This window comes from Primulina tabacum, chromosome 5, assembly GCF_025594145.1.
Source record: "Primulina tabacum isolate GXHZ01 chromosome 5, ASM2559414v2, whole genome shotgun sequence".
Lineage (NCBI taxonomy): Eukaryota > Viridiplantae > Streptophyta > Magnoliopsida > Lamiales > Gesneriaceae > Primulina > Primulina tabacum.
This window is the reverse complement of record NC_134554.1, coordinates 36,982,141-37,270,498: the sequence shown is the minus strand read 5'-3', so window position 1 is coordinate 37,270,498 and position 288,358 is coordinate 36,982,141. Positions and strand designations below refer to the sequence as shown.

General features: G+C 34.2%; 27 protein-coding genes, 1 long non-coding RNA gene, 1 other non-coding gene and 4 pseudogenes across 36 annotated transcripts in view; 13 read left to right on the top strand and 20 right to left on the bottom strand.

Moving 5' to 3' along the window:
• The window catches only part of LOC142547560 (aspartic proteinase 36), a 15,710-nt gene extending 13,003 nt beyond the window's left edge, over positions 1–2,707 (bottom strand). For both annotated transcript variants that reach the window (XM_075655918.1, XM_075655917.1), the window contains exon 1: positions 2,412–2,707. In XM_075655918.1, the coding sequence (XP_075512033.1) occupies positions 2,412–2,647 (236 nt within the window). In that variant the 5' untranslated portion in view covers positions 2,648–2,707. The remainder of the gene's footprint in view (positions 1–2,411) is intronic.
• Positions 2,708–3,020: 313 nt separating this feature from the next.
• LOC142547559 (putative disease resistance protein At1g50180) lies at positions 3,021–6,648 on the bottom strand. The gene is given in 3 exon segments (XM_075655916.1): positions 3,021–4,077; positions 4,079–4,929; positions 5,555–6,648. Coding segments are annotated over 3 exon segments (2,793 nt in total). The 5' UTR covers positions 6,609–6,648; the 3' UTR covers positions 3,021–3,189.
• A 21,414-nt stretch (positions 6,649–28,062) lies between these two features.
• LOC142544410 (uncharacterized) lies at positions 28,063–30,012 on the bottom strand. The gene is made up of 3 exons (XM_075651461.1): positions 29,122–30,012; positions 28,699–28,959; positions 28,063–28,476 (listed from the first exon to the last, which is right to left on the bottom strand). The coding sequence occupies exons 1-3, from the start codon at positions 30,010–30,012 to the stop codon at positions 28,063–28,065; spliced, it is 1,566 nt and encodes a 521-aa protein (XP_075507576.1).
• Positions 30,013–30,058: 46 nt separating this feature from the next.
• LOC142547884 (small nucleolar RNA R71) lies at positions 30,059–30,164 on the top strand. The gene has a single exon (XR_012820778.1). It is a non-coding gene; the product is annotated as a small nucleolar RNA R71 (small nucleolar RNA).
• A 59,556-nt stretch (positions 30,165–89,720) lies between these two features.
• On the top strand, positions 89,721–99,234 carry LOC142547557 (clathrin interactor EPSIN 3-like). Of its 3 annotated transcripts, none has more exons than XM_075655914.1 (14): positions 89,721–89,885; positions 90,722–90,807; positions 91,043–91,094; positions 91,194–91,273; positions 91,768–91,846; positions 92,147–92,230; positions 92,320–92,465; positions 94,033–94,359; positions 95,206–95,247; positions 95,339–95,446; positions 95,540–95,730; positions 96,276–96,490; positions 97,292–98,333; positions 98,413–99,234. In XM_075655914.1, the coding sequence occupies exons 2-14, from the start codon at positions 90,773–90,775 to the stop codon at positions 98,847–98,849; spliced, it is 2,838 nt and encodes a 945-aa protein (XP_075512029.1). In that variant the 5' UTR covers positions 89,721–89,885; positions 90,722–90,772; the 3' UTR covers positions 98,850–99,234. The 3 variants fall into 3 exon arrangements, with proteins under 3 accessions (XP_075512029.1, XP_075512026.1, XP_075512025.1); XM_075655911.1 differs by having other exon boundaries at positions 90,717–90,807; XM_075655910.1 differs by having other exon boundaries at positions 89,729–89,885; positions 90,713–90,807.
• A 9,179-nt stretch (positions 99,235–108,413) lies between these two features.
• LOC142547556 (clathrin interactor EPSIN 3-like) lies at positions 108,414–123,655 on the top strand. Of its 3 annotated transcripts, none has more exons than XM_075655908.1 (14): positions 108,414–108,640; positions 109,576–109,666; positions 109,981–110,032; positions 110,690–110,769; positions 110,852–110,930; positions 111,207–111,290; positions 111,379–111,524; positions 112,440–112,814; positions 113,791–113,832; positions 113,928–114,035; positions 114,125–114,321; positions 121,742–121,929; positions 122,213–123,032; positions 123,116–123,655. In XM_075655908.1, exons 2-14 carry the CDS (start codon positions 109,632–109,634, stop codon positions 123,541–123,543), a joined length of 2,634 nt encoding a protein of 877 aa, XP_075512023.1. In that variant the 5' UTR covers positions 108,414–108,640; positions 109,576–109,631; the 3' UTR covers positions 123,544–123,655. The 3 variants fall into 3 exon arrangements, with proteins under 3 accessions (XP_075512023.1, XP_075512022.1, XP_075512024.1); XM_075655907.1 differs by having other exon boundaries at positions 114,119–114,321; XM_075655909.1 differs by lacking the exon at positions 113,928–114,035.
• Positions 123,656–129,974: 6,319 nt separating this feature from the next.
• LOC142547555 (15-cis-zeta-carotene isomerase, chloroplastic) lies at positions 129,975–133,329 on the top strand. The gene is made up of 4 exons (XM_075655906.1): positions 129,975–130,489; positions 131,000–131,146; positions 131,253–131,462; positions 132,659–133,329. The coding sequence occupies exons 1-4, from the start codon at positions 130,091–130,093 to the stop codon at positions 132,992–132,994; spliced, it is 1,092 nt and encodes a 363-aa protein (XP_075512021.1). The 5' UTR covers positions 129,975–130,090; the 3' UTR covers positions 132,995–133,329.
• A 2,826-nt stretch (positions 133,330–136,155) lies between these two features.
• LOC142544985 (uncharacterized) lies at positions 136,156–138,321 on the top strand. Its single transcript, XM_075651983.1, has 4 exons — positions 136,156–136,377; positions 136,470–136,593; positions 136,686–136,747; positions 137,928–138,321. The coding sequence occupies exons 1-4, from the start codon at positions 136,258–136,260 to the stop codon at positions 138,033–138,035; spliced, it is 414 nt and encodes a 137-aa protein (XP_075508098.1). The 5' UTR covers positions 136,156–136,257; the 3' UTR covers positions 138,036–138,321.
• A 1,133-nt stretch (positions 138,322–139,454) lies between these two features.
• LOC142544409 (uncharacterized) lies at positions 139,455–140,813 on the bottom strand (annotated as a pseudogene).
• Positions 140,814–142,093: 1,280 nt separating this feature from the next.
• On the top strand, positions 142,094–142,934 carry LOC142544408 (uncharacterized). The gene is made up of 2 exons (XM_075651460.1): positions 142,094–142,387; positions 142,467–142,934. Exons 1-2 carry the CDS (start codon positions 142,094–142,096, stop codon positions 142,932–142,934), a joined length of 762 nt encoding a protein of 253 aa, XP_075507575.1.
• Positions 142,935–144,118: 1,184 nt separating this feature from the next.
• Positions 144,119–146,462, bottom strand: LOC142547553 (UDP-glycosyltransferase 92A1-like). The gene has a single exon (XM_075655904.1). The coding sequence runs from the start codon at positions 145,678–145,680 to the stop codon at positions 144,151–144,153; it is 1,530 nt and encodes a 509-aa protein (XP_075512019.1). The 5' UTR covers positions 145,681–146,462; the 3' UTR covers positions 144,119–144,150.
• A 4,344-nt stretch (positions 146,463–150,806) lies between these two features.
• LOC142547554 (uncharacterized) lies at positions 150,807–152,967 on the top strand. The gene is made up of 4 exons (XM_075655905.1): positions 150,807–151,023; positions 151,116–151,239; positions 151,332–151,393; positions 152,574–152,967. Exons 1-4 carry the CDS (start codon positions 150,904–150,906, stop codon positions 152,679–152,681), a joined length of 414 nt encoding a protein of 137 aa, XP_075512020.1. The 5' UTR covers positions 150,807–150,903; the 3' UTR covers positions 152,682–152,967.
• Positions 152,968–154,098: 1,131 nt separating this feature from the next.
• On the bottom strand, positions 154,099–155,133 carry LOC142544407 (uncharacterized). The gene is made up of 2 exons (XM_075651459.1): positions 154,527–155,133; positions 154,099–154,298 (listed from the first exon to the last, which is right to left on the bottom strand). Exons 1-2 carry the CDS (start codon positions 155,131–155,133, stop codon positions 154,099–154,101), a joined length of 807 nt encoding a protein of 268 aa, XP_075507574.1.
• Positions 155,134–156,746: 1,613 nt separating this feature from the next.
• On the top strand, positions 156,747–157,587 carry LOC142544406 (glutathione S-transferase T3-like). Its single transcript, XM_075651458.1, has 2 exons — positions 156,747–157,040; positions 157,120–157,587. The coding sequence occupies exons 1-2, from the start codon at positions 156,747–156,749 to the stop codon at positions 157,585–157,587; spliced, it is 762 nt and encodes a 253-aa protein (XP_075507573.1).
• A 1,178-nt stretch (positions 157,588–158,765) lies between these two features.
• On the bottom strand, positions 158,766–161,268 carry LOC142547552 (UDP-glycosyltransferase 92A1-like; annotated as a pseudogene).
• A 1,060-nt stretch (positions 161,269–162,328) lies between these two features.
• On the top strand, positions 162,329–164,177 carry LOC142547551 (uncharacterized). Its single transcript, XR_012820693.1, has 3 exons — positions 162,329–162,440; positions 162,533–162,594; positions 163,774–164,177. It is a non-coding gene; the product is annotated as an uncharacterized LOC142547551 (long non-coding RNA).
• Positions 164,178–165,298: 1,121 nt separating this feature from the next.
• Positions 165,299–167,290, bottom strand: LOC142544405 (uncharacterized; annotated as a pseudogene).
• A 2,640-nt stretch (positions 167,291–169,930) lies between these two features.
• Positions 169,931–172,313, bottom strand: LOC142547550 (UDP-glycosyltransferase 92A1-like). The gene has a single exon (XM_075655902.1). The coding sequence runs from the start codon at positions 171,491–171,493 to the stop codon at positions 169,964–169,966; it is 1,530 nt and encodes a 509-aa protein (XP_075512017.1). The 5' UTR covers positions 171,494–172,313; the 3' UTR covers positions 169,931–169,963.
• A 7,599-nt stretch (positions 172,314–179,912) lies between these two features.
• LOC142547548 (UDP-glycosyltransferase 92A1-like) lies at positions 179,913–182,249 on the bottom strand. The gene has a single exon (XM_075655901.1). It carries the CDS (start codon positions 181,559–181,561, stop codon positions 180,032–180,034), a length of 1,530 nt encoding a protein of 509 aa, XP_075512016.1. The 5' UTR covers positions 181,562–182,249; the 3' UTR covers positions 179,913–180,031.
• Positions 182,250–184,833: 2,584 nt separating this feature from the next.
• On the bottom strand, positions 184,834–186,192 carry LOC142544404 (uncharacterized; annotated as a pseudogene).
• Positions 186,193–187,464: 1,272 nt separating this feature from the next.
• Positions 187,465–188,305, top strand: LOC142544403 (glutathione S-transferase T3-like). The gene is made up of 2 exons (XM_075651456.1): positions 187,465–187,758; positions 187,838–188,305. The coding sequence occupies exons 1-2, from the start codon at positions 187,465–187,467 to the stop codon at positions 188,303–188,305; spliced, it is 762 nt and encodes a 253-aa protein (XP_075507571.1).
• Positions 188,306–189,503: 1,198 nt separating this feature from the next.
• Positions 189,504–191,755, bottom strand: LOC142547547 (UDP-glycosyltransferase 92A1-like). Its single transcript, XM_075655900.1, has one exon. It carries the CDS (start codon positions 191,047–191,049, stop codon positions 189,520–189,522), a length of 1,530 nt encoding a protein of 509 aa, XP_075512015.1. The 5' UTR covers positions 191,050–191,755; the 3' UTR covers positions 189,504–189,519.
• A 7,706-nt stretch (positions 191,756–199,461) lies between these two features.
• Positions 199,462–201,930, bottom strand: LOC142547544 (UDP-glycosyltransferase 92A1-like). Its single transcript, XM_075655897.1, has one exon. It carries the CDS (start codon positions 201,109–201,111, stop codon positions 199,555–199,557), a length of 1,557 nt encoding a protein of 518 aa, XP_075512012.1. The 5' UTR covers positions 201,112–201,930; the 3' UTR covers positions 199,462–199,554.
• Positions 201,931–204,436: 2,506 nt separating this feature from the next.
• LOC142544402 (uncharacterized) lies at positions 204,437–206,493 on the bottom strand. Its single transcript, XM_075651455.1, has 5 exons — positions 206,427–206,493; positions 205,140–205,614; positions 204,906–205,079; positions 204,707–204,861; positions 204,437–204,606 (listed from the first exon to the last, which is right to left on the bottom strand). Exons 1-5 carry the CDS (start codon positions 206,491–206,493, stop codon positions 204,437–204,439), a joined length of 1,041 nt encoding a protein of 346 aa, XP_075507570.1.
• A 1,260-nt stretch (positions 206,494–207,753) lies between these two features.
• On the top strand, positions 207,754–209,804 carry LOC142547546 (uncharacterized). Its single transcript, XM_075655899.1, has 4 exons — positions 207,754–207,950; positions 208,062–208,166; positions 208,259–208,320; positions 209,506–209,804. The coding sequence occupies exons 1-4, from the start codon at positions 207,776–207,778 to the stop codon at positions 209,611–209,613; spliced, it is 450 nt and encodes a 149-aa protein (XP_075512014.1). The 5' UTR covers positions 207,754–207,775; the 3' UTR covers positions 209,614–209,804.
• Positions 209,805–216,216: 6,412 nt separating this feature from the next.
• Positions 216,217–218,691, bottom strand: LOC142547545 (UDP-glycosyltransferase 92A1-like). Its single transcript, XM_075655898.1, has one exon. It carries the CDS (start codon positions 217,864–217,866, stop codon positions 216,310–216,312), a length of 1,557 nt encoding a protein of 518 aa, XP_075512013.1. The 5' UTR covers positions 217,867–218,691; the 3' UTR covers positions 216,217–216,309.
• Positions 218,692–223,827: 5,136 nt separating this feature from the next.
• LOC142544400 (uncharacterized) lies at positions 223,828–224,893 on the top strand. The gene is made up of 2 exons (XM_075651454.1): positions 223,828–224,121; positions 224,201–224,893. Exons 1-2 carry the CDS (start codon positions 223,828–223,830, stop codon positions 224,891–224,893), a joined length of 987 nt encoding a protein of 328 aa, XP_075507569.1.
• A 952-nt stretch (positions 224,894–225,845) lies between these two features.
• On the bottom strand, positions 225,846–228,280 carry LOC142547543 (UDP-glycosyltransferase 92A1-like). Its single transcript, XM_075655896.1, has one exon. The coding sequence runs from the start codon at positions 227,429–227,431 to the stop codon at positions 225,890–225,892; it is 1,542 nt and encodes a 513-aa protein (XP_075512011.1). The 5' UTR covers positions 227,432–228,280; the 3' UTR covers positions 225,846–225,889.
• Positions 228,281–231,224: 2,944 nt separating this feature from the next.
• On the bottom strand, positions 231,225–231,815 carry LOC142544399 (uncharacterized). The gene has a single exon (XM_075651453.1). The coding sequence runs from the start codon at positions 231,813–231,815 to the stop codon at positions 231,225–231,227; it is 591 nt and encodes a 196-aa protein (XP_075507568.1).
• Positions 231,816–234,079: 2,264 nt separating this feature from the next.
• Positions 234,080–246,237, top strand: LOC142544984 (uncharacterized). 3 transcript variants are annotated; one of them, XM_075651981.1, is made up of 4 exons: positions 234,080–234,276; positions 234,388–234,492; positions 234,585–234,646; positions 245,939–246,237. In XM_075651981.1, exons 1-4 carry the CDS (start codon positions 234,102–234,104, stop codon positions 246,044–246,046), a joined length of 450 nt encoding a protein of 149 aa, XP_075508096.1. In that variant the 5' UTR covers positions 234,080–234,101; the 3' UTR covers positions 246,047–246,237. The 3 variants fall into 3 exon arrangements, with proteins under 3 accessions (XP_075508096.1, XP_075508095.1, XP_075508097.1); XM_075651980.1 differs by lacking the exon at positions 245,939–246,237 and adding an exon at positions 235,832–236,130; XM_075651982.1 differs by lacking the exon at positions 245,939–246,237 and adding an exon at positions 235,832–236,130 and having other exon boundaries at positions 234,080–234,277; positions 234,370–234,492.
• On the bottom strand, positions 242,470–244,898 carry LOC142547542 (UDP-glycosyltransferase 92A1-like). Its single transcript, XM_075655895.1, has one exon. The coding sequence runs from the start codon at positions 244,190–244,192 to the stop codon at positions 242,636–242,638; it is 1,557 nt and encodes a 518-aa protein (XP_075512010.1). The 5' UTR covers positions 244,193–244,898; the 3' UTR covers positions 242,470–242,635.
• Positions 246,238–252,646: 6,409 nt separating the features above from the next.
• LOC142547541 (UDP-glycosyltransferase 92A1-like) lies at positions 252,647–255,139 on the bottom strand. Its single transcript, XM_075655893.1, has one exon. It carries the CDS (start codon positions 254,294–254,296, stop codon positions 252,740–252,742), a length of 1,557 nt encoding a protein of 518 aa, XP_075512008.1. The 5' UTR covers positions 254,297–255,139; the 3' UTR covers positions 252,647–252,739.
• Positions 255,140–262,722: 7,583 nt separating this feature from the next.
• Positions 262,723–264,463, bottom strand: LOC142547540 (UDP-glycosyltransferase 92A1-like). Its single transcript, XM_075655892.1, is given in 2 exon segments — positions 262,723–263,536; positions 263,538–264,463. Coding segments are annotated over 2 exon segments (1,539 nt in total). The 5' UTR covers positions 264,356–264,463; the 3' UTR covers positions 262,723–262,815.
• Between the last annotated feature and the right edge of the window lie 23,895 nt (positions 264,464–288,358).

Genomic DNA, 288,358 nt, shown 5'->3' with positions numbered 1-288,358 from the left:
TTCTAAATCATATCTAGAGCTCTATTGTATGGTCAAGTTAGCAATAAAAAGATGAAAAAAATGGATAACCATGCACGACTATGCAAGGTTGCGCCTTTTCAATGTGTCTACCATAGCAGTAAGTCCATTGTGTAAACTGGATGAAAGATAAACTGAACATAAGCCAATAAGACACTTTGTTTTTCTTTTTTTAACAAAACTCACTTGTGCCTAGGTGGTGCTTTGGCACAGTTCCTTGCCAGTGAATAGTTTAAAAATTTAAAAATGACAAACTATACAACAGACAAATAGGCCAAAGCCACCAAAAGAAATAAAGAAGACCTTACAATAGCGTGTAACTATTATGTAATTAGTCTAGTTGGTACATGCACAGATGTCAACTTTTTACTAAATGATCCCTAACAGAATTCACATAAAGATCAATGGAGCACTAGATTTTTCACAAGATAAATAAATTATTTTCCGTAACCATCCTGTAATTTTGATGAGGCAAAATATAGAGAGAAAAAAAAATGTGACTTGGCATTCGCTAATTAGTGCATTTATTTTTTAGACTTTCAATCCACTGTTTAATGCAACACTGTACCCCAGCTCGCACAACATAATTCATCCATACCTTATTTGTTTCCAATTGTTTTCGCTAGTTATTAATGCAACGCAACTCATATGTTATTTCCGCCCAAGATTTGGCATCTCTTGAAGGTTCTAGAATTATGAAAATGAAAACTGGTCGTTGAATTTCTAGTGAAAAAATTATTCAACCACTACATTTCAGTCCTTGATTTGATAATTATGTGTTTATTCCAACGTTAATCCATGCAAATACTGCTATTTAATTTAAAAAAAAAATCATCACTGATTCGATAGAAGAGAAACACTAACTCCTTATACAGCATGCCTTCACAATTCACAATCATAAAGTTTTCAGACAACAATACGAAAATCAAGCATAGTCAGAACTCAGACGACAAACGAAATAAAGAAAAATTGGCAAGTTTTTTAAACAACTCCGTTGTGGACCTAACATTGAAATAACCATACCATAAAAGATTCTTTATCTAAAAACTGATTCATTAAATTAATTAAACAAGAATCAATTTAGTTGTCTATGCATTCACAATGAATTAGATAATTTAGTTGTCTATGCATTCACAATGATTCGCTAATCATTAGCGCTAACTGAAACTATGAGCACTTTAAGCGAGATTAATTTGGTCTCCTAATATTTGAAAGTAACTATAAACCCTGTCAGAAAAATAATTGGTGCAGAACGCACTCTAATTTTGAGCATGTTGCTAAAAACCTCAAATCTCAAATTTTGGGTGTGCATGCATATTTTTTGCGACTCTTTCCTTCATTAATTTTGACTCTTTTTACTCGCTTCTAACGACAAACAAACCTCAATAGCTCATTCAATTTGAAGGTTTCTTTTTTCATAATTATACATATAAACAAAGATGATCTATTACTTGTTACATTTTTTTTTCCATATACTATACTAAACAAAGAATAATAAAGGAACATTCAATTTTAATATGATAAATAGGTGCATTTGAGTCATTATGAGAGCAAGTAAAGAATGCAGAAAAACATAGAAGGGCTCCAAAAATGCAAATGCATGAACATCATTTGAGTATAGGGGGTTTAAGTAAAATATTATTTGTATGGGCCTTGTACCTATTTATTCCTCAAAGTTTTAACTTCTCAGTTACTTTCAATATTATCGGGAAATGCATCTACCTAGAATAACAAATTCCTAAAACCAAAAATCAGAAAATAAATAAATAAATAAACCACAAAAATCTGCATACTTTTGAATGCTAGCATTCTCTAAGAACATTTTATCCTATATATCTACCATATCTTAAGCACAATCAATCTAGCATAAAAATTACGACTTTTGTACAAGCACCATGATATATCAATCACTACCTGCAGGATAAACATTCGCCCATAGATTTAAGTATATGATCCCTCGGTTGAACTTACTTGTTCAAACAAATAATTGTGTGTTTTAGAAACTAAGATTAATAAGAAAGGTGTACACCATTGTTGATTCATCACACAACCAATATGTTTAAGCACGTAGAATCAACGAACTATTCATTCAAGCTGATATTTGGCACAGCATTAAAAGCGTCATTTCGTGATAGCATTTTATATGATCACAGAAGAGATATATTCACCACTACATGTAACCAAACAAAATATCACAATTACTGGTTTATCCAAACATAATGCATATCCCCGGCATCTGTACAAGTTCGGAAACGAAAACTCTACAAAACCACCAGTCCGATCATCCAAAGGAACACCCAAAACTACGCCGGATTTCCTAATCATCAATTCGTTCTACCACAATCCGTACCGAAAACACCAAAAACAGCAAAGAAAAGCCAAAAATAGCATACCCAATGGAGTCGGGACGGCCGGTTCCTCCAAGCGGAATATCAACGCCGGCTAGAATCGCGAGGTGGCGAACGACGTCGTGTGCTCTTAGGGCACTGAGGCTCCGATCAGAGCCGGGAAATTTGTAAGTCACTTCAATCACCCCCACTCCACCGCCACCAACGCCGCCTCCGTATGCAGACGCGAGGAAATCGACGACTGCCAGAAAGAGAAGTATCGAGTGGAGGCGCGAATCCATTTCCCGGCGCTGATGAATGCTGATTGGCGCTATTTAATCAAATTCCTAATGAAAATTGTAATTATTTATTATTTGATCGGTGATTAAAATAATAATATCCATTTTCCACTTCTAACAAAGAAAAGTCATCTTATACTTATATAATTGGTCTAATCAGGTATCATTGTTATATATAAAATATTGATGATAATATGTCACGAATCTGTGTTCGTAAAATAAATCTAACTATATTTATATTTATAACAAAAATAATATTTTTTAAAAACAATTTAATACTTTTCTCAGAACTGACTCAAATAGAATATATATATCATAAAAATAAAACGTAATATCATCTCATATGAATTTTTGTGTACGTAAAGTAGTCTCTACATACTTCACAAAAACTATTTATTAGACAACTCTTACAACAAGACTTAAACATAAGTAAATAATAAACACCACTTGGGCACCTCACTTCATAGCATCAAGCTATAAATCAGGAGCTAAATATCAAATACATTGCACAAACTATATTTCTTCAACATCAAGAGATAAATGATTCAATCAAGTTTGACATGGGGAACATGACGAACTTTATAGGAATCTCCTTCATCACCATCCACAGCTCGGAGCCGATCCTTGAACTCCTCGGGCATCATACGAAGGTTCACCTTTTGGAGTGTTGTGACGAATCTCAGTCCATCAGGAAGCATTTGCAGGTTTTCACAATGAGCAACAACCAATCGATTGAGCTTTGGCATTGCTCCTTTATCAATCCTCCATTTTTGCAAATTCGGTAAACCCCACAGTTTTAGATACAAAAGCTGAGGAAAGCCTTTGGCTGAACACACCATTTCCTCTCCCACGTAGGAGGAATCATACAATGTCAGACTACTTAACTTCGGTAGCTTTTCGAGTGTTGCCATGGGATCTTCCTCGAGTGCTGAAGCCTTGAATGAGATTTTAGAAATGCTTGAAGAGAAATGGTAGTGTTCTGGAAGCTTAGCTATACGGCCCCGTAGAGATAACTTGTACAGCCGGTGGCAATCCAGCAGCGTTCTCAACAGACTTAACTCTGAATCTGAACAAAACTGTGAACAGGAAATAGAAAGTGAAGTCCGTTTAAGATTATTCTGAGTGAAGCTTATGTATTTGATAATGTTAGGAAGGTCATCAAGTTCATCCTTGATTGAAGCTCTTAGTTTCCGAAGATTAGTCAATTTGTCAAGATCTTTTACATCACACAAGCTGGTGGTGAAGTTCACTAGCATCTCAAGTTCATTCAATCCTTCCAATCTCAACTTTGCACCATCTCGAGGACGAAAGGTACCCGGGAGATATAAATGTTGTAGTCTTTCCAATTTCCAGAGGATGTTCGGGATTTCCAGCGTAGTAGCAACTTCCAAATTAAGTGTCTGCAAGAAAATTAAATTTTCCAACGACGATGGCAACTTCTTGAACATAGAATAGGCTCAAATTCAAGTACCTCAGGTGTATCAAATCTCCAATACTTTTAGGCAACTCGTCAACATTGTGATATCCCTGAAGTTCCAGAACTCTAAGAAATTTGAAGCTCCCGAGGTGGGATTTCATTTCATCTCGTAAGAACTCTTTGCTACAATCATGGGCGTAAAAGAATGCCGACCTTAATTGACGATTTTCGCACCAAGAAACCGGATTATGCTTACCGTTTGGATTGAAATACACAGAAACTCTTCGTGTTTCGCAACCAGATGAATATGATTCCAGTGGTTTCTTATCGCGTCTAAAATCGACGATCTTTGCGAAGTTTTCATCTTTTGCTTTAGATATACAAAGATCCCGCATAAGATCATGAAGACGACAATTCTTGAACCCGCCAGCTGTTTCCTTCACGCTCACTTGCACCATACACCTTTGAGCCAGTTCAGCTAAGTACCGTTCAGCAACATCCATCATTGTTTCTTCTTCGGCCCTCTCCTCCGGTGATATAATACCTTCGGCCAGCCATAATTGGTATAACTTCTCAGCTTCTATCTCGAAATCCTCAGGGAAATTTGCCAAGTAAAGAAAGCATTGCTTGAATGGGTAAGGCAAGTCATGGTAACTGAAGCCTAAAACCTCCGATACGGCTTTTTGTTGTCCGTGACTTTTGCCCCTAGCTAAATACCAGTTGATATTATCATATACCATTTGCCAGTCTCTTGACGTATTCTTCATAATGAGAAGTCCACCGAGTACAAGAATAGCTAAAGGCAAACCACAACACTTCCCCACCATCTCCTTCCCTAGTGTCTCCATGTCTGGATCCGTTCTAAATCCTGAAAAATGAGAAGAAACAAAACATGGTCTCATCCATAGTATTTTCTCATGGAATAATAGGTAATCGGGTTTTGCAGCAACCAAACAGTAGCTAATTGGTTTTATTGCAGTAACAGAAACAAATTCTAAGACACTATCTAAAAAAGGTGTCAGCAAAAGCATAATAACTTTTCCACTAAGCTTGAATATCTTTCAATTATGTCTCTTTGTCAAACACTCTGTTAAAGAATAAGTGATATGTATAGCTTCTAAGGAGAGAATCAAGTTATTATGTTGATAATGCCTGACCAAGACTGAAGTATTCTTCTGCCGTAGATACAGGTGTTAAACCAGGAAAAAAAAGGAACATTATGCATTACAAGAGCACCTCCAAGTAGAAACACTGAATGGAAACTATAACAGTCAGTATTCTGCAACTATGGCCGAACATGTAAGAGGAAACTAAGCTAACTTAAGCCTACGAAATATTCCAGCAAATCAATGAAAGCAACCAAGACTGACTTAAACCACAAGGTTGTTACAACAAGCATCAAAGTTAAATCTTTAAAACAAAGACCTGCAACCTGAGCAGCATATTCAAAAGTATGAAACACACCAAATAGTGCACCCAAATTATAAACTCACCATCAGCATCATCTTGCCTTCTAGGAAACACTTTCCTGGAAAGCAGCTCCCAACTTTCATCCAAGGTTAAAAATCTAGGTTCATACAAATAACCACTGGGACAGACATAAGTAGCAACATCTCTAATGCGAGATGTGAGAAGTATTTTGCTACCGGCACCCACTCTCGAGTTCGGAAAGGCGGGTTTTAAGCTTTCCCAAGCTTGGCTGGACCAAATGTCATCAAGTACCACTAAACATCTCTTCTTCATCTGCACATCATGTAGCTGCCTCACTAGCTCCTCATCCCTCATACCAAGAATCTCATTTCTCTTCTCAGGCACAAGTTTTATCAATAATCCCTGCAAAATATCCTTCTTATCCCACTGCTGAGATACACAAACCCAAGAAAATCCATCGAAATGCCGCCTCACAATCCTATGATTATACAACTTCCTAGCTATTGTTGTTTTCCCCAAACCCCCCATCCCATAAATAGATACCGCTCCATCTTCTTCCTCATCAATCAAATGAGCAACCAACATATTTATATCTTCCTCTAACCCCACAAAATCTTCTTCCACTACATGTGAGTATGCCCTCCTAAATTCACCATTTCTTGCATTTCTAACACCAAACCCGTCTCCTCGATCACCAATGGACTGTATCCCAAAAGTATGCAAACTCTCTCTTAGCCCGATAATCTTGCTCTTAATATCAGCTATCTTGTATCCAACCATGTGAGTGGTAACAAATTCCTTGAAGAAAAAACTCATTTTCTTGAAAACATTGAATCTCGACTTTCTTGAGTAATTTCGTGACGCAATCTTAGAGGCAAAGAAAATAAGAATGTTGTCTTCAATATCGTAAGCAGCTTCCCGAACTTCAGCGACCCAGTTGCGGACTCGCTCGTCGGTTTCTTGCTTCGTATCCGCATCTTTCAAGAAAGATCGCATGCGCTGCAGCTCTAACTGGATCTCCTCGACCTGAGACCTCACTCCGTAGTAGAACTTCACTTCTTGTACGAGGAGACTGCGGATTGTTTCGAGGGCAATGGAAACTACGGGCTCCGCCATTTGGAGCTCGGCTCAGCCGCGACGGGGAAAAGTATGACTTCGTTCGTTGAATACAAATCCTTATATGAAAATGTTATTGTACGGGATTAGACAATTGCAGTCCAGCCCCTTGAGTTATTGAGTTTTATAAAAACCACTGTTTAGTCTTGAAAATATAAAAAACGCCCATAGATGTTAAAATATAAAAATAAAATCCCAAATTTTTAAAAATAATTGTATTTTAAACAAATCATATTTGGTGATTTGCTTAAAAAAATGACACTCACTCTTTACTAACAATACATATGAATTGACAATTGTGTGCAAATGACTTGTGGGTAACTGAATACATGTTATGGTACGAGGCAACCACATGTTTGGTAAATTAGATAAGAATAGGGGGTGTTATGCAATTTAAATCCAACAATTCCAAGGACTTTAATTTCACGTGAAACCGAGAGAGACTTGATTTATCTTTTATTTTGGTTCTACTTCTACTCCCCTTCTTTCTTGCATTAGGATATTAAAAAAAAAGGTATAATGCGATACACATTCATGAATCTTTATCTGTGAGACAGGTCAATCCTATCGATATTCACAATAAAAAATAATACTCTGAGCATAAAAATTAATAATTTTTTATGAATGACCAAATAAGATATATATCTCACAAAATACGATACGTGAGACCGTCTCAAACAGGTTTTTTTTCTACAAAAAATCACTTGAAGATACATGAAAATAGTTGCGAAATTACAAATCTCCCCTTCATCTGCCAAAATTATTCTTAATAAATAGAAGTACCTTATATTGGAATTCGCGTAATAACAAAAAAACGTGTTGGAATTGGTTAAGAAGTCTTCCATTCACACCTGATTTTTTGAATTCCTTCAATAATTAATTGGTTTCGAGGGGGAGGACCAAGACTTGCGGTGTGAACTTGTGGAAAATATAATTATGGTTTCTTAAATTATTGGCTTCTTTTTTACTGTTTTTTTTCTGTACATGATATTGTTAAAACGTTTTCAATCATTCCAAAAAAATGCTTCAAATAGTATCATCTATCCATTTTATAAAATTTTCTCTCTACTCAATTGTGATTTTTTTCACACATTGATAGACCTATTTATAGGATTTCTTTAAAAATAATCCAAAAATAAATATATCATTACATACATCATCACACACTAATTTTAAATATTTACAACTCTTATTTTCAACATTCAACTTTCTTATTTTCAACATTCAAATATTACAACTCATATTTTTCAACACTCCCCATTGTTATGATGATCATGATATAATAATTTTCTTCATTATGTGTTTTATACTGCCTCGTTAAAAACCTTACGAGTAAAAACCCGTTGGGATAAAAACCATATTAAGGGAAAAAGAGTGCAGTCACGTAAACTCTCACTCATGTTAACACGAACGATTCTTCACAAATTTCGTAGATTGCGCATCCCAATGTTATATAGATGCTTTCTGAATATTGTCGTAGGAAGTGCCTTTGTGAAGAGATCTGATGAGTTTTTACTTGATTGAATGTAACGAATATCAATATCTTTATTATTCTCAAGCTCTTGTGTGAATGCGAAGAACTTAGGGGGAATATGTTTAGTTCTGTCGCTTTTTATGTATCTTTTTTTTTGTTTGAGCAACATATGCAGCATTATCTTCATATAGTGTCACGGGCTTCTTGTCGAATGATAATCCGCATGAGGTTTGGATATGTTCGGTCATTGATTTTTTAGCCACACACATTCACGGCTTGCTTCATGTAGTGCAATAATCTCGGCATGATTTGATTAAGTTGTTACAAGTGTTTGTTTCTGTGAACGCCAAGAAATTGCAGTGCCTCCACGAGTAAATACATATCATGTTTGGGAATGTGCCTTGTGTGGATCAGATAAATACCCAGCATCAGCATAACCAATTATGCTTTGATTGGTATTTTTTGAATACAAAAGTCCTAAGTCTGTCGATCCTCGTAGATAACTGAATATATTTTTAATTCCGTTCCAGTGTCTTTTTGTTGGATATGAGCTAAATCTTGCCAATAAATTATATCAGGTCTTGTGCAATTTGCAAGATACATAAGGGTACCAATAGCACTTAGATATGATACTTCTGGACCAAGAATAACTTCATCATCTTCACATGGACGGAATGGATCTTTTTCTATGTTTAATGATCTAACAATTATTGGAGTACTTAAATGATTTGATTTATCCATATTAAAACGTTTAAGGACCTTTTCTGTATAATTTGACCGGTGAACAAATATTCCACATTCTTTATGTTCAATTTGCAAACCCAAACAATACTTTATTTTTCCAAGGTCTTTCATTTCAAATTCTTCCTTCAAGTACGACACAACTTCTTGAATTTCCTTATTTGTTCCAATGATATTTAAATCATCAACATATACAGCAATAATTACGCATCCGGATGTTGTTTTCTTAATGAAAACACAAGGGCATATTGAATTGTTTAAATATCCTTTTTTCATTAAGTGTTCACTTAGCCGATTATACCACATTCGGTCGGATTGCTTTAACCCATATAATGATCTTTGCAATTTCACAGAATAACATTCTCTGGATTTTGAACTTTGTGCTTCAGGCATCTTAAACCCTTCAGGGATTTTCATATATATATTACTATCAAGTGATCCATATAAGTAAGCTGTGACAACATCCATAAGACACATTTCTAAATTTTCGGATATCGCCAAACTATCAAATACCGAAACGTGATTATATCCATAACAGGAGAATATGTTTCTTCATAATCAATTCCAGGTCTTTAAGAAAAACCTTGTGCAACAAGTCGAGCTTTATATCTTACTATTTCATTTTTCTCATTTCGCTTTCGAATAAAGATCCATTTGTACCCAACAGGTTTTATACCTTCAGGTGTAAGGACTATAGGCCCAAAAACGTTACGTTTATTTAGCGAATCCAATTCAACCTGGATGAAGTCTTTCTATTTTATCCAGTCTTGTCTGTGAGAACCCGAATTTCCAGCAGTCGTTAGTATTCTGCAGCAACTAGAAATATAATAGCAGCCATGCAAAAAATTTCCAGCAAAAGCTAATATTTCAGCATATTGTATTTTTCAGCAGACAGAATCCAGCAGCAGAAGAGTTCAGTAGCGATATTCCAGCAGACAACTCCTGATTCAGCTTAGACTTGTAACATAAGCATTTAACAAGAAATAAAAGCTGTAATGGCACATAATGTCAGATTATGGCCATTAAGGGGGAGGCTAACAGTCAGAAATTTGCCTATAAATAACACCCTCAAATCTCTGATTAGTGTCACACAAATCTTGAGTTATCACTTGAATTTTCGAGCTAAGAGAATGCTTATTTTCGAGCAGTAGAAACCAGTAGCAAGAACAAACAAATTCCAGACTTCAACCGAAACACTTTCTAGCAAATTACAGTAAGTGGCTTATGTATAAATATCTTGAAATCAGTTTGATAATTCCTGTTTTAAGTATTTTTGATCTCTAATTTTCGAAGCGCTGAAACTTAGTGAACTAATGATAGAAATATATATTCTGAACATTACTGATTACTGGCCTCATCACTTAGAGGAGAGAACATATAGGGGACTGATATCAGTTTAGACATGAAATTCACGAACGTGCTCAGTGCTTACTTGCTAAATTTTTTATTTTTGTTCCGAATACTGATTACTGAATACTGATTTCTGTTCTGAAACTAAGAATTTCTGTATATTATTTGTATTACTGTTTCTGTTGAAAATGATTTTGAAAACTGAGAGTTATTCCCTCCCCCGCTTACTGAGTGACAACCATATCACTCACCCACCAAAACATCTCAGATAAGAATGAGGAAGAATTGCTAGAAGAGGAAGAGCAGACTCAATTCTGGGGCTGGTGAAGAAGAATGTTATTTTCAGTTTTAGTTTATGTTTTCCGCTGCATCTGTTAAGACGTTATTCTGATAGGTTTTACATTTCCGCTCTAAAACATTATTATTTGACTTTGTATCAGACAATGAATATTCAGTATTATGATAAAAGGCTGGTTTTTGAATTTTGTACTTCTGAGGCTGGTTGTTTTCGAATGTAAATTTGAGAGCAACGCCGGTGTCGACCAACCCCCGTCCCGGGGCGTGACATTGAAGTGGTATCAGAGCAAACCAGGTTTCATACTCTGGGGAGGAGGAACTAGAAATAATAAGTTCTGATAGACTACTGAAAATAAGCTACTGTAATAGACTACTGAAATGAGTAGAAAAAAAAATTTCAGTAGGCCAAAGTCAGTAGACCGGAACCAGCAGATGACCGAAAAACAGTAGCATCAAAACCAGTAGTCTGGAACCAGAACCAGCAGATGGAAATCAGTAGATCAAAATGCAGCAGACTGGTTTTAACAGTGCTGGAAAATAGCAGACTTGATTGCAGTTGCTTCAGAATTGCAGTAGATAGTGTATTTGATAAGTGCAAGATTTGTACTTAATTTATATATGAATCCATATTGAATTATGTTAGTTTCGAACGGAATTATGCGTTTTGGCTTGTTTTGATTGTCATTGCAGGAATAGAGGAAAAGTGCACACGGAGCCAAGAAATGCAAGAAAACAGAGCCATGCACTATCGAACAGAATGGCGCGCGCGGCCGCGCCAGTTCACGCGCAACCGCGCGCGCAGTCATGAAAGATGATCAACAGAGGCGCGCGCGCAGCCGCGCCAATTCTCGCGCAACCGCGCGCGCACAGACACGAGCCATCAAGCAGAAGCTCGCGCGCAGGCCACGCAACCGCGCGCGCGGCGTTCAGAAAACTTATAAAAAGCCGCGAGCTAGGTCAGATTGGAGGAGGCAGCCGTCATTGGAGAAAGACACGAGAAATCGGAGCGCATACACGAGAATAAGATTCAGAGTGCGAAGAGAGATCACGAAGACAAAGAACAACGAATCTGGGGACGGAGACGACACTTCGGATTTGTTATCTTTTCCTTCGCTTTCTATATTTTACTGTATTGCGATGTCTAAATCGTTGAACATGTGTTGTTTTTGCTTGGATTTCGTGATGAACTAATTCTGCAGTCTAGAGAATGATGTAGCTTTGTGGATACGATAATTTGACGTGGTTATTTTATATGATTTAATTTCATTTTATATTTAATTGTGTTTCTTTGTGTTTATTTCACTGCAATTTACTGGCTATAAATTGTTTGTTGTTTGATTAATTCTCTAACTCGGGAGAGGGACTAGGATTATAGATCATTAGAAACACATCGTTGAATGTTTATATCATTCGGAAGGCGTATAACTTTAACGAAACTTAGGTAAAAACATCGTTTGTACTTTTCAATTAAACTTAGATTTTATTAGGAATAATTGAATCGAAGTTTGATTAATACAATTTATTCGTCACTTGGGAAAGAGAGAATAAAATAATTAAGTGTTCTTGGCCATTAAATAATTGGAATTCAGGAATATAAATTTAACTGAGAATAATTGTCGTGGAAACTTGGTGAAATCATTTCTCTATATATTTTCTCTAATTGTTATTCTTCAATTCGGTGATTGGATTACTCCTTTGTTTTCAATTAATTCGATTAAGCAAACCAATCTGGTTATTGATTTTTCGAGATAAAGTCTTGACTATTTTAATTTCAAGCATTGATATATATTTATACTCACTTCTCGTGGGATCGGCACTTGCACTCATAAATACATTTTACTATAACTTGACGTCGTGCGCTTGCGAGCAATCAAGAAAAAACGCAACAGTATTCCAGCAAGCGCATGCAGTAGACCTTGCAAATGGTATGGAAGTTGAGGTGTTTTTCGCCCAAACTTCAAACGCCAATAACTTTTGATCCAGGAAGAATTTTGACTATTAAAAGATATAGTTTGAAAGCTCTTGACGAGGAGAAACTAACCTAAAATCAACCTTTCATTCTAGCACCGCCGACGAACCCCAAAATCCTTCGTTTAGATAGTGATATCATCATTTTTGTAAAAAAAATTCCAATTTTTCGAAACTTTGAGGAATTTTCATTTCCAAACGGCTCAGTATTTTTGCACCAAATTTGGTAAGCTTCATGTTCATGATGTGAAGGATTTTTAGTAAATTTTTCACGGAATTCTGAGAACGAAAAATTTTGAGCTATTTCTTCTATTAAATGTAAAGGCAGTACTGATTTTGTTCATTCCAGTATTCGTCTGTAACTTGACCTGTATTTTTGAGATTATTTCTGAATATTCACTTCCATGTTTTGGATGTAGGATACGACTAACCAGAGTAATTACATTAAGAGATTAGAGAGGAAGCTAGAGAAACTCAAGGAACATAACTACTACTTGGAGTTAGACAAAGATGAGTTACAGCGTAGAGCAGAACACTTAAGAAGTGATGTTCAACGTTATGCTCACTATCTGCATGAAGTAGAAGAGAGGAATAGGAAGGCCCAAGAAGAGTTTGAAACCTCCCAAGAGACTGTTGCAGAGTTCATCGAGTTACGTCATACATTAGTTGAGAAGATCCAAATACTTAAGGATCAAAATCACCAACTCGTGCACCAGCATAATCAGTATAGTGAACAGACTGATGCTCAGATTCAAGAGCTGCAGGACACTGTTGAAGTACTTAACGACCAGAATGCAGTTCTGCATGGTCATATTGAATATCTTGAAACAGTGAGAGCCAACCATCAAGACGAACCTGAGGAGGATTCCGAAGAAGATGAAGAAGTCGAAGAGGATCCTATGGATCTGGGATTAGGAGAAGTGATAGATTAGACATTCAGTAGTAGCTTTTTGTAATAGCACTTGTTCTATTTGCATTTTGTTAACATTTTCAAAGGTTATTTGTAATTGCACTTTCTTGGGTAATCAATAAAAAAATATTTCTATCCATTGGTTTCATATTTAATTTTTGGAGCAATTACTCGATCATTGTGATTCCTTTGTTTAGTTCCTTTTTCTGCAATCAACCTTAGAACTTACATAATTGTAGGAAATAGACGGACGACCTGTGAGAAACAACTGCAACCTTCGTTATGGAAACCGCAACAACAACCGCAATGATGAGGCTGCACAACAACCACCACCAGCAGTGGGCCTCAGTCAGGTGGATCAGATGGCAATAGCCACGATTGTGGCAACAACGCTACAAGGGTTTGTCAACCCTAATGCTAATCAGCCACCGCCACCACCTCCAGCTCAAAATGGGACTAAGCAGCATTATGAGTCCCTCCGAAGAGCAAGAGTCCCTAACTTCGATGGAAGCTCCGATCCCGAGGTTGGACAGAATTGGATGAAGGAGGTGGAGAATTATCTTCGACTACTTGAGGTTCCACAAGGGATCAAGGTAGATGTGATTACACCTTTTCTTGTGGATAAGTAGCCAAATGGTGGGAATGAGTCTCACCAGCTATGTTAGGGACGGGACCTATCACGTGGCAAAGGTTCCGAGAAGCATTTCTGAAGCAGTATTTCCCGACAGCAATTCGAGTGCAGAAGCTGTCAGAATTTGAAAGCTTGGTTCAAGAACCAAACATGACAGTAGTGGAGTATTCATCTAAGTTCCACTCATCGGGAACTTACTCCCCAACCATCATGGGATACGAGGCCTTGAAGACGCATCGCTTCAAGAAGGGATTGAACAGCCGTATTCAATCTGCCCTTGTCGTTATCGAGCCCAATAGTTTTGATGAATTGATGGGAGCCGCCATCAGGGCTGAGAATGACATCAAGAGGTGTGAAGGTGAGAACAAACTCAAACGTCCTCAGTCAAGCCAGTACCAACAGGGCCAACAATTCAAGAAGCCTAGGTTCTCAAGCAATCAATTTACCAGTACTCCAGCCAAAGAAACCACTTCTAAAACGTCTGCTTATTCGTTTTCTTAAAAAGTACTAGAAATTTTTTTTTAAAACCTCACTTAACATCGGCCGAATTCCATACACAATCATAAAATATTTTTGACATCATTTTAAAATAAATCAACCAACTAACATTTGATAAGTATAGCCCATACTATAACCTCTCAAAAATCACTCATAAATAAAACGCCGTAAAAATATCTTTAACATAACTTAAAATCATAAATCATAACTAGTGCGGAAAACTAGCGTCGGTCCTCGGGTTATGTGCACCTTCAGTCCAACAAAGTAAGCCATCAAGACCTTCCATAACCTTATTATCGTAATCACCTGTATCATACACACCTAGTGAGTCTAAAGACTCAACACGTCCTATCCTTGATAACAAGTAATACGTAATACAGTTAACATATAACAGTGAAAAATACTTGTACTTAAAATATCGTTTTCATGAAGATGCATAAACTTAAAACATAACATTTTCGTAAACATTTTCATGATGCATAAAACTTTAAATAAAAATATTTTCATAATGATGCGTGAACTTTAAACATAAACATTTTTATAAACTTTTGCATAAACATTTTCATATAAACATAACATATTCATATTCATATTCGTATTCATATCCATATCCATATTCATATCCATATACATATTCGTATCCATATTCATATTCGTGTTTGTTGAAGTCAGATCGTGATTGTGACTCGTATTCTTGATCGTATTGGGCGATGGATCCATCTAAAGAAAACCACAGTACTGGGCGACGGGGACACCAGCGACACTCTCACCGGTCAATTGGGCCTTGGCCAACGTATTAGCATATTCGTATCCGTATCCAAGGAAACACGATCGTTGGGCTCCTACTGGAACTATAACCCTCACGATATTTCCATCATGTAGTAGTCACAATCCCTTCACGTCCTTCAACATGTTATCACCACTCAAATAAAACATGCATATAATATCATTTTATTTTGAAACCAAGCATGCAACATATCTTTTAAATGTCCAATTTAATCCTTAATAATTCATGAACATTTAAAAATCATATTTCCACGTATAAAAATTCATAAACATGTTACATAATCATATTAGCATATAAAACAGCAAATAGGACACTGCCATGACGTTTACTAATTTTCTGGTGTAAAAAGACTGTTTTACCCCTGGACGTGACATCTTACGTTTTTGACTTTTTCTTAATTTCTTTGACTCTAACATGTCCCAAATAATTATTTAAACTTAAATTAAAATTCTCATAATTTTATTTAGCTTAAAAACTATGCTTTTTAATTAATTCGTAATTAGACGTTTTGAAAGCATTTTAATTCCGAAAAATCCCAAACTTTAATATAAAATTCCTAAATTCTAAATTTAGTCTTTTTATATTGTTTTAGTCCCCATGAACCATGACTCGACCCCCATGAGCTGTTTTTCAAATATTTAAGTTTAGGAAACCCTAATATGACACATAAACTTCAACCTCGAGCCATCTCTTGATTTTATCGAGTCACCCCCGAACCATAATGAACCAGACCATGACCAACACCCTTAGGTACCCTACTGGAACTTAGGAACTCACGGAAACCGCCCCTATCCCCCAAAACCGAACCCTATATACTGGTACATGCACTGGCCGAGAAGTTCCTATGGCCAAGGACTCTTGTTCTAGCTTCTAGGACCCTACCAACGAACCCAACCACTGAACCAACCCGTTGTGCCCTGACTTAAGACCCTAAGGACTCGGCTTGACCCAGCCAGGCCCCCTGGACCGAGCCCACAAGCCTGCACAAAACACAGAACTTGAGTGCCCCTCCTTAGCTTCTCTCGGGTAGGAGTCCTTGCTGTCAAGGACTCCTCCCAGCCCCTTAGCTCGAGTCCTAGCATGGCTAGGACTCTTCCCTTGACTTCCTTGTGACCTTGGCTAACCCCTGGAACCAACCGAACCAAGCCCAGGCCTTGTACTCCTAAAACCGTGAATCAACAAGACACAACAGGCCAAGTATGGTTCCAGCGTGTTTCATGATTTCCCACGTTTTTGTGTGTTTCTAGGACTCTATATTCATGTAAAACAATGTCTAATCATGTCCTGATCATGGCAGCCCCTTAATCAATACAAATACATGTTTTTGGTAAACAAAACCCGAGTTTTAAAACCCATGTGCATGCAACTTCGAAAATAATCATCATGGTTCTTAATTTTTCATTCAAAATATGCAATAAATCATAATATGGTATGATGATGAGTAAAAGGAGAATATGGCATGCCTTTGCGTATTTAACGCACGAAAAACCGTTGACGATTTGCGAAGAACGGACAAGAACCTTGGCTTGAATTTCCCTTGAGCTTTTACCAAAAATTTCCTCTAATTTGTTGTGTGTGTGTGTGTTCGTGTCTTGAAGGATTTTTGGTGTGTGTAAGAGGCCACAAGTGGCGTGTGATTTGTGGTGTAGGGTTAGGTGTTTAACATATTATATAGCTAATTATATACTAACAAGGCTTTATGCCTATTAAGCCAACAATTAGGCCCATTAGTCATAATTAGGATTTAATTAAATATTAAAATAGTTTTGGTTAAAATAAGTTTGTGAATTTAATAGCCGGGTTGCCAAAAAGTTCGCATTTTTGTTGAAAAATCAACACCGATAAAATTTACGTCACGGCGTATAAAATCACCTCAAAACTCCTTCTTTTCAAAAATATGAAAATGCAACACTCATATTTTAAATAATTAAAATAATTATTTAATAAAAACATTTTTCGTTCTTCAGCCCTCGGTCTCCGTTCTTCAATCACAACTTGAATAATCTTTAAAAAATACAATTTAATACAACCATGTAGAAAAATATGTTTTAAACACATCAATATGCATAACATAATTAATCCATGCAATTAAAATATTTAATTAAAATACAAGATAATTTAATAATTGCATGCATGTGGTTCGCGTGAACCTTTAAATTTTCGGGGCGTTACAACTTCTTCTCAATCAAGCAGAGAAGGAGAAGGAGTCAAGTGTCAAAATTGTGGATTCACTCACACTGGTGAATGCCGTAAGAATTCTGGAGCTTGTTTCCGTTGTGGAAAGATGGGCCATCACATTGCTCAATGCCCTTTTCCAGATCCAAGGAATGGTCCAGCAGGAGGAACAACTCCAAACAAGCTTAAGGAGAACAAGCCAAATGCTCGGGTCTATGCTATCACTCAAGAAGAGGCTGATAACTCAAACGATGCGTAGCTGGTACCACTCTAATCAATAATATACCTGCTTATGTGTTATTTGATTGTGATGCTACGCATTCATTCATGTTTAAAATATTTTCCAAGAAGTTAGGAGCTAAGTCTGATAACTTAGAAGAACCATATAGAGTAGCAACTCCTGCAAATCGAATTTTAGAAACTCGCACTCTATATCGGGATATTAGTGTCCTCATAGAAGATCAGAATTTCAAGGCAAACTTAATCCAACTAAACATGGTGGAATTTGATGTAATTCTTGGGATGGATTGGTTAGCCAAGAATCATGCTTTAGTAGACTATCACGGAAAGACGGTAACCATCCAAGCTCCACATCGAGAGAAACTTTTATTTCATGGTAAAACAAAGGAAGGAAAGACTTTTCTTTCTGCTTCTTAAACTTGGAAAGCCATGAAAAGTGGAGAAGAAGTTTACCTAGCTATGTTAAGAGAGGTAAAGAAAGAAACAACACTTATGCTAGAAGAGATTCCGGATGTATTTCCTGAAGAACTCTCTGGCGAACTTCCCGACTACGAAGTGAAATTTGAGATTAATTTAGTGCCCAATGCTACACCAATCTCAAAAGCACCGTACCGAATGGCTCCAGCAGAGTTGAAAGAACTCAAAGAGCAAATTCAAGAATTGTTGGACAAGAAGCAAATCCGACCAAGCGCATCTCTGCGGGGAGATCATGTCCTATTTGTAAAGAAGAAGGACGAAAGCATGAGATTGTGTATTGATTACAGGAAACTGAATAAGATCACAATCAAGAATAAGTATCCGCTTCCAAGGATAGATGACCAGTTTGACCAACTCAATGGAGCTACAGTATTTTCCAAGCTCGACTTAAGGTCAGGCTACCACCAACTGAAGGTCAAGACAGACGATATTCCAAAGACAGCCTTCAGAACAAGGTATGGACATTATGAGTTCATGGCAATGCCGTTTTGGTTAACAAACGCTCTGGCAGTATTCATGGATCTCATGAACAGGGTGTTCAAGCCGTTTCTTGACAAGTTTTTCATGGTATTCATCGATGATATTCTAGTATATTCGTCAAGTGAGGAAGACCACAAAGACCACCTTCGTCTCACCATCCAGACGCTGAGAGAAAAAGAACTGTACGCCAAGTTCAAGAAATGCGAATTCTGGCTAGAGAGCGTCACATTTTTGGGATACATAATATCAGCAGCATGAATATCTATGGACCCTAAGAAAGTATAGAAAATCTCAGATTGGCCAAGACCAAAGAATGTGACAGAAATTCGAAGCTTCTTGGTATTAGCGGGCTATTACCGAAAATTTGTTGAAGGATTTTCTTCAATAGTCATACCTCTCACCAAGCTCACACAGAAGAACTCTAAATTTCAATGTAGTGAAGAATGTGAGCAAAGATTCGAGACTTTGAAGAAGAAGCTTACCTCCACGCCAGTGTCGGTATTAGCTATGGAAGGCAAAGACTTCACCATCTACAGTGATGCATCTAAAGGAGGTTTAGGATGTGTACTCATGCAAGAGGGAAGGGTGATTGCATACACGTCGAGATAGTTGAAACCGTATGAACATAATTACCCAACACATGACCTCGAGCTAGCAGCAGTGGTATTTGCACTAAAGATTTGGAGACACTATTTATATGCTGCTAGATGTCAAATATTCACTGATCATCAAAGTCTCAAGTACTTGTTCACTCAGAAAGAGTTAAATATGAGGCAGAGACGGTGGATTGAACTCTTGAACGATTACGACTTAACGATAAGCTACCACCCAGGCAAAGCCAACAAGGTAGCAGATGCTTTAAGTCGAAACAATATGAGTAAGGTGATCCTGACATCACTTTCAGCACAACCATGTCTTCAAGAGACAATCAAGATAAGTCAAGATAGAGATTCTTCTTTAGTGAAACTGAAATAGCAAGCTAAAGAAGGGAAATCACCATATTTTGAGACAGATATCAAAGGAATCTTGTGGATGAAAGGACGATTGTGCGTACCAGACATCGATTACCTTCGACAAGAAGTAATGTCTGAAGCACATAAATCAAAATTTTCAGTTCATCCTGGCAGTACAAAGATGTACAAAGATTTGAAGAAAAATTTCTGGTGGAGTGGAATGAAGAAAGACGTGGCGACCAGCAAGTCAAAGCAGAGCACCAGAGACTTGGTGGACTTCTTCAACCATTAGAAATCCCGGAATGGAAATGGGAACATATTTCCATGGATTTTGTAGTTGGTTTACCCAAGTCGAGACAAGGTCATGATGGCATCTTGGTAATCGTAGATAGACTCACGAAATCTGCGCATTTCTTACCTGTCCGCATGAACTATAATTTGGACAAGCTAGCAACATTGTATATGAATGACATTGTACAATTACATGGAGTTCTAGCTAGCATATTGTCAAACAGAGATCCGATGTTTACATCTCGTTTTTGGAAGAGTTTTCAACAAGCTATGGAAACTAAGGTCACTCTCAGTACAGCCTATCATCCTCAGATCGATGGCCAAACAGAGAGGACAATTCAAACTCTAGAAGATATGATGAGAGTATGTGCTCTAGACTTCAGTGGTAATTGGAGTGAGCACCTACCTTTAATCGAGTTCTCATACAATAATAGTTAACACAACATTATTGGAATGGCACCATACGAAGCTCTGTATGGAAGAAAGTGTCGATCACCACTATATTGGGATGAAGTAGGGGAAAAAGCCATCAGTTGGACCCGAACTGATCCAAGAAACAGTGGATAAAGCTGCTATGATCAAAGAGCGACTAAAAGCTGCACAAGATCGACAGAAAAGCTGGGCTGACCTGAAAAGGAGACCCGTGGAATTTGAAGTCGGAGAAAAATCATATGTGAAAGTGTCACCTATGAAAGGTGTAATCCGATTCAATAAAGCTGGAAAATTGAATCCCAGATATGTTGGACCTTTTGACATTCTAGAGAAAGTGGGAACACTTGCTTAAAGATTAGCACTTCCCCCGGATATGTCAAGAATCCATAATATTTTCCACGTTTCACAGCTGAGAAGATATATCTCCGATCCAAGTCATATTCTCGAGGCCGGACCACTTCTGGTCGAATGCAATTTAAATGAAGAATTGAAGTACGAAGAAATTCCGATCCGAATTGTGGATAACAAAGATCAAGTACTGAGACGACGGACTATTACATATGTCAATGTACAATTGTCCAATCACACCGAGAAAGAAGCTACTTGGGAATTGGAAGAAAAGATGCGAGATCAATACCCCTATCTCTTTGAGGAGCATATATAGCCAAGTTTCGAGGACAAAACTTCTCATAAGGAGGGAGGGATGTGAGAAACCGAATTTCCAGCAGTCGTTAGTATTCTACAGCAGCTAGAAATATAATAGCAGCCATGCAAAAAATTTCCAGCAAAAGCTAATATTTCAGCAGATGGTATTTTTCAGCAGACAGAATCCAACAGCAGAAGAGTTCAGTAGCGAGATTCCAGCAGACAACTCCTGATTCAGCTTAGACTTGTAACTGAAGCATTTAACGAGGAATAAAGGCTGTAATGGCACATAATGTCAGATAATGGCCATTAAGGGGGAGGCTAACAGTCAGAAATTTGCGTATAAATAACACCCTCAAATATCTGATTAGTGTTACACAAATCTTGAGTTATCACTTGAATTTTGGATCTAAGAGAGTGCTTATTTTCGAGCAGTAGAAACCAATAGCAAGAACAAGCAGATTCCAAACTTCAACCGAAACACTTTCTAGCAAATTACAGTAAGTGGGCTTATGTATAAATATCTTGAAATCAGTTTGATAATTCATGTTTTAAGTATTTCTGATCTCTGATTTTTGAAGCATTGAAACTTAGTGAACTAATGGTAGGAATATATATTCTGAACATTACTGATTACTGATTACTGGTCTCACCCATTAGAGGAGAGAACATATAAGGGACTGATATCAGTTTAGCCATGAAATTCACGAACGTGCTCAGTGCTTACTTGCTAAATTTCTAATTTTTGTTCTGAATACTGATTACTGAATATTGATTTATGTTCTGAAACTAAGAATTTCTGTATATTATTTGTATTACTGTTTCTGTTGAAAATGATTTTGAAAACTGGGAGTTATTCCCGCCCCCGCTTACTGAGTGACAACCATATCACTCACCCACCAAAACATCTCAGATAAGAATGAGGAAGAATTGCTAGAAGAGGAAGAGCAGACTCAATTCTGGGGCTGGTGAAGAAGAATGTTATTTTCAGTTTTAGTTTATGTTTTCCGCTGCATCTGTTAAGACGTTATTCTGATAGGTTTTACATTTTCGCTCTAAAACATTATTATTTGACTTTGTATCAGACAATGAATATTCAGTATTATGAATAAAAGACTGGTTTCTGAATTTTGTACTTCTGAGGCTTGTTGTTTTCGAATGTAAATTTGAGAGCAACGCCGGTGTCGACCAACCCCCGTCCCGGGGAGTGACACTGTCGATTTTTACATTCACCAAATGATTTTTGTTCATGATCTTCATTGTCATTTATGATGTCAAATGACACATTGTAAGAAAATATATCATCAATTTATTTTATATCTTTTCGGTTCCATATTTTTTCAGTATTAATATAATTGATAGAGATTTCACGATTCTCGTCAGTTTGTGGTTCTGACGGAACATTTTTATCATCACTGTATTTCTGTTGGAATATCATTCTCTATTTTGTGATCATCGTGTTTCCCTATGCTTTTTCGAGGATTTTTATCTTTGGAACCGATTGGCCTTCCACGCTTCAAGCGTTTAATGACATCATGAGTGTGTTCAATTTGTTTCTTCGGAATTTCAATTCGAGCAGGGGCATTTCCAGCATGTATATATGATTTAGTTACCCTTTTGTGTCTGCAAATGCATCTGGTATCTGATTTGTTATTCTTTGCAAGTGCACAATTTGCTGTAAATCTTTTTCACATTGTTTAGTTCTTGGATCCAGATATAACAATGATGATGTATACCATATAATTTCTTTTTCGATATTTTTCTTTCCTCCTCCTAACATTGGGAAGATTTTCCTTATTAAAATGACAATCAGCAAAACGTGCTGTAAACACGTCGCCTATCTGAGGTTCAAGATATCGAATTATTGATGAGCTATCATAACCAACATAAATTCCGATCTTTCTTTGAGGTCCCTTTTTTGTTCGTTGAGGTGGTGAAATATGCACATATACCATACATCCAAAATTCTCAGATGAGAAATATCTGGTTCTTCACCAAATGCAAGCTGCAATGGGAGTATTTATGATATGCACTTGGTCTGATGCGAATTAATCCAGCATCATGTAAAATTGCATGACCCCATATAGAAACAAGGAGTTTTGTTTTCATAATCATTGGTCTAGCAATCAATTGTAGACGTTTAATTAATGATTCATCTAACCCATTTTGTGTATGTACACGAGTCCATTGGATGCTCAACAGTGATTCTCATTGACATATAATAATCATTGAAAGTCTGGGAAGTAAATTCACCAGCATTATCAAGTCTAATTTTCTTGATTGTATGATCGGGAAATTGATTCCGCAATTTTATTATTTGAGCAAGTAATCTTGCAAATGCTACATTGCGGGTTGATAACAAACATACATGTTACCATCTGCTGGAGGCATCGATACCATAAAATATCTAAATGGTCCACATAGTGGATGAATTGGCCCACAAATATCACCCTGAATACGTTCGAGAAACATAGGCGATTCATTTTGGATTTTAGCTGGTGATGGTCTTATAATAAGTTTTCCAATAGAACATGCTTTGCATTGAAACTTATTATTTTGAAAGATCTTCTGGTCTTTCAACGGATGACCATGTGTATTTTCTATAATTTTTCGCATCATTGTTGAACCAGGATGTCCTAATCGGTCATGCCAATTGATCAATATTGAAGAATTATCAACTACCACGTTTGACTCAATTGAACTTATATATGTATAATGCAATCTAGTAGGGAGCATTGATAGTTTTTCAACTACATATTTCTTTCTTGATTTATATGTGGTAAGACACACATATTTCACATTTCCTTCATTTATTGTCTGAGTATCATATCCATGTGAATATATGTAATTAAAACTCAAAAAAAATTTTTTTGATTGTGGTGACCACAAAGCATCATTTATCAAAAAATTTGTACCATTAGGTAACAAAAAATGTGCTTTACCACAACCTTTTATCAAGTCTACATGACCTGATATTATATTCACCATTGTTTTTGTTGATTTTAGTTCCAAGAAATATCTTTTATCTCGGAGAATAGTGTGTTTTGTACCACTATCATGTATGCAAACCTCCATGAGATTAGTTCCTTGTTTAGCTTTTTTCATAGGATTTTCCATATTCGAACTTCAAAAAAATATGCAATGAAAAAATTATTGACAATACATATGCAATTTATTGAAAAATATAACACATATCATAATTGTATAATAAAACATTTGTTAGAGTAGGTGCCCGTCGAGCCAAGTGTTGGCCGAGGGTTCACGTTGAAACTTTATGTATAAACAATCTTTATTTTAATAATATTTGAAGTTATTGTTTTGGCACATCTTTATCTATATACTCATGCTAGTTGCATATATAAAGTCCTTGAATATACAAATAGTAGAAAGAATATGAGATGCTCATATGATGAGTATCATGAAACTCATATTTGGAATACTGTATATTCTAAACAGTTCCTAGTCGATTCAGCCGCCGCTAAGAAGGATATAAGACGCTCGAGTTTGAGACTAGTGTCTGCGATGTGAGTACCATGTTTCATTGGTAGGGGACATTGTGATGTCTGAGCATGCAGATAAGTGCTCCTGGTAGAGTGCACTGAACAACCCTCCATAAAGGACTTTCCAAGTGGTTCTCACTTATCGAGTGGAAACGTCCTAGTTTATGGTTGTACACCATTAGTCCTTATGATCCGAGACAACATTGAGATTCTATATGCTAGCATTGCACTTTGACTTGTTTACCGACTCATATAAGGTCATCAAGTGGCAATGTTGGGTGTTTTGTCGAAACATATAGGAGTTGATGCATTGTAATCGGGGATTCACCGCTTACCTTCGGGTATGGATATCATATGTGTATGTAGTATGAAATCTCTGATCAGAGTATGGTGGTAATTAAGAAAGTTGTTTCATAGATTACATCATCGATGCAACTACGACATGACACATAGTATCGATTCTTTGACAGCTCTCGATATACCAATAGTTGTCGAATCGGTCGGGATATATGAGATGAAGGGACCGTACTGTACGCTAACCATAATTGAATGGTTCTTGCAGGCACTATCATTTGATACCTAGGGAATCATGTAAGCGATGCTGATATGCGTTTAATATGATTGGTTGGGTACAATCAAACTTGAGTTCTGACCTTCTTATTATCAAAGAGTTGATAAGTAAGAATGGAGCAATTGGGGTATGCTCCTATAAGAACATGTTTAGTCCCAAATCAAATAGAGATGTGAACCCACTGCTAGTTGTATCAATGAACCATTGAGGGTCACACAAGTGCTAACTTTTTAAATCCCGTTGAGAAGTAAAATAGTTCAATGTGTTGAACGACTTATAAAGGAGTTTATAAGTGATCGAGCAAAACTTGCACTGTGGAATCCTCAATAAAAATATGGTTTTATATGCTCAAAAATTAATCGCAAGTGCACGATGTCAAGTTATAGTATAATGTACCGGAGTACGAGTATCGTTCCACTGAACACTGTGTTTGACAATTATTATTTTCAGTTATTAAATCTTTAGCAACGAAAATTGATTGGTTGTTTTATTACTACTCAAATCAAATAAACATGCAAATAAAATTATTCAAAATCAAGTAATGAAATATAATTTCTAAAATGGTTGAGTAAAATTCAATGAGAAATGAATTTGTTGGGAATTTCGGTTCACCTACCCCTCGTTAATAAATTAATTCGTTCGATATTGATTATATGCTTCCGACAGGATTTCCTATTCAATTGAACACACTCTCTCGAGCTATGCCAAACTAATTCTACTCAATGAAGTAATTAAATGTCTTTAACTATTTATCAAGATTGAATTGCATGTCGATTTCTGAAATCCCCTAGTTTTCGACCCTCAGGACTATGACTATCGGCGCGTATCCAATTTCATATGTCTATGTAAATTGTAGATCCACGGATTATACTACTCGTTCCTATCACAAGTTATTCTCTCGAACTCACTCGCAATATAAAATCGTTATTAAAGTTAGCTACGCTCTAACAACACGATAAAACAGTAGTAAAATCAAGAATAACGCAACAATCGAAATATAAATTAATTCAAATCAAAGTTTGGGGTAGGATCCCCTTAAATCCCAACAAATATTTAAGTTAGCTACTCGAATTCATATTAGAAATAAACAAAACTAAGTTCAAATGATAAAAACTAAATAAGAAATACTAGAGTTGACGAAAAACACGAAGAACGGTGCTCGAAAATCTTCGAATCTTCAATCCACGCGTTTTCTCCAAGCTCTTCTCCCTTCCTTGGCTCCTTGGCTGCTGAATAATGATCCCCCCCAAAAATAATTTCGTGCCTCCCAATCACTACCATATCATCCACCTTTACAAAATAAGGAATGGAATCGTCCAGAATTTTTTCCAAAATAGGTTTCCGCCCGGGTGGAAGGTCTTCGCAGATTCGGCTTTTTAATTTTCTTTTGACGCGCCCGGGCGGATGACTCTCGCAAAAATTCTTTTCCCACATCTTGGAGGCGCCCGGGCGGATGGCAATGTGCGCCCGGGTGGATGGCTTTCGCAACTAATTCCTTTTTTCTTTATTTTTGCATGAATTTCCTGCATTTTCACACCGAGACATATGATTAATAATAAAACATAATATAAACTAAAATGTGACAAAACACATGCAATCTAAACTATAAATGCAACACAATGGGACAAAACATGATGTGAAAAACAAGTAAAATCCACCTATATCAACCCCCCGAATACTAACCTTTTGCTCGCCCTCGAGCAAAACAGGTGACAAAAAAAACAGACTAGAATATGACACAAAGTAGCTCGACAGTGAATTCATAGTCATCAACTGGCCTCAGCGAAACTCAACATAATCCCTTGTCGATCAATGTAAACGCACAATTCTTCGCACTTCCCTTGGTCTAGATATTGTTTCAAATAAAACATGAACGTGTGTGTGTGTCGTTAGTCCTAGCATCACAAATGACAGAGGGATCCATTTTCCACCATTGTCAGAGATTTAAATCAGCCTGTTAGTGTAAATCTTACTCTCCTCTATTCCTCTGCACTCAGTATCTATCAGCAACTATTTTTCTCTCTCTTTTTTTTTTCTGAATAGGAATACAGTGATAAAAGGACTAATTTAGAACCTCTCATCTCAGATCCAAATCTAAGTGTTTTTATATTTTTAGCCAGGAATAGGATTTCATTCCTTTATTCGGCTCCACAACACCTTACATCTCCAACTTTAGCCAGGAATAGGATTTTATTCCTTTATTCGGCTCCCCCACACCTTACATCTCCAACTTTCTCTTTTTTTTAACGCTGCTGATAGATACCTCGATTCAAGAGAAAAAAGTCAAGCTCAATTCACACCTTCAAACATCTTTGTTCCCCACTTCAGTTTTAAATTTTCACCATCTTATCATGCATACTTCTAGTTCTAACATTCATGCAAAGAAAGTTCAATGTTTTAAATAAAACTTTATGTCTTTACCACAGTATGTGCTAAAGGAGTGCGAGTACACTACAGACAGGGCATGTCTCATCACTTCTTAATCATCCTTGGCTAGTGTGTACTATTTCGAACACTGTCGGCTGACATAAAGACCAATGCAAAATAACTAAAACGGCATGCCCCGTCCACCCCCCAATACTAAAGTCAAGCAGTGTCCCCAATGCAACAAACGATAGACAAAGAGATAGATAGGGCACGACAAAATGGACACAATATACCCTAAGCATGTAATAGAAAAAGAAATAAATAAAGTGAACGAAACGAAATGCAATAAATAAAAAAAAGGATAGAAGTGACTCCCCTCTCACTGATCCTCCTCCTCGTGCTCCTCCGGGGAGGATGATGCCTAAAACTAACATTAAAATAAGAAGATTGACTAACTCTAAAGAAAAACGAAAATAATAAAATCGAATTAAATGCAGGATGAGGGAGAGAGGGGTAGTTCTCAATTTATAGTCGAGAGCTTGACTGTCGGTTCCTCTCAGCTCTGACTATTTTGGAATCGAGTGACTCCAATTTGTGTCTCCATTGCACCACCCAAATAATGCTTCAGTCGTTGAGCATGGACTGTGAACGGCACATTTTTCCCATCTCACAAAGTTAATACTCCCGAGGGGGATACTTTGGTGATCTTGTAAGGGCCCGTCCATCTTGACTTGCGCTTGCCAGGAAATAAGCGCAACTTGGAGTTGTGCATGAGCACCGCTTCGCCTTCTTTAAATTCTCTTGGTGTAATGCGCTTGTTGGGTGCTAGCTTTTTACGCTCTACGTACCCATACTTCAGGTGTGGAGGCAGTGGTTTGAACTCACATGTCGGCGGTTCCTCAACGCTTGACTTCCGAGGGGTCAGGTCCCTTCGAGCTCCCAAATCATCCAATTTCATTCTCACTGGCTTCGTCCATGGATGGTTGGCATTAAAGTATGCCCCTCTTTCAGATATTTCGTCATCAAGTTCATCCTTCACTTCAGTGGTGGGGGTGACTTTCAATGAATCATTCATAGCATCCTGCACAAATTGACACACAAGTGAATCCGATGAATCAACTATAAAACAATCATTAGTGTGCAGTGTATGCTTAAGAACGTTAAAAACATTAAAAGTCATTTCTTCCTTTCCCACTCTCAATCTCAACTTCCCTTCTTGCACTTCAATCACGGCCTTGCCAGTTGCAAGGAACGGTCTCCCTAAAATCAAAGGCATCTCCCTATCCTCTTCCATGTCAAGCACCACAAAATCCGTAGGAAATGTAAACTTTCCCACTTTCACCAACACATCTTCTTTGACTCCTCGTGGATGTTTGACGGATCCGTCAGCTAGTTGCAAGGACATCTGTGTTGGTTTAGGCTCGCCCAATCCAAGCTTCCTAAATACAGATAAAGGCATAAGATTAATGCTCGCACCAAGATCACATAAAGCTTTAGGAAAAACAACATCACCGATCATGCAAGGGATAGAAAAACTCCCTGGATCCTTTAGCTTTGGTGGGATCTGATTTTGTACCAATGCAGAGCAATTCTCATTCAATTTTACCGTCATGTGATCCTCCAACTTCCTCTTATTAGCTAAGATGTCTTTCAGAAATTTAGCATAGCTCGGCATTTGCATCAAAGCATCAGAAAAAGGAATATTGATGTGCAGTTTTTTAAATACCTCAAGAAACTTACTGAATTGCGCATCAAGTTTTGCTTTTTTCAATGCTGCAGGAAAAGGAGGGGGTATAACAATTTTGGACGGTGCAGTGGGTGCTGGTGTAGAGTTAGAAGACTTACCTTTGGATGTTTCAGAATGCTCATCCAATTTTTGAGTTTTCTCTTTTTCTCTTGACTCTAAAACTTTCCCACTCTTCAACTCGATGGCCTTCACTTGCTCTTTTGGATTTGTCTCTGTGTTGCTTGGCAAGGTGCCCGGCTCTCTACTTGCTATCATCTTGGCCAACTGTCCAATTTGATTCTCGAGCCCTTTTATCGATGCATCTTGGTTTTGAAGTCTAGTTTCAGTTGATGAAATAAACTTAGACATCATTTGCTCCAGGTTGGACTTATCTTCTCTAGGAGGATCAGATCTATACATCGGTTGTTTTCCATATGGTTCTCCTCCTTGCGGTCGATTCTGACTGTTTTGACCGTCCCATGAGAAGTTGGGATGTTGCCTCCATCCAGGGTTATATGTGTTTGAATATGGATCATTCTTTGGACGGTTGTGGACTCCCACTTGATTCACCGATGGCTCATTTTGCACATAAAATGGATTGTCATCTTGACAGTCCTTCACAAAATGTTCACATCCACACTTTTCACATAATATCTCTTGAAGACGCATAGCTGTGCCACCCATGTTCAAGCCATCTAGTTTCCTGTTCAAAACATCAAGTTGTGCAGTAATAGCAGAAAGATAAGTTACCTGGTGAACTCCTGCACTTCTCCGCTGATTGTTTCTTTCAGATTGAGGATGATAGCTGCTAGTAGCCATCTCCTCCAACAGCTCATATCCCTCTTCAGCAGTCTTCCTCAATAGATTTCCACATGCGGCAGCATCTATCATAGTAAGTAAACCATAATAAAAGGTTTGAACAATTAACCCAAGTGGCAACTCGTGATGTGGGCATCTACGCAAGAGATCTTTGAAGCGCTACCATGCCTCATACAACGACTCCTGCTCGAATTGAGCAAAGATGGTGATGTCTGCTCGAAGCTTCATGGTCTTAGATGGAGGAAAATATTTGATGAGAAACGCTTTCGCCATGTCCTCCCATGTGGTGATCGAACCTACAGGCAAACAATTCAACCATGCTTTAGATTTATCACGTAGGGAAAAAAGAAATAAACCCAACCTAACAGCATCATCAGAAACTCCATTAAATTTAAAAGTATCGCAAATTTCAAGAAAATCTGCGATGTGCGTGTTTGGGTTATCTACTGCAGATCCTCCAAACTGGACTGTGTTCTGAATCATCTGAATTATAGCTGGTTTGATTTCGAACTTGTTTGCCTTCACCATAGGCCTCACAATGCTGGGGCGTGCTCCACCCAAAGAAGGTTGGGCATACTCCAGCATGGTATGCGGCGTGGTATCTCAACACGTCTAGCATCATGGTGTTCCTCTTCATGATCGTTCTCGTGCCTCTCCATCAGTTCTTTCAGTCTCTGTTGTTGTCTTCTCCTGCGGAAAGTTCTTTCAATTTCAGGGTCAAACTGCTCAAGCTCCACGTCAAGTGACTTTGGCATGCACTGGATGAGATATCTGTGAAGAAATCGAAGGTGTCAAACAAAGTAAAATAGAGAATACTAAAGAAAATAACTAAAAATAAAATTGTGAATTAACAGTCCCCGGCAACGGCGCCAAAATCTTGATCGAGCAAAAATTGCACTGTGGAATCCTCAATAAAAATATGGTTTTATATGCTCAAAAATTAATCGCAAGTGCACGATGTCAAGTTATAGTATAATGTACCGGAGTACGAGTATCGTTCCAATGAAAACTGTGTTTGACAACTATTATTTTCAGTTATTAAATCTTTAGCAACGAAAATTGATTGGTTGTTTTATTACTACTCAAATCAAATAAACATGCAAATAAAATTATTCAAAATCAAGTAATGAAATATAATGTTTAAAATAGGTTGAGTAAAATTCAATGAGAAATGAATTTGTTGGGAATTTCGGTTCACCTACCCCTCGTTAATAAATTAATTCGTTCGATATTGATTATATGCTTCCGACAGGATTTCCTATTCAATTGAACACACTCTCTCGAGCTATGCCAAACTAATTCTACTCAATGAAGTAATTAAATGTCTTTAATTATTTATCAAGAGTGAATTGCATGTCGATTTGTGAAATCCCCTAGTTTTCGACCCTCAGGACTATGACTATCGGCGCGTATCCAATTTCATATGTCTATGTAAATTGTAGATCCACGGATTATACTACTCGTTCCTATCACAAGTTATTCTCTCGAACTCACTCGCAATATAAAATCTTTATTAAAGTTAGCTACGCTCTAACAACACGATAAAACAGTAGTAAAATCAAGAATAACGCAACAATCGAAATATAAATTAATTCAAATCAAAGTTTGGGGTAGGATCCCCTTAAATCCCAACAAATATTTAAGTTAGCTACTCGAATTCATATTAGAAATAAACAAAACTAAGTTCAAATGATAAAAACTAAATAAGAAATACTAGAGTTGACGAAAAACACGAAGAACGGTGCTCGGAAATCTTCGAATCTTCAATCCTCGCGCTTTCTCCAAGCTCTTCTCCCTTCCTTGGCTCCTTGGCTGCTGAATAATGACCCCCCCCCCCCCCCCAAAAAATAATTTTGTGCCTCCCAATCACTACCATATCATCCACCTTCAGAAAATAAGGAATGGAATCGTCCAGAATTTTTTCCAAAATTACAATCGCGCCCGGGCGGACATAGGTTTCCTCCCGGGCAGGAGGTCTTCGCAGATTCGGCTTTTTAATTTTCCTTTGACGCGCCCGGGCGGATATAAGTTTGCGCCCGGGCGGACGACTCTCGCAAAAATTCTTTTCCCACATCTTGGAGGCGCCCGGGCGGATGGAAATGTGCGCCCGGGTGGATGGCTTTCGCAACTAATTCCTTTTTTCTTTATTTTTGCATGAATTTCCTGCATTTTCACACCGAGACATATGATTAATAATAAAACATAATATAAACTAAAATGTGACAAAATGCATGCAATCTAAACTATAAATGCAACACAATGGGACAAAACATGATGTGCAAAACAAGTAAAATACACCTATATCAATAAGCATAAGGAAAAATAGAAGTATGACTTCTATGAGAAGAATGTAATTTTTAATTTGTGAAAGTGTTCCTAAATTAAAAGTTGGCTCAAAGAAATAATGTATTTGAAAATTGTGATTTTCATAAACATTATTATGGATTGAATTAAATTAATTCAAGTGTTGAATTAATTAAACACTAGTGAGCTTAGTAGAACCCAAATAATTAAATTAATTCAAGTGTTGAATTAATTAAATAACATTGGGTCTTGTAGAGCCCAATTAGAAATCATTATTCAACTAGTGAGTTTGAGTAAATTCAAATAAAGATTTAATTGATCTCAAATGTGTTTGAGATATTTAAATAAAAGTTCATGAACTTTGTAAATGTTACAAGCTCAAATAATATGCATGGGGAGGTGAAAGGTTGTAGACAAGTTTTTCAATAAACTAGGCATGACATTCCTTTGAAAAAAACAACACTTTTTACACAACCAAGAAAAGTCTTCCCTCCTCCAATCATTCTCAAGGGTCCGAAATTTTTAGCTATTCTTCTCCAATTTTTGTTCTTCAATTGTTGAGGAAAAAATTCTCTTCTCAAAGAAAAAATGTTCCAATTTTTCTAGTGCAAAATTAGAGTGGATCTATCTTGTTAGTGGTGGAATTAATTTGAAGGAAGGAGTCCAAGAGCAAGGAAAGCTTGTAGAGGGTCAACCATTCAAGAGCTAAGTTGTTTACAACTTAGTTGGAGCCATCATCAATCTTTTGATATTGATAGGTAAAAATCTTAAAACACCCTATGAATGTCATTTCGTGTTTTTCGTATTTGCTACACAAAATATGTTGGTGTGCTCGGTTTTATTCTTGTAAAAAATTTGATTTTTGGAAACTTCTGTTGCGCATCCAGGCACCGTAACTGATACCCTTTCAACATTATCATATGAGTACATGAAAAATAAATTATTTTACAGTTATATTCCACCAATATATTGTTCATTTTCAGAGAAATCGTTGAGAAAATCTGCATCATCAATATTTTTCATTTCTATTCCACCAGCATATTGATCATTTACAGAGAAATCATTCAGAAAATCCGCAGCATCAAAATGAGTTGAATCACTCAAACGGCCACTGTGCTCAGTGAAGTTGGTCTCTTTTTCTTTCTCCTTTATCGATTCTTTATAGAGCTTGCAAAGGTGATCGGGGGCTCGACAAATACGAGACCAATGTCCTGGAGTGCCGCATCTAAGACAAGAACTTTCAAATCGTTTTGAGTGATTTTCATTACCACTCATGTTCTAATGATTCCTTTTCAGTGGGTGATTCGTGACGCCTTTTTGAGATGAGTTATAAAAATAATTATCTCGATTGTTTTCAAAATCACGGCCGCGACCACGACTACGACTACTTCCACGTCCACGTCCACGACCACGACCTCGACCTCGACCAAAATCTTGTCTCTGAATTTGATTTTGGTTTTCAGGTTTAAATTCATTTTTACTTACAGCATTTATTTCTGGAAATGCTGTTGCTCCAGTAGGTCGGGACTGCTGATTTCTCATTAGCAGCTCGTTGTTCTTTTCCGCCACAAGAAAACAGGCGATAAGTTCAGAATATCTCACAAATCCACGCATTCTATATTGTTGCTGTAGAGTTATATTTGATGCGTGAAACGTGGAAAATATTTTTTCAAGCATTTATGATTCCGTAACTTCATGTCCACAAAATTTTAATTGCGAGATTATTCGATACATCGTCGAATTATAATTACTTACTTTCTTAAAATCTTGGAATCTCAACATATTCCATTCATCACGGGTGGTCGGAAGTATAACTTTCTTTATATGTTCAAATCTTTCTTTTAATCCTTTCCACATAGCCATGTGATCTTTTTCGATAAGATATTCACATTTTAAACCTTCATCAAGATGTCGACGTTAAATTATTATAGCTTTTGCTTTTTCTTGTGATGAAGATATATCATTTTCTTTAATGGTCTCGCTTAGACCCAATGATTCAAGATGCATTTCTACATCGAGAGTCCATGGCATATAATTTTTTCCTGTAATGTCGAGCGCAACAAATTCGAGCTTTGCCAAGTTTGACATGGTGTTACTATAAAAATAACAATGCATTTTATTAGTTAAGTTCTATTAATATGACAATAAAAAGTAACAGATAAATTACAAGTACAAGCATTCTTAAAAATCAAGAAAAAATGCAAGGCAGATATTCTCCGATAAATACATGACTAGTGAGTATAATAACCAAAATAATTATACAAAATAACCTTGAAAGAGCCATCTTCTTTTTCTTCGAAAATTTTGATGAAGAAAATTTTTAGGAAGGAAGAATAAGTTTGGAGTGATTGAATGTGTTTGTGAAGACATATTTATAGGGTAAAAACTAGCCGTTTATGACCGTTACAAATTCTTAAAAAAATAAATGTATGTATATGTAAATTTTATGGTAATAATATGATGTATATAATGTTAATTATGTATATCATATCATAATATTATAATGAGGTGTCAGAGACTCCTTTTACATAATACTGTGACATTATACAAATATATATAATTATATAACACAATAAAAATATATAAACAGTGAAATAATCACATCACGTTATTATAATGAGGTGTCATAGACTCCTTTTATATAATAACATGATATTATTCAAATATATATACAATAAAAATAAATAAACAGTAAAGTAAATACTCTTACTTTTGAATATTGTTATATTTTTCTTGTGTTTTGGAGCTTGGAAAAAAAATGGAGAACCAAAGCTTCGAGTATCGTGCTGATAACGTGTTAAAAGTAAAAATTTACGGTAAAAATAATCTCAAACTCTCAAAATTTACCAAACTACACGCTTTATAAAATTTTCTCTCTAATCAATTGTGATTTTCTTCACACATTGCGAGACCTATTTATAGAATTTCTTTGAAAATAATCCAAAAATAAATACATTTAACTTTCTTATTTTCAACATTCAAATATTACAACTCATATTTTTCAACACAATAATATTATTATAATCCCATAAATTCTATCTCATACATGTCATAGCGTATTCGACCCGAGTCATCATATACCCGGGTCCACTCAGTAAGATTATGGATCTAAGACTAATGCGACGAGACCTGAGTAAAGGCCCAAGTGAAATCCGAGCTAGCTTCTGCTCGGGAGAAACCCTTTGTAAGGATACTGTCTGAGCAGCCGAACTAAAAATATATCGACCTGAGTTCAAGTCAGTGTGGCGGTGAGTAAATTCATTTCCTTAAATAACTCTTGAACTAAATCATATGTGTTAAGGAAAGAATCCTTATATAATTCTTTTGGGTAAATTTGGATTCAGTACCTAAACTAAAGTAGTTTTGTCCCAACTCCCTGATGAGAGAAAAATATTTTATAAATATCACAAATATACTTATTTCCTATTGAATTTTAATTGATAATTGGGCCTCAGAAAATGGTATCAGAGCTTAAGGTTAATTTAATTCAAACACATAATTTATTAGTATTAGTAACTAAATGTTTGAGGAGGAGAATTTTCTCAATTAACATAAATCCGAACCCAGGTTCGAGATTAACTATTTACAAGATTTATTCCAGAACTCATGAATATCTGAAACATGAAGATCTAACCAAGATTAAATATCAAGAAGGAACTTATCAGAATCCTAAGGTAAACTTATGATTCAAAATAACATGTTCTTAGAAATAGTACCGGATATCTCTAAACTATCGGGAGATCTTAGAGAAATTCAAAAGACGGTATAAAATTATGGCAATATGATGTATTATGTACCGCAAAATGTGGAAAAATCCTTGAAAACCAGGAAAAAATTCTTGGAATATTAAGGGATATTCGTACGAGAATTCAAATTCTAGAACAACAACCAAGTTCTAGTAAAGGAGCTTCAGAAGGAAGGTTACCACCATCCTTTGGTACTGAACCCTTGTTACATCAACAAGAAAAGGCCAAAGTAGTGTTAAAACCTTTGACTGAAGAAGAAAAAATTATCAATCTAATTAAATCTGTCTCAGAAAAGAAATTAATCTGATGACAACTTTAGAAAGGATTGGTCTAGAGGATCTACAAGAGCTTGTAGAATCTTTTGTAAACCTCAAAGTTGTAGATCTAAAGATGAACACAACGGGAGGTGAACCACCTTCTATAACCTGGTCATCTTCTCAGAAACCACCAAGAGAAAGTGTGGGATCTCAAAACATAAATATGAAAGAATCTCAACCCTTTTTCCATACTGTTGGAGAATCACACCCAGTGGGAACAAGGACAAGGAGAAATAAAATTCCCTTGCACCAAACACCCTATGGGAAAACTGATCTAGAACCTATATCCTTATGGGGTTATGTTTAAACTTGATGTACTAGATTTCAAAAACAGATAAGATCTGATAGATGACTGGAAATCTGCTATGAGAATCGCTGCGTGAACTTTAGATCTCAACAGAGAATGATTTATTAAACTTTAAGAAATGAGTCTTATCCTTATGCTCGAGGTGGAAGATGTTCTTGAAAACCAAGAACAGTTTGGTCTAGACAAAATGCCAGATCTTATAAATCTGGACAAAGAAGTGGACCATCAAGAAGTATGATATCATCCCAAGCCTCGAATACATCTCGAAGCACAGGAAGAACACCTACGAAGAAAACTTTCAGAAGAGCTCATACTCGAGCCAATGAAAGTTTTAAAAATTGTAATTGCTGGACATGTGGAGCAAAAGGTCATATCTTAACCAATTGTCCAGAAAATGAAAAAAGATGTATTAAACGCTTCAATCCAACCCCGGATAATGAAGAGGCAATTTATTACCAGGATCTTATTCAGGTATACCGATTCGAGGATATTGCCTCAGATGAAAGTATATATGATGAAGAAGAAGTCTTGAGTCTGGGAGAATCTGATGGAACTGAATCAGAATCTGACTAAAGACGAGGTGTTTCGACAAGAAACACATGAATATTTGTCTGATTTCTTAAGTCGGACAAAAATATCTCATAACATAGTTCAAAGAATCATGAGAGAAAATCCTAGTCTACAGAGATATAAAGGATTCTCTGCAAGACAGGTAGAAAAGTTCTTAGGAAGTCTCGGCCTAAGAAACAGAAAGCATCATCTAATCAATGAAGTTTCTAGAAGGGAAATTGCAATCCCGGTGGAACTTACAGGAAATAAAATGGAGATGCTGTTAATTCTTTCTGAAGAAATTAAGGAGGAATTACAAAAACCCAAGATATAAGTAGCAAGGACAATGTCCTGAATTCATATAAGAGCAATCTAGATTATGATAAAAGCTACTTTCAAATAAGGAATAGATTCATCCATTAATATATTCTATATGCGATAAAAGAATGGGGAACCTTCAAGATTCAGTACTGGGAACTATCTCAGGAAATCTCTGTGCAGGAAATATTGTAGGAGTAATTTATCAGAGAATTGCCCTACAACTTAGCAGGTCGAGATTTTAGTTGAGCCTTGACATTACATCAGAATTTCAAGGAAAAAAGACTGATGAAAGAAGGTAATAGACCATATTCTATTACCTATCAAATTTCATCTGTTCTGTCTAATATACATCATTCAGAATTGTTTATTAGAAATGAGTTTATTGAAATACCCGAGATATTTGTAAAAGTTGCCCAGGAAATTTATCCAGAAAAAGTTGAGTTTCCTTTAATATAGGAAACAAATATCCAAATACAAGACAAATCAATTCTACAAAGGAATCAAAGTTTTAAATTGGAATCAAGGAGACTATCCTTTCAGGGAGATAGAACTAATAGTTACAGGTGGGGAAAAGCGCATGTCCAAGAAACACAACAAGAGCCAACAAGCTTTTCTACCATATGAAAGCTTAGATGCCCAGAAGGGTGGAAGGAAGTAGAAATAGTATTTGATATTACGAAACAAAAGAATCAATTTCTTTGTAATACCATATAATATTTGGAACAACCTATGATAGGAAACTTACCAAGGAATGATCAATATCGGAGAATTGGAAGTTCATATCAAAGGAAGTCCAGAGAAAGAATCAGATCGACTGGTTCTTGAACTAGAGTTTATCGAGGAACACAAATCTTGGAAACGGCTAGGGTATGGAAAGGAGTTTATGGCAGATGATAGGATGTGAAAAATCCAATAACCACAAGTTCATTCTCGATATGCATTCCAGTAGGAATGTTATATGAATAATAGAAGGCAGAATATTTTGCTGCTTATATTGATTCAGATGCTGGAATCTGTAGAGAAAAAAGAGGAGTTTTTCCAAATAATTTGGAAGAAGAATTACCAAAGATTGCTGGAAGAGATTTTTCCAGAAGAATCTTAATCTTATGTAAAGGGATTAAGATGACAGAGATTGTGATCGGAGGTGCTGGACAAACACCTTGGTATAAGGTAAAAACACCACCAATTTATTTTCATGATACATGAGCTGACATTTTGTTATGAAATAATTTCCTTCAAATGTTTAAGTCTTATACGCAAGAAAATGAGACTAGAAGATTAGTGTTCACAACACTTTGTGATCACAAAAATATAGTCCAGAGACTAAGAGAGGCATTTTATCAAAAATTGCCAATTCAGTTTCGCAGCAAGCGTGGTGATGAAGGAAAACTTTTAAACCCAAAAATTAAGGATTCTAGACGGTTTGGAAAAACAATACTCCAATTAAGAGCAGATAAAAAACTCCAACCAGAAGAAATAGAATGACTTAAAATATCTCTACATAAGAATGTGGTAGAGTTTGAATCTAAGGTATCATTGGAATATGTCAAGAAAAAGATCAAAGAAAATTACAATGAAGATCCCTTGACATGGGGGGACAAAAATCAACTCAAAGCTAGCCTTAAAATCATGAAAGGCAAAGAGTATGAATTTGTCCGTTGTAAGCCCATCTCAATGAACATCATTGATCGAAGGGATATGCAAATTAAGGAACATATGGACCTTGATTTGATTAAAACAGGAATTTCACCATACAGCAGCCCATGATTTCTGATAAGAAATCATGGTGAAATAAAAAGAAACAAACCCAGATTAGTTATTAATTATCAAGAAATTAATAAGATTCTGGAGTTTGATGGTTATTTTATACCTAGCAGAAAACATCTAATTAGTTGCATACGCAATGCAAAGGTATTCTCTAAATTCGATTGTAAATCTTGTTTTTATTAGATTCGAATGCAGGAAGAAAGCAAGAAATTCACAGCTTTCTCTACTCCACAAGGACACTATATTTGGGAAGTATTACCAATGAGATTGGCTAATTCACCTCAAATATTTCAAATGAAAATGGATAATCTATTTAAAGATTATTTTAAATTTATGTTTGTTTATATTGATGATGTGTTAATCGCATCAAAAAATATAGAAGAACATATTAAACATTTAGAGATTTGCTCTGATATTTGTAAAAAAGAAGGACTCGTTCTATCAGAAAAGAAAGCAGTCATTGCCACAAGAAAGATCGAATCTCTAGGAATAGAAATCGATGAGTCTGGAATAATTTTGCAGGAACATATAGTAGAAAAGGTGCAAAATTTTCCAAACAAACTAAAAGAAAAGAAACAACTTCAAAGTTTTCTAGGAGTTGTTAATTTTGATGGTATGTTTATTAAAAATATAGCAAAACACAGGAAAGTGTTCAGTCCATCATTGAAAAAAGATGCAAAATTTTTATGGACAAAAGAACGCACACAGGGACTTAGTCAATTAAAGGAGGTTTGTAAAAATCTTCCAAAAATGTCTATTCCTCGAGATGAAGATGATCTGGTATTATATACGGATGCCAGTGATCATTGGTGAGCAGCAGTTCTTACTAAGCTTACACCCGACGGAGAACAACCATGCAGATATTGTAGTGGTCTATTCTCAGATGCAGAAGCCATAAGATGGCATATCAACGAAAAAGAATTTTATGCTGTAAAAAGGGCTTTTGAAAAATGGCCATTATTTTTACTTGCAAAGAAATTTACATTGAAAGTTGATAATACACAAGTAAAAGCTTTTCTGAAAAAAAGGATGGAATCCAAACCAAAAAAGCTAGACTTTTAAGATGACAAACTGTGGGGACCCGGACACTAACTCATTCTTTTCAATCATCATTAGGATTAATTGGGAACAATTAAATAAACTGGGTCATAAAAAAAAATTTAATGTTGAACACTTTATAAACAAGTGTACAAAGTCTACAATAAGTTAGGTCTCATCTCATTCAAATTACAAGATCAAGTTTAATATCAACAACAAGATCAAAAGTACAAGTCTTGTACAAAAGCAAGTCATAACTAGGGTTCAACAACTACATATCAAGTGTTGAAAATCAGTTCTACATCTAGACCCGGATCTCCACTCTAATCTCGATCATTCATCCTCTTCTCGACCCTGATCATGTCCAACATGTTGTCATGCACACATACAAACACAACAACAGCCGGATAACTCCGGTGAGAAATATAATTCCCAGTATAAACAACGTATACATGCATTTCATACAACCATATATAAAAGCATATAACATATGTAAATCAATATGCATCGTAGTCTACGAAAGCATAAATGGATACAAAGCAATAAATCAAACTCTCATTCTTTGACTCGACTCTTATCTAGGGATCCCGGTTGAATAAGAACGTAACAAGTCTCCCACCTACTCTTCCCAGCTAGATGGTGGTACGTTCTTATTCCCAGACATTGGCTCTCTATATCGAATTTCTACAATAGGAGTCGATCTACTCCTAAGCACATCGATATCCACCAAATGTCCAGTGACTTGGCACCTCTGCCAAAGACTCAGTACATGCTTTGCTATAAATCAATAGACTAAACATATCAATTTCATGAATTTCAAACATCAAAGCAATTACAATAAAGTATGTGGTTTTGGAAAACTCAAGCTATCTCTTACTCGAGTTGTATCTTCCCAGTTTAACATTGATTTATACCTTTCTTTTTGTAGATCAATCTGGTCAACGAAATCAAATATCGGTCTGGCTCTGTTCAATCTTCGAATCCTTCAATACCAAATCTGGAATGACATTTCGAGAAGTATAATATCATATACAACTCAAGACAATACTGGATATGATCAGAACTCAATCTAATTCGGTTTTGACGGCATAACAGCACAATCTCGATATATCCAGCAACTCAATATCAACAGATACCAATTTCAACAACTCATAATTATAACAAACACAAGCTGATATTCTCAAATTCTGCATAATCTCAATCAACATAAGATGGAAATTGATAACAATTTCATACGTTGTTCGTTCTTCGATCCGATTTCGGTTATACAATTACTACAATCTCAGGAATACATAATATGGATCAAATCATGATTCCTTCAATACCATATTTTCAAACCATACAGGAAAGTAATAAAACTTACGTCCCGTTGAAGCTCTGGACAAGAGACGTACAGAACTCAACTCGGATCGAAATTCTGACGGATGGATCTTGCATAATCAAAATTCTAGAATCAAGAACTTTGCAATTCTTTCATGGAGTCTTTCGGTCTCTTCTGCTGAAATTCTGAAGGAATGAAGATGGAATGAATAAGTATACATGTTCCCATGCATGGCAAGACAAGTGTCACAATTTCATACCTCAGTGCTCGTGTGAGGCCCGGGGCCGAAGAGGGCGGGGGGTGATCGCTGGTGCCTTCAGTTGCACGGACAATGAGCGGCTCCTGGCAGGCTTCTAGGTGGAGGGAACATGAATGAACCGACCTACACGGGAATGAAAGGGATTTCGAGACTGTTCAATGTAATGGACTGTACAGTTGAAGAGGGCTTAAAAGATTTGATTTGTATTACTCATATCACGAAGGTGCATCTTCTTTTCGGTAGCTCATCACATAAGAACTCCAAAGTTAAGCGTGCTTGACTTGGGGCAATTTTGGGATGGGTGACCTCCTGGAAAGTTTCCTAGAGTGCCTGTGAGTGAGGACATAAGCACGCTGGAAAGACTCGTCTTGGTACAGTGAGGATAGTCGTCGAATCTGGAGTGTTACAGCTGGTATCAGAGCCTATGTTCTTGTAAAGGGTTGTACTACTACTGACCACGAGAAGCTCACGAAGTCACGTCTTCGGTCTGTAAGATTTACATTTACACATTTCGTTTACAGCATGAAATATTTTAACAGCATGTTCTCATGAAATATTTTATGTTCAGATTTTGATTATTCAGTATTTATTTAAAATTTTAAAGAAATTATGGAAATTATGCATGTTAATTACGTATGGGTTATGTATGGAACAGTATGCCCCCTAGACGCATTCTTGAGCGTGCGAGAGATGATGAGCCTCGCCAGGAGGACAGGGAGGATCAGAGACAAGAGAGGAACGGACCTCCACCCCCTCCACCTGACATGAATGCCCAGATGCTAGCTGGGATGACTCAGTTCTTCGCACAGTTTGTGGGGAACAATGCTGTGGCAGCCAGGCCGACAGGGCCCGAGGCTACTTATGAGCGGTTTATGAAGATGCGTCCGAAGGAGTTTTCAGGGACGTCTGATCCCATGATTGCCGAGGGCTGGATTAAGTCCCTCGAGGTTATCTTCGAGTTCATGGAGCTTGGAGATGCAGACAGAGTTCGTTGTGCCACCTATCTATTCGGAGAAGATGCACGCCTATGGTGGGAATGAGCATCAGTAGCTTTGAACATGGCTACACTGAGTTGGACGCGCTTCACGGAGGTATTCTACTCCAAATATTTTACTGATGAGGTGCGTTCCAGGTTGACCAGGGAGTTCATGACCCTGAGGCAGGGAGATCTGACTGTTACGGAGTTCGTCCGTAAGTTTGAGAGGGGTTGCCACTTTGTGCCCCTGATCGCCAGTGATGCTGGAGCCAAACAGAGACATTTTATGGATGGTCTGCGGCCGATCTTGCGCCGCGATGTTAGGGTGGCTGGCCCTACTACTTATGATGTTGCCGTCTCCAGAGCTCTAGCTGCATAGCAGGACCAGCATGACATTGAGAGGGATCGTCAGGGTAAGCGACCAGTTCCAATACCATACCGTCCTCCTCCTCCTCAGCGGCAGTATCAGAACAAGAGGCCTTTCCACAGCCCACCCTAAGAGCAGAGGACAGAGGCAGCAGCAACAGGGACGTGCAGTCCCAAGGACCTTTGAGCACCCAGTCTGTCCCAAGTGCTCACGCCGCCATCCTGGAGCATGTATGTATGGTTCCGGAAGTGTTACAAGTGTGGTAGTCCAGACCACTTGCTACCACAGTGCCTACAGGGAAGTCTGCCTACCCAAGGCAGAGTCTTTGCTCTCCATGCAGCAGAGACGAACCCAGACACCATGCTTATGACAGGTATCTTACAGCTTTAAGTTTTTATTTGAAATTCGATGTTTTGAGAATCTGGGTTAATATTTTGAACATAGAATTGACGATAGGATTGCATGCTCTAATCAGTGTTATTTTCGGGAATTTAGTTTAGGAGAACTCTGGCCTTTGCATGTCTATAAGTTTAGTTCTTGTAACTATTGGGTTCAACTTAGAGTTCCGATCTTTCAGGGAGAATTTTTATATCCGTTTCCGCTACGAAAGCCTTGATAGATTCAGGGGCTACTCACTCGTTTATTTCGGAGGTCTTTGATAACTTCCTCAAGGTCAAGACCGTTGGGTTAGATGTGGCATATTCAATAGTACTGCCTTCTGAAGAGGAGATGACAGCTACCAATGTGATCCGAGACATAGACCTCGAGCTTCATGGCAATCTTGTTTATGCGGATCTTATCATACTGCCGATGCCAGAGTTTGACATCATTCTAGGGATGGACTGGCAATTGCGGAACAGAGTTTTGATTGACTTCCAGTGGAGATCTGTTCTTGTCCGACCGCCTGGGATGACGCAGTTCTTATTCGAGCCAGACAGGTACTTTCCTTTACCGCGCATTATACCCTGTGTCCAGGCTAGGAAGCTCATGCATAGAGGGTGTCGGGCGTTTTTAGCAACTTTTATATCTGTCCCCGAAGCACCCAGTCAGTCAGCTTCAGATGTTCCGATTGTTAGAGACTTCTTAGACGTTTTTTCTGAGGACGTCTCTGGTATGCCACCCGAGAGAGAGAGGTGGAGTTTTCCATTGAGCTTATGCCAGGTACGGTTCCGATCTCAAAAGCACCGTACTGACTAGCACCAACAGAGATGGCAGAACTTAAGAAGCAGATTCAGGAACTTCTTGACAAGGAGTTCATTTGCCCGAGTTTTTCTCCGTGGGGCGCGCCAGTCTTATTTGTGAAGAAGAAGGATGGTTCTATGAGGCTCTGTATTGATTACCGGGAGTTGAACCGGGTTACAGTGAAGAACAAGTACCCACTTCCGCGGATTGAGGATTTATTTGATCAGTTGCAGGGAGCTTCGGTATTCTCGAAGATTTACCTGCGTTCCGGTTATCACCAGTTGAGGGTGAAAGATGCTGATGTTTCCAAGACTGCTTTTAGGACTCGTTACGGCCACTACGAGTTCCTTGTGATGCCGTTCGATTTGACGAATGCGCCAGCGATCTTCATGGATCTCATGAATCGCGTATTTCAGCCGTATCTTGACCAGTTTGTGATAGTATTCATAGACGACATTCTCGTCTACTCGAAGAATCAGGAGGATCACAGCAGACATCTGACCACAGTGCTGCAGACCTTGCAGAAGCACAAGTTATTCGCAAAGTTCAGTAAGTGCGAATTCTGGTTAGAGAAGGTGGCGTTCTTAGGTCACATTGTTTCTAGCAGTGGTATTGAGGTAGACCCAGCAAAAGTTGCCGCAGTCAGAGATTGGGTTGTTCCGCAGAATGCATCCGAGATCCGTAGTTTCCTCGGGCTAGCAGGATATTATCGGAAGTTTATTCGGGGATTCTCCTCCATCGCAGTTCCACTCACATCATTGACCAAGAAGAATGTTAAATTTGTGTGGAGCGAGGAGTGTCAGAAGAGTTTCGATACTTTGAAGCAAGCTCTTATCTCAGCGCCAGTTTTGGCCATGACGTCAGGGCCCGGAGATTTTGTTTTGTATACCGATGCTTCGAAGCTCGGTTTGGGCGCAGTATTGATGCAGCATGGGAAGGTGATAGCGTATGCTTCTCGTCAGCTGAAAATCCATGAGAAGAATTACCCTACCCATGATCTAGCGTTGGCCGCCGTGGTATTTGCCTTGAAGATTTGGAGGCATTATTTGTATGGGGAGAAGTGCCAGATCTTTACCGACCACAAGAGCCTCAAGTACTTCTTTACGCAGAGAGAGCTGAATATGCGTCAGAGGCGTTGGTTGGAGTTAGTGAATGATTATGACTGTGACATTAGCTACCACCCGGGCAAGGCTAATGTAGTTGCGGATGCATTGAGCAGGAAGGTCGCAGTGATGGCTCATTTGACGATTCAGAGACCTCTTCAGTCTGAGATGCAGAGGTTTGATCTAGAGACTTATCCTCGAGGTAGAGTTCCCCGTCTATCTACCTTGACTATTCAGTCCTCTTTTCTAGACCGTATGCGCAGTGGGCAGTCAGCAGATGAGTAGTTGGCAAAGTGGAAGCAGAGAGATGAGGCCAAGGGCAGTGTCCTGTATACAGTCAGCGAAGGTATTGTGAGATACCGAGACAGAATGTGGGTTCCTAGCAGTGGTTCTATTCGAGCAGATATTCTATCAGAGGCCCATATATCGCCGTACTCTATTCACCCTGGGAGTACGAAGATGTACAAAGACCTGCAGTTATTGTATTGGTGGCCGGGGATGAAGAAAGACATCAGACGGTTTGTATCCAAGTGTCTGACATGTCAGCTTGTGAAAGCAGAGCATCAGAGACCAGCAGGTATGCTCAAGCCTCTTCCCATTCCCGAGTGGAAGTGGGAGAATGTCACCATGGACATCGTGACCGGTTTGCCGAAGTCAGTCAGAGGATCAAATTTTATCTGGGTGATCGTTGATCGTCTTACCAAATTAGCGCACTTCTTGCCTATCAAGACGACTTTCACCATGATTCAGCATGCAGAGTTGTATATCCGGGAGATAGTCCGACTTCATGGTATTCCAGTTTCTATCGTATCTGACAGAGACCCCAGATTCACTTCCTCATTTTGGAAGAATTTGCATTCGACTATGGGTACGAAGTTTTTGTTTAGCACATCTTTCCACCCTCAGGCAGATGGGCAGTCAGAGCGAGTTATTCAGATTTTGGAGTATCTCCTCCGCGCTTGTGTTATGGATTTCTCTGGGAGTTGGGAGTCGAACCTGCTATTAGTGGAGTTCACCTATAACAACAGCTTCCAGTCTTCTATTGGTATGGCTCCGTTTGAAGCACTGTATGGTCGTAAGTGTAGATCTCCTATTCATTGGGATGAAGTAGGGGAAAGAGCAGAATTGGGTCCGGAGATTATTCAGCAGGCTGCCGATGTAGTAGTCAAGATCCGGGATATGATGAGGACTGCTCAGAGCCAACAGAAGAGCTATGCAGATCAGAGGAGGAGAGATCTAGAGTTTGCCGTTGGCGACCATGTTTTCGTGAAGGTAGCACCTATGAAGGGTTTCATGCAGTTCGGAAAGAAAGGAAAGCTCAGTCCGAGATTCATCGGACCATTTGAGATCCTCGACAGAGTTAGGACGCTAGCTTATCGTGTTGCTCTTCCGCCGAATCTGGCCGGAGTACACAATGTGTTCCACGTCTCTATGCTGAGGAAGTACATGGAAAATCCTTCGCATGTCTTGAACTTTGAGCCGTTGCAGCTTACCCCGTACCTGTCTTATGAAGAGAGACCAGTGCAGATCTTAGACAGACAGGAAAAGAAGCTTCGGAACAAGCTGGTTAAGCGAGTCAAAGTCAAATGGCTTAACCATTCAGAGGATGAAGCTACATGGGAGTCTGAGCCAGAGATGAGGAGTCGTTACCCCGAGCTATACGGTAAGTTTTAATTTCGAGGACGAAATTTCTTTTAAGGGGGGGAGAGTTGTAGAACCCGTAAACCAGACTACGTATAAGCCATGCATAATTACTATTATTTAAATTAAAATGATTTTATGCATGATGATTTAAATTCTTTTCTTTAAAGTTAATTATTTTATGCAGTAGTTTAATTGTTATCTTTTCAGTTAATTAAGTGAGGCCGGACTGGAGTTGGAGTTTTGAGATAAAATTTAATATTAAGAAAACATTCCCATAATTTATTTTAGCTAACTAATAAGTTAATTTAAGGTAAAAGAATATTTAAGAAATTATTTAAGTAACTTGAGGTTAGTAGGAAATAAGTTCATTTAGGTTCCATAATTAATGTGTTAATTCACTAAATTATTTAATGGATAGATAAGACTCTAAAGATTTAAAATACACTAACTAAGCAATATTTTCCCTCCACTTGTTTGCAAAATAACAATTGAAAATAATCCAACAAAGATAAAATGTTTGGGCATAATTTAGTGAATTAACACATTAAGTGGAGGGGAAATATTGCTTAGTTATTATGCTATTAATTATGCTATTAAGTGGAGGAAAAATATTGCTTAGTTAGTGTATTTTTAATCTTTAGAGTCTTATCTATCAAATAAATAATTTAGTGAATTAACACATTAATTATGGAACCTAAATGAACTTATTTCCTACTTACCTCAAGTTACTTAAATAATTCCTTAAACATTCTTTTATCTTAAATTAACTTATTAGTTCGCTAAAATAAATTATGGGAATGTTTTCTTAATATTAAATTTTATCTCAAAACTCCAACTCCAGTCCGGCCTCACTTAATTAACTGAAAAGATAACAATTAAACTACTGCATAAAATAATTAACTTTAAAGAAAAGAATTTAAATCCTCATGCATAAAATCATTTTAATTTAAATAATAGTAATTATGCATTGCTTATACGTAGTCTGGTTTACGGGTTCTACAGCTCGCGCATATGCGCGCCCTATCTTTGCGCATATGCGCGAGACTTACTGTCTCGGCACATAACAAATTTTTCTTCTCGCGCATATGTGCGCCTAATCCTTGCGCATATGCGCGAGACCTATTGTCTCGGCACTTATGGAAGTCACCAGCTCGCGCATATGCGCGCCCTGTCTCGCGCATATGGGCGAGGTCTTCTGCCTCGGCTCTTGCTTCTGGCGCATATGCGCGCCTCGTTTCCGCGCATGTGCGCGATACCTACTGGATTTCACACCTACCATATCCATGCTTTCCAATTTCTTGTCTCGGAGTTGTCTTTCTATAATCCCATCAATTTATCAATTAATAATCTCGGATTAACAGAATAAAATCTCGGGCATTACACAAACTTTATGTCAAAATTATTTTTGTGATATCATTATTATTAAATCTCACGAAAATATCTTTGCATATTTTTTAACAAGAGATGGACAACATTGACATCGATGCTATTGTCAAGATGCAAATGCATTTGAGGGAACATCTTGAAATGCTTCAAAACGAGTTCAACAAGCTGGCCTTAAATGCAGAAGTTGCAGGAAGGCTATTACAAGCTGATAAGAAAATTGTCTTTGATCGAATCACAGGATGTTTACAGGCTTATACTTAGTTATGGCCTGTGATATAAAGGCCTATCCTCCAAGGCATTGAGAAGCCACTGATTTCCCAAATGGAGAGTTTTCAAGTACATGACTCTATACATGGAGCAGGGGATTCAAATACCCCTAGAACAAGTGTTAAGTCGGGATCATCTCTAGATGAGTCGGCTGAAACAAAAATTGAGACTCCAGATCCTTATCTCGAGTCCTCAAGTCAACCCTTCACCTCGGGGATTGAAGAGGGAAAAGATCAACCTTAGACCTAATACTGACAAGGGTAAATCTAAGGTTGATACTAATGAAACTGCAATTTCTCCGTTTCAGGTTTACCAACAAAACTGGGAGAAATTAAAAACAAGAGTAGGCATTAACCCAGCCACTAACAGGGTTGATGTTTCAGGAAAATATCCTAGGGTATGGATGAAACCAAATCCATACCCAAAGGAGGTCAAAGCTTGGTATGAATTCGGGGCTCTTGCCTAAGTTTATACCACATCGTCAAGCTTCCCAGAAATTTCAGGACTACCCAAATGGATTCAGGAAGCTGTTCATGAGACGTGGGTAAATAATGACTATTTGTCCAGAGGAGACATTCTGGAGTTATACTTTTTCAGTACAGCCCTAGAACCAGCATGGAAAGTCTCACACGAAGCCTTTCATTTCATCAAGCCAAGGAAGCCATATACAAATGTCCAGAAATTAATCAAGGATCCTCCTTCAGAAGAAACACCCATTGTTGCTTCAATAACTGAAGATGACATTTTCACCAGAAGAGCATGGGGTCTATGGGTCTGTCTTACTGAGATGAACAAAGTCAAGTTTCAATTTAAATTTTATCATAATTCGGTAAACGGATCATTCCTGTTAAATACTATGACAGAAAAAACCACAATTTTTGCAGAAGATCTATTCGAAAAGGAAAGAAATCTTCTGTGGAATAGTAAGCTACCGGGGAGTAAAGAAACTCGTCGGAAATTCTGCAATATGGCTCATGTGGGAAGATGGTCAGAATAGATCTGCCCAGAATGCCCAAATCAAAAGGAGCCAGAATTTGGCAAGGGCTTCATACCTAGATCAGACAAGAAGCATCTTGCAGAGGCATGACCAAGTGGTGAAGTACCACAACCACGTTTTTCTCAGGGAAGCCAAAAGTTTAAGATTCCTTGACAAAAATAAGTGGATATGTGACTACCATCACTTTTTCTTGGGGATAACAAAAGCCAAAATATTCCCCGATAGGAAGTAGTGGGCATGTGATAAATCCACTAAATGACGAGGAAAACTTGGACCCAAATGACTATAAATAAAGAGTAAATGGGAACAAGAAAATTCACACAAGAGTTAAACCGAAATTTGGAACCACGGAAAAATGTATGCTACATATCTTAAGGTTTCCAAATGACGGATTAAAGAAATAAGAAAGCAGCTGAAATATTTTAAAGATCTCTACAAACTATTAAAAGAAGAAAAGAACGAGATCTCAGTTGATATAATACAGACGCATATCAACTGGTTATGTTAGGAGATAAAATCAGAAGAACAAGTCATTGCTAGATTAATGATCTAGAAAGGGACAAATCAAGAAAAGGTGGAGGGACCATTATTCAACCACCAACTCAACTCACTCAAGAGATAATGCCAAACACAGCTGGTGGGCAATAAAGAAAAGTTAAGGCAAGAAATGAAGTCCGTGAATCAAATCCGCAAAGGGCTTTTATAAATAAGCAAGAAGAAGGAAGTTGAGATCATCGAACATTTCTTCAATTTTTTTCAGAAATAAATTGTAATATTTCTCTTTCTAGTTTATGTGTTTTGTAAGTTCAGCTACTATCAGTAGCTAAACAAGTTTCTCCTCCTCTACAAAAGGTTACTATGTATTAATAAATGTTTGTGTTTGAATAAAGAAATCATTTGCTCTAGCCCCTCTCATGTATTATTTTCAAAATTTTATCTTTTATTGTACACCCTAAGGTAGGAAACAAATTAGGATTGTGCCAAGTGCTGCTGAAGGAATCTGTGTCGGTAACCATCTGTTGCGAATGCGTGGTTAGACTGTGAGGAGCAGTCTGTAAAATATGGTGGATACAACCAGGTGGAACTCCGGTCAAAGAGGTAAAAGATTTAATTTACATTACGGAAGCATGATGGGCCTTTAATTATAAAAGAAAATCAATTAATAAAAATAAGGTTGAGGGGTATTTTGGGAAAATAGGGAGTGGAGATGAAAATGAAACAAAAAGGGTAATGAATACAAAGTTGTCCAATTCTTTTTTACTGCCTTTTTCATTAATGATATTGCAAAAAAGTCTTAAATTATTCCAAAAAATTCTTCAAATAGTTTTGAGTATATCATATTTCAATAATATTATTATACTCCCATAAATTCTATCTCATACATGTCATAGTGTATTCGACCCGAGTCATCAGATACCCGAGTCTACTCAGTAAGATTATGGGCCTAAGACTAATGCGACGAAACACGAGTAAAGGTACAAGTGAAATCCAAGCTAACTTCTGCTTGGGAGAAACCATTCGTAAGGGCACTGTCCGAGCAGCCGAACTAAAAATACACCGACCCGAGTTCAAGTCATTGGGGCGGGGGCGGGGGGGGGGGGGGGGTGGGGGGGTAAAGTCATTTTCATATATAACTCTTGAACTAAATCATATGTGATAAAAGAAAGAATCTCAAAGAAATCTGGATATTCTATTCAAATTTATAAACTACCAAAGATAAATAAGATCATCACAAATATGATATTTTGGGAAACTTAACCTGTCAGAGTCATTTGCACATGGAAAGCTTGTCTTGCTAAAGTTCTTCTCATACAATGTACTTAGTCTCAACTCTATAAATATCATATAGTCTCAACGGTTTGATTGATTCACTCATTGCTTACATAAGCACTACTGTATTATTGTATACTTAAATTTACTCTCTGGGCCGACTTAAACATTGGAAGGAGCTACGCCAGAAAAACTTCTGGCACCCTCTAACATTTTTTCGTCTACGTGGGATTCAGCTCGACCCATTTTTTACCAAGAAGTTATGCTCAGATCGCCTAGTATCAACCAGTGCATAAATCAAGCAGCAATCAAAATCAGCAAGTGGCCAGTAAAATGTAAGAAACTGTATAAAATCTTTCTAAATGATCATATTTTTGTATCTAACATTGATATCACTTTTGGAGGCTATAAATACATCTTGAAAATCAAATAGCTTTTATGGGATTCAAAGTGTGAACAACTTAAATTAAGAAAACTAGCAAGAATGATAGCAAGCCCAAAGTGTGAGAATATATTTGAGGGATAAATACATTGTAAAAGATTAAATGATAGGATCGATTAACGTATCAAGAGTGTTTAGAAGGGGGGTTGAATAAACATTCACAATTAAAACTGATCTTTTCGAATTTTAAGTTCAGTTTGGTGACAAACTGATTCTCGGAATCTTGTTGGTCAATGACAATCAGTTAAACTAAAGTAGTTGCGGAAAATAACTGACTGAAAGATAGAATACGAAACTAAAATAAAGTAGGCAAGAGTTGTTTCTGGATGTTCGGAGAATTTAATTACTCCTACGTCACCCCTTCTATCTCACGGATAGGATATCCACTAAAAGACTTTGATCAAATACAAGAATTATACTGATCCACTTCAGTTTGGACTTAACACTGCCAAAACTGAAACTCTTAGTTTAACAGGATGTTCTCAGTGCGTAACTAATCTTAGTACTATCAAATTTCAACGAATTTTTACAACTTGCTAGTGAGCTCAAATTGTAACCTTAACTACTATGAATTTATCAAATAAGAGTGAGCTGAGATTTTGACAGAGTGACAGCAAGCTTTTGATTAGAATAATCTCGTTATATTTTTAGCTGTCTTCTGTCACATTTATAAGCTTCCCTTCCAACGGTAACTTGAGATGAATTTGAATCTTTGTATCCGTTGAATTCTTCTTGATTATTCCTTGGGCATTGTTTGCTTCGTTTATCGTGATGCAGCCTCTTAATTGCTTTCGCCGAAATGCGTTGTTCCAAGTGCGTCGTTCCACATTCAGTTGCAATATGCTATGTTCTTTCCCGAGAGATGTTCAGTTGAAGAGTGCTTAGCATCAGGCTGAATATATCAACTGATCAGTTTCCAACTGATCAGTCAGTTGGTTTCAGTTATTAAGTCCAGTTGCTGAGTTCAGTTTACTCGATCAGTTGGTTCGTATTTTTCAGTTGATTCATATTTTGTCAAACGCCGGAATTTAGTTTCCAACAATTTCCCCATTTATGGTGTTTGACAAAACTAAGTAGATAATAACTGAACGTCTGAGCTTATTGTAGATAAAATAAGAGATTGAATTTCTTGTACTGAAAGAAGTCTTGATTTAATAACAACTGAATTTAATAATCTGGTTAACTGCTTTTTAACAAGATGATTTCTTCTGCTGTTTCTCAAGATGCTCTTTGATATTTGATTTCTTCCCCCTTTTTGTCAAACAATTCCATCCTCTTAGATAATTTTCGAACGTCAGTGGAAAGAATTTTGACATCTGCGGAGATACTTGAGACAGCAGTTTGTAAACAAGTCTGCAGCAATTCCATTTTATTAGAGACAGAAGTTTCCAATCGCTGAACTCGTTGACTAATTATATCTTGAGTTGTAAATAGACTTTGAGCTAGACCTCTCTTCATCTCATCCACAGTTTTGGTAAGAGACTCTATGTTTGCCTGAATAGCTTTCAGTTTTGCAGAGTCATATTCAATTGAAGAATCCAATTTGACAGTATGAGAGAATTGTGTAGATTGAATTCTCTTGATTTCAGTAATCATTTGCTGCATATTGTGCTGCATATTTTGGATTTCTTCAAGAACAAGATCCATTTCTGTGGATTGAGGAGGAGGTGACTGATGAGAGGATTCCGGTCCTCTTGTGGTTTGATCAAATATAACTAACTCGTGGTTAGTTGCTACTGTTTCAACAACATTCTGAACTGAAGTAATTGTTGCAGCAATTTCTTCTGGAACTTGAGATGGAGAAAGTGGATTTTGATCAGCATTTGAGCTGCCTGGAGGAATAATAGAGTCTGATGAAGCCAAAATTGGTGCCTCTAGAGTATGATCTTGGGGATCAATTGGCACAACATTTGGAATAGTTTGTTCGGCAGATGAATCTGGCTGAACTGGTGCTTCTGAAGAGATAGGAGGCTCTGGATTGATTTGATCAACGGGATGATCAACTTTATCAGAAATAGATTCACTCAATTGGGATTCTTGCACCACTGTTTGAATAATTTCATCAATGTTTGCGAAAGATAATTCTGCTTCAGTGTACATTTGATGTTCACCAGTAGGTGATTGAGACATATCCTGAACTGGCTCTTCAGTTGGAACATTAGCCTGTTCTGAGGATGACTCTTTCTGCTTAGAGGGAGGTTCTTCAACTATTTCCTCTTCATCATCGTCTGAATCTCCTTTATGAAGGACTAACTCTTGATCCATTTCCCAAAACTTTATCTGAGATAGCAAGCCAATCAGATCGGTGTCTAGCTGAGTAATCACCGCATGATCAGCATAGGCAGTAGGATTTGTTGGAATGTAGTTAGCCTTCAGTTTGTCAATAATTTGTGCTAACTTCTTGACTCTCATCTGATCAAACAAATATGTTTTTCTCTCCATAGCTTGAGCAATGGTGGCAGCTTTGACTATCTTGAGGACAGAAGCTTCCAGTTTGATGAACTTGTTCAGCTGAGATTTCTTTCTCAGTTGCTTGGCAAAAATATGTGTGCGATAGGCTGTCCAAGCATCATAGAGTTGAAGTTTTGATGCTGCAAAATCATTAACCTCATCCCAAACAAGATCAATGTGGGTTTGAATGGGATTAGATGGCCTTGGTTCTTCAATTAATTTGCCTTTGCCTTTATCAGAACTGAGGATGTGTGGAATTTCCAGACCAGTTCGAGTAGTATCCACCCGTTCTATAATACTGATGCCTTTGGGTCGGGCAGGTGCCAGGACAGTAGGACGAATAATATTAATCAGAGGGGCTTTGATCTTAACTGTTTCTCTCTTTGCACCAGCTGATTTTTCTGGTGGGATGATCTTCAGAGGGACTGCTTCAATTGGCTGCTGAGCATCTGAAGATATTAGCTTGTCAGTAGGAATAGATTCCTCTGTAGTTGTTGGTTTAATCCTCTGGGTTCTTAGTTTCTTGGCAATTTTTGGGGAAGGAGTTTTCTCTGAATCGGATTCCTCCACAACTAATTTCCTTTTTGCTGATTTCAGTTGAGCCAATGTCTTGGCCTTTTTCACTGATTTAGGAGCCGCCTGTTGAGTCCAAATCTCCAGTTTTATCTTTACAAACTGAACAGGAGAAATGTCCAATTTTGTCTTGGGTGGCATAGTATTCTTCGCATTGAAGACTTTGAATTTGGATGATTTTTCTGAATTGTCTACCACTAACTCCTTCACTTTCAGCAGATAGCTCAGTTGCACTGCAAAGCCTTTGGACTGTTTGGATGATAGAAACATATTCTTTAAAAATATTGAATATAAGATGCTTCCAGTTGAATTTTCGTTCAGCCATAATGATAGAAATGGCTTGAAATTTTTCCAATGCAAGTGCAGCAAAAGATCCAGCTTTTGCCAAAATTCCTTTGGCGACTATATCAGCAATTAACTGAACCTCGTGCTTCAGCTCCTTCTTTGGATCGGAAACATTGATTTTCCGTCCATCAGCAGAAAGTGAGGTTTGCATTTTTTCAACGTCAGATGTTTTAACATCTGAGAAGTGTGTCAGTCCATCAGATGGTAAAGAAAAAATTTCTCCAAAGGAATCTTCAGAGATGGTCAGCAACTGACCATTGATAGTAGAAGCGATGTTTCCATCAGAATTGATCATACCGTTAGAGTATAATTCCTGAAGTTCTTTGGGGTAGATCTCTTGTGATGATTGTCCCAAGAATGTCCTTAACCCAGCAGTTTCGAGTTTTTGAAAAGCGTTCTTGACATCAGCGTCGCCGAAAGATAGAATGGACCCGAAGTTGATAGCCATTGCATTCAGCATATAAGCAGGAGTTTGATTCGCCATTTTGATAAAATGATCTGAAATTCGTAAACGATAAACTCTGGAATTAGTGTGTTCTTAGAAACTGATTGTATGCATAAGAAGAAAACTGATTTGAAGCGGGCTTAGTACAATTGTTCGTGACTGTTCAAATTCGGGACACGTGTCAGTCCATTAAAAATTTTGAGTAAAAACGTGTGTACGTGTGCTATAAGCGTGTGTACAATTTAAACGGTTCAAATGCTTCCATGTTTTCAAAATGAGATTCATCATTAGATAATAGACAGTCACGTCACTTGATTTGAAATATAATATGTTTTAATTAGTTAACTTATATGAAAAGATTAGTGAAATACCCAACTGAACGATCAGTTGTAAGACTGTGTCCTTTCAGTTGAGAGTTTACTAACATTTGTCTTCTCAGTTAACCTCTTAAAACCATTATTCCCCCTTAATTAGTGAATAAAATAGTTAAAGTGAATAAATTTAAAGGTCAGAAAGATTATCGTTTGCTGAAACGTTGACGACCCTTCATCTTCCTTGATATTCTGCTATAAATAGAAGTAACACGGTTAGTTTCAGTCATATTGGTGAAAATATTCAAGACGAAAGAATGGCAGATGCGAGTAGCTCGAGTGCTTCGCCATTTTCTCTGGAAGCTAGGAAGGCTGTTATAGAAGACGAAGTCTTCTACAAGAGTCTTCCCTACTGGGAAAAGTTATAGGAGTTTGCGTTCCTGTATAATTCTGGAGAGGCTACCACTCCCGAACTGATGGCAGAGTTAAGAGAAGTGCGGGAGCACTTGCACATAGCTGTGTGGGTGGACATCTTTACGGATGGTCGTATCTATTAGCTGATGCTTCGAAAGGAACTGGAGATCCTTAATCGCATAGCTTCTTCTCACAGCTTTCTCAAGACATCTTCCTCATCTCTATCCGTTTGGTTGAGAATGTGGATAGATGATATAGAGGAAAAATATGAAAATGTAATCCAAGCAAATATTTATAGTTGAATAAAACATTTATTTTGGTTTAACTTTGTTTTTCTTTTTCCTGCAAGTAATAAGTTTCATTAGTTATAAGAATTGCGATCGAACTGATGATTGGTTAAGCGTTAAGTAATAAATGTCAAACTGATATCAGTTGATAATGAACGACTGATAGTTAAGAAGCCTCAGTAAATGAGAAAAACGCTTCGGTTGATTTGAGTCTCTTCAGTTTCCTCAACATTTAAGTTTCATCTGTCTATAAATAAGATGATTAGAATGTGATAATAACAGTTCAATATGTCGGATTCAAGTAACTCTGATGCATGCAGTAGTTCTCATATTTATGTTAATGAGCAAATAAGTCCTTATTTAGAATAGTTGAAGAAGACAATAGAAGAATATGTCTTGATGAAAGTGATGTCAACATGGTTCAAGATTCATGATTTGCAGAGGGTAAGTAGTAGTGGTGCTGTTCCTACTCATGCTCAAGCAGCAACAGCAAGAAAATACATTGATCGTTTTGAAGTTAGGCATGTTACAGATCTTATTGATGACAAATGTCTGTTAGAATCAATGTTATGGAAGGAATGGCATGTGGTTGAGAAGATTTCTACAACTAGGTCATTTTCTAGAATCCAAATTTATGAGTTGAATGATTGAATTAGAGAGTGGCAGGATTCAGTTGGTTCTATGATATCTTCTGTAAAGTGGGATCGATGGTATTCTTAATAAAGTATTATTTTTAATTTGTTGTGTTCTTATTTTCTGCAAGTAATTCTATTAGTAAAGCAACATGAGTAATAATTTTAAGATAGATCAATTAAACCAAGAATATTGCGAAAGTGAGAAAACTTAGTCTCGGGTAATGGTTTGGTGAAAATGTCAGCTGCTTGTTGCTCAGTTGATATATACTCCAGTCTAATGTCCTTCTTCAAAGCATGATCTCTGATGAAGTGGTGTCTGACATTTATATGCTTTGTCCTTGAGTGAAGAACTGGATTATAGGTGATGGCAATTGTACTCGTATTGTCACAAAATATGGGCGAATTATTTGTAATTACTCCATAATCTTTCAGTTGTTGCTGGATCCAGATCAGTTGTGCGCAGTAACTACCAGCAGCAAGGTATTCTGCTTCAGTTGTTGAGGTAGCTATAGATGTTTGCTTCTTGCTGAACCAAGAGATCAGCCTGTCTCCTAGAAACTGACAAGACCCACTTGTACTTTTGCGATCAAGCTTACATCCTGCATAGTCTGCATCTGAATATCCAACTAAATTGAAAGTAGAGTCTTTTGAATACCATAACCCAACATTTTGTGTGCCCTTAGGATATTTCAAGATTCTTTTAGCAGCTGAGAAATGTGATTGCTTAGGATTTGCTTGAAATCTAGCACACATACACACAGCAAATACAATATCAGGGCGACTGGCGGTTAGGTATAACAATGACCCTATTAAACCTCGATATAATGTCGCCTCAACTGATATTCTCCCTTGATCAGTGTCCAATTTTACTGATGAGCTCATGGGAGTATTTGCAGCTGAACATGATTCCATGCCAAATTTCTTCAACAGCTCCTTTGTATATTTAGTCTGACTGATGAATATGCCAGTTTCCAGTTGCTTCACTTGTAGTCCAAGAAAGAATGTCAGCTCACCCATCATGCTCATTTCAAACTTGTCCTACATTAGCTTAGCAAATTTCTCGCATAATTTGGGGTTAGTTGACCCAAATATTATATCATCAACATAAATTTGAACAAATAGAATGTGATCATTTTTAGTGAATTTGAACAAGGTCTTATCAACTGATCCAACAGAAAAATCATGATCAGTTAGGAATTTTGAAAGAGTTTCGTACCAAGCTCTGGGAGCTTGTTTAAGACCATATAAGGCTTTGTTCAAATGATATACATGATCAGGAAAGTTGTGATTTACAAAACCTGAGGGTTGTTCAACATATACTTCCTCTTGTAGCTGGCCATTTAGGAATGCACTTTTGACATCCATTTGATAGACTTTGAAGTTCTTGTATGATGCATAAGCAAGAAACATTCTCATTGCTTCCAGTCTTGCAACTGGAGCATATGTCTCATCATAGTCAATTCCTTCATCTTGCTTATATCCTTGTGCTACTAGTCTCGCTTCATTGCGCACAACTGAACCATCCTCGTTCAGTTTATTCATGTACACCCATTTTGTACCTGTAATAGTTTTTGAAACTGGTCTTGGAACTAAGTTCCAGACATTGTTATGAGTGAACTGATTTAACTCTTCTTGCATTGCATTTACCCAGTTAGGATCAGCAAGAGCTTCATCAGTTTTCTTTGGTTCTAGTTGTGATACAAAAGCTGAATAGATAAATAAATTTAACATTTGATTGCGAGTTCTTACTGGATCAGATGGATTTCCTATTACCGGTTCAGGTGGATGTGATTTTCTCCATCTGTATTCAGTATTTGTTGTATCAGCAATTTCTTCAGTTGGTAACTGAACACAGTTTTCAGTCTCAGTTGGTGATTCGTCAACTGGTATTTGAATGTTATCACTGTGCTCTATCAACTGATCATTAGCAACGACTTCCTGTGCATCTGATTTATCCAGTACTTCTGGTTCAGGTGTTTGAAATATGTTTTGATTATTATGACATTCATTTTTGTCATCATCTTCCAAACTGATATCTGTAAATCGATCAACTAGCTCAACTTGATCAGTTGGCTTATCAGTTAGTTCAATTTCATCGAAATCAACATGAGCTGATTCTTCAACATTTAGGGTTTTTTTGTTGAAGACTCTATAAGCTATACTAACTGATGAGTATCCAAGAAATATTCCCTCTGCAGATTTAGCATCAAACGCTTTTAAATAATTTTTACCATTATCAAGGATATAAAACATCTGCAGCCGAATATTTTGAAATAAGTAATTATACTTTTTCTTCCATGCCAGATCTCATATGGTGTTTTCATATGATTCTTATTAATCATTGATCTGTTCTGAGTATAACACGCAGTGTTTACTGCCTCTGCCCAAAACCTTTGAGAAATACCAGAATCAACAAGCATTGTTCTAGCAGCTTCTTTAAGGGTCCAATTTCTTCTCTCAGCTACACAATTTTGCTGAGGAGTTCTGGCTGCTGAGAGCTCATGCTTATTCCAGCATTCTCTAGGAAATTTGAAAGAGTTTGATTGATGAATTCAGTTCCTCGATCTGATCTGATTCGATCAATTCCAACTGATTTTTCATTTAAAAGTCTTTTGAAGAGCTTTATCAGTTGTGAAACAGTTTGGTCTTTTGATTTGAGAAAGATAACCCAAGTAAATCTTGAAAAATCATCTACGACTAACAAGGTGTATTTCATTCCCCCTAAGCTCATGACTGGTATAGGACCAAAGAGATCCATGTGCAACAGTTCTAAGCATCGGGATGAAGATTTACAACCCTTGTTTTTAAAAGAAGATCGTACTTGTTTACCATACTGACATGCTGAGCAAAGTTTTTCTTTTGAAAATTCTATTTTGGGCAAACCAGTTACAAGATCATGTTTACTCAGATAGGCAATGGATTTAAAGTTTAGATGACTTAGTCTCTTGTGCCACAACCAGTTTTTAGATGATTTGGAAGCAATAAAACAAACTGGTGCATAAGTTTGATCATTCCAACTGACTTTATATGTGTTTCCACAACGTTTGCCAGTTTGTATGATTTCATCAGTTGAAGTTTTGACTGAACATGAGTTTTTGTCAAAATGTACTGAGAATCCACTGTCGCATAACTGACTGATGCTGATCAAGTTATACTTCAGGTTTTCTACTAATAGAACATCTTTAAAAGTAAAGTTACCATGGATAAGCTTACCCTTACCCACAGTTCTACCTTTGGAATTGTCCCCAAAACTGATATTTGGACCACTGTATTTGATCAGTTGAGACAGCACGCTTGCATCTCCTGTCATATGTCGCGAATATCCACTGTCCAAATACCATATTGAGTTCTTGTTTGTACCTGTTACCTGCAGTCACACACATAATATAAATTGGTACACATATCTATTTGGGTTCTGAACTGATTAGTCCCTTAGGAACGCATACTTGGATTAGTCTCACAGACTTTCCAGTAGCTGTATTCCAAATAGGTTTTCTCGGCTTTTGTGTGCTTATGTAGTGTACGAATGATACAATATGTGTTTTAGCTTTATTCAACTGATTGTTCAGCTTATATCTCTTCTGAACTAGCTTGCAGTTATAGTAATTGGAATAGCCATTTGAATAGTTTTTGTAAAATCTCTTTGATGACTGACTTTGTGAATCAGTTGAGAATTTTTGACTATAACCAATCCCATATCTTCTAGCCTTGTTCATATTCTCAGTAGGTTGCTCAATCAGTTTACTGGGCTTAATTTGTTCCTGTACCACTGCTGATTTGACAAAGTGAATGTATTTCCCTTTGTCTATTGTTAGCTTTGGTTGAGTATCTTTTGGATACGTTTCTCCTTGAGTGTTGAACCCTAAACCAGTTTTATCATAAACTGATTTTTGTGAATTCTGCATCTCACTTAGTGCAGTTGATGACTTGTTCCAAGACTGAATGAGCTCAGTCTGTTTTGAGTTTTCAAGCATCAACTTCTGGATTAATGACTGATTTTATTTCTCTCTGTTTTTAACTCAGCAATCTCCCTTTTTAGACTCAACCCATCAACTGATTCATCAGTTTTGGTTTTATTGTCTGTGAGATCAGTTTGCTTTGCTTTGATTTTTTCAAATGATGATGCAAGTTTTTGATACTCATTTACCATGTCATGTAGTGTTAGAATGAGTTCTTCTCGTGTAAAATCAGTTGAACTGAAATCAAATACCTGTTGGCTAGATGACTCTTCTTCTGCATCATTAGCCATCAAACACTTGACTTCCTCATCATCATTGGAGTTGTATGAGCTTTCTGGTTCTGACTCCTCACTATCAGTTTCTGCCCATTTGGATTTGTTTTCTTCAGCTAAGAGTACTTCATGTTTCTTTCTGAAGGAATTCTTATCTTCCTTGGGTCTTCTTTTGTGTTCATATGGTTTCTTTCTTCTATCAGTTGAGCCTTGACTGTCCTTCTTGGGTTTAGGACAATCAGCAATAAAGTGACCTGATTTGCCACAGTTATAGCAGGCATTTGGTTCATCTTTGGAATTGTTCCTTTGGTATGGCTTCTGGAAGTTCCCTTGATTTTTTCTCATAAACCTTCCAAATTTTTTGATGAACAATGACATAGCATCATTACTCAACTGATCAGCAGATTTTTCGACTGAACTGATTGGTTCAGTTCTGACAGCAGTTAGGGCAGTTGTGGCTGCAGGGGTGAATGGTTCTCCTTCTCTGGTCTGCAGCTCGAACTCATAAGCCTTTAAATCAGCAAATAAATCATGAAGTTCAATCTGGTTTAGATCTTTGGACTCCCTCATTGCCATGGTTTTGACATCTCATTCCTTGGGAAGACCTCTCATTATCTTTAGGGCAATCTCTTTGTTGGTATACACTTTTCCAAGTGCATTTAACTCATTGATGACACTGCTTACTCTTTCATCATACTCGTGCATCGATTCTCCTGCTTTCATTTTGATGTTATCAAACTTTTGCATAGCAACAGAAAGTTTATTTTCCTTGGTTTGATCATTTCTTTCATACAGCTGGATCAGCTTCTCCCAAATTTCTTTGGCTGTTTTACACATCTTTATTTTGCTGAAGGTTACTTTTTCCAGCGTTTTCTACAGAATGTCTTTAGCCACATTATCAAGATTCGCTTTTCTTTTATCTTCAGTTGTCCATTCATCTCTGGGCTTTTCTATTCTTTGTGGTGCTCCTTCTGTAATGGCAACTGCTGTATTTGTTTTTAGAATCTTCATGGGTCCATCAGTTATGACATACCACATGTCATCATCTTGTGCAGCCAAATGAGCCTGCATTCTGATTTTTCAATCATCAAATTCTTCTCTGGAGAACATAGGAATTTTTTTGAATGAAGTCATGCTGACAAGTTTATAAATCAAAAGTATTCAAGAACAAGATTCGACCGCTCTGATACCACTTCATAGGATCGATTAACGTATCAAGAGTGTTTAAAAAGGGGGTTGAATAAACACTCACAATTAAAACTGATCTTTTCGAATTTTGAGTTCAGTTTGGTGACAAACTTATTCTCGGAATCTTGTTGGTCAATGACAATCAGTTAAACTAAAGTAGTTGCAAAAAATAACTGACTGAAAGATAGAATATGAAACTGAAATAAAGTAGGCAAGAGTTGTTTCTGGATGTTCGGAGAATTTAATTACTCCTACGTCACCTCTTCTATCTCACGGATAGGATATCCACTAAAAGACTTTGATCAAATACAAGAATTGTACTGATCCACTTCAGTTTGGACTTAACACTGCCAAAACTGAAACTCTTAGTTTAACAGGATGTTCTCAGTGCGTAACTGATCTTAGTACTATCAAATTTCAACGATTTTTTACAACTTGCTAGTGAGCTCAAATTGTAGCCTTAACTGCTACGAATTTATCAAATAAGAGTGAGCTGAGATTTTGACAGAGTGACAGCAAGCTTTTGATTAGAATAATCTCGTTATATTTTTAGCTGTTCTTCTGTGACATTTATAAGCTTCCCTTCAACGGTAACTTGAGATGAATTTGAATCTTTGTATCCGTTGAATTCTTCTTGATTATTCCTTGGGCATTGTTTGCTTCGTTTATCGTGATGCGGCCTCTTAATTGCTTTCGCCGAAATGCGTTGTTCCAAGTGCGTCGTTCCACATTCAGTTGCAATTTGCTATGTTCTTTCCCGAGACATGTTCAGTTGAAGAGTGCTTAGCATCAGGCTGAATATATCAACTGATCAGTTTCCAACTGATCAGTCAGTTGGTTTCAGTTATTAAGTCCAGTTGCTGAGTTCAGTTTACTCGATCAGTTGGTTCGTATTTTTCAGTTGATTCATATTTTGTCAAACGCCTGAATTTAGTTTCCAACATTAAATCATCACGCAAAAAAAATACTCACATAAAAAGAATTAAGCTTCAATTAATAGTTAGTGATATTTTTTACATAAAGAAATTAAATATTGTGTTAGTGGTCTTGGCATAAGAGACACTATACATTATGCGAATTGTAAAATTGTAGGCAACAATCGAGAGTCTGCTAGAATTTTTTATTAGGCAATGAATAAGTCCTAAGTCGAATTGAGTTTGTACAAGATGTTGTATAAATCAAAGTCTTATAATACATCATTTTGTAGTGCAACAAGAGATGACATACAAGTTGTTAATTTCTGAATATCTATAAATAAATTTATGTATACTTAATTTATTGCATTTATTATTGATGTTGTTTGTAAATAGATTGTTGAACCATTTTATGTGTCTTTCAAATATCAAAATGTTACATACAAGTGTTTGATAAAATATTTCAATTAAACCATTTTTATACATCAGATTTGCATATCTTTAAATGTTTTTCAAAATATTTAATAAGTTTTACGAGATATTATTTTGAGTGTCTTCCGCTTAGTTTAAAAACCAAACTCGATTTAATTTTTCGAAATTTAATTTTTCAAAAACCTTTCTATTTTACCTCAATGCATGTCTCCTAATCGATCCCATCAGAAACTCAAAATTTTAATTGTCTATCTTTTTTCGAGGCATAATTATTATTTTTTGAATTGAATAATTTTCATTTTTGTTCTATCAAAATAGTTGTTTTTACTGTAAAGTTACGTAAAATGTGAACCCGACCTAGTGTAACTATCAAGCTTTATAAGTTTATGTGGGTTAAATATGCGATCAAACCAGAAAAACATTTTTAGTCTTTATTAATTTTAATTATAACAAGTCGATTAATATATTAAATAACATATAGATATATAAATTTTAAGAACAAATGCATAAATTTTCAAGTTATAAAAAACATAAGTTTCAAAAACACAAATTGTATTGAGTAAAACTCTCGTCGATTGTTGTTGAGTCAAATATTCTTAGTTTTTTTTTGCTTAAAAAAATTATATTATTAAATATTTATTATTTAAAATAAAATTTTAAAGTTGAAATTCATAAAAAAATTAAAAATTAAGTTAAATTTTATGAAAAAAATAGTGTTTTCAAGATTTATATATATTTAATGGTTAACCTAATTAAATGGTTTGACCTTTTGTCACGCTTATGTCTTAAAAAAACTTTTTTTTCATGTTTCGCGTTTAACCATCGCTTTTTCAAATTTATCAGACATTTCTTAGTTCCGCTCCATCTTGATCGCAAATGAGCGAATTCAAGCGTGTATTTGGTCGTGGGTGTGAGGATTGTCGGCCAAAGATTACTTGCAAAGGGATATTGAATGAAATGATTACAACGCTTGATATTTGTGAATTTAAAATTAAATATTTAATAATATATATCAAGTGCAATGAACTTCATAATCTTAATTTAGAAGCATTTTTGGGATAATGCTCCAACCAGGGACGGATCCAGGAATATGAGTCTGGGGGGGCTTGAACTCAATATAAGAAGTTATATATTATTAAAAAAAACTACATTATATTTTTCAACGAAGTTGTGCCCTATGAGATTTTAATACATAAAATTAATCTATAATAGAATTTACATCTATATGCTTAGCTGAATCTCGTTCAATATAGAGTGTCAAACAATCGGCAAAAAAGTCATCTTCCATTTTATTGCGAAGTGTCGTCTTCACATTCTTCATTGCTGAAAAAGCTCGCTCAGTACTTGTAATAGCCAAGCCTGGTGAACGGTACGGTTTAAGATTTCGTATGATTATTGACTATTTGGTTGAGTTTAAGTATAGTTTTGATGTTAAGAGTTGCGATTTATGGTTTATAGCATTGTTGTTATTAGTTGTTGTGTAGTTGTATTGTATCAGCGTTGCGATTCGATTTTAGTTGCATAGAGTTTGTTGTTGGCTTCAGGTGACAGTGCACCCGCGATCTTTAATTCAGATTTTTGATGAGATTGCCGAAGTCACACCGCACCCGCGGTGTAAAGGTTACTGCACCCGCGGTCGTCATGTTTGGATTTTTGGTTGGAATGCTGAAGGCATAGCGCACCCGCGGTGCAAGGTGTAGCGCACCTGCGGTGTTAGGGCAGAGACCAGAGCGCACCCGCGGTCGGAGAGGCAGCGCACCTGCGGTCGATGAACAGTAAAGTCGTGTTTTCGGTTTTAAGTGAATAAATACAAGAGATTGCTCACTTTTCTCTCATTCTTTCCTTGCACTTCTCGGTTCTTCAGCCTTGGGGGGAGCTAGGGTTCCATTTCCTTTCTCTCATTTATTTGATTCAAGCATCTTGTTGGGTATTTGAAGTGGGATCGAGATTATTTTGAGTTCAAGGAGCTAAGGTAAGCTTATGGGTTTGTTTATTTCTTGGTTTTGGTGTTGGGAGAAATCATGGGTTTGGTGATGGTGTTGGTTTTATGGATTAATTGATATGAGTTTATTATTATTAAGTTATTAATGGTGCAATACATGGTTTATTGTTGTAGGAATTCAACCAAGAGTATAGAATCAAGGTTTCTATTGGTTGTAAGTGGAATTTCATTCCTTGTGCTCACATGATAATATATGTATGGTGTTTCAATGGTTTTAATGTGCTATTCCCTTCATTTGATTCGTGATATGTATTGATACACTTTGTTGTATATTATGGAGGCATTTTTATGTCTCAATTGTGAAAAAGAGAATACAAGAGAAAAGGGTCTTCAAAGTGTTTGATTTAATGTCATAGAGAGAGTTTAAATGATTTATTGGATTGATAGATACATAGTCAGAGATTGCATGCAATTAGTTGATCAACGACCATAGGCTTATATCCCTCAGAGTTATCGATGTATATCGATGGGATATAGGTACAGAGACAGAGATACTATATAGATATCAATCCAACAGAGAAAAGAGAAATACCATCTTATTGTTATATTATGCTATGTTATTCATGTTTCAAGAGTTGATGGTATTTAATGTTTTCAAAGTCATGTTTTCAGAGTATGATATGTATTCATTGCTATGTAAGAGTTCCACTTGCTGAGTTTTATACTCATTTCAGTTATTTCATGTGATGCAGTTAAGAGCGACGAGCCGGGACGTTGATTGTGGGCCGGAATCATATGCATATAGAGAAGCAAGGAAGAAGGCTATTTTGCTAGCTTTTTAACATGATCACAAAAATGATATTTTGTATTTTTGTTGTATCATTTGATTGATCATGTATATACTTTTGATTATACATTGACATGTATTTTAAATCCTTCTTTCTTTTTAGAAAATTTTAATTTCCGCTGCTATTTTATTAAAGTGGTTCAGAGGGTGTTACATTTAGTGGTATCAGAGTACCGTTCTTCGGACCAATGCATATGACTTCGTCTACTTTCAACAGTCCGGGTATGTCTTCTTCTACATCTATTCATTGTTATCTATTGATATGTATTGTGTGAGCACATTGTAGGAGTTATGCCTCCTAAGAGGAAAGCTGCAGAGGGTGAGGATAGTTCTTCCTCTAGAGTTGTCGATGAGTTTGGCAAGTTATTGAAAGAGCAAGCCAAGGTCCATAGTGATCAGATCCAACAGTTGCTCAGTTTGCAAGGTACAGGTCAAGGTAGAGGTCAAGTGAGAGGACAAGTGGCACAAGCAGTTGGTACTGATGGGATCTTTACTGCTTTCAAGAGGATGGATCCGCCTGAATTTGCAGGAAGCACTGATCCGTTGGTGGCAGTAGAGTGGATCAAGGCACTTGAGGCTATTTTTGATCATCTCAACTATGCAGACAAAGACAGAGTTGGATGTGTAGTGTTCATGTTAGTCAAGGCTGCACGCATTTGGTGGAATGCTACCAAGGTTAGTGTGGATGTTCCGGTATTGAAGTGGTCAGAGTTCACTGATCTTTTCTATGACAAGTACTTCCCAGACGCACTTCGAGCTAGGAAGGTGACTGAGTTCTTGGAGCTTCGACAGGGAGGTATGAATGTTGATGAGTACATTCTGAAATTCGAGGAGGGCTGTCTGTTTGCCCCGTATATTGCTTCCAATGACAAAGACAAAGGTGCTCATTTCATTAGAGGCCTTAGAGCAGAAATCAGAAGGGACATTAACATGTCGAAGGCTGTGACATTCTAAGAGATTGTGGCTAAGGCTCTGTTGGCCGAGCAAGATGAGAAAGACATTGCTAGGGAGAGACAAGCGAAGCAGCAGGCCATTGCTCAAAGAGGCCAGGGTTCGAACCAAAGAGGAAAGGGCAATTTCAAGGGGAAAGGCAAGTTAGAGCCGAGTCCTAAACCACCGGCAGTTCCATTTGATCCCGAGAAGCCATTGTGTCCCAAGTGCGGTAGGCATCATCGGGGAGAGTGCAGATTTGGTACTCATACTTGCTACAGATGTGGCACTGCAGGCCATATTGCCAAGGATTGTCCAAGAGGGGCGAGTAAAGAGAAGGTGCAGGGTCGCATCTTTACCATGACGAAGGAAGGTATAAACCATGATTCTTCTGTGATCTCTAGTACTATTTTAATTTCAGGCAGAGTAGCTACGACATTGATTGATACAGGTGCTACTCATTCTTTTATGTCTGAACTATTTTTGAGATCTTCGGGTTTAGTTCCTTCTATTCTTCCCCTCCAGTTTAATGTTGTATTGCCTTCGGGGAATGTGTTGTGCCCGACATCTATTGTGTATGCGTGCTCTGTTCAAATTGATGAGCGAGTGGTTTTTGCCGACTTGATTGTTATTCCGATGGTTGCGTTTGATATTATACTTGGCATGGATTGGCTATCAACCTATCGTGCAGTGATTGATTGCGTTGCTAAGACGGTGAAATTTGCAGATGATGGCAATAGGGAAGGTATGCTCGCCAGTGCAGGTACTTCGCTGGTCCTTCCTTTTATTTCATGTCTTGAGGCTAAGAAATTGTTGTTTAGAGGTTGTGATGGGTTTTTGGCTTTGATTGTGGATGTGGATAGAATTGTGAAATTGAATATTGATGATATTGATGTGGTGAGAGAGTTCCCTGATGTTTTTGAGGATGATGTACCAGGTTTGCCGCCGGACAGAGATGTGAAGTTTGTGATTGTTTCTAGTTCCACGTATGGTTCCTATTTCCAAGGCTCCGTATAGAATGGCCCCAACAGAGATGAAAGAGTTGAAGACGCAGTTGCAAGATCTTTTGGATAAAGGTTTCATACGGCCGAGTTCTTCGCCATGGGGAGCTCCGGTTCTTTTCGTCAAAAAAAAAAGATGGGTCTTTGCGGCTTTGCATTGATTACAGAGAGATCAACAAAGTGACTATCAAGAATAAATATCCGTTGCCACGGATAGATGATCTTTTTGACAAACTGCAAGGAGCTACCGTGTTTTCGAAGATTGATCTGCGATCTGGCTATTATCAGTTGAAAGTTAGGAAGTCTAATATCCCTAAGACGGCGTTTTGGACCAGGTATGGTCATTATGAATTTCTTGTGATGTCTTTTGGTCTGACTAATGCTCCTTCAGTCTTCATGGATCTGATGAACCGAGTGTTCAAGCCGTATTTGGATAGCTTTGTCATTGTTTTCATCGATGACATATTGATTTATTCCAAGACCAGAGAGCTTCATTCAGAGCACCTCAGAGTTGTTCTTCAGTTGTTGAGAGAGAAGCGGTTGTACGCTAAGTTGAAGAAATGTGAGTTCTGGTTGGAGCAGATTTCTTTCTTAGGCCATGTTGTCTCGAAGGATGGTATAGCGGTTGATCCAGTGAAAATCGAGGCGATTCAGAAATGGCCTATCCCTACCACTGTATCAGAGGTACGCAGTTTTCTTGGTTTGGCGGGTTATTATCGTTGTTTTATTTCAGATTTCTCCAAGATTGCCCTGCCGTTAACCAATCTGACGAGGAAGACTGTGAAGTTTGAGTGGTCCAATGATTGCCAAAGTGGATTTCAAGAGTTGAAAGATAAGTTGACGTCAGCTCCTGTACTTGCATTGCCCAGTGGTTCAGAGGATTTTGTTGTTTTTACCGATGCGTCGAAGAAGGGCCTCGGTGCAGTGCTGATGCAACATGGAAAGGTTATAGCCTATGCTTCTCGCCAGTTGAAGGACTACGAGAAAAATTATCCTACGCATGATCTGGAACTGGCAGCTGTGGTTTTCGCCTCTGAAAATCTGGAGACATTACTTATATGGCGAAAAGTGTGAAATTTTCACGGACCACAAGAGTTTGAAGTATTTGTTTTCTCAGAAAGAACTCAATATGCGACAAAGACGGTGGTTAGAGCTTGTCAAAGATTATGATGTGACGATTAGTTATAACCCAGGGAAGGCAAATGTTGTAGCAGATGCTTTGAGCCGTAAGTCGAGTTCTTCTTTGAATTCTTTGATTCAGAAGCCATTGTTGTTAGATTTGCAGCGAGAAGAGATAGCTTTGGTTGTTCCAGGGACCATTGCTCGCTTTTCAGCATTGGTCATTTGGGCTACATTGACGGACAGGATCCATAGAGAGCAGGTCAATGATTTACAGTTGACGGAGTTGAGAGCCCGAGTAGAGAAGAGAGGTAATTCAGAGTTTGGATTGAATGGAGATGGTTTGGTGACTTTCAGAGGCCGTATATATATTCCTGTTGGTGATGATATTCGGCGAGACGTCTTGACAAAGGCACATACCGCGCCATACACGATACATCCAGGCAGCACCAAGATGTATCAGGATCTTCGTAGACTCTATTGGTGGCCAGGTATGAAGAAGGATATTGCCATGTTTATTTCTCAGTGCCTAACTTGTCAGCAGGTGAAAATCGAACATCAGAGACCTGCTGGGACATTGCTGTCATTACCGATTCCTCAATGGAAATGGGAGCATATTACGATGGACTTCGTGACTGGTCTTCCAAGGACGCAGAAAGGTTTTAACTCTATTTCGGTTATTGTTGATCGGTTGACCAAGTCAGCGCATTTTCTTCCAGTCAAGACGACGTATTCTATGAACCAGTATGCTGAAGAGTACATAGCAGAGATTGTTAGACTTCATGGTGTTCCTGTGTCGATCGTGTCTGATCGTGACCCTAGATTTACTTAAGAGTTTTGGAATAGTTTGCACAGAGCGTTGGGTACACGATTAGCATTCAGTACAGCATATCACCCCCAGAGTGATGGTCAATCAAAGAGAGTTATTCAGATTCTAGAGGATATGCTCAGAGCTTGTACTATTGATTATCCTGATAGCTGGGATTCCAAATTGCCTTTGGTTGAGTTCACGTACAATAATAGCTACCAAGCGACGATTGGCGTGGCACCGTATGAAGCACTTTATGGTAGAAAGTGTAGATCGCCATTGTATTGGGATGAGATTGATGAGAGGAAGATGTTGGATCCAGAGTTGGTCCAACAGACAGCTGATGTTGTTGCTGTTATTCGAGAGAGGATGAAGACAGCACAGTCGAGACAGAAGAGTTATGTTGATGTGCGTCGTAGGCCGTTGCAGTTTGAGGTTGGCGACGATGTGTTCTTGAAGATAGCACCTCTTAAGGGTGTGATGCAGTTTGGCAAGAAGGGAAAGTTGAGTCCGAGATTTATTGGCCCATTTGAGATCTTGGATAGAGTTGGTGATCGAGCTTACAGGTTAGCCCTACCACCAGATCTTGACAGAGTTCATAATGTTTTTCATGTCTCCATGCTCAGGAAATATATTGCGAATCCTTCCCATGTTCTTTGCCACGAGCCATTTGATTTGACGCCGAATTTGACGTACCAAGAGATTCCAGTCCAGATTCTGGATCGCAAAGTTAAAGTGTTGAGAAACAAAGAGATCGGCATTGTTAAAGTCCTTTGGAGGAATCATTTGATTGAAGAGGCCACGTGGGAACCAGAGGACGAGATGAAAGAGAAGTATCTTGAGTTGTTTGCGCAGTGACGTCAATTTCGAGGACGAAATTCCTCTAAGGAGGGGAGATTGTAATAGCCAAGCCTGGTGAACGGTACGGTTTAAGATTCGTATGATTATTTACTATTTGGTTGAGTTTAAGTATAGTTTTGATGTTAAGAATTGCGATTTATGGTTTATAGCATTGTTGTTATTAGTTGTTGTGTAGTTGTATTGTATCAGCGTTGCGATTCGATTTTAGTTGCATAGAGTTTGTTGTTGGCTTCAGGTGACAGTGCACCCGCGATCTTTAATTCAGATTTTTGATGAGATTGCCGAAGTCACACCGCACCCGCGGTGTAAAGGTTACTGCACCCGCGGTCGTCATGTTTGGATTTTTGGTTGGAATGCTGAAGGCATAGCGCACCCGCGGTGCAAGGTGTAGCGCACCTGCGGTGTTAGGGCAGAGACCAGAGCGCACCCGCGGTCGGAGAGGCAGCGCACCTGCGGTCGATGAACAGTAAAGTCGTGTTTTCGGTTTTAAGTGAATAAATACAAGAGATTGCTCACTTTTCTCTCATTCTTTCCTTGCACTTCTCGGTTCTTCAGCCTTGGGGGGAGCTAGGGTTCCATTTCCTTTCTCTCATTTCTTTGATTCAAGCATCTTGTTGGGTATTTGAAGTGGGATCGAGATTATTTTGGGTTCAAGGAGCTAAGGTAAGCTTATGGGTTTGTTTATTTCTTGGTTTTGGTGTTGGGAGAAATCATGGGTTTGGTGATGGTGTTGGTTTTATGGATTAATTGATATGGGTTTATTATTATTAAGTTATTAATGGTGCAATACATGGTTTATTGTTGTAGGAATTCAACCAAGAGTATAGAATCAAGGTTTCTATTGGTTGTAAGTGGAATTTCATTCCTTGTGCTCACATGATAATATATGTATGGTGTTTCAATGGTTTTAATGTGCTATTCCCTTCATTTGATTCGTGATATGTATTGATACACTTTGTTGTATATTATGGAGGTATTTTTATGTCTCAATTGTGAAAAAGAGAATACAAGAGAAAAGAGTCTTCAAAGTGTTTGATTTAATGTCATAGAGAGAGTTTAAATGATTTATTGGATTGATAGATACATAGTCAGAGATTGCATGCAATTAGTTGATCAACGACCATAGGCTTATATCCCTCAGAGTTATCGATGTATATCGATGGGATATAGGTACAGAGACAGAGATACTATATAGATATCAATCCAACAGAGAAAAGAGAAATACCATCTTATTGTTATATTATGTTATGTTATTCATGTTTCAAGAGTTGATGGTATTTAATGTTTTCAAAGTCATGTTTTCAGAGTATGATATGTATTCATTGCTATGTAAGAGTTCCACTTGCTGAGTTTTATACTCATTTCAGTTATTTCATGTGATGCAGTTAAGAGCGACGGCGGGACGTTGATTGTGGGCCGGAGTCATATGCATATAGAGAAGCAAGGAAGAAGGCTATTTTGCTAGCTTTTTAACATGATCACAAAAATGATATTTTGTATTTTTGTTGTATCATTTGATTGATTATGTATATACTTTTGATTATACATTGACATGTATTTTAAATCCTTCTTTCTTTTTAAAAAATTTTAATTTCCGCTGCTATTTTATTAAAGTGGTTCAGAGGGTGTTACAGTACTGGCGGTAGACACAGGTAATGTCAAAACAAGATGATGTTGGATCAATTTATTTATATGGGCTTATATGTGATTAATTATGTATTGTGGGTTGTCTATTAAGTTAAGCCCAAAATAAAGTGATCAATTAATGTTTCGAGTTATTGGGCTTTAATGTATCTAATGGGCTGCGGGCCTTTAATGTGTAGAGACATAAGTGTAATTTCTGTTTTTATGATGGGCTAAAACAGAAATATCAGAAGATATTGATAAACATTATCTATAAATATGGGTCATGGTCCCCAGATCTCGCGTTATCACTTTCACTATTCTCTCCCCCATTAAGAAAATAGTTCTGAAGAGAAACTAAAGGATTCTCTCAAGGAAAGAGCGCGTATATCTGGAAGATCAAGACACGTTCTAAAGAATTCAGGATTATGGCTTCAGGTATGCTTCCGCTTAAGTTTTCAGTCAAATTCTTGATGATTTATCATGATGGATTCTGCGGTTTATGGGTTTTCCCCAACAAGTGGTATCAGAGCCAATCATGTTTGAATCATTGAGATTTGTTTAAAGTTTTGCATATTATTTGGATCCAGATCTGGAAAAGAAAATTTTGTTTAAAACTTTTTGATATGGCTCCAGATCTGGAAAATATATTGATATATTTTCAGATCTGAAAATATTTTGATATGGTTTCAGATCTGAAAATTATTTTGGTTTCAGATCTGAAAATTATTTTGGTTTAGATCTGAAAATTTTTTGATATGGTTTCAGATCTGGAAAATATTTTGGTTGAAAACCAAATCTTTTAAAGTTTCAATTTTGGTAAAAAAGATTTGGTTGTAAATTTTAAAAAAAAAATTTGGTATAAGATTTCGATTTTTCTTCCAGTTTTGTTCAACAAAATATTTTAAAAGAAAATCAAAAATTCGGATTAAAAAAAAGTACGGATTCGGGTCGGGTCGTACGGAACCTGGTCGACCCGACCCGTACGGAATTTCCGAAAATTTAAAAAAAAAAAATTCGTTTCAGGTTTATTCGGTTAAGGTTAAATATTCATTAATTCAAATAATGATAAGGTTATATATATTTTTAAAATTGATTAATTGAAATAAAATGTCGCCAAAGTGACCTCTTTTATGGAAATTAATTTTATTTTGAAATACAAAAGGATTTTAGGTATATGTGATTTATATGAATATTGATCAGCCCAAAGGAAGGTTAATATTTAATATAATTACATATGCACTTGTGGTGGTAAACATGTGATAGTTGTTCGGTTTTTTCATGTGAATAATAAATCGGCCCAAAGGAAGGTTGTTATTTGACATGATATTTACTGTCAGTGCTAGACTACTGCACCAGGATATCACTTACAAGTTATAATCTTTTGTCCAAAGATGAAACATTAATGGAGTGCACGATATTCTGTTGATGGGGGTTTACATTATTTGAATTTATTGATAATTTTATTTGGATATTTTGTTGAGCATGTATGCTTTGTTTTTTTGTTCTTTGTTCATATTTGACTCCTCCAAATATTCATTCCAACATAAATTCTATTCCTATGTTAAATGGCTCGAATTTTAAATCGTGGCAAGAGAATTTATTGATAGTTCTCGGAGTCATGGATTTGGACCTTGCGATAAGGGTTGACACTCCTCCCGCCATTACGGATAAGAGTACCTCTAATGAAAAGAGGGAGTTTGAAAGGTGGGAGAGATCGAATCGCATGTGTATGATGATCATGAAGAGGGCTATTCCAGAAAAATTCAGGGGCACAATGTCTAGTGACATTGCTACGGCTAAGGCTTTCCTTCAAGACCTCGAAAAGAGGTTTGCTAAAAGTGAAAAGTCTGAAATTGGTACACTTTTGGCAAGCCTCGTTTCAATGAGGTACAAGGGTAAGGGCAACATCAGGGAGTACATTATGGAAATGTCTCATCTTGCTTCAAGGTTGAAAGCACTGAAGCTTGACCTTTCTGAGGACTTGCTGGTGCATCTGGTTTTGATATCTCTTCCTCCTCAGTTTAACCAGTTCAAGGTGAGCTATAACTGTCAGAAAGAGACTTGGTCTCTGAATGAGCTCATCTCGCACTGTGTCCAGGAAGAGGAAAGGTTGAAGCAAGACAAGACAGAAAGTGCTCATGATGCCTCTACCTCGAAGGTTAAAGGAAAGAAACGAAAGGATAAGGAAGCTGCGGATACACAGCCTCCGAAGAAACAACAGAAGAATCCTAGTGATTCTCAAAGTTCTGGTTGTTTTTTCTGTGGCAGTGATGAGCATATGAAGAGGCAGTGCAGTAATTATCACGTTTGGCGTGCTAAGAAAGGTATGCTTCTGAATATGGTTTGTTCTGAGGTTAATTTAACTTCAGTGCCTAGACACACGTGGTGGATAGATTCTGGTGCAACAACTTACATCAGTGTGTCTATGCAGGGTTGCCTGGATTGCCGAAAACCAAGTGATGCTGAAAGATTCATCTATGTTGGTGACGGCAACAATGTTGAAGTTGAGGCAATAGGAAAATTTAGATTATTGTTAAAGACTGGAATATATTTGGATCTTTATGAAACATTTGTTGTGCCTTCTTTTAGACGGAATTTGATTGCCATTTCTGCATTGGACAAATTTGGTTATTCTTGTTCTTTTGGAAATGGAATATTCAGTTTGTTTCTCGATTCAAAATTGGTTGGTTCTGGTTCTTTATCAGGATACGATAATCTCTATTCTTTGGATGTTATTGCTTCATTTAATGAATCCCTGCAAACAAGTAGAGGCACTAAAAGAAAATTAACCAGTAAGAATTCAGCTGCGTTATGGCACAAAAGATTGGTTCATATCTCTGAAAAGAGAATAAGGAGACTCGTGTCAGACAAAATTCTCGAACCTTTAGATTACACAGATTTTAATAATTGTGTTAATTGTATAAAGGGAAAACAAACCAACAAAAGGAGATTTGAAGCCAACAGGTGTTCAGGCGTCTTAGAACTTATACATACTGATATTTGTGGATCATTCCCTTCGGCTTCTTGGAATAGTCAACAGTATTTTATAACGTTCACAGACGATTTTTCAAGATATGGCTTCATTTATCTCATTCATGAAAAGGCACAGTCATTGGATGTGTTCAAAAACTATAAAGCTGAAGTTGAAAATCAACTTGGCTTAAAGATTAAAAGTGTTAGATCTGACCGTGGTGGTGAATACTATGGTAGATATGACGGTTCAGGTGAACAACGTCCAGGACCTTTTGCTAGATTCCTGGAGGAATGCGGTATCGTCCCACAGTACACTATGCCGGGTTCGCCCACTATGAATGGTGTTGCTGAAAGATGAAACAGAATGCTTAAGGACATGGTGATGAGTATGATCAGTCATTCTACCTTACCAGAATCACTCTGGGGAGAAGCTCTAAAGACCACAACATATATCCTTAACAGGGTTCCAACTAAGGCAGCGACCAAAACCCCTTATGAACTTTGGACGGGTAAAAAGCCCAGTCTTAAGCATCTGCACGTTTGGGGATATCCAGCTGAGGCAAGGCCTTACAAGCCTAATGAAAAGAAACTGGACTCAAGGACGGTTAGTTGTTATTTTATTGGATACTCTGAAAGATCCAGGGGGTACAAGTTTTATGATCCCACGAGTAAGTCGATTTTTGAGTCAAGAAATGCCAGGTTCTTTGAGGATGTTGAGTTTGCGGGGGGAGATAAAGTAAGGGATATTGTCTTTGAAGAGGAATATGTAAATATTCCCACAGGTGTCTTGGACATTGATCGGGATCATATTCCTCACTTTGACCAAGACACAATACAGGAAGACAATATTAAAGATCCTCTCATTCCAGATGAACAAACTCAAGCACCTCCAGAACCTATGACATTAAGGAGATCCACTAGAGAGCGGAGAAATGCAGTGCCAGATGATTACATTGTATTTCTTCAAGAACATGAGGCAGACATTGGATTGATGGAGGATGATCCTATTAACTTCCGTCAAGCCATGGAAAGTTCTAATTCTCAAAAGTGGAATGATGCCATGAATGAGGAGATAAATTCCATGAAGGACAATGACGTATGGGATCTTGTCCCATTGCCTAAAGGTACGAAGCCCATTGGTTGCAAATGGATATTTAAAACCAAGAGGGATTCGAAAGGCAATGTGGAAAGATATAAGGCTCGTCTTGTCGCTAAAGGCTTTACACAGAAAGAAGGCATTAATTATAAAGAGACTTTCTCTCTGGTTTCTTCGAAAGACTCTTTAAGGATTATAATGGCTTTGGTGGCGCATTTCAATCTTGAGCTTCATCAGATGGATGTAAAGACTGCGTTTCTAAATGGTGACATTGATGAAACGATTTATATGGTGCAGCCAGAAAATTTTGTGTCCAAAGACACAAATAATATGGTTTGCAAATTAAAGAAATCCATCTATGGGCTCAAGCAAGCATCTCGACAATGGTATTTCAAATTTCATCAAGTGATCATCTCGTTTGGTTTTGAGATGAATTTGGTCGATGATTGTGTGTACCATAAGTTCAGTGGGAGTAAGCATATTTTTCTGGTTTTATATGTTGATGACATTCTGCTCGCTAGCAACGATATAGAGTTGTTGCATGAAACCAAGAGATTTCTAGCTAAGAATTTTGAGGTGAAGGATCTTGGTGATGCATCTTTTGTACTGGGTATTCAGATACATCGGGATCGTTCTCGGGGTATTCTTGGATTATCTCAGAAAGGCTATATCGAGAAAGTTCTCAAGCGATACGGGATGCAAGATTGTAAACCAACAGATACCCCTGTGGCTAAGGGAGACAAATTTAGTCTCAAACAATGCCCAAAAAATGATTTTGAGGAAAAACAAATGCAGAAGGTTCCCTATGCATCTGCAGTAGGGAGTCTGATGTATGCTCAGGTTTGTACACGTCCAGATATTGCGTACGTTACAGGAATGTTGGGACGATATTTAAGTAATCCAGGAGTGGAACATTGGAAAGCAGTCAAAAGGGTTTTACAGTACCTACAGAGAACAAAAGATTACATGCTCATATATTGGAGGTTGGATCAGCTTGAGATCATTTGGTATACTGACTTCGATTTTGCTGGATGCCAAGATAGTATGAAATCTACGTCGGGCTACATCTATCTCCTTGCTGGAGGTGCCATTTCCTGGAAGAGTGTTAAACAGTCACTTATAGCCTCTTCCACCATGGCAGCTGAGTTTGTAGCGTGTTATGAGGCATCCAATCATGGAATATGGCTGCAAAATTTTGTCACGGGACTGCGCATTGTTGATGGCATTGAAAGGCCACTAAGATTACATTGTGACAATAAATCAGCAGTTATGTATTCCAATAACAACAGAAGCTCGACGAAGTCAAAACACATTGATATCAAGTTTCTGGTTGTTAAAGAAAGAATTCATAGTGGAAAGTTGTCTATTGAGCATATCGGTACAAACTCCATGGTTGCGGATCCGCTTACTAAGGGACTACCACCCAAACAGTTTCATGAGCATACTGCTAGTATGGGTGTTATGTCAATTGAGGAAATCCAGTTTTAGTGGGAGTTTGTTATTTTAAATGCTTTTCAATTGTAGACATTTTCAGTTACAGTTATGTAAATTTATTTTCTACAGAAATAAATTTCAAGTTAAGTCACACTCTAATTATGATTTAAAGTTTGATCTCAATAAGGTTAAAGGGAGGACCAGTTGGAAATAGGCATGTTACGGTCACCTTGCATGAAATTTCCATGCTACACATCCACTTCATGATCCATGTCATTCAGTTGTGTTGGCATATGTGACCATTGATGGGTCTAGTTACCTTGAGTGTAGCGAAGACTGCTTTGATCCTATGTTGATGTGATTGATGGACCGGATTGTTTATAGATACATTTCGAAATGACAACAATTTTGAGCTCATAAGGTTATTTTCACAAACATAATTATAAAGTTGCACATATAGCCCAAGTGGGAGATTGTTGGATCAATTTATTTATATGGGCTTATATGTGAATAATTATGTATTGTGGGTTGTGTATTAAGTTAAGCCCAAAATAAAGTGATCAATTAATGTTTCGGGTTATTGGACTTTAATGTATCTAATGGGTTGTGGGCCTTTAATGTGTAGAGACATAAGTGTAATTTCTGTTTTTATGATGGACTAAAACAGAAATATCAGAAGATATTGATAAATATTATCTATAAATATGGATCATGGTCCCCAGATCTCGCGTTATCACTTTCACTATTCTCTCCCCCATTAAGAAAATAGTTCTGAAGAGAAACTAAAGGATTCTCTCAAGGAAAGAGCGCGTAGATCTGGAAGATCAAGACACGTTCTAAAGAATTCAGGATTATGGCTTCAGGTACACTGTCGCTTAAATTTTCAGTCAAATTCTTGATGATTTATCATGATGGATTATGTGGTTTATGGGTTTTCCCCAACAGATGAATCAATCTAGTCAATCAATGACTCAACAACAAACAATCAAATTTCAAGAATCAATAGCTCATGAACAAATATTCAAGCAATGTCGATCGATTAAAGGACGAAAAATCTATACAAATCACCTAATAAAAAATTTTCCAAACAAATATTTTAAGTTTTTTTCTGCTAATGAAACGTTAAAAAAAACTTTAAATTACTTATCTAAACATAGTCCAATTATCAATTCTTTAAAATTTTAATTTTACATCAATAATAAAAATTAAACTAACAAAAATCTGAAAGTTTTTGAAAAAATCATTTATAAATATTTATTAATCGACGATACAACATATTGTAGAAAATGGAATAAAAAACGTATGGCTGATAGGAGAGGGGTTGTCTTATCAATTGTGTATCTAAGGAAATTGGTGTGCTGAACTATGGTCTTATGGGTGGGCTGAAATTTTAATTAAGTATAAAAAAAGAGGGCTGAGCTACAGCCTAGTACAGCCCTTTGCTGCATCCGTCCCTGGCTCCAACGATAACATCTTATTTTCGTTCATGACATATAATATAATATAAATATACACACTATACGTAAATATATATACATCTTATAAAACTAAAAAAAAAGGATATTTATCCTGAAAATGAAAATTATAATTGTATGTCAAAATCATTTTGGTCCCTATTATTTGTAACCAAATTGTTATGGTTTCTCCTAATAGATTTAATGATAAGCTAATGTCAGGAACAAAATAAAAGTCTAAAACTAATATGTCAATAGACTTGTTTAGGAGTACTTTATATAAACATGAGGAAGCAATATGACATATATCAGAAGAGAGGTCACAGTCCCCCTAATGGACAGAAATGAGATCGACGAAAGATTCCTCCGCCACAAGCTCGGCAGCGCCACCGCCACAGGCCCACAGCAACCACCGTGACCATCTCAGACGTCGAAAAATGCACCGCCGGAGCCCAACCCATATGCATGAATGCCTATGGTGGAGAATACCACGGCTAGGTTGTCGTGGAGGGAGATGGTGTAGGAGACGAGGGGCATGAAAATCTCCATGAAAATGAAGGATTGGGCGAGGATTCTCCCCTTCTTTTCGAAACGCGTGGTGGCCGATGTCTTCGTAGTCTTTTGATTTAGGGTTCTTCTGCAGCCATCTGCCGAAGAGGTAGGAGGTGTAGGATCAAGCTGCGCAGAGGGAGACGAGGAGGAATGAAGAAATCCATCCTCCGTTTGCAAGGTATATGGAGAAATACGTATATGTTAGTTTACAAGTTCATCCAGTTTATGCATGGTGGGATAAATATTAGATTCAAGTTTTTAGAGTTTCTAAAATCGACATTTTGATTTATTTTTTTTTATTTTAATATATATAATTTCATCAAAAAATCGATCATTTTGATTTTAATATATATAATTATATTTTTATTGATAATGATAGATACAACAATATGACATGACACTACAAGAAAATATATCATCAACAACACTCCTACGACAACGATTTTTATTAAAATCGTTTTGTTTTTTCTTTTAACAACGGTTTCAACAAAAACCGTTGTCGTAGCCTAAAAAACTCGCTTATAGACGACGATTTTTTAAAAACCGTTGTCTTTGATGTGTCTACGATAACGGTTTTTTAAAAACCGTTGTTGTAGCCTAAAAAAACGCTCATACACAATGGTTTTTAAAAACCGTTGTCTATTTGTGTTTTTGTCAAATGTCAAAGAAAACGGTTTTTGTAAACCGTTGTCTTTCGGTTGGTTTTTTTAGAACTACGACAACGGTTTTTTAAAACTTTAGTGTTATATTTGGTTAACGACAATGGTTCATTTAAACTAGCGACGATTTTACTTAAAAATAGCGACGGTTTTGCTTAAAATCGGCACTAAATTTAGCGACGGTTTCTATATATCGATGGTTTTAAGCAAAATTGTCGCATGTTTTAAAATCGTCGCTAAATTTAGCGACGAATTTAGCAAAACCGTCGCTATTTTTAAATTTACGACGGTTTAATGAAATAAATGTCGCTAATAGCGACGATTTAACCAAAAACCGCCGCAAATTGTCCAAATATCCGTGTTTTCGGTCCATTTTCCTCACACTTCACAACACTTAAAATTTTTCTCTCTTACGTGATTTTTAGTTTCGATTTAGGTAACTTTTTTCGCTTTAATTTTTTTAAAATTTAAAGTGTTGGTTAAGATCATGAATATTGTTAGCATAGTCAGATTATAATTTTTTTTCGATTTATTAAATTATTAAAAGTAAATTATTTTTTATTTTACTGAAAAAATTAGCGACGAAAATCATGAAAAACCGTCGGTAAAATTAGAGACGGACTTGATGGTTGCTTAAACCGTCGCTAAATTTAACTGTCGTTTATTCCACTGAAACACAAAGGTTTAACAACGGTGAAAAATCGTTGTCGTTCATCTATGACAACGATTAAAAACCGTTGTCTTTGAGCGAACTCTTTAACAACAGAGGCTTTAACAGTGGTTTTTCAGGGCTTACGACAACAGTTTTTAAACCGTTGTCTTTGGGCTTTTTTCTTGTAATGTGGGAATATGTTATGTTTATGTAGGAACAAATTTAACAGGTTTGTTTATCATTCTTAGCTTTTCAATTTTGATGCTCCTAAAATTGATACATTTGGACTGATCCACGTCCATATCAAAATTGATCATAGCTTTTCAAGGCTCAGGCCTAATTGTCGGTCAAGAGCCCAGACGTCCGAGCTCATTAGTCCGAGCCTAAAAGTCGGAGTCCATGAATTTTTATTCAGGCCAATATCCTCAACATTGTTCCTCATAAGCCTGAGCCCATCGGTGTGGTCGGGAAGTTCGAGCTCTAAAAGTTAGGGAATACGAGAAGCTCCGATAAATACGGGATTCGATCAATCTCATCGATATAAGGCAAGATTCCTAGCTAGCATTGTTAAGGAGTCCTATTATCTGATGTTTCATATCTCAAGTAAGATTCTAGTCGAGCAAGAATCTTACTCCAACAAGTTAACTAGTATCTCATACTTCTATAAATATCATATATTAATCACGATTTTGACGCATTCTCTTGTTCACTTAGTATTATTATATATCTCCCTTAAGTTTTGCTCATCGTAATGAATTAAGTATCGGAGAGATAATGCCGAGAAACTCTCCTGCGCCCCTAACCTTGTTTATGTCTGTGCATAACTCATAGCCCCGACCTGACTCACATAACTGTGAAGATTTGAAGATATGCTTTCCAGACCAAACCCAAAGTAAAATTTTGGTATCATCAAATTTTTTTGTTAATTTTAACAGTATATTGTCCAATCCGTATGAATTTTAAGTTTTGATTCTTGAACATATTCAAGGGACTGTTTTGATTTCAAATGTTCGATTTTGTCAACGCGTCACTCATAAAGTTATTTAATTAGCATTTTCTCATCTGTTTTCTATACGAAGATATTCTTTAGGGAGATGACCAGACCCGTGATGATTCTAAATGGGGGTGGGTTTGGTTTCTTTTGCAGTACAAGAAAATCTTAATTCAACCAAAGACAACAGTTTTTATAAAAAAACCGTTGTGCTTTGTCTTTTAACAACGGTTTCAAGAAAAACCGTTGTCGTAGGCTCAAAAAACCCGCTCATAGACAACAGTTTCTTAAAAACCGTTGTCTTAGATATGTCTACGACAACGATTTTTAACTTGAGATACGACAACGGTTTTTAAAAATCGTTGTCTATGAGCGTGTTTTTTTGGGCTACCACAACGGTTTTTAAAACTGTTGTCTATGATAGTGTTTTTTTTTTTGATACCATAAAACCGTTGTGGATTGGCGTTTTTTTGGACAAACGACAACGGTTTTTTTTAACCGTTGTGGATTGACGTTTTTTTTGGAGAAACGACAACGATTTTAGTGAACCGTTGTGGATTAGCGCATTTTTTTGGAGAAACCACAACGGTTTTAGATAACCGTTGTTAAAATAGTGACATTTTAAAATATAAACCGACGCTAATAACGACGGTTTTTAAACCGTCGCTATATTAAAATGGCGACAGTTTTCCCAAACCGTCGCCGATTTAAAAATTAGCGACAGTTTGACAAAGACCGTCACTATTGTAAATCGACGACGATTTTGCAACCGTCACTATTTTAAATCGGTGACGATTTAAAAATTATCGCTATTCGCGACGAATAAATGATAAACGTCGCTAATAGCGACGGTGACATCGAAAACCGTCGCCAATAGCGAAAGTTATATCAAAAGTAGTCGCAAAATTGTCTATAAATACTCGCATTTTCGGTCCATTTTCTCCCACGTCTACAATACATTTTCCTCTCTGGTACGATTTTAGTTTCGATTTAAGGTAAATTTTTTCGTTTCAATTCTTGGTAAATTTTTAATTTTTATTTAAGATTATGAATTTTTGGTACAACGACGACGATTTGCTAGAAATTACTATTGAACATGTCAAAGAAAATCCTCATTTGTTGATGGCTGTGGATGTTCATGAATATGCTTAAATTTTTATTTTTTTTACTTAAAATATTAGCGACAGATTATGACTAAATCGTCGTTAATTAGTGACATTATTATTATAAACCGTCGCTAATTAGTTTAAAACCGACGCTAATTGGCAATGTTTTTGTGAAAGCCATCGCTAATTAACGACGGTTTGTAATAAATCGTTGCTAATTTTAGCGACGGTATTACTTAAACCATCGCTAATTATAGCGACGGTTATTCATAATCCGTCATTAATATTTTAGACGGTTTAGCCAAAATTCGTCGCTAACTAATTTAAAAAACCGTCGCTAATTTGTAGTGTTGGGACAATTTCTTCTTCGAGATCTTTGTTTCAAAGTTTGCTGAGAGGCCATTCAGCGTGATAATTATGCAAGCGATATTATGCATGTTTCATTTTTGTACTTTTAAAATATGTACACTATCGTTTGTGGTCGATCGTATCAAAATTTCAAGTTTGAGAAAAGTTTTGGATCCGAGTAAAATATAAAAAAATATGTAGTTGGGTCCTTGAATTTTGAAGATCGACTGCAATGCCCGAGAATTTGACTATTGTAATCTGAGATGATTTATTGATTATGAACTGAGGTGATTATAACCGGGCCATTCCGAGACCAGATTGAGCAAAACATATGAAAAGTACAATGTTTGGACAGAACTGTTGGCGCCCGAGCGGTAGGAAATGACCGCCCGAGCGCCAGTGTTCAATAAGAATACCATTCAGGCAGAATCTGTGGCGCCCGAGCGGTAGAAAATTACCGCCCGAGCGCCAATGGATAACAAGCCGAGTACCGGGCAGAGTGTTCGGCGCCCGAGCGGTAGTTTATAACCGCCCGAGCGCCGACTGAAAATCATAGAGAATGATGACACGTATCATTAACATGCAGCTGATATATATATACGTATTACGCCTTCATAATTCATATCAAACGAAGAAAAGGAAGCACGAGAAAGAATTGAAGAATTCTTACGCCATTTAGATTTCGATCCGCCCGTCTGATTTTGAATCCGACTTCAGTACTGTGTTCCTACCGACGCAGGCTTCTACAGGACGTAAGTTTTGTTAAGTTTTGACATGTTCTGAAATTATGATGTTGTTGGAATTGAATACACGTCATATATGATGTTCTTGACATGTTAGACATCATAGAATCGAAGTCAGATTAAGAAACGGACTGATTATGTAATTGTTATGATTTTTGGAATTGATTAATTGAGATTCGATATCAGATTTGTATTGTTATTGAAATTATGAGTTGCACCGATATTGATTATGAGTTCTGGTATTATATCTGTGGTGTTGGAATTGACGGGGTTATCGAGACTGTATTGTTATACCGTCGAAACATCCGTAAATTGATATTGATCAGATTCAATATTGGTTGAGATTGTATTGTGGTATCGTATGTCGATTGGTATTGATCAGATTATGTTTTGATTTGAGTATTGATCAGAACAGGTTCTGAATTGAGTTACATATTGATATTGTGTCTGTTCGGTATTGTTATTACCAGATTGAGAATGGACAGAGTTGAATTCAGGACTTCGTCTTCGTCAGATCGAGAAGATAAAGGTATAAATTAATGTTGAGTTGGGATTGCACAACTCGAGTGAGGTTTGGCTCGAGTTTCCCTAAATCACATACTTTACCTTATTGTATTGATTTGATTGATATACTTGTTCTCTTGATTAATAGATAGCAGGTATTAGACGAGTATCTTGGGACAGAAGTGCCTGATAGTGGTGGGATCGCCACGGGCACATTGCACGATGTCACAAGATAGTGTATTGGCGATAGTGCCAAAGTGTGTCACCGGATGATTGGCTATCGATGTGGATAGAAATGTGGCTTCTTCTATTACTGGTGATCGGTACTGTATCGATGTGGATAGAATTGTAACTCTTCTATTACTGATGATCGATATCATATCGATGTGGATAGAATCAAAGCTTCTTCTATTACTGGTGATCGATACCCTATCGACGTGGATAGAACTGGAGTCTTTTCTATTACTGTTGATCGATATGGGAATGCCAACTTCTGGAAACCGGGATCCCTAGGCTAGGATTGAGTCTAGTCTTAAATGTGAAGTCATGAGTCTAATTGACAGTTTATTTTGAGTTACGTTGATGGTGTTCCTGAATATGGTACATGATGAATTATGTTCCTGATGATGGTACATGTTTAGAATAGGATTTATTCTTGATATGGATTTATATTCTGATTTGAATACATGTTAGATATATCTGTTATATGCTTTTATATTGTTTTATGATTGCATGTATACATGATTTATACTGAGAATGTAATTCTCACCGGAGTTATCCGGCTGTTGTCTTGTTTGTATGTGTGCATGGCAACAGGTGGGATAAGATCAGGGTCAAGAAGAGAACGAGGCTGGACTAGATAGCGTGGAGATCCGGGCTTCGAAGCAACTTAGGATTCAGCACTGAGATATAGTTGAACCTAGTTGAATTCTTGTAGATAATACAAGATTTGTATGTTTATGTTTAATATGTAATTTGAATTGAATTACATTACGTTTCCGCTTTGTATTTCAAAAAAAAAAATTTAGACCATGTTTATCATAATTGTTTGAATTATTCCTAAAGACGATTAAGGAATGAATTAGCGTCCGGGTCCCCACATCGACCGTGGTCGAGTAAATGATATTATCAAGTATTTGGAGACAATTTAAGGTTTCACTTTATACAGTTGAATTCATGTTATAAATTATTCTAACACACGAAATCTCTCACTATTTTTTGCGCGTTAAAACCTAGTTGCAATTACGAAACTAGGCCAATAATTATCTCCCAACTTAATTATAGGATTAATACTTAAAATCTCTCACTCGTGTTTTTTTTAAAGGGAAAAGTTTGTTAAAATTAAATCTCGAACTTGAGATTTGATCTGTGTCTCGGAACTTTGATACGAGATAATTATAAGTCATCCAATTAGTTTTTAATGTTCACAGTGCAACAGGGATTGTAAAATTAAAATCTCAAACTATATATGTCACAAGTTCAAGAAGATGGATCGGAATATAAATCATGAAAACTATTATATGATATTAATTAAAGTTCAAGCCCTTGTGCTAACTAGTTTTTGCTTTGTTGTGAATATTTTTATTTTATTTTTATAATTCCAAGAAGTTTCTTTCTACGAGTAATTACAACAACCAAATTTATTTAGAAAAAACCACACACGCACAAAAATGATTATTTTCTAAATTTTATTAATTCTTTAAATTTATAAAATCATTGAAGCCATAAAACTCCCACGCACCCGTTTTTCCTTATCTCATATTTTAATTTTGAAAATTTTTTTGGTCTAAATTTTAACAAGTCAAAAAAATAATTTCAAAAAGGTATTTCAAAAAGGTATCATTAATTTTGGACACAAAATTCTTGTTTCATTGGTTTAGTGCTAACAAATTGAAAATTTGAAAACAATGGAGTAAATCGAATTCACAAATGACTTGAAATTAATTCTACCACTTTAAATAGAATTAAACATTTCTACAACTAGAATATGAAATGAAAGTTGAACGACTGAATAAAATATAATTAGGGAATAAAACTCATGTTATGTTTGAATCAGTATTTTAATATGTTTTAAGTGTTTTATAAAAAAAATTATAAGTAGAAAAAAACTTAAAATATGTGTTTGTATAAGATTTTTGTAAAATATTTATGAAAATGTTTTTAAAAATATTTTATCCAAATATAATGTTTAAAAAATAGTTTAGATGTGTTTTTTTTTTGTGTTTTAAAACTTTTAAAAACTTTTTAAATGTAAAAACATTTTAATAGAATATTTGTTCAAGAGCAGGTGTAGGACCGAGCGCTTACAGTTTTAACAAAAGTTATAGCTGACGGTAACAGTGCAACTCAAAAATTTTTAAACCTTGCAATAGTTCAAGCACTACGTTTCGATTGTTCTATCTAGTAAGGACAATTATTACACCCAACAACTTCCCTCTCAATGATTGTACTTTTTAATTTAATAAGAATCGAACCTATGACATCGGCTCTGATATTAATTGTAGGACTGTACACTTGCCGCTTTACCAAAATTTATAGATTGTGGTAGTTAAGCAATTCAAATATTTTAAACCTTAAAACTACGCAAACACCATGTTTCGATATCTCTATCTAACATGGACAATTATTGCACCCAACAATAGCATTTTCTGAAAACAGTCTCACAGGTCTATATCCATGAGACCGGTCGACTCGACTTGTACAAGTAATACTTTTGACATAAAAATAATAATTTTCACGAGTTGGATAGGGTTGTAGAACCATATCACAAAATTGATCCGCGAGATCGTATGGTCATACAGTTTTTGTGTATGTTCAAACACATATTCATTACTGAAACAAATATCCTTTCTAAAATTTTTGTACAGATCAATAAAATATTTTATGATAAACTTTTTACAAGTAGTTATTCAAACAGAACTTAAATTTTCAATGGATTGCTAAGAATGTGAAATTTCTACCCAGTCAAATGTTTACTTTGTTCCTCATATTTGCCACCTTTTTCATGAGCTTGATAACTCATTTTTGCCCCCACTTTGGGCCCAACAAGTTGTGTTTATTATTTAAAATAAAATTGTTTCATAATAAAGATATGACCAATAATTACTATTTGAATGATTTCCATGTGTCAAATTTGTTTTGATAATAATAATAATAAAATCTTTTAACACGAAACTTCGTTATTATTAATAATAATATTATTATTTTTCTCTAATCTGAACGAATACATAAAACCTTACGACATATAAATTATTTCAGAAGCTTATAAATTGTATAAAATAAAAATTCAGAGGAATAAAATGTTAACGTAAATAAAAATTCAGAGGAATAAAATGTTAATGTATTAAAGAAAATATAATCAAATCAAAATTTCATTTTCAATTCATTTTTTAATTGAAGAAGATTTTTACGACCGATATCTCATCTCAAACTCGACCTATCTCACAGATAAATATTCGTGAGATGATATACTAATATTTTTTCCCCCAATTTTTCAAGCTAAAAGTAATGACAAAAACTTGTATGAGACGATCACACAGATCATATTTTGTGAGACGGATCTCTTATTTGAGTCATCCATGAAAAAATATTACTTTTTATACTAAGAATATTACTTTTTATTGTAAATATTGGTAGGATTGACCCGTCTCATAGATAAAAATTCGTGAGACCGTCTCATAAGAGATCTACTCGAAAATGATTTACTATGATTTAGTTTTGACCATGAGATTTCGTCAATGGAAAGGCATAAATGAATCTATTTATCAGTTTAAATATATTGAATTTATAAATTACTATTACTAATAAATAAATCCAGCAAAAAGACAGCTCATGGTACAGAATCGGTTCTCGTCGAATTTTCTTCATTTTCAAACTTTTTTCGCATTCTATTCTTTACGCTTTTTACGCACATATCTGTCTCTCTCGCGACAGGGCACCCATTTCGTCCTCCTTCAACTCTCTCTGTCTTAGATCTGGTGTTCTGTGGAAGAAGCTTTGGATTTGATTATGTACGATCTTGTTCATTCTCATCGAGGAATTTATTCGTTCAATTATGATCATGTTTGTTGGGATCTTCTGTTTCTTGATTGCATTGTAGATCTAATTTATGATTTTCATTAATGGGAATTCAGCTATCAGTTTCTCTCATTTTTTTCGTTCGTTCATATTACGAAACGCTTTTATCTATTGGGTTTTAATTGTTTAAATAATTTGTTGGTATTAAATGGCATTTAAGGTTGCAAAATGGTAGCTCTGAATTTCATTGAATATGGTATGTTTCTTTCTTACCGTGGATTTCAATTTATCATGAAGTTGGGATCTTCAGTTTCTTGATTGTATTTAGATCTAATTTCTGCCACCTATGTATAAGAATTCAGCTCCCACCTTACAATTCATATGTATATGCATGAAATGCTCTTTTTATCGGTTTAGTTTTGTTAATATATCAAGTGGCATTGAAGGTTTCGAAAGGATTAGTGTAAATTTCATTACTCATGATCTTGATTTTGGTATCAAGGATTTTATGTTCAATGTATGTTAATTTTTTTGGATCTTTACTTTGTCGATTGGACGGTAGATCTGATTTCCGCTACCAGTTTATCTTAATTCAGCTGCCATCACTATGATGATCTTGTTTGGTTGTATTTTTATTATCGAATTCATGCTGGTGAAACAAAGAGAAGCAGTGCGAATTGGGAAGGGTTCAAATTCTTAGTATTGACATTTCAAAACTTACAATTCTTGTTTTTGAAGTACTTATTGTAAATGCTGTGATAACTGATAAGAAAGAAATGACTGTTGCACTCTTGGTAAATGATTGGTTATTTACCTTTAGACAGCTCAGACATTAAATTGGGAAGGATTTTCAAATTTGGCTTCCTAATTCAAGGCTCAAATGAAGAAGGCTTTCGGTCAAACAGTTCGTGACATGTAAGATTTGTTGTATTAGCTTTGAACTTGTGGCATGATTTAAATTATACATTAGACATTAAATATCGTTGCTTCGTTTGTTTCTGGAATAGATTGTCTGTTTTTACTTCTTAACTTATTTTCTAATTTACCGATATATTTATTTTTGCATCGATTGGTTCCAACTGTTTGATATGATATTCTGGTTTGGTTTTGATATCAACTTCTTAGCGATGTTTATTATATGATCTTGCAGCAAGAGAGAGGTTAATAAGAAAGTTCTTAAAGTTCCTTCCATCGAACAAAAGGTATTTGTATCCCTTTTCAATTCTGATTTGTCATTGAAGAGTGAAAAAGTGCTTGTTTTTTCGTACGAGTTTTATGGGGTGTTGGGCTTTGGTTTTCAGGTTCTTGATGCAACTAGCAATGAGCCATGGGGACCTCATGGACTGCTTCTTGCTGATATTGCACAGTCAACGAGAAACTAGTGAGTACTAGAAGTGCGAATTGATTTGAGCTAGCTTGCAAGCTTTATTAACGGGCTCAATCTGAGTTCAACTTGAACTCATTTACAATTGCTCAAAAGCTCAGGAGCTTTTTTTTTTTTTTATTTTTATAATGAATAAATTATTTATTGTTATTATACATTTAAACGTTGCTTTGCTGAAAGCAACTAATATCTAAATAAATAATGATCTGTAATTTTTTTTAGCTTGTCTTGTGATGTATTTATTATAATAGTTTGAATTATATGATATACATTAAATTGTAATTTATAATAAAATTGGTAAAAACCCGAGCTTGAGCTAGAGCTTGAACTCGTTCCTCTATTTCGAGGGATTTCATACCCTTGGAAATTGAGCTTGTTGGCTAAACTTGATTAGCATTCTTATGGATATGGAGTCCTGTTAAATTAAACAACTGATACTTTGTAATTTTTCTTTTTCTGTTTAGAAAATACTTATTTTGTAATTCACGCAGTCATGAATATCAGATGATCATGGGGGTACTCTGGAAGCGTATCAATGATACTGGAAAAAACTGGCGACATGTATATAAGGTATGCTTTTCTTACTGTACTTCCTACTTGGCTGCTGCACTCTGTGACTGACTTGAATTTATTGTTTACATTCCCAATCCCCTTGGATACAATTTATGAAAAATCTTTGATCCCTTTTGCCTATTATTTAATATCAATGTCCATTTTAAGAATTTAAATTTCAAGCTACTCAGGCATTCTTTCTTGTGTTGATGTGTAACCTCCTTTTTTGCATGATGTTGTTACATTTTTTGAGGTGCTGTTCTCCAGTCTTCTTTTCTTTCTGACAATGCAAATGAAAGTTTTCTATTTTTTGTCCAGGCTTTAACGGTTTTGGAGTACTTGGTTGCTCATGGGTCTGAAAAGGTCATAGATGAGATTAGAGAACATGCATATCAAATATCGGTTAGTTGTTTATCATCGGGATCCATCGTTTTTAGATGTTCTTACATAGCAGGTTTGCTGGTGGAGTTCAAAATTTTTGTTTCTCGCAGACATTGTCAGATTTTCAATACATTGATTCCAGTGGGAGGGACCAGGGAAACAATGTGAGAAAGAAATCTCAAAGTCTTGTGGTTCTTGTAAATGACAAGGAAAGAATTCAAGAAGTTCGCCAAAAGGCTGCTGCTAACAGAGACAAGTAAGTTGTCACTGAATGTTGTCTGATTGCACATATCATTTGGAGGATTATATTTTGGCTTCCTCTAGATTCATCATTTGAAGTCGGGTATTTTTCTTACTGCATTATGATTTGCCTATCTGCTGTAATTATATTTGAAGGCTGCCTATTCCATACTTTTGTTGGAAGCTTTATATTTACTGATTGCACACTTGTGTTGTGTATTTTTGACTGGTTAGGAATATACTTGATTTCTTGTGAAATTCTTGCGTTTGGAAATTTCAACTCTTCTATTAAATAATATTTGAGATGATGTTTATTTCTGGTATTTCTTTGTATAAAATTTGATTATTGTTGGATTGAGTCATGGGTTCAAGTTTGAGTTGTTTCAAGCCAGCAATTTAGGGGGACCCTTTCTTATTCTTCATGTGTTTTGTTCCTTTAACGTTATGATCTCAAAATTTTCAAAATTCACTCTTGAGGATGGGATTATTATCTGGTTTTATCTGTCGTTCCTTTAAGGATAATGAACTGCTTTATGTTCAAGTATTGGATGACAAATATGAGTACTTTCTTATTTTAATGCTTTGATTAATTTCAAAAGTTTTACTTTTCTTCTATTCCTCTACATGAAAAACGGACAAACTGTAACAAGAAGAAAGTTATGAAAATGCTAGCACATATGATTCTAAAATGTTAATCACCTATATTTAGTTGAAAGGTCTAACTTTTTTTCACCATTAATTCACATTTAATGGAAAAGCTTACAACATCATAGTCTAGGCATTAGACTAAGAATCTTCATGACGATCAATGCTTTGATTAATTTCAAAAGTTTTACTTTTCTTCTATTCCTCTACATGAAAAACGGACAAACTGTAACAAGAAGAAAGTTATGAAAATGCTAGCACATATGATGCTAAAATGTTAATCACCTATATTTAGTTGAAAGGTCTAACTTTTTTTCACCATTAATTCACATTTAATGGAAAAGCTTACAACATCATAGTCTAGGCATTAGACTAAGAATCTTCATGACGATCATAGTGTTTCTGTTGCTGCGTAATGCGTATTTATACATTTTTTTTTCTTGTTGTGCTATCTGAGGGTTGGTAAAAAGCGTTGCTGATTATTTTTCTTCTACTGTTGTACGACATAAATTTCTTTAAAGATGAGTACATTGGGTATGCAGTCGCCGTCTTGTCTGGCACCGCAAGATGCTCGATGCCAAAATTGCTATCAGTCGAGCTTGTGATAGGCATTGCCTAACATTACTATCTGCATTTTCTTACTATATTTATTGGTCTGTGCTGAAGTTTGACATCTCCATGATCTTAGTCATTTATAAATTGCTGTTATGTTGATTTTTAAATCAAACCGTTTGTTCTTTTTATACTTTAGATCTGTCTGTGGACTGTATGATTGAAAATGTCATGCAAAAGATTTTTATATGCTCGATGTCTTCGTGATTTATTTTTTTAATAACCTTTTGCTAGCATAACATGCCTTCAGCCTTCCTATCAGCTAATCCTTACAAGCCCCCAGTTTTCAACATATTTAAATGTTTTCTTCACGAATACATCAATAGGTATCGCAACACATCAATGGGTAATATGAATCAATATGGCTCTAACTCAAGTTCAGGAGGATATGGAGATAGATACGATGATGATCGTTATGATGGCCGATATGGTAACAGAGATGATGACCGCAATGGCTATGGGGACTCATATGGTCGTGTGGGAGATAAGTATAGCAGGGATTATGAGGACCGCTACAGCCGAGATGGATCCAGGGATGATGACTATCGAGGAAGAGGTCAAAACACCAATGATTATCATTATGGATCAAGAGGTGGAAGTGCTGATTTTGATAAGGATCGTGTTTATGAGGATGATGGCCAGGATTCTTCAAGGTTTGTTTAGTTCCTATTTCTGTAAGCCAAATCAATTAATGATGTAAATTTGTAAATTCTTCCTTGAAGTACGTATCTTAAATATGAACATTTGAATGACAGAGCAGAGAGTTTGGATAGCTTAACAGGTTTCGGGAAAATATTTTTGTAGTGCCTATTAACCGAAATTATACATGTGGTTATGAGTTACGTTGTAATTCATCGATTAAGAATATTTGTGTATATTTAGAATTGTCATAAGGTAATTCTAAGCATGTTCTTGGCAATCAGATTCTAGCATTGGCTAGTTTTGATAGTATTGATTCTGGAGCTAAATGTCAAGTGTATAAATTGTTCATGGTGGATCATACTTGTTGAAAATATTCCTTATGCTTAATCCAGCAGAAAGGAATAAAATTGAAAAATGATGGAGCTCGTGAATCTGCTCCTGTCATACTTCGTGAATTCCAAAATAGTCACGTGGGTCTCTGTGCCTTATCCATACACAAAAGTTTCCATTTGACGTGCACAATATGAATTGGTTAAAAAATAGATCTTCTTCAAGCTAGTTTAGTTGAAATGTGGCAATGAATGTTATAGGGCTTAATGGCCACTCATGTTGCCAGACCCATGTGTTACCTATGCATCCCAAACCAAAGCTTTTCTTGCTTGAATTTTTCTCTAAATGAGCCCAAGTCTGCTAACTTATCTAGTATTAGTTTGTCGCACATATTCTGAGAGCTGTGTCATTCTTTTTTTGTTGCATTCATCCTAAAGTATTTTTAGCTTGCTTTTAATTGTGCATCATGGTTAAATAACTATGATTTGATCCTTCAAGATTCTGCTGACGTTTTTTCCCTAATGAAGGGGTAGTGGTGCGAAAGCTGATGATCATTCTCAAGATGGAAGGTATTTATAATATGCATGTCGACCTATTACTCTTGTGTCTTTTTAACAAATATTAATCTAAACTGCATAATTTGTTTCATTATTAAATTAGTACTGTGGGGAAGAGGCTTGACCGGAAATATTCCGAGCAAAACCTTGGCACACCTCCTAGTTACGAGGAGGCTATTAGTGCTACACGCAGCCCCGTTTATAGTGAAAGGTAAATTTGGACAAGCTTGCATCCGTTTTCTACGTTCTATCTGAATGTTTCTGAAATTGTCTGGTCTTCGCTCTCGATTCTCATTGTTGACAGGAATGGGGAAAGTTCACCGGCATCTGCAGCAAAAGCATCGGTTCCTCCTGCTGAGGCTAGTCCAATCCATGAAATATCTGCAACTTCTCCACCCCCAGTTCCGGCTTCCCTACCCACCCAAGTTTCAGCTCCAGATACAAATCAAGAGTTTAATGGGTTTGATGAGTTTGATCCACGCGGTTCGTTTTCAGGTTGAGCTGCGAGATTAATTGTCAGGAAATTAGTGTATTTCACGTTTCCTGAAATTACTATACCATTTATTTATACAAAGAGATATACACTTTACATGGACCTTTCCTGTGCTTCTGCATTCCTCCACATTTTCTGTTGTGGTAATTTCATTTTTGATTCATTAAAAAAACCCTGCATTAATGTATGGATTTTAGATGCCTGCGATGTTGAGATAATTCCAAGGCCGTGTTAATGATCTCTAAGCTTGAGATGGATACAGGGAAGTGTTTCTGTTCTGAGAGACTTTTAACCATGGAAGTGTCACATTGTGTATTCTGTGCTTTAAGTTAGTCAAAATGAATATGCCAAATGTTAAGTGATTTGTGATAAATATTGAATTGGTTTTCTATTGAAGAACTTGATAATATCTTTTCTTGTGATATAATGCTAATATCTTGCATCTATTTTTTTAAGCTGTGTTAAAATATAAAGGTCAATTGAGTAGGAAAAGAGGGCTCACATTGATGATGCCGTGATTTTATTTTGATAAAAATCTTTTTTGTAGCTACTCCACCGACATCAAATGGTTTTGCTCCTGCTACTTCTGCCGATAAGGAGATAGATTTACTAGGTTCTTTGTCTGAGTCATTTTCATCGAATTCTTTGGCGCTTGTGCCTGCTACTGAACCAACTATGACCCCCGAAACTCAGCCCTCTGCAAACTTTAGTTCTGGATCCCAATTTGCAGCCGCATCATCAGCATCTACGATTCTTAATCAGGTGACCTTGATTTATAATATGGCATAGAATAGACTGATGTAACTTATGATTCCGTACTGATTTTCTACATTGACTCTATTGAGAAGGATAATTTTTTTGATTAATGGTTCATATGATTTTTGGCACCTGAAAATATAATAGGCCTTAATTCTTTGCCCTATTTGCTTGTCTTTCCTTTTGTTTTCGATCACTTGATTCTTTGTTGCTTTCTTGTGATTGGTTTAGTTAGCGACTTCCCTCTAAAAGTCGTTACGGCCTTTTTTTCTTTGTTTTACAAAGTTTCAAGATAAAAAATCCAATGAGAAGGGTAAAGTAACTATTGTAGCGTCCCTCATGCCACTCCTTTTGTTAGATGTAGACGACCAGGGAGGAATCGAGGAAATGACTTTGATGGTCCCCGTGTAACCAAACTAAAATCCATTATGCACCCATGTATCAGTAGTCATGAACTCACTTCTTCAACTTTATTTTTATCTAGAAAATGAAACCTTATTAATATTTATTAGTTCAAAAATCCAATGGAGTCTGACGCAACCATCCCAATTCATGCCCATACTTACTCCTCTGGCTGCCTCCCCACTCCATACCCACCCCACCCTCCACCCAAACATTTATTGAAATTAGGCATTGAATGTCGGCTATTTTCCTAGACTATTCAACCCAGGGAGAAAATGATTGCCCAACTTATGAATGAATGGTTGCTCATCATAAATATTTTTTGGTTCTTCATTCTCTGTCCTTTATATGTCATCAATTACCAAGCTTTCACATTTGTGGAAGTAAATATTATCTTTTCTGCAGTCTTTTGATGATCCATTTGGTGACGGTCCTTTTAAAGCTATTTCTTCTACATATGGCGTACCAGCTCAAGATCAGCTTTCTGCACCATCAATCAATCCCCACTCTAGTAAAAACTTTGATGGACATCAGCCAGCTCAAATGGCTGGAACTGAATTTGGGAGTTCTGATGATGAATCAAGTTACGTTCCATCTGTTTCGTTGGGGGTGCAACCTCCTTCTACGAATCCACAGTTCGCTCAACAGAATTCCTCAACCTTCAGCGAGGATATTGATATACTAGCCGATATTCTTCCACCATCTATACCTTCAGGTTATCCAGTTCCAGCCAACCAAAATGCGACTCAGACTTGGTTTCCACCTCAAGTCAATCAGCTGTCACAATTAGGTTTACCATCTCTAACCAACCAAAACAGTTTTCAAGCACAAACAGGTCAGCATCAAGGTTTTCCTACTCAGCTTGGCCAACCTCCACCACAAACAAGTTACCCTCTTCAATCAGCAGAATCTGCATCACAAACCAGTATTCTAGCTCATTCCATGGCTTTGACTTTTCCAGCCCAATCTGGTCAACCATCACAAATGGGATTTTATTCTCAGAGTGGTCAACCTGCATATCTTACAGGGTTTCAATCTCAAAATGCCAGTATTCAGGGTCCTCCAAATGCCAGTTTTCAGGCTCCTCTTGGAGGTCAGTCTGTGCTGCCAAATCCACCAAATCCTAACTTCTACGGGATTCACCTGCAGCAAGATTTATCTACGGGTCCAGACTCTACCAATATGATTCCTCCTAGTTCTGGTGGACAAATTGTGCAGCACAACTTCCAACCACAGATAGGTTCTGCAGTTCCCACGGCTTCACCATTTGGCCCCCAAGCGCCACAACCGCGACCAAGCAGCTTCCCATCTCCTGTGTCATCTATACCAGCTTCAATAGGGTCTTCTGCCGTGGTTCCTCAACCATCAAAAGACAAGTTTGAGACAAAATCCACTGTTTGGGCCGACACCCTCAGCCGAGGGCTAGTCAACCTGAATATTTCTGGACGTGAGCACATTTTTAATTTTAGGCTTATTACATGTTTCTTCTACCACCACTCAACTGATGTAAAGATTTTCCTTTGCAGCTAAAACAAATCCACTCGCTGACATTGGAGTTGATTTTGATTCCATAAATCGCAAGGAGAAGAGGATGGAAAAACCCACGACAGCCCCAGTGACATCTACTGTAACCATGGGTAAGGCTATGGGATCTGGTTCTGGGATGGGCCGCACTGGTACCAGTGCTCTAAGGCCTCCACCAAACCCAATGATGGGTCCCGGTATGAAGATGACTGGTGTTCCAGGGGCTAGCATGGGCATGGCAGGAGATTATGTAGTAAACCAGCCAATGGTACGGGGGATGGGGATGAACATGGGGATGGGGATGAACATGGGGATGGGCCAAGGGATGAACTTGCAACAGCAAGCAGGATTTCCTCCTGGAAACGCCATGCCTGGAGGTTATAATCCCATGATGGGAACGGGTAACTACAGTCAAAGACCGTATAGCGGTGGCTACTGAGGATCTCTAGCCACCATATATCATTGAGAATCTAGAGGTTACTATTCTTGTTTTTCGCAAGCAAAATGAATCAACAACAAATCCAAGACGGGACACGAAAATGGTGCAAGATATGACCTTTTTTTACCTATATAATCAATCATATTGATTTAATATTTTTAGCATGTATACATGTATTCATTATTTCAGGTATCTTTTACAGTATCTTGTATGGCATTTTTGGGGTGACAATTGAGTTCCTTTTGTGCCCCATTATCATTTTAGCTCTGTGATGTGATTTGTATACCATTGAAGAGAACCTTCTCAGGTATCTCTATTTGTATTTTTTGACACAGACCACTTTTGATGAGTGTTGTCCACACTGAATAAAGTTTACTTTTATTTATTTTTTCACATACAATTCCATTTTGGATTTTAATCTTCTCGATCATTAGTTTATTTCCTTCCGTCGAAGGGTAGTCGGAACCTTGCAAAATAATGTGATATCACCGGAAAATCCCCGTCCATTGTGTCACGGTGCGATTTAGGAGCTTTAGTTAGCCTGCGGTGGAATTTTATAATTAAACATGGCGAGAAGATATGTTCCATCATAGTATTACTGTGTAATAATGGATGAAATATAAATTTATATAGGTGGATTCATGTTAGTTTTTTACTATCTAAACTAAATTACTAAGAAAATGTAGAGTAGGTCTCTTGTGAGAGGGTCTCACGAATTTTTATCTGTGAGAGAGGTCAATTCTACCAATATTCACAATAAAAAGTAATACTCTTAGCATAAAAAGTAATACTTCGTCTCGCAAAATATGACTCGTGAGATCGTCTTACACAAGTTTTTGTGAAATATGTAATATTATATAAAAAGATAAATTATAAATGATGGATTAATATAGTTTCAAAAGTAATTTTTAGTCTCGGCTCTTCATTTTTTTATATTAGTAAAACAAAAGGGACTTGACCTAGTATATCAAAATAAATCCTTATTCTAAAGGTATCTACTTTAGCAACTAGCAACTGGTAATAGATAATGTATGTTATTGATACACGAAAAATAATAATCAACACATTCAAAATTAACTAATTCCATCGACTATTTCACGCATTAATTTTGTGAGACAAATCTATTATATGACATGACTAGTGAAAAATTATTATTTTTATGTCAAAATATTAGTTTTCATTCCAAATATGGACCAAGTCGACCCGTCTCACGGATATTTATAAGTGAGACCATCTCACAAGAGACTAACTCGTTTGTTAGTGACCCTAGATTTATGTCTTTATTCGATTTTTATCTAAATAGTTGATCATAGTCAAAGATTTCATTATTATACAATCAAAATCAATTTGAAGAAAAACACAAATAAATACCCTGAGAAAATGGACTATTATTAAAATCCTATTGTAAATTCAATTCTCACTTTGTTTTGAACCTACTAGAAAATACTAAATAAGTAATAGACCGTAATTCAAAATTCTTAGTTGCCATTATAGAAAAACATTTAACATAAATAATGCGAAACACAATAAAAAGTGAAAAGTCTAGCTGGTTTGGTTGGACACTATGTTTTTGGAATATAAATTTTGTTTATGATTTATTATTTTATTTATTTATAACTTTTAATAATCTATTTAATAGTGATTTATAGCTTGTGTGTATTAACTATGTTTTGAAATTAGGACGATATTTATTTCAGAGAATATGTATTATATGAGACAGTCTTACAAATATATGTACGTGAGACAGATAGATTCACGTAATATATATAATTAAATTACATGCTTTTTTTTAAGTAAATTAATTTGCTTGGTTCTTATATAGAATACACGTAGAATCCATTATGCAAAAATAATGTAGTATGCCACAACATAATTTATATATACGGTGAAATGAATGATATTGTACAAAAAGAAAAAAAATAACTAACAAGTGATAATCTTCCACACCCTCTTGTAATTTGAGTAGGTCTTTTATGAGACGATCTCACGAATCTTTATCTGTGAGACGGGTCAACCCTACCGCAGGGCCGATCCTAACAATATTTGAGCCTGAGTCTAACTTTTAAAAAGAGGTCTCTGAATCATAATGTGTGTTCATATTTTTTTTAGTTCCATAGTAATTTTTCAAATTAAATCAATACGTCAAAGATAATATAAAAAATTAAAAGAATAAAAATATCAACTATGTCCAAAATGATCACTAAAAAACAAGCCGTCTAACAGTTTTAAAGCTTAAAATACTTATCAAGTATGTATAATCAAGTTGTTCAGTAATTTCTTTCTCAATCGATAACATAGCCAATCCATTCAATCTTTCTTGTGACATGGTTGATCGGAGAAAAGTTTTGATGAGCTTTATCTTTGAGAAACTTCGCTCTGCACTTGCTACTGTGACCGGGACAGTCAACAAGATTTTATAAGCAATATGAGCATTTGAAAGACGGATAAGCATTACATCCACCAAAATTTCAGTCAAAAAGCGTAGATTATAGATACCACATAAAGCCCCGAAAAAAGTAAAAAACTACAATAAAAAATTAGAAGCCCGAACAAAGCAAATACAAGAAAATAGACTTACAGCTCCTCACGAGTCTTTCAATCAAACCTAGAGACGACGCAACGACTGGAGTCGATTAAGGCTTGTCCGCATATGAATATTGGGGAAGATTGGGGAATAAATCGATAACAGGCTAAGCAAATTCCATTTAATAAATACTTGATTTTGGGCTATCTAGTAACTAGTATTATATATAATAATTTTTTTTAAAATTTTTGGGCCCCAATAAAGAGATGGGCCTGAGTCACAATAAAAAATAATACTCTTAGCATAAAAGTAATATTTTTTCACGGATGACCCAAATAAAAGATCTGTCTCACAAAATACGATCCGTGAGACCGTCTCACACAATTTTTGCCTAATTTTTAATCACCTCAATTTCATATTTTGCTATTTTATTTTAATTAATATTATTAAATTAGCTAGAGACGTTAAAATAAATTATTATCTCAAGAAAACAATACGATTAGAAAAAGATGGTGAATTTGAATTTTCAAATAATTTTATAATTTTAGAGTCAAACTAATGGAGAAGTACTAGGAATCTAGAAGGATTTTTATTAATGAGACGCAAATCATATTTATATTTATATTTATAATAAACAATTATATTTATAATAAAAAATAATTTTTTTTATAAAGAATTGAAATAGAATATCCATAATTAATTAATATAATTGTTATGAAAAAGTAAAAATTTATGGTAAAAAGTAAAAATCTCAAACTCTCAAAATTATCAAACTACACACTTTATAATATTTTTCTCTCAACTCAATTGTGATTTTCTTCACAAATGAGAGATCTATTTATAGAAAATCTTTACAAATAATCCAAAAATAAATTCATCATTACCTACATCATCACACACTAATTTTCAATATTTACAACTCTTATTTTCAACATTCAAATATTCAACATTCAAATATTCAATACACACATTTTAAATATTATTTTTCAACACTCCCCCTTGTGATGATGATCATAATGATTGTCTTCATTACGTGTTTTTATACTGTCTCGTTAAAAATCTTACTAGGAAAAACTCATTGGGATAAAAACCATAGTAAGGGAAAAAGAGTGCAGTCACGTAAACTCCCCCTCATGTTGACACGAACAATTCTTCACAAATTTCGTAGATTGCGCATCTCAATATTATATATGTGCTTTCTGAATATTGTCGTAGGAAGTGCCTTTGTGAAGAGATATGATGAGTTTTCACTTGATTGAATGTGACGAACATCAATATATTTATTCTTCTCATGCTCTTTGGTGAATGCGAAGAACTTAGGAGGAATATGTTTAGTTCTGTCGCTTTTTATGTATCCTTCTTTCATTTGAGCAACACATGCAGCATTATTTTCATATAGTATTACAGGCTTCTCGTCAAATGATAATCCGCATTAGATTTGGATATGTTGGGTCATTGATTTTAACCAGCACACATTCACGACTTGCTTTATGTAGTGCAATAATCTCGGCATGATTTGATGAAGTTGTTACGAGCGTTTGTTTCTGTGAACGCCAAGAAATTGCAGTGCCTCCACGAGTAAATACATATCCAGTTTGGGAACGTGCCTTGTGTGGATCAGATAAGTATCCAGCATCGGCATAACCAATTATACTTGGATTAGCATCTTTTGAATACAAAAGTCCCAAGTCTGTCGTTCCTCGTAGATAACGGAATATATGTTTAATTCCGTTCCAGTGTCTCTTTGTTGGATATGTGCTAAATCTTGCCAATAAATTTACTGCAAAAGATATATCGGGCCTTGTACAATTTGTAAGATACATAAGGGCACCGATAGCACTTAGATATGGTACTTCTGGACCAAGAATATCTTCATCATCTTCACATGGACGGAATGTATCATTTTCTATATTTAATGATCTAACAACCTATTGGAGTACTTAAATGATTTGATTTATCCATATTAAAACGTTTAAGGATCTTTTCTGTATAATTTGTCTGGTGAATAAATATTCCACATTCTTTTTGTTCAATTTGTAAACCCAAACAATACTTGGTTTTTTCCAAGATCCTTCATTTCAAATTCTTCCTTCAAGTATGACACAACTTCTTGAATTTCTTTATTCGTTCCAATGATGTTTAAATCATCAACATATACAGCAATAATTACGTATCTGGATGTTGTTTTCTTAATGAAAACACAAAGGCATACTGAATTATTTACATATCCCTTTTTCATCAAGTGATCACTTAGCCGATTATACCACATTCGGTCGGATTGTTTTAACCCATATAATGATCTTTGTAATTTCACAGAATAACATTCTCTGGGTTTTGAACTTTGTGCTTCAGGCATCTTAAATCCTTCAGGGATTTTCATATATATATTACTATCAAGTGATCCATATAAGTAAGTTGTAACAACATCCATAAGACGCATTTCTAAATTTTCAGATACCGCCAAGCTAATCAAATACCGAAACGTAATTGCATCCTATCACGAGAGAATACGTTTCTTCATAATCAATTCCAGGCCTTTGAGAAAAACCTTGTGCTACAAGTCGAGCTTTATATCTTACTATTTCATTTTTCTCATTTTTTTTTCGAATAAAAACTCATTTGTATCCAGCAGGTTTTACACCTTCAGGTGTAAGGACTATAGGTCCAAAAACATTACTGTTTATTTAGCGAATCTAATTCAATCTGGATGGCATCTTTCTATTTTATCAAATCCTGTCGATTTTTACATTCACCAAAAGATTTTGGTTCATGATCTTCATTATCATTTATGATGTCGATTGCCACATTATAAGAAAATATATCATCAATTTTTTCTATATCTTTTCGGTTCCATATTTTTTCAATATTTATGTAATTGATAGATATATCACAATTCTTGTCACTTTGTGTTTCTGACTAGAACATTTTCATCATCATGTGTTTCTTCAGGAACATCATTCTCTATTTTTTTATTATCATGTGTTTCTTCAGGAACATCATTTTCTCTTTTGTGATCATCGTGTTTCTCTATGAATTTTCTTTTTCGAGAATTTTTATCCTTGGAACCGACTGGCCTTCCACGCTTCAGGCGTTTAATGACATCATGAGTATCTTCAATTTGTTTCTTCGGAATTTCAATTCGAGCAGAGGCATTTGCAGCATGTATATATTATTTAGTTACCCCTTTTGTGTCTGCAAATGCATCTGGTATTTGATTTGCTATTCTTTGCAAGTGCACAATTTGCTGTACATCTTTTTCACATTGTTTTGTTCTTGGATCCAGATGTAACAATGATGATACATACTATGTAATTTTCTTTTTGGTATGTTTCTGTTCTCTCCCGAACATTGGGAAGATTTTCTCATTAAAATGACAATCAGCAAAACGTGTTGTGAACACGTCGCCTGTCTGAGGTTCAAGATATCGAATGATTGATGGACTATCATAACCGATATAAATTCCAACCTTTCTTTGAGGTCCCATTTTCTTTCGTTGTGGTGGTGCAATAGGCACATACACCATACATCCAAAAATTCTCAGATGAGAAATGTCTGGTTCTTTACCAAATGCAAGCTGCAATGAGGAGTATTTATGATATGCACTTGGTCTGATACGAATTAATGCAGCAACATGTAAAATTTCATGTCCACATATAGAAATAGAGAGCTTTGTTTTCATAATCATTGGTCTAGCAATCTTTTGCAGACGTTTAATCAATGATTCAGCCAATCCATTCTGTGTATGTACATGAGCAACATGATGCTCAACAATGACTCCCATAGACATACAATAATCATTGACAGTCTGGGAAGTAAATTCACCAGCATTATCAAGTCTAATTTTCTTGATTGTATAATCGGGAAATTGATTCCTCAATTTTATTATTTGAGCAAGTAATCTTGCAAATGCAACATTTCGAGTTGACAATAAACATACATGTGACCATCTGCTGGGAGCATCAATCAATACCATAAAATATCTGAATGGTCCACATGGTGGATGGATTGGTCCACAAATATCACCCTGAATACGTTCAAGAAACATTGGTGATTCAGTTTGGATTTTGGCTGGTGATGGTCTTATAATAAGTTTTCCAAGAAAACATGCTTTACATTGAAACTTATTATTCTGAAAGATCTTCTGGTCTTTCAACGGATGACCATGTGTATTTTCTATAATTCTTCGCATCATTGTTGAACCAGAATGTCCTAATCGATCATGCCAATTGATCAGTATTGAAGAATTATCAACTACCATGTTTGATTCAATTGGACTTATATATGTATAATGCAATCCAGTAGGTAGCATTGGTAGTTTTTCAACTACATATTTCTTTCCTGATTTGTATGTGGTAAGACACATATATTTCTCATTCCCTTCATTCATTGTTTGAGTATCATACCCATGAGAATATATATCATTAAAACTCAACAAATTTCTTTTTGATTGTGGTGAATACAAAGCATTATTGATCAAAATTTTTTTACCATTAGGTAACAAAAATTGTGCTTTACCACATCCTTTAATCAAGTCTACAGGACTTGATATTGTATTCACCATTGTTTTTGTTGGTTTTAATTCCAAGAAATATCTTTTATCTCGGAGGATAGTGTGCGTTGTACCACTATCAGGTATGCAAGCTTTAACTTTGTTCGTAGCATTTTTCATATTTGAACTTCAAAAAAATATACAATGAAAAAAAAATTATTGACAATACGTATGCAATAAATTGAAAAATACAACACATATCATACTTGTACAATGAAACATTATCATATGAGTACATGAAAAATAAATTATACAATTATATTCTACCAATATATTGTTCATTTTCAGAAAAATCATTGAGAAAATCTCCAGCGTCAATATTTTTCATTTCTATTCCACCAGCATATTGATCATTTCCAGAGAAATCATTCAGGAAATCTGCAGCATCAAAATGAGTTGAATCACTCAAACGGCCACTGTGTTCAGTGAAGTTGGTCTCTTTTTCTTTCCCCTTTATCGATTCTTTGTAAAGCTTGCAAAGGTGCTCGGGGGCTCGACAAATACGAGACCAATGTCCTGGAGTGCGCATCTAAAACAAGAACTTTCAAATCTTTTTGAGTGATTTTCATTTACATTCATGTTCTCATGATGCCTTTTTGGTGGGTGGTTCGTGACGCCCTTTTGATATGAGTTATAATAATAACTATCTCGATTGTTTTCAAAACCACGGCCGCGACCACGACCACGACCACTTCCACGTCCACGACCTCGACCTCGACCTCGACCAAAACCTTGTCTTTGGATTTGATTTTGGTTTCCAGGTTTAAATTCATTTTTACTCACAGCATTTACTTCTGGAAATGCTGTTGATCCAGTGGGTCGGGACTGATGATTTCTCATTAATAGCTCATTGTTCTTTTCCGCCACAAGAAGACATGCGATAAGTTCAGAATATCTCGCAAATCCATGCACTCTATATTGTTGTTGTAAAGTTATATTTGATGCGTGAAACGTGAAAAATGTTTTTTCAAGCATTTCCGATTCTGTAACCTAATATCAATAAAATTTTAGCTGCGAGATTATTCGATACATCGCTGAATTGTAATCACTTACTTTCTTAAAATCTTGAAATCCTAACATATTCCATTCATCACGGGCGGTCGGAAGTATAACTTCCCTTATATGTTCAAATATTTCTTTTAATCCTTTCCACAGAGCTATGAGATCTTTTTCGATGAGATATTCACATTTTAAACCTTCATCGAGATGTCGATACAAAAATATTATAGCTTTTGCTTTTTCTTGTGATGAAGATATACCATTTTCTTTAATGGTCTCGCTTAGACCCAATGACTCAAGATGCATTTCTACATCGAGAGTCCATGGCATATAATTTTTTCCCGTGATGTCGAGCGCAACAAATTCGAGCTTTGTCAAATTTGACATGGTGGTACTAAAAAAATTACGATACATTTTATTAGTTAATGAATATTGCAATTGCAATACAAAGTAATGGATAAACAACAAGTACAAGCATTCGTAAAAATAAAGAAAACACACGAGTAGGATATTCTCCAATAAATACAAGACTCGTGAGTATGATAACCAAAATAATTAAAAAAACCTTGAGAAAGCCATATTCTTTTTTCTTCGAAAAATTTGATGAAAATTAATTTTCAGAGAAGAAAAGAAAGTTCGAGTGATTGAATGTGTTTATGAGATCATATTTATAGGGCAAAAACTAGCCGTTTTGTTACCGTTTATGACCGTTGGTGTACAAAAATAAATGTATGTATTTGTACAATTTTATGGTAATAATATGATGTATATAATATTAGTCATGTTTAAATAATTTTGTATATCATATCACATTATTATAATGAGGTGTCATAAGTTATTTTGTTTAAAATCATTATAGGCTTTTATACTTGTCATTTGAGTGTGAGATTCTTAACATCCTCCCTAAGATTTATAACAAGTTTTTGAAAAAAATATTATTATTATTTTTAATTTTTATTATATAATAACATTATATTATATATTAAATATATACACAATAAATAAATAACAGTAAATTAAATATTATTACTTTTGTTACCTTTTTTTTTGTTTGGAGCTTGGAAAAGTATGGAGGACTTTTAGAGCTTCGTAGTTGATAACGTGTTATGAAAAAGTAAAAATTTATAGTAAAAAGTAAAAATCTCAGACTCTCAAAATTATCAAACTACACACTTTATAATATTTTTCTCTCAACTCAATTGTGATTTTTTTTACAAATGAGAGATCTATTTATAGAAAATCTTTACAAATAATCCAAAAATAAATTCATCATTATGTACATTATCACACACTAATTTTCAATATTTACAACTCTTATTTTCAACATTCAAATATTCAGTACACACATTTTAAATATTATTTTTCAACGTTAACGAATATTATTGGTTTTTGTGATGGAGATGACTATTTGACAATCCTCCTAACTTTGACGTTAAATTAATGCGAAGCGAACTCATCGCTAGACATATTTAAGTTTGATGCCTTGATCCAAATTATTGTTCAACATTTATGGGTTCCTACGTATAATTTCCACCAGCTTTTACCATTTCTTGTTGAATTTTCTGCTTCTTCCGAAGACCCTTTATTCAATTGTTCTTCTCTTTTTCGCTTTTATCCGCGATTCTGTTTCTGTAGCGACAGGCATCAACCCCGTTTCTCCCCCCTTTTCTTCTGTCCTAGATCTGGTCTGTTGGTGGAGGAAGCTCTAAGTTTCATTGGGTATTAACTAGTTCTTGAAATTTGTTGGGATCATAAGTTTCTTGATTTTGTTTAGATCTAATGCTACTGCCTATGTATGAGAATTCAGCTACTCTTTTGCCTAAATTGTTTCCCGTACATTTCTGACGGTTGTGTTTTGAAGAACTCTTTCTGTTGGGTTTTAGTTGTTATTGATATTTAGATGGTGGTAGTATCGGGGGTTGCAAAAAGATTGCTTTGGAATTTTTTCAGTGGGTCTTGGGTTGTTGTGCCTTTGTTTTTTTGTTTTTTATAAAACAGTCGATGGGTTTGTTCTATCGATGATTTGTGTTTCAATCATATGGTAATTGGTGTGATATGTTGTTTCTTGGTTTGTCTAGATCTGCTTTCTGTCGCCAATTTATGAAATTCAACCACCCTTTTCCCTACTTTTCTGACATTAAGCTTTTAAAATTTGTTTGGAAGGCCCAGCTTTTTGTTGGGTTTTAATTTTATCAATATAATTGGCGGTTTGACTTTTGAGGTTGCAGGAAGTTTACTCTTTGGGATACTTTTTGGGTCTTGTATGATGCTTGTTTTTTGGTGGGACAATTGATGTATTCTAGTGTTCTGGTTTCATAAAATTAGGCATGTAGAATTCGAATTGACGAAGTGTCTTCTTGTATTTAAAGCCTGTCTTGAAGTATTTATAGTTTCAATTACAAAGTTCAAGCCATTCATGCCTAAGCCACCTCTTAGTTTTTCGGGACTTTATCATTTGCTGGACTTGTTGTACTTTTTATGATTGATAATTTCTTGTTTACTTACACATTTTATGATTGAACATATCCCAATGAATTGAAGAGTATAATTGCAAAGGTAAAAGCTGTTGCCGTGATTTGATGATGACATGAATCTGATAAGTGGGAATGACCTGCACTCCTTATAGATGATCATTCTTCTCTATTCTTTGACAGATTGTGCTACATTTTGAGAAGTTTTTTCTGATTTAGCCTCCCGAGTCTAGGTTGAAATGAAGAAGGCTTTTGATCAAACTGTTCGTGACATGTAAGGATTTACATTTTAGCTATAATTTCTTTCCAAATGTGAATTTTTCATTATGCATTTAATATTTTAGCTGCACGTGTTATGGAGGCCTCCATTCTTCAGAGGTGTTGTTTGATAATTAAAAGTTATTTAGATAATTAAAAATTATTTATTGGAATGAAAATTGCAATCCATGGATGAGTCTTGTTTTACTTTTTTGTGTTTCTCTGCTTAGTGTTATGTTTGTATTTTGCATGGATTGTTTCCAATGGTTTGATCTTATATCCTATTTTGGTTTACATATCTATTTCTTATGAATGTTTGATGGCTTGCAGTAAGAGAGAGGTTAATAAGAAAGTTCTTAAAGTCCCTTCAATCGAACAAAAGGTGATTACATCTTTTCCTTTCAATTAATATATTTTTCTTACATGTTGATTTTATTGTTAGGTACAATGATGTGTTATGCCCATGGGCAGGAAATCACAAGATATTAGTAGAATGGCCGACATCATGTTGCTTATTTCTTTCTTATCATCTTTATAGCTTGCTTTGTTATGCATGAGTTGTACATCTTATAATTTTTTTTTTTTTGAATTAATAATATGTCTTAGTAATTTATAACCTCTTATCTCTTGTTTTAAAATTAACATCTTAAAGCCTTTGAGTTTGGATAAAATAAGTTAGCGTTTAAAAAATTGGAAAAGAAGAGAATAAAATGAGTGTGGGAGAGGAAAAAATAGGGAGAGAAAATGGATTTGAAAACAATTTGGGATATAAGTGCAAGTACTGCAGATTCGTGATTTTAATTACTTAGAATTAGAATAAAGTTTATATGATCTTAAGTCGGTATTGTCTTACTTTGTTAAAAGAAGATCTTATTGGCCATTCACAGCTTATTTTAAACTATTAAGATATTTTTTTTCGAAAAAGAGTTTTACCCAACGCCTGCAGGATTCACAAAAGTTTCCAAGCATCTAATAAGATGTTTTATGCGACTTATGAGTTGAGCCAAAAAGCTTTTAAGCTCTAGGTTTTTGTTTTCAGGTTCTAGATGCAACTAGCAATGAACCCTGGGGTCCTCATGGATCGCTTCTAGCTGATATTGCACAGGCGACAAGAAACTAGTGAGTCTAAAAATGACTGACTTGTAGTATTTTGCAATGTTATTTTTATTTGAAAGTTCTTATTTTTTTCTACTATTTCCAGTCATGAGTATCAGATGATCATGGGAATCATATGGAAACGAATTAATGATACTGGAAAAAATTGGCGGCATGTATACAAGGTTTGTTTTCCTTGCGTGAGAATTCCAAATTATGTAATATCTTGTTCTCTTAGATACTAGAACACACACACACATATATCAGAAAAGATTATATATATATATCCGTAGAATAATATCCTATATAAGGAATCAAGGATTATGGTTTTCAAGTTAATTAGTTATTCTCTCTTGCGTTTGGGTTTACTCCATATTTTGCTTTATGCCATTGCATCTTATTAAGGTGCTTTCTTTTATGTTTTGACCATGCAAATTAGATCTTCCTGTTATTTTGTCCAGGGTTTAACTGTTTTGGAGTACTTGGTAGCGCATGGGTCAGAGCGTGTCATTGATGAGATTAGAGAGCATGCTTATCAGATATCAGTCAGTTTCTCTGTCTTCTGTTTTTCTTTAGACATTCTTACAAAACAGGATTTCTGCTGGAGTTTGAAATATTTTCTTTTTCTGGTAGACATTGTCCGATTTTCAATATATTGATTCCAGTGGGAGAGACCAGGGAAACAATGTAAGAAAGAAATCTCAGAGTATTGTGGCTCTTGTAAATGACAAGGAACGAATACAAGAGGTTCGTCAAAAGGCTGCTGCGAACAGAGACAAGTAGGTGTTTCAAGGCTTTGGGATTGCTTACCATTTGTTTGCTAGTACTTTGACTCATGACTATTCTTGTGGTTGATTTGCTTCACTTCTGATCTTTTTGTATTTAGTTTTTTGAAATCAGATCTTGATTTGCTGCAATTGTGTTTGAGCTCTGCCTTTGTCATAATTTTTTCCGTGGTTAAAACTTTCATGAGTGCACGTTCTTGTGGATCTTCAGATCCTCTTAATTGTCTATGCATAGAAATTGACTGATTTTCCTGTGAAATTACATGCTCATGCTTGGACATCACCATGCCTTTATTAAATATGTTTCTAGATGATTTCCACTTATGGTACTACTTTTTCTATAAAAAATGAAAATCATTAATAAGTTTAAAGTGTATATAAATTAAATATTAGACATCCTTCTAATACAAATCTTATAGCAAATACAAATGCATACAAGTAGTCTCTTGTCGGGCATAACTATTTGCTGTATGGTTACCAAATATTCTATCAGTGGAGCTTGTGGTAAGTATAGATCATTATGACGAAGTTGGTGCCACTGTGACTTACTGTATCTATTACTATCTAGTTCCAAGTTTACGTGTTTATGTTTTTTACCAAGGCCTTTGATTAGTCATACTCACAGTTGCAATTATTTTGATTGTTTTCATCTGCATCATTTTGCTTAGGTTGGTACTGAATTAACTGAGTGGAATCTTTTACCTCAGGGTGATGAATTGTTGGGCCAATTTTTTCTATGTTTTATACAGTTCATGATTTAAGCTTCCGGTGGGACTGTTCAAAGTTTCCCTATTTTTCTATTGCCTTACTGTTTGCAAGTATAACATGCTTGGGCCTTTGCAATTAGCAAACCAGATATATTTTATCTTGGACATATTCTAGTATGTTGTTAAATTAATGTTTCAACAGGTACCGCAACTCATCAATGGATAATATGTATCGGCCTGGTTCTTTCTCACGCTCTGGAGGATATGGAGATAAATACGAAGATGATCGCTATGAAAGTCGATATGGATACAGAGATGATGACCGCAGTGGATATGGGGGAGAGAGAGATTTTCGGTATGGCGATGATAGGGAGGCTAATTATGGAGGCTCATATGGTCGTGAAGGGGACAGGTATGGTAGGGATTACGAGGACCGATATAATCGAGACGGCTTTAGGGATGATGACTATCGAGGAAGAGGTCAAAGGGTTGACGAATATGCTTATGGCTCAAGAAGTAGAAGTGCTGATCCAGGCAGGGACCGTTCTTATGAAGATGATGGCCAGTATTCTTCCAGGTTTGTTTACTTTGTCTTCTGAAAGCCAATTCAAATCATGTAGTTTATTTTTCAGAAATGGTTTTACTTCCAGAATACAATATGGTCATGATGGCTTGTGTTACAGTAGGGAAAAGTCGTGTTGTTCTAAAATGTATGTGGTTAATTGTTTAGAACATGTCATCACTAACGGGCTAATATACAATGGTCCTTCACTGGAAAGCATTTCTTAAAGTTTTATATTTTAGCGTTATAAAATTTATATAACATGATTTTACTTGCCTGCCTAGCTTTCTAATTCTGAAAATCGATTTTTGTAGAATTTGATTTCATAGATTCACTCCAGTTACTGGAATTGCGGCATACAGTTTGAATGGTTCAAAACTAAATTTCTTGTAAAGCCTCAGTATGACTCCATTATAAAATTGTGCATCAAATTCTATTTAGAGTCCCCAAAAGGAAAAAAATTTCACAACTGTCTTAAGAAATATCGATAACATATTTGTTGACTTAATTAACTAAGTGGGATCTTTCACCATATTAAAACCCTCAAGTACCTCTTGTGTCCTACACCTCTAGATATAATCATGGTTGTAATATTTTAGCGAAGAAAGAAAGAGAAATACGAAAATAATGAAGCTTTTGAAGCAGCTCGCATCATGTTTCTAGAATTCCAGAATGCTCACATTTTTTTCTTTGTGAATTCAATGTATTTACTATGTTAACACCATAATTTGAGGGTCGAGTTTGAAATGGTTAATATTTCAATCTTCTATAGGCAATTTTGGCTTTTAAAGTGGTTGTACTGAAATTTGAGGAGGCCAAATTCATTTTCTTCACGCTATCCTAAAATGATATTTATTTAGCCTAACTTTATCTGATATATTTTGAATTATACTTACTGTGAACCATGTTCTGTTTCTTAAACGTTATTGCACATTTTGGTTAAACTACTATAATTAGATTTGGAAGGTGCTAAAGTTTTTCTATAATGCAGAGGAAGTGGTGCCAAAGCTGATGATCAATCTCAAGATGGAAGGTACTTTAACAGTGATTGTTTGGATTATGGCTTATGAGCTTGCCTTTTGAAACAAATATAAGTCTAATTTACGTAATTGTTTAATAATCACATAGTACTATGGAGAAGAGGCTTGACCGTAAATATTCTGAGCAAAACCTCAATGTTCCCCCTAGTTATGAGGAGGCCGTTAATGCTACACACATTCCAACTAATAGTGAGAGGTAACATCAACCAGCCTTGTATTAATCGTCCATCTTCCATTGGATGTTTCTGAATTGGCTTAGTCTTCCTAACTTTTCATCAGTGGCAGGGATTGGGAAAATTCGATGGCTTCTGCCCCGAGAGCATCCTCTCCTTCTATGGTGGCTAGTCCCAGCCATGCAACTGCAGCTGCCCCATTACCAGCCCCTGCTTCACCACCCACTCTAGCTGCAGGAGCTACCTTTCCGGACAGTGAGAAAGAGGTGGATGGCTTTGATGAATTTGATCCACGTGGTTCATTTTCCGGTAAAGTAACTTGAAGCCCAGGAATTGTTTGTAATTAGTTCATTCTGTTGCTTTAGAATTACTTTGTAATTTGTTCACATTAGTGGATTGACGCGCATGTATATATGAGTGGTAAAAGAGGCGGTGCCTCTTTACCATTTTGTATCATAATCGACATTTGTTCTCCTTGCGACATTCGCAAATCAATCACCTCAATGATTATAATATGCTGTGATAAGTCAGAATGAGAGGGTGGCTGCAAAAAGTGAGCAGAGAGAGAATTATTCAAAATGCTCTCTCCCTCCTCTGATTTTCGCCCCATCGTTCTCGCCCTTTACCCAATCATCAACCATCGTTCTTTCAACACCGAAGGTCGAACCTGAAAATTCGGCCGTCTCCGACTGCCGATCGCCGGAAATAGTCTTTCAACTTCAATAGAATCGTCTTCTCGTTATAGTCATCTGCTGATATTTTGTCCAGGTAGTTTCGAAAGATGTCTCATAGGAATCGTAAATACTGTTCTTCCGCAACTTGGGGTGCTGGGTCAGCAAATCGTGATCTAGTTATTAAGGTAGAACACAAAATCTTCTCGATGAGACGAGGGAACAGAGGAGACTCGATTTGGTGGTCCGAACGTACCAGGAACTCGTGTTACATGATGGATTTTGATTCAAAGGAAGCCCATTGGATTCAACTTAGATTCTTAGACGCAGTTAACTCTTCTCAGTTAGAGTCGCCGTTCTTTAGACTTAGAGGTCGGAATGCGGTGTTCACGGTTCAGATTTTCTCTAACAAGCGAGGTAGGTTTCTGGAACTTTCTAAATTTAGTCACCAAGGAAAGAAGCAAACTACCATTGTGCCCAGTGGTATCAAGTCTGTGGGTTGGAGTAATTTAGCTAAGGCGTTGGGCATGATGAGGTCAGGGTATAACCAGAGCGGCAATTCTATGGATGACCGTGGGCCCATTACTAGGAAGCTCATTAAGGATAAGTACAGAGACAAAATGGCACATCGGGAGAACATCCGCGAGAGGAAAATCTCAAATGTTGTTGGAGGCAACCTAAACTCGAGTAGGAAGTGGGAAGAGGCTCTTATAATCTCCAAAAGCAAGATCACCACTCCTTGGTTACACATTCAAGAGGTTCTTGGGAAATCATCGAATAAGTCAGTAATTCTATTCCCGTTTGATGCAAACAGAGCAGTTTGGTGGCCTTCTAACGCAGATGAATTCTCCTTTTATCTGAGTCTTAAGAGAGGCTTTTTCGATAAGGGGATTATGGTGGATTTCGAGGGATGGAAACAAGATATCAACTCGGCTTTTATTAGAGAGAAATGTTGTAACAGTTGGATTTCCATCTACGGGCTACCATGGAACCTCTGGGGTGTGGATACTTTTAAAATTATAGGGGATTTTTGTGGAGGGTTGATGGATATCAGTGGGGAAACTCTTTCACTTAGTGAGCTTGAGGCAGCTAGAATTAAGGTAAAAGGCACCGAGAGAGGATTCATTAATAGCAGGATGCATATTCCAATTCAAGGAGAGCTACGAGAAATTAGTATACGGGTAGAAACTTTCGACCCTATTGCTTATCATCAATATGACAAGTGTACGTATGCTCAAGTGGTGGTGAATGGCAAGAGAACATTGGCGGGCTGGGGTAACAACAACATTCTCAGGTTGCAATCTCTTGAGGTGGGAAGCAGAGGAGGAAAAAGTCTAGAAAATCAAGAAAAGTCATGTGCTAATGATCAGACAGTGGACATTGTTTCCGAGAAGACGAACCCTGATCCGATCATCAACTCAAAGAACAAGTCAGATAGGTCAGCTACTTTGAGTAGGGAGCTACATAATCTTTCACCCAATAACAAGGAAGAAAGGACGGCTCCTTTGATCAGGGAGTCACATCATCTATCACCCAAGACCAAGGGTCCAGATCGTGCCTCCACTGCAGATAATAAGGTGATCAAAATCCTTTCAAGAGTTGTTCCTAAAGAATTAACTGATTTTCAGCAATCCCAGATCAACACATTGACTGAGACGCCAAGGAAGGGTCTGGACAGCGAGGAGGGCGTTGTAAACTCTAAAATTTCAGTGCCGAAGTTTGGGAAAACTTATTACCGCAGATATAAGAGAGAAGAGGATGTGATTAATTACAAATCACGTGTTCAGGAGATTGATAACCAAGTTTTTAATAGCCCGAGGAAAAATTTTTGTGACTTGATGGGCACAGAAGGAATTGATGATGAAGGCTCACTGGATAATCAGTTGGAAGAAGAGTTGTTATATTCGGATACAGATTCTCATATTTCTTTAAGATCAGAGAGTTCTGATAAATTGGAAGAAGATTTTGAGGACTTGGCAGAAATGTTTTCTCCATCGAAAAAACAAATTGATTCCAATAAGTTACAAGAAACGGTAATTACCAGATCTAACGTGGGACAGGTATTCTCTGGAATTCAATCATCTTTTTCCAATCACTCTTTTAAGATTCAGTGTCTTCTTCCCGCGTCATTTTCTTCTTTGGGGCTATCTAGAAGTTTTTTAAGAGGGGGGGTCTTACGATCGATGAAAAGCCGGGTAACGAAAAAGTAATCCTTGTCATGGAATCGACGGGTTATAAGGGTAAGTTCGGGGGTGGTAATGAGGGGACACATTCAAGTGCAATTCGTGAGGTAAGGACTAAAAAGACGATGGGGAACTTGAGTAGAGAACTACAGGGGCTATATTGTGGTATCAACTATGAGCGAGGTTCTACTTCCAAGGGATTCAAAGTATCGTTATGAAAATACTATCATGGAACATACGAGGTGAAGGGGCAGCAAGTAGGAGAGAATTAATAAAGAGTGTAATACGAACAGAGAAACCGGAGGTGGTTGTATTACTGGAAACAAAAAGAGATCGGGTGGACAGGCAATTTATAGCTAGCATTTGGAAATCGAGATTTGTGGATTGGGTATGCTTACCGTCAGTGGGAAGATCGGGGGCCATTCTGGTTTTGTGGGATCCTAGGGCTGTGGTAGTGGGTGGTAATTTGATAGGTGAATTCTCGGTCTCGATCGAAATTTGTGCAAGTGAGGAAATTAAATGGTGGTTCTCCGCGATTTACGGTCCAGTTAATCCGAGGGAAAGAGAAAATTTCTGGGATGAAATAGCGGGTTTGCACTCGATTTGCGGTGACAAGTGGTGTTTAGGAGGAGACTTCAATGTGGTTAGGAATACGAGTGAAAAATTTAATAGCCTTTCCAGAACTACGAGTATGAGATGCTTCGATAGATTGATTGAGGAACTACATCTAATCGATCCACCACTCCTGAATGCCAAGTACACATGGACCAACTTTAGGACACAACCGATTTGTTGTCGTCTTGACAGATTTCTAATAACCAAGGGATGGAAAGAAATTTTCAAGAATTACAGACAAAAAGTACTGCCGAGAATCACTTCCGATCACAATCCGGTTTCTTTTGACACTAGTACTTTGCGCTGGGGACCGACACCTTTTAGGTTTGAAAATGCGTGGTTGACACATTCCAAGTTCAAAGAGATGGTCAGGGAATGGTGGAATGATGGAATATATCAAGGGTGGGAGGGGTATAAATTCATGTCAAAACTGAAAAGGATCAAAGCGGATGTATCTAAGTGGAACAAAAAGGTTTTTGGAGATGTGGGTTTTAAGATAAAGGAGCTGACCAGGGATATTCATAGGCTGGACGAATTAGAGGCGGCGGGTAGGTGGTTTGAGGCGTTGAAAGATGAAAGAAAAAATTTAAAAGTCGAGTTGGAATTGAACATGTTAAGAAGAACACAAATGCAATGTCAAAAAGGGAAACTCAAGTGGATGAGAGAAGGGGATCAAAACTCTAAATTCTTTCACTCTGTACTTAGTGACAGAAGGAACAAAGCACTGATTGACATTGTGGAATTGGAAGATGGCTCAAGAGTCACTGAAGACAGAATCATTGAAGATGAAATTCTGAATTTCTATCGCAGATTGTATATGACTGGAGCAGAGGGACAGCGAGAATTCGAATCTGAGTTCGAAGAATTAAGAGGTCTAGATTGGTGTGCAATAGATATCAGTCAATCACAAGAGTTGGAGGCACCTTTTTCGGAGGATGAGATCAAAAAGATGGTTTTTGAGAGTGATGGATGCAAGGCTCCGGGTCCAGATGGATTCACAATGGCTTTCTATCAACATAATTGGGACACGGTAAAAGATGATTTAATTAGAGTCTTTGCTGATTTTTTCAAAAGCGGAATTGTTAATGGTGTTACAAACGAGACTTATATTTGCCTTATTCCGAAAAAAAAAGAAGCGACGAGAGTAAAAGATTTCAGACCGATTAGCTTGATTACGAGCTTATATAAAATCTTATCTAAGGTTTTGACAAATAGATTGAAAAGGGTCATTAATTCCACAATCGCGGAGAACCAAAGTGCGTTCATTACGGGAAGACAAATATTGGACTGCTGCTTGATTGCTAATGAGGTGGTAGAATTTTATCGAAGAACGAAGAAGAGTGGATGGATGTTCAAAGTGGATTTGGAAAAGGCTTACGATTATGTTACTGGAATTTTTTAGATTGGGTACTGATGAAGAAAGGCTTCGGAATCAGATGGAGGAAGTGGATATTGGGGTGTGTTTCCAGCGTCTCCTACTCGATTTTTATTAACGGAAGGCCAAGGGGTAAAATCAAAGGAGAGAGGGGGCTTAGACAAGGGGATCCACTTTCACCACTTCTTTTCAATTTAGTTGTAGATGTCTTGGGAAGAATGATCGACAAGGGAAAGGTGGATGAAAAAGTTAGAGGTTTCGAAGTAGGAAGACAGAAAGTTCAGATTTCTCACCTGCAATTTGCTGACGACACTTTATTTTTCGCAAAGTCTAAACAGAATCTGCTGGAAATTGTTGACATACTACAAAAATTCTGCATGCTCTCGGGTCTGAAGATCAACATGGATAAAAGTATGGTGGTGGGCTTATTCATGGATGACGTGGAAACAGACACAATGGCTACCACCATCGGTTGTAAGAAAGGTAACTTCCCACTTAAATATCTAGGTGTCCCATTGGGGGGCAATCCTCTGAAGATGGAGTTCTGGGATCCAGTTATTTCGAATATGAAAAGGAGACTAGCAAATTGGAAAAAATCTTTTCTATATAGGGGCGGGAGACTTACACTGATTAAGGCTGTATTGAGCGCTTTGCCTTCTTACTTTATGTCCATATTCAGAGTTCCGAATAAGGTGGGGAAATTAATGGAAAGATTGATGAGAAACTTCTTGTGGGATGGACCGGATGGCGAGAAGCATTGTCATGTGGTGAATTGGGATTAGGTGTGCAAACCGCTAGCCAGCGGGGGATTGGGAGTGGGAAATATTCGTCTAAGAAATAAAGCACTCCTCGGTAAGTGGTGGTGGAGAGGCTCAGTGGATAGGGAGACTATGTGGAAGAAAGTTATTACTGGGATTTATGGTACGCAAGATAATGGATGGGATTTGGGTCTAGCTGGAAATTCTACTTTCAAAAGTCCGTGGAAGGGTATTTCTAGATCGTTTCCGGCTTTTCATCGATTGGTTAAGGGAGTTCTTAAGAGGGGAATTTTATCCGTTTTTGGGAGGATGAGTGGGTGGGGGGGGTTCCTTTTCTTATTCGTTTTCCTTCTTTGTTTGTGATTTCAAGTCTTACTAACAAACCTATCTCATGTTTTGTTGAGAATGTTAGTAGGGAGGGGGTGAGTGTTCAACAATGGGACATACGATTCAGGAGGAATATGTATGAGGAAGAAGAGGCTCAATTCGGTGAGCTATTAGGGGTTTTAAACGATGTTCGGTTGGAAACGAGGGTAGACGATTATAGAATTTGGGTGGGAGATTCATCGGGGAGGTTTTTGGTTAAATCGTTTTACAACTCTTTTTACTCTTCGAGTAATAATTCACCTTTCCCTTACTACTTGAATATCTGGAAAATACCTGTGCCGCCAAGGATTCAAGTATTCTCGTGGATTGTGGCGTTGGAGAAATTGCAGACTTTTGATGTGTTGCAAAGAAGATGGTCAACTAATGCGTTAAGTCCGCAATGGTGTAGTCTGTGCCGCAGCAATGAAGAGAGTCAAGATCATCTCCTCCTTCATTGTGCTTTCTCTACACAGATTTGGATCAAAGCTTTTAAGGAGCTGGATCTGGTGTGGGCTATACCGGATAAGGCTAAGGATATGTACACAGTAGAACCGAGCTTGCATAAAGGAAGGAAACATTTGAGATTTTGGTTCACCATCGTCCATTGCATTTTTTGGTCCATTTGGATGGAAAGGAATAAAAGAATTTTCGAAGATAAGGAGGAGGTGGTTGAAGAACTATGGGACAAAGTCAAATTTAGAGTGGCATGTTGGGTGAAGATTTGGAAAGAATACGAACATATGAGTGTCTCTCAAATTTACAGGGACTGGAATTTTGTTCTCGTTTAAGATGTGTTGAACTTGTTTTTAATTTTCGTAGGAGTTTTATTCTAAATTAGCGGATGTCTTATCCGCCTATTGTACTAAATCCCTTTTCATCATTAATATTATATGTCTCTTATCAAAAAAAAAAAAAAAGAATGAGAGACTGAATGAATTTTGTACCTATTGTCCATTTATATACTCTTTTTTTAATTTTTTTATATCGAATATAAAGTTAGCATCTTATGCATAATATAGGAGACTATTTTAAATTATTTTCTTGAGCATTTGGGTTTTACAAACCATCAACACTTACCGAGTTTGGAGAGCTATTTGCAGCCTTGAAAGTATTAATATAAGTTCTGCTATGTAAATTTAAGATATTTAGAAGAAGAGTTTTCTGATATTAAACTCTAATTTGTTGGGTTCTTTTACAGTTATGTACTATTTCATGTGATTTTGTTTTTGATTTCCAATGAAATGCAATATCTAAGGCAAAGGAAGGGAAAGTTTATCACATGGTATATTATCGGGAATGATGCTTCAAATTATTGATTGAAGTTATATGCGTTCATGTATTGCTATGCTGATTTTTAATCAACATTGAGTTGAGTGCTTTAAGGGAAACTCTACCTGACCAATCAGTTCCGCGTAAAATTTTGTGAATTTCATTCAAGCACATCTTTGATACTTGTTTTGTGAGCTACTTTTCAAGTGAAAGCTGTGGGAAATTTGGGCTTTCAATGCTGAAGCCCTTGTAGTATGGAACAGTATTTGGTCGAGCTAAGTTATCATGATATTGTGGTGGTGGTTTGAAAGTTATCATTCTGTCACAACCTTCCAACTCTGGCAAACACGTTTATTAATTTTCTTGGTCTTTTCATTAAAATCATATAACTTGTTCAAACATGATTCCCAGTGTGTTATTTTCTGTAATTGAGTTATTATTTTTATACTCTGCCAGAAATTTCAACACTCATTTATTTAAATCTTTCCATAGCTGCCTCAACTAGTGCAAATGTGATTGGTTCCACGACTTCTGCTGATACAAAAATGGATTTAGTAGCTTCATTGGCTCTTGTTCCTGTTACTCAATCTACCATGACCCCTGAAGTAAAGTCCAGGGAAACCTTCACTTCTGAAGCCACATTTGCTGCCATGCCGTCAGCATCTTCTATCACGGATCAGGTAGTTTATCTTCTGTTGTGTTTTCATGGAATGGTGACATTTGTTATCCCCTTCTAATTTTCAATTTTTGCTATATTGGGAAAGGTAGGTTCTTTATTCATTAATGAAGATTTTTTGGGTGTGTACAAAAAGTTGGAAAGTAAGCATTGTATTTAGCCATTTTCACTGTAGCTAACGTTTATACCAGAGTGGAAATACAAAATAAGTTGCTTTTTCACAGAGTTATATTGTTCCTCGTTCTCTCTTTCTTGTGTCTTTAGTTACACGTGTAACCTTTTTGCAGCTTTTTGCTGATCCATTTGGGGATGGTCCTTTTAAAGCTATCCCTTCGACGTATAGTGTAGAAGGTCAACGACACCAGTCTATATCCACAAATTCTTTCAATTCCAACCCCAGTCAAATCTCAGGTGTGCAACCAGTTCCTCAAAAGGCAGAGACTGAATTTCCGGTTACATATGATTTGAATTACGTGCCATCTGATCCTTCTGGTGTACAACCTCATCCTCGGAACCAGCAGTCTGTGCAGCAGGATTTGTCTACCTTCAACCAAGATGATGATATATTAGCAGATATTCTTCCGCTATCCGTGTCGTCATCTGTTGCCACTTCAGGTTTTCCCACTCAACTTGGCCAGTCTTCATCACAAACAAGTCATCCTCCTCAATTACTGATGAGTGCTCCTCAGAGTGTTAAACCCACGTACCCTGCAAAGTTTCCAGCTCAAATGGCTTCTTCACAGGCTGGTTTTCAGGCTCCTGTTGGGGGTCAGTCTGTACAGTCATATACTCCGAATCCAAACTTCTATGGGTCTTACCAGTCACAAATGGTATCTACAGGTCCAGACACTGCCAACATGGTTCCTCCTAGTGCTAGTAGAACCCCCGTGCAGCACAATTTACCTTCACAAATAGGTTCTGCAGTTCCTGGAGCTTCACAATTTGGTCCTCCAGCGCCTCAAGGGCGACCAAGTATGCCATCTACGCCAGCTTCTAGAGGGCTTTCTGCTGTGGTTCCTCAACCATCAAAAGACAAGTTCGAGACAAAATCCACTGTTTGGGCTGACACTCTGAGCCGGGGACTGGTCAATTTGAATATATCTGGATGTGAGTATTTCTAATTTTAGTAATGGCCTATTATGTGTTTCTTCATAACACCACTCAGCTCATCTAAATATTTTCCTGTGTAGCTAAAACAAACCCACTAGCTGACATTGGAGTTGATTTTGATGCCCTAAATCGGAAGGACAAGAGGATGGAAAAACCTATGACAGCGTCAGTAGCATCTACCACAACTATGGGTAAGGCCATGGGATCTGGATCTGGTATGGGTCGAGCTGGTGCTGGTGCCAGCGCCGGCGCCCCGAGGCCTTCACCAAACCTTGTGGCTTCGGGTGTAAATATGAATACGAGCGGCGTTCGAGGTGCTGGCATGGGTATTGCAGGAAGCTATCAAGTAAGCCAACCGATGGTGCGGGAAATGAATGTCGGCATGGCCCAAGGAATACCTATGCAACAGCAAGCAGGATTTCCTTCTGCATCCACCATGCCCGGAAGCTATAATCCCGTGATGGGAACAGGTAATTATAGTCAAAGACCACAGGGGGGTGGGTACTAGTCATTTTGAGCCACGACTGAACCAGTGAGAGTTGAGAAGGTAAATTTGCCAATTGTTTGTTGACAAAAATGTTGTAAGCTATATATATATATAGGTTTTTGGTTCGCTTGTATTTTCTCAGGTTTGCTGTGTGTACATTTATCCATTTATTGATTTTTTTTTACTGTTTTTTTTGTTGCCATTTTTGGGGTCACATTTTGTGCTCCCACCCACTCTCCACATTTCAAAAGTAGGAATTGCCCAATCTTGTTTTGCTTCAACATTTGGTTTCTGTGAATCGAGCAGATTCTGGGCTCTCAATCTTGGGTAGCTTCTTCAAGCTTGTTTATGAACCAAACATAGTCACCTTTAGCAGCCTCATTAATGGGCTCTTTTTAGTTGACAAGGTTCATGAAGCGTTGGAAGTTTTCGAAAAGTTAATGAGAGAGAAACTGTTTGAGCTTTATGAAAGTCACATTTTTGGTTGGCTTGTGCAAAGCTGGGCACACACTCATGGCTCGTGATTTGCTTGGTTCATTGGAAAAGGGGAACTACAAAAACGATGTTTATTCGTATAGCGCAATAATAGAGAGCCTATGTAAATATGCAATGGTAGATGATGCTCTCAACTCCTATCCCAGATGCATTTTGCAAGAATGGAATTGATACATGAACTATTATCGTATGTGAAATATTTATAAATTGATAAATCTGTACATGATCAAACTAAAAAGTCAATTTTATCATTAAATTAAATTGTTTTTAAGTTCAATTGTCATTAATAAATTTATCATTGTTTTAAAAAATTATATTTATTTTAAAAAATCATGTTACGATAAATAATTATTAACTCGATTATACAACTTGTACACGGAAAATCTCACATATTTCCGATTTGAGTGGTTCATCCTCTTTTAGCGGGTTGATTGGATCACACGCTTTCTTTATTTTTGTCGGGAAATCTTTTGCTTTTGTATGATCTCTTGGAAAAACGTGAATTGCGTGGCTCTTCCCCACTTAGGCTTGTTTCTGCATTATGTTTCAGTTAGATCTTGACCGAAAACCTTTCTCAAACTCTGGTTCTTCCTAGTTCAGACATTTTGGACATATATCTTTTGACCATCTTACAACATAAGTCATGTTACAGAATTTTCGGAGAGATTCTTTGCTTTCCGGCAGCTTGTTGTTTCACGCAAGATTTTTTTTCTTTTCAATATGTCTTCTACAAAACTTGTAGTTTTTTGTCATGATGTTTGATATAAACATTCATTTACATACTTTCGATAAAAATGTAAATAGAAACTTGACTTTGTCCATCTCTGCGGTACTGACTCGTAATCCATATGTTCATCTAGTGGAGATGTCTTCCATGAGTGATGAGACAAGAGATGTTTTGTTGTTCGAAGGATCATTGATGAATTTCTATATATGTTCATGTCTGGTATCCTCAATTTTATGAAGAGAAGGGCTTCATGTGAGCATTTCTCAACTGGTTCTGGTGTTGCACTGAAAAAGTAGAGTTTCAAAATATCTCATTTGGCCAAAAATCATTGTTTGCCTATGTTTCATGAACATCTTCCTGAATCCAGGGTAATGCTGAAATTTCTTAGAATCTGGTTGATGTAGTATAAACCGATGCAAGTTGCCCAAAATTCATATCATCCATTAACCTCATTGGGATAAGAATTTGGTTTTATCCATATCTTAACATACTTTCATGCTATATCAAACCCTGATTCTAGCTGGGTTGATTCTTATTATTGTTTTCAATTTCTCTCAGTTATGTTGATATACATGAAATTGAGAAACTATAAACTCGTTAGTACAAACCTTAGATTTTCCCTTGTCGGTTTGAGTTCTAAGGTTGATATCTCCCTCTTCAATCCCAGAAATGAGGGGTTAACTTGAAGGCTCGAGATAAAGATCCAGAGCATCAATTTTGGCTTGGGCTGACTCATATAAGGACGATACATACTTAGAACTCGTGTTATGAGTACTTGAATCCTCTGCTCAAGGTATATAGTCTTGTACTCGAAAACTCACTTTTTGAGAAGCCAATGATTTCTCAGTAGCTTGGAGGATCGAATTTTGTGATATATATTATAATTGAATATAAACTTGTAAACAACATGTTATTCGATCAGAGACTGTGATCTTATCAAATTGTTGTAGCCTACCCGCAACTTCTGCATTTGGGCAAGCTTGTTGATCTCGGTTTGAAGCATTTCAAGGTGTTCCCTAAAATGCATCTTCATTTGCAAGATGACATCGACATTATCGTTGTTCATCTCTTGTTAATATTTGCAAGAATATTTTAATGAAATTTAATAATAACAATATAAAAAATATAATTTCGACATAAAGTATGTTATCTTAATAGTATAGCCTTCTTGGGAATAGATTCATTTATATTTAAAAAGAAAGCTTTCACATGCGTATTATCAACATTTAAGATAAATTTATTTGCAAATAAAAAAATAACCGTTTTCAAAAGCTTTTTTACTGCATAAAGTTCTTTTTCATTGATATGTCATCGTATGACTTCTGTATCTTAGAATAATCCATTGCAATACATGCATGACTGTTTTCCATATGGTATGAGTTTTTTAAGAACAATTGTCCACTAATGATCACTGAAATATGTGTATAATACAAGATGATTTTCACATTTAGGAATAGTCATTTTTAGAAGATTTTTTCAAATATTATTTAGTTTGCTAATTTTTTTTTGCGTGTTTTTTTGCCCATATAAATCTTGCATCTTTTTAGTAGTTGACTAAACACTTTCCTGGCAAAGTTAACAACTCCTAAAAAACTTTGAAGTTGTTTCTTTTCTTTTAGTTCATTTGGAAAATTCTGCACATTTTATACTATGTGTTCTTATATAATTATATTCTTATATAATTATTCTTGACTCGTCGATTTCTACTCCAAATTCAATATCCTTGTAGCAAGAACTAATTTATTTTAAGATAAGACCAGTTCTTCATTTTTACAAGCTTTAGGAAATATTTATAAATATTTAACATGTTCATGCATATTTTTGGATACTATTAAAACATTATCAATCTAAACAAACATAAATTTAAAATAATATTTAAATAGATTATCCATCTTTCTTTAAAATATTTGAGGTGCATTAGCCAAACACATGAGTAATACTTTCCAAATATAATGATCTTGCTGTGTAGAGAAAGCTACGAATTTCTTATTTTCTTCCTTCATCTGAATCTGATAAAATCCAGACATGCAATCAAATTTACATAATATTTTTTTGTTACGTATACAACTAATTAAATGATCTCTGCTAGATATAAAATACTCATCAAACTCCAAAATTTTATTAGTTTATTGATAATTAATTACTAACTCGGGTTTGTTCTTTTTGATTTCACCATAAGTTCTTACCAGAAAATATGAAATGTTGTATGACGAGATCAAACCAAGGTCCAAATATTCATTGATAATAACCTGCATATCATTTTGATTAATTATGTTTATCGAGATAGATTGCATCTGATGTAAAGCTATCTTTAGTAATTTTATTTTTTCTAGTTGGAGATTTTTCCAAGCTCTCAATTATAGCACCAAGTTGTGTAGAATATTTTATTTTTGGGTGCATAAGTTTTTCCTTCATCACCATGCTAACAATGAAATTGGATTGACAATTTTCTGTAAAATGTCTCTCTTAGTCTCTGGACTATGACCTTGTGATCACATGATATTATGAACACTAATCGTATAGTCTCATTTTCTTGTGTATATGATTTAAACATTTGTAGGAAATTATTTCATTATAATATATCTACTTATGTATCATGAAAATAAATAGATGATGTTTTATCTTGTACTAAGATGTTTGTCATGCACCTCCGATTAAGATTTCTACTTTCTTAATCCCTTTGCATGAAAAATCTCGTCCAACTATTTGAGAAAATTCTTCCTTCAATTCTTTTGTAAAAGTTCTTTGTTTTTCTGTACAGATTTCAGCTCTCGAATCAATATAAACAGACATATATTCTGCTTTATATTTTTTATATAACATTCATACTGAGATGCATATCGAGAATGAACTCATGGTCATTTAATTTTCCACATCATTTATTCTGCCATGAATTCCATTCCATTGTCTAGAGGTTTTCAAAGTTTGCGATTCTCGAGAAATTTTAGTCTAAGAACCAATTGATCTTATTCTTTTCTTGGAATTTATTTGATATGAACTTCTGATTCACCGATGTTTATAATCTCTTGGTAAGTTTCTATCATAAGTTGTTTCAAATATTATTTGGTATTACAAAGAAATTGATTTCTTTGTCTTATAATATCAAATACTATTGTATTTTTATTTCATCCTTATGGATATCTAATATTTCATATTGTTGACTTTTTTTGTTATAGGTTAGATTTCCTGAACATGTGTTTTTCCACATCTATAACTTGTGCTCCTATGTCTTTGGAAAATTAGTTTTTTTGTTTCTAGTCTAAGACTTTGATTCTTTTTTAGAATTGGTTTTTCTTAGATCTAGATATTTGTTGAATGTATTAAAGAAAATTTGATTCTTTCTGGATACATTTTCTGAGCAAATTTTCCGAATATTTCTGGAACTTCTATAAAAAAAATTTTAATAAACAAATATGAATGATGTATATTGTATAGAACATATGAAATTTGATAGGTAATAGAATATGATCTATTTCATTCTTTTATCGGTATTTTTTCCTTGAAGTGTTGATGCAACGTCAAGGTTCGACTGAAGTCTCTATCTGTCACGTTGTAACCAATTCTTGGATAATTTACTCTTACAATTTTTCTTGAACAGAGATTTCCTGAGGTGGTTCCCAATATTGGGTTTTTAAGATTACATATTCATTTATCGCATTTAGCAATATCATGAGTGAATCTATTCCTTCTTTAAACATGATAGTCATTTTTTCGGCTATCTCGCTAAGAGATTATCTGACTAGAATTGATTCTTTGGTTTCAGCCGAAGTCATATCCCATGCGATTTTGACCGATCCAATCAAACTTATTTCTAATATTTTAATGAATCATTAGTTGTTGCGATCAAGTTTTCTTGCTGCAATTCTCATAGCCAATGTCCAATTATTTATGAGATCTCTATTTTTGAAGTCCAATACATATATTCTATTTTATTAAAGTTGAGGACATGATAGTAACTACCTACGAAGAACACCAACTTTTTCTTCCAACTTTACCCTTATATGATTCTAATATTACACTTTTGTTTTTTGTTTTTATTTTTAAATTTCAACACACACTTTTATTTTTATTTTTTTTTTCAACAATTCAAATATCAATTTAGTCCCTCCATAATTTGTCAAATTTCACTTTAGCTCATCGATAATGCTAAAAAAAACTATACACACACGCATCGCATATGCAGAGTAACTAGTCAATGTTAAGAATAACCCTATAAAGATGTGCAAAGGAATTTGTTTTCTTCTTGACCTTGTTCTTGCTGGGTGTAATTCTCCACCAGTCTGAAAATCTGTTCGAATTTCTCCCATATTTTTATTGCGGGATCCACACTTTTTTCCCTTGGTCGTTCATGAGGAGACACCCTGCTAATTAGAGGTTGTTCATTTCCTACTGTTGTTTTCATTTTTAGATCTACGTCCCCGAGGTTTGCAAAACTCTGCAAGGTCTTGAAGATCTTATAGAACAATCTTTTCTATGATTGTCATCAGACTATTCTCTTTTCTGATATAATTCTGATAAGATTGATCATTTTTTTTTTCATCTTTTTACTAGAACTTGGTTATTATTGCAGAATTTGGATTTTTGTTTCAATCTCCTTTAAAGTTTCAAGAATTTCTTCTTGTTTCTCAATGATTTCTTCAATTTTTCGTGGTACATAGTATAACTAATTGACATAGTTTTGTACCGTCTTTTGAATTTCACTAAAAATTTTAGAGAGTTTTGAAGAATTTTGAACTGCTTCTAGGAATCTAGTATTTAGAATCATACATGAGTTCTTTGACTATTTCCTATTTTTTCTTGATATCTAAAGTGAGTTAGATTTTCTTGTTTTAAATATTCTCAACTATTGGAATAAAAACTAAAAATTGTGTATCTCGAACGCATGTTCAAATTCATAATTTGATTAAAATATCCTTATCAAACATCTAATCACACAATGATAATAATATTATATGTTTGAACTAATTTACTTTTGACTCCGATACAATTTCTGACTCAAAATAAAATCAAAGATGTTTTTTTTAAATCACTTTTGTCAAAATCTGGGAGTGCAAACTAATTTTTTATGTCTTAAAGACTGAATCCCAACTTGAAATTTTGATTGAAGATTTTTCTCCAATTTAACCTTGATTTAACAAACAAAAAATAAAAAAGAGAAACCACACCTCCTAATTTATTTATTTTTTGAATATTTTTCTGAAAAACCCAAGATAAAATATATTGAATAATATTTTCCGTTTCTTACCGGTAGTGCTAGGCTAGGCTCCAAAACCATGGTTGGAAAGCATTTCCACCATCTGGATACCTTCACCTATTGCATAGGCTTCACCTTCCTGGAATCCGTTAATGGCGAACTCTGTTCTTCTCACCCACCCTCCCTCTGTTCCTCTTCGTCCTCCCCAGTACACCAAGATTCTCCAGTTTCAGCATCCCTTTTCTCTGACTCGACTCAAACCCATCCTTTTCCAAACCTCGTCACCCAAGTCCCTTAATTTTTACACCAAGAAATCTTTCGTACGAGTCCTGGAACAGGAAGGAACCGATGCTTCTTCCCCTGCCCCTGATTTGTTAGGGGAAGATTCTGCTGAATTCCTGTTGTCCAAACAGAAAATTTCGTCTTGGCTTTATTTCTCTGGGGTTTTGGGTGTCGTTCTTTATGTTCTTAACTTTGCTTGGATTGACAATTCAACCGGCTTTGGTAAGCCCTTCGTTGATGCTGTTTCCGGCATTTCCGACAGCCCTGAGGTTTGCCCTGTATTGTTTTTTCTTTATTTTGTTTTTGTCCATTACTGCCAAAAATTCGTTTACTTTGTCCCAAACAAAAATAAGAAAAGAATTTGTTGGATTGTAAAACATATGAGGATATAAAATCAGGGGATAGTTGCTTTTAAGCCTTGCCTTCTAAGATCATCTTGACAACCAATACGATCTCGAAATCCCATGTCAACAAGGAGCTGAAGGAACCCAAAACATTTTAAGAATCTTTGAACTTTGACCTCTTACTATGGTTTTCTATTTGATTATCTTTGTCGACAATTGCCTTTTTTAAAATTAAAATTAATGTTTGAGGTTACGAGGCTGATTGGTTCATGGTAAGTTGCAGTCCATTTAAAGCGTTTTCTACACTTTGTCATTGCTAATAGTTATAATACAGGTTTACCCTTTTCTCCTTCAATTTTCTAGAACTTCTACATCAGGATATAGTTGCTTGTGATTGCGGAGCTTACTGTTTTTTTCCTTTTGTTTTTCTTTCAGGTTGTCATGTTAGCTCTTACTTTCATTTTTGCCATTGTCCATAGTGGCTTAGCCAGCGTTAGAGATACAGGTGAGAAACTCATTGGAGAACGAGCATTCCGTGTATTATTTGCTGGTTTATCTCTTCCATTAGCAGTTAGTACCGTGGTGAGTTCTGATCGTTTGTTTGGAAGTTTATCTCGAATATTGATAAATATATTTGTGGCATGAAATGCTGATTTTACGATATTTATTAATTATGTGGTTTGGATAGGTATATTTCATCAATCACAGATACGATGGCGTGCAGTTATGGCAAGTGCAGGATGCCCCTGGACTACATGAAATTCTTTGGTTGTCAAATTTTATTTCTTTCTTTTTCCTTTATCCATCGACGTTCAATTTGTTAGAGGTTGCAGCAGTTGATAAGCCCAAAATGCATCTTTGGGAAACTGGAATTATGAGAATTACAAGGCACCCACAGGTCCGCATTTCATGTTTATACTTAACTAGTATAACCTTATTGTTATTGTCAACGTTCTCTAGTTCAAAAAAATTATTTTTTCCATTAATTTATCTTCTCAATCACCTTCAAACTACTTAATTTTACTGTTTATGCATTCATCTTTAAATGTGCTAAAGTTATATATTATATAGTTGGTGTTATTGGTTCAAATTAACAGTGTTATCTGTTGAAGTAGGGAAACAAGTATCATGTTGATGATCCTAAACACAGCTATGTTGTTGTATAATCTCTCTCAGAACCGTCATTCATATGAAGGCACGTGTTAATGTTATTATTAGGATAATGTATTTTATCATGATATGGGATTTTGAGAAAATCTGTTGTCCGGTTTTATACTGCTGATGTGCTTTCCTACGAATTAGAAAGCTCGTTATTTGATTATTAATACTTGTATGGGTGCTGCTGTACGTGTAGGGCCACAATCCAGCTTACTAGCTTTTCGAGCTATCTTTGATTATTTATTTGAAATTGTAGAAAAATTCAAGTTTGGCTCGAATATGTGATCCAAGTTTGAGTTGATATGTTTTATTAGATATATTGCGAGCTTTAATATTTTATTATTTTTTTTAATTATTGGGCATTTGTGTGATAGAGTTTGATAATTAAGTTTGAAATAAAAGCTTCGAGTTTGAATGCAAACTTTAAGAAGTGCGAAATTAAAACCTGTATTAATTCATTATACGAGCTTCGAGCTAGCTAAAAAAATTCGAGATTGTGCTCGAGTAAAAAAGTGGTTAAAATTCTACTTGGTTTTCATCCCTTTTTTTTTATACTGTAATTGTCTAGACATTTATTTCATGGAGTTTTCAACATTTTCTTATGAGTGTCAATAGCATCTTAGTTCAGCATATTTAACTGCTAGTATTTTGTTTCAATTGAATTCTCAAGCATCAATCAAAGTTGGTGTTGCAATCGAAACATCATGGTACCTTGTGTTCTGTTCATTTATTAATCTTCCTTTACTGGTTTGAAAGAACCAAATCTGGGAAAAGAAGAAGATGGGCATTTCAAATTCCAGCTTGATCATGGTCAAGTCTCGTGCAATTTTTTTCATATAATATCTGTGCCTTATTCATCTTTATTATATAATAATTTTTAATCCAAAACGAAAATAATCCTAAGTTACAGTTAATGTACTCGATTTTTTTCCCCAGATGGTTGGACAGGTAATTTGGTGCATAGCTCACACAATCTGGATTGGGAATTCAGTTGCATTAGCAGCCTCTGTAGGTCTGATCGCGCACCACTTATTCGGTGTTTGGAATGGTGACCGAAGATTGGCCATTCGGTATGGTGAAGCTTTCGAAGTTTTAAAAAGCAGAACTAGTATTACTCCATTTGCTGCTATTCTTGAAGGTCGACAAAAGCTTCCCAAGGACTACTATAAGGAGTTTCTGCGGTTGCCATATCTTTCGATCACGGCTTTGACCTTGGGGGCATATTTTGCTCACCCACTCATGCAGGCTGCCAGTTTTCGACTTCACTGGTAACTTCATACTGTTCCTCTGACATTTGCTACATCTAAGTGTTTATAATCGAGAATTTGTGGTATGTTAATGAAGCAACAACTGGTGGAAGATGGGTATAGGAGGAATCCATTTATACTTTTGTGAAAGCTTTAAATTTTGATGCCTTTGGACTATAGGTGGTATTGATATTATACACAATATTCTAAATATTGAACTAGTATGGTCTAGAGAACTATTAATGTTTGTGATTTTGAGAACTTGAGAATTTATCAATTTACTCTTAAATTTTATGTGCTATTTAATTTGTTAATTGAGTTGTGTTATAACTAAAATTATTACAGAACAATTTTTCGTAATCTCGTGTTAAACTAACTTAAACTCGTAAAGCTTGAAACATGTTCGTCACGATCTTTTTGTAGAATCTTTTTAGTACGTATCATCATTACATTTGAACAACTGATATAAAATTCTAGAGTTTTTATATAATATTAGAAATTCTTGATTTTTTTCTCAGTTCCTTTTAAAAAAGTTTTAATATAGACTTAATGATTTAATTTGGGCAAAAAAAATTGAAAGAGTGGATTTCAAAAATATACATGAACTAAGACTTTGAAATTAATTGTTACATTGTGAATGAAATTTTTACTTCATAATTTCAATTTCAAAGATTTCAAAATCTTCTAAACATATTGAAATAATGCATAGTTTTTAAAATCAGATGAGACCGTCGGTTAACCGGTGAATTGATGAACCGGAAATCACTCTAATTTGAGTCGTTTAATTAATCAAATTGTTATTTACCCATAAAATATAAAAAAAGTCCAATTATTTCCTATTTAAAAACTTGGTGAAATATTAATATATATAGCAATATTATATATAATTACTTTTTTTGCGTGATATTTTAATTATTACTACTTGCTATAAAAATTCCATCGAAAATAACACAAAAATCTACGCTCGTATAATATAAGGGAAATACATACTAGCTATAGAATGTTAATAATAATAATATTATATATTTAATTGTAATAGTTATTATAATGAATATTATTAAAATTAATATGGCTAATAATGATAATTTATTATATTAATCATGATAACAAAATAATAATAAAGTATAAAAATTAATATAAATATAGTTATAATTATATTAACAACAATATGCTATATTATTGTTGTTGTTGTTGATGCAATAATATTAATAATAACAAAAAATGTTAATAACACTCCACCTCATCTAATTTCAATAGTTGATTGAACCAGTTTCACTACAAAAAAACGGGTGGAATAGCGACGATTTTTAATAAACCGTTGCTAGAGTAGCGACGGTTTTTGATAAAACCGTCGCCCAAAAAAGTAAGCGACGATTTATTGACAACCATCGCTCAAATCGCGACGGTTAATTAAAAACCGTCGCTACTATAGCGACGATTATTCAAAAACCGTCGCTATTTTATGCCTAATCGAACAAACCCGTCGCCATTTTGTGCGACGGATTTTTTTTTTTGTCTGTCGTCTTTGGCGACGTTTATACTTTTGTCCGTCGCCATATTAGCGATGGTTTTTCTACCCGTCGCTATGTGCGACGATATAATACTAGACTGTCGCAAAAGTTGGCGACGGTATTCGACAAACGTCGCTATTCGCGACGGTTTACTGAACCGTCGCTAATAGTTACATTAAGAAACATCGATATGATTCATTTTTTATCAACATCACAGGAGGAAATGGAGCACTACATGGCTGAGTCGATGACAAAAATCAGAGCTGTCCCCAGCCCACAGTCGATGAACAGCATGTTCAAGACTGTGGTTGGGGGGAAGAAGAAGGGGAGAATGTACAGGTGTGGGTCGATGGCCAGCACCTTATATCCAGATGAGATGGCTCCGGGTCGACGTGGTGAGTTATCGGGTGTTAGTCAGTCGTCTGAGTCCTAGCAGATGGCAGACATGAGACAAACTCTAGACTCATCGTTACGTCGTAACGATGACATTTGCGAGAGGATGCAGGCTACAGAGGCGGAAAACGCCATGCTAAGAGATCGCATCCCAGTCACCGTATCCACGTTTTTTTTACGACATTTATATCAAACACTTGTATTATTATTTGTAGATTAGTAATATGATTACATTTCTCAAATGTTGTTGTTAATATTTTTTCAATTATACTGGACAAAATATATTTTTATATTATTACGTATGTAAGGAAATTAAAAAAAAAACGATGAACCGACGCTCAATTAGCGAAAGCAGTTTTATTATAAACCGTCGCTAGTAGCGACGGTTTATTTCTACTGTCGCCAATAGCGACGGTTTCACGGCGACGGTTTTAACACACCGTCGCTTTTTGCGATTGTTTAAATCAAAACCGTCGCTAATAGCGAAAATCTATCAATTTTTTCAAAGTTTCGGTTTTTTATTTTGTACTAACATTTTTTCGTATTAATTTCGTAGATTTTTTCTCAGGTAGTAGCGAAAATCTATCAATTTTTTCAAAGTTTCGGTTTTTTATTTTGTACTAACATTTTTTCGTATTAATTTCGTAGATTTTCTCGTCGGTGTAATCTTCCAACGTTCCGTAGATCTGCATATATTCGCGCACGTCAGGTTTTTAAAGCGTTTTCTTTATAGAAAATTTAATATTTAATTTTATATTTTGTGTAGTATTTTATTTATGAAATTTTACGTACTATTTTGATTAATAACCGTCGCTAACTTTTTTTTTTTGTAGTGTTTAAGTTCACATGTTTGTTTAATTTAATTTAATTTCAATATCTTATAAATTATTATTTATAATTATTATCAGCTATTAATTAAGTATAAAATTATAATTATACTAATTATATAATATTATTATAATAAAAATTATTTATAATAATATATTATTATTTTTTGGTTATTCGAACCTTTTGTTTACCATTATTTTGGTATTTAAATATTTCTTTTTTTTAGCTCAGCTAATTTTATTTTGAAAATAGTATATCGGCTGGAAACTTTGGGTAGCTGTATGTCTTTGGGCTATTTGCCTTTAAGAACAGGTTCGATAGGTCTAATAATGCCACGTATCATATTCAATTTATTTCCAAGGTATCAGATGGTATCAATAGAATTATAATTGTAATTATAATTATATATTTAAAATCAATTGTTGTTGTAATAATAATAATCTATGAAAAATAATTATATTATTATATTTATAGTGTTATATTTTAACACGTTCCACCCGAATGTTCCAATGTTTCCACCAAAAATTTGAAATTACTAGCAATCCCAAGCGTGCGAATGGATTATGGTCTGGCAGCACTGAAGCTACTCTGCGTACACCTGAGACGCGCCGCCGCAACGACGTCACAGAATGCCTTCACTCTCGGCGGAATTCTCTTTCAACGTGCTTGGCTACAGGTATGTCTATGTGTAGTTGTGCGTAATTCCATGATTTATCCTTAAATGCCTCCTTTTTGTCAATTTCTTCGATATTCATCTCGACATTGCAGGGTGTTCTCGTCTCGACAGCTGAATCTGACGAATGCGGAGGCAGTCGATACCTCCTCGACGATGGAACGGGCGTCATTGAGCTCTTCCTCTCTGGCGACTTTCGCAGTCGCCGTTTGGAAAAAGGTCAGTTAATCATTTGTTTATTAGGTTATTTTACATTAATTTTATTGTGTATTCGTACAAATTTCGAAGTAATTAAAGATTTGTGAGTGTAGGAATGTACATAATGGTGGTTGGAGGCTATTCTCTTTGTGCGGGTGATCTTCCAATGATTAAGGTAATAATATAGGATTGCTACTTTATCCCGTACAAATAATTTTCAACCATTTCATTTCTTGGTGTGTATACTTAATATACTTATTGTTTATTCTTGAAGTTTGATTACAATGTTTTGTGACGTGAAAGCTGTTTTCACTCTTGATAATGATAAAAATGGATACTCATGCCAAGTTTCCAGTTAGGGGATGATGTGATAAAGAAAAGAACCAAATTCAAGAACAGACAAATTTCTACTTGAATCAATTAATCTTCAACATCTCATAAAAAATATGATCTACAAACACGAAGATATATAAATATGCTGCAATTACTAAATAACTCTCTTCTGGAAGAGCTTGCTCCCGGACCTCAACCTTATGTTTTGTACTGACCCTCATTCCGCTCCATTGAACCAGAAATCGAATCCATGATAGTGCATATGTATAATGATAGATTCATCAAACTAATAAGCTCCATAATTTTCGCATGCCAAAATGATGAACTCAATAATTTTCACTGTTAATGATCAGGCCTTTCATGTTCATTTTATCTTTCGTCCAAATTAAATGTTCTCAGTCCGTGGATTGCATGTAGAGTTTCTCAAATGTGTAACTAGCATTATTTATTACTTTGAATTTGTTTCAAGCTACATGCAGAAGTGAGCTTTCATGCTCTGTTTTAGTGCAGAAAATCTTATCTAATTCACTTGTTTTCAGCTTTAGAATATGAATGGTAATCATATTTCTTCACTTTAAACCAACATTAGTTGTGATTCTGCTAAAGTGTTTCGAACTTCAAAATTGTGCTTCTCAACTCATCATATGGAATAGGACTACAGTTTCTTTGTTCTTCATCAAGTAAATTGTTGTTGAACGATCTGACTCAATGACTACCTGTTGTATCTCCTATATACTCTATATTTATCAGACTAGTGCAAAAGATGTATTTTCAAGGACTTTCCAATGTATTAAAAGCTGATAATAACTAAGACGTGTTTCCAACCTTTTGATTTGTAAAAAAACACATCTCATTTTCACTCCAGCTTGATTCATGCATGCACCATTACTGCATCTTCCATTAGAAACTAGTCACATCACCTTTATTAAGTCATCTACTAAATTCTACACACCCCACCCAAATAAACCCTTGGCATTATCTTGATTTCCAGTTGGGTAAAGCTGATGTTGTGCAACTCACAGGTTCATAAACTTGTTGATCTTTCTGCATTTCCGGATAGGGAATCGATGTGGTATCTTGAAGTCATGGAGGCTTTCAAGCTCTTTTACCAACCTATGTTCCAACACTGATGTAGTAGATAGGTAGGTATATAGGTACAGAGGAACTATTCTTCTGAGCCCTGGATCCCCCTAAACACCTAGTGGATCTTTTTAAAAATCGCTATGATGCATATTTTTTGAATGGCTTTACAGCCTGAGTCAGCATCGGAAGCTTCAAAATTTTAGATAATTTTGATTAATTTTCATAATATTTGTAGTTCTCTAGAAGTTTGTTTTATAATATGTACTATAGTTAATTAGATGTAATCATGGCCTAACCATCGAAAAATATGTATAAATTGAAGGGATTGATGGGTAACACAATGTTGCATTTGAATTGAATAAGTTGAAATTCAGTGGTTTCAAATTTATTTTCATTGTTAAATAAGTTAATGCAATAAACTGTAACGATCATAGGTCGTAGGCTGACCCAACATGAGTTTCAACTCATTCTAATGCAATACTATTAGTCATAGGCCGTAGTTGGTTCAACATGAAACATAGTTCGTATTTATGCACCGTCACTAATTAAATATCTCATATCTGGAAAGTGTTTTTTTTTTTTACTATCCCAACACTCGAACCTAGGTATGGGTTGAGGCTCATGTCGGGTAAGAAACTCAAATAAATTGTTACTTATTTACACTATTACACATATCATAATTGATTTCAAATGATTTTAATATTCTAACGATTTGAGTGTAAGTAAAATTTTAGATGTATTTGAATATCTGTTGTGTAAGTTATTTAATAAAGAAATTATAAATGGATTTGAAATTTTCTCATCCAAACACATTCAAAAACTATTGGCGGGAGAACAAGGAGAGATGGTGGTGGTCATGGTCAGAGGTAAAGACAATGGAATAAGCAGGGAAATAAATTTTGGGAAATTTTTCTCTTTGTGAAAGATTATTGTGAATGTGAGCAATGAAGGGAAAAAAAAAAAAAAAGCAGAAAAGGGATGAAATATTGGACATGAACATAAAAAATCAATTATGATTTTATGATATATTTAAATTGATCATATTTCTTTAATCAAACAAATTTCTTTAGTTTTGTTGACGTTAGAAAATGTGGTATAGATTTTGAATGAAGTTTATACGGCCATCTCCAACCCATAAAATTGCACCAAAATAGTGCAGTTTCTGCACCAAATATAACATTCATCTCCAACACATTTACTTCAAATCTTACACTAAAAAGTACATTCCTAGAATATTCTTTTTGTTTACTAGTTATTTATAAATTTAACAATAAAATTATAATTAATGTTAACATTAGTATTATAATTATAATTTTATTTTTATTAATAGTTAAATTTATCTATTTGATTCTTATATATATTAACTCTAATATTTATAATACGAATTAATACAAATGCTTCATTATTAAAATTGACATAATTTTAATACATATAATTTATTTTTAGAACTTAATATGAATCCAAATTCAAACATTTGAACAACTATATTCTTCCCACAAATGATCAATTAAAGCATTCCGTAGTGCATAGTGAGCATTTTTGTCTTTTATCTTTTTATATCGAGCGAGAAATTCTTGAAATCTGATATTCTCATCGACAACCATTTCTACATCCGGAGTTGGTGCTTCTCTCATATCTTCAATGGGTGCGTTAAGGTCACGTTCATCTTCGATAATTATTGTGCATTATAATACATGATGTCATTATATCATGTAAATGATGTTTCTTCCAAGCACCTGCTGGAGATGCCACAATCGCAAATCGAGATTGGAGAACACCAAATGCACGCTCCACGTCTTTTCTACAGGACTCTTGTTTCATTGCAAAATATTTCTTTTTTGGACCGTGTGGATCATGGATAGATTATACAATAGTTGACCATTTAGGAAAATACCATCAGCCAAGTAATATCTTGTATCATATTCTTTTCCTCCAATTGTATAATGAGCTCGAGGGGCAATACCTTGTGCGATGTTGAAAAATAGATTGGACGATCCCAAAACATTTATGTCATTATTGGATCCGGGCATACCAAAATATGCATGCCATATCCAAAGGTCGTAGTCAGCTACTACTTCTAAAATTATTGTTGGAGAACCACTACGACCTGCATATTGACCCGCCCAAGCCGTTGGACAATTTTTCCACTTCCAATGCATGCAATCAAGACTTCCCAACATTCCAGGGAATCCGCGTTGTTTACCAATATAAAGTAACCTGGCAACATCATCGGCAGTAGGAGATCTCAAGTATTGCTCAGCAAAAACTTCCACCACGGCTCGACAAAAGCGTTGCATGCATTGAATTGCAGTGGACTCTCCAATTTTGATATATTCATCCGTAGCATCCGCGGGTAATGCATAAGCTAAAATTCGCAAAGCAGCAGTTGTTTTTTGAATAGTCGATAGCCCGAGACACCCCACACTATCACTTCTTTGTGTGAAGTAAATATCATGATTCTTTACTTCATCAACTATACGAAGAAAAATATTTCGAGACATTCGAAATCTCCGTCGAAACATTGCTTCGTTATATCTTGGGTTATCGGTAAAGTAATCGTTGAACAGATTACGGTCGGCAATTTCCCGATCACGGTGAATTACTATATGACCTGGTATTGAACCTCCGTGTGTGACTTCTTGCTCTTAGTGGATAATGTAGGTAGCAACCAACTGTTGATCTTGTGCTACAATATTCAATATTGCATTTCGTGTATTATCCAATTTCTCAAAATCATCCATCCGATTAATAGGTGTTTCATCTTCATTATCAGACAATGAAGATGAACTAGAGGATGATGCGTGAAATTGGAAATGAGAATTCATTTTCAAGTTTGTGAGAGCATAGAATGTGGTGTGATAATCTATAGGGGTGGGCAAAGGTCGGTTTGGTCCGGTTTTACTCTACAACGGTTCGGTTTTTCGGTTTTCGGTTTTGAATATCTCTAGTCCAAAACCAAACCATTTTATTACGGTTCGGTTCGGTTTTTTGTAATACGGTTCGGTTTATACGGTTGGCTAAAATTTGTTGAGAAATAAAATTATATGTCACTTTATGCCTTTAAAATCTAAATCATAGTATTTTTCAAATATTTAATTTGTGAGACTTAATCTTATATATATATATATATATATATATATATATATATAACATGTGTTGTGTACAAACATGTCATACGAATATAATAACAATATATAACTAATTAACCATGTAAACACGGAAAATGCATGAATCCAACGGAATATTCAGTAATAAGAATGATAACAAAGTGTCAACTAGCTTGAATGAAACACAAATAATCTTACGTAAATATTAAAGAAATATATACAGAAAAAGAGAAAACGTCGACTGATGAGTAGTAAGAAAAAAGAGAAAACGATCAGATTGAAAAATTGAGGGTTAATGATACTAAATTCCTAAATCTGAATAGGTCCGTTATACATAAAAAGTCTTATACTTACCAATAATATGGCACATTATACATAAAAACCTTATATTTAACAATAATATGGACGGTTCGATTTTTCGGTTTTTTTGGGGATTAAAACCGAAAACCGAACCGAAAAACCGAACTTCATAAATTTTAAATCCATAACCGACCGAAAAACCGATAAAATCGAACAATTTAAACCGAATTATTCGGTTCGGTCGGTTTTATCGGTTTTTCGGATTTTATGCACACCCCTAATAATCTAGGATATTTCGTCGCATTATATAATAATTTATCAAAAAATATGACCGTTGGATGAGATTTTCTTATCTACAATCTGTCCGTTTAATTAGATTGTGTTATCTACAACCTCATCAGTATTATGATCGTTGGATGAGATTACATCTAATCTTGCCCGTTGGATGATATTACAATCTTATCATCATCTTGACCGTTGGATGAGATTGCCTTATCTAGAATATGGCCGTTGGATTGGATTGTGCTATCTACAACCATATCAGTATTATGACCGTTGGATGATATTACATCTGATATTGCCCGTTGGATGAGATTACAATCTTATCTTCTTTCTACTATAAGTAAAATATATCCGATTCATGAGATTATCACAGCTTTAATTTTCATTCCAATCAAATCTTTATTCCAAGCAATTCAATGGCTTCAAATTCTAGAACTGCTTCTTACAATGTCGAAGAAGATAGAGTCTTATGTCATATGTATCTTGATATATCCCAAAATCCTATAATAGGTATCAATCAATCCAAAGATCAGTTTTGGACTCGTATCGAAGAAGCTTACAACATCAACAAACCAAACAATCTACAAGTACGTAACAAAAGATCATTGCAGTGTCGCATGAGAAATATACTCCGTGAAATTGGAAAACTAAGGGGATGCATTCGTCAAATTGAAACTCTCCGCCCAAGTGGCGCATCAGAAGAGGATATTGTAAGTATTTCTTATTCAAATATTTATTAAATTACAAGTTTAATTTTTTATAAGATAATAGTTGGATATTTTCGTACAGTTAAATCGAGCAAAAGATTTGTTCATGCAAGATGCTGATTTTAGTAAAAGCTTCAAATATGATCATGTGTGGTATATTATGAAAGATATGGAGAAATTCTCGAGTGACATCAATCCAATGAGCGCACCAGCAAGAATGCATGTCACAAGTTTGGACTCGTCACAGTCAGATAGCCAAACACCAAATACTCCAATATCAGGTTCTCCTGGATTACCTCCGTTTTCAATTAATTTAAGTAGTGATGAAAATGCAGGCGGCACTTCATCCCAGCGACCTCTTGGTGTTAAAAAATCTAAACTAAAGAAAAAAAGGGACGACAATGTGTTGGAATTGATATCTACAATGAAAGAAGGGCATCGCGATCTTATAAATGTATTACAAAAAGGATACACTGAACTTCAACAAAGTTATGAGATGAAACTCCTAGCATTGCAAAATGAGCAGCTCAATCAACAAAAAAAAAATTGAAACTAGACAACAACAAATAACATTAGCAACCCTTCAAGAGGAGAATAAAGTTTTGTACATGGATTTAAGCACGATAGGTGATCCTGAAATGCGCGAAATTGTTCAAAATGAACGAGCCAAAATTTTGAAAAAAAAGAAATGAAGAACATGGACAACACGAAAATGACACATTTGGGAAATATTTTGGTGATTTTGGAGGATCGGGATCTAATTTAGGAGATTATTGATCATCTACCTTATTTGTCATTTTTATGTTTTTATTCACATTGTTATCTTTGTAATTTTCAATTATGTATTATCTTCGAATTTGTATTCCAATTATGTATTATCTTTGTATTTGTATTTCAATTGGGTATTGTAATTTTAATTTCAAAATTTTGCAATTGATTTTTCTGATATTTTATCAATTATATATTTACGAGAGTTAAAAATATCAAAAATAAAATAAAAAACTAGAAATATTTTTATAAATTTTCTAATATAAAATATAATTAATTTTTTTATGTTTTAATTTTTATTATGAATTATATTTTATATCAACAAGATTTAATTTTAACCATCAATTATATAATATTATTATTAAAAATATTTATTACATATTTATATTAATTAAAAAACATTAAAAAAAAATAAAAAAAGGCCCAAACCCAGAGCCAAAATGGCGCTGGGATTCTCCTCTGCGCCAAATTAATGGCGCAGCCTCCATTGAAATGAAAACCCTGCGCTATCATAGCGTTCACGAACGCTATGATAAACGCTATGATAGCGCATGGTTGGAGAAGCCCTAAGCAATTTTGTAGTTCGGTTGGGTTTTTTTCGAACTCACATCGAACATACAGCGAAAAATTTAAAGTTTTACATTTACTACTTCCGGATATTATCGATTGACTTTATTATGAATAGAATTTAGCTAAAATCATATTATTAATGATTTGTTAACACCATAATCATGTTATGCAAAATATTATTTTAAAAATATTTTGTATAATTCATGAAGTTATATAATGTATAATTACTATTCGCTATATTCAACGTGATGTCTACCATCTTCGTTATCATAAGATCAACAACATTATACTCGTAGAACCCAAAAAAAAAAAAGTTAAAGTGCAATTAAATCCATGAGATTTTACCAATGGAACCAAAAAAAAGTGCGAAATAAATCTAATTTTCTTAAATATAATTTAAATTTAACTAATCTGATCAATCTTGGAGTTCAAAGTCCTTGGTTCTTGGAGATAAGAGCAGAAACAAAAGCATCCATTGCTTTAACAGAGGAGCCTTCATGGATTTCGTCTTCCCTAACGGCGGAACTAATCAACTCTCCCATTTCCGCCGCCTTTTTCTTCATATCCACCGCTTTAATACCTTCTCCCATTACTGTATCTATAGCTTTTATTACATCCTCCTTGCTCAAACTGCTCTTGGTTCCTCTAGTTAACTCCACACAGACTTCCATTTCCTCCACCAACATCTTCACGTTGTAGGCCTGTTCCGCCGCCAGTGGCCACCCTATGATCGGTACTCCTTGGCTTAAGCTCTCCATGGTTGAATTCCATCCACAATGGCTTAAAAAAGCCGCCGTTGATCGGTGGCAAAGAATTTCCAACTGGGGTGCCCATCCATCTACCATTAGTCCTTGGTTGCTGTTCTTTATTCGTTCCTCGAACCCGTTGGGCAGCCATTTCGAGTCGAACTCGCTTTCTAAGCTGAATCCAATAGGTGGCCTGATGACCCAAATGAATTGTGTTCTACTTTCCTCTAAACCAGTGGCTAATGCCATCATTTGTGTGGTGCTGATGGTGTTTTGAGAGCCGAAAGATATGTACAGAACAGAGCTTTTGGGCTTTGAGTCCAGCCATTCCATGCATTTCTCCGGGGAAAGTCCCGGTTTTCTTCCGGTTTGATGTCCAATCACACGCGTTGGTTTTCGAGTCAGCATTGCTGGTGGAAGGAGTGGCCCGATGCACCAGACCGGGAGTTTTGAGTACTTCTTGAAGAGATCTACTCCGAGCTGTTCGATTTCTTCGGCGGAGTTGCACAGCCATCCGAAAGAATTTAGAGAGAGCCTAATCTGAGGTTGGAAGAATCTTGACCAGGAATCTGTTCCATCTGCAGCTCTTGAGAAGGGATGCAACTGACTGAGATGAAAAAGGCAAGAATCTGGGAAACCCGGAAGATTGAACTCATCGCTTTGGGTTAATCTGTGGGGAAGATTTTCCCACAACGATACATAAGCGGCGGTCCCATAAGCGCCACAAGTGGTGAAAGTTACATTCACCGTGCCGCAAGAGCTAGCAACTTCAGTAGCCCAGCCCATGAAAACATCGGAGATTATGCAAAGCGGAGGGCCGCCATATTTGATCGATACATCGGAAATCAAGCTGCGAAAGGGGGTTTCGAGGGAGATCGAGGCATGACAGAGGTCGATGATTTGGTTAAGGGGCAAGGATTCTGTGTTCTCGATGTTCGGTGGGAGGCCATGTTGGCTGCTATCGAAAGGGAGTTCAAAGAGATGGATATTGGACTGTCTCGTTTGTGGGACTTCCGAGTTTTTGGCTATGGCGGATTTGAGGTACTGAACATTGAGTTGAGTAGTGGCAATGGTGATTTCGAAGCCAAATCTTTGCTGGATTCTGTTAGAAAGAGCTAAGAAAGGGATCAAATGGCCTTGCGCCATGAAAGGCAGCATAACAATGTGCTGCTGCTGCTGCTGCTTCTCTCCGGTGCCTTGGTTGATTTTCATGATTTCTTTGTTCAATCTGTTTTCTTCCACCCCACTCTGCTTTTTCTTATAAACATAGTTTTTATCTTCAAGATTTGAGGTCGGAAATTAAAGGCCGAATGACAAATGGTATAGGCAGAATGACAAATGGGTATAGGCAGAATGACAAATGGTATTGGAATACGTTAAGAGATTATAACTTGGATTTAACTGAACTGAGAAATGGTATATGCAATTTTTTTCATATAATATCTGCTTTGTTCATCTTTATTATATAACAATTTTTAATCCGAAACAAAAATAATCCTAAGTTACTGTGATGTACTCAAAATTTTTTCCCCAGATGGTTGGACAGGTAATTTGGTGCATAGCTCACACAATCTGGATTGGGAATTCAGTTGCATTAGCAGCCTCTGTAGGTCTGATCACGCACCACTTATTCGGTGTTTGGAATGGAGACCGAAGATTAGGCATTCGGTATGGTGAAGCTTCCGAAGTTTTAAAAAGCAGAACTAGTATTACTCCATTTGCTGCTATTCTTGAAGGTCGACAAAAGCTTCCCAAGGACTACTATAAAGAGTTTCTGCGGTTGCCGTATCTTTCGATCACAGCTTTGACCTTGGGGGCATATTTTGCTCACCCACTCATGCAGGCTGCCAGTTTTCGACTTCACTGGTAAATTCATACTGTTCCTCTTACATTTGCTACATCTAAGTGTTTATTATAGAGAATTTGTGGTATGTTAATGAAGCAACAACTGGTGGAAGATGGGTATAGGAGGAATCCATTTTTACTTTTGTGAAAGCTTTAAATTTTGATGCCTTTGGACTATAGGTGGTATTGATATTATACACAATATTCTAAATATTGAACTAGTATGGTCTAGAGAACTATTAATGTTTGTGATTTTGAGAACTTGAGAATCTATCATGATTCTTTACTTCATCAACTATACGAAGAAAAATATTTCGAGACATTCGAAATCTCCGTCGAAACATTGCTTCGTTATATCTTGGGTTATCGGTAAAGTAATCGTTGAACAGATTACGGTCGGCAATTTCCCGATCACGGTGAATTACTATATGACCTGGTATTGAACCTCCGTGTGTGACTTCTTGCTCTTAGTGGATAATGTAGGTAGCAACCAACTGTTGATCTTGTGCTACAATATTCAATATTGCATTTCGTGTATTATCCAATTTCTCAAAATCATCCATCCGATTAATAGGTGTTTCATCTTCATTATCAGACAATGAAGATGAACTAGAGGATGATGCGTGAAATTGGAAATGAGAATTCATTTTCAAGTTTGTGAGAGCATAGAATGTGGTGTGATAATCTATAGGGGTGGGCAAAGGTCGGTTTGGTCCGGTTTTACTCTACAACGGTTCGGTTTTTCGGTTTTCGGTTTTGAATATCTCTAGTCCAAAACCAAACCATTTTATTACGGTTCGGTTCGGTTTTTTGTAATACGGTTCGGTTTATACGGTTGGCTAAAATTTGTTGAGAAATAAAATTATATGTCACTTTATGCCTTTAAAATCTAAATCATAGTATTTTTCAAATATTTAATTTGTGAGACTTAATCTTATATATATATATATATATATATATATATATATATATATATAACATGTGTTGTGTACAAACATGTCATACGAATATAATAACAATATATAACTAATTAACCATGTAAACACGGAAAATGCATGAATCCAACGGAATATTCAGTAATAAGAATGATAACAAAGTGTCAACTAGCTTGAATGAAACACAAATAATCTTACGTAAATATTAAAGAAATATATACAGAAAAAGAGAAAACGTCGACTGATGAGTGGTAAGAAAAAAGAGAAAACGATCAGTGGTAAGAAAAAAGAGAAAATGTCGACTGATAAGGAGTTTCTGCGGTTGCCATATCTTTCGATCACGGCTTTGACCTTGGGGGCATATTTTGCTCACCCACTCATGCAGGCTGCCAGTTTTCGACTTCACTGGTAACTTCATACTGTTCCTCTGACATTTGCTACATCTAAGTGTTTATAATCGAGAATTTGTGGTATGTTAATGAAGCAACAACTGGTGGAAGATGGGTATAGGAGGAATCCATTTATACTTTTGTGAAAGCTTTAAATTTTGATGCCTTTGGACTATAGGTGGTATTGATATTATACACAATATTCTAAATATTGAACTAGTATGGTCTAGAGAACTATTAATGTTTGTGATTTTGAGAACTTGAGAATTTATCAATTTACTCTTAAATTTTATGTGCTATTTAATTTGTTAATTGAGTTGTGTTATAACTAAAATTATTACAGAACAATTTTTCGTAATCTCGTGTTAAACTAACTTAAACTCGTAAAGCTTGAAACATGTTCGTCACGATCTTTTTGTAGAATCTTTTTAGTACGTATCATCATTACATTTGAACAACTGATATAAAATTCTAGAGTTTTTATATTATTAGAAATTCTTGATTTTTTTCTCAGTTCCTTTTAAAAAAGTTTTAATATAGACTTAATGATTTAATTTGGGCAAAAAAAATTGAAAGAGTGGATTTCAAAAATATACATGAACTAAGACTTTGAAATTAATTGTTACATTGTGAATGAAATTTTTACTTCATAATTTCAATTTCAAAGATTTCAAAATCTTCTAAACATATTGAAATAATGCATAGTTTTTAAAATCAGATGAGACCGTCGGTTAACCGGTGAATTGATGAACCGAAAATCACTCTAATTTGAGTCGTTTAATTAATCAAATTGTTATTTACCCATAAAATATAAAAAAAGTCCAATTATTTCCTATTTAAAAACTTGGTGAAATATTAATATATATAGCAATATTATATAATTACTTTTTTTGCGTGATATTTTAATTATTACTACTTGCTATAAAAATTCCATCGAAAATAACACAAAAATCTACGCTCGTATAATATAAGGGAAATACATACTAGCTATAGAATGTTAATAATAATAATATTATATATTTAATTGTAATAGTTATTATAATGAATATTATTAAAATTAATATGGCTAATAATGATAATTTATTATATTAATCATGATAACAAAATAATAATAAAGTATAAAAATTAATATAAATATAGTTATAATTATATTAACAACTGTTGTTGTTGTTGATGCAATAATATTAATAATAACAAAAAATGTTAATAACACTCCACCTCATCTAATTTCAATAGTTGATTGAACCAGTTTCACTAAAAAAAACGGGTGGAATAGCGACGATTTTTAATAAACCGTTGCTAGAGTAGCGACGGTTTTTGATAAAACCGTCGCCCAAAAAAGTAAGCGACGATTTATTGACAACCATCGCTCAAATCGCGACGGTTAATTAAAAACCGTCGCTACTATAGCGACGATTATTCAAAAACCGTCGCTATTTTATGACTAATCGAACAAACCCGTCGCCATTTTGTGCGACGGGTTTTTTTTTTGTCTGTCGTCTTTGGCGACGTTTATACTTTTGTCCGTCGCCATATTAGCGACGGTTTTTCTACCCGTCGCTATGTGCGACGATATAATACTAGACTGTCGCAAAAGTTGGCGACGGTATTCGACAAACGTCGCTATTCGCGACGGTTTACTGAACCGTCGCTAATAGTTACATTAAGAAACATCGATATGATTCATTTTTTATCAACATCACAGGAGGAAATGGAGCACTACATGGCTGAGTCGATGACAAAAATCAGAGCTGTCCCCAGCCCACAGTCGATGAACAGCATGTTCAAGACTGTGGTTGGGGGGAAGAAGAAGGGGAGAATGTACAGGTGTGGGTCGATGGCCAGCACCTTATATCCAGATGAGATGGCTCCGGGTCGACGTGGTGAGTTATCGGGTGTTAGTCAGTCGTCTGAGTCCTAGCAGATGGCAGACATGAGACAAACTCTAGACTCATCGTTATGTCGTAACGATGACATTTGCGAGAGGATGCAGGCTACAGAGGCGGAAAACGCCATGCTAAGGGATCGCATCCCAGTCACCGTATCCACGTATTTTTTACGACATTTGTATCAAACACTTGTATTATTATTTGTAGATTAGTAATATGATTACATTTCTCAAATGTTGTTGTTAATATTTTTTCAATTATACTGGACAAAATATATTTTATATTATTACGTATGTAAGGAAATTAAAAAAAAAAACGCTGAACCGACGCTCAATTAGCGAAAGCAGTTTTATTATAAACCATCGCTAGTAGCGACGGTTTATTTCTACTGTCGCCAATAGCGACGGTTTCACGGCGACGGTTTTAACACACCGTCGCTTTTTGCGATTGTTTAAATCAAAACCGTCGCTAATAGCGAAAATCTATCAATTTTTTCAAAGTTTCGGTTTTTTATTTTGTACTAACATTTTTTCGTATTAATTTCGTAGATTTTTTCTCAGGTAGTAGCGAAAATCTATCAATTTTTTCAAAGTTTCGGTTTTTTATTTTGTACTAACATTTTTTCGTATTAATTTCGTAGATTTTCTCGTCGGTGTAATCTTCCAACGTTCCGTAGATCTGCATATATTCGCGCACGTCAGGTTTTTAAAGCGTTTTCTTTATAGAAAATTTAATATTTAATTTTATATTTTGTGTAGTATTTTATTTATGAAATTTTACGTACTATTTTGATTAATAACCGTCGCTAACTCTTTTTTTTTTGTAGTGTTTAAGTTCACATGTTTGTTTAATTTAATTTAATTTCAATATCTTATAAATTATTATTTATAATTATTATCAGCTATTAATTAAGTATAAAATTATAATTATACTAATTATATAATATTATTATAATAAAAATTATTTATAATAATATATTATTATTTTTTGGTTATTCGAACCTTTTGTTTACCATTATTTTGGTATTTAAATATTTCTTTTTTTTAGCTCAGCTAATTTTATTTTGAAAATAGTATATCGGCTGGAAACTTTGTGTAGCTGTATGTCTTTGGGCTATTTGCCTTTAAGAACAGGTTCGATAGGTCTAATAATGCCACGTATCATATTCAATTTATTTCCAAGGTATCAGATGGTATCAATAGAATTATAATTGTAATTATAATTATATATTTAAAATCAATTGTTGTTGTAATAATAATAATCTATGAAAAATAATTATATTATTATATTTATAGTGTTATATTTTAACACGTTCCACCCGAATGTTCCAATGTTTCCACCAAAAATTTGAAATTACTAGCAATCCCAAGCGTGCGAATGGATTATGGTCTGGCAGCACTGAAGCTACTCTGCGTACACCTGAGACGCGCCGCCGCAACGACGTCACAGAATGCCTTCACTCTCGGCGGAATTCTCTTTCAACGTGCTTGGCTACAGGTATGTCTATGTGTAGTTGTGCGTAATTCCATGATTTATCCTTAAATGCCTCCTTTTTGTCAATTTCTTCGATATTCATCTCGACATTGCAGGGTGTTCTCGTCTCGACAGCTGAATCTGACGAATGCGGAGGCAGTCGATACCTCCTCGACGATGGAACGGGCGTCATTGAGCTCTTCCTCTCTGGCGACTTTCGCAGTCGCCGTTTGGAAAAAGGTCAGTTAATCATTTGTTTATTAGGTTATTTTACATTAATTTTATTGTGTATTCGTACAAATTTCGAAGTAATTAAAGATTTGTGAGTGTAGGAATGTACATAATGGTGGTTGGAGGCTATTCTCTTTGTGCGGGTGATCTTCCAATGATTAAGGTAATAATATAGGATTGCTACTTTATCCCGTACAAATAATTTTCAACCATTTCATTTCTTGGTGTGTATACTTAATATACTTATTGTTTATTCTTGAAGTTTGATTACAATGTTTTGTGACGTGAAAGCTGTTTTCACTCTTGATAATGATAAAAATGGATACTCATGCCAAGTTTCCAGTTAGGGGATGATGTGATAAAGAAAAGAACCAAATTCAAGAACAGACAAATTTCTACTTGAATCAATTAATCTTCAACATCTCATAAAAAATATGATCTACAAACACGAAGATATATAAATATGCTGCAATTACTAAATAACTCTCTTCTGGAAGAGCTTGCTCCCGGACCTCAACCTTATGTTTTGTACTGACCCTCATTCCGCTCCATTGAACCAGAAATCGAATCCATGATAGTGCATATGTATAATGATAGATTCATCAAACTAATAAGCTCCATAATTTTCGCATGCCAAACTGATGAACTCAATAATTTTCACTGTTAATGATCAGGCCTTTCATGTTCATTTTATCTTTCGTCCAAATTAAATGTTCTCAGTCCGTGGATTGCATGTAGAGTTTCTCAAATGTGTAACTAGCATTATTTATTACTTTGAATTTGTTTCAAGCTACATGCAGAAGTGAGCTTTCATGCTCTGTTTTAGTGCAGAAAATCTTATCTAATTCACTTGTTTTCAGCTTTAGAATATGAATGGTAATCATATTTCTTCACTTTAAACCAACATTAGTTGTGATTCTGCTAAAGTGTTTCGAACTTCAAAATTGTGCTTCTCAACTCATCATATGGAATAGGACTACAGTTTCTTTGTTCTTCATCAAGTAAATTGTTGTTGAACGATCTGACTCAATGACTACCTGTTGTATCTCCTATATACTCTATATTTATCAGACTAGTGCAAAAGATGTATTTTCAAGGACTTTCCAATGTATTAAAAGCTGATAATAACTAAGACGTGTTTCCAACCTTTTGATTTGTAAAAAAACACATCTCATTTTCACTCCAGCTTGATTCATGCATGCACCATTACTGCATCTTCCATTAGAAACTAGTCACATCACCTTTATTAAGTCATCTACTAAATTCTACACACCCCACCCAAATAAACCCTTGGCATTATCTTGATTTCCAGTTGGGTAAAGCTGATGTTGTGCAACTCACAGGTTCATAAACTTGTTGATCTTTCTGCATTTCCGGATAGGGAATCGATGTGGTATCTTGAAGTCATGGAGGCTTTCAAGCTCTTTTACCAACCTATGTTCCAACACTGATGTAGTAGATAGGTAGGTATATAGGTACAGAGGAACTATTCTTCTGAGCCCTGGATCCCCCTAAACACCTAGTGGATCTTTTTAAAAATCGCTATGATGCATATTTTTTGAATGGCTTTACAGCCTGAGTCAGCATCGGAAGCTTCAAAATTTTAGATAATTTTGATTAATTTTCATAATATTTGTAGTTCTCTAGAAGTTTGTTTTATAATATGTACTATAGTTAATTAGATGTAATCATGGCCTAACCATCGAAAAATATGTATAAATTGAAGGGATTGATGGGTAACACAATGTTGCATTTGAATTGAATAAGTTGAAATTCAGTGGTTTCAAATTTATTTTCATTGTTAAATAAGTTAATGCAATAAACTGTAACGATCATAGGTCGTAGGCTGACCCAACATGAGTTTCAACTCATTCTAATGCAATACTATTAGTCATAGGCCGTAGTTGGTTCAACATGAAACATAGTTCGTATTTATGCACCGTCACTAATTAAATATCTCATATCTGGAAAGTGTTTTTTTTTTTTACTATCCCAACACTCGAACCTAGGTATGGGTTGAGGCTCATGTCGGGTAAGAAACTCAAATAAATTGTTACTTATTTACACTATTACACATATCATAATTGATTTCAAATGATTTTAATATTCTAACGATTTGAGTGTAAGTAAAATTTTAGATGTATTTGAATATCTGTTGTGTAAGTTATTTAATAAAGAAATTATAAATGGATTTGAAATTTTCTCATCCAAACACATTCAAAAACTATTGGCGGGAGAACAAGGAGAGAGGGTGGTGGTCATGGTCAGAGGTAAAGACAATGGAATAAGCAGGGAAATAAATTTTGGGAAATTTTTCTCTTTGTGAAAGATTATTGTGAATGTGAGCAATGAAGGGAAAAAAAAAAAAAGCAGAAAAGGGATGAAATATTGGACATGAACATAAAAAATCAATTATGATTTTATGATATATTTAAATTGATCATATTTCTTTAATCAAACAAATTTCTTTAGTTTTGTTGACGTTAGAAAATGTGGTATAGATTTTGAATGAAGTTTATAAGGCCATCTCCAACCCATAAAATTGCACCAAAATAGTGCAGTTTCTGCACCAAATATAACATTCATCTCCAACACATTTACTTCAAATCTTACACTAAAAAGTACATTCCTAGAATATTCTTTTTGTTTACTAGTTATTTATAAATTTAACAATAAAATTATAATTAATGTTAACATTAGTATTATAATTATAATTTTATTTTTATTAATAGTTAAATTTATCTATTTGATTCTTATATATATTAACTCTAATATTTATAATACGAATTAATACAAATGCTTCATTATTAAAATTGACATAATTTTAATACATATAATTTATTTTTAGAACTTAATATGAATCCAAATTCAAACATTTGAACAACTATATTCTTCCCACAAATGATCAATTAAAGCATTCCGTAGTGCATAGTGAGCATTTTTGTCTTTTATCTTTTTATATCGAGCGAGAAATTCTTGAAATCTGATATTCTCATCGACAACCATTTTTACATCCGGAGTTGGTGCTTCTCTCATATCTTCAATGGGTGCGTTAAGGTCACGTTCATCTTCGATAATTATTGTGCATTATAATACATGATGTCATTATATCATGTAAATGATGTTTCTTCCAAGCACCTGCTGGAGATGCCACAATCGCAAATCGAGATTGGAGAACACCAAATGCACGCTCCACGTCTTTTTTACAGGACTCTTGTTTCATTGCAAAATATTTCTTTTTTGGACCGTGTGGATCATGGATAGATTATACAATAGTTGACCATTTAGGAAAATACCATCAGCCAAGTAATATCTTGTATCATATTCTTTTCCTCCAATTGTATAATGAGCTCGAGGGGCAATACCTTGTGCGATGTTGAAAAATAGATTGGACGATCCCAAAACATTTATGTCATTATTGGATCCGGGCATACCAAAATATGCATGCCATATCCAAAGGTCGTAGTCAGCTACTACTTCTAAAATTATTGTTGGAGAACCACTATGACCTGCATATTGACCCGCCCAAGCCGTTGGACAATTTTTCCACTTCCAATGCATGCAATCAAGACTTCCCAACATTCCAGGGAATCCGCGTTGTTTACCAATATAAAGTAACCTGGCAACATCATCGGCAGTAGGAGATCTCAAGTATTGCTCAGCAAAAACTTCCACCACGGCTCGACAAAAGCGTTGCATGCATTGAATTGCAGTGGACTCTCCAATTTTGATATATTCATCCGTAGCATCCGCGGGTAATGCATAAGCTAAAATTCGCAAAGCAGCAGTTGTTTTTTGAATAGTCGATAGCCCGAGACACCCCACACTATCACTTCTTTGTGTGAAGTAAATATCATGATTCTTTACTTCATCAACTATACGAAGAAAAATATTTCGAGACATTTGAAATCTCCGTCGAAACATTGCTTCGTTATATCTTGGGTTATCGGTAAAGTAATCGTTGAACAGATTACGGTCGGCAATTTCCCGATCACGGTGAATTACTATATGACCTGGTATTGAACCTCCGTGTGTGACTTCTTGCTCTTAGTGGATAATGTAGGTAGCAACCAACTGTTGATCTTGTGCTACAATATTCAATATTGCATTTCGTGTATTATCCAAATTCTCAAAATCATCCATCCAATTAATAGGTGTTTCATCTTCATTATCAGACAATGAAGATGAACTAGAGGATGATGCGTGAAATTGGAAATGAGAATTCATTTTCAAGTTTGTGAGAGCATATAATGTGGTGTGATAATCTATAGGGGTGGGCAAAGGTCGGTTTGGTCCGGTTTTACTCTACAACGGTTCGGTTTTTCGGTTTTCGGTTTTGAATATCTCTAGTCCAAAACCAAACCATTTTATTACGGTTAGGTTCGGTTTTTTTGTAATACGGTTCGGTTTATACGGTTGGCTAAAATTTGTTGAGAAATAAAATTATATGTCACTTTATGCCTTTAAAATCTAAATCATAGTATTTTTCAAATATTTAATTTGTGAGACTTAATCTTATATATATATATATATATATATATATATATATATATATATATAACATGTGTTGTGTACAAACATGTCATACGAATATAATAACAATATATAACTAATTAACCATGTAAACACAGAAAATGCATGAATCCAACGGAATATTCAGTAATAAGAATGATAACAAAGTGTCAACTAACTTGAATGAAACACAAATAATCTTACGTAAATATTAAAGAAATATATACAGAAAAAGAGAAAACGTCGACTGATGAGTAGTAAGAAAAAAGAGAAAACGATCAGATTGAAAAATTGAGGGTTAATGATACTAAATTCCTAAATCTGAATAGGTCCGTTATACATAAAAAGTCTTATACTTACCAATAATATGGCACATTATACATAAAAACCTTATATTTAACAATAATATGGACGGTTCGATTTTTCGGTTTTTTTGGGGATTAAAACCGAAAACCGAACCGAAAAACCGAACTTCATAAATTTTAAATCCATAACCGACCGAAAAACCGATAAAATCGAACAATTTAAACCGAATTATTCGGTTCGGTCGGTTTTATCGGTTTTTCGGATTTTATGCCCACCCCTAATAATCTAGGATATTTCGTCACATTATATAATAATTTATCAAAAAATATGACCGTTGGATGAGATTTTCTTATCTACAATCTGTCCGTTTAATTAGATTGTGTTATCTACAACCTCATCAGTATTATGACCGTTGGATGAGATTACATCTAATCTTGCCCGTTGGATGATATTACAATCTTATCATCATCTTGACCGTTGGATGAGATTGCCTTATCTAGAATATGGCCGTTGGATTGGATTGTGCTAGCTACAACCATATCAGTATTATGACCGTTGGATGAGATTACATCTGATATTGCCCGTTGGATGAGATTACAATCTTATCTTCTTTCTACTATAAGTAAAATATATCCGATTCATGAGATTATCACAGCTTTAATTTTCATTCCAATCAATTCTTTATTCCAAGCAATTCAATGGCTTCAAATTCTAGAACTGCTTCTTACAATGTCGAAGAAGATAGAGTCTTATGTCATATGTATCTTGATATATCCCAAAATCCTATAATAGGTATCAATCAATCCAAAGATCAGTTTTGGACTCGTATCGAAGAAGCTTACAACATCAACAAACCAAACAATCTACAAGTACGTAGCAAAAGATCATTGCAGTGTCGCATGAGAAATATACTCCGTGAAATTGGAAAACTAAGGGGATGCATTCGTCAAATTGAAACTCTCCGCCCAAGTGGCGCATCAGAAGAGGATATTGTAAGTATTTCTTATTCAACTATTTATTAAATTACAAGTTTAATTTTTTATAAGATAATAGTTGGATATTTTCGTACAGTTAAATCGAGCAAAAGATTTGTTCATGCAAGATGCTGATTTTAGTAAAAGCTTCAAATATGATCATGTGTGGTATATTATGAAAGATATGGAGAAATTCTCGAGTGACATCAATCCAATGAGCGCACCAGCAAGAATGCATGTCACAAGTTTGGACTCGTCACAGTCAGATAGCCAGACACCAAATACTCCAATATCAGGTTCTCCTGGATTACCTCCGTTTTCAATTAATTTAAGTAGTGATGAAAATGCAGGCGGCACTTCATCCCAGCGACCTCTTGGTGTTAAAAAATCTAAACTAAAGAAAAAAAGGGACGACAATGTGTTGGAATTGATATCTACAATGAAAGAAGGGCATCGCGATCTTATAAATGTATTACAAAAAGGATACACTGAACTTCAACAAAGTTATGAGATGAAACTCCTAGCATTGCAAAATGAGCAGCTCAATCAACAAAAAAAAAATTGAAACTAGACAACAACAAATAGCATTAGCAACCCTTCAAGAGGAGAATAAAGTTTTGTACATGGATTTAAGCACGATAGGTGATCCTGAAATGCGCGAAATTGTTCAAAATGAACGAGCCAAAATTTTGAAAAAAAAAAAAAGAAATGAAGAACATGGACAACACGAAAATGACACATTTGGGAAATATTTTGGTGATTTTGGAGGATCGGGATCTAATTTAGGAGATTATTGATCATCTACCTTATTTGTCATTTTTATGTTTTTATTCACATTGTTATCTTTGTAATTTTCAATTATGTATTATCTTCGAATTTGTATTCCAATTATGTATTATCTTTGTATTTGTATTTCAATTGGGTATTGTAATTTTAATTTCAAAATTTTGCAATTGATTTTTCTGATATTTTATCAATTATATATTTACGAGAGTTAAAAATATCAAAAATAAAATAAAAAACTAGAAATATTTTTATAAATTTTCTAATATAAAATATAATTAATTTTTTTATGTTTTAATTTTTATTATGAATTATATTTTATATCAACGAGATTTAATTTTAACCATCAATTATATAATATTATTATTAAAAATATTTATTATATATTTATATTAATTAAAAAACATTAAAAAAAATAAAAAAAGGCCCAAACCCAGAGCCAAAATGGCGCTGGGATTCTCCTCTGCGCCAAATTAATGGCGCAGCCTCCATTGAAATGAAAACCCTGCGCTATCATAGCGTTCACGCTATGATAAACGCTATGATAGCGCATGGTTGGAGAAGCCCTAAGCAATTTTGTAGTTCGGTTGGGTTTTTTTCGAACTCACATCGAACATACAGCGAAAAATTTAAAGTTTTACATTTACTACTTCCGGATATTATCGATTGACTTTATTATGAATAGAATTTAGCTAAAATCATATTATTAATGATTTGTTAACACCATAATTATGTTATGCAAAATATTATTTTAAAAATATTTTGTATAATTCATGAAGTTATATAATGTATAATTACTATTCGCTATATTCAACGTGATGTCTACCATCTTCGTTATCATAAGATCAATAACATTATACTCATAGAACCCAAAAAAAAAAAAGTTAAAGTGCAATTAAATCCATGAGATTTTACCAATGGAACCAAAAAAAAGTGCGAAATAAATCTAATTTTCTTAAATATAATTTAAATTTAACTAATCTGATCAATCTTGGAGTTCAAAGTCCTTGGTTCTTGGAGATAAGAGCAGAAACAAAAGCATCCATTGCTTTAACAGAGGAGCCTTCATGGATTTCGTCTTCCCTAACGGCGGATCTAATCAACTCTCCCATTTCCGCCGCCTTTTTCTTCATATCCACCGCTTTAATACCTTCTCCCATTACTGTATCTATAGCTTTTATTACATCCTCCTTGCTCAAACTGCTCTTGGTTCCTCTAGTTAACTCCACACAGACTTCCATTTCCTCCACCAACATCTTCACGTTGTAGGCCTGTTCCGCCGCCAGTGGCCACCCTATGATCGGTACTCCTTGGCTTAAGCTCTCCATGGTTGAATTCCATCCACAATGGCTTAAAAAAGCCGCCGTTGATCGGTGGCAAAGAATTTCCAACTGGGGTGCCCATCCATCTACCATTAGTCCTTGGTTGCTGTTCTTTATTCGTTCCTCGAACCCGTTGGGCAGCCATTTCGAGTCGAACTCGCTTTCTAAGCTGAATCCAATAGGTGGCCTGATGACCCAAATGAATTGTGTTCTACTTTCCTCTAAACCAGTGGCTAATGCCATCATTTGTGTGGTGCTGATGGTGTTTTGAGAGCCGAAAGATATGTACAGAACAGAGCTTTTGGGCTTTGAGTCCAGCCATTCCATGCATTTCTCCGGGGAAAGTCCCGGTTTTCTTCCGGTTTGATGTCCAATCACACGCGTTGGTTTTCGAGTCAGCATTGCTGGTGGAAGGAGTGGCCCGATGCACCAGACCGGGAGTTTTGAGTACTTCTTGAAGAGATCTACTCCGAGCTGTTCGATTTCTTCGGCGGAGTTGCACAGCCATCCGAAAGAATTTAGAGAGAGCCTAATCTGAGGTTGGAAGAATCTTGACCAGGAATCTGTTCCATCTGCAGCTCTTGAGAAGGGATGCAACTGACTGAGATGAAAAAGGCAAGAATCTGGGAAACCCGGAAGATTGAACTCATCGCTTTGGGTTAATCTGTGGGGAAGATTTTCCCACAACGATACATAAGCGGCGGTCCCATAAGCGCCACAAGTGGTGAAAGTTACATTCACCGTGCCGCAAGAGCTAGCAACTTCAGTAGCTCAGCCCATGAAAACATCGGAGATTATGCAAAGCGGAGGGCCGCCATATTTGATCGATACATCGGAAATCAAGCTGCGAAAGGGGGTTTCGAGGGAGATCGAGGCATGACAGAGGTCGATGATTTGGTTAAGGGGCAAGGATTCTGTGTTCTCGATGTTCGGTGGGAGGCCATGTTGGCTGCTATCGAAAGGGAGTTCAAAGAGATGGATATTGGACTGTCTCGTTTGTGGGACTTCCGAGTTTTTGGCTATGGCGGATTTGAGGTACTGAACATTGAGTTGAGTAGTGGCAATGGTGATTTCGAAGCCAAATCTTTGCTGGATTCTGTTAGAAAGAGCTAAGAAAGGGATCAAATGGCCTTGCGCCATGAAAGGCAGCATAACAATGTGCTGCTGCTGCTGCTGCTTCTCTCCGGTGCCTTGGTTGATTTTCATGATTTCTTTGTTCAATCTGTTTTCTTCCACCCCACTCTGCTTTTTCTTATAAACATAGTTTTTATCTTCAAGATTTGAGGTCGGAAATTAAAGGCCGAATGACAAATGGTATAGGCAGAATGACAAATGGGTATAGGCAGAATGACAAATGGTATTGGAATACGTTAAGAGATTATAACTTGGATTTAACTGAACTGAGAAATGGTATATGCAATTTTTTTCATATAATATCTGCTTTGTTCATCTTTATTATATAACAATTTTTAATCCGAAACAAAAATAATCCTAAGTTACTGTGATGTACTCAAAATTTTTTCCCCAGATGGTTGGACAGGTAATTTGGTGCATAGCTCACACAATCTGGATTGGGAATTCAGTTGCATTAGCAGCCTCTGTAGGTCTGATCGCGCACCACTTATTCGGTGTTTGGAATGGTGACCGAAGATTGGCCATTCGGTATGGTGAAGCTTTCGAAGTTTTAAAAAGCAGAACTAGTATTACTCCATTTGCTGCTATTCTTGAAGGTCGACAAAAGCTTCCCAAGGACTACTATAAGGAGTTTCTGCGGTTGCCATATCTTTCGATCACGGCTTTGACCTTGGGGGCATATTTTGCTCACCCACTCATGCAGGCTGCCAGTTTTCGACTTCACTGGTAACTTCATACTGTTCCTCTGACATTTGCTACATCTAAGTGTTTATAATCGAGAATTTGTGGTATGTTAATGAAGCAACAACTGGTGGAAGATGGGTATAGGAGGAATCCATTTATACTTTTGTGAAAGCTTTAAATTTTGATGCCTTTGGACTATAGGTGGTATTGATATTATACACAATATTCTAAATATTGAACTAGTATGGTCTAGAGAACTATTAATGTTTGTGATTTTGAGAACTTGAGAATTTATCAATTTACTCTTAAATTTTATGTGCTATTTAATTTGTTAATTGAGTTGTGTTATAACTAAAATTATTACAGAACAATTTTTCGTAATCTCGTGTTAAACTAACTTAAACTCGTAAAGCTTGAAACATGTTCGTCACGATCTTTTTGTAGAATCTTTTTAGTACGTATCATCATTACATTTGAACAACTGATATAAAATTCTAGAGTTTTTATATAATATTAGAAATTCTTGATTTTTTTCTCAGTTCCTTTTTAAAAAGTTTTAATATAGACTTAATGATTTAATTTGGGCAAAAAAAATGGAAAGAGTGGATTTCAAAAATATACATGAACTAAGACTTTGAAATTAATTGTTACATTGTGAATGAAATTTTTACTTCATAATTTCAATTTCAAAGATTTCAAAATCTTCTAAACATATTGAAATAATGCATAGTTTTTAAAACCAGATGAGACCGTCGGTTAACCGATGAATTGATGAACCGGAAATCACTCTAATTTGAGTCGTTTAATTAATCAAATTGTTATTTACCCATAAAATATAAAAAAAGTCCAATTATTTCCTATTTAAAAACTTGGTGAAATATTAATATATATAGCAATATTATATATAATTACTTTTTTTGCGTGATATTTTAATTATTACTACTTGCTATAAAAATTCCATCGAAAATAACACAAAAATCTACGCTCGTATAATATAAGGGAAATACATACTAGCTATAGAATGTTAATAATAATAATATTATATATTTAATTGTAATAGTTATTATAATGAATATTATTAAAATTAATATGGCTAATAATGATAATTTATTATATTAATCATGATAACAAAATAATAATAAAGTATAAAAATTAATATAAATATAGTTATAATTATATTAACAACTGTTGTTGTTGTTGATGCAATAATATTAATAATAACAAAAAATGTTAATAACACTCCACCTCATCTAATTTCAATAGTTGATTGAACCAGTTTCACTAAAAAAAACGGGTGGAATAGCGACGATTTTTAATAAACCGTTGCCAGAGTAGCGACGGTTTTTGATAAAACCGTCGCCCAAAAAAGTAAGCGACGATTTATCGACAGCTGAATCTGACGAATGCGGAGGCAGTCGATACCTCCTCGACGATGGAACGGGCGTCATTGAGCTCTTCCTCTCTGGCGACTTTCGCAGTCGCCGTTTGGAAAAAGGTCAGTTAATCATTTGTTTATTAGGTTATTTTACATTAATTTTATTGTGTATTCGTACAAATTTCGAAGTAATTAAAGATTTGTGAGTGTAGGAATGTACATAATGGTGGTTGGAGGCTATTCTCTTTGTGCGGGTGATCTTCCAATGATTAAGGTAATAATATAGGATTGCTACTTTATCCCGTACAAATAATTTTCAACCATTTCATTTCTTGGTGTGTATACTTAATATACTTATTGTTTATTCTTGAAGTTTGATTACAATGTTTTGTGACGTGAAAGCTGTTTTCACTCTTGATAATGATAAAAATGGATACTCATGCCAAGTTTCCAGTTAGGGGATGATGTGATAAAGAAAAGAACCAAATTCAAGAACAGACAAATTTCTACTTGAATCAATTAATCTTCAACATCTCATAAAAAATATGATCTACAAACACGAAGATATATAAATATGCTGCAATTACTAAATAACTCTCTTCTGGAAGAGCTTGCTCCCGGACCTCAACCTTATGTTTTGTACTGACCCTCATTCCGCTCCATTGAACCAGAAATCGAATCCATGATAGTGCATATGTATAATGATAGATTCATCAAACTAATAAGCTCCATAATTTTCGCATGCCAAACTGATGAACTCAATAATTTTCCTGTTAATGATCAGGCCTTTCATGTTCATTTTATCTTTCGTCCAAATTAAATGTTCTCAGTCCGTGGATTGCATGTAGAGTTTCTCAGATGTGTAACTAGCATTATTTATTACTTTGAATTTGTTTCAAGCTACATGCAGAAGTGAGCTTTCATGCTCTGTTTTAGTGCAGAAAATCTTATCTAATTCACTTGTTTTCAGCTTTAGAATATGAATGGTAATCATATTTCTTCAGTTTAAACCAACATTAGTTGTGATTCTGCTAAAGTGTTTCGAACTTCAAAATTGTGCTTCTCATCTCATCATATGGAATAGGACTACAGTTTCTTTGTTCTTCATCAAGTAAATTGTTGTTGAACGATCTGACTCAATGACTACCTGTTGTATCTCCTATATACTCTATATTTATCAGACTAGTGCAAAAGATGTATTTTCAAGGACTTTCCAATGTATTAAAAGCTGATAATAACTAAGACGTGTTTCCAACCTTTTGATTTGTAAAAAAACACATCTCATTTTCACTCCAGCTTGATTCATGCATGCACCATTACTGCATCTTCCATTAGAAACTAGTCACATCACCTTTATTAAGTCATCTACTAAATTCTACACACCCCACCCAAATAAACCCTTGGCATTATCTTGATTTCCAGTTGGGTAAAGCTGATGTTGTGCAACTCACAGGTTCATAAACTTGTTGATCTTTCTGCATTTCCGGATAGGGAATCGATGTGGTATCTTGAAGTCATGGAGGCTTTCAAGCTCTTTTACCAACCTATGTTCCAACACTGATGTAGTAGATAGGTAGGTATATAGGTACAGAGGAACTATTCTTCTGAGCCCTGGATCCCCCTAAACACCTAGTGGATCTTTTTAAAAATCGCTATGATGCATATTTTTTGAATGGCTTTACAGCCTGAGTCAGCATCGGAAGCTTCAAAATTTTAGATAATTTTGATTAATTTTCATAATATTTGTAGTTCTCTAGAAGTTTGTTTTATAATATGTACTATAGTTAATTAGATGTAATCATGGCCTAACCATCGAAAAATATGTATAAATTGAAGGGATTGATGGGTAACACAATGTTGCATTTGAATTGAATAAGTTGAAATTCAGTGGTTTCAAATTTATTTTCATTGTTAAATAAGTTAATGCAATAAACTGTAACGATCATAGGTCGTAGGCTGACCCAACATGAGTTTCAACTCATTCTAATGCAATACTATTAGTCATAGGCCGTAGTTGGTTCAACATGAAACATAGTTCGTATTTATGCACCGTCACTAATTAAATATCTCATATCTGGAAAGTGTTTTTTTTTTTTTACTATCCCAACACTCGAACCTAGGTATGGGTTGAGGCTCATGTCGGGTAAGAAACTCAAATAAATTGTTACTTATTTACACTATTACACATATCATAATTGATTTCAAATGATTTTAATATTCTAACGATTTGAGTGTAAGTAAAATTTTAGATGTATTTGAATATCTGTTGTGTAAGTTATTTAATAAAGAAATTATAAATGGATTTGAAATTTTCTCATCCAAACACATTCAAAAACTATTGGCGGGAGAACAAGGAGAGAGGGTGGTGGTCATGGTCAGAGATAAAGACAATGGAATAAGCAGGGAAATAAATTTTGGGAAATTTTTCTCTTTGTGAAAGATTATTGTGAATGTGAGCAATGAAGGGAAAAAAAAAAAAGCAGAAAAGGGATGAAATATTGGACATGAACATAAAAAATCAATTATGATTTTATGATATATTTAAATTGATCATATTTCTTTAATCAAACAAATTTCTTTAGTTTTGTTGACGTTAGAAAATGTGGTATAGATTTTGAATGAAGTTTATAAGGCCATCTCCAACCCATAAAATTGCACCAAAATAGTGCAGTTTCTGCACCAAATATAACATTCATCTCCAACACATTTACTTCAAATCTTACACTAAAAAGTACATTCCTAGAATATTCTTTTTGTTTACTAGTTATTTATAAATTTAACAATAAAATTATAATTAATGTTAACATTAGTATTATAATTATAATTTTATTTTTATTAATAGTTAAATTTATCTATTTGATTCTTATATATATTAACTCTAATATTTATAATACGAATTAATACAAATGCTTCATTATTAAAATTGACATAATTTTAATACATATAATTTATTTTTAGAACTTAATATGAATCCAAATTCAAACATTTGAACAACTATATTCTTCCCACAAATGATCAATTAAAGCATTTCGTAGTGCATTGTGAGCATTTTTGTCTTTTATCTTTTTATATCGAGCGAGAAATTCTTGAAATCTGATATTCTCATCGATAACCATTTCTACATCCGGAGTTGGTGCTTCTCTCATATCTTCAATGGGTGCGTTAAGGTCACGTTCATCTTCGATAATTATTGTGCATTATAATACATGATGTCATTATATCATGTAAATGATGTTTCTTCCAAGCACCTGCTGGAGATGCCACAATCGCAAATCGAGATTGGAGAACACCAAATGCACGCTCCACGTCTTTTTACATGACTCTTGTTTCATTGCAAAATATTTCTTTTTTGGACCGTGTGGATCATGGATAGATTATACAATAGTTGACCATTTAGGAAAATACCATCAGCCAAGTAATATCTTGTATCATATTCTTTTCCTCCAATTGTATAATGAGCTCGAGGGGCAATACCTTGTGCGATGTTGAAAAATAGATTGGACGATCCCAAAACATTTATGTCATTATTGGATCCGGGCATACCAAAATATGCATGCCATATCCAAAGGTCGTAGTCAGCTACTACTTCTAAAATTATTGTTGGAGAACCACTACGACCTGCATATTGACCCGCCCAAGCCGTTGGACAATTTTTCCACTTCCAATGCATGCAATCAAGACTTCCCAACATTCCAGGGAATCCGCGTTGTTTACCAATATAAAGTAACCTGGCAACATCATCGGCAGTAGGAGATCTCAAGTATTGCTCAGCAAAAACTTCCACCACGGCTCGACAAAAGCGTTGCATGCATTGAATTGCAGTGGACTCTCCAATTTTGATATATTCATCCGTAGCATCCGCGGGTAATGCATAAGCTAAAATTCGCAAAGCAGCAGTTGTTTTTTGAATAGTCGATAGCCCGAGACACCCCACACTATCACTTCTTTGTGTGAAGTAAATATCATGATTCTTTACTTCATCAACTATACGAAGAAAAATATTTCGAGACATTCGAAATCTCCGTCGAAACATTGCTTCGTTATATCTTGGGTTATCGGTAAAGTAATCGTTGAACAGATTACGGTCGGCAATTTCCCGATCACGGTGAATTACTATATGACCTGGTATTGAACCTCCGTGTGTGACTTCTTGCTCTTAGTGGATAATGTAGGTAGCAACCAACTGTTGATCTTGTGCTACAATATTCAATATTGCATTTCGTGTATTATCCAATTCTCAAAATCATCCATCCAATTAATAGGTGTTTCATCTTCATTATCAGACAATGAAGATGAACTAGAGGATGATGCGTGAAATTGGAAATGAGAATTCATTTTCAAGTTTGTGAGAGCATAGAATGTGGTGTGATAATCTATAGGGGTGGGCAAAGGTCGGTTTGGTCCGGTTTTACTCTACAACGGTTCGGTTTTTCGGTTTTCGGTTTTGAATATCTCTAGTCCAAAACCAAACCATTTTATTACGGTTAGGTTCGGTTTTTTTGTAATACGGTTCGGTTTATACGGTTGGCTAAAATTTGTTGAGAAATAAAATTATATGTCACTTTATGCCTTTAAAATCTAAATCATAGTATTTTTCAAATATTTAATTTGTGAGACTTAATCTTATATATATATATATATAACATGTGTTGTGTACAAACATGTCATACGAATATAATAACAATATATAACTAATTAACCATGTAAACACAGAAAATGCATGAATCCAACGGAATATTCAGTAATAAGAATGATAACAAAGTGTCAACTAGCTTGAATGAAACACAAATAATCTTACGTAAATATTAAAGAAATATATACAGAAAAAGAGAAAACGTCGACTGATGAGTAGTAAGAAAAAAGAGAAAACGATCAGATTGAAAAATTGAGGGTTAATGATACTAAATTCCTAAATCTGAATAGGTCCGTTATACATAAAAAGTCTTATACTTACCAATAATATGGCACATTATACATAAAAACCTTATATTTAACAATAATATGGACGGTTCGATTTTTCGGTTTTTTTGGGGATTAAAACCGAAAACCGAACCGAAAAACCGAACTTCATAAATTTTAAATCCATAACCGACCGAAAAACCGATAAAATCGAACAATTTAAACCGAATTATTCGGTTCGGTCGGTTTTATCGGTTTTTCGGATTTTATGCACACCCCTAATAATCTAGGATATTTCGTCGCATTATATAATAATTTATCAAAAAATATGACCGTTGGATGAGATTTTCTTATCTACAATCTGTCCGTTTAATTAGATTGTGTTATCTACAACCTCATCAGTATTATGATCGTTGGATGAGATTACATCTAATCTTGCCCGTTGGATGATATTACAATCTTATCATCATCTTGACCGTTGGATGAGATTGCCTTATCTAGAATATGGCCGTTGGATTGGATTGTGCTATCTACAACCATATCAGTATTATGACCGTTGGATGATATTACATCTGATATTGCCCGTTGGATGAGATTACAATCTTATCTTCTTTCTACTATAAGTAAAATATATCCGATTCATGAGATTATCACAGCTTTAATTTTCATTCCAATCAAATCTTTATTCCAAGCAATTCAATGGCTTCAAATTCTAGAACTGCTTCTTACAATGTCGAAGAAGATAGAGTCTTATGTCATATGTATCTTGATATATCCCAAAATCCTATAATAGGTATCAATCAATCCAAAGATCAGTTTTGGACTCGTATCGAAGAAGCTTACAACATCAACAAACCAAACAATCTACAAGTACGTAGCAAAAGATCATTGCAGTGTCGCATGAGAAATATACTCCGTGAAATTGGAAAACTAAGGGGATGCATTCGTCAAATTGAAACTCTCCGCCCAAGTGGCGCATCAGAAGAGGATATTGTAAGTATTTCTTATTCAAATATTTATTAAATTACAAGTTTAATTTTTTATAAGATAATAGTTGGATATTTTCGTACAGTTAAATCGAGCAAAAGATTTGTTCATGCAAGATGCTGATTTTAGTAAAAGCTTCAAATATGATCATGTGTGGTATATTATGAAAGATATGGAGAAATTCTCGAGTGACATCAATCCAATGAGCGCACCAGCAAGAATGCATGTCACAAGTTTGGACTCGTCACAGTCAGATAGCCAACACCAAATACTCCAATATCAGGTTCTCCTGGATTACCTCCGTTTTCAATTAATTTAAGTAGTGATGAAAATGCAGGCGGCACTTCATCCCAGCGACCTCTTGGTGTTAAAAAATCTAAACTAAAGAAAAAAAGGGACGACAATGTGTTGGAATTGATATCTACAATGAAAGAAGGGCATCGCGATCTTATAAATGTATTACAAAAAGGATACACTGAACTTCAACAAAGTTATGAGATGAAACTCCTAGCATTGCAAAATGAGCAGCTCAATCAACAAAAAAAAAATTGAAACTAGACAACAACAAATAGCATTAGCAACCCTTCAAGAGGAGAATAAAGTTTTGTACATGGATTTAAGCACGATAGGTGATCCTGAAATGCGCGAAATTGTTCAAAATGAACGAGCCAAAATTTTGAAAAAAAAAAGAAATGAAGAACATGGACAACACGAAAATGACACATTTGGGAAATATTTTGGTGATTTTGGAGGATCGGGATCTAATTTAGGAGATTATTGATCATCTACCTTATTTGTCATTTTTATGTTTTTATTCACATTGTTATCTTTGTAATTTTCAATTATGTATTATCTTCGAATTTGTATTCCAATTATGTATTATCTTTGTATTTGTATTTCAATTGGGTATTGTAATTTTAATTTCAAAATTTTGCAATTGATTTTTCTGATATTTTATCAATTATATATTTACGAGAGTTAAAAATATCAAAAATAAAATAAAAAACTAGAAATATTTTTATAAATTTTCTAATATAAAATATAATTAATTTTTTTATGTTTTAATTTTTATTATGAATTATATTTTATATCAACAAGATTTAATTTTAACCATCAATTATATAATATTATTATTAAAAATATTTATTACATATTTATATTAATTAAAAAACATTAAAAAAAATAAAAAAAGGCCCAAACCCAGAGCCAAAATGGCGCTGGGATTCTCCTCTGCGCCAAATTAATGGCGCAGCCTCCATTGAAATGAAAACCCTGCGCTATCATAGCGTTCACGAACGCTATGATAGCGCATGGTTGGAGAAGCCCTAAGCAATTTTGTAGTTCGGTTGGGTTTTTTTCGAACTCACATCGAACATACAGCGAAAAATTTAAAGTTTTACATTTACTACTTCCGGATATTATCGATTGACTTTATTATGAATAGAATTTAGCTAAAATCATATTATTAATGATTTGTTAACACCATAATCATGTTATGCAAAATATTATTTTAAAAATATTTTGTATAATTCATGAAGTTATATAATGTATAATTACTATTCGCTATATTCAACGTGATGTCTACCATCTTCGTTATCATAAGATCAACAACATTATACTCGTAGAACCCAAAAAAAAAAAAGTTAAAGTGCAATTAAATCCATGAGATTTTACCAATGGAACCAAAAAAAAGTGCGAAATAAATCTAATTTTCTTAAATATAATTTAAATTTAACTAATCTGATCAATCTTGGAGTTCAAAGTCCTTGGTTCTTGGAGATAAGAGCAGAAACAAAAGCATCCATTGCTTTAACAGAGGAGCCTTCATGGATTTCGTCTTCCCTAACGGCGGAACTAATCAACTCTCCCATTTCCGCCGCCTTTTTCTTCATATCCACCGCTTTAATACCTTCTCCCATTACTGTATCTATAGCTTTTATTACATCCTCCTTGCTCAAACTGCTCTTGGTTCCTCTAGTTAACTCCACACAGACTTCCATTTCCTCCACCAACATCTTCACGTTGTAGGCCTGTTCCGCCGCCAGTGGCCACCCTATGATCGGTACTCCTTGGCTTAAGCTCTCCATGGTTGAATTCCATCCACAATGGCTTAAAAAAGCCGCCGTTGATCGGTGGCAAAGAATTTCCAACTGGGGTGCCCATCCATCTACCATTAGTCCTTGGTTGCTGTTCTTTATTCGTTCCTCGAACCCGTTGGGCAGCCATTTCGAGTCGAACTCGCTTTCTAAGCTGAATCCAATAGGTGGCCTGATGACCCAAATGAATTGTGTTCTACTTTCCTCTAAACCAGTGGCTAATGCCATCATTTGTGTGGTGCTGATGGTGTTTTGAGAGCCGAAAGATATGTACAGAACAGAGCTTTTGGGCTTTGAGTCCAGCCATTCCATGCATTTCTCCGGGGAAAGTCCCGGTTTTCTTCCGGTTTGATGTCCAATCACACGCGTTGGTTTTCGAGTCAGCATTGCTGGTGGAAGGAGTGGCCCGATGCACCAGACCGGGAGTTTTGAGTACTTCTTGAAGAGATCTACTCCGAGCTGTTCGATTTCTTCGGCGGAGTTGCACAGCCATCCGAAAGAATTTAGAGAGAGCCTAATCTGAGGTTGGAAGAATCTTGACCAGGAATCTGTTCCATCTGCAGCTCTTGAGAAGGGATGCAACTGACTGAGATGAAAAAGGCAAGAATCTGGGAAACCCGGAAGATTGAACTCATCGCTTTGGGTTAATCTGTGGGGAAGATTTTCCCACAACGATACATAAGCGGCGGTCCCATAAGCGCCACAAGTGGTGAAAGTTACATTCACCGTGCCGCAAGAGCTAGCAACTTCAGTAGCCCAGCCCATGAAAACATCGGAGATTATGCAAAGCGGAGGGCCGCCATATTTGATCGATACATCGGAAATCAAGCTGCGAAAGGGGGTTTCGAGGGAGATCGAGGCATGACAGAGGTCGATGATTTGGTTAAGGGGCAAGGATTCTGTGTTCTCGATGTTCGGTGGGAGGCCATGTTGGCTGCTATCGAAAGGGAGTTCAAAGAGATGGATATTGGACTGTCTCGTTTGTGGGACTTCCGAGTTTTTGGCTATGGCGGATTTGAGGTACTGAACATTGAGTTGAGTAGTGGCAATGGTGATTTCGAAGCCAAATCTTTGCTGGATTCTGTTAGAAAGAGCTAAGAAAGGGATCAAATGGCCTTGCGCCATGAAAGGCAGCATAACAATGTGCTGCTGCTGCTGCTGCTTCTCTCCGGTGCCTTGGTTGATTTTCATGATTTCTTTGTTCAATCTGTTTTCTTCCACCCCACTCTGCTTTTTCTTATAAACATAGTTTTTATCTTCAAGATTTGAGGTCGGAAATTAAAGGCCGAATGACAAATGGTATAGGCAGAATGACAAATGGGTATAGGCAGAATGACAAATGGTATTGGAATACGTTAAGAGATTATAACTTGGATTTAACTGAACTGAGAAATGGTATATGCAATTTTTTTCATATAATATCTGCTTTGTTCATCTTTATTATATAACAATTTTTAATCCGAAACAAAAATAATCCTAAGTTACTGTGATGTACTCAAAATTTTTTCCCCAGATGGTTGGACAGGTAATTTGGTGCATAGCTCACACAATCTGGATTGGGAATTCAGTTGCATTAGCAGCCTCTGTAGGTCTGATCACGCACCACTTATTCGGTGTTTGGAATGGAGACCGAAGATTAGGCATTCGGTATGGTGAAGCTTCCGAAGTTTTAAAAAGCAGAACTAGTATTACTCCATTTGCTGCTATTCTTGAAGGTCGACAAAAGCTTCCCAAGGACTACTATAAAGAGTTTCTGCGGTTGCCGTATCTTTCGATCACAGCTTTGACCTTGGGGGCATATTTTGCTCACCCACTCATGCAGGCTGCCAGTTTTCGACTTCACTGGTAAATTCATACTGTTCCTCTTACATTTGCTACATCTAAGTGTTTATTATAGAGAATTTGTGGTATGTTAATGAAGCAACAACTGGTGGAAGATGGGTATAGGAGGAATCCATTTATACTTTTGTGAAAGCTTTAAATTTTGATGCCTTTGGACTATAGGTGGTATTGATATTATACACAATATTATGATCTACAAACACGAAGATATATAAATATGCTGCAATTACTAAATAACTCTCTTCTGGAAGAGCTTGCTCCCGGACCTCAACCTTTTGTTTTGTACTGACCCTCATTCCGCTCCATTGAACCAGAAATCGAATCCATGATAGTGCATATGTATAATGATAGATTCATCAAACTAATAAGCTCCATAATTTTCGCATGCCAAACTGATGAACTCAATAATTTTCTGTTAATGATCAGGCCTTTCATGTTCATTTTATCTTTCGTCCAAATTAAATGTTCTCAGTCCGTGGATTGCATGTAGAGTTTCTCAAATGTGTAACTAGCATTATTTATTACTTTGAATTTGTTTCAAGCTACATGCAGAAGTGAGCTTTCATGCTCTGTTTTAGTGCAGAAAATCTTATCTAATTCACTTGTTTTCAGCTTTAGAATATGAATGGTAATCATATTTCTTCAGTTTAAACCAACATTAGTTGTGATTCTGCTAAAGTGTTTCGAACTTCAAAATTGTGCTTCTCATCTCATCATATGGAATAGGACTACAGTTTCTTTGTTCTTCATCAAGTAAATTGTTGTTGAACGATCTGACTCAATGACTACCTGTTGTATCTCCTATATACTCTATATTTATCAGACTAGTGCAAAAGATGTATTTTCAAGGACTTTCCAATGTATTAAAAGCTGATAATAACTAAGACGTGTTTCCAACCTTTTGATTTGTAAAAAAACACATCTCATTTTCACTCCAGCTTGATTCATGCATGCACCATTACTGCATCTTCCATTAGAAACTAGTCACATCACCTTTATTAAGTCATCTACTAAATTCTACACACACCACCCACATATACCCTTGGCATTATCTTGATTTCCAGTTGGCTAAAGCCTAAAGCTGATGTTGTGTAACTCACAGGTTCACAAACTTGTTGATCTTTCTGCATTTTCGGATAGGGAATCGATGTGGTATCTTGAAGTCATGGAGGCTTTCAAGCTCTTTTACCAACCTATGTTCCAACACTGATGTAGTAGATAGGTAGGTATATAGGTACAGAGGAACTATTCTTCTGAGCCCTGGATCCCCCTAAACACCTAGTGGATCTTTTAAAAAATTGCTATGATGCATATTTTTTGAATGGCTTTACAGCCTGAATCAGCATTGGAAGCTTCAAAATTTTAGATAATTTTGATTCATTTTCATAATATTTGTAGTTCTCTAGAAGTTTGTTTTATAATATGTACTATAGTTTATTAGATGTAATCATGGCCTAACAATCGAAAAATATGTATAATTTGAAGGGATTAATGGGTAACACAAATGTTGCATTTGAATTGGGTCATTTGAAATACAGTGGTTTCAAATTTATTTTCATTGTTAAATAAGTTAAATATAATAAATTATAACGATCATAGGTCGTAGGTTGATCCAACATGAGTTTCAACTCATACTAATGCACTACTTTTAGTCATAGGTCGTAGTTAGTTTAGCATAAAACATAGTCCATGATCATATACCGTCACTCATTAAATATCTCACATCTGGAAAGTGATTTTTTTCGTCTTTCTCGACACTCGAACCCAGGTATGGGTTGAGGCTCATGTCGGGTAAGAAACTCAAATCAATTGTTACTTATTTACACTATTACACATATCATAATCGATTTTAAATGACTTTAATATTCTAACGATTTGAATTTGATCGTTATTAATATAATTATAGTGTAAGTAAAATCTTAGATGTATTAGAATTTTTGTTGTGTAATTTGTTTAATAAAGAAATTATATTTAAATAAATGGATTGAAATTTTCTCATCCAAACATATTCAAAAATTATTTGCGGGAGAAAAGGAGAGGGTGGTGGTCATGGTCAGAGGTAAAGACAACGGCATAAGCAGGGAAATAAATTTTGGGAAATTTTTCTCTTTGTGAAAGATTATTGTGAATGTGAGCAATGAAGGGAAAAAGAAAAAAAAAAGAAAAGAAAAGGGATGAAATATTGGACATGAACATAAAAAATCAATTATGATTTTAGCATATATTTAAATTGATCATATTTCTTTTAATCAAACAAATTTCTTTAGTTTTCTTAATGTTAGAAAATGTGGTATAGATTTTGAATGAAGTTTATAAGCAATTTTGTAGTTCGGTTGGGTTTTTCTGGAACTCATATCAAACATACAACAGAAAATTTAAAATTTTTCATTTACCACTACCGGAGATTATCGATTGACTTTATTATGAATAGAATTTAGCTAAAATCATATTATTAATGATTTGTTAACACCATAATCATGTTATGCAAAACATTATTTTAAAAAATATTATCTAGAATAAAACAAAATTATTCAACATAAGTATATAGAACTAGAAAAATGCACGTGCATTGCACGTGAGAACATAAACTGCTGAAGATATACGAAATTTTGATCATATTTAAATGAATTAAAACATGGCTAATAACATTTATCAATTGAAACAAATCAAGCAACAAAAAATAAAAAAAACATGACCATAGACGTTATATGAATTGGAGAAGTTATCTTATCCACTTGACACACTTTTCAATATGCTTCTTAGTTTAATTTGACAACTCAACAACTCTTTGTCGTAGTTTTTTATAATATGCATATAACCATTTTGGTATATTCAACAAGTATCTGATCGTTTTTAACATCTACTATGTTATTTACAATCTTCATCTGAGATCTGACATGCTCGTAGCTTGCTTCCTTATCACGGTATTTTTTCGGTTTTCTACATTGTTTTTATCTGATAATCTTATTTTTCCGACTATTTGTTTTGTTGTTAAATAATTTTTCAGTTTTTGACAATCATCAACTATAACTCTTAAGAAAACATGCTTTTAGTCGTGAAGAATTTTACTTGTGACTAAAAGTATGCATAACCTATATATTCTTCAACAACATAATCAATAAATAGTATTGCACCTTTTTCAAACATTGTGATATTTGTGATATCATTTTTATATATTTAGTATCAATATTGTCAACATATAGCTATAAGGTTAATAAATTTTTAACAACTATTTCAGTATTTCTCAATTATTGTGATAAAAAATACTTGAAAATCTCTTCAAATGACTATATCTTAGAATTGTGTCCTCGTTTAATTTGACGTAATTCAGGAATGTCATCTCGTTCGTCATTTTTTTGAAAGCTTTAGAACAATGATTGCGTGAATCATGTCATGAGGATGATATAGTTTCAATCTAATTTGTTGTGTCTAGAACATAATATTATATTATTCATTGAAACAAAACAAATTTTCTTCTATTGATTTTACATTTTGTTTTATAATATTTTATATCTTATGGAATGACATACAAAACTAATAACTGTATTTTTAAAAACCTTGAGAAAAGACACGAATAACGTAATTAAGATATGCGTATGAGATATCATTCAAATAAATGTCAAAGTATTTGTCTTATTCAATATCTCATCTAATAATACAACTGTTTATATTTCATAAGCATTTTATGATAGTCAAAATTAATTTTATGAAATATTATAGAATTCTATTTGAATTTCAATATTTGGGTAAGTGAATTTATTTGGCGATGAGTTTTCTATTCTAGCATCATATATCTTATGAATTAATTGGTTAGACACTTCGACTAAAAAAGATACAAAAACAACATTTTAGCCACTTCGAAATATATCGAGATAATATTGGAGGAAATAAAGTGAAATGGCTCAATGTCTCAATAAAATGCACAAAATTGATTTATTGTATCCACAACGCTTTAGAATTATTCTCATACCATTATAAATAGAATGAGAATTATGCACATTTTGTTTTTCATGTATTTTTTCTGACTGAAGAATTTTTTCTTTTTGAAAAACTATTTTATATTTTTAGAAATATTGGCATTTTATATAGAATCCATATGTCGCAAACCATGAAGTAGAACCATAATCACTATATAACACTTAACGTACACATACAATTCTTCAATTTCTTCTTCATTGTGCTTCATTGAAATTTAAATCTGAATCATTCTTGATCTTAACATTTTGCTTTAAATACGATTTAATATATATGTATATGTTTCATGTTGCTTAGTTAGACCTAATTTCAAATATCTATAAAAAATGTGCTTGAATTATATCATACAGAAATTATGACATATTAATACGCAACATTATTTTTTATTTAACATGTCTTTTTTCATCCACTATATTTGTCTTAACTTTTTTGTTCAAATTTGACGCATTTCGTAGACTATATGTATGAAGAACCAATAAATTATATATTTCACAGAAGCCATCTATTATCCTCTTCGTAGAACAGAAGACCCAAAATACATGGCTTGATTGGTGTACTCTCATACTTATTTTCATATAAAAAACAAGGCACATCATATAATATCAGAAAAAGCAATTACCGCCAACAATATTAACCAAAATGAATAAAAAAATCATAACACAAACAAACTCGATAAGAGAAAAATGATTACTCAAAGTTTAAAATAATTTATTTAGTACAATAACACATAAATGGAAGAATATACGAGCAACAAAAAGCACAAATCACTCTCAAATTAAATACTAACTCATATTATTCACAATTTGTATAAATTTTTAATATTTTTTTCAAATAAAGAGAAGGCGCCTTATTAACGTCATTATTTCATAGATATTCCACATCTTATAAAAAAAAACACACAAAGAAAAAAATGGTGCCTCGAAATCATCATGAAAAAATCCTTCAATAAAACCATTAAGAAAAATAGTCGTAAAAATATAATATAATATAAAGTCACACAATTTTTCTTAAACCAAAGAAAAATATTAGACCGTTGAGAAAATATATCTAGCAACAACAAATCATGCGTTAACTGGTGATATAATTAAAATTTAGAATCATGCATAATCATTGAATTAGAACAAAAAACTGCATGCAAAAAATTTACTGGATATTATATCTTTTAACAATTTATCCATGTTTATCGTCCACAAGAGGACTCCTAAACGTACCGAATTTTTTTAGTCCACCTATTATTTTCACAATAAATATTACTACAAAAATAATATAAGCAAGCACATAAACTCAAATTCAAATACTTTCTATCAATCTAAATACAAAAATTTTGAATAGAGAATACAATAATGTCGTAAAAAATTTTAAATATTGATTTATAGAGGATTCTGGAAAAACATTTGTCTCAATAAATAAAAAAATATTATCTCTTGATATTCTGATACATAAGGTAAAAACAAAAAAAATATTTCGGTATTTTTAATATTTTCTAAGTCACTTCAAACTAAGTAATCTAAGCAACAGAAAACATGCATTATGTGTTTAAAAATTAACAAAATATCTCAACAATAAAAAATTGAAAAATAACCATTTTCGTGGGATATGTGTTTTGTTTTCTATTTTTTTCGGCAAACAAACAAATCACATAAACAATCCAAACACAACATGATCAATACAAATGACATATAACAATAAAATATGTTAACGCTAGGGTAAAAAACTCCTCTCATTGCAAGAACACAAAATGATCAAATGGATCATATTATTTAATAATATTTATTTAGCAGCATTTATAAAAAAATCGACTAAATAGCTTAAAAACAGTGTTTGAAATCACTTACATTAAATAATTTCTCTCAATCACGTATCTCTATTGACACATACAGAGTCTGAAAATATATTTATCTAAATGGGAGAAAGAAGTTTTATATGACCTTAATATTTATTAAGAATTTATTTTTATTCAATCTGACTCACCTTCTTTCGTCTTCCCATTATTACCAATCATTAATATGGTCGAGATTTTCCATGAATTTGACAGCAATGTATAAATTTAAGTAACTAAAATTAAATTTAAAAGTAAATTAAAATAATAATTAGTTCGATTGAGTTAAGTACACTATTAATGATCCTATTAAACTAACATAAAAAAGATTTAAATAACATCATTAACATGACAAATTGTAAAACAAAAAATAGTAAAATAGTAAGCTCACAAAAGTAATTCATATATTTGATAGATTAATAGATAAAATATTATTTTATAATATTTATTTAGCATCATATATCGAAAATTAACTAAATAGCTTAAATGTTTACATTTAAATCACTTACATACAACATTTTCTCATAATCACGTATCTCTTCTGATACATAAGTAGTCTAAAAATATCTATATTCTAAATGGGAAAAAAATGTTTTATATGACCTTAATATTTATTAATAATTTATTTTATTCAATCACACTCATCTCCATTCGTCTTCTCATTATTACCTTAATGTTTGTAATATTAATTTTTATTTAGTGATTTTCTATGAATTTAATGTCAATGTAAAATATATTAAAGTAATTAATTTTAAATTTAAAAGTAAAATTAAAATTATAATAATAAATAGCTTGATTGAGTTAAGCACTCTATTAATAATCATATTAAACTAACATAGAAATAATTTAAAGAACCTCATGAACATGAAAAATTATAAACAAACAAAATGATAAAATAGTAAGTTAAAAATAAAATCATATATTTATAATATTATTTATTTTTATTATTTATAATAGTAATATATGTTGGTACTTTTAGCAAATTTTTTAAATGTATAACATTATGATAAGGATTTTTGACGGAAATGTATAAAATTAATTAAATTAAATTTGAAAGTAAAATCAAGTCATATATTTATAATAGTAATAATATATGTTAGTAATATTAACAATTTTTTTAAATGTGTAACATTATGGTAAGGATTTTCAATGAGTTTGACGGAAATGTATAAAATTAAGTAATTAAATTAAATTTGAAAGTAAAATCAAAATAATAATTAATTAAATTAAATTTGAAAATAAAATCAAAATAATAATTATCTTGTTTGAGTTAAGTACACTATTAATGACTATATTAAACCAACATAGAAAATGACTTAAACAACCTCATGAATATAATAAATTGTAAAACAAATAAAATGATAAAATAATAAACTCAAAATAATAATTATCTTGTTTGAGTTTAGTACATTATTAATGACTATATTAAATCAACATAGAAAATGACTTAAAGAACCTCATTAAAATGATAAATTGTAAAACAAATAAAATAGTAAAATAATAAACTCACAATTTAAACTCATAACTCATATATTTATAATAGTATTAGATTAGATTTATTAGTTAATTTTTTTAATACAATGAGTATGACAATTATTTATTAAAATTTGATTTTTAAATAAATATATCAAATCTTGAAAATAAAAATATGCACCTAATTAAATTTAATGACAATAAGTAGACTTAAAAGCAATTTAAGCTAAGAATAAAATTAACTTTTAATTGGATAATGTATCAATTAAACAATTAACATAGTTCTTTGTCAATTTTCCTACCAATTTTTTTACTCCTAAATATATGTATAGATAATAATAATGACGATAATATAACATAATAATACAACAAAAATATGATTAGAATCAAATTAATCCAAAAATATATTGAATAGTTACTATTCGCAATATTAAACGTTGTCATGTCATTAATCTTCGTTCCAATGATTCAAACACTATACCAATGGAACCCAAAAAAAACAAAGTAAAAGTGCAATTAGATCCATAAGATTTTACCAATGGAACCAAAAAAAAGTGCAAAATAAAATCTAATTTTCTTAAATATAATTTAAATTTAACTAATCTGATCAATCTTGGAGTTCAAAGTCCTTGGTTCTTGGAGATAAGAGCAGAAACAAAAGCATCCATTGCTTTAACAGAGGAGCCTTCGTGGATTCCGTCTTCCCTAACGGCGGATCTAATCAACTCTCCCATTTCCGCCGCCTTTTTATTCATATCCACCGCTTTAATACCTTCTCCCATTACAGTATCTATAGCTTTTATTACATCCTCCTTGCTCAAACTGCTCTTGGTTCCTCTAGTTAACTCCACACAGACTTCCATTTCCTCCACCAACATCTTCACGTTGTAGGCCTGTTCCGCCGCCAGTGGCCACCCGATGATCGGTACTCCTTGGCTTAAGCTCTCCATGGTTGAATTCCATCCACAATGGCTTAAAAAAGCCGCCGTTGATCGGTGGCAAAGAATTTCCAACTGGGGTGCCCATCCATCTACCATTAGTCCTTGGTTGCTGTTCTTTATTCGTTCCTCGAACCCGTTGGGCAGCCATTTCGAGTCGAACTCGCTTTCTAAGCTGAATCCAATAGGTGGCCTGATGACCCAAATGAATTGTGTTCTACTTTCCTCTAAACCAGTGGCTAATGCCATCATTTGTGTGGTGCTGATGGTGTTTTGAGAGCCGAAAGATATGTACAGAACAGAGCTTTTGGGCTTTGAGTCCAGCCATTCCATGCATTTCTCCGGGGAAAGTCCCGGTTTTCTTCCGGTTTGATGTCCAATCACACGCGTTGGTTTTCGAGTCAGCATTGCTGGTGGAAGGAGTGGCCCGATGCACCAGACCGGGAGTTTTGAGTACTTCTTGAAGAGATCTACTCCGAGCTGTTCGATTTCTTCGGCGGAGTTGCACAGCCATCCGAAAGAATTTAGAGAGAGCCTAATCTGAGGTTGGAAGAATCTTGACCAGGAATCTGTTCCATCTGCAGCTCTTGAGAAGGGATGCAACTGACTGAGATGAAAAAGGCAAGAATCTGGGAAACCCGGAAGATTGAACTCATCGCTTTGGGTTAATCTGTGGGGAAGATTTTCCCACAACGATACATAAGCGGCGGTCCCATAAGCGCCACAAGTGGTGAAAGTTACATTCACCGTGCCGCAAGAGCTAGCAACTTCAGTAGCCCAGCCCATGAAAACATCGGAGATTATGCAAAGCGGAGGGCCGCCATATTTGATCGATACATCGGAAATCAAGCTGCGAAAGGGGGTTTCGAGGGAGATCGAGGCATGACAGAGGTCGATGATTTGGTTAAGGGGCAAGGATTCTGTGTTCTCGATGTTCGGTGGGAGGCCATGTTGGCTGCTATCGAAAGGGAGTTCAAAGAGATGGATATTGGACTGTCTCGTTTGTGGGACTTCCGAGTTTTTGGCTATGGCGGATTTGAGGTACTGAACATTGAGTTGAGTAGTGGCAATGGTGATTTCGAAGCCAAATCTTTGCTGGATTCTGTTAGAAAGAGCTAAGAAAGGGATCAAATGGCCTTGCGCCATGAAAGGCAGCATAACAATGTGCTGCTGCTGCTGCTGCTTCTCTCCGGTGCCTTGGTTGATTTTCATGATTTCTTTGTTCAATCTGTTTTCTTCCACCCCACTCTGCTTTTTCTTATAAACATAGTTTTTATCTTCAAGATTTGAGGTCGGAAATTAAAGGCCGAATGACAAATGGTATAGGCAGAATGACAAATGGGTATAGGCAGAATGACAAATGGTATTGGAATACGTTAAGAGATTATAACTTGGATTTAACTGAACTGAGAAATGGTATATGCAATTTTTTTCATATAATATCTGCTTTGTTCATCTTTATTATATAACAATTTTTAATCCGAAACAAAAATAATCCTAAGTTACTGTGATGTACTCAAAATTTTTTCCCCAGATGGTTGGACAGGTAATTTGGTGCATAGCTCACACAATCTGGATTGGGAATTCAGTTGCATTAGCAGCCTCTGTAGGTCTGATCACGCACCACTTATTCGGTGTTTGGAATGGAGACCGAAGATTAGGCATTCGGTATGGTGAAGCTTCCGAAGTTTTAAAAAGCAGAACTAGTATTACTCCATTTGCTGCTATTCTTGAAGGTCGACAAAAGCTTCCCAAGGACTACTATAAAGAGTTTCTGCGGTTGCCGTATCTTTCGATCACAGCTTTGACCTTGGGGGCATATTTTGCTCACCCACTCATGCAGGCTGCCAGTTTTCGACTTCACTGGTAAATTCATACTGTTCCTCTTACATTTGCTACATCTAAGTGTTTATTATAGAGAATTTATGGTATGTTAATGAAGCAACAACTGGTGGAAGATGGGTATAGAAGGAATCCATTTATACTTTTGTGAAAGCTTTAAATTTTGATGCCTTTGGACTATAGGTGGTATTGATATTATACACAATATTATGATCTACAAACACGAAGATATATAAATATGCTGCAATTACTAAATAACTCTCTTCTGGAAGAGCTTGCTCCCGGACCTCAACCTTTTGTTTTGTACTGACCCTCATTCCGCTCCATTGAACCAGAAATCGAATCCATGATAGTGCATATGTATAATGATAGATTCATCAAACTAATAAGCTCCATAATTTTCGCATGCCAAACTGATGAACTCAATAATTTTCTGTTAATGATCAGGCCTTTCATGTTCATTTTATCTTTCGTCCAAATTAAATGTTCTCAGTCCGTGGATTGCATGTAGAGTTTCTCAAATGTGTAACTAGCATTATTTATTACTTTGAATTTGTTTCAAGCTACATGCAGAAGTGAGCTTTCATGCTCTGTTTTAGTGCAGAAAATCTTATCTAATTCACTTGTTTTCAGCTTTAGAATATGAATGGTAATCATATTTCTTCAGTTTAAACCAACATTAGTTGTGATTCTGCTAAAGTGTTTCGAACTTCAAAATTGTGCTTCTCATCTCATCATATGGAATAGGACTACAGTTTCTTTGTTCTTCATCAAGTAAATTGTTGTTGAACGATCTGACTCAATGACTACCTGTTGTATCTCCTATATACTCTATATTTATCAGACTAGTGCAAAAGATGTATTTTCAAGGACTTTCCAATGTATTAAAAGCTGATAATAACTAAGACGTGTTTCCAACCTTTTGATTTGTAAAAAAACACATCTCATTTTCACTCCAGCTTGATTCATGCATGCACCATTACTGCATCTTCCATTAGAAACTAGTCACATCACCTTTATTAAGTCATCTACTAAATTCTACACACCCCACCCAAATAAACCCTTGGCATTATCTTGATTTCCAGTTGGGTAAAGCTGATGTTGTGCAACTCACAGGTTCATAAACTTGTTGATCTTTCTGCATTTCCGGATAGGGAATCGATGTGGTATCTTGAAGTCATGGAGGCTTTCAAGCTCTTTTACCAACCTATGCTCCAACACTGATGTAGTAGATAGGTAGGTATATAGGTACAGAGGAACTATTCTTCTGAGCCCTGGATCCCCCTAAACACCTAGTGGATCTTTTTAAAAATCGCTATGATGCATATTTTTTGAATGGCTTTACAGCCTGAGTCAGCATCGGAAGCTTCAAAATTTTAGATAATTTTGATTAATTTTCATAATATTTGTAGTTCTCTAGAAGTTTGTTTTATAATATGTACTATAGTTAATTAGATGTAATCATGGCCTAACCATCGAAAAATATGTATAAATTGAAGGGATTGATGGGTAACACAATGTTGCATTTGAATTGAATAAGTTGAAATTCAGTGGTTTCAAATTTATTTTCATTGTTAAATAAGTTAATGCAATAAACTGTAACGATCATAGGTCGTAGGCTGACCCAACATGAGTTTCAACTCATTCTAATGCAATACTATTAGTCATAGGCCGTAGTTGGTTCAACATGAAACATAGTTCGTATTTATGCACCGTCACTAATTAAATATCTCATATCTGGAAAGTGTTTTTTTTTTTTTTACTATCCCAACACTCGAACCTAGGTATGGGTTGAGGCTCATGTCGGGTAAGAAACTCAAATAAATTGTTACTTATTTACACTATTACACATATCATAATTGATTTCAAATGATTTTAATATTCTAACGATTTGAGTGTAAGTAAAATTTTAGATGTATTTGAATATCTGTTGTGTAAGTTATTTAATAAAGAAATTATAAATGGATTTGAAATTTTCTCATCCAAACACATTCAAAAACTATTGGCGGGAGAACAAGGAGAGAGGGTGGTGGTCATGGTCAGAGGTAAAGACAATGGAATAAGCAGGGAAATAAATTTTGGGAAATTTTTCTCTTTGTGAAAGATTATTGTGAATGTGAGCAATGAAGGGAAAAAAAAAAAAGCAGAAAAGGGATGAAATATTGGACATGAACATAAAAAATCAATTATGATTTTATGATATATTTAAATTGATCATATTTCTTTAATCAAACAAATTTCTTTAGTTTTGTTGACGTTAGAAAATGTGGTATAGATTTTGAATGAAGTTTATAAGGCCATCTCCAACCCATAAAATTGCACCAAAATAGTGCAGTTTCTGCACCAAATATAACATTCATCTCCAACACATTTACTTCAAATCTTACACTAAAAAGTACATTCCTAGAATATTCTTTTTGTTTACTAGTTATTTATAAATTTAACAATAAAATTATAATTAATGTTAACATTAGTATTATAATTATAATTTTATTTTTATTAATAGTTAAATTTATCTATTTGATTCTTATATATATTAACTCTAATATTTATAATACGAATTAATACAAATGCTTCATTATTAAAATTGACATAATTTTAATACATATAATTTATTTTTAGAACTTAATATGAATCCAAATTCAAACATTTGAACAACTATATTCTTCCCACAAATGATCAATTAAAGCATTTCGTAGTGCATAGTGAGCATTTTTGTCTTTTATCTTTTTATATCGAGCGAGAAATTCTTGAAATCTGATATTCTCATCGACAACCATTTCTACATCCGGAGTTGGTGCTTCTCTCATATCTTCAATGGGTGCGTTAAGGTCACGTTCATCTTCGATAATTATTGTGCATTATAATACATGATGTCATTATATCATGTAAATGATGTTTCTTCCAAGCACCTGCTGGAGATGCCACAATCGCAAATCGAGATTGGAGAACACCAAATGCACGCTCCACGTCTTTTCTACATGACTCTTGTTTCATTGCAAAATATTTCTTTTTTGGACCGTGTGGATCATGGATAGATTATACAATAGTTGACCATTTAGGAAAATACCATCAGCCAAGTAATATCTTGTATCATATTCTTTTCCTCCAATTGTATAATGAGCTCGAGGGGCAATACCTTGTGCGATGTTGAAAAATAGATTGGACGATCCCAAAACATTTATGTCATTATTGGATCCGGGCATACCAAAATATGCATGCCATATCCAAAGGTCGTAGTCAGCTACTACTTCTAAAATTATTGTTGGAGAACCACTACGACCTGCATATTGACCCGCCCAAGCCGTTGGACAATTTTTCCACTTCCAATGCATGCAATCAAGACTTCCCAACATTCCAGGGAATCCGCGTTGTTTACCAATATAAAGTAACCTGGCAACATCATCGGCAGTAGGAGATCTCAAGTATTGCTCAGCAAAAACTTCCACCACGGCTCGACAAAAGCGTTGCATGCATTGAATTGCAGTGGACTCTCCAATTTTGATATATTCATCCGTAGCATCCGCGGGTAATGCATAAGCTAAAATTCGCAAAGCAGCAGTTGTTTTTTGAATAGTCGATAGCCCGAGACACCCCACACTATCACTTCTTTGTGTGAAGTAAATATCATGATTCTTTACTTCATCAACTATACGAAGAAAAATATTTCGAGACATTCGAAATCTCCGTCGAAACATTGCTTCGTTATATCTTGGGTTATCGGTAAAGTAATCGTTGAACAGATTACGGTCGGCAATTTCCCGATCACGGTGAATTACTATATGACCTGGTATTGAACCTCCGTGTGTGACTTCTTGCTCTTAGTGGATAATGTAGGTAGCAACCAACTGTTGATCTTGTGCTACAATATTCAATATTGCATTTCGTGTATTATCCAAATTCTCAAAATCATCCATCCAATTAATAGGTGTTTCATCTTCATTATCAGACAATGAAGATGAACTAGAGGATGATGCGTGAAATTGGAAATGAGAATTCATTTTCAAGTTTGTGAGAGCATAGAATGTGGTGTGATAATCTATAGGGGTGGGCAAAGGTCGGTTTGGTCCGGTTTTACTCTACAACGGTTCGGTTTTTCGGTTTTCGGTTTTGAATATCTCTAGTCCAAAACCAAACCATTTTATTACGGTTAGGTTCGGTTTTTTTGTAATACGGTTCGGTTTATACGGTTGGCTAAAATTTGTTGAGAAATAAAATTATATGTCACTTTATGCCTTTAAAATCTAAATCATAGTATTTTTCAAATATTTAATTTGTGAGACTTAATCTTATATATATATATATATATATATATATACATGTGTTGTGTACAAACATGTCATACGAATATAATAACAATATATAACTAATTAACCATGTAAACACAGAAAATGCATGAATCCAACGGAATATTCAGTAATAAGAATGATAACAAAGTGTCAACTAGCTTGAATGAAACACAAATAATCTTACGTAAATATTAAAGAAATATATACAGAAAAAGAGAAAACGTCGACTGATGAGTAGTAAGAAAAAAGAGAAAACGATCAGATTGAAAAATTGAGGGTTAATGATACTAAATTCCTAAATCTGAATAGGTCCGTTATACATAAAAAGTCTTGTACTTACCAATAATATGGCACATTATACATAAAAACCTTATATTTAACAATAATATGGACGGTTCGATTTTTCGGTTTTTTTGGGGATTAAAACCGAAAACCGAACCGAAAAACCGAACTTCATAAATTTTAAATCCATAACCGACCGAAAAACCGATAAAATCGAACAATTTAAACCGAATTATTCGGTTCGGTCGGTTTTATCGGTTTTTCGGATTTTATGCCCACCCCTAATAATCTAGGATATTTCGTCGCATTATATAATAATTTATCAAAAAATATGACCGTTGGATGAGATTTTCTTATCTACAATCTGTCCGTTTAATTAGATTGTGTTATCTACAACCTCATCAGTATTATGACCGTTGGATGAGATTACATCTAATCTTGCCCGTTGGATGATATTACAATCTTATCATCATCTTGACCGTTGGATGAGATTGCCTTATCTAGAATATGGCCGTTGGATTGGATTGTGCTAGCTACAACCATATCAGTATTATGACCGTTGGATGAGATTACATCTGATATTGCCCGTTGGATGAGATTACAATCTTATCTTCTTTCTACTATAAGTAAAATATATCCGATTCATGAGATTATCACAGCTTTAATTTTCATTCCAATCAAATCTTTATTCCAAGCAATTCAATGGCTTCAAATTCTAGAACTGCTTCTTACAATGTCGAAGAAGATAGAGTCTTATGTCATATGTATCTTGATATATCCCAAAATCCTATAATAGGTATCAATCAATCCAAAGATCAGTTTTGGACTCGTATCGAAGAAGCTTACAACATCAACAAACCAAACAATCTACAAGTACGTAGCAAAAGATCATTGCAGTGTCGCATGAGAAATATACTCCGTGAAATTGGAAAACTAAGGGGATGCATTCGTCAAATTGAAACTCTCCGCCCAAGTGGCGCATCAGAAGAGGATATTGTAAGTATTTCTTATTCAACTATTTATTAAATTACAAGTTTAATTTTTTATAAGATAATAGTTGGATATTTTCGTACAGTTAAATCGAGCAAAAGATTTGTTCATGCAAGATGCTGATTTTAGTAAAAGCTTCAAATATGATCATGTGTGGTATATTATGAAAGATATGGAGAAATTCTCGAGTGACATCAATCCAATGAGCGCACCAGCAAGAATGCATGTCACAAGTTTGGACTCGTCACAGTCAGATAGCCAGACACCAAATACTCCAATATCAGGTTCTCCTGGATTACCTCCGTTTTCAATTAATTTAAGTAGTGATGAAAATGCAGGCGGCACTTCATCCCAGCGACCTCTTGGTGTTAAAAAATCTAAACTAAAGAAAAAAAGGGACGACAATGTGTTGGAATTGATATCTACAATGAAAGAAGGGCATCGCGATCTTATAAATGTATTACAAAAAGGATACACTGAACTTCAACAAAGTTATGAGATGAAACTCCTAGCATTGCAAAATGAGCAGCTCAATCAACAAAAAAAAAATTGAAACTAGACAACAACAAATAGCATTAGCAACCCTTCAAGAGGAGAATAAAGTTTTGTACATGGATTTAAGCACGGTAGGTGATCCTGAAATGCGCGAAATTGTTCAAAATGAACGAGCCAAAATTTTGAAAAAAAAAAAGAAATGAAGAACATGGACAACACGAAAATGACACATTTGGGAAATATTTTGGTGATTTTGGAGGATCGGGATCTAATTTAGGAGATTATTGATCATCTACCTTATTTGTCATTTTTATGTTTTTATTCACATTGTTATCTTTGTAATTTTCAATTATGTATTATCTTCGAATTTGTATTCCAATTATGTATTATCTTTGTATTTGTATTTCAATTGGGTATTGTAATTTTAATTTCAAAATTTTGCAATTGATTTTTCTGATATTTTATCAATTATATATTTACGAGAGTTAAAAATATCAAAAATAAAATAAAAAACTAGAAATATTTTTATAAATTTTCTAATATAAAATATAATTAATTTTTTTATGTTTTAATTTTTATTATGAATTATATTTTATATCAACGAGATTTAATTTTAACCATCAATTATATAATATTATTATTAAAAATATTTATTATATATTTATATTAATTAAAAAACATTAAAAAAAATAAAAAAAGGCCCAAACCCAGAGCCAAAATGGCGCTGGGATTCTCCTCTGCGCCAAATTAATGGCGCAGCCTCCATTGAAATGAAAACCCTGCGCTATCATAGCGTTCACGCTATGATAAACGCTATGATAGCGCATGGTTGGAGAAGCCCTAAGCAATTTTGTAGTTCGGTTGGGTTTTTTTCGAACTCACATCGAACATACAGCGAAAAATTTAAAGTTTTACATTTACTACTTCCGGATATTATCGATTGACTTTATTATGAATAGAATTTAGCTAAAATCATATTATTAATGATTTGTTAACACCATAATCATGTTATGCAAAATATTATTTTAAAAATATTTTGTATAATTCATGAAGTTATATAATGTATAATTACTATTCGCTATATTCAACGTGATGTCTACCATCTTCGTTATCATAAGATCAATAACATTATACTCATAGAACCCAAAAAAAAAAAAGTTAAAGTGCAATTAAATCCATGAGATTTTACCAATGGAACCAAAAAAAAGTGCGAAATAAATCTAATTTTCTTAAATATAATTTAAATTTAACTAATCTGATCAATCTTGGAGTTCAAAGTCCTTGGTTCTTGGAGATAAGAGCAGAAACAAAAGCATCCATTGCTTTAACAGAGGAGCCTTCATGGATTTCGTCTTCCCTAACGGCGGATCTAATCAACTCTCCCATTTCCGCCGCCTTTTTCTTCATATCCACCGCTTTAATACCTTCTCCCATTACTGTATCTATAGCTTTTATTACATCCTCCTTGTTCAAACTGCTCTTCGTTCCTCTAGTTAACTCCACACAGACTTCCATTTCCTCCACCAACATCTTCACGTTGTAGGCCTGTTCCGCCGCCAGTGGCCACCCTATGATCGGTACTCCTTGGCTTAAGCTCTCCATGGTTGAATTCCATCCACAATGGCTTAAAAAAGCCGCCGTTGATCGGTGGCAAAGAATTTCCAACTGGGGTGCCCATCCATCTACCATTAGTCCTTGGTTGCTGTTCTTTATTCGTTCCTCGAACCCGTTGGGCAGCCATTTCGAGTCGAACTCGCTTTCTAAGCTGAATCCAATAGGTGGCCTGATGACCCAAATGAATTGTGTTCTACTTTCCTCTAAACCAGTGGCTAATGCCATCATTTGTGTGGTGCTGATGGTGTTTTGAGAGCCGAAAGATATGTACAGAACAGAGCTTTTGGGCTTTGAGTCCAGCCATTCCATGCATTTCTCCGGGGAAAGTCCCGGTTTTCTTCCGGTTTGATGTCCAATCACACGCGTTGGTTTTCGAGTCAGCATTGCTGGTGGAAGGAGTGGCCCGATGCACCAGACCGGGAGTTTTGAGTACTTCTTGAAGAGATCTACTCCGAGCTGTTCGATTTCTTCGGCGGAGTTGCACAGCCATCCGAAAGAATTTAGAGAGAGCCTAATCTGAGGTTGGAAGAATCTTGACCAGGAATCTGTTCCATCTGCAGCTCTTGAGAAGGGATGCAACTGACTGAGATGAAAAAGGCAAGAATCTGGGAAACCCGGAAGATTGAACTCATCGCTTTGGGTTAATCTGTGGGGAAGATTTTCCCACAACGATACATAAGCGGCGGTCCCATAAGCGCCACAAGTGGTGAAAGTTACATTCACCGTGCCGCAAGAGCTAGCAACTTCAGTAGCCCAGCCCATGAAAACATCGGAGATTATGCAAAGCGGAGGGCCGCCATATTTGATCGATACATCGGAAATCAAGCTGCGAAAGGGGGTTTCGAGGGAGATCGAGGCATGACAGAGGTCGATGATTTGGTTAAGGGGCAAGGATTCTGTGTTCTCGATGTTCGGTGGGAGGCCATGTTGGCTGCTATCGAAAGGGAGTTCAAAGAGATGGATATTGGACTGTCTCGTTTGTGGGACTTCCGAGTTTTTGGCTATGGCGGATTTGAGGTACTGAACATTGAGTTGAGTAGTGGCAATGGTGATTTCGAAGCCAAATCTTTGCTGGATTCTGTTAGAAAGAGCTAAGAAAGGGATCAAATGGCCTTGCGCCATGAAAGGCAGCATAACAATGTGCTGCTGCTGCTGCTGCTTCTCTCCGGTGCCTTGGTTGATTTTCATGATTTCTTTGTTCAATCTGTTTTCTTCCACCCCACTCTGCTTTTTCTTATAAACATAGTTTTTATCTTCAAGATTTGAGGTCGGAAATTAAAGGCCGAATGACAAATGGTATAGGCAGAATGACAAATGGGTATAGGCAGAATGACAAATGGTATTGGAATACGTTAAGAGATTATAACTTGGATTTAACTGAACTGAGAAATGGTATATGCAATTTTTTTCATATAATATCTGCTTTGTTCATCTTTATTATATAACAATTTTTAATCCGAAACAAAAATAATCCTAAGTTACTGTGATGTACTCAAAATTTTTTCCCCAGATGGTTGGACAGGTAATTTGGTGCATAGCTCACACAATCTGGATTGGGAATTCAGTTGCATTAGCAGCCTCTGTAGGTCTGATCACGCACCACTTATTCGGTGTTTGGAATGGAGACCGAAGATTAGGCATTCGGTATGGTGAAGCTTCCGAAGTTTTAAAAAGCAGAACTAGTATTACTCCATTTGCTGCTATTCTTGAAGGTCGACAAAAGCTTCCCAAGGACTACTATAAAGAGTTTCTGCGGTTGCCGTATCTTTCGATCACAGCTTTGACCTTGGGGGCATATTTTGCTCACCCACTCATGCAGGCTGCCAGTTTTCGACTTCACTGGTAAATTCATACTGTTCCTCTTACATTTGCTACATCTAAGTGTTTATTATAGAGAATTTATGGTATGTTAATGAAGCAACAACTGGTGGAAGATGGGTATAGGAGGAATCCATTTATACTTTTGTGAAAGCTTTAAATTTTGATGCCTTTGGACTATAGGTGGTATTGATATTATACACAATATTATGATCTACAAACACGAAGATATATAAATATGCTGCAATTACTAAATAACTCTCTTCTGGAAGAGCTTGCTCCCGGACCTCAACCTTTTGTTTTGTACTGACCCTCATTCCGCTCCATTGAACCAGAAATCGAATCCATGATAGTGCATATGTATAATGATAGATTCATCAAACTAATAAGCTCCATAATTTTCGCATGCCAAACTGATGAACTCAATAATTTTCTGTTAATGATCAGGCCTTTCATGTTCATTTTATCTTTCGTCCAAATTAAATGTTCTCAGTCCGTGGATTGCATGTAGAGTTTCTCAAATGTGTAACTAGCATTATTTATTACTTTGAATTTGTTTCAAGCTACATGCAGAAGTGAGCTTTCATGCTCTGTTTTAGTGCAGAAAATCTTATCTAATTCACTTGTTTTCAGCTTTAGAATATGAATGGTAATCATATTTCTTCAGTTTAAACCAACATTAGTTGTGATTCTGCTAAAGTGTTTCGAACTTCAAAATTGTGCTTCTCATCTCATCATATGGAATAGGACTACAGTTTCTTTGTTCTTCATCAAGTAAATTGTTGTTGAACGATCTGACTCAATGACTACCTGTTGTATCTCCTATATACTCTATATTTATCAGACTAGTGCAAAAGATGTATTTTCAAGGACTTTCCAATGTATTAAAAGCTGATAATAACTAAGACGTGTTTCCAACCTTTTGATTTGTAAAAAAACACATCTCATTTTCACTCCAGCTTGATTCATGCATGCACCATTACTGCATCTTCCATTAGAAACTAGTCACATCACCTTTATTAAGTCATCTACTAAATTCTACACACCCCACCCAAATAAACCCTTGGCATTATCTTGATTTCCAGTTGGGTAAAGCTGATGTTGTGCAACTCACAGGTTCATAAACTTGTTGATCTTTCTGCATTTCCGGATAGGGAATCGATGTGGTATCTTGAAGTCATGGAGGCTTTCAAGCTCTTTTACCAACCTATGTTCCAACACTGATGTAGTAGATAGGTAGGTATATAGGTACAGAGGAACTATTCTTCTGAGCCCTGGATCCCCCTAAACACCTAGTGGATCTTTTAAAAAATTGCTATGATGCATATTTTTTGAATGGCTTTACAGCCTGAGTCAGCATTGGAAGCTTCAAAATTTTAGATAATTTTGATTCATTTTCATAATATTTGTAGTTCTCTAGAAGTTTGTTTTATAATATGTACTATAGTTTATTAGATGTAATCATGGCCTAACAATCGAAAAATATGTATAATTTGAAGGGATTAATGGGTAACACAAATGTTGCATTTGAATTGGGTCATTTGAAATACAGTGGTTTCAAATTTATTTTCATTGTTAAATAAGTTAAATATAATAAATTATAACGATCATAGGTCGTAGGTTGATCCAACATGAGTTTCAACTCATACTAATGCACTACTTTTAGTCATAGGTCGTAGTTAGTTTAGCATAAAACATAGTCCATGATCATATACCGTCACTCATTAAATATCTCACATCTGGAAAGTGATTTTTTTCGTCTTTCTCAACACTCGAACCCAGGTATGGGTTGAGGCTCATGTCGGGTAAGAAACTCAAATCAATTGTTACTTATTTACACTATTACACATATCATAATCGATTTCAAATGACTTTAATATTCTAACGATTTGAATTTGATCGTTATTAATATAATTATAGTGTAAGTAAAATCTTAGATGTATTAGAATTTTTGTTGTGTAATTTGTTTAATAAAGAAATTATATTTAAATAAATGGATTGAAATTTTCTCATCCAAACATATTCAAAAATTATTTGCGGGAGAAAAGGAGAGGGTGGTGGTCATGGTCAGAGGTAAAGACAACGACATAAGCAGGGAAATAAATTTTGGGAAATTTTTCTCTTTGTAAAAGATTATTGTGAATGTGAGCAATGAAGGGAAAAAGAAAAGAAAAGGGATGAAATATTGGACATGAACATAAAAAATCAATTATGATTTTAGCATATATTTAAATTGATCATATTTCTTTTAATCAAACAAATTTCTTTAGTTTTGTTAATGTTAGAAAATGTGTTATAGATTTTGAATGAAGTTTATAAGCAATTTTGTAGTTCGGTTGGGTTTTTCTGGAACTCATATCAAACATACAACAGAAAATTTAAAATTTTTCATTTACCACTACCGGAGATTATCGATTGACTTTATTATGAATAGAATTTAGCTAAAATCATATTATTAATGATTTGTTAACACCATAATCATGTTATGCAAAACATTATTTTAAAAAATATTATCTAGAATAAAACAAAATTATTCAACATAAGTATATATAGAACTAGAAAAATGCACGTGCATTGCACGTGAGAACATAAACTGCTGAAGATATACGAAATTTTGATCATATTTAAATGAATTAAAACATGGCTAATAACATTTATCAATTGAAACAAATCAAGCAACAAAAAATAAAAAAAAACATGACCATAGACGTTATATGAATTGGAGAAGTTATCTTATCCACTTGACACACTTTTCAATATGCTTCTTAGTTTAATTTGACAACTCAACAACTCTTTGTCGTAGTTTTTTATAATATGCATATAACCATTTTGGTATATTCAACAAGTATCTGATCGTTTTTAACATCTACTATGTTATTTACAATCTTCATCTGAGATCTGACATGCTCGTAGCTTGCTTCCTTATCACGGTATTTTTTCGGTTTTCTACATTGTTTTTATCTGATAATCTTATTTTTCCGACTATTTGTTTTGTTGTTAAATAATTTTTCAGTTTTTGACAATCATCAACTATAACTCTTAAGAAAACATGCTTTTAGTCGTGAAGAATTTTACTTGTGACTAAAAGTATGCATAACCTATATATTCTTCAACAACATAATCAATAAATAGTATTGCACCTTTTTCAAACATTGTGATATTTGTGATATCATTTTTATATATTTAGTATCAATATTGTCAACATATAGCTATAAGGTTAATAAATTTTTAACAACTATTTCAGTATTTCTCAATTATTGTGATAAAAAATACTTGAAAATCTCTTCAAATGACTATATCTTAGAATTGTGTCCTCGTTTAATTTGACGTAATTCAGGAATGTCATCTCGTTGGTCATTTTTTTGAAAGCTTTAGAACAATGATTGCGTGAATCATGTCATGAGGATGATATAGTTTCAATCTAATTTGTTGTGTCTAGAACATAATATTATATTATTCATTGAAACAAAACAAATTTTCTTCTATTGATTTTACATTTTGTTTTATAATATTTTATATCTTATGGAATGACATACAAAACTAATAACTGTATTTTTAAAAACCTTGAGAAAAGACACGAATAACGTAATTAAGATATGCGTATGAGATATCATTCAAATAAATGTCAAAGTATTTGTCTTATTCAATATCTCATCTAATAATACAACTGTTTATATTTCATAAGCATTTTATGATAGTCAAAATTAATTTTATGAAATATTATAGAATTCTATTTGAATTTCAATATTTGGGTAAGTGAATTTATTTGGCGATGAGTTTTCTATTCTAGCATCATATATCTTATGAATTAATTGGTTAGACACTTCGACTAAAAAAGATACAAAAACAACATTTTAGCCACTTCGAAATATATCGAGATAATATTGGAGGAAATAAAGTGAAATGGCTCAATGTCTCAATAAAATGCACAAAATTGATTTATTGTATCCACAACGCTTTAGAATTATTCTCATACCATTATAAATAGAATGAGAATTATGCACATTTTGTTTTTCATGTATTTTTTCTGACTGAAGAATTTTTTCTTTTTGAAAAACTATTTTATTTTTTAGAAATATTGGCATTTTATATAGAATCCATATGTCGCAAACCATGAAGTAGAACCATAATCACTATATAACACTTAACGTACACATACAATTCTTCAATTTCTTCTTCATTGTGCTTCATTGAAATTTAAATCTGAATCATTCTTGATCTTAACATTTTGCTTTAAATACGATTTAATATATATGTATATGTTTCATGTTGCTTAGTTAGACCTAATTTCAAATATCTATAAAAAATGTGCTTGAATTATATCATACAGAAATTATGACATATTAATACGCAACATTATTTTTTATTTAACATGTCTTTTTTCATCCACTATATTTGTCTTAACTTTTTTGTTCAAAATTTGACGCATTTCGTAGACTATATGTATGAAGAACCAATAAATTATATATTTCACAGAAGCCATCTATTATCCTCTTCGTAGAACAGAAGACCCAAAATACATGGCTTGATTGGTGTACTCTCATACTTATTTTCATATAAAAAACAAGGCACATCATATAATATCAGAAAAAGCAATTACCGCCAACAATATTAACCAAAATGAATAAAAAAATCATAACACAAACAAACTCGATAAGAGAAAAATGATTACTCAAAGTTTAAAATAATTTATTTAGTACAATAACACATAAATGGAAGAATATACGAGCAACAAAAAGCACAAATCACTCTCAAATTAAATACTAACTCATATTATTCACAATTTGTATAAATTTTTTAATATTTTTTTCAAATAAAGAGAAGGCGCCTTATTAACGTCATTATTTCATAGATATTCCACATCTTATAAAAAAAAAACACACAAAGAAAAAAATGGTGCCTCGAAATCATCATGAAAAAATCCTTCAATAAAACCATTAAGAAAAATAGTCGTAAAAATATAATATAATATAAAGTCACACAATTTTTCTTAAACCAAAGAAAAATATTAGACCGTTGAGAAAATATATCTAGCAACAACAAATCATGCGTTAACTGGTGATATAATTAAAATTTAGAATCATGCATAATCATTGAATTAGAACAAAAAACTGCATGCAAAAAATTTACTGGATATTATATCTTTTAACAATTTATCCATGTTTATCGTCCACAAGAGGACTCCTAAACGTACCGAATTTTTTTAGTCCACCTATTATTTTCACAATAAATATTACTACAAAAATAATATAAGCAAGCACATAAAAACTCAAATTCAAATACTTTCTATCAATCTAAATACAAAAATTTTGAATAGAGAATACAATAATGTCGTAAAAAATTTTAAATATTGATTTATAGAGGATTCTGGAAAAACATTTGTCTCAATAAATAAAAAAATATTATCTCTTGATATTCTGATACATAAGGTAAAAACAAAAAAAATATTTCGGTATTTTTAATATTTTCTAAGTCACTTCAAACTAAGTAATCTAAGCAACAGAAAACATGCATTATGTGTTTAAAAATTAACAAAATATCTCAACAATAAAAAAATTGAAAAATAACCATTTTCGTGGGATATGTGTTTTGTTTTCTATTTTTTTCGGCAAACAAACAAATCACATAAACAATCCAAACACAACATGATCAATACAAATGACATATAACAATAAAATATGTTAACGCTAGGGTAAAAAACTCCTCTCATTGCAAGAACACAAAATGATCAAATGGATCATATTATTTAATAATATTTATTTAGCAGCATTTATAAAAAAATCGACTAAATAGCTTAAAAACAGTGTTTGAAATCACTTACATTAAATAATTTCTCTCAATCACGTATCTCTATTGACACATACAGAGTCTGAAAATATATTTATCTAAATGGGAGAAAGAAGTTTTATATGACCTTAATATTTATTAAGAATTTATTTTTATTCAATCTGACTCACCTTCTTTCGTCTTCCCATTATTACCAATCATTAATATGGTCGAGATTTTCCATGAATTTGACAGCAATGTATAAATTTAAGTAACTAAAATTAAATTTAAAAGTAAATTAAAATAATAATTAGTTCGATTGAGTTAAGTACACTATTAATGATCCTATTAAACTAACATAAAAAAGATTTAAATAACATCATTAACATGACAAATTGTAAAACAAAAAATAGTAAAATAGTAAGCTCACAAAAGTAATTCATATATTTGATAGATTAATAGATAAAATATTATTTTATAATATTTATTTAGCATCATATATCGAAAATTAACTAAATAGCTTAAATGTTTACATTTAAATCACTTACATACAACATTTTCTCATAATCACGTATCTCTTCTGATACATAAGTAGTCTAAAAATATCTATATTCTAAATGGGAAAAAAATGTTTTATATGACCTTAATATTTATTAATAATTTATTTTATTCAATCACACTCATCTCCATTCGTCTTCTCATTATTACCTTAATGTTTGTAATATTAATTTTTATTTAGTGATTTTCTATGAATTTAATGTCAATGTAAAATATATTAAAGTAATTAATTTTAAATTTAAAAGTAAAATTAAAATTATAATAATAAATAGCTTGATTGAGTTAAGCACTCTATTAATAATCATATTAAACTAACATAGAAATAATTTAAAGAACCTCATGAACATGAAAAATTATAAACAAACAAAATGATAAAATAGTAAGTTAAAAATAAAAATCATATATTTATAATATTATTTATTTTTTATTATTTATAATAGTAATATATGTTGGTACTTTTAGCAAATTTTTTAAATGTATAACATTATGATAAGGATTTTTGACGGAAATGTATAAAATTAATTAAATTAAATTTGAAAGTAAAATCAAGTCATATATTTATAATAGTAATAATATATGTTAGTAATATTAACAATTTTTTTAAATGTGTAACATTATGGTAAGGATTTTCAATGAGTTTGACGGAAATGTATAAAATTAAGTAATTAAATTAAATTTGAAAGTAAAATCAAAATAATAATTAATTAAATTAAATTTGAAAATAAAATCAAAATAATAATTATCTTGTTTGAGTTAAGTACACTATTAATGACTATATTAAACCAACATAGAAAATGACTTAAACAACCTCATGAATATAATAAATTGTAAAACAAATAAAATGATAAAATAATAAACTCAAAATAATAATTATCTTGTTTGAGTTTAGTACATTATTAATGACTATATTAAATCAACATAGAAAATGACTTAAAGAACCTCATTAAAATGATAAATTGTAAAACAAATAAAATAGTAAAATAATAAACTCACAATTTAAACTCATAACTCATATATTTATAATAGTATTAGATTAGATTTATTAGTTAATTTTTTTAATACAATGAGTATGACAATTATTTATTAAAATTTGATTTTTAAATAAATATATCAAATCTTGAAAATAAAAATATGCACCTAATTAAATTTAATGACAATAAGTAGACTTAAAAGCAATTTAAGCTAAGAATAAAATTAACTTTTAATTGGATAATGTATCAATTAAACAATTAACATAGTTCTTTGTCAATTTTCCTACCAATTTTTTTACTCCTAAATATATGTATAGATAATAATAATGACGATAATATAACATAATAATACAACAAAAATATGATTAGAATCAAATTAATCCAAAAATATATTGAATAGTTACTATTCGCAATATTAAACGTTGTCATGTCATTAATCTTCGTTCCAATGATTCAAACACTATACCAATGGAACCCAAAAAAAAACAAAGTAAAAGTGCAATTAGATCCATAAGATTTTACCAATGGAACCAAAAAAAAGTGCAAAATAAAATCTAATTTTCTTAAATATAATTTAAATTTAACTAATCTGATCAATCTTGGAGTTCAAAGCCCTTGGGTTCTTGGAGATAAGAGCAGAAACAAAAGCATCCATTGCTTTAACAGAGGAGCCTTCGTGGATTCCGTCTTCCCTAACGGCGGATCTAATCAACTCTCCCATTTCCGCCGCCTTTTTATTCATATCCACCGCTTTAATACCTTCTCCCATTACAGTATCTATAGCTTTTATTACATCCTCCTTGCTCAAACTGCTCTTGGTTCCTCTAGTTAACTCCACACAGACTTCCATTTCCTCCACCAACATCTTCACGTTGTAGGCCTGTTCCGCCGCCAGTGGCCACCCGATGATCGGTACTCCTTGGCTTAAGCTCTCCATGGTTGAATTCCATCCACAATGGCTTAAAAAAGCCGCCGTTGATCGGTGGCAAAGAATTTCCAACTGGGGTGCCCATCCATCTACCATTAGTCCTTGGTTGCTGTTCTTTATTCGTTCCTCGAACCCGTTGGGCAGCCATTTCGAGTCGAACTCGCTTTCTAAGCTGAATCCAATAGGTGGCCTGATGACCCAAATGAATTGTGTTCTACTTTCCTCTAAACCAGTGGCTAATGCCATCATTTGTGTGGTGCTGATGGTGTTTTGAGAGCCGAAAGATATGTACAGAACAGAGCTTTTGGGCTTTGAGTCCAGCCATTCCATGCATTTCTCCGGGGAAAGTCCCGGTTTTCTTCCGGTTTGATGTCCAATCACACGCGTTGGTTTTCGAGTCAGCATTGCTGGTGGAAGGAGTGGCCCGATGCACCAGACCGGGAGTTTTGAGTACTTCTTGAAGAGATCTACTCCGAGCTGTTCGATTTCTTCGGCGGAGTTGCACAGCCATCCGAAAGAATTTAGAGAGAGCCTAATCTGAGGTTGGAAGAATCTTGACCAGGAATCTGTTCCATCTGCAGCTCTTGAGAAGGGATGCAACTGACTGAGATGAAAAAGGCAAGAATCTGGGAAACCCGGAAGATTGAACTCATCGCTTTGGGTTAATCTGTGGGGAAGATTTTCCCACAACGATACATAAGCGGCGGTCCCATAAGCGCCACAAGTGGTGAAAGTTACATTCACCGTGCCGCAAGAGCTAGCAACTTCAGTAGCCCAGCCCATGAAAACATCGGAGATTATGCAAAGCGGAGGGCCGCCATATTTGATCGATACATCGGAAATCAAGCTGCGAAAGGGGGTTTCGAGGGAGATCGAGGCATGACAGAGGTCGATGATTTGGTTAAGGGGCAAGGATTCTGTGTTCTCGATGTTCGGTGGGAGGCCATGTTGGCTGCTATCGAAAGGGAGTTCAAAGAGATGGATATTGGACTGTCTCGTTTGTGGGACTTCCGAGTTTTTGGCTATGGCGGATTTGAGGTACTGAACATTGAGTTGAGTAGTGGCAATGGTGATTTCGAAGCCAAATCTTTGCTGGATTCTGTTAGAAAGAGCTAAGAAAGGGATCAAATGGCCTTGCGCCATGAAAGGCAGCATAACAATGTGCTGCTGCTGCTGCTGCTTCTCTCCGGTGCCTTGGTTGATTTTCATGATTTCTTTGTTCAATCTGTTTTCTTCCACCCCACTCTGCTTTTTCTTATAAACATAGTTTTTATCTTCAAGATTTGAGGTCGGAAATTAAAGGCCGAATGACAAATGGTATAGGCAGAATGACAAATGGTATTGGAATACGTTAAGAGATTATAACTTGGATTTAACTGAACTGAGAAATGGTATATGCAATTTTTTTCATATAATATCTGCTTTGTTCATCTTTATTATATAACAATTTTTAATCCGAAACAAAAATAATCCTAAGTTACTGTGATGTACTCAAAATTTTTTCCCCAGATGGTTGGACAGGTAATTTGGTGCATAGCTCACACAATCTGGATTGGGAATTCAGTTGCATTAGCAGCCTCTGTAGGTCTGATCACGCACCACTTATTCGGTGTTTGGAATGGAGACCGAAGATTAGGCATTCGGTATGGTGAAGCTTCCGAAGTTTTAAAAAGCAGAACTAGTATTACTCCATTTGCTGCTATTCTTGAAGGTCGACAAAAGCTTCCCAAGGACTACTATAAAGAGTTTCTGCGGTTGCCGTATCTTTCGATCACAGCTTTGACCTTGGGGGCATATTTTGCTCACCCACTCATGCAGGCTGCCAGTTTTCGACTTCACTGGTAAATTCATACTGTTCCTCTTACATTTGCTACATCTAAGTGTTTATTATAGAGAATTTATGGTATGTTAATGAAGCAACAACTGGTGGAAGATGGGTATAGGAGGAATCCATTTATACTTTTGTGAAAGCTTTAAATTTTGATGCCTTTGGACTATAGGTGGTATTGATATTATACACAATATTATGATCTACAAACACGAAGATATATAAATATGCTGCAATTACTAAATAACTCTCTTCTGGAAGAGCTTGCTCCCGGACCTCAACCTTATGTTTTGTACTGACCCTCATTCCGCTCCATTGAACCAGAAATCGAATCCATGATAGTGCATATGTATAATGATAGATTCATCAAACTAATAAGCTCCATAATTTTCGCATGCCAAACTGATGAACTCAATAATTTTCTGTTAATGATCAGGCCTTTCATGTTCATTTTATCTTTCGTCCAAATAAATGTTCTCAGTCCGTGGATTGCATGTAGAGTTTCTCAAATGTGTAACTAGCATTATTTATTACTTTGAATTTGTTTCAAGCTACATGCAGAAGTGAGCTTTCATGCTCTGTTTTAGTGCAGAAAATCTTATCTAATTCACTTGTTTTCAGCTTTAGAATATGAATGGTAATCATATTTCTTCAGTTTAAACCAACATTAGTTGTGATTCTGCTAAAGTGTTTCGAACTTCAAAATTGTGCTTCTCATCTCATCATATGGAATAGGACTACAGTTTCTTTGTTCTTCATCAAGTAAATTGTTGTTGAACGATCTGACTCAATGACTACCTGTTGTATCTCCTATATACTCTATATTTATCAGACTAGTGCAAAAGATGTATTTTCAAGGACTTTCCAATGTATTAAAAGCTGATAATAACTAAGACGTGTTTCCAACCTTTTGATTTGTAAAAAAACACATCTCATTTTCACTCCAGCTTGATTCATGCATGCACCATTACTGCATCTTCCATTAGAAACTAGTCACATCACCTTTATTAAGTCATCTACTAAATTCTACACACCCCACCCAAATAAACCCTTGGCATTATCTTGATTTCCAGTTGGGTAAAGCTGATGTTGTGCAACTCACAGGTTCATAAACTTGTTGATCTTTCTGCATTTCCGGATAGGGAATCGATGTGGTATCTTGAAGTCATGGAGGCTTTCAAGCTCTTCTACCAACCTATGTTCCAACACTGATGTAGTAGATAGGTAGGTATATAGGTACAGAGGAACTATTCTTCTGAGCCCTGGATCCCCCTAAACACCTAGTGGATCTTTTTAAAAATCGCTATGATGCATATTTTTTGAATGGCTTTACAGCCTGAGTCAGCATCGGAAGCTTCAAAATTTTAGATAATTTTGATTAATTTTCATAATATTTGTAGTTCTCTAGAAGTTTGTTTTATAATATGTACTATAGTTAATTAGATGTAATCATGGCCTAACCATCGAAAAATATGTATAAATTGAAGGGATTGATGGGTAACACAATGTTGCATTTGAATTGAGTAAGTTGAAATTCAGTGGTTTCAAATTTATTTTCATTGTTAAATAAGTTAATGCAATAAACTGTAATGATCATAGGTCGTAGGTAAGTTGAAATTCAGTGGTTTCAAATTTATTTTCATTGTTAAATAAGTTAATGCAATAAACTGTAACGATCATAGGTCGTAGGCTGACCCAACATGAGTTTCAACTCATTCTAATGCAATACTATTAGTCATAGGCCGTAGTTGGTTCAACATGAAACATAGTTCGTATTTATGCACCGTCACTAATTAAATATCTCATATCTGGAAAGTGTTTTTTTTTTTTACTATCCCAACACTCGAACCTAGGTATGGGTTGAGGCTCATGTCGGGTAAGAAACTCAAATAAATTGTTACTTATTTACACTATTACACATATCATAATTGATTTCAAATGATTTTAATATTCTAACGATTTGAGTGTAAGTAAAATTTTAGATGTATTTGAATATCTGTTGTGTAAGTTATTTAATAAAGAAATTATAAATGGATTTGAAATTTTCTCATCCAAACACATTCAAAAACTATTGGCGGGAGAACAAGGAGAGGGTGGTGGTCATGGTCAGAGGTAAAGACAATGGAATAAGCAGGGAAATAAATTTTGGGAAATTTTTCTCTTTGTGAAAGATTATTGTGAATGTGAGCAATGAAGGGAAAAAAAAAAGCAGAAAAGGGATGAAATATTGGACATGAACATAAAAAATCAATTATGATTTTATGATATATTTAAATTGATCATATTCTTTAATCAAACAAATTTCTTTAGTTTTGTTGACGTTAGAAAATGTGGTATAGATTTTGAATGAAGTTTATAAGGCCATCTCCAACCCATAAAATTGCACCAAAATAGTGCAGTTTCTGCACCAAATATAACATTCATCTCCAACACATTTACTTCAAATCTTACACTAAAAAGTACATTCCTAGAATATTCTTTTTGTTAAATAGTTATTTATAAATTTAACAATAAAATTATAATTAATGTTAACATTAGTATTATAATTATAATTTTATTTTTATTAATAGTTAAATTTATCTATTTGATTCTTATATATATTAACTCTAATATTTATAATACGAATTAATACAAATGCTTCATTATTAAAATTGACATAATTTTAATACATATAATTTATTTTTAGAACTTAATATGAATCCAAATTCAAACATTTGAACAACTATATTCTTCCCACAAATGATCAATTAAAGCATTTCGTAGTGCATAGTGAGCATTTTTGTCTTTTATCTTTTTATATCGAGCGAGAAATTCTTGAAATCTGATATTCTCATCGATAACCATTTCTACATCCGGAGTTGGTGCTTCTCTCATATCTTCAATGGGTGCGTTAAGGTCACGTTCATCTTCGATAATTATTGTGCATTATAATACATGATGTCATTATATCATGTAAATGATGTTTCTTCCAAGCACCTGCTGGAGATGCCACAATCGCAAATCGAGATTGGAGAACACCAAATGCACGCTCCACGTCTTTTCTACAGGACTCTTGTTTCATTGCAAAATATTTCTTTTTTGGACCGTGTGGATCATGGATAGATTGTACAATAGTTGACCATTTAGGAAAATACCATCAGCCAAGTAATATCATGTATCATATTCTTTTCCTCCAATTGTATAATGAGCTCGAGGGGCAATACCTTGTGCGATGTTGAAAAATAGATTGGACGATCCCAAAACATTTATGTCATTATTGGATCCGGGCATACCAAAATATGCATGCCATATCCAAAGGTCGTAGTCAGCTACTACTTCTAAAATTATTGTTGGAGAACCACTACGACCTGCATATTGACCCGCCCAAGCCGTTGGACAATTTTTCCACTTCCAATGCATGCAATCAAGACTTCCCAACATTCCAGGGAATCCGCGTTGTTTACCAATATAAAGTAACCTGGCAACATCATCGGCAGTAGGAGATCTCAAGTATTGCTCAGCAAAAACTTCCACCACGGCTCGACAAAAGCGTTGCATGCATTGAATTGCAGTGGACTCTCCAATTTTGATATATTCATCCGTAGCATCCGCGGGTAATGCATAAGCTAAAATTCGCAAAGCAGCAGTTGTTTTTTGAATAGTCGATAGCCCGAGACACCCCACACTATCACTTCTTTGTGTGAAGTAAATATCATGATTCTTTACTTCATCAACTATACGAAGAAAAATATTTCGAGACATTCGAAATCTCCGTCGAAACATTGCTTCGTTATATCTTGGGTTATCGGTAAAGTAATCGTTGAACAGATTACGGTCGGCAATTTCCCGATCACGGTGAATTACTATATGACCTGGTATTGAACCTCCGTGTGTGACTTCTTGCTCTTAGTGGATAATGTAGGTAGCAACCAACTGTTGATCTTGTGCTACAATATTCAATATTGCATTTCGTGTATTATCCAATTTCTCAAAATCATCCATCCAATTAATAGGTGTTTCATCTTCATTATCAGACAATAAAGATGAACTAGAGGATGATGCGTGAAATTGGAAATGAGAATTCATTTTCAAGTTTGTGAGAGCATAGAATGTGGTGTGATAATCTATAGGGGTGGGCAACGGTCGGTTTGGTCCGGTTTTACTCTACAACGGTTCGGTTTTTCGGTTTTCGGTTTTGAATATCTCTAGTCCAAAACCAAACCATTTTATTACGGTTAGGTTCGGTTTTTTTGTAATACGGTTCGGTTTATACGGTTGGCTAAAATTTGTTGAGAAATAAAATTATATGTCACTTTATGCCTTTAAAATCTAAATCATAGTATTTTTCAAATATTTAATTTGTGAGACTTAATCTTATATATATATGTATATATATATATATATAACATGTGTTGTGTACAAACATGTCATACGAATATAATAACAATATATAACTAATTAACCATGTAAACACGGAAAATGCATGAATCCAACGGAATATTCAGTAATAAGAATGATAACAAAGTGTCAACTAGCTTGAATGAAACACAAATAATCTTACGAAAATATTAAAGAAATATATACAGAAAAAAGAGAAAACGTCGACTGATGAGTGATAAAAAAAAAAAGAGAAAACGATCAGTGGTAAGAAAAAAGAGAAAACGTCGACTGATAAGGAGTTTCTGCGGTTGCCATATCTTTCGATCACGGCTTTGACCTTGGGGGCATATTTTGCTCACCCACTCATGCAGGCTGCCAGTTTTCGACTTCACTGGTAACTTCATACTGTTCCTCTGACATTTGCTACATCTAAGTGTTTATAATCGAGAATTTGTGGTATGTTAATGAAGCAACAACTGGTGGAAGATGGGTATAGGAGGAATCCATTTATACTTTTGTGAAAGCTTTAAATTTTGATGCCTTTGGACTATAGGTGGAATTGAACTAGTATGGTCTAGAGAACTATTAATGTTTGTGATTTTGAAAACTTGAGAATTTATCAATTTGCTCTTAAATTTTATGTGCTATTTCATTTGTTAATTGAGTTGTTATAATTAAAAATTTTCGTAATCTCGTGTTAAACTAACTTAAACTCGTAAAGCTTGAAACATGTTTGTCACGATCTTTTTTGTAGAATCTTTTTACTATGTATCATCTTCTTACATTTGAATGACTGATATAAAATTTTAGAGTTTTTATATAATATTAGAAATTCTTTAGACTTAACGATTACAAAAAAAATTGAAAGAGTGGATTTGAAAAATCTACATGAACTAAGACTTTGAAATTTATTGTTATGTTATGAATGAAAATTTTACTTCATAATTTCAATTCCAAAGATTTCAAAATCTTCTGAACATATTGAATGCATAGTTTTTAAATCCATATGAGACCGTTGGTTAACCGGTGAATTGATGAACCGGAAGTCACTCTAATCTGACGCGTTTAATTCTAGTAAAAAAACTTGGTGAAATATTAATAAATATATCAATATTATAAATAATTACTTTTTTAAAGTGATATTTTAATTATTACTACTTACGATTAAAAAAACTCCATCGAAAATAACACAAAAATCTACGCTCATATAATATTATATTATGCAAATTAATTTTAAAAATAGTAGTACTTGTCAAAAAAAATTATTTATTATAATATCAATATTATTACAATAGTTTTATTAATATTCAATAATAATTATTAAAATAATAGTAATCTATTATATTTTATTAAAGTTGAGGACATGATAGTAACCACCTAGGAAATACACCAACTTTTTCTTTACACATTTTTATTTTTATTTTTTTATTTCAACAATTCAAATATCAATTTAGTCCCTCCATAATTTGTCAAATTTCACTTTAATCCATCGATAATGATAAAAAAGATTGTATACACGCATCGCGTAAGCGTGTGCAGAGTAACTAGTAATAATAATGTTGTTGATTATAATAATAATTGTAATTATATATTTAAAAGTAATTATTAAAATAATAATAATAATAATTTATGAAAAATAATTATATTATTATTTTATAAAGTTATATTTTAATACATTCCACGCGAATGTTCCAATGTTTCCACCAAAAATTTGAAATTACTAGCAATCCCAAGCGTGCGAATGGATTATGGTCTGGCAGCACTGAAGCTACTCTGCGTACACCTGAGACGCGCCGCCGCAACGACGTCACAGAATGCCTTCACTCTCGGCGGAATTCTCTTTCAACGTGCTTGGCTACAGGTATGTCTATGTGTAGTGTTGCGTAATTCCATGATTTATCCTTAAATGCCTCCTTTTTGTCAATTTCTTCGATATTCATCTCGACATTGCCGGGTGTTCTCGTCTCGACAGCTGAATCTGACGAAGGCGGAGGCGGTCGATACCTCCTCGACGATGGAACGGGCGTCATTGAGCTCTTCCTCTCTGGCGACTTTCGCAGTTGCCGTTTGGAAAAAGGTCAGTTAATCATTTGTTTATTAGGTTATTTTACATTAATTTTATTGTGTATTCGTACAAATTTCGAAGTAATTAAAGATTTGTGAGTGTAGGAATGTACATAATGGTGGTTGGAGGCTATTCTCTTTGTGCGGGTGATCTTCCAATGATTAAGGTAATAATATAGGATTGCTACTTTATCCCGTACAAATAATTTTCAACCATTTCATTTCTTGGTGTGTATACTTAATATACTTATTGTTTATTCTTGAAGTTTGATTACAATGTTTTGTGACGTGAAAGCTGTTTTCACTCTTGATAATGATAAAAATGGATACTCATGCCAAGTTTCCAGTTAGGGGATGATGTGATAAAGAAAAGAACCAAATTCAAGAACAGACAAATTTCTACTTGAATCAATTAATCTTCAACATCTCATAAAAAATATGATCTACAAACACGAAGATATATAAATATGCTGCAATTACTAAATAACTCTCTTCTGGAAGAGCTTGCTCCCGGACCTCAACCTTATGTTTTGTACTGACCCTCATTCCGCTCCATTGAACCAGAAATCGAATCCATGATAGTGCATATGTATAATGATAGATTCATCAAACTAATAAGCTCCATAATTTTCGCATGCCAAACTGATGAACTCAATAATTTTCTGTTAATGATCAGGCCTTTCATGTTCATTTTATCTTTCGTCCAAATTAAATGTTCTCAGTCCGTGGATTGCATGTAGAGTTTCTCAAATGTGTAACTAGCATTATTTATTACTTTGAATTTGTTTCAAGCTACATGCAGAAGTGAGCTTTCATGCTCTGTTTTAGTGCAGAAAATCTTATCTAATTCACTTGTTTTCAGCTTTAGAATATGAATGGTAATCATATTTCTTCAGTTTAAACCAACATTAGTTGTGATTCTGCTAAAGTGTTTCGAACTTCAAAATTGTGCTTCTCATCTCATCATATGGAATAGGACTACAGTTTCTTTGTTCTTCATCAAGTAAATTGTTGTTGAACGATCTGACTCAATGACTACCTGTTGTATCTCCTATATACTCTATATTTATCAGACTAGTGCAAAAGATGTATTTTCAAGGACTTTCCAATGTATTAAAAGCTGATAATAACTAAGACGTGTTCCCAACCTTTTGATTTGTAAAAAAACACATCTCATTTTCACTCCAGCTTGATTCATGCATGCACCATTACTGCATCTTCCATTAGAAACTAGTCACATCACCTTTATTAAGTCATCTACTAAATTCTACACACACCACCCACATATACCCTTGGCATTATCTTGATTTCCAGTTGGCTAAAGCCTAAAGCTGATGTTGTGTAACTCACAGGTTCACAAACTTGTTGATCTTTCTGCATTTCCGGATAGGGAATCGATGTGGTATCTTGAAGTCATGGAGGCTTTCAAGCTCTTTTACCAACCTATGTTCCAACACTGATGTAGTAGATAGGTAGGTATATAGGTACAGAGGAACTATTCTTCTGAGCCTTGGATCCCCCTAAACAACTGGGAGGCTCCACATCAATCCACGAGGGACATAGTGGATCTTTTAAAAAATTGCTATGATGCATATTTTTTGAATGGCTTTACAGCCTGAGTCAGCATTGGAAGCTTCAAAATTTTAGATAATTTTGATTCATTTTCATAATATTTGTAGTTCTCTAGAAGTTTGTTTTATAATATGTACTATAGTTTATTAGATGTAATCATGGCCTAACAATCGAAAAATATGTATAATTTGAAGGGATTAATGGGTAACACAAATGTTGCATTTGAATTGGGTCATTTGAAATACAGTGGTTTCAAATTTATTTTCATTGTTAAATAAGTTAAATATAATAAATTATAACGATCATAGGTCGTAGGTTGATCCAACATGAGTTTCAATTCATACTAATGCACTACTTTTAGTCATAGGTCGTAGTTAGTTTAGCATAAAACATAGTCCATGATCATATACCGTCACTCATTAAATATCTCACATCTGGAAAGTGATTTTTTTCGTCTTTCTCAACACTCGAACCCAGGTATGGGTTGAGGCTCATGTCGGGTAAGAAACTCAAATCAATTGTTACTTATTTACACTATTACACATATCATAATCGATTTCAAATGACTTTAATATTCTAACGATTTGAATTTGATCGTTATTAATATAATTATAGTGTAAGTAAAATCTTAGATGTATTAGAATTTTTGTTGTGTAATTTGTTTAATAAAGAAATTATATTTAAATAAATGGATTGAAATTTTCTCATCCAAACATATTCAAAAATTATTTGCGGGAGAAAAGGAGAGGGTGGTGGTCATGGTCAGAGGTAAAGACAACGGCATAAGCAGGGAAATAAATTTTGGGAAATTTTTCTCTTTGTGAAAGATTATTGTGAATGTGAGCAATGAAGGGAAAAAGAAAAGAAAAGAAAAGAAAAAGGATGAAATATTGGACATGAACATAAAAAATCAATTATGATTTTAGCATATATTTAAATTGATCATATTTCTTTTAATCAAACAAATTTCTTTAGTTTTGTTAATGTTAGAAAATGTGTTATAGATTTTGAATGAAGTTTATAAGCAATTTTGTAGTTCGGTTGGGTTTTTCTGGAACTCATATCAAACATACAACAGAAAATTTAAAATTTTTCATTTACCACTACCGGAGATTATCGATTGACTTTATTATTAATAGAATTTAGCTAAAATCATATTATTAATGATTTGTTAACACCATAATCATGTTATGCAAAACATTATTTTAAAAAATATTATCTAGAATAAAACAAAATTATTCAACATAAGTATATATAGAACTAGAAAAATGCACGTGCATTGCACGTGAGAACATAAACTGCTGAAGATATATACGAAATTTTGATCATATTTAAATGAATTAAAACATGGCTAATAGCATTTATCAATTGAAACAAACCAAGCAACAAAAAATAAAAAAACATGACCATAGACGTTATATGAATTGGAGAAGTTGTCTTATCCACTTGACACACTTTTCAATATGCTTCTTAGTTTAATTTGACAACTCAACAACTCTTTGTCGTAGTTTTTTATAATATGCATATAACCATTTTGGTATATTCAACAAGTATCTGATCGTTTTTAACATCTACTATGTTATTTACAATCTTCATCTGAGATCTGACATGCTCGTAGCTTGCTTCCTTATCACGGTATTTTTTCGGTTTTCTACATTGTTTTTATCTGATAATCTTATTTTTCCGACTATTTGTTTTGTTGTTAAATAATTTTTCAGTTTTTGACAATCATCAACTATAACTCTTAAGAAACATGCTTTTAGTCGTGAAGAATTTTACTTGTGACTAAAAGTATGCATAACCTATATATTCTTCAACAACATAATCAATAAATAGTATTGCACCTTTTTCAAACATTGTGATATTTGTGATATCATTTTTATATATTTAGTATCAATATTGTCAACATATAGCTATAAGGTTAATAAATTTTTAACAACTATTTCAGTATTTCTCAATTATTGTGATAAAAAATACTTGAAAATCTCTTCAAATGACTATATCTTATAATTGTGTCCTCGTTTAATTTGACGTAATTCAGGAATGTCATCTCGTTCGTCATTTTTTTGAAAGCTTTAGAACAATGATTGCGTGCATCATGTCATGAGGATGATATAGTTTCAATCTAATTTGTTGTGTCTAGAACATAATATTATATTATTCATTGAAACAAAACAAATTTTCTTCTATTGATTTTACATTTTGTTTTATAATATTTTATATCTTATGGAACGACATACAAAACTAATAACTGTATTTTTAAAAACCTTGAGAAAAGACACGAATAACGTAATTAAGATATGCGTATGAGATATCATTCAAATAAATGTCAAAGTATTTGTCTTATTCAATATCTCATCTAATAATACAACTGTTTATATTTCATAAGCATTTTATGATAGTCAAAATTAATTTTATGAAATATTATAGAATTCTATTTGAATTTCAATATTTGGGTAAGTGAATTTATTTGGCGATGAGTTTTCTATGCTAGCATCATATATCTTATGAATTAATTGGTTAGACACTTCGACTAAAAAAGATACAAAAACAACCTTTTAGCCACTTCGAAATATATCGAGATAATATTGGAGGAAATAAAGTGAAATGGCTCAATGTCTCAATAAAATGCACAAAATTGATTTATTGTGTCCACAACGCTTTAGAATTATTCTCATACCATTATAAATAGAATGAGAATTATGCACATTTTGTTTTTCATGTATTTTTTCTGACTGAAGAATTTTTTCTTTTTGAAAAACTATTTTATTTTTTAGAAATATTGACATTTTATATAGAATCCATATGTCGCAAACCATGAAGTAGAACCATAATCACTATATAACACTTAACGTACACATACAATTCTTCAATTTTTTCTTCATTGTGCTTCATTGAAATTTAAATCTGAATCATTCTTGATCTTAACATTTTGCTTTAAATACGATTTAATATATATGTATATGTTTCATGTTGCTTAGTTAGACCTAATTTCAAATATCTATAAAAATGTGCTTTAATTATATCATACAGAAATTATGACATATTAATACGCAACATTATTTTTTATTTAACATGTCTTTTTTCATCCACTATATTTGTCTTAACTTTTTTGTTCAAAGTTTGACGCATTTCGTAGACTATATGTATGAAGAACCAATAAATTATATATTTCACAGAAGCCATCTATTATCCTCTTCGTAGAACAGAAGACCCAAAATACATGGCTTGATTGGTGTACTCTCATACTTATTTTCATATAAAAAACAAGGCACATCATATAATATCAGAAAAAGCAATTACCGCCAACAATATTAACCAAAATGAATAAAAAAATCATAACACAAACAAACTCGATAAGAGAAAAATGATTACTCAAAGTTTAAAATAATTTATTTAGTACAATAACACATAAATGGAAGAATATACGAGCAACAAAAAGCACAAATCACTCTCAAATTAAATACTAACTCATATTATTCACAATTTGTATAAATTTTTCAATATTTTTTTCAAATAAAGAGAAGGCGCCTTATTAACGTCATTATTTCATAGATATTCCACATCTTATAAAAAAAAACACACAAAGAAAAAAATGGTGCCTCGAAATCATCATGAAAAAATCCTTCAATAAAACCATTAAGAAAAATAGTCGTAAAAATATAATATAATATAAAGTCACACAATTTTTCTTAAACCAAAGAAAAATATTAGACCGTTGAGAAAATATATCTAGCAACAACAAAGCATGCGTTAACTGGTGATATAATTAAAATTTAGAATCATGCATAATCATTGAATTAGAACAAAAAACTGCATGCAAAAAATTTACTGGATATTATATCTTTTAACAATTTATCCATGTTTATCGTCCACAAGAGGACTCCTAAACGTACCGAATTTTTTTAGTCCACCTATTATTTTCACAATAAATATTACTACAAAAATAATATAAGCAAGCACATAAAAACTCAAATTCAAATACTTTCTATCAATCTAAATACAAAAATTTTGAATAGAGAATACAATAATGTCGTAAAAAATTTTAAATATTGATTTATAGAGGATTCTGGAAAAACATTTGTCTCAATAAATAAAAAAATATTATCTCTTGATATTCTGATACATAAGGTAAAAACAAAAAAAATATTTCGGTATTTTTAATATTTTCTAAGTCACTTCAAACTAAGTAATCTAAGCAACAGAAAACATGCATTATGTGTTTAAAAATTAACAAAATATCTCAACAATAAAAAATTGAAAAATAACCATTTTCGTGGGATATGTGTTTTGTTTTCTATTTTTTTCGGCAAACAAACAAATCACATAAACAATCCAAACACAACATGATCAATACAAATGACATATAACAATAAAATATGTTAACGCTAGGGTAAAAAACTCCTCTCATTGCAAGAACACAAAATGATCAAATGGATCATATTATTTAATAATATTTATTTAGCAGCATTTATAAAAAAATCGACTAAATAGCTTAAAAACAGTGTTTGAAATCACTTACATTAAATAATTTCTCTCAATCACGTATCTCTATTGACACATACAGAGTCTGAAAATATATTTATCTAAATGGGAGAAAGAAGTTTTATATGACCTTAATATTTATTAATAATTTATTTTTATTCAATCTGACTCACCTTCTTTCGTCTTCCCATTATTACCAATCATTAATATGGTCGAGATTTTCCATGAATTTGACAGCAATGTATAAATTTAAGTAAGTAAAATTAAATTTAAAAGTAAATTAAAATAATAATTAGTTCGATTGAGTTAAGTACACTATTAATGATCCTATTAAACTAACATAAAAAAGATTTAAATAACATCATTAACATGACAAATTGTAAAACAAAAAATAGTAAAATAGTAAGCTAACAAAAGTAATTCATATATTTGATAGATTAATAGATAAAATATTATTTTATAATATTTATTTAGCATCATATATCGAAAATTAACTAAATAGCTTAAATGTTTACATTTAAATCACTTACATACAACATTTTCTCATAATCACGTATCTCTTCTGATACATAAGTAGTCTAAAAATATCTATATTCTAAATGGGAAAAAAATGTTTTATATGACCTTAATATTTATTAATAATTTATTTTATTCAATCACACTCATCTCCATTCGTCTTCTCATTATTACCTTAATGTTCGTAATATTAATTTTTATTTAGTGATTTTCTATGAATTTAATGTCAATGTAAAATATATTAAAGTAATTAAATTTAAATTTAAAAGTAAAATTAAAATTATAATAATAAATAGCTTAATTGAGTTAAGCACTCTATTAATAATCATATTAAACTAACATAGAAATAATTTAAAGAACCTCATGAATATGAAAAATTATAAACAAACAAAATGATAAAATAGTAAGTTAAAAATAAAAGTCATATATTTATAATATTATTTATTATTTTTTATTTATAATAGTAATATATGTTGGTACTTTTAGCAAATTTTTTAAATGTATAACATTATGATAAGGATTTTCCATGAGTTTGACGGAAATGTATAAAATTAATTAAATTAAATTTGAAAGTAAAATCAAGTCATATATTTATAATAGTAATAATATATGTTAGTAATATTAACAATTTTTTTAAATGTGTAATATTATGGTAAGGATTTTCAATGAGTTTGACGGAAATGTATAAAATTAAGTAATTAAATTAAATTTGAAAGTAAAATCAAAATAATAATTAATTAAATTAAATTTGAAAATAAAATCAAAATAATAATTATCTTGTTTGAGTTAAGTACACTATTAATGACTATATTAAACCAACATAGAAAATGACTTAAACAACCTCATGAATATAATAAATTGTAAAACAAATAAAATGATAAAATAATAAACTCAAAATAATAATTATCTTGTTTGAGTTTAGTACATTATTAATGACTATATTAAATCAACTTAGAAAATGACTTAAAGAACCTCATTAAAATGATAAATTGTAAAACAAATAAAATGGTAAAATAGTAAACTCACAATTCAAACTCATAACTCATATATTTATAATAGTATTAGATTAGATTTATTAGTTAATTTTTTTAATACAATGAGTATGACAATTATTTATTAAAATTTGATTTTTAAATAAATATATCAAATCTTGAAAATAAAAATATGCACCTAATTAAATTTAATGACAATAAGTAGACTTAAAAGCAATTTAAGCTAAGAATAAAATTAACTTTTAATTGGATAATGTATCAATTAAACAATTAACATAGTTCTTTGTCAATTTTCCTACCAATTTTTTTACTCCTAAATATATGTGTAGATAATAATAATGACGATAATATAACATAATAATACAACAAAAATATTATTAGAATCAAATTAATCCAAAAATATATTGAATAGTTACTATTCGCAATATTAAACGTTGTCATGTCATTAATCTTCGTTCCAATGATTCAAACACTATACCAATGGAACCCAAAAAAAACAAAGTAAAAGTGCAATTAGATCCATAAGATTTTACCAATGGAACCAAAAAAAAGTGCAAAATAAAATCTAATTTTCTTAAATATAATTTAAATTTAACTAATCTGATCAATCTTGGAGTTCAAAGCCCTTGGGTTCTTGGAGATAAGAGCAGAAACAAAAGCATCCATTGCTTTAACAGAGGAGCCTTCGTGGATTCCGTCTTCCCTAACGGCGGATCTAATCAACTCTCCCATTTCCGCCGCCTTTTTATTCATATCCACCGCTTTAATACCTTCTCCCATTACAGTATCTATAGCTTTTATTACATCCTCCTTGTTCAAACTGCTCTTGGTTCCTCTAGTTAACTCCACACAGACTTCCATTTCCTCCACCAACATCTTCACGTTGTAGGCCTGTTCCGCCGCCAGTGGCCACCCGATGATCGGTACTCCTTGGCTTAAGCTCTCCATGGTTGAATTCCATCCACAATGGCTTAAAAAAGCCGCCGTTGATCGGTGGCAAAGAATTTCCAACTGGGGTGCCCATCCATCTACCATTAGTCCTTGGTTGCTGTTCTTTATTCGTTCCTCGAACCCGTTGGGCAGCCATTTCGAGTCGAACTCGCTTTCTAAGCTGAATCCAATAGGTGGCCTGATGACCCAAATGAATTGTGTTCTACTTTCCTCTAAACCAGTGGCTAATGCCATCATTTGTGTGGTGCTGATGGTGTTTTGAGAGCCGAAAGATATGTACAGAACAGAGCTTTTGGGCTTTGAGTCCAGCCATTCCATGCATTTCTCCGGGGAAAGTCCCGGTTTTCTTCCGGTTTGATGTCCAATCACACGCGTTGGTTTTCGAGTCAGCATTGCTGGTGGAAGGAGTGGCCCGATGCACCAGACCGGGAGTTTTGAGTACTTCTTGAAGAGATCTACTCCGAGCTGTTCGATTTCTTCGGCGGAGTTGCACAGCCATCCGAAAGAATTTAGAGAGAGCCTAATCTGAGGTTGGAAGAATCTTGACCAGGAATCTGTTCCATCTGCAGCTCTTGAGAAGGGATGCAACTGACTGAGATGAAAAAGGCAAGAATCTGGGAAACCCGGAAGATTGAACTCATCGCTTTGGGTTAATCTGTGGGGAAGATTTTCCCACAACGATACATAAGCGGCGGTCCCATAAGCGCCACAAGTGGTGAAAGTTACATTCACCGTGCCGCAAGAGCTAGCAACTTCAGTAGCCCAGCCCATGAAAACATCGGAGATTATGCAAAGCGGAGGGCCGCCATATTTGATCGATACATCGGAAATCAAGCTGCGAAAGGGGGTTTCGAGGGAGATCGAGGCATGACAGAGGTCGATGATTTGGTTAAGGGGCAAGGATTCTGTGTTCTCGATGTTCGGTGGGAGGCCATGTTGGCTGCTATCGAAAGGGAGTTCAAAGAGATGGATATTGGACTGTCTCGTTTGTGGGACTTCCGAGTTTTTGGCTATGGCGGATTTGAGGTACTGAACATTGAGTTGAGTAGTGGCAATGGTGATTTCGAAGCCAAATCTTTGCTGGATTCTGTTAGAAAGAGCTAAGAAAGGGATCAAATGGCCTTGCGCCATGAAAGGCAGCATAACAATGTGCTGCTGCTGCTGCTGCTTCTCTCCGGTGCCTTGGTTGATTTTCATGATTTCTTTGTTCAATCTGTTTTCTTCCACCCCACTCTGCTTTTTCTTATAAACATAGTTTTTATCTTCAAGATTTGAGGTCGGAAATTAAAGGCCGAATGACAAATGGTATAGGCAGAATGACAAATGGTATTGGAATACGTTAAGAGATTATAACTTGGATTTAACTGAACTGAGAAATGGTATATGCAATTTTTTTCATATAATATCTGCTTTGTTCATCTTTATTATATAACAATTTTTAATCCGAAACAAAAATAATCCTAAGTTACTGTGATGTACTCAAAATTTTTTCCCCAGATGGTTGGACAGGTAATTTGGTGCATAGCTCACACAATCTGGATTGGGAATTCAGTTGCATTAGCAGCCTCTGTAGGTCTGATCACGCACCACTTATTCGGTGTTTGGAATGGAGACCGAAGATTAGGCATTCGGTATGGTGAAGCTTCCGAAGTTTTAAAAAGCAGAACTAGTATTACTCCATTTGCTGCTATTCTTGAAGGTCGACAAAAGCTTCCCAAGGACTACTATAAAGAGTTTCTGCGGTTGCCGTATCTTTCGATCACAGCTTTGACCTTGGGGGCATATTTTGCTCACCCACTCATGCAGGCTGCCAGTTTTCGACTTCACTGGTAAATTCATACTGTTCCTCTTACATTTGCTACATCTAAGTGTTTATTATAGAGAATTTATGGTATGTTAATGAAGCAACAACTGGTGGAAGATGGGTATAGGAGGAATCCATTTATACTTTTGTGAAAGCTTTAAATTTTGATGCCTTTGGACTATAGGTGGTATTGATATTATACACAATATTATGATCTACAAACACGAAGATATATAAATATGCTGCAATTACTAAATAACTCTCTTCTGGAAGAGCTTGCTCCCGGACCTCAACCTTATGTTTTGTACTGACCCTCATTCCGCTCCATTGAACCAGAAATCGAATCCATGATAGTGCATATGTATAATGATAGATTCATCAAACTAATAAGCTCCATAATTTTCGCATGCCAAACTGATGAACTCAATAATTTTCTGTTAATGATCAGGCCTTTCATGTTCATTTTATCTTTCGTCCAAATTAAATGTTCTCAGTCCGTGGATTGCATGTAGAGTTTCTCAAATGTGTAACTAGCATTATTTATTACTTTGAATTTGTTTCAAGCTACATGCAGAAGTGAGCTTTCATGCTCTGTTTTAGTGCAGAAAATCTTATCTAATTCACTTGTTTTCAGCTTTAGAATATGAATGGTAATCATATTTCTTCAGTTTAAACCAACATTAGTTGTGATTCTGCTAAAGTGTTTCGAACTTCAAAATTGTGCTTCTCATCTCATCATATGGAATAGGACTACAGTTTCTTTGTTCTTCATCAAGTAAATTGTTGTTGAACGATCTGACTCAATGACTACCTGTTGTATCTCCTATATACTCTATATTTATCAGACTAGTGCAAAAGATGTATTTTCAAGGACTTTCCAATGTATTAAAAGCTGATAATAACTAAGACGTGTTTCCAACCTTTTGATTTGTAAAAAAACACATCTCATTTTCACTCCAGCTTGATTCATGCATGCACCATTACTGCATCTTCCATTAGAAACTAGTCGCATCACCTTTATTAAGTCATCTACTAAATTCTACACACCCCACCCAAATAAACCCTTGGCATTATCTTGATTTCCAGTTGGGTAAAGCTGATGTTGTGCAACTCACAGGTTCATAAACTTGTTGATCTTTCTGCATTTCCGGATAGGGAATCGATGTGGTATCTTGAAGTCATGGAGGCTTTCAAGCTCTTCTACCAACCTATGTTCCAACACTGATGTAGTAGATAGGTAGGTATATAGGTACAGAGGAACTATTCTTCTGAGCCCTGGATCCCCCTAAACACCTAGTGGATCTTTTTAAAAATCGCTATGATGCATATTTTTTGAATGGCTTTACAGCCTGAGTCAGCATCGGAAGCTTCAAAATTTTAGATAATTTTGATTAATTTTCATAATATTTGTAGTTCTCTAGAAGTTTGTTTTATAATATGTACTATAGTTAATTAGATGTAATCATGGCCTAACCATCGAAAAATATGTATAAATTGAAGGGATTGATGGGTAACACAATGTTGCATTTGAATTGAGTAAGTTGAAATTCAGTGGTTTCAAATTTATTTTCATTGTTAAATAAGTTAATGCAATAAACTGTAATGATCATAGGTCGTAGGTAAGTTGAAATTCAGTGGTTTCAAATTTATTTTCATTGTTAAATAAGTTAATGCAATAAACTGTAACGATCATAGGTCGTAGGCTGACCCAACATGAGTTTCAACTCATTCTAATGCAATACTATTAGTCATAGGCCGTAGTTGGTTCAACATGAAACATAATTCGTATTTATGCACCGTCACTAATTAAATATCTCATATCTGGAATGTGTTTTTTTTTTTACTATCCCAACACTCGAACCTAGGTATGGGTTGAGGCTCATGTCGGGTAAGAAACTCAAATAAATTGTTACTTATTTACACTATTACACATATCATAATTGATTTCAAATGATTTTAATATTCTAACGATTTGAGTGTAAGTAAAATTTTAGATGTATTTGAATATCTGTTGTGTAAGTTATTTAATAAAGAAATTATAAATGGATTTGAAATTTTCTCATCCAAACACATTCAAAAACTATTGGCGGGAGAACAAGGAGAGGGTGGTGGTCATGGTCAGAGGTAAAGACAATGGAATAAGCAGGGAAATAAATTTTGGGAAATTTTTCTCTTTGTGAAAGATTATTGTGAATGTGAGCAATGAAGGGAAAAAAAAAAAGCAGAAAAGGGATGAAATATTGGACATGAACATAAAAAATCAATTATGATTTTATGATATATTTAAATTGATCATATTTCTTTAATCAAACAAATTTCTTTAGTTTTGTTGACGTTAGAAAATGTGGTATAGATTTTGAATGAAGTTTATAAGGCCATCTCCAACCCATAAAATTGCACCAAAATAGTGCAGTTTCTGCACCAAATATAACATTCATCTCCAACACATTTACTTCAAATCTTACACTAAAAAGTACATTCCTAGAATATTCTTTTTGTTAAATAGTTATTTATAAATTTAACAATAAAATTATAATTAATGTTAACATTAGTATTATAATTATAATTTTATTTTTATTAATAGTTAAATTTATCTATTTGATTCTTATATATATTAACTCTAATATTTATAATACGAATTAATACAAATGCTTCATTATTAAAATTGACATAATTTTAATACATATAATTTATTTTTAGAACTTAATATGAATCCAAATTCAAACATTTGAACAACTATATTCTTCCCACAAATGATCAATTAAAGCATTTCGTAGTGCATAGTGAGCATTTTTGTCTTTTATCTTTTTATATCGAGCGAGAAATTCTTGAAATCTGATATTCTCATCGATAACCATTTCTACATCCGGAGTTGGTGCTTCTCTCATATCTTCAATGGGTGCGTTAAGGTCACGTTCAGCTTCGATAATTATTGTGCATTATAATACATGATGTCATTATATCATGTAAATGATGTTTCTTCCAAGCACCTGCTGGAGATGCCACAATCGCAAATCGAGATTGGAGAACACCAAATGCACGCTCCACGTCTTTTCTACAGGACTCTTGTTTCATTGCAAAATATTTCTTTTTTGGACCGTGTGGATCATGGATAGATTGTACAATAGTTGACCATTTAGGAAAATACCATCAGCCAAGTAATATCATGTATCATATTCTTTTCCTCCAATTGTATAATGAGCTCGAGGGGCAATACCTTGTGCGATGTTGAAAAATAGATTGGACGATCCCAAAACATTTATGTCATTATTGGATCCGGGCATACCAAAATATGCATGCCATATCCAAAGGTCGTAGTCAGCTACTACTTCTAAAATTATTGTTGGAGAACCACTACGACCTGCATATTGACCCGCCCAAGCCGTTGGACAATTTTTCCACTTCCAATGCATGCAATCAAGACTTCCCAACATTCCAGGGAATCCGCGTTGTTTACCAATATAAAGTAACCTGGCAACATCATCGGCAGTAGGAGATCTCAAGTATTGCTCAGCAAAAACTTCCACCACGGCTCGACAAAAGCGTTGCATGCATTGAATTGCAGTGGACTATCCAATTTTGATATATTCATCCGTAGCATCCGCGGGTAATGCATAAGCTAAAATTCGCAAAGCAGCAGTTGTTTTTTGAATAGTCGATAGCCCGAGACACCCCACACTATCACTTCTTTGTGTGAAGTAAATATCATGATTCTTTACTTCATCAACTATACGAAGAAAAATATTTCGAGACATTCGAAATCTCCGTCGAAACATTGCTTCGTTATATCTTGGGTTATCGGTAAAGTAATCGTTGAACAGATTACGGTCGGCAATTTCCCGATCACGGTGAATTACTATATGACCTGGTATTGAACCTCCGTGTGTGACTTCTTGCTCTTAGTGGATAATGTAGGTAGCAACCAACTGTTGATCTTGTGCTACAATATTCAATATTGCATTTCGTGTATTATCCAATTTCTCAAAATCATCCATCCAATTAATAGGTGTTTCATCTTCATTATCAGACAATAAAGATGAACTAGAGGATGATGCGTGCAATTGGAAATGAGAATTCATTTTCAAGTTTGTGAGAGCATAGAATGTGGTGTGATAATCTATAGGGGTGGGCAACGGTCGGTTTGGTCCGGTTTTACTCTACAACGGTTCGGTTTTCGGTTTTGAATATCTCTAGTCCAAAACCAAACCATTTTATTACGGTTAGGTTCGGTTTTTTTGTAATACGGTTCGGTTTATACGGTTGGCTAAAATTTGTTGAGAAATAAAATTATATGTCACTTTATGCCTTTAAAATCTAAATCATAGTATTTTTCAAATATTTAATTTGTGAGACTTAATCTTATATATATATATATATATATATATATATATATATATAACATGTGTTGTGTACAAACATGTCATACGAATATAATAACAATATATAACTAATTAACCATGTAAACACGGAAAATGCATGAATCCAACGGAATATTCAGTAATAAGAATGATAACAAAGTGTCAACTAGCTTGAATGAAACACAAATAATCTTACGTAAATATTAAAGAAATATATACAGAAAAAGAGAAAACGTCGACTGATGAGTAGTAAGAAAAAAGAGAAAACAATCAGATTGAAAAATTGAGGGTTAATGATACTAAATTCCTAAATCTGAATAGGTCTGTTATACATAAAAAGTCTTATACTTACCAATAATATGGCACATTATACATAAAAACCTTATATTTAACAATAATATGGACGGTTCGATTTTTCGGTTTTTTTGGGGATTAAAACCGAAAACCGAACCGAAAAACCGAACTTCATAAATTTTAAATCCATAACCGACCGAAAAACTGATAAAATCGAACAATTTAAACCGAATTATTCGGTTCGATCGGTTTTATCGGTTTTTCGGATTTTATGCCCACCCCTAATAATCTAGGATATTTCGTCGCATTATATAATAATTTATCAAAAAATATTACCGTTGGATGAGATTTTCTTATCTACAATCTGTCCGTTCAATTAGATTGTGTTATCTACAACCTCATCAGTATTATGACCGTTGGATGAGATTACATCTAATCTTGCCCGTTGGATGATATTACAATCTTATCATCATCTTGACCGTTGGATGAGATTGCCTTATCTAGAATATGGCCATTGGATTGGATTGTGCTATCTACAACCATATCAGTATTATGACCGTTGGATGAGATTACATCTGATATTGCCCGTTGGATGAGATTACAATCTTATCTTCTTTCTACTATAAGTAAAATATATCCGATTCATGAGATTATCACAGCTTTAATTTTCATTCCAATCAAATCTTTATTCCAAGCAATTCAATGGCTTCAAATTCTAGAACTGCTTCTTACAATGTCGAAGAAGATAGAGTCTTATGTCATATGTATCTTGATATATCCCAAAATCCTATAATAGGTATCAATCAATCCAAAGATCAGTTTTGGACTCGTATCGAAGAAGCTTACAACATCAACAAACCAAACAATCTACAAGTACGTAACAAAAGATCATTGCAGTGTCGCATGAGAAATATACTCCGTGAAATTGGAAAACTAAGGGGATGCATTCGTCAAATTGAAACTCTCCGCCCAAGTGGCGCATCAGAAGAGGATATTGTAAGTATTTCTTATTCAACTATTTATTAAATTACAAGTTTAATTTTTTATAAGATAATAGTTGGATATTTTCGTACAGTTAAATCGAGCAAAAGATTTGTTCATGCAAGATGCTGATTTTAGTAAAAGCTTCAAATATGATCATGTGTGGTATATTATGAAAGATATGGAGAAATTCTCGAGTGACATCAATCCAATGAGCGCACCAGCAAGAATGCATGTCACAAGTTTGGACTCGTCACAGTCAGATAGCCAGACACCAAATACTCCAATATCAGGTTCTCCTGGATTACCTCCGTTTTCAATTAATTTAAGTAGTGATGAAAATGCAGGCGGCACTTCATCCCAGCGACCTCTTGGTGTTAAAAAATCTAAACTAAAGAAAAAAAGGGACGACAATGTGTTGGAATTGATATCTACAATGAAAGAAGGGCATCGCGATCTTATAAATGTATTACAAAAAGGATACACTGAACTTCAACAAAGTTATGAGATGAAACTCCTAGCATTGCAAAATGAGCAGCTCAATCAACAAAAAAAAATTGAAACTAGACAACAACAAATAGCATTAGCAACCCTTCAAGAGGAGAATAAAGTTTTGTACATGGATTTAAGCACGATAGGTGATCCTGAAATGCGCGAAATTGTTCAAAATGAACGAGCCAAAATTTTGAAAAAAAGAAATGAAGAACATGGACAACACGAAAATGACACATTTGGGAAATATTTTGGTGATTTTGGAGGATCGGGATCTAATTTAGGAGATTATTGATCATCTACCTTATTTGTCATTTTTATGTTTTTATTCACATTGTTATCTTTGTAATTTTCAATTATGTATTATCTTCGAATTTGTATTCCAATTATGTATTATCTTTGTATTTGTATTTCAATTGGGTATTGTAATTTTAATTTCAAAATTTTGCAATTGATTTTTCTGATATTTTATCAATTATATATTTACGAGAGTTAAAAATATCAAAAATAAAATAAAAAACTAGAAATATTTTTATAAATTTTCTAATATAAAATATAATTAATTTTTTTATGTTTTAATTTTTATTATGAATTATATTTTATATCAACAAGATTTAATTTTAACCATCAATTATATAATATTATTATTAAAAATATTTATTACATATTTATATTAATTAAAAAACATTAAAAAAAATAAAAAAAGGCCCAAACCCAGCGCCAAAATGGCGCTGGGATTCTCCTCTGCGCCAAATTTGGCGCAGAGGAAATGGCGCAGCCTCCATTGAAATGAAAACCCTGCGCTATCATAGCGTTCATGCTATGATAAACGCTATGATAGCGCATGGTTGGAGAAGCCCTAAGCAATTTTGTAGTTCGGTTGGGTTTTTTTCGAACTCACATCGAACATACAGCGAAAAATTTAAAGTTTTACATTTACTACTTCCGGATATTATCGATTGACTTTATTATGAATAGAATTTAGCTAAAATCATATTATTAATGATTTGTTAACACCATAATCATGTTATGCAAAATATTATTTTAAAAATATTTTGTATAATTCATGAAGTTATATAATGTATAATTATTATTCGCTATATTCAACGTGATGTCTACCATCTTCGTTATCATAAGATCAATAACATTATACTCATAGAACCCAAAAAAAAAAAAGTTAAAGTGCAATTAAATCCATGAGATTTTACCAATGGAACCAAAAAAAAGTGCGAAATAAATCTAATTTTCTTAAATATAATTTAAATTTAACTAATCTGATCAATCTTGGAGTTCAAAGTCCTTGGTTCTTGGAGATAAGAGCAGAAACAAAAGCATCCATTGCTTTAACAGAGGAGCCTTCATGGATTTCGTCTTCCCTAACGGCGGATCTAATCAACTCTCCCATTTCCGCCGCCTTTTTCTTCATATCCACCGCTTTAATACCTTCTCCCATTACTGTATCTATAGCTTTTATTACATCCTCCTTGCTCAAACTGCTCTTGGTTCCTCTAGTTAACTCCACACAGACTTCCATTTCCTCCACCAACATCTTCACGTTGTAGGCCTGTTCCGCCGCCAGTGGCCACCCTATGATCGGTACTGCTTGGCTTAAGCTCTCCATGGTTGAATTCCATCCACAATGGCTTAAAAAAGCCGCCGTTGATCGGTGGCAAAGAATTTCCAACTGGGGTGCCCATCCATCTACCATTAGTCCTTGGTTGCTGTTCTTTATTCGTTCCTCGAACCCGTTGGGCAGCCATTTCGAGTCGAACTCGCTTTCTAAGCTGAATCCAATAGGTGGCCTGATGACCCAAATGAATTGTGTTCTACTTTCCTCTAAACCAGTGGCTAATGCCATCATTTGTGTGGTGCTGATGGTGTTTTGAGAGCCGAAAGATATGTACAGAACAGAGCTTTTGGGCTTTGAGTCCAGCCATTCCATGCATTTCTCCGGGGAAAGTCCCGGTTTTCTTCCGGTTTGATGTCCAATCACACGCGTTGGTTTTCGAGTCAGCATTGCTGGTGGAAGGAGTGGCCCGATGCACCAGACCGGGAGTTTTGAGTACTTCTTGAAGAGATCTACTCCGAGCTGTTCGATTTCTTCGGCGGAGTTGCACAGCCATCCGAAAGAATTTAGAGAGAGCCTAATCTGAGGTTGGAAGAATCTTGACCAGGAATCTGTTCCATCTGCAGCTCTTGAGAAGGGATGCAACTGACTGAGATGAAAAAGGCAAGAATCTGGGAAACCCGGAAGATTGAACTCATCGCTTTGGGTTAATCTGTGGGGAAGATTTTCCCACAACGATACATAAGCGGCGGTCCCATAAGCGCCACAAGTGGTGAAAGTTACATTCACCGTGCCGCAAGAGCTAGCAACTTCAGTAGCCCAGCCCATGAAAACATCGGAGATTATGCAAAGCGGAGGGCCGCCATATTTGATCGATACATCGGAAATCAAGCTGCGAAAGGGGGTTTCGAGGGAGATCGAGGCATGACAGAGGTCGATGATTTGGTTAAGGGGCAAGGATTCTGTGTTCTCGATGTTCGGTGGGAGGCCATGTTGGCTGCTATCGAAAGGGAGTTCAAAGAGATGGATATTGGACTGTCTCGTTTGTGGGACTTCCGAGTTTTTGGCTATGGCGGATTTGAGGTACTGAACATTGAGTTGAGTAGTGGCAATGGTGATTTCGAAGCCAAATCTTTGCTGGATTCTGTTAGAAAGAGCTAAGAAAGGGATCAAATGGCCTTGCGCCATGAAAGGCAGCATAACAATGTGCTGCTGCTGCTGCTGCTGCTGCTGCTGCTTCTCTCCGGTGCCTTGGTTGATTTTCATGATTTCTTTGTTCAATCTGTTTTCTTCCACCCCACTCTGCTTTTTCTTATAAACATAGTTTTTATCTTCAAGATTTGAGGTCGGAAATTAAAGGCCGAATGACAAATGGTATAGGCAGAATGACAAATGGGTATAGGCAGAATGACAAATGGTATTGGAATACGTTAAGAGATTATAACTTGGATTTAACTGAACTGAGAAATGGTATATGCAATTTTTTTCATATAATATCTGCTTTGTTCATCTTTATTATATAACAATTTTTAATCCGAAACAAAAATAATCCTAAGTTACTGTGATGTACTCAAAATTTTTTCCCCAGATGGTTGGACAGGTAATTTGGTGCATAGCTCACACAATCTGGATTGGGAATTCAGTTGCATTAGCAGCCTCTGTAGGTCTGATCACGCACCACTTATTCGGTGTTTGGAATGGAGACCGAAGATTAGGCATTCGGTATGGTGAAGCTTCCGAAGTTTTAAAAAGCAGAACTAGTATTACTCCATTTGCTGCTATTCTTGAAGGTCGACAAAAGCTTCCCAAGGACTACTATAAAGAGTTTCTGCGGTTGCCGTATCTTTCGATCACAGCTTTGACCTTGGGGGCATATTTTGCTCACCCACTCATGCAGGCTGCCAGTTTTCGACTTCACTGGTAAATTCATACTGTTCCTCTTACATTTGCTACATCTAAGTGTTTATTATAGAGAATTTATGGTATGTTAATGAAGCAACAACTGGTGGAAGATGGGTATAGGAGGAATCCATTTATACTTTTGTGAAAGCTTTAAATTTTGATGCCTTTGGACTATAGGTGGTATTGATATTATACACAATATTATGATCTACAAACACGAAGATATATAAATATGCTGCAATTACTAAATAACTCTCTTCTGGAAGAGCTTGCTCCCGGACCTCAACCTTATGTTTTGTACTGACCCTCATTCCGCTCCATTGAACCAGAAATCGAATCCATGATAGTGCATATGTATAATGATAGATTCATCAAACTAATAAGCTCCATAATTTTCGCATGCCAAACTGATGAACTCAATAATTTTCTGTTAATGATCAGGCCTTTCATGTTCATTTTATCTTTCGTCCAAATTAAATGTTCTCAGTCCGTGGATTGCATGTAGAGTTTCTCAAATGTGTAACTAGCATTATTTATTACTTTGAATTTGTTTCAAGCTACATGCAGAAGTGAGCTTTCATGCTCTGTTTTAGTGCAGAAAATCTTATCTAATTCACTTGTTTTCAGCTTTAGAATATGAATGGTAATCATATTTCTTCAGTTTAAACCAACATTAGTTGTGATTCTGCTAAAGTGTTTCGAACTTCAAAATTGTGCTTCTCATCTCATCATATGGAATAGGACTACAGTTTCTTTGTTCTTCATCAAGTAAATTGTTGTTGAACGATCTGACTCAATGACTACCTGTTGTATCTCCTATATACTCTATATTTATCAGACTAGTGCAAAAGATGTATTTTCAAGGACTTTCCAATGTATTAAAAGCTGATAATAACTAAGACGTGTTTCCAACCTTTTGATTTGTAAAAAAACACATCTCATTTTCACTCCAGCTTGATTCATGCATGCACCATTACTGCATCTTCCATTAGAAACTAGTCGCATCACCTTTATTAAGTCATCTACTAAATTCTACACACCCCACCCAAATAAACCCTTGGCATTATCTTGATTTCCAGTTGGGTAAAGCTGATGTTGTGCAACTCACAGGTTCATAAACTTGTTGATCTTTCTGCATTTCCGGATAGGGAATCGATGTGGTATCTTGAAGTCATGGAGGCTTTCAAGCTCTTCTACCAACCTATGTTCCAACACTGATGTAGTAGATAGGTAGGTATATAGGTACAGAGGAACTATTCTTCTGAGCCCTGGATCCCCCTAAACACCTAGTGGATCTTTTTAAAAATCGCTATGATGCATATTTTTTGAATGGCTTTACAGCCTGAGTCAGCATCGGAAGCTTCAAAATTTTAGATAATTTTGATTAATTTTCATAATATTTGTAGTTCTCTAGAAGTTTGTTTTATAATATGTACTATAGTTAATTAGATGTAATCATGGCCTAACCATCGAAAAATATGTATAAATTGAAGGGATTGATGGGTAACACAATGTTGCATTTGAATTGAGTAAGTTGAAATTCAGTGGTTTCAAATTTATTTTCATTGTTAAATAAGTTAATGCAATAAACTGTAATGATCATAGGTCGTAGGTAAGTTGAAATTCAGTGGTTTCAAATTTATTTTCATTGTTAAATAAGTTAATGCAATAAACTGTAACGATCATAGGTCGTAGGCTGACCCAACATGAGTTTCAACTCATTCTAATGCAATACTATTAGTCATAGGCCGTAGTTGGTTCAACATGAAACATAGTTCGTATTTATGCACCGTCACTAATTAAATATCTCATATCTGGAATGTGTTTTTTTTTTTACTATCCCAACACTCGAACCTAGGTATGGGTTGAGGCTCATGTCGGGTAAGAAACTCAAATAAATTGTTACTTATTTACACTATTACACATATCATAATTGATTTCAAATGATTTTAATATTCTAACGATTTGAGTGTAAGTAAAATTTTAGATGTATTTGAATATCTGTTGTGTAAGTTATTTAATAAAGAAATTATAAATGGATTTGAAATTTTCTCATCCAAACACATTCAAAAACTATTGGCGGGAGAACAAGGAGAGGGTGGTGGTCATGGTCAGAGGTAAAGACAATGGAATAAGCAGGGAAATAAATTTTGGGAAATTTTTCTCTTTGTGAAAGATTATTGTGAATGTGAGCAATGAAGGGAAAAAAAAAAAGCAGAAAAGGGATGAAATATTGGACATGAACATAAAAAATCAATTATGATTTTATGATATATTTAAATTGATCATATTTCTTTAATCAAACAAATTTCTTTAGTTTTGTTGACGTTAGAAAATGTGGTATAGATTTTGAATGAAGTTTATAAGGCCATCTCCAACCCATAAAATTGCACCAAAATAGTGCAGTTTCTGCACCAAATATAACATTCATCTCCAACACATTTACTTCAAATCTTACACTAAAAAGTACATTCCTAGAATATTCTTTTTGTTAAATAGTTATTTATAAATTTAACAATAAAATTATAATTAATGTTAACATTAGTATTATAATTATAATTTTATTTTTATTAATAGTTAAATTTATCTATTTGATTCTTATATATATTAACTCTAATATTTATAATACGAATTAATACAAATGCTTCATTATTAAAATTGACATAATTTTAATACATATAATTTATTTTTAGAACTTAATATGAATCCAAATTCAAACATTTGAACAACTATATTCTTCCCACAAATGATCAATTAAAGCATTTCGTAGTGCATAGTGAGCATTTTTGTCTTTTATCTTTTTATATCGAGCGAGAAATTCTTGAAATCTGATATTCTCATCGATAACCATTTCTACATCCGGAGTTGGTGCTTCTCTCATATCTTCAATGGGTGCGTTAAGGTCACGTTCATCTTCGATAATTATTGTGCATTATAATACATGATGTCATTATATCATGTAAATGATGTTTCTTCCAAGCACCTGCTGGAGATGCCACAATCGCAAATCGAGATTGGAGAACACCAAATGCACGCTCCACGTCTTTTCTACAGGACTCTTATTTCATTGCAAAATATTTCTTTTTTGGACCGTGTGGATCATGGATAGATTGTACAATAGTTGACCATTTAGGAAAATACCATCAGCCAAGTAATATCATGTATCATATTCTTTTCCTCCAATTGTATAATGAGCTCGAGGGGCAATACCTTGTGCGATGTTGAAAAATAGATTGGACGATCCCAAAACATTTATGTCATTATTGGATCCGGGCATACCAAAATATGCATGCCATATCCAAAGGTCGTAGTCAGCTACTACTTCTAAAATTATTGTTGGAGAACCACTACGACCTGCATATTGACCCGCCCAAGCCGTTGGACAATTTTTCCACTTCCAATGCATGCAATCAAGACTTCCCAACATTCCAGGGAATCCGCGTTGTTTACCAATATAAAGTAACCTGGCAACATCATCGGCAGTAGGAGATCTCAAGTATTGCTCAGCAAAAACTTCCACCACGGCTCGACAAAAGCGTTGCATGCATTGAATTGCAGTGGACTCTCCAATTTTGATATATTCATCCGTAGCATCCGCGGGTAATGCATAAGCTAAAATTCGCAAAGCAGCAGTTGTTTTTTGAATAGTCGATAGCCCGAGACACCCCACACTATCACTTCTTTGTGTGAAGTAAATATCATGATTCTTTACTTCATCAACTATACGAAGAAAAATATTTCGAGACATTCGAAATCTCCGTCGAAACATTGCTTCGTTATATCTTGGGTTATCGGTAAAGTAATCGTTGAACAGATTACGGTCGGCAATTTCCCGATCACGGTGAATTACTATATGACCTGGTATTGAACCTCCGTGTGTGACTTCTTGCTCTTAGTGGATAATGTAGGTAGCAACCAACTGTTGATCTTGTGCTACAATATTCAATATTGCATTTCGTGTATTATCCAATTTCTCAAAATCATCCATCCAATTAATAGGTGTTTCATCTTCATTATCAGACAATAAAGATGAACTAGAGGATGATGCGTGCAATTGGAAATGAGAATTCATTTTCAAGTTTGTGAGAGCATAGAATGTGGTGTGATAATCTATAGGGGTGGGCAACGGTCGGTTTGGTCCGGTTTTACTCTACAACGGTTCGGTTTTCGGTTTTGAATATCTCTAGTCCAAAACCAAACCATTTTATTACGGTTAGGTTCGGTTTTTTTGTAATACGGTTCGGTTTATACGGTTGGCTAAAATTTGTTGAGAAATAAAATTATATGTCACTTTAAGCCTTTAAAATCTAAATCATAGTATTTTTCAAATATTTAATTTGTGAGACTTAATCTTATATATATATATATATATATAACATGTGTTGTGTACAAACATGTCATACGAATATAATAACAATATATAACTAATTAACCATGTAAACACGGAAAATGCATGAATCCAACGGAATATTCAGTAATAAGAATGATAACAAAGTGTCAACTAGCTTGAATGAAACACAAATAATCTTACGAAAATATTAAAGAAATATATACAGAAAAAAGAGAAAACGTCGACTGATGAGTGATAAAAAAAAAGAGAAAACGATCAGTGGTAAGAAAAAAGAGAAAACGTCGACTGATAAGGAGTTTCTGCGGTTGCCATATCTTTCGATCACGGCTTTGACCTTGGGGGCATATTTTGCTCACCCACTCATGCAGGCTGCCAGTTTTCGACTTCACTGGTAACTTCATACTGTTCCTCTGACATTTGCTACATCTAAGTGTTTATAATCGAGAATTTGTGGTATGTTAATGAAGCAACAACTGGTGGAAGATGGGTATAGGAGGAATCCATTTATACTTTTGTGAAAGCTTTAAATTTTGATGCCTTTGGACTATAGGTGGAATTGAACTAGTATGGTCTAGAGAACTATTAATGTTTGTGATTTTGAAAACTTGAGAATTTATCAATTTGCTCTTAAATTTTATGTGCTATTTCATTTGTTAATTGAGTTGTTATAATTAAAAATTTTCGTAATCTCGTGTTAAACTAACTTAAACTCGTAAAGCTTGAAACATGTTTGTCACGATCTTTTTTGTAGAATCTTTATACTATGTATCATCTTCTTACATTTGAATGACTGATATAAAATTTTAGAGTTTTTATATAATATTAGAAATTCTTTAGACTTAACGATTACAAAAAAAATTGAAAGAGTGGATTTGAAAAATCTACATGAACTAAGACTTTGAAATTTATTGTTATGTTATGAATGAAAATTTTACTTCATAATTTCAATTCCAAAGATTTCAAAATCTTCTGAACATATTGAATGCATAGTTTTTAAATCCATATGAGACCGTTGGTTAACCGGTGAATTGATGAACCGGAAGTCACTCTAATCTGACGCGTTTAATTCTAGTAAAAAAACTTGGTGAAATATTAATAAATATATCAATATTATAAATAATTACTTTTTTAAAGTGATATTTTAATTATTACTACTTACGATTAAAAAAACTCCATCGAAAATAACACAAAAATCTACGCTCATATAATATTATATTATGCAAATTAATTTTAAAAATAGTAGTACTTGTCAAAAAAAATTATTTATTATAATATCAATATTATTACAATAGTTTTATTAATATTCAATAATAATTATTAAAATAATAGTAATCTATTATATTTTATTAAAGTTGAGGACATGATAGTAACCACCTAGGAAATACACCAACTTTTTCTTTACACATTTTTATTTTTATTTTTTTATTTCAACAATTCAAATATCAATTTAGTCCCTCCATAATTTGTCAAATTTCACTTTAATCCATCGATAATGATAAAAAAGATTGTATACACGCATCGCGTATGCGTGTGCAGAGTAACTAGTAATAATAATGTTGTTGATTATAATAATAATTGTAATTATATATTTAAAAGTAATTATTAAAATAATAATAATAATAATTTATGAAAAATAATTATATTATTATTTTATAAAGTTATATTTTAATACATTCCACGCGAATGTTCCAATGTTTCCACCAAAAATTTGAAATTACTAGCAATCCCAAGCGTGCGAATGGATTATGGTCTGGCAGCACTGAAGCTACTCTGCGTACACCTGAGACGCGCCGCCGCAACGACGTCACAGAATGCCTTCACTCTCGGCGGAATTCTCTTTCAACGTGCTTGGCTACAGGTATGTCTATGTGTAGTGTTGCGTAATTCCATGATTTATCCTTAAATGCCTCCTTTTTGTCAATTTCTTCGATATTCATCTCGACATTGCCGGGTGTTCTCGTCTCGACAGCTGAATCTGACGAAGGCGGAGGCGGTCGATACCTCCTCGACGATGGAACGGGCGTCATTGAGCTCTTCCTCTCTGGCGACTTTCGCAGTCGCCGTTTGGAAAAAGGTCAGTTAATCATTTGTTTATTAGGTTATTTTACATTAATTTTATTGTGTATTCGTACAAATTTCGAAGTAATTAAAGATTTGTGAGTGTAGGAATGTACATAATGGTGGTTGGAGGCTATTCTCTTTGTGCGGGTGATCTTCCAATGATTAAGGTAATAATATAGGATTGCTACTTTATCCCGTACAAATAATTTTCAACCATTTCATTTCTTGGTGTGTATACTTAATATACTTATTGTTCATTCTTGAAGTTTGATTACAATGTTTTGTGACGTGAAAGCTGTTTTCACTCTTGATAATGATAAAAATGGATACTCATGCCAAGTTTCCAGTTAGGGGATGATGTGATAAAGAAAAGAACCAAATTCAAGAACAAACAAATTTCTACTTGAATCAATTAATCTTCAACATCTCATAAAAAATATGATCTACAAACACGAAGATATATAAATATGCTGCAATTACTAAATAACTCTCTTCTGGAAGAGCTTGCTCCCGGACCTCAACCTTATGTTTTGTACTGACCCTCATTCCGCTCCATTGAACCAGAAATCGAATCCATGATAGTGCATATGTATAATGATAGATTCATCAAACTAATAAGCTCCATAATTTTCGCATGCCAAACTGATGAACTCAATAATTTTCTGTTAATGATCAGGCCTTTCATGTTCATTTTATCTTTCGTCCAAATTAAATGTTCTCAGTCCGTGGATTGCATGTAGAGTTTCTCAAATGTGTAACTAGCATTATTTATTACTTTGAATTTGTTTCAAGCTACATGCAGAAGTGAGCTTTCATGCTCTGTTTTAGTGCAGAAAATCTTATCTAATTCACTTGTTTTCAGCTTTAGAATATGAATGGTAATCATATTTCTTCAGTTTAAACCAACATTAGTTGTGATTCTGCTAAAGTGTTTCGAACTTCAAAATTGTGCTTCTCATCTCATCATATGGAATAGGACTACAGTTTCTTTGTTCTTCATCAAGTAAATTGTTGTTGAACGATCTGACTCAATGACTACCTGTTGTATCTCCTATATACTCTATATTTATCAGACTAGTGCAAAAGATGTATTTTCAAGGACTTTCCAATGTATTAAAAGCTGATAATAACTAAGACGTGTTCCCAACCTTTTGATTTGTAAAAAAACACATCTCATTTTCACTCCAGCTTGATTCATGCATGCACCATTACTGCATCTTCCATTAGAAACTAGTCACATCACCTTTATTAAGTCATCTACTAAATTCTACACACACCACCCACATATACCCTTGGCATTATCTTGATTTCCAGTTGGCTAAAGCCTAAAGCTGATGTTGTGTAACTCACAGGTTCACAAACTTGTTGATCTTTCTGCATTTCCGGATAGGGAATCGATGTGGTATCTTGAAGTCATGGAGGCTTTCAAGCTCTTTTACCAACCTATGTTCCAACACTGATGTAGTAGATAGGTAGGTATATAGGTACAGAGGAACTATTCTTCTGAGCCTTGGATCCCCCTAAACAACTGGGAGGCTCCACATCAATCCACGAGGGACATAGTGGATCTTTTAAAAAATTGCTATGATGCATATTTTTTGAATGGCTTTACAGCCTGAGTCAGCATTGGAAGCTTCAAAATTTTAGATAATTTTGATTCATTTTCATAATATTTGTAGTTCTCTAGAAGTTTGTTTTATAATATGTACTATAGTTTATTAGATGTAATCATGGCCTAACAATCGAAAAATATGTATAATTTGAAGGGATTAATGGGTAACACAAATGTTGCATTTGAATTGGGTCATTTGAAATACAGTGGTTTCAAATTTATTTTCATTGTTAAATAAGTTAAATATAATAAATTATAACGATCATAGGTCGTAGGTTGATCCAACATGAGTTTCAATTCATACTAATGCACTACTTTTAGTCATAGGTCGTAGTTAGTTTAGCATAAAACATAGTCCATGATCATATACCGTCACTCATTAAATATCTCACATCTGGAAAGTGATTTTTTTCGTCTTTCTCAACACTCGAACCCAGGTATGGGTTGAGGCTCATGTCGGGTAAGAAACTCAAATCAATTGTTACTTATTTACACTATTACACATATCATAATCGATTTCAAATGACTTTAATATTCTAACGATTTGAATTTGATCGTTATTAATATAATTATAGTGTAAGTAAAATCTTAGATGTATTAGAATTTTTGTTGTGTAATTTGTTTAATAAAGAAATTATATTTAAATAAATGGATTGAAATTTTCTCATCCAAACATATTCAAAAATTATTTGCGGGAGAAAAGGAGAGGGTGGTGGTCATGGTCAGAGGTAAAGACAACGGCATAAGCAGGGAAATAAATTTTGGGAAATTTTTCTCTTTGTGAAAGATTATTGTGAATGTGAGCAATGAAGGGAAAAAGAAAAGAAAAGAAAAAGGATGAAATATTGGACATGAACATAAAAAATCAATTATGATTTTAGCATATATTTAAATTGATCATATTTCTTTTAATCAAACAAATTTCTTTAGTTTTGTTAATGTTAGAAAATGTGTTATAGATTTTGAATGAAGTTTATAAGCAATTTTGTAGTTCGGTTGGGTTTTTCTGGAACTCATATCAAACATACAACAGAAAATTTAAAATTTTTCATTTACCACTACCGGAGATTATCGATTGACTTTATTATTAATAGAATTTAGCTAAAATCATATTATTAATGATTTGTTAACACCATAATCATGTTATGCAAAACATTATTTTAAAAAATATTATCTAGAATAAAACAAAATTATTCAACATAAGTATATATAGAACTAGAAAAATGCACGTGCATTGCACGTGAGAACATAAACTGCTGAAGATATATACGAAATTTTGATCATATTTAAATGAATTAAAACATGGCTAATAGCATTTATCAATTGAAACAAACCAAGCAACAAAAAATAAAAAAAACATGACCATAGACGTTATATGAATTGGAGAAGTTGTCTTATCCACTTGACACACTTTTCAATATGCTTCTTAGTTTAATTTGACAACTCAACAACTCTTTGTCGTAGTTTTTTATAATATGCATATAACCATTTTGGTATATTCAACAAGTATCTGATCGTTTTTAACATCTACTATGTTATTTACAATCTTCATCTGAGATCTGACATGCTCGTAGCTTGCTTCCTTATCACGGTATTTTTTCGGTTTTCTACATTGTTTTTATCTGATAATCTTATTTTTCCGACTATTTGTTTTGTTGTTAAATAATTTTTCAGTTTTTGACAATCATCAACTATAACTCTTAAGAAAACATGCTTTTAGTCGTGAAGAATTTTACTTGTGACTAAAAGTATGCATAACCTATATATTCTTCAACAACATAATCAATAAATAGTATTGCACCTTTTTCAAACATTGTGATATTTGTGATATCATTTTTATATATTTAGTATCAATATTGTCAACATATAGCTATAAGGTTAATAAATTTTTAACAACTATTTCAGTATTTCTCAATTATTGTGATAAAAAATACTTGAAAATCTCTTCAAATGACTATATCTTAGAATTGTGTCCTCGTTTAATTTGACGTAATTCAGGAATGTCATCTCGTTCGTCATTTTTTTGAAAGCTTTAGAACAATGATTGCGTGCATCATGTCATGAGGATGATATAGTTTCAATCTAATTTGTTGTGTCTAGAACATAATATTATATTATTCATTGAAACAAAACAAATTTTCTTCTATTGATTTTACATTTTTTTATAATATTTTATATCTTATGGAACGACATACAAAACTAATAACTGTATTTTTAAAAACCTTGAGAAAAGACACGAATAACGTAATTAAGATATGCGTATGAGATATCATTCAAATAAATGTCAAAGTATTTGTCTTATTCAATATCTCATCTAATAATACAACTGTTTATATTTCATAAGCATTTTATGATAGTCAAAATTAATTTTATGAAATATTATAGAATTCTATTTGAATTTCAATATTTGGGTAAGTGAATTTATTTGGCGATGAGTTTTCTATGCTAGCATCATATATCTTATGAATTAATTGGTTAGACACTTCGACTAAAAAAGATACAAAAACAACCTTTTAGCCACTTCGAAATATATCGAGATAATATTGGAGGAAATAAAGTGAAATGGCTCAATGTCTCAATAAAATGCACAAAATTGATTTATTGTGTCCACAACGCTTTAGAATTATTCTCTTACCATTATAAATAGAATGAGAATTATGCACATTTTGTTTTTCATGTATTTTTTCTGACTGAAGAATTTTTTCTTTTTGAAAAACTATTTTATTTTTTAAAAATATTGACATTTTATATAGAATCCATATGTCGCAAACCATGAAGTAGAACCATAATCACTATATAACACTTAACGTACACATACAATTCTTCAATTTCTTCTTCATTGTGCTTCATTGAAATTTAAATCTGAATCATTCTTGATCTTAACATTTTGCTTTAAATACGATTTAATATATATGTATATGTTTCATGTTGCTTAGTTAGACCTAATTTCAAATATCTATAAAAAATGTGCTTGAATTATATCATACAGAAATTATGACATATTAATACGCAACATTATTTTTTATTTAACATGTCTTTTTTCATCCACTATATTTGTCTTAACTTTTTTGTTCAAAGTTTGACGCATTTCGTAGACTATATGTATGAAGAACCAATAAATTATATATTTCACAGAAGCCATCTATTATCCTCTTCGTAGAACAGAAGACCCAAAATACATGGCTTGATTGGTGTACTCTCATACTTATTTTCATATAAAAAACAAGGCACATCATATAATATCAGAAAAAGCAATTACCGCCAACAATATTAACCAAAATGAATAAAAAAATCATAACACAAACAAACTCGATAAGAGAAAAATGATTACTCAAAGTTTAAAATAATTTATTTAGTACAATAACACATAAATGGAAGAATATACGAGCAAGCAAAAAGCACAAATCACTCTCAAATTAAATACTAACTCATATTATTCACAATTTGTATAAATTTTTCAATATTTTTTTCAAATAAAGAGAAGGCGCCTTATTAACGTCATTATTTCATAGATATTCCACATCTTATAAAAAAAAACACACAAAGAAAAAAATGGTGCCTCGAAATCATCATGAAAAAATCCTTCAATAAAACCATTAAGAAAAATAGTCGTAAAAATATAATATAATATAAAGTCACACAATTTTTCTTAAACCAAAGAAATATATTAGACCGTTGAGAAAATATATCTAGCAACAACAAAGCATGCGTTAACTGGTGATATAATTAAAATTTAGAATCATGCATAATCATTGAATTAGAACAAAAAACTGCATGCAAAAAATTTACTGGATATTATATCTTTTAACAATTTATCCATGTTTATCGTCCACAAGAGGACTCCTAAACGTACCGAATTTTTTTAGTCCACCTATTATTTTCACAATAAATATTACTACAAAAATAATATAAGCAAGCACATAAAAACTCAAATTCAAATACTTTCTATCAATCTAAATACAAAAATTTTGAATAGAGAATACAATAATGTCGTAAAAAATTTTAAATATTGATTTATAGAGGATTCTGGAAAAACATTTGTCTCAATAAATAAAAAAATATTATCTCTTGATATTCTGATACATAAGGTAAAAACAAAAAAAATATTTCGGTATTTTTAATATTTTCTAAGTCACTTCAAACTAAGTAATCTAAGCAACAGAAAACATGCATTATGTGTTTAAAAATTAACAAAATATCTCAACAATAAAAAATTGAAAAATAACCATTTTCGTGGGATATGTGTTTTGTTTTCTATTTTTTTCGGCAAACAAACAAATCACATAAACAATCCAAACACAACATGATCAATACAAATGACATATAACAATAAAATATGTTAACGCTAGGGTAAAAAACTCCTCTCATTGCAAGAACACAAAATGATCAAATGGATCATATTATTTAATAATATTTATTTAGCAGCATTTATAAAAAAAATCGACTAAATAGCTTAAAAACAGTGTTTGAAATCACTTACATTAAATAATTTCTCTCAATCACGTATCTCTATTGACACATACAGAGTCTGAAAATATATTTATCTAAATGGGAGAAAGAAGTTTTATATGACCTTAATATTTATTAATAATTTATTTTTATTCAATCTGACTCACCTTCTTTCGTCTTCCCATTATTACCAATCATTAATATGGTCGAGATTTTCCATGAATTTGACAGCAATGTATAAATTTAAGTAAGTAAAATTAAATTTAAAAGTAAATTAAAATAATAATTAGTTCGATTGAGTTAAGTACACTATTAATGATCCTATTAAACTAACATAAAAAAGATTTAAATAACATCATTAACATGACAAATTGTAAAACAAAAAATAGTAAAATAGTAAGCTCACAAAAGTAATTCATATATTTGATAGATTAATAGATAAAATATTATTTTATAATATTTATTTAGCATCATATATCGAAAATTAACTAAATAGCTTAAATGTTTACATTTAAATCACTTACATACAACATTTTCTCATAATCACGTATCTCTTCTGATACATAAGTAGTCTAAAAATATCTATATTCTAAATGGGAAAAAAATGTTTTATATGACCTTAATATTTATTAATAATTTATTTTATTCAATCACACTCATCTCCATTCGTCTTCTCATTATTACCTTAATGTTCGTAATATTAATTTTTATTTAGTGATTTTCTATGAATTTAATGTCAATGTAAAATATATTAAAGTAATTAAATTTAAATTTAAAAGTAAAATTAAAATTATAATAATAAATAGCTTGATTGAGTTAAGCACTCTATTAATAATCATATTAAACTAACATAGAAATAATTTAAAGAACCTCATGAATATGAAAAATTATAAACAAACAAAATGATAAAATAGTAAGTTAAAAATAAAAGTCATATATTTATAATATTATTTATTATTTTTTATTTATAATAGTAATATATGTTGGTACTTTTAGCAAATTTTTTAAATGTATAACATTATGATAAGGATTTTCCATGAGTTTGACGGAAATGTATAAAATTAATTAAATTAAATTTGAAAGTAAAATCAAGTCATATATTTATAATAGTAATAATATATGTTAGTAATATTAACAATTTTTTTAAATGTGTAACATTATGGTAAGGATTTTCAATGAGTTTGACGGAAATGTATAAAATTAAGTAATTAAATTAAATTTGAAAGTAAAATCAAAATAATAATTAATTAAATTAAATTTGAAAATAAAATCAAAATAATAATTATCTTGTTTGAGTTAAGTACACTATTAATGACTATATTAAACCAACATAGAAAATGACTTAAACAACCTCATGAATATAATAAATTGTAAAACAAATAAAATGATAAAATAATAAACTCAAAATAATAATTATCTTGTTTGAGTTTAGTACATTATTAATGACTATATTAAATCAACTTAGAAAATGACTTAAAGAACCTCATTAAAATGATAAATTGTAAAACAAATAAAATGGCAAAATAATAAACTCACAATTCAAACTCATAACTCATATATTTATAATAGTATTAGATTAGATTTATTAGTTAATTTTTTTAATACAATTAGTATGACAATTATTTATTAAAATTTGATTTTTAAATAAATATATCAAATCTTGAAAATAAAAATATGCACCTAATTAAATTTAATGACAATAAGTAGACTTAAAAGCAATTTAAGCTAAGAATAAAATTAACTTTTAATTGGATAATGTATCAATTAAACAATTAACATAGTTCTTTGTCAATTTTCCTACCAATTTTTTTACTCCTAAATATATGTATAGATAATAATAATGACGATAATATAACATAATAATACAACAAAAATATGATTAGAATCAAATTAATCCAAAAATATATTGTATAGTTACTATTCGCAATATTCAACGTTGTCATGTCATTAATCTTCGTTCCAATAAGATTCAAACACTATACCAATGGAACCCAAAAAAAATAAAGCAAAAGTGCAATTAGATCCATAAGATTTTACAAATGGAACCAAAAAAAAGTGCAAAATAAAATCTAATTTTCTTAAATATAATTTAAATTTAACTAATCTGATCAATCTTGGAGTTCAAAGCCCTTGGGTTCTTGGAGATAAGAGCAGAAACAAAAGCATCCATTGCTTTAACAGAGGAGCCTTCGTGGATTCCGTCTTCCCTAACGGCGGATCTAATCAACTCTCCCATTTCCGCCGCCTTTTTATTCATATCCACCGCTTTAATACCTTCTCCCATTACAGTATCTATAGCTTTTATTACATCCTCCTTGTTCAAACTGCTCTTGGTTCCTCTAGTTAACTCCACACAGACTTCCATTTCCTCCACCAACATCTTCACGTTGTAGGCCTGTTCCGCCGCCAGTGGCCACCCGATGATCGGTACTCCTTGGCTTAAGCTCTCCATGGTTGAATTCCATCCACAATGGCTTAAAAAAGCCGCCGTTGATCGGTGGCAAAGAATTTCCAACTGGGGTGCCCATCCATCTACCATTAGTCCTTGGTTGCTGTTCTTTATTCGTTCCTCGAACCCGTTGGGCAGCCATTTCGAGTCGAACTCGCTTTCTAAGCTGAATCCAATAGGTGGCCTGATGACCCAAATGAATTGTGTTCTACTTTCCTCTAAACCAGTGGCTAATGCCATCATTTGTGTGGTGCTGATGGTGTTTTGAGAGCCGAAAGATATGTACAGAACAGAGCTTTTGGGCTTTGAGTCCAGCCATTCCATGCATTTCTCCGGGGAAAGTCCCGGTTTTCTTCCGGTTTGATGTCCAATCACACGCGTTGGTTTTCGAGTCAGCATTGCTGGTGGAAGGAGTGGCCCGATGCACCAGACCGGGAGTTTTGAGTACTTCTTGAAGAGATCTACTCCGAGCTGTTCGATTTCTTCGGCGGAGTTGCACAGCCATCCGAAAGAATTTAGAGAGAGCCTAATCTGAGGTTGGAAGAATCTTGACCAGGAATCTGTTCCATCTGCAGCTCTTGAGAAGGGATGCAACTGACTGAGATGAAAAAGGCAAGAATCTGGGAAACCCGGAAGATTGAACTCATCGCTTTGGGTTAATCTGTGGGGAAGATTTTCCCACAACGATACATAAGCGGCGGTCCCATAAGCGCCACAAGTGGTGAAAGTTACATTCACCGTGCCGCAAGAGCTAGCAACTTCAGTAGCCCAGCCCATGAAAACATCGGAGATTATGCAAAGCGGAGGGCCGCCATATTTGATCGATACATCGGAAATCAAGCTGCGAAAGGGGGTTTCGAGGGAGATCGAGGCATGACAGAGGTCGATGATTTGGTTAAGGGGCAAGGATTCTGTGTTCTCGATGTTCGGTGGGAGGCCATGTTGGCTGCTATCGAAAGGGAGTTCAAAGAGATGGATATTGGACTGTCTCGTTTGTGGGACTTCCGAGTTTTTGGCTATGGCGGATTTGAGGTACTGAACATTGAGTTGAGTAGTGGCAATGGTGATTTCGAAGCCAAATCTTTGCTGGATTCTGTTAGAAAGAGCTAAGAAAGGGATCAAATGGCCTTGCGCCATGAAAGGCAGCATAACAATGTGCTGCTGCTGCTGCTGCTTCTCTCCGGTGCCTTGGTTGATTTTCATGATTTCTTTGTTCAATCTGTTTTCTTCCACCCCACTCTGCTTTTTCTTATAAACATAGTTTTTATCTTCAAGATTTGAGGTCGGAAATTAAAGGCCGAATGACAAATGGTATAGGCAGAATGACAAATGGGTATAGGCAGAATGACAAATGGTATTGGAATACGTTAAGAGATTATAACTTGGATTTAACTGAACTGAGAAATGGTATATGCAATTTTTTTCATATAATATCTGCTTTGTTCATCTTTATTATATAACAATTTTTAATCCGAAACAAAAATAATCCTAAGTTACTGTGATGTACTCAAAATTTTTTCCCCAGATGGTTGGACAGGTAATTTGGTGCATAGCTCACACAATCTGGATTGGGAATTCAGTTGCATTAGCAGCCTCTGTAGGTCTGATCACGCACCACTTATTCGGTGTTTGGAATGGAGACCGAAGATTAGGCATTCGGTATGGTGAAGCTTCCGAAGTTTTAAAAAGCAGAACTAGTATTACTCCATTTGCTGCTATTCTTGAAGGTCGACAAAAGCTTCCCAAGGACTACTATAAAGAGTTTCTGCGGTTGCTGTATCTTTCGATCACAGCTTTGACCTTGGGGGCATATTTTGCTCACCCACTCATGCAGGCTGCCAGTTTTCGACTTCACTGGTAAATTCATACTGTTCCTCTTACATTTGCTACATCTAAGTGTTTATTATAGAGAATTTATGGTATGTTAATGAAGCAACAACTGGTGGAAGATGGGTATAGGAGGAATCCATTTATACTTTTGTGAAAGCTTTAAATTTTGATGCCTTTGGACTATAGGTGGTATTGATATTATACACAATATTATGATCTACAAACACGAAGATATATAAATATGCTGCAATTACTAAATAACTCTCTTCTGGAAGAGCTTGCTCCCGGACCTCAACCTTATGTTTTGTACTGACCCTCATTCCGCTCCATTGAACCAGAAATCGAATCCATGATAGTGCATATGTATAATGATAGATTCATCAAACTAATAAGCTCCATAATTTTCGCATGCCAAACTGATGAACTCAATAATTTTCTGTTAATGATCAGGCCTTTCATGTTCATTTTATCTTTCGTCCAAATTAAATGTTCTCAGTCCGTGGATTGCATGTAGAGTTTCTCGAATGTGTAACTAGCATTATTTATTACTTTGAATTTGTTTCAAGCTACATGCAGAAGTGAGCTTTCATGCTCTGTTTTAGTGCAGAAAATCTTATCTAATTCACTTGTTTTCAGCTTTAGAATATGAATGGTAATCATATTTCTTCAGTTTAAACCAACATTAGTTGTGATTCTGCTAAAGTGTTTCGAACTTCAAAATTGTGCTTCTCATCTCATCATATGGAATAGGACTACAGTTTCTTTGTTCTTCATCAAGTAAATTGTTGTTGAACGATCTGACTCAATGACTACCTGTTGTATCTCCTATATACTCTATATTTATCAGACTAGTGCAAAAGATGTATTTTCAAGGACTTTCCAATGTATTAAAATCTGATAATAACTAAGACGTGTTTCCAACCTTTTGATTTGTAAAAAAACACATCTCATTTTCACTCCAGCTTGATTCATGCATGCACCATTACTGCATCTTCCATTAGAAACTAGTCACATCACCTTTATTAAGTCATCTACTAAATTCTACACACCCCACCCAAATAAACCCTTGGCATTATCTTGATTTCCAGTTGGGTAAAGCTGATGTTGTGCAACTCACAGGTTCATAAACTTGTTGATCTTTCTGCATTTCCGGATAGGGAATCGATGTGGTATCTTGAAGTCATGGAGGCTTTCAAGCTCTTTTACCAACCTATGTTCCAACACTGATGTAGTAGATAGGTAGGTATATAGGTACAGAGGAACTATTCTTCTGAGCCTTGGATCCCCCTAAACAACTGGGAGGCTCCACATCAATCCACGAGGGACATAGTGGATCTTTTAAAAAATTGCTATGATGCATATTTTTTGAATGGCTTTACAGCCTGAGTCAGCATTGGAAGCTTCAAAATTTTAGATAATTTTGATTCATTTTCATAATATTTGTAGTTCTCTAGAAGTTTGTTTTATAATATGTACTATAGTTTATTAGATGTAATCATGGCCTAACAATCGAAAAATATGTATAATTTGAAGGGATTAATGGGTAACGCAAATGTTGCATTTGAATTGGGTCATTTGAAATACAGTGGTTTCAAATTTATTTTCATTGTTAAATAAGTTAAATATAATAAATTATAACGATCATAGGTCGTAGGTTGATCCAACATGAGTTTCAACTCATACTAATGCACTACTTTTAGTCATAGGTCGTAGTTAGTTTAGCATAAAACATAGTCCATGATCATATACCGTCACTCATTAAATATCTCACATCTGGAAAGTGATTTTTTTCGTCTTTCTCAACACTCGAACCCAGGTATGGGTTGAGGCTCATGTCGGGTAAGAAACTCAAATCAATTGTTACTTATTTACACTATTACACATATCATAATCGATTTCAAATGACTTTAATATTCTAACGATTTGAATTTGATCGTTATTAATATAATTATAGTGTAAGTAAAATCTTAGATGTATTAGAATTTTTGTTGTGTAATTTGTTTAATAAAGAAATTATATTTAAATAAATGGATTGAAATTTTCTCATCCAAACATATTCAAAAATTATTTGCGGGAGAAAAGGAGAGGGTGGTGGTCATGGTCAGAGGTAAAGACAACGGCATAAGCAGGGAAATAAATTTTGGGAAATTTTTCTCTTTGTGAAAGATTATTGTGAATGTGAGCAATGAAGGGAAAAAGAAAAGAAAAGAAAAGAAAAGGGATGAAATATTGGGCATGAACATAAAAAATCAATTATGATTTTAGCATATATTTAAATTGATCATATTTCTTTTAATCAAACAAATTTCTTTAGTTTTCTTAATGTTAGAAAATGTGGTATAGATTTTGAATGAAGTTTATAAGCAATTTTGTAGTTCGGTTGGGTTTTTCTGGAACTCATATCAAACATACAACAGAAAATTTAAAATTTTTCATTTACCACTACCGGAGATTATCGATTGACTTTATTATGAATAGAATTTAGCTAAAATCATATTATTAATGATTTGTTAACACCATAATCATGTTATGCAAAACATTATTTTAAAAAATATTATCTAGAATAAAACAAAATTATTCAACATAAGTATATATAGAACTAGAAAAATGCACGTGCATTGCACGTGAGAACATAAACTGCTGAAGATATATACGAAATTTTGATCATATTTAAATGAATTAAAACATGGCTAATAGCATTTATCAATTGAAACAAACCAAGCAACAAAAAATAAAAAAAACATGACCATAGACGTTATATGAATTGGAGAAGTTGTCTTATCCACTTGACACACTTTTCAATATGCTTCTTAGTTTAATTTGACAACTCAACAACTCTTTGTCGTAGTTTTTTATAATATGCATATAACCATTTTGGTATATTCAACAAGTATCTGATCGTTTTTAACATCTACTATGTTATTTACAATCTTCATCTGAGATCTGACATGCTCGTAGCTTGCTTCCTTATCACGGTATTTTTTCGGTTTTCTACATTGTTTTTATCTGATAATCTTATTTTTCCGACTATTTGTTTTGTTGTTAAATAATTTTTCAGTTTTTGACAATCATCAACTATAACTCTTAAGAAAACATGCTTTTAGTCGTGAAGAATTTTACTTGTGACTAAAAGTATGCATAACCTATATATTCTTCAACAACATAATCAATAAATAGTATTGCACCTTTTTCAAACATTGTGATATTTGTGATATCATTTTTATATATTTAGTATCAATATTGTCAACATATAGCTATAAGGTTAATAAATTTTTAACAACTATTTCAGTATTTCTCAATTATTGTGATAAAAAATACTTGAAAATCTCTTCAAATGACTATATCTTAGAATTGTGTCCTCGTTTAATTTGACGTAATTCAGGAATGTCATCTCGTTCGTCATTTTTTTGAAAGCTTTAGAACAATGATTGCGTGAATCATGTCATGAGGATGATATAGTTTCAATCTAATTTGTTGTGTCTAGAACATAATATTATATTATTCATTGAAACAAAACAAATTTTCTTCTATTGATTTTACATTTTGTTTTATAATATTTTATATCTTATGGAACGACATACAAAACTAATAACTGTATTTTTAAAAACCTTGAGAAAAGACACGAATAACGTAATTAAGATATGCGTATGAGATATCATTCAAATAAATGTCAAAGTATTTGTCTTATTCAATATCTCATCTAATAATACAACTGTTTATATTTCATAAACATTTTATGATAGTCAAAATTAATTTTATGAAATATTATAGAATTCTATTTGAATTTCAATATTTGGGTAAGTGAATTTATTTGGCGATGAGTTTTCTATGCTAGCATCATATATCTTATGAATTAATTGGTTAGACACTTCGACTAAAAAAGATACAAAAACAACCTTTTAGCCACTTCGAAATATATCGAGATAATATTGGAGGAAATAAAGTGAAATGGCTCAATGTCTCAATAAAATGCACAAAATTGATTTATTGTGTCCACAACGCTTTAGAATTATTCTCATACCATTATAAATAGAACGAGAATTATGCACATTTTGTTTTTCATGTATTTTTTCTGACTGAAGAATTTTTTCTTTTTGAAAACTATTTTATATTTTAGAAATATTGACATTTTATATAGAATCCATATGTCGCAAACCATGAAGTAGAACCATAATCACTATATAACACTTAACGTACACATACAATTCTTCAATTTCTTCTTCATTGTGCTTCATTGAAATTTAAATCTGAATCATTCTTGATCTTAACATTTTGCTTTAAATACGATTTAATATATATGTATATGTTTCATGTTGCTTAGTTAGACCTAATTTCAAATATCTATAAAAAATGTGCTTGAATTATATCATACAGAAATTATGACATATTAATACGCAACATTATTTTTATTTAACATGTCTTTTTTCATCCACTATATTTGTCTTAACTTTTTTGTTCAAAGTTTGACGCATTTCGTAGACTATATGTATGAAGAACCAATAAATTATATATTTCACAGAAGCCATCTATTATCCTCTTCGTAGAACAGAAGACCCAAAATACATGGCTTGATTGGTGTACTCTCATACTTATTTTCATATAAAAAACAAGGCACATCATATAATATCAGAAAAAGCAATTACCGCCAACAATATTAACCAAAATGAATAAAAAAATCATAACACAAACAAACTCGATAAGAGAAAAATGATTACTCAAAGTTTAAAATAATTTATTTAGTACAATAACACATAAATGGAAGAATATACGAGCAACAAAAAGCACAAATCACTCTCAAATTAAATACTAACTCATATTATTCACAATTTGTATAAATTTTTATTTTTTTCAAATAAAGAGAAGGCGCCTTATTAACGTCATTATTTCATAGATATTCCACATCTTACAAAAAAAAACACACAAAGAAAAAAATGGTGCCTCGAAATCATCATGAAAAAATCCTTCAATAAAACCATTAAGAAAAATAGTCGTAAAAATATAATATAATATAAAGTCACACAATTTTTCTTAAACCAAAGAAAAATATTAGACCGTTGAGAAAATATATCTAGCAACAACAAAGCATGCGTTAACTGGTGATATAATTAAAATTTAGAATCATGCATAATCATTGAATTAGAACAAAAAACTGCATGCAAAAAATTTACTGGATATTATATCTTTTAACAATTTATCCATGTTTATCGTCCACAAGAGGACTCCTAAACGTACCGAATTTTTTTAGTCCACCTATTATTTTCACAATAAATATTACTACAAAAATAATATAAGCAAGCACATAAAAACTCAAATTCAAATACTTTCTATCAATCTAAATACAAAAATTTTGAATAGAGAATACAATAATGTCGTAAAAAATTTTAAATATTGATTTATAGAGGATTCTGGAAAAACATTTGTCTCAATAAATAAAAAAATATTATCTCTTGATATTCTGATACATAAGGTAAAAACAAAAAAAATATTTCGGCATTTTTAATATTTTCTAAGTCACTTCAAACTAAGTAATCTAAGCAACAGAAAACATGCATTATGTGTTTAAAAATTAACAAAATATCTCAACAATAAAAAATTGAAAAATAACCATTTTCGTGGGATATGTGTTTTGTTTTCTATTTTTTTTGGCAAACAAACAAATCACATAAACAATCCAAACACAACATGATCAATACAAATGACATATAACAATAAAATATGTTAACGCTAGGGTAAAAAACTCCTCTCATTGCAAGAACACAAAATGATCAAATGGATCATATTATTTAATAATATTTATTTAGCAGCATTTATAAAAAAATCGACTAAATAACTTAAAAACAGTGTTTGAAATCACTTACATTAAATAATTTCTCTCAATCACGTATCTCTATTGACACATACAGAGTCTGAAAATATATTTATCTAAATGGGAGAAAGAAGTTTTATATGACCTTAATATTTATTAATAATTTATTTTTATTCAATCTGACTCACCTTCTTTCGTCTTCCCATTATTACCAATCATTAATATGGTCGAGATTTTCCATGAATTTGACAGCAATGTATAAATTTAAGTAACTAAAATTAAATTTAAAAGTAAATTAAAATAATAATTAGTTCGATTGAGTTAAGTACACTATTAATGATCCTATTAAACTAACATAAAAAAGATTTAAATAACATCATTAACATGACAAATTGTAAAACAAAAAATAGTAAAATAGTAAGCTCACAAAAGTAATTCATATATTTGATAGATTAATAGATAAAATATTATTTTATAATATTTATTTAGCATCATATATCGAAAATTAACTAAATAGCTTAAATGTTTACATTTAAATCACTTACATACAACATTTTCTCATAATCACGTATCTCTTCTGATACATAAGTAGTCTAAAAATATCTATATTCTAAATGGGAAAAAAATGTTTTATATGACCTTAATATTTATTAATAATTTATTTTATTCAATCACACTCATCTCCATTCGTCTTCTCATTATTACCTTAATGTTCGTAATATTAATTTTTATTTAGTGATTTTCTATGAATTTAATGTCAATGTAAAATATATTAAAGTAATTAATTTTAAATTTAAAAGTAAAATTAAAATTATAATAATAAATAGCTTGATTGAGTTAAGCACTCTATTAATAATCATATTAAACTAACATAGAAATAATTTAAAGAACCTCGTGAACATGAAAAATTATAAACAAACAAAATGATAAAATAGTAAGTTAAAAATAAAAGTCATATATTTATAATATTATTTATTATTTATTATTTATAATAGTAATATATGTTGGTACTTTTAGCAAATTTTTTAAATGTATAACATTATGATAAGGATTTTCCATGAGTTTGACGGAAATGTATAAAATTAATTAAATTAAATTTGAAAGTAAAATCAAGTCATATATTTATAATAGTAATAATATATGTTAGTAATATTAACAATTTTTTTAAATGTGTAACATTATGGTAAGGATTTTCAATGAGTTTGATGGAAATGTATAAAATTAAGTAATTAAATTAAATTTGAAAGTAAAATCAAAATAATAATTAATTAAATTAAATTTGAAAATAAAATCAAAATAATAATTATCTTGTTTGAGTTAAGTACACTATTAATGACTATATTAAACCAACATAGAAAATGACTTAAACAATCTCATGAATATAATAAATTGTAAAACAAATAAAATGATAAAATAATAAACTCAAAATAATAATTATCTTGTTTGAGTTTAGTACATTATTAATGACTATATTAAATCAACATAGAAAATGACTTAAAGAACCTCGTTAAAATGATAAATTGTAAAACAAATAAAATAGTAAAATAATAAACTCACAATTTAAACTCATAACTCATATATTTATAATAGTATTAGATTATATTTATTAGTTAATTTTTTTAATACAATGAGTATGACAATTATTTATTAAAATTTGATTTTTAAATAAATATATCAAATCTTGAAAATAAAAATATGCACCTAATTAAATTTAATGACAATAAGTAGACTTAAAAGCAATTTAAGCTAAGAATAAAATTAACTTTTAATTGGATAATGTATCAATTAAACAATTAACATAGTTCTTTGTCAATTTTCCTACCAATTTTTTTACTCCTAAATATATGTGTAGATAATAATAATGACGATAATATAACATAATAATACAACAAAAATATGATTAGAATCAAATTAATCCAAAAATATATTGAATAGTTACTATTCGCAATATTAAACGTTGTCATGTCATTAATCTTCGTTCCAATGATTCAAACACTATACCAATGGAACCCAAAAAAAACAAAGTAAAAGTGCAATTAGATCCATAAGATTTTACCAATGGAACCAAAAAAAAGTGCAAAATAAAATCTAATTTTCTTAAATATAATTTAAATTTAACTAATCTGATCAATCTTGGAGTTCAAAGCCCTTGGGTTCTTGGAGATAAGAGCAGAAACAAAAGCATCCATTGCTTTAACAGAGGAGCCTTCGTGGATTCCGTCTTCCCTAACGGCGGATCTAATCAACTCTCCCATTTCCGCCGCCTTTTTATTCATATCCACCGCTTTAATACCTTCTCCCATTACAGTATCTATAGCTTTTATTACATCCTCCTTGCTCAAACTGCTCTTGGTTCCTCTAGTTAACTCCACACAGACTTCCATTTCCTCCACCAACATCTTCACGTTGTAGGCCTGTTCCGCCGCCAGTGGCCACCCGATGATCGGTACTCCTTGGCTTAAGCTCTCCATGGTTGAATTCCATCCACAATGGCTTAAAAAAGCCGCCGTTGATCGGTGGCAAAGAATTTCCAACTGGGGTGCCCATCCATCTACCATTAGTCCTTGGTTGCTGTTCTTTATTCGTTCCTCGAACCCGTTGGGCAGCCATTTCGAGTCGAACTCGCTTTCTAAGCTGAATCCAATAGGTGGCCTGATGACCCAAATGAATTGTGTTCTACTTTCCTCTAAACCAGTGGCTAATGCCATCATTTGTGTGGTGCTGATGGTGTTTTGAGAGCCGAAAGATATGTACAGAACAGAGCTTTTGGGCTTTGAGTCCAGCCATTCCATGCATTTCTCCGGGGAAAGTCCCGGTTTTCTTCCGGTTTGATGTCCAATCACACGCGTTGGTTTTCGAGTCAGCATTGCTGGTGGAAGGAGTGGCCCGATGCACCAGACCGGGAGTTTTGAGTACTTCTTGAAGAGATCTACTCCGAGCTGTTCGATTTCTTCGGCGGAGTTGCACAGCCATCCGAAAGAATTTAGAGAGAGCCTAATCTGAGGTTGGAAGAATCTTGACCAGGAATCTGTTCCATCTGCAGCTCTTGAGAAGGGATGCAACTGACTGAGATGAAAAAGGCAAGAATCTGGGAAACCCGGAAGATTGAACTCATCGCTTTGGGTTAATCTGTGGGGAAGATTTTCCCACAACGATACATAAGCGGCGGTCCCATAAGCGCCACAAGTGGTGAAAGTTACATTCACCGTGCCGCAAGAGCTAGCAACTTCAGTAGCCCAGCCCATGAAAACATCGGAGATTATGCAAAGCGGAGGGCCGCCATATTTGATCGATACATCGGAAATCAAGCTGCGAAAGGGGGTTTCGAGGGAGATCGAGGCATGACAGAGGTCGATGATTTGGTTAAGGGGCAAGGATTCTGTGTTCTCGATGTTCGGTGGGAGGCCATGTTGGCTGCTATCGAAAGGGAGTTCAAAGAGATGGATATTGGACTGTCTCGTTTGTGGGACTTCCGAGTTTTTGGCTATGGCGGATTTGAGGTACTGAACATTGAGTTGAGTAGTGGCAATGGTGATTTCGAAGCCAAATCTTTGCTGGATTCTGTTAGAAAGAGCTAAGAAAGGGATCAAATGGCCTTGCGCCATGAAAGGCAGCATAACAATGTGCTGCTGCTGCTGCTGCTTCTCTCCGGTGCCTTGGTTGATTTTCATGATTTCTTTGTTCAATCTGTTTTCTTCCACCCCACTCTGCTTTTTCTTATAAACATAGTTTTTATCTTCAAGATTTGAGGTCGGAAATTAAAGGCCGAATGACAAATGGTATAGGCAGAATGACAAATGGGTATAGGCAGAATGACAAATGGTATTGGAATACGTTAAGAGATTATAACTTGGATTTAACTGAACTGAGAAATGGTATATGCAATTTTTTTCATATAATATCTGCTTTGTTCATCTTTATTATATAACAATTTTTAATCCGAAACAAAAATAATCCTAAGTTACTGTGATGTACTCAAAATTTTTTCCCCAGATGGTTGGACAGGTAATTTGGTGCATAGCTCACACAATCTGGATTGGGAATTCAGTTGCATTAGCAGCCTCTGTAGGTCTGATCACGCACCACTTATTCGGTGTTTGGAATGGAGACCGAAGATTAGGCATTCGGTATGGTGAAGCTTCCGAAGTTTTAAAAAGCAGAACTAGTATTACTCCATTTGCTGCTATTCTTGAAGGTCGACAAAAGCTTCCCAAGGACTACTATAAAGAGTTTCTGCGGTTGCCGTATCTTTCGATCACAGCTTTGACCTTGGGGGCATATTTTGCTCACCCACTCATGCAGGCTGCCAGTTTTCGACTTCACTGGTAAATTCATACTGTTCCTCTTACATTTGCTACATCTAAGTGTTTATTATAGAGAATTTATGGTATGTTAATGAAGCAACAACTGGTGGAAGATGGGTATAGGAGGAATCCATTTATACTTTTGTGAAAGCTTTAAATTTTGATGCCTTTGGACTATAGGTGGTATTGATATTATACACAATATTATGATCTACAAACACGAAGATATATAAATATGCTGCAATTACTAAATAACTCTCTTCTGGAAGAGCTTGCTCCCGGACCTCAACCTTATGTTTTGTACTGACCCTCATTCCGCTCCATTGAACCAGAAATCGAATCCATGATAGTGCATATGTATAATGATAGATTCATCAAACTAATAAGCTCCATAATTTTCGCATGCCAAACTGATGAACTCAATAATTTTCTGTTAATGATCAGGCCTTTCATGTTCATTTTATCTTTCGTCCAAATTAAATGTTCTCAGTCCGTGGATTGCATGTAGAGTTTCTCAAATGTGTAACTAGCATTATTTATTACTTTGAATTTGTTTCAAGCTACATGCAGAAGTGAGCTTTCATGCTCTGTTTTAGTGCAGAAAATCTTATCTAATTCACTTGTTTTCAGCTTTAGAATATGAATGGTAATCATATTTCTTCAGTTTAAACCAACATTAGTTGTGATTCTGCTAAAGTGTTTCGAACTTCAAAATTGTGCTTCTCATCTCATCATATGGAATAGGACTACAGTTTCTTTGTTCTTCATCAAGTAAATTGTTGTTGAACGATCTGACTCAATGACTACCTGTTGTATCTCCTATATACTCTATATTTATCAGACTAGTGCAAAAGATGTATTTTCAAGGACTTTCCAATGTATTAAAAGCTGATAATAACTAAGACGTGTTTCCAACCTTTTGATTTGTAAAAAAACACATCTCATTTTCACTCCAGCTTGATTCATGCATGCACCATTACTGCATCTTCCATTAGAAACTAGTCACATCACCTTTATTAAGTCATCTACTAAATTCTACACACCCCACCCAAATAAACCCTTGGCATTATCTTGATTTCCAGTTGGGTAAAGCTGATGTTGTGCAACTCACAGGTTCATAAACTTGTTGATCTTTCTGCATTTCCGGATAGGGAATCGATGTGGTATCTTGAAGTCATGGAGGCTTTCAAGCTCTTTTACCAACCTATGTTCCAACACTGATGTAGTAGATAGGTAGGTATATAGGTACAGAGGAACTATTCTTCTGAGCCCTGGATCCCCCTAAACACCTAGTGGATCTTTTAAAAAATTGCTATGATGCATATTTTTTGAATGGCTTTACAGCCTGAGTCAGCATTGGAAGCTTCAAAATTTTAGATAATTTTGATTCATTTTCATAATATTTGTAGTTCTCTAGAAGTTTGTTTTATAATATGTACTATAGTTTATTAGATGTAATCATGGCCTAACAATCGAAAAATATGTATAATTTGAAGGGATTAATGGGTAACACAAATGTTGCATTTGAATTGGGTCATTTGAAATACAGTGGTTTCAAATTTATTTTCATTGTTAAATAAGTTAAATATAATAAATTATAACGATCATAGGTCGTAGGTTGATCCAACATGAGTTTCAACTCATACTAATGCACTACTTTTAGTCATAGGTCGTAGTTAGTTTAGCATAAAACATAGTCCATGATCATATACCGTCACTCATTAAATATCTCACATCTGGAAAGTGATTTTTTTCGTCTTTCTCAACACTCGAACCCAGGTATGGGTTGAGGCTCATGTCGGGTAAGAAACTCAAATCAATTGTTACTTATTTACACTATTACACATATCATAATCGATTTCAAATGACTTTAATATTCTAACGATTTGAATTTGATCGTTATTAATATAATTATAGTGTAAGTAAAATCTTAGATGTATTAGAATTTTTGTTGTGTAATTTGTTTAATAAAGAAATTATATTTAAATAAATGGATTGAAATTTTCTCATCCAAACATATTCAAAAATTATTTGCGGGAGAAAAGGAGAGGGTGGTGGTCATGGTCAGAGGTAAAGACAACGGCATAAGCAGGGAAATAAATTTTGGGAAATTTTTCTCTTTGTGAAAGATTATTGTGAATGTGAGCAATGAAGGGAAAAAGAAAAGAAAAGAAAAGAAAAGGGATGAAATATTGGACATGAACATAAAAAATCAATTATGATTTTAGCATATATTTAAATTGATCATATTTCTTTTAATCAAACAAATTTCTTTAGTTTTCTTAATGTTAGAAAATGTGGTATAGATTTTGAATGAAGTTTATAAGCAATTTTGTAGTTCGGTTGGGTTTTTCTGGAACTCATATCAAACATACAACAGAAAATTTAAAATTTTTCATTTACCATTACCGGAGATTATCGATTGACTTTATTATGAATAGAATTTAGCTAAAATCATATTATTAATGATTTGTTAACACCATAATCATGTTATGCAAAACATTATTTTAAAAAATATTATCTAGAATAAAACAAAATTATTCAACATAAGTATATATAGAACTAGAAAAATGCACGTGCATTGCACGTGAGAACATAAACTGCTGAAGATATACGAAATTTTGATCATATTTAAATGAATTAAAACATGGCTAATAACATTTATCAATTGAAACAAATCAAGCAACAAAGAATAAAAAAAACATGACCATAGACGTTATATGAATTGGAGAAGTTATCTTATCCACTTGACACACTTTTCAATATGCTTCTTAGTTTAATTTGACAACTCAACAACTCTTTGTCGTAGTTTTTTATAATATGCATATAACCATTTTGGTATATTCAACAAGTATCTGATCGTTTTTAACATCTACTATGTTATTTACAATCTTCATCTGAGATCTGACATGCTCGTAGCTTGCTTCCTTATCACGGTATTTTTTCGGTTTTCTACATTGTTTTTATCTGATAATCTTATTTTTCCGACTATTTGTTTTGTTGTTAAATAATTTTTCAGTTTTTGACAATCATCAACTATAACTCTTAAGAAAACATGCTTTTAGTCGTGAAGAATTTTACTTGTGACTAAAAGTATGCATAACCTATATATTCTTCAACAACATAATCAATAAATAGTATTGCACCTTTTTCAAACATTGTGATATTTGTGATATCATTTTTATATATTTAGTATCAATATTGTCAACATATAGCTATAAGGTTAATAAATTTTTAACAACTATTTCAGTATTTCTCAATTATTGTGATAAAAAATACTTGAAAATCTCTTCAAATGACTATATCTTAGAATTGTGTCCTCGTTTAATTTGACGTAATTCAGGAATGTCATCTCGTTCGTCATTTTTTTGAAAGCTTTAGAACAATGATTGCGTGAATCATGTCATGAGGATGATATAGTTTCAATCTAATTTGTTGTGTCTAGAACATAATATTATATTATTCATTGAAACAAAACAAATTTTCTTCTATTGATTTTACATTTTGTTTTATAATATTTTATATCTTATGGAACGACATACAAAACTAATAACTGTATTTTTAAAAACCTTGAGAAAAGACACGAATAACGTAATTAAGATATGCGTATGAGATATCATTCAAATAAATGTCAAAGTATTTGTCTTATTCAATATCTCATCTAATAATACAACTGTTTATATTTCATAAGCATTTTATGATAGTCAAAATTAATTTTATGAAATATTATAGAATTCTATTTGAATTTCAATATTTGGGTAAGTGAATTTATTTGGCGATGAGTTTTCTATGCTAGCATCATATATCTTATGAATTAATTGGTTAGACACTTCGACTAAAAAAGATACAAAAACAACCTTTTAGCCACTTCGAAATATATCGAGATAATATTGGAGGAAATAAAGTGAAATGGCTCAATGTCTCAATAAAATGCACAAAATTGATTTATTGTGTCCACAACGCTTTAGAATTATTCTCATACCATTATAAATAGAACGAGAATTATGCACATTTTGTTTTTCATGTATTTTTTCTGACTGAAGAATTTTTTCTTTTTGAAAACTATTTTATATTTTAGAAATATTGACATTTTATATAGAATCCATATGTCGCAAACCATGAAGTAGAACCATAATCACTATATAACACTTAACGTACACATACAATTCTTCAATTTCTTCTTCATTGTGCTTCATTGAAATTTAAATCTGAATCATTCTTGATCTTAACATTTTGCTTTAAATATGATTTAATATATATGTATATGTTTCATGTTGCTTAGTTAGACCTAATTTCAAATATCTATAAAAAATGTGCTTGAACTATATCATACAGAAATTATGACATATTAATACGCAACATTATTTTTTATTTAACATGTCTTTTTTCATCCACTATATTTGTCTTAACTTTTTTGTTCAAAGTTTGACGCATTTCGTAGACTATATGTATGAAGAACCAATAAATTATATATTTCACAGAAGCCATCTATTATCCTCTTCGTAGAACAGAAGACCCAAAATACATGGCTTGATTGGTGTACTCTCATACTTATTTTCATATAAAAAACAAGGCACATCATATAATATCAGAAAAAGCAATTACCGCCAACAATATTAACCAAAATGAATAAAAAATCATAACACAAACAAACTCGATAAGAGAAAAATGATTACTCAAAGTTTAAAATAATTTATTTAGTACAATAACACATAAATGGAAGAATATACGAGCAACAAAAAGCACAAATCACTCTCAAATTAAATACTAACTCATATTATTCACAATTGGTATAAATTTTTCAATATTTTTTTCAAATAAAGAGAAGGCGCCTTATTAACGTCATTATTTCATAGATATTCCACATCTTACAAAAAAAAACACACAAAAAAAAAAATGGTGCCTCGAAATCATCATGAAAAAATCCTTCAATAAAACCATTAAGAAAAATAGTCGTAAAAATATAATATAATATAAAGTCACACAATTTTTCTTAAACCAAAGAAAAATATTAGACCGTTGAGAAAATATATCTAGCAACAACAAAGCATGCGTTAACTAGTGATATAATTAAAATTTAGAATCATGCATAATCATTGAATTAGAACAAAAAACTGCATGCAAAAAATTTACTGGATATTATATCTTTTAACAATTTATCCATGTTTATCGTCCACAAGAGGACTCCTAAACGTACCGAATTTTTTTAGTCCACCTATTATTTTCACAATAAATATTACTACAAAAATAATATAAGCAAGCACATAAAAACTCAAATTCAAATACTTTCTATCAATCTAAATACAAAAATTTTGAATAGAGAATACAATAATGTCGTAAAAAATTTTAAATATTGATTTATAGAGGATTCTGGAAAAACATTTGTCTCAATAAATAAAAAAATATTATCTCTTGATATTCTGATACATAAGGTAAAAACAAAAAAAATATTTCGGTATTTTTAATATTTTCTAAGTCACTTCAAACTAAGTAATCTAAGCAACAGAAAACATGCATTATGTGTTTAAAAATTAACAAAATATCTCAACAATAAAAAATTGAAAAATAACCATTTTCGTGGGATATGTGTTTTGTTTTCTATTTTTTTCGGCAAACAAACAAATCACATAAACAATCCAAACACAACATGATCAATACAAATGACATATAACAATAAAATATGTTAACGCTAGGGTAAAAAACTCCTCTCATTGCAAGAACACAAAATGATCAAATGGATCATATTATTTAATAATATTTATTTAGCAGCATTTATAAAAAAATCGACTAAATAACTTAAAAACAGTGTTTGAAATCACTTACATTAAATAATTTCTCTCAATCACGTATCTCTATTGACACATACAGAGTCTGAAAATATATTTATCTAAATGGGAGAAAGAAGTTTTATATGACCTTAATATTTATTAAGAATTTATTTTTATTCAATCTGACTCACCTTCTTTCGTCTTCCCATTATTACCAATCATTAATATGGTCGAGATTTTCCATGAATTTGACAGCAATGTATAAATTTAAGTAACTAAAATTAAATTTAAAAGTAAATTAAAATAATAATTAGTTCGATTGAGTTAAGTACACTATTAATGATCCTATTAAACTAACATAAAAAAGATTTAAATAACATAATTAACATGACAAATTGTAAAACAAAAAATAGTAAAATAGTAAGCTCACAAAAGTAATTCATATATTTGATAGATTAATAGATAAAATATTATTTTATAATATTTATTTAGCATCATATATCGAAAATTAACTAAATAGCTTAAATGTTTACATTTAAATCACTTACATACAACATTTTCTCATAATCACGTATCTCTTCTGATACATAAGTAGTCTAAAAATATCTATATTCTAAATGGGAAAAAAATATTTTATATGACCTTAATATTTATTAATAATTTATTTTATTCAATCACACTCATCTCCATTCGTCTTCTCATTATTACCTTAATGTTTGTAATATTAATTTTTATTTAGTGATTTTCTATGAATTTAATGTCAATGTAAAATATATTAAAGTAATTAATTTTAAATTTAAAAGTAAAATTAAAATTATAATAATAAATAGCTTGATTGAGTTAAGCACTCTATTAATAATCATATTAAACTAACATAGAAATAATTTAAAGAACCTCGTGAACATGAAAAATTATAAACAAACAAAATGATAAAATAGTAAGTTAAAAATAAAAGTCATATATTTATAATATTTATTTATTATTTATTATTTATAATAGTAATATATGTTAGTACTTTTAGCAAATTTTTTAAATGTATAACATTATGATAAGGATTTTCCATGAGTTTGACGGAAATGTATAAAATTAATTAAATTAAATTTGAAAGTAAAATCAAGTCATATATTTATAATAGTAATAATATATGTTAGTAATATTAACAATTTTTTTAAATGTGTAACATTATGGTAAGGATTTTCAATGAGTTTGACGGAAATGTATAAAATTAAGTAATTAAATTAAATTTGAAAGTAAAATCAAAATAATAATTAATTAAATTAAATTTGAAAATAAAATCAAAATAATAATTATCTTGTTTGAGTTAAGTATACTATTAATGACTATATTAAACCAACATAGAAAATGACTTAAACAACCTCATGAATATAATAAATTGTAAAACAAATAAAATGATAAAATAGTAAACTCAAAATAATAATTATCTTGTTTGAGTTTAGTACATTATTAATGACTATATTAAATCAACATAGAAAATGACTTAAAGAATCTCATTAAAATGATAAATTGTAAAACAAATAAAATGGTAAAATAGTAAACTCACAATTTAAACTCATAACTCATATATTTATAATAGTATTAGATTAGATTTATTAGTTAATTTTTTTAATACAATGAGTATGACAATTATTTATTAAAATTTGATTTTTAAATAAATATATCAAATCTTGAAAATAAAAATATGCACCTAATTAAATTTAATGACAATAAGTAGACTTAAAAGCAATTTAAGCTAAGAATAAAATTAACTTTTAATTGGATAATGTATCAATTAAACAATTAACATAGTTCTTTGTCAATTTTCCTACCAATTTTTTTACTCCTAAATATATGTATAGATAATAATAATGACGATAATATAACATAATAATACAACAAAAATATGATTAGAATCAAATTAATCCAAAAATATATTGAATAGTTACTATTCGCAATATTAAACGTTGTCATGTCATTAATCTTCGTTCCAATGATTCAAACACTATACCAATGGAACCCAAAAAAAACAAAGTAAAAGTGCAATTAGATCCATAAGATTTTACCAATGGAACCAAAAAAAAGTGCAAAATAAAATCTAATTTTCTTAAATATAATTTAAATTTAACTAATCTGATCAATCTTGGAGTTCAAAGCCCTTGGGTTCTTGGAGATAAGAGCAGAAACAAAAGCATCCATTGCTTTAACAGAGGAGCCTTCGTGGATTCCGTCTTCCCTAACGGCGGATCTAATCAACTCTCCCATTTCCGCCGCCTTTTTATTCATATCCACCGCTTTAATACCTTCTCCCATTACAGTATCTATAGCTTTTATTACATCCTCCTTGCTCAAACTGCTCTTGGTTCCTCTAGTTAACTCCACACAGACTTCCATTTCCTCCACCAACATCTTCACGTTGTAGGCCTGTTCCGCCGCCAGTGGCCACCCGATGATCGGTACTCCTTGGCTTAAGCTCTCCATGGTTGAATTCCATCCACAATGGCTTAAAAAAGCCGCCGTTGATCGGTGGCAAAGAATTTCCAACTGGGGTGCCCATCCATCTACCATTAGTCCTTGGTTGCTGTTCTTTATTCGTTCCTCGAACCCGTTGGGCAGCCATTTCGAGTCGAACTCGCTTTCTAAGCTGAATCCAATAGGTGGCCTGATGACCCAAATGAATTGTGTTCTACTTTCCTCTAAACCAGTGGCTAATGCCATCATTTGTGTGGTGCTGATGGTGTTTTGAGAGCCGAAAGATATGTACAGAACAGAGCTTTCGGGCTTTGAGTCCAGCCATTCCATGCATTTCTCCGGGGAAAGTCCCGGTTTTCTTCCAGGTTTGTTGTCCAATCACACGCGTTGGTTTTCGAGTCAGCATTGCTGGCGGGAGGAGTGGCCCGATACACCAGACCGGGAGTTTTGAGTACCTCCTGAAGAGATCTACTCCGAGCTGTTCGATTTCTTCGGCGGAGTTGCACAGCCATCCGAAAGAATTTAGAGAGAGCCTAATCTGAGGTTGGAAGAATCTTGACCAGGAATCTGTTCCATCTGCAGCTCTTGAGAAGGGATGCAACTGGCTGAGATGAAAAAGGCAAGAATCTGGAAAACCCGGAAGATTAAACTCATCGCTTTGGGTTAATCTGTGGGGAAGATTTTCCCACAACGACACATAAGCGGCGGTCCCATAAGCGCCACCAGTGGTGAAAGTTACATTCACCGTGCCGCAAGAGCTAGCAACTTCAGTAGCCCAGCCCATGAAAACATCGGAGATTATGCAAAGCGGAGGGCCGCCATATTTGATCGACATATCGGAAATCAAGCTGCGAAAGGGGGTTTCGAGGGAGATCGAGGCATGACAGAGGTCGATGATTTGGTTAAGGGGCAAGGATTCTGTGTTCTCGATGTTCGGTGGGAGACCATGTTGGCTGCCATCGAAAGGGAGTTCAAAGAGATGGATATTGGACTGTCTCGTTTGTGGGACTTCCGAGTTTTTGGCTATGGCGGATTTGAGGTACTGAACATTGAGTTGAGTAGTGGCAATGGTGATTTCGAAGCCAAATCTTTGCTGGATTCTGTTAGAAAGAGCTAAGAAAGGGATCAAATGGCCTTGCGCCATGAAAGGCAGCATAACAATGTGCTGCTGCTGCTCTCCATTGATTTTCATGATTTCTTGTTCAATCTGTTTTCTTCCATTCCACTCTGCTTTTTCTAATAAACATAGTTTTTATCTTCAAGATTTGAGGTCGGAAATTAAAGGCAGAGAATGACAAATGGGATTGGAACACGTTAAAAATTGGAATTTATATATAACTCAATCTTGAGAGCTAAATCAAAAGAAGAAGATCTTCAAAGTCCATACATACCAACTCTTATATATTTTATCCAATCGAGTTAAAAAAACTAACGGACGAAGTTTACAAATGATCCAACTATGACGGAACAGGTGGTCAGTCCAACACATAACGATGGAATTTGAACTTTGATATCATTTTAAGATTGATATTTAGCCATAATTTAATTTTAAAAACTAGCTTGAGAGAAAAAAATTTATCCACGTCTATATATATAATTTTTAAAAATTCCAGCGAACCAACATGGACAATTAACACGACACATCTGCCAAAGCGCTCGGGGAATATGCCTCTTTCCATTCCTTTATAACTAAGCAATCGGCACACAAACGTGTACGTATGATACAACCTTTTTTCAAAGTCGGATTTATATTGTTTTAGTATAAACCTTTTAAAAAGTCGCGATTATATTAGTTTAGTATAATACTAAATGTCATTTTTTTTAATTTTTATGACAATTATTTAATTAATAAATTAAATATTAATACATAGACATACGAATTTAAAAAAATAAATGCATAACTATTTGAGATTGACTAGAGATTTGAGGTGTAAAGGTTAGAAGGCAAGAACTTGTGTGAGACGATATCACGGATCGTATTTTATGAAACAGATATCTTATTTGGATCATCCATGAAAAGGTATTACTTTTTATGCTAAGAATATTACTTTTATTATAAATATCGATAAAATTGACCCGTCTCACAAATAAAGATTCATGAGACCCTCTCACAACAAACTTACTCAACACAGAATGATAAATAAATGGGATTAGGACAAATATCCATCCGCCTCTGCTGAAGCGGTCGCTTGTATGTCCTCATTCAGAAAAGTCCAAATTCCTAATAATCTCTTATCATGTAATTTTTTTAATTTTTATCTTTTTAATATATTATTTTAAAATTATAATTTAGTTTCTTATTAATTTTCATAATTACGATAATATTTTTATTTAAAATTATAGTTTAATTTTTCACTAATTTTTATAATTATAATATGATCATTATTTAAATATAAATTAAATTAATAATAAAAATATTGTACAACTTGCCGAAAGTCACTAGTCATGACTAAGCAACGGAAACGCCACGTTATTTGTATAATAGAGTTTTTTCTAAAAATAAAATAAATGAAAAAAATTATTAGGTGGAAATGGAACTATTAATTTTTTGACAAAAACGTATATGAGACGATCTCACAGATCGTATTTGTGAAACAAATATCTTATTTGGGTCATCCATGAAAAAATATTACTTTTCGAGCATTAGTTTTTATTGTGAATATCGGTAGGGTTGACCCGTCTCACAGATAAAGATTCGTGAGACCGTCTCACAAGACACCTACCCTATTTTTTTTTTAGTTTGTTGTTTTTAAGGTATTTTGACTACTTTATTATTTAATAATAAAGTTAATTCTTGGGTACGTTGTTTGACGTAATAATTTGTGATACCGTTTAGATACTTTAAATATTTGTGTATATACCTATATTTTTTATTATAATATTTATTTTAAAAAATTTAATTTATATTTAAAATAATCAAAATATTTCATTTGATCTAAAGAAAAATTAAAATCGATCACTCAAACTAAACCGAATCGAACGAAACTAAAATAATCAAAATATTGTCACTCTTAAGAATTTTTTTTAAAAAAAAACGCACCATTTACAAACTAATTGATAAAACTATTCTACAATTATAATTCTGCAAATTGGATCCTAGTTTTAAATTTCAAAACCTCAAAAAAAGTTCAAAAAAATAATATTTAAAAATAAAAAAGGCAAAGCTGCATGAATTTGCATCGTTGGCCAAAATTTGTAGATCTTTTTTTTTTTTTTTTATCAGATAATGAAGATCACTTGATTCAAGTAGAAATTTGTTTCTTCTTGAATTTGATTATTTTCTTTATCACATCATTCCCTAAGGCCAAATATGGCGCAGAGATGGACGCTGCGCTATTTTGGAGCCTCTATTAGAGCCAATTTTTGCACCAAAATAGTGTTAAAACATCATTTTTATATGAAGATTGAGGATGTCTTAACCGAAAATTTGACACGAATCTCCTTTTTTACCATTATCAAGAGTGAAAACAACTTTCACGTCACAAAACTTTGTTATCAAACTTCAAAAGTATACACACCAAGAAATGAAATGGTTGAAAAATATTTGTAAGGTATTTAAAGTCATATACATTTTAATGCAATATATTTAAAACTTAATAAAAGTTTATTTATAAATTTGAGTCCATTAATATTATTTTATTGTATGAAGAATATTATTGTACACAAATAATTTTTAGTAAAAATTTAATGGTTTCATTTTTGTAAAACTATATTAACTAACTATATTTTTATTAATTGTCACTATATATATAATCAAGTTAAATCAATACTATTATATGTTGGGTTTATAAATGCAAAGTGATAGAATAAATTTTTTGAAAGAAAAAAATTAATATTTAGGTAATTTCATGCATAATTATTAATGACTAATCATTAATATCTATTATTATTTTTAATAATTATTTATATTTTTGTTGTCTCATAATAAATAAATAAAAATAAGCATTCTCTATATTGACACAACCAAATCGAGACAACTCAAATATTATTTTCGTATTTAAAATTATTGTTGTTAAATCAAATTCAGATATATTTTTTAAAAAAAGAATAATATTTTTGTAAATCATATCGTTTAAAAAAATTTCTAGTAGGATTGTCCTTACGTAAGATCCGCGCCTCATTATGCACTTACATAAAAATCGATTCTTATTTCATGAAATGATGTTGAATATAGCGTTGGTTCTTCGGAATTTTGACAAAAAATTGTGTGAGACGGTCTCACTGATCGTATTTTTGTGAGACATATATATCTTATTTGGGTTATCCATGAAAAAATATTACTTTTTATGATAAGAGTATTACTTTTTATTGTGAATATCGGTGGGGTACACCCGTCTCATAGATAAAGATTCGTGATACCATCTCACAAGAGACCTACTCTGGATTTTTTATGGATAAAATATTGAAATTTCTTGGCATTCTAGCTTTTTCTAATTGTCATGTAATTTATTTTCAAAAAATAATCTCTAATTTTTATTTTAAAATTTCATTGTAATAAATTACTCATGATTTTTTTGCTTTAATATATCGGAATATAATAAACGTTATCATTAATATAATTTTGTGAGTAAATGTTAAAAAATTATATCTATATTTTGATATTCTAATGATAAATACCGTGTTGTATTAATATCATACACCGCGGATGACAAACATTGCAGTTCAGATTATTTACGAGGCACAAAATTTGTTGTTAGTGAAGTGTTTGTATTAAGATTATTCAAATCGTGTGTGTTGTGCGTTGCAAATAAATTTAAATTCACAGCATGCAAAGCGAGTTGTTAACGTTGTGTATCAATATCATGAACCAAAAATGAGAGAAAAAAAAAATCGAAACTCAAACAATTGTTATACCACATCCAACCATCAGCACTAGGGGTGGACAACGGTCAGTTTGGTCCGATTTTACTCTACAACAGTTCGGTTTTTCGGTTTTGAATATCTCTAGTCCAAAACCAAACCATTTTATTACGGTTCGGTTCAATTTTTATGTAATATTCGATTTATATAGCCGGTTATATACGGTTAGCTAAAATTTGTTAAGAAATAAAATTATACGTCACTTTATGCTTTTAAAATCTAAATCATAATATTTTTCAAACATTTAATGTGTGAGACTTCATGTCATACGAATAAAATAACCATATATAACTAATTAACCATGTAAACACGGAAACTGCATGAATCCAACGGAATATTCAGTAATAGGAATGACAACAAGCTGTCAACTAGCTCGAATGGAACACCAATCATCTTACGAAAAAATTAAAGAAATATATACAGAAAAGAAAAGAAAACGTCGACTGGTGATTGGTGAGAAAGAAGCAAAAATGATCGGATTGAAAATTGAGGGTTAATGATAATAAGTTCTTAAATTTTAATAGGCCAATTATACATAAAAAGTCTTATACTTAACAATAATATGACCCATTATACATAAAACCCTATACTTAACAATAATATGGCCGGTTCGGTTATTCGGTTTTTTTGGGGATTAAAACCGAAAATCGAACCGAAAAACCGAATTTCATAAATTTTAAAACAATAACCGACCGATAAAACCGAACCATTTAAACCAAATTATTCGGTTCGGTCGATTTTTTCGATTTTTTGAGTTTTATGCTCACACCTAATCAGCACCACACTTAAGCAAAAGATTAAGATATGACATAAAATCTAATTAATTTCGATTCTCCATTATCTAATAGGAGAAAAAAAATTGATAAAGTAACAAATAAAAATTCACTTTATAAGGCCCGAGATGTTATCAATTTTATGAGACCCCGAAAAGAAATACTTAATTTAAATTTGATGGCAATTTTGTAATTAAGTGGAAAAATACTTGATTTAAATTGATGGCAATTTCATAATTATTGAGGGCCGAATTGCAAATAGTGAAAAGTTGAGGGACTAAAGTGCAATTGTGACTTGAGTGGGACACTTGTCATGCATTTAATATATAAAAATCTCATTTCTCATTCAAAGGCAACAGCAAGAACGAAAGAAAGTTCAGAGAATTCTCAAATTTCTTCATTTACTTAGAATTTGATTTTACCAGCTACAGTTATCAGAATTGTGATCCGAGTTCAGTTCTGTACTCCTATCGTTGACAGCTACAACTGGACGTAAGTTTTATTGAGTTCTGTTATCATTTGAAATTATGATATTGGAGAAATTATTATTTGATCATTATTATGTGTTCTGGGAATACTACACATCATATATTCGAAGTCAGATCGAAGAACAGATCGATTATGGAATTGTTATGATTTTTCAGATTATATTGATTGATATTGGCCAGATTTGGATTGTTAACTGATTACAGCTGGTATTGGACATGTGTTATGATTTGTAATTAATATCTGTTGAGATTGTATTGACGGGAATATTCATATTGTTCCGTTATGCCGTTGATTTTGAATTAAATCCAGATTGATCAGATTGGTATTGATTTGAACAGTATATTGATATGAGATTATTTGATATTGTCATTGCCAGATCGTGTATTGACAGACTTTGAATTCCAGACGGGAACGTCGTCAGAACTGCAACAAAAGAAAGGTATAAGTCAATGTGGTATTGGGAGATCGACTCAAGTAGGATATACTTGAGTTTCCCTAAATCACATACTTCTTATTATTATGTTCATTGATTTGACTTGATATGCTTGTTCTATGGATGTATAGAAAGCAGGTATTAGACGAGTGATCTTGTGACAGAAGTGCCTGATAGTGGTGGGATCGCCACGGGCACATTGCACGATGTCACAAGATAGTATATTGGTGATAGAGCCACAGCCTGTTCAAGACACTGGATGTTTGGTTATATCGATTGAATAGAATTGGAGTTTCTTCTATTACTGAAATTCGATATAGGAATGCCAACATTTGGAAACTGAGATCCCTAGACTAGGAATGAGTCTAGTCTGAGCTGTGGAGTCACGAGTTATTTACAATTTTATATCGATTCATGTTTTCGGATTTAATACATGTTATTGATATTTGTTTCATGCTTTTATATCGATTATATGATTGCATGTTTTGTTGATTTATACTGGGATGTATTTCTCACCGGAATTATCCGGCTGTTGTCGTGTTTGTATGTGTGCATGGCAACAGGTGGGAGAGGATCAGGGTCAAGGAGATGAAGAGAGATCGTGATTAGAGTGGAGACTATGGACTTCGATGTAAATAGGGTTTGAACACTTGATAATTAGTTGTTGAACCTTAGATTTAGATGAATGTATGTTGTACAAGACTTGTACTTTTATACTGATATGTATATTAGATTGATTCCATTACGTTCCGAATTTAATACTGTATTTAAAAAAAATAAAATAAAAATTTAGACCCAAATTAATTATATTGATCCAATTATCCCAATGACGATTAAGAAGATGATTAGCGTCCGGGTCCCCACAACAGGTGGTATCAGAGCGATAGATCCTTTAGATTGAGATAGAAGCTAGTGAGCGGGGTAGATTGAGGTTTCTTTCCTGCTTTTGTATGCTATCATGTTTATTGCTTCAATATTATATGTTTACCTGATTATCTGATTTGAATTGTAAATGTGTAATATTGAGAATGAATCAGAACCGATTCTTGATCAGAGGTAAGATGATCAGAAAGGGACTGAAACAGATGTGTTTTAGTTGATTGCTAACCCTTTTGATAATCATATATGCCTTCCTGACGAATCCCAGGACAGGGCAGTACTTCGAATCCTCCGATGGATGTGACAGCAACACCTATGGAAACACTATTGAAGAGATTTCAGTCATTCCATCCACCGACTCTGAAGGGTACTGAGACTTCAGTTGATTGCGAGAGTTGGTTAGATGACACTGAGATGCTGTTTGACTCCTTGGATTATACAGATGAGCGGAGAGTGAAACTGATTGAGCACCAATTACATGACGTTGCAAAGAATTGGTGGCTCACAACAAAGAGGGCATTGGAGCATCGAGGTACAGTGATTACTTGGAAAGTGTTTAGAACTGAATTCTATCAAAGATTCTTTCCAGTGTCGTATAGCAAGGACAAAGGTGCAGAGTTTGCGAACTTGAGACATGGTCAGCTGAACATTGAAGAGTATGTGTCCAAATTCTCTACATTACTGAGATTTGCTCCACATGTGGCCGATAATGAAGAAGCGGTGGCTGATCAGTTCATCAATGGCCTGAATCCTGAAATATTTACCTTGGTGAACACCGGACGACCAAACAACTTTGCTGACGCCCTGAACAGAGCAAAGGGAGCAGAAGCCGGCCTGATTAGGCAGAGAGGAGCTTCGTATGTTGCCCCATCACCGATACCACAGCAACCCCCTCCCAGATTTGAGAGTGGCAGCAGCAGTGGTGGAAAGAAGGAATATCTGAAAGCCAGAGGAAGACAATTTAAGAAGTCTGGCAGTAGTTCTTCTAGTTCTAGTGGCTCACGACAGACTGCCCAGAGCCAGAGCTATACAGGACCTTATTGTAGCACTTGTGGAGGGAAGCATTCCACCGAGCAGTGCCGAGGAGTGTTTGGCTCTTGTCGTATATGTCGACAGCAGGGACATTTTGCCCGAGTATGTCCCCAGAGAGGTGCACAGGGATCCTAGGCAGCAGAGTCATCTGGATCAGTGGCTCAGACCGGGAGACGACCATCTGCTGTCCATTCTTTCCAGCCAGCACCGTCTACCCAGTCACAGCAGTGGCCAGGAGGAAGCCAGACAGTGAGCCAGCCTCCGAGACAGCAGGCCAGAGTTTTTGCTTTGACTGAGGAGCAGGCACATGATGCACCTGATGATGTCGTTGCAGGTAACTGTTCTATTTCTGGTTACCCTGCCTATGTATTGATTGATACTGGTGCATCACATACATTTATTTTTGAGGGATTTGCATTGATGCATGCATTACCTGTTGAGTCCCTATCTACTGTAGTATCTGTTTCTTCTCCTTTGGGAAAAGGTCTTGTATCAGTGACTTCTGTTAGATCTTATATACTACTATATGATGGGCATGAGATTGAGTTAGACTGTATTGTGCTTGGGTTGTCTGATTTTGACTGTATTATCGAAATTGATATGTTGACCAAGTACAGAGCTACAGTTGATTGTTTCCACAAGATTGTGAGATTCGGACCTGAGATGACTGAGGAGTGGAAATTTTACGGTAAGGGTTCTCGAGCCAGAATTTCTTTGATATCCGTATTATCTATGACTCGATTATTGCAGAAAGGAGCGGATGGATTCCTTATCTATTCAGTTGATTTACTGAAATCGAGTCCATCCTTGGCGGACTTGCCAGTGGTGTGTGAGTTTGCTGATGTATTTCCAGATGAGATTCCTGGTTTGCCTCCGATTCGAGATATAGACTTCAGCATTGAGTTGATGCCAGGTACAGTTCCGATATCTAGAGCTCCATACCGAATGGCACCAATTGAGTTGAAAGAATTGAAAGAACAGTTGGAGGATTTACTGGCCAAGGGGTATATCAGACCGAGTGTGTCTCCTTGGGGTGCTCCAGTACTGTTTGTGGGAAAGAAAGATGGTTCGATGAGGCTCTGTGTCGATTAACGGCAACTGAACAAAGCAACGGTAAAGAATAAATATCCATTGCCCCGTATAGATGATTTGTTTGACCAGTTGCAAGGTTATTCTATTTATTCCAAGATCGATATGAGATCTGGATATCATCAGCTGAGAGTCAGGGATTCTGATATCTCGAAGACAGTGTTCAGAACCAGGTATGGACACTATGAGTTTATTGTCATGCCGTTTGGTTTGACCAATGCTCCAGCTGTGTTTATGGGTCTGATGAACCGTGTATTTCAGAAATATCTCGATGATTTCGTGATTATTTTTATTGATGATATTTTGATTTATTCGAAGAATATGATTGAGCATGCAGAACATTTGAGAACTGTGTTGAAAATTCTGAGAACTGAGAAATTGTATGCTAAACTGTCAAAATGTGAGTTCTGGTTGAGAGAAAGGTAGTATTTCTGGGTCATATCATATCCGGAGATGGTATATCAGTTGATCCCAGCAAGGTTGAGGCTGTGATTTCTTGGCCGAGACCGACATCAGTGCCAGAGATTCGCAGTTTTATGGGTTTGGCAGGATATTACCGTCGGTTTATTAAAGATTTCTCGAGCATTGCCAAACCGATTACTCAGTTAACTCAGAAGAATGCTCCGTTTGTGTGGTCAGAAGACTGTGAGTCCAGTTTTCTGGAATTGAAGAAAAGATTGACCAGTGCACCGATATTGACTATCCCCTCAGATACTGGTGGATTTATTGTTTATTGTTACACTTCTCACAGAGGTTTGGGTTGTGTGTTGATGCAGCGAGGGCATGGGATTGCTTATGCCTCGAGACAGCTGAAGCCACACGAGACTCGCTATCCAATTCATGATCTTGAATTGACAGCCATTGTATTTGCTTTGAAGCTATGACGACACTACCTCTACGGTGAGAAATTTGAAATTTATTCTGATCACAAAAGTTTGAAATATCTGTTTTCACGATCAGAACTGAATATGAGACAACGAAGATGGCTGGATTTACTGAAAGACTTTGATTGTGAAATCAAGTACTATCCTGGGAAATCCAATGCAGTAGCTGATGCACTGAGTCGAAAGGTATGTTCTTTATCCTTATCGACTACTGGTGTTTCGAATTTGATAGAAGACTGCTGTTTGTCTGGATTAGTATTTGAAACAGATCGTCAGCCATTGAGATTATGTGCTATTCGGGCCGAACCAGAATTGATATTGGGAATTAAAACGGCTCAGAAAAATGATCAGAACGTTCAGAATTCGATTGCTATGATCAGAGCTGGACATCAATCGGAGTATCAGGTTCGTAATGATGTCTTGTATGTGAATAGTCGAATTGTTGTGCCAAATGTTTCAGATTTGAGACAGCGGATACTGGCAGAGGCGCACAGCAGTCGTTTTAGCATTCATCCTGGTGGTAGGAAGATGTACAATGATTTAAAGACACAGTATTGGTGGAAACAGATGAAATCTGATGTTACTGAATTTGTAGCCAAGTGTCTGGATTGCCAATAGGTGAAGGCTGAAAGGAAGAAACCAGGAGGATTGTTGCAGAGTTTGTCGATTCCTGAATGGAAATGGGATCACATTTCCATGGATTTTGTGACACAGTTGCCACGTTCCTCCCGAGGTTGTGATGCGATTTGGGTGGTGATTGATCGATTGACCAAATCCGCATGTTTTATTCCATACAAGATGACCTATAGATATGATCAGATGGCTGGGATCTATGTCAGAGAGGTGGTTCGATTGCACGGAGTGCCGAAGTCGATTGTTTCAGACCGTGATCCTCGGTTTACTTCACACTTCTGGCAGAGTTTACAGCAGGCTCTAGGTACGAAGTTGCATCTGAGTACCGCATATCATCCACAGACTGACGGACAGTCAGAGCGGACGATCCAGACATTGGAGGATATGCTGAGAGCTGTAGTGCTTGATTTTAGCACTGGATGGCAAGATGCATTGCCACTTTGTGAGTTTTCGTACAACAACAGCTATCAGACGAGTATTGAGATGGCACCGTTTGAAGCGTTGTATGGTAAGAAGTGTAGATCCCCTCTGTATTGGGATGATATCTCTGAAGTTCCTGAGACTGGACCTGACATGATCAGAGATATGACTGAAAAAATAAAGCTGATTCAGAAGAAAATGAAGGCAGCACAGGACATACAAGCCAAATATGCCAACATCAGACGACGACCGTTGGTATTTGAGGCAGGAGATCGAGTGTTCCTAAAGATTTCTCCTTTCAGGGGTGTTGTCAGATTTGGCAAGAGAGGGAAACTGTCTCCACGATACGTTGGTCCTTATGAAATTCTCGAGAAGATAGGAGATCGTGCCTATCGACTCGCTTTACCGCCTTCATTATCTGGAATACATGATGTTTTTCATGTATCTATGCTGCGGAAGTATCTCCCTGATGATTCTCACATTATTCAGCCAGACGAGGCCGAGCTTGATGAATCGCTGAGTTATATTGAGAAACCGATTTAGATTATTGATCGTAAAGAAAAGCAACTCAGAACGAAAACTATCCCATTTGTAAAAGTGCAGTGAACTCGTCACGGCATTGAAGAAGCTACTTGGGAGACTGAATCAGATATGAGACAGGAGTTCCCAGAACTATTTCTCTGATGTGAGTCTCTTATTTCAGCTTCGATTATTTCTGATTGATTATTGTGGTTGATTTGATTACCTGTGATATGATTGCTTGCCTGAGATTTCGAGGACGAAATCGTGTCTCAGAGGGGGAGAATTGTAAGGCCCGAGATGTTAGCAATTTTATGAAACCCCGAAAAGAAAATACTTAATTTAAATTTGATGGCAATTTTGTAATTAAGTGGAAAAATACTTGATTTATATTTTATGGCAATTTCGTAATTATTGAGGGCCGAATTGCAAATAGTGAAAAGTTGAGGGACTAAAGTGCAATTGTGACGTGAATGGGACACTTGTCATGTATTTAATATATAAAAATCTCATTTCTCATTCAAAGGCAACAGCAAGAACGAAAGAAAGTTCAGAGAATTCTCATATTTCTTCATTTACTTAGAATTTGATTTTACCAGCTACAGTTATCAGAATTGTGATCCGAGTTCAGTTCTGTACTCCTATCGTTGACAGCTACAACCGGACGTAAGTTTTATTGAGTTCTGTTATCATTTGAAATTATGAAATTGGAGAAATTATTATTTGATCATTATTATGTGTTCTGGGAATACTACACATCATATATTCGAAGTCAGATCGAAGAACAGATCGATTATGGAATTGTTATGATTTTTCAGATTATATTGATTGATATTGGCCAGATTTGTATTGTTAACTGATTACAGCTGGTATTGGACATGTGTTATGATTTGTAATTAATATATGTTGAGATTGTATTGACGGGAATATTCAGATTGTTCCGTTATGCCGTTGATTTTGAATTAAATCCAGATTGATCAGATTGGTATTGATTTGAACAGTATATTGATATGGGATTATTTGATATTGTCATTGCCAGATCGTGTATTGACAGACTTTGAATTCCAGACGGGAACGTCGTCAGAACTGCAACAAAAGAAAGGTATAAGTCAATGTGGTATTGGGAGATCGACTCAAGTAGGATATACTTGAGTTTCCCTAAATCACATACTTCTTATTATTATGTTCATTGATTTGACTTGATATGCTTGTTCTATGGATGTATAGAAAGCAGGTATTAGACGAGTGATCTTGTGACAGAAGTGCCTGATAGTGGTGGGATCGCCACGGGCACATTGCACGATGTCACAAGATAGTATATTGGCGATAGGGCCACAGCCTGTGACGGATAGGTCAAGATACTGGATGTTTGGTTATATCGATTGAATAGAATTGGAGTTTCTTCTATTACTGAAATTCGATATAGGAATGCCAACATTTGGAAACTGGGATCCCTAGACTAGGAATGAGTCTAGTCTGAGCTGTGGAGTCACGAGTTATTTACAGTTTTATATCGATTCATGTTTTCAAATTTAATACATGTTATTGATATTTGTTTCATGCTTTTATATCGATTATATGATTGCATGTTTTGTTGATTTATACTGGGATGTATTTCTCACCGGAATTATCCGGCTGTTGTCGTGTTTGTATGTGTGCATGGCAACAAGTGGGAGAGGATCAGGGTCAAGGAGATGAGGAGAGATCGTGATTAGAGTGAAGACTATGGACTTCGATGTAAATAGGGTTTGAACACTTGATAATTAGTTGTTGAACCTTAGATTTAGATGAATGTATGTTGTACAAGACTTGTACTTTTATACTGATATGTATATTAGATTGATTCCATTACGTTCCGAATTTAATAGTGTATTTAAAAAAAATAAAATAAAAATTTAGACCCAGATTAATTACATTGATCCAATTATTCCAATGACGATTAATAAGATGATTAGCGTCCGGGTCCCCACACACTTAGTAACATGATTTCTTTTTTACAAAAATATATGACTTCAATAGAATCATATTGGTCACAAATTATAAATTTAGATAATCATGCGGACCATACTTCCAATTGCATACTCAACAAAAACATTTCATCATTTGGCTGAATTATGTCCATATTTTCACAAAAACTCTATCACCCAAACTTTTCAATAAAATGCACCAAGAAGAACATGATGTACTTTTTTTGGACATGTGGATGCAATTCGACCTTCTACAACAACTTCATCAATACACAAATGTAACAACTTACATTTAATATTATCACATATATCTCCACAACTCACATTCTTCAAATTCAACTGTATATAAATAATACCAAGTTATTAATTTTATCACACCTATTTTTACAACATTATTGTGGTTTAGAAAACACAGGATTTCAAGATCAACTTTACCATTTTTTTTCCCACTACCATCTTCATTTCTACCAATGATACCACTAACAACATAACTTTACAAACAAATTTTGTCAAGTCACCATAAGATAATTTTACTAACAAGAACACAATAAATCGATGTGATTAAGAAATATTGATTTTTTGGAATTTTTTTCAAACACTCAAACAGCAACTATCCTAAAAATCAGTGCAATTTTACATTTAACCATAAAAGTAATAAATGAAGTGAAATGGGTAATTTTAACTCGAGAAATAATAAAAACAAGAAGCTCCAAGTACCAAAATACGAGGAAAAAGCAATCTTGATCTAAACTTTCAAACCAAATAACTACTAAAAACTCAACCATAGACATGTCAAAACGGGTTGGCGGGACGGGACCAACCCACAACCCGCCGCAACCCACCATTAGGCGGGGTGCCGTTTTGGCGGACCTCTAAATGGTCAACCCAGCCCAACCCACCTTAGGCCGCGGGTTAGGCGGGACGGCCCGCTTACTTTTAAAAAAAAAATTCTAAAGAGTATCGCAGTAAATATAGAAGAAAAATATATTTCGGTCAAATAGTTTCATAAAATACTTAAAAACGTTGAAATAAGAAATTAAGAAAGCATACAACATAATCCATAAAAAATAAAGTGTTTAAACCAAACATGAAGATTGAGACATGGAAGAGAACATAAAGTCGAGGAAAGAGACGGTTGTAAATTTAAAAAATATTATGTCTACAACAATACACATAATTAGCAAACCTCCGCTGGGTCCACAAAATTTCACTGCAACTCGTCGGACTTCAAACGAAACCGCTCTTGGGTTCACAAACAACTGCTATGCTTAATAATTATTTTAAGATTCATGAATAAAATTTACAGAAATTTCTTCCCTTTTGTTTTCTTTATATATATATGTAAATTTCTCTCTTTTTATTTTATTTATGTATATTTGTTCTAATAGTAAATTATCAATATATTTGTTCTAAGATATGGGGACGCATAAAACTTATTCCAATTTTTATATAAAACTTAAAAATATAAAATTTTATCCTAATTTGGCGGGCCTAGCCCGCCCCGTTTGGGCCCGACCCGTCTTGACTCGCAACCCAAACGGGCTCAACCCATTTGGCACGCCTCCAAACGACCTGCTATTTTATCAACCCAACCCGTTCAATTTTTATGACGAGGCGGGTCGGCCCGACGGGCCTAACCCATTTTGACAAGTCTACTCAACCACACGAGCCCTTCCTCCGAACCTAAAAAAAATCACAGCTTTGCGCAGGGCAGCAGTTACGTAAGCCAAATCAATATACCCCATTAATTTCGTAGACATTTCAACATAATAAATAAGGCCGCCAATCATATTAGATACGAGGATGCAAACTAGATCAAGGACAAGAAAAATCACTTAAATTCACGTAAAAATCTTTGGAAACTAAAGAATATGTAAATAAAAAATTATATAGATGATGTAATGCTCTTGAAAATAAAGGTTTTAGAACTAGTCGCTCAAAAACGAGATATTTAGCTTGTAATTTTGGTCTTGAATCTAGACAAATGAGCAGTTCAATTGACATTATAGAAGGTTGAGGAGTCCCAGATTGTGAAGTTTTTGCTATTTAAGATGCATCTTCAGTTTTATGATAAGTTATAAAATGTGTCATCTTAGAAAATCTATTCTCAAATACAAATATAGAGTCCTTCACATTCTTAGTCCTAGGGACACCCAAAACAAAGTTCATAGAAATGTCAACCCAAGGTTCACTAGGGACGCAAAGTGGTGTATACAATCTATATGGTTGTGTCCTAGATTTAGCTTATCTACAAGTTATGGACTTTTCACATACACTCTAAACATCACGCTTCATATTTGTCCAAGTAACAGGGTACTTTTTGACGGTGAGTGGCCGGATGTGGAAGCTATCTTTCGGAAGATTTAGATTCATGTTCATCGAACGCTGGCTGCTGCTCGATGTTCATATTTTGTCTCCCAGTATTTGGATTTCACTCATGGGATGTATCTATTTTTTGATATAACAATTTTCTTCGAATATGGTTTTTGAACACTGATTTTGTGATCCCTGGGTATGCCCAGTGTATTTTGTATTCTCTTTATTTACCATTTATGATATGTGTTCATAATAAAAAAATAGAAATTTTTATGCAAATCACTCAAAGTTTTAGCCACACCAAAGTGTCCCATCAAACCATCCTTATGTGTTCATTCTTTTGTTCGCTTTTTTTTTTCGGCCTCTTCTATTTTTTATTTTTCTTTACTTGGTCATCCAATACTCGCTTTGGGAATTAATACAATAGGTTCTTTTTTGTAAGACAAAAGAGTACCGATTTTTGAAAACATCATATGTCACTCGTCTGTTATATTGTCATGGTCTTCTCAACAAAATACGACAATCATGCATTGACACCACATCATACAATACCTCATCTATGTACTTCCCAATTGAGAATGCAACCAAGACTTGCCTACCTACTTTCACCTCCGCACAGTCATTGAAGCCTATATGCTTGAGGATGTTTCAATGTAGGCAAACTCAACTTCTCCACCATCTCACAATTAGCCACATTGGTACAACTTCCTCCATCTATAATAAGGTTGCAAACCTTGTCATTCACAAAACACCTAGAATATAACAAGTTTTCCCTTTGGTTACTCTTCTCTTCCTTGACTTGTACACTCATGATATGTCAGTCACTAACGTTTCACCTAAAACCTCCTCATATCCCTCATCAGGTTCCTCCAACTCAGACATCTTATCATCATCACTCTTTTCATCTCCCTCACCTTGAGATTCGTACTCACCATAAGCATTCTTTATCATCACCCTCTTGTCAGGACATTGGCTAGCAATATGACCAACTCCTTGATACATAAAACATTTAATATCTCTTGAATGATTCATAAGAGTTTCAGATTTATCTTGAATCCTTGTTTAGGCACCTCTTGCTTAATTTCAACTTTGGACTTGGCCACTACCTTACCTTTTTAACATTTAACAACTTTGGAATGCCAAGATGTTGATGCACTCCCCACTTGATAGATGCGGCCAGCTCCTCTCCTCTTGAGTTGTTGCTCCATTTTTTTTATCGCCATTTGCACCATCTCATCTAGATTCAAGTAGTGTCTAAGCTCCACTTGGTTTTAATCTCCCTGTTTGATCCACATAGAAAACGAGTCAGAGTAGCCTCACGATCCTCCTTTATGTTCGCCCTAATCACGACTAATTCCAACCCTTTATAGTAGTCATCGACACTCTTTACACCATGTCTCAAAGTTTGTAGTCTCTCTATAGTAATGATTTGGCACAAAACTCTTCCTCATGGCACATTTCATCTCAGCCCAAGTTTCGATAGGTCTCTCATTGCACCTTCTCTTAGTGGTCACAAGTTGATCCCACCAAATAAGGGCATAATCTACAAATTTAACCACCACCAACCTAATCTTTTTGAGTTCGGAGTAGTGGTGACAGTCGAAAACAAATTCTACTCGTTTTTTCCATTCTAAATAAGGCTCTAGATCATACTTACCGTGGATCGACGAGATCTTCATTTTAATGCTACCCATATTCCCATCTTCCCTAATCCCTTCGTGGTGCCTACCCCGTACAGCTTCTCTTTTTCCTCTCCAAAATCCTCCATCACCTTTGTTCCTTCCCCAATTTTCATTTTGGCTTTCATAGTCGCCTCCAAAATCAAGCTCATCCTCATATTCACCTCAACCAACATTCTTATGTTCAGACCTACTCCCACTAATACTAACATCGAGCCTATCCAACCTCTCATGTAAATGCTCCAACTCAACCCTCATCATCCTAGTGAAATGACTGAACAACGTCTCTATTTGGACATTGGAAAGTCCTGGGTTCGAGCCATCCCCTAATTTTTTCTCAAATTTCCTCTCAGACATTGTACCTGCAAGAAACGTTAATAGAATAAAATATTCCTCGCCCGAATTCCCACGGTCAATCCTAAAGAAAATCACTCAAACTCTTTTTTTTTTGCTAACTACAAATACTCACAAATCACTTCAAGTTAAAGCACTCGCACTCAAGTATTTCATTCAAATTGAGGATTATATTGAAGGTGGGCTTATTCTTTGTATTTTATCAAACTTTCAGATTCAACTTGTGGATACTTGTAAATGTCTCACTTGGACTGCGTAAAGCCAAAAAATTGTGAGAGACACTTGAATATGACTCACAAAGAGGTAGGATCAAAAGATCAATGCTAAATAACAACAAGATTTTGGAAATGACAAGAAGATTTCGTGCAACTTGAACAATGAAGAATGACTCACGAAATTTCGAGAATCACAAGATTCACGAAATAACAATAAATGATAGAAAACATGTATATCTGAAAACAAAACGATTTAACAACGTAGATCTAATAATAAAAACAAGATACTTACTTGAATCAAAATGAACCAAAAGATTTGATACCAAATGATACGATTATTCAATTACGAAAAGAAAACGCGCTCAAAAATTGAGTCACGCCCTCGATTTGATGATATAAAGAACATTGTGTTGTTCCGATCTTTTTGAAAAAAACAACGGTATGTGATATTCACCCATAAAATATGAAAAACTTAGTAACAAATAATCACGATTGAAGGATGCCTGCAAGATTGAAATAAAAATGTTATAAGACTATTGTTCGAACAACTATACTTTATGGCTCAGTGTGTTGGGCCACTACATGATTACACGTGCATGAGATGATGATAGCATAAATGCGTATGTTAAGATGAATGCGTGGCAAAACGCGCAAGAATTTAACTAAGAATGAAGGATTATGAGCTATTTAGGTGTAGCCATAGAAGATAAGATTATGGATAGAAATCTAACATTGTTTGATCATGTGGGAACCCGAACCTAATACGTCTTCTTAATCATTATTAAGATCATTTAATTAATCTGGGTTTAAATTTTTTTAAAAAAAATTACATAAGTGCGGAAGATAATGAAATCAGTCTGATATAAATATCAACTTAAAGTACAAGTCTTGTACAACAGATATTCAAATACACTAGTGTTCAACAACTACATCAAGTGCTGAAAACTAAATCTGTTCCTAAGTCCGGATCTCCACGCTAAACTTGAATCTCTCATCCTCTTCGTGACCCTGATCTTGTCCCACCTGTTGTCATGCACACATACAAACATAACAACAGCCGGATAACTCCGGTGAGAAATACATCCTAGTATAAACAACGTATACATGCAATCATATAAACAGATATAAAAGCATGAAACAAATATCAATAACATGTATCCAATCTGAAAAACATGAATCGATATAAAGCTGTAAATAAACTCTAGACTCGTCATCTCAGACTCGACTTTTTCCTAACCTAGGGATCCCGATCTAATTCAGACTTTGGCGTTCTGTATCGAATCTCCGCAATAGAAGTCGATCCAATCCTACGCAACATCGGTACACCAAAAGTCCGATGTCTTGGCGGTTCCGTCGAAGACTTGGCAACTCAGCCAGTAATAAGGCACATCAGCCCATTGGAAACTCATCCAATAATAAGGCACATCAGCCCATGACACAATATATGCTCTGCTATACGTCAATAGACAATGCAATAAAGTAAAGTATGTGGTTTTTGGAAACTCAAGTCAAATCAACTCGAGTCGTATCTCCCCGGTTCGACATTTATTTATACCTTTCTATTCTCGGTCTGACGAAGTCGAAGTCTCGAATTCAAATATGTCCATACTCAATCTGGTAATGATAATATCGAGGAATACAATATCAATACACCACTCAAATCAATACTGGATATAATCAGAACTCAATCTAATTTTGTTTCAACGGCATAACTGCACAATTTCAATATATCCAACAATACAAATATCAATAAATGCCAATCTCAACTTATAATCGATCGACAAATATAATCTGATATCAAATCTGTATAAGCTCAATCAAATCAAATCTGATAAATCATAACAATTTCATACAGTATCTGTTCTTCAATCTGGTTTCGATTATACGATGTCTAATTGATGAAACTTAAAATTAATAATTTATTATATGTTAAAACCTGTATTTTAAAATTTAAGTTTCATTAAAATTATAAAATTATGTTATTTTAGTATTGTTTGTTTATATTTAATTGTCTTACTAAATATGTTTTATTTTCAGGTTTTCTACGTGTTGGTAGAATAATGATAACTCAAGCTAGAAAATTCAAATGGAGGTGACTCAAACATGTTTGGAATCATTGAGAAATTATCTACAACTTTACAGAAGACATGATTGCCTAAAAAGATCCTTAAGATGATCAAATTGTGCAAATATCAAAAGGAGGACAAATTTACTTTTACTATGACCAGCATATAGTAAAAATATCATAACTATTTCAATATTTAACCAAATGAGGTGAACCAAGTGGCCAAATTCATCTACAGACAATTCCCCATATGTTTGCCATTTTGAGCAGAGTCAAATTCGGTGATTAAAGTCATGGAACAAAGCATTGAAAGAAGGGACATGGAATTGAACTTGGAGGAGACAAAGAATACTATTGCAACTACATGGCATTAATAAAAATTTTGACCCTTTCTCTCATTTGGCCTATAAATAGAGGCCTTGTGCTAGCTTGAGAATCATTCTATCTCATTGTAAAATATAGTGTGAGTGTGTATCAAAGTTCTAAGTTCCAATATATTTTCTTTCATGTTCTCAACTATGAGTGATATTTTAGTGTTGATCAAAAGTAAGCTTATGGCAAGCTAAATCTATTATGTCAAGGTGAAGAGGATGCATTCTTGGTGAAGTAAGATTGTTTATATTTTGTATATTCTTTCTTTAATTCTTTTCATTTAGCTAACTTATTTTTATTATAGGTATAAAAATGAATTATTTGTTGTTATCAATTTACATCAAATGCTTGATACCATTAAAGTGGTTATCTTGATTTGTTGTTTAATTTTGATACAATAAATATTTCATCACTTATTATATATATATATATATATATATATATATATATATATGTATATAATAATATCATAATATTTCATTTAGACGATAGCGTGGCTCTGCCGGTTGTTCTAAATGAAATATTATGATACTAACATCTAACAATCTAACATTTACTTTATCGCAATTAACTTTTATTTTTCGCATCTAACTTTTACTTTCTCGCAACTAACTTTTACTTTATCGCAACTAATATTTACTTTATCGCAACTAACTTATTAAATCAATATATTTCATTTAGGCAACAGCGTGGCTCTACCGGTTGTTCTAAATGAAATATAATGATTTAATTTAACATTTACTTTATGCAATTATTTATTTATATAGTCATAATTATAATCATAGGTATCATATATAAAATATCGGTTAATTCAGTATTTTCTATAGTGGGAACTATATTATATTATGTGCGTGTTTAATTTTCTTGGAACCATTATTTATGGTGGTTTCTTTTGTTTTACTTTTAGTTAAACAATATTACATAAACCAAGAATAAATCCTCAAGCCTTGACAAAATTTATAATTTGTAAACTTCATTCTTGCATTTGGTAATCTATAAATTAATAAATTTAAACTCAAAATAACCTCTCTGAGGATCGATCTCGTACTTACGAATTATATTACTTGCAGACAACCTATACTTGGGTGAATTATTATTTAAGTAGTAGCACTAATACCGCAAGAACACCATATATCAATCATATCTGATTCCTTCAATATCATATTTTCAAATCATATCAAAACATAAGAAAACTTACGTCCAATTGAAGCTCCTGTCAATAGAAACACGGTACCGAAGTCGGATTGAAAATCAGACGGACGGATCTTTCGTAAATCACAAATCTCTGGTTTGAAGAAACTTAAGCATTCTCCAGAGGAAGTCTCGATTTCTTTATGAATTCTGAAGGCTAAGGACTTGTTATATATATTCATGCATGTACGGGGCAAGTGGCTTCATCTTTATGCAGCACGTCTCGCGCATATGTGCGACCTTCCTTGGCGCATATGCGCGAGACATTCTGTCTCGGCGCGTAACCTCACGGCAGCTCTCGCATATGCGCGCCCTCGCCCGGCGCATATGCACGAGGTTCTCTGCCAATCTCGCGCATATGCGCGGGTCCTGTCGCGTATATGCGCGAGGTTCTCTGCCTACCTCGCGCATATTCAAGTCTTCTTTTGGTCTTCCCCGGTCTGATCCTTTCCGTCTATAATCACCTCAATTATCAACAAATCATTTCGATTACAATAATCAAAATCTCGAGCATTACATTTCTCCCCCCTTAAAATCTGATTTCGTCCCCGAAATCACAGGCAATCAAACCAGATATCAAATCAGATACAATAAGAAATGGAGAATATAAGCTAAATAACGCGAACTCACTTCAGTGAAATAAATCTGGGAATTTCTGTCTCATATTGATTCAGGCTCTCACGTAGCTTCTTCAATGCCATGACGACTCCACTGAATTTCACAAGCGGTATAGTCTTCGTTCTGAGCTGCTTTTCTTTACGATCAAGAATCTGAATCGGTTCCTCAAAATAACACAGAGTCGCATCAAGTTCTGCCTAGTCTGGCTGAGCTATCTTCATTCTTTTCTGAATCAGTTTCACTTTCTCAGTCATATTTCTAATCATGTCAGGTCCAATCTCATGTACCTCAGAGATATCATCCCAATACAGAGGGGATCTACACTTCTTACCATACAACGCTTCAAACGGTGCCATCTCAATACTCGTCTGATAGCTGTTGTTGTACGAAAACTCACAAAGTGGCAAAGATTCTTGCCAACTAGTGCCAAAATCTAGCACTACAGCTCTCAGCATATCTTTCAGTGTCTGGATAGTCCGCTTTGCTGTCCGTCGGTCTGTGGATGATATGCGGTACTCAGATGTAACTTCGTACCTAGAGCTTGCTGCAAACTGTGCCAAAAGTGCGAAGTAAACCGAGGATCACGGTCTGATACAATCGACTTTGGCACTCCGTGCAATCTGACCACCTCTCTGACATAAATCTCTGCCATCTGGTCATATCTGTACGTCATCTTGTACGGAATAAAACATGCAGATCTGTTCAATCTGTCAATCATGACCCAAATCACATCACAACCTCGGGAGGATCTCTGTAGCTTCGTTATAAAATCCATGGAAATGTGATCTCATTTCCATTCAGGAATAGATAAGCTATGTAACAGTCCTCCTGGTTTCTTTCTTTCGGCTTTCACCTGTTGGCAATTCAGATATTTGGATACAAATTCAGCAATATCAGCTTTCATCTGTTTCCACCAAAACTGTCTTTTCAAATCATTGTACATCTTTCTGCCACCAGGATGAATACTGAATCGACTGCTATGTGCTTCTGACAATATCCGACATTTCAAATCTGAAACATCTGGCACAGCAAGACGATTATTCACATACAGTACACCATTACGTACCTGATACTCCAACCTGATGCCCTGCTCTGACCATCGATATCGAGTTCTAAACATTCTGATCAACTTTCTGAGCCGCTTTAATTCTCAAAATCAGCTATGGTTCGACTTGAAGAGCATATAATCTCAATGATTTACAATCTGTCTCAAATACCAATCCAGACAAACAGCAATCTTCAATCAAATTTGAAACACCAATCGTCGATAAGGATAAAGAACATGCCTTTCGACTCAGTGCATCAGCTGCTGCATTAGACTTCCCCGGATAGTACTTGATCTCACAATCAAAGTCTTTCAATAAATCAAGCCATCTTCGTTGTCTCATATTCAATTCTGACTGTGAAAACAGATATTTTAAGCTTTTATGATCAGAATAGATCTCGAACTTCTCACCATATAGGTAATGTCGCCATATCTTCAGTGCAAATACGATGGCTGCCAATTCAAGATAATGAATTGGGTAGCGAGATTCATGTGGCTTCAACTGTCTCGAGGCATATGCAATCACATGTCCCCGTTTCATCAAAACACAACCCAATACTTTGTGAGAAGCATCGCAATAAACAATAAAATAACCAGTACCTAACGGGATGGTCAACACCGGAGCACTGGTCAATCTCTTCTTCAGTTCTAGAAAACTTGATTCACATTCTTCAGACCAAACAAATGGTGCATTCTTCTGAGTCAACTGAGTAATAGTCTTCGCAATACTCAAGAAATCTTTAATAAATCGACGGTAATAGCCTGCTAAACCCATAAAATTGCAGTCTCTCTGGCACAGAAGTTGGTCTAGGCCAAATAATCACAGCCTCAACCTTGCTAGGATCAACAGATATACCATTTCCAGATATAATATGCCCCAGAAATATCACCTGTCTCAGCCAAAACTCACATTTGGACAGTTTTGCATATAATTTCTCAGCCCTCAGAATTCTCAACACAGTTCTCAAATGCTCAGCATGATCGATCATATTCTTTGAATAAATCAGAATATCATCAATGAAAATAATCACAAAATCATCGAGATACTTCTGAAATACACGGTTCATTAATCCCATAAATACAGCTGGAGCATTGGTTAAACCGAACGGCATGACAATAAATTCATAATGTCCATACTTGGTTCTGAACGCTGTCTTCTAAATATCAGAATCTCTGGCTCTCAGCTGATGATATCCAGATCTCAGATCGATCTTGGAATACACAGAAGAACCCTGCAACTGATCAAATAAATCATCGATACGAGGCAAAGGGTATTTATTCTTTACCGTAGCCTTGTTCAGTTGCCGGTAGTCAATATAGAGTCTCATAGAACCGTCTTTCTTTTTCACAAACAATACTGGA

Bases quoted from the DNA above. Each gene is read 5' to 3' on its own strand.
- LOC142544410 (XM_075651461.1), bottom strand. From the start codon at position 30,012: ATGATAGATGCTGCCGCATGTGGAAATCTATTGAGGAAGACTGCTGAA. The intron at 28,960-29,121 runs GTATTTAAAAAA...GTACAAAATCAG, and splicing joins AATTCAGTAAGTTTCTTGAG to ATCCCACCAAAGCTAAAGGA. The intron at 28,477-28,698 runs GTGCTTGACATG...CAATTTGTGCAG, and splicing joins CATTTCCTACGGATTTTGTG to GATGCTATGAATGATTCATT.
- LOC142547557 (XM_075655914.1), top strand. From the start codon at position 90,773: ATGAAGAAGGCTTTCGGTCAAACAGTTCGTGACAT. The intron at 90,808-91,042 runs GTAAGATTTGTT...ATGATCTTGCAG, and splicing joins GGTCAAACAGTTCGTGACAT to CAAGAGAGAGGTTAATAAGA. The intron at 95,731-96,275 runs GTTGAGCTGCGA...TCTTTTTTGTAG, and splicing joins TCCACGCGGTTCGTTTTCAG to CTACTCCACCGACATCAAAT.
- LOC142547556 (XM_075655907.1), top strand. From the start codon at position 109,632: ATGAAGAAGGCTTTTGATCAAACTGTTCGTGACAT. The intron at 110,033-110,689 runs GTGATTACATCT...TTTTGTTTTCAG, and splicing joins TCCCTTCAATCGAACAAAAG to GTTCTAGATGCAACTAGCAA. The intron at 123,033-123,115 runs GTGAGTATTTCT...TTTCCTGTGTAG, and splicing joins CAATTTGAATATATCTGGAT to CTAAAACAAACCCACTAGCT.
- LOC142547555 (XM_075655906.1), top strand. From the start codon at position 130,091: ATGGCGAACTCTGTTCTTCTCACCCACCCTCCCTCTGTTCCTCTTCGT. The intron at 130,490-130,999 runs GTTTGCCCTGTA...TTTTTCTTTCAG, and splicing joins GCATTTCCGACAGCCCTGAG to GTTGTCATGTTAGCTCTTAC. The intron at 131,463-132,658 runs GTCCGCATTTCA...TTTTTTCCCCAG, and splicing joins GAATTACAAGGCACCCACAG to ATGGTTGGACAGGTAATTTG.
- LOC142544985 (XM_075651983.1), top strand. From the start codon at position 136,258: ATGGATTATGGTCTGGCAGCACTGAAGCTACTCTGCGTACACCTGAGA. The intron at 136,378-136,469 runs GTATGTCTATGT...TCGACATTGCAG, and splicing joins TTCAACGTGCTTGGCTACAG to GGTGTTCTCGTCTCGACAGC. The intron at 136,594-136,685 runs GTCAGTTAATCA...TTGTGAGTGTAG, and splicing joins CAGTCGCCGTTTGGAAAAAG to GAATGTACATAATGGTGGTT.
- LOC142544408 (XM_075651460.1), top strand. From the start codon at position 142,094: ATGGCTTCAAATTCTAGAACTGCTTCTTACAATGTCGAAGAAGATAGA. The intron at 142,388-142,466 runs GTAAGTATTTCT...ATTTTCGTACAG, and splicing joins GCGCATCAGAAGAGGATATT to TTAAATCGAGCAAAAGATTT.
- LOC142547553 (XM_075655904.1), bottom strand. From the start codon at position 145,680: ATGAAAATCAACCAAGGCACCGGAGAGAAGCAGCAGCAGCAGCAGCAC.
- LOC142547554 (XM_075655905.1), top strand. From the start codon at position 150,904: ATGGATTATGGTCTGGCAGCACTGAAGCTACTCTGCGTACACCTGAGA. The intron at 151,024-151,115 runs GTATGTCTATGT...TCGACATTGCAG, and splicing joins TTCAACGTGCTTGGCTACAG to GGTGTTCTCGTCTCGACAGC. The intron at 151,240-151,331 runs GTCAGTTAATCA...TTGTGAGTGTAG, and splicing joins CAGTCGCCGTTTGGAAAAAG to GAATGTACATAATGGTGGTT.
- LOC142544407 (XM_075651459.1), bottom strand. From the start codon at position 155,133: ATGTCTCGAAATATTTTTCTTCGTATAGTTGATGAAGTAAAGAATCAT. The intron at 154,299-154,526 runs GTATTTTCCTAA...TAATTATCGAAG, and splicing joins AAGATATTACTTGGCTGATG to ATGAACGTGACCTTAACGCA.
- LOC142544406 (XM_075651458.1), top strand. From the start codon at position 156,747: ATGGCTTCAAATTCTAGAACTGCTTCTTACAATGTCGAAGAAGATAGA. The intron at 157,041-157,119 runs GTAAGTATTTCT...ATTTTCGTACAG, and splicing joins GCGCATCAGAAGAGGATATT to TTAAATCGAGCAAAAGATTT.
- LOC142547550 (XM_075655902.1), bottom strand. From the start codon at position 171,493: ATGAAAATCAACCAAGGCACCGGAGAGAAGCAGCAGCAGCAGCAGCAC.
- LOC142547548 (XM_075655901.1), bottom strand. From the start codon at position 181,561: ATGAAAATCAACCAAGGCACCGGAGAGAAGCAGCAGCAGCAGCAGCAC.
- LOC142544403 (XM_075651456.1), top strand. From the start codon at position 187,465: ATGGCTTCAAATTCTAGAACTGCTTCTTACAATGTCGAAGAAGATAGA. The intron at 187,759-187,837 runs GTAAGTATTTCT...ATTTTCGTACAG, and splicing joins GCGCATCAGAAGAGGATATT to TTAAATCGAGCAAAAGATTT.
- LOC142547547 (XM_075655900.1), bottom strand. From the start codon at position 191,049: ATGAAAATCAACCAAGGCACCGGAGAGAAGCAGCAGCAGCAGCAGCAC.
- LOC142547544 (XM_075655897.1), bottom strand. From the start codon at position 201,111: ATGAAAATCAACCAAGGCACCGGAGAGAAGCAGCAGCAGCAGCAGCAC.
- LOC142544402 (XM_075651455.1), bottom strand. From the start codon at position 206,493: ATGAAGTTACCAGTGAAGTCGAAAACTGGCAGCCTGCATGAGTGGGTG. The intron at 205,080-205,139 runs TCTTGATTGCAT...GGGTCAATATGC, and splicing joins TTCCCTGGAATGTTGGGAAG to AGGTCGTAGTGGTTCTCCAA. The intron at 204,862-204,905 runs TGGAGGAAAAGA...TGGCTGATGGTA, and splicing joins CCTCGAGCTCATTATACAAT to TTTTCCTAAATGGTCAACTA.
- LOC142547546 (XM_075655899.1), top strand. From the start codon at position 207,776: ATGTTCCAATGTTTCCACCAAAAATTTGAAATTACTAGCAATCCCAAG. The intron at 208,167-208,258 runs GTCAGTTAATCA...TTGTGAGTGTAG, and splicing joins CAGTTGCCGTTTGGAAAAAG to GAATGTACATAATGGTGGTT. The intron at 208,321-209,505 runs GTAATAATATAG...TGTAACTCACAG, and splicing joins GTGATCTTCCAATGATTAAG to GTTCACAAACTTGTTGATCT.
- LOC142547545 (XM_075655898.1), bottom strand. From the start codon at position 217,866: ATGAAAATCAACCAAGGCACCGGAGAGAAGCAGCAGCAGCAGCAGCAC.
- LOC142544400 (XM_075651454.1), top strand. From the start codon at position 223,828: ATGGCTTCAAATTCTAGAACTGCTTCTTACAATGTCGAAGAAGATAGA. The intron at 224,122-224,200 runs GTAAGTATTTCT...ATTTTCGTACAG, and splicing joins GCGCATCAGAAGAGGATATT to TTAAATCGAGCAAAAGATTT.
- LOC142547543 (XM_075655896.1), bottom strand. From the start codon at position 227,431: ATGAAAATCAACCAAGGCACCGGAGAGAAGCAGCAGCAGCAGCAGCAG.
- LOC142544399 (XM_075651453.1), bottom strand. From the start codon at position 231,815: ATGTCTCGAAATATTTTTCTTCGTATAGTTGATGAAGTAAAGAATCAT.
- LOC142544984 (XM_075651981.1), top strand. From the start codon at position 234,102: ATGTTCCAATGTTTCCACCAAAAATTTGAAATTACTAGCAATCCCAAG. The intron at 234,493-234,584 runs GTCAGTTAATCA...TTGTGAGTGTAG, and splicing joins CAGTCGCCGTTTGGAAAAAG to GAATGTACATAATGGTGGTT. The intron at 234,647-245,938 runs GTAATAATATAG...TGCAACTCACAG, and splicing joins GTGATCTTCCAATGATTAAG to GTTCATAAACTTGTTGATCT.
- LOC142547542 (XM_075655895.1), bottom strand. From the start codon at position 244,192: ATGAAAATCAACCAAGGCACCGGAGAGAAGCAGCAGCAGCAGCAGCAC.
- LOC142547541 (XM_075655893.1), bottom strand. From the start codon at position 254,296: ATGAAAATCAACCAAGGCACCGGAGAGAAGCAGCAGCAGCAGCAGCAC.